Genomic DNA, 288,358 nt, shown 5'->3' with positions numbered 1-288,358 from the left:
AAACCACCCCAAGACAGGGTTCAGTTATAAGGATTCAGATAGATGATAATGAGAAGACCAGAAGTAAGGTGTTAACAAATCAAAAAATTCTAAGTGCCCCACTTGTTTTGGGGCAAAGGTAAATTTTAAGACAAACATTCATAAAAATATCCTACCAGGGGCACCTGGGTGGCTCAGTGGGTTAAAGCCTCTGCCTTCAGCTCAGGTGATGATCCCGGAGTCCTGGGATCGAGCCCCGCATCAGGCTTTCTGCTTGGCAGGGAGCCTGCTTCCCCTGCTCTCTCTCTGCCTCTCTGCCTACTTGTGATCTGTCTGTCAAATAAATAAATAAAAATATTTTTTAAAATAAATAAATAAATAATATCCTACCAATGTCCTCCTATCAAAGGCATTAGTCTCATGAACACAGGCCAATTTTACCACATCTGTCCCTAGTAAGGTAGAGGATGCATTACTTACGATAATCACGAACATAAAGGCAGCATCGTGCCTCTGGTCACCTTAAGTCACGATTCCCAGGGAAGGGTTTATCTAAAGCAATGTGCAAAGGGCAAGCCGTTTCCATAACGCGGGCAGCAAAATAGAGCTTTCAACTTGTCACACGCCAGATCAGATTTGCATTTCCTGTAACTATGCAGTAAATGACTTGCCACTTCCCATTGACGTGACTTGTTATGTGAGCGCATGGCATATCCGATTATAGCTTTAGGGAAATGTATTCCGGAGACATCTATTACCTATAGATCAGCGGAAGGCAGAGACTCCTCTATAGTAAGCAGTCCATGCTCTAGCAATCCTGATATGGCAGCACACGGAATATCCTTTATGCAAAAGAAATTGCACTGAATTCTTATGAAGCAGAAATCTACCCAACAGAAGATACAATTTTAATACTAAGGCTGTGCTGCCACGCTCAAACTAAGGAGAGAATGCAGGAGTTATGCACTTTTCCTTGATTCAGCAGTGAATTAAAATATTTCCGATCGGGGCTCCTGGGTGGCTCAGTGGGTTAAGCCTCTGCCTTCGGCTCAGGTCATGATCTCAGGGTCCTGGGATCGAGTCCCGCATCGGGCTCTCTGCTCCTCAAGGAGCCTGTTTCCTCCTCTCTCTCTCTGCCTGCCTCTCTACCTACTTGTGATCTCTGTCTGTCAAATAAATAAATAAAATCTTAAAAAAATATATTTCCGATCGAAATCCACCTTGTCTTTTCCATCCTTGAATTGCAGGAATTTGAACCTAGGTTATTTCTGTCCCACCCTATAGGTACAGAGATTGGAGACGTCATTTTTCAGCCCACAGATATCATGTATGTATGAGGCAATCTCTGCAAAATATTCAGTACTCCGCCTGACAGATAGGTGCTCAATAAATTTTAGTTTCCCATTTCTTCAGGGTACATTTAGCTACACCATTAATATCACAGTTTGTAATAATGGGCTTGACCTTCTCTTGTAACTTCAGCTTTCCAGGGTTTTATGGAACAAATTGAAATTATGATAATGTTTGATACACATGTTAAAAATTCACTACTATTTTCAATATACCTATCACACCTGAAGAATTCTGACAGGCTACTAGTGAATTTCAGCTCAGTACTTGGTGACCAAAGTGTTCATTAGAAACCAAAAAGCAGGTCATTTCTCAAATCTATACACAATGTTAAAACCAGTTTTTTAACATATTTTTAATAATCCCCATTGTGCGTGCAGAAAAATTCCTGCTATTCATAAATATATATATGTAGGGAGAAAAATCAACAAGAATATATATCAAAATATTCATAAAGGGAGAGTTGTAAGATTCTAAGTAAGTTCCAGTTTCTTCTTTCATGCAATTCTATATTTTCCAAAATCTTTATGAATGTGAGTTACTTTTATATACATAAAGATTTACTTTTTTATTTGAGAGAGAGAGCACGAGCAGGATGATGGATAGAGGGAGAGGGAAAAAGAATCTCCAGCAGACGCCCTTCTGAGCTCAGAGCGCTAGGGAGGGCTTGATCCCATGACCCCAAGATCACGACTCAAGCCGAAACCAAAAGTTGGACATTCAACCGACTGTACCACCCTGTACACCCAGGCGCCCCATAATGTTAATTAATTAGTTAATTAATTAAACCGAGAGAGAAATTGACAGAATGCTTGTGAGCACATGTTGGGGGAGGGTCAGAGAGAGAATCCCAAACCAACTCCGTGCTATTCATGCTGAGTGTCGGGCTTAATCTCACGACCCTGGGATCATGACCTGAGCCGAAATCAAGAGTTAGCTACCTACCCAACTAAGCCGCCCAGGAGCCCTCAGAATGTTTTTTTAAATATGTGTCCAGGATCTTATTTTACATAAAAACACGTTTATTGAACATGTTAAAAATTGCTGATAGAGAATTATTGAACCAAGCTGTTAGCTCCCTACTCTATTATGAAGATCAATTACCTAAAAAGAAAAAAAAAAAAATTAGATTCCTCATCAGAGTCAGGTTGTCACCTCATGCAAAAACCATATCAGCAGCTGGACAACTGAATGGGAAAATGATCATTATGACGAGAACACAAAACGAGGGCTTATAAATGTCCTCCAGGCAAATCCTTTCCACCAAAGGATTAGTTAATAAGACATGACATGATCACCTTCCTACTGAGAAGTTGTTGGCGTTTCCTTCCCAGTTTTTATACACTGAACATTTCTCTTTGATGTTGCTATTCTCAAATGTTCAAAAGCCAATTCTAGTCACAGAATTTCCTTTTGCCTTAAGTGGAAAGGAGACAATTGTTAGGTAGTTGCTGACCAATATGATAAAACAGATATTCACCTCAAATGCTTTAGGCTCTAGTTTCCTTGAAGTGGGTTCACAGGTACAATTTAATCTCCTAAGTGAAAAAAACTCTAAGGAAGGGCCAGCCATAACTACAGGGTATAACAAAATCATAATCATAACACAACAAAAGACAAAAAAGCTATAATCTGTCCAACTGTTTAACAGGCACAATGGTTCAAAATCTGTTTCCAAGTTCTTATTTATTTATTTGTTTGAGAGAAAGAGAGAGAGAGAGAACTCACAAGCAGGGGGAGGGGCAGAGGGAAAAGAAACTTCCTGCAAGAGTAAAAAGCCCAACACCGGGCTCCGTCCCACCACGCCAGGACCATGACTCAAACCGAAGGCAGATGCTTAACTGACTAAGCCACCCTGGCACCCCTGTTTCCAAGGTTTTAAAGAAATGTGCCTATTTTGTTATTTTTTCAACTATTTTTCCTGATTTTTGTCCATTTACAAAAGCATCCCATTGGTTCTACATTATTGTTATAACAATCTCATTCTGATTTTTTTTTAAGATTTTATTCATTTATTTGACAGAGATCACAAGTAGGCAGAGAGGCAGGCAGAGAGAAAGAAGGAAGCAGGCCCCCCACTGAGCAGAGATTCCCGATGTGGGGCTCAATCCCAGGACCCTGAGATCATGACCTGAGCCAAAGGCAGAGGCTTTAACCCACTGAGCCACCCAGGCACCCCTCATTCTGATTATTTAAAATACAGGGGCGCCTGGGTGGCTCAGTGGGTTAAAGCCTCTGCCTTCCACTCAGGTCATGATCCCAGGTCCTGGTATCAAGCCCCGCATTGCATCGGGCTCTCTGCTCCGTGGGGAGCCTGCTCCTGCCTCTCTCTCTGCCTGCCTCTCTGCCTACTTGTGATCTCTGTCAAATAAATAAATAAAATATTTTTAAAATAAAATAAAATAAAAATAATTCTCTCTTACCTATTGCCATCTAAAGTTATTTTTTAAAAAGCAGTAATGAATCCTTGTCTGTTTTTCTTTCCCTTCTGTCCTTCCTTTTCAAAGAAAATTTCAAAACTACAGAAAAGCAGATGTTACTTTAATCAACTCCCATGGACTCACTCTTTAGAATTTGTAAATGTTAACTTTTCACCATGTTTTTCCTATATTTTCAAGCAATAAAATATAGTAGAGTTCAAGTGCCCCCTACCTGTTCTACTCTCTCCTCCTCCCTCTGAAAAAAGAACCAATAATCTGTATTCATCTCTTGTATTCTCATAGAGACTGCTATCTGTTCTAACTTCATCCTTTCATTGAGATTTGTAAACCTTTTTTTTTTTTTTTTCCTGCCAAATAAACTACTGTCCTTGTTTAATGATTTGCCCTTAAGGAATAACCAACCAAGACATTTGATATACAGAAACCCCTCACTCCTAGAAGTCTAGCTAAGGCTTGAAGCAGTGCCTGTAGGGTTTCTCCTGCTAAATAATGGTAATCATCTCGCTCATTTATCGGGCACTCACACTCTCAAAGTAGGTGTGTGTCTTCAGATCACGGATGTCTACATGGACCAATACTAGCTCAGTTAGAGACAAGCCAAAAGCCAATCTTTTCCTCTTGAAGGGAATATTTTTGTTATCCTCCTGATTTGAGTGGCTCCAGGAAACTGGACATTTAACTTGCATTTAACTTGTAACTTTTTCTTTTTTAATTTTATTTATTTATTTGACAGACAGAGATCACAAGTAGGCAGAGAGGCAGGCGAAGAGAGAGGAAGGGAAGCAGGCTCCCCACTGAGCAGAGAGTCTGATGCAGGGCTTGATTCCAGGACCCTGGGATCATGACCTGAGCTGAAGGCAGAGGCTTTAACCCACTGAGCCACCCAGGCGCCCCAAAAGGTAACTTTTTATTTTGGTATTTCCTTGAGCATAAACTAAATCATGGACAAAGAAAAGAAGTCAAATAAAATGACAGTCTGAAAAGAGAAGCTCCTTTCATTCCAGATACAAATTTGCTGGCTCCACAAGACCAGGCCACATCCTGGCTCCAGCTAAATAGCTCACAGGCGGGAGTATAAATGACAGATACTAAGAGAGATGGAAGGAAAAAATGGAACACGTGGTGAAGAACTCTTTCATTGAGAATGTTATAGCCATGTATAGATTCAGACATACAAATGCACTGGTAATGCCTTCATACCCCAGTGCTTTGTCCGAGTTCATTTTTCTGTTAATAAATAACTCCTTGTCCAGGCAGCTCCCTGGAAAGCTTTATTTCTCCAGATCCTTCATAATTAAGATGAATGGCTAGGAAATAGGGTCCTGTCAATGTTTCAAGCTTTTATAGTGATTTATATTGGAAACATGAAGAAAAAAATAAGGAGACAATTAGTTTAAGCATGTAGCCCTGACTTCCTTTTCTTATTCCAAAATAGAGTATTCATATGCGATGTGATATGTTTGAGAAAAGCCAGGGATTTGAAGTCATAAAATCCGGACTACAGTTATGGTTCATCCCTAGCTGAGTGAATTTTGGGGAAACGCATAAATTCTCTCTTTCTGTTCCCTCACCAACAAAATGTAGATAAAATGTTATAGTGTTTAAAAAAAAAAAAAGTGAGTTGTTGCATAACAATTTATAACTGCTTTCTACAAATGTAATTTTTTTTTTCCTTCAGTGCTTGGCCCCAGTTTCTGTGACCCTGTATGTAAACAGTAAACAGGTCTTGAATTAATGTTATCTAGAATTTTTGTTTTTCAACAGTAGATGAAACTGTATGTAGTAGGTAGCTAATGATTACTAATCAATCTTAGGTGTGACCAAAGAGAAAAATATACTTGGGGAAACCAAGTCAGATTACCTTCTATTCCAATTCTAAAAGTTTTAGACATTTGTCCCCTACAAGCATCCTAGACCCAGGATAGACTCAGATGTATATGTGAAATATTATATCAAAATACATTAAAAATAATAAGATATAAATATTTTTAAAGATCAAAGTTTTAAAGCAGAGCCCATTAAAGTTTACTCAGTTTTGACTGCAGGATGTCTAACAACTTAGTAAGTCTTAATAGTGGCTGGTCAGTACGAACTCTAACATTTAAAGTACAATGTTAACTTGCCAAAGTGTTTATTTCTTACCAAAAAATTCAGTATGACTAGACACTCAAAGAATAAACTTCAAAATTATTAGTTGTACCAAAAAGGATTTTTTTGACTATCAAATGTACACCTACAAAAATATACGTTGCTGTCTTTTGCAATAAAATGGACCAAGCGGTTCTAGAAATAATTAGATTATACATCAAGATGAATTAATCTAAAGTTCTCAAAACTGTATGAGAACTTTATGTTTTTTTTTTTATGATTATCAAAAACATAAATTAGGATTCTCAAAATAAAATCTCAGGTTAAATACTATGCAAAAATTATAGTTGATTAATAATCAGAGGAAGTATTTTATTTTTAATATATTAATTTATTTTTATGGTTTATTTTTAGCTAAAAATTAATTATTAAACTAAAAAATTTGAGTGACCTAAGACATGGATAGGATTTATAAAATATCTATAGTATCATGGTTGATAAGTCTGGTAGCCGTAGAACGTGGGAATTACCCTTTTAACAAAACACAGGAAGGATGTAATAATGTTAGCAAGCTGGATTATTCATTGTTATGAATATGATTTTTGACAATGGCTGGCAAGTCCATAATTATTTACTTAAAAATTCAATAATCAGTAGTTAAAATATAATAGTAAATCATATAACGATGATTAATTTCACCATGTCGATATTTACCAGTACTTTTTACATCTGGATACTGAGAAGTCTTTAATTCAGGACAAGGCATAAAGGAAAACTCCCTGTGGGAAGGGCAGATTCAATTTTATTAGAAATATAACTATTCCTATAGACCTTTAAGTACTTTTCCCAAAGCCCTAGTATACTTGATGATGCAGAAATCAAGTTTATTTGCTTTGGTTTTTTTTACCTTTGAAGACAGTGAATAATGTCTCCGCAACCCCTTTGAAATCTGTCTTTGTAAAAAGGAAAACTATAAAGTTTTGAAATTGCCTTATTCGTTTCATTGTTTTTTAATCCAAAGATCACTTCGGTTTGTTGTCCTAAAATAATTCAAATGCAGAGGAGACAAAATCTGAGCCAAGCCCATTCTCCTTCAGCCAAGGGAGGGCAGAACTCTGCAGGAGCAACAAAAGAGAGACAGCCTGCTTAATCAATTCAATTCATTACATATTTATCGAGCACTGATTTTTTTTTTTTTTTTTTTTGGCCAGGGAACATTCAAGGTGCTGCGGGAGTTTACAACATAGGTGGTAAGACAGCTAGGGAAATCTCACGCTGCTTAGCCTGGCATCAGTGTTGCAAGAGGATAAAGGAACTACAGATCAGAAAAAGCCCTCTGAAAAGCAAACTGCAAGTCACAAAGGGTGAGTTGGGTTTTGACAGAGGAAGATGGGTGAGGTCATTCCTGGCAGAGTGAGAAATGGGAAACAGTGAGCAGGCCTGCTTGGCTGGAAAGCACAATGCTCATAGGGGAGTAAGGGATAATGCCAGAAAGACTGGCCAGGGCTTGAATGTGGGAGGACCCCAAATGAAAAGCGAGAAACTTGTTGGTTAGGAAAATAGTTAAATGCTGGACCATACCTGCTTTGCAAAATCACCTCACCTACAGCCATGAGTCCCTGGGTTTGATTTTGGCTGTAGCTGTCATATCAGCATCTGTCCTCTGCCCAAATTTCTCTGTCTGTGTACGACTGTCTGAAATCATCTTTAGGCTCTCTGTCCTATTACTTAATACATCGATGCTTTTATAGCTATAAATTCTCTGACAGTGGCCCCTCCTGCCGCCGTCAGTGTATGGATTTCCTGTCCCTCCCTGAGTGGGTTCAGGGAGCGCAGAGAATGCCAGAGCGTGAAATCTCCACGTGCAATGCAAGGAGTGTTTGGAGAAGGGGTTAGAGTCAGGAGGCAAATTTTCATCACGGAAAGGGGCAAGTTCGGGGGCTTTTTAAAAAAAGATTTATTTATTTATTTGAAAGAGAGAGAGTAAGTATGAGCAGGAGGAGAAGGAGAGAATCTCAAGCACACTCCTTGCTGAGTGAGGAGCCTAACTTGGGGCTTGATCCCAGGACCCAGAGATCAGACCAAAGCCAAAGCCAAGAGTTGGGTCTATGGACATACCACCCTGAATGCGCCCGATCTCGTCTGATCTCGGAAGCTAAGCAGGGTCGGGCCTGGTTAGTACTTGGATGGGAGAGCATTTGACTGCAAAGCCAAGAATTGGATGCTTAACAGACTGAGCCACCTAGGCGCCCCAGAAGGGGTCAGTTTCTAAATGTGTCTTCAGTGTGTTCACGATGAGAGCAGATCTCTTCTCATCCAGGGTTGCTGGTGGAGAGCAGCTGTTGGGAAACCAACAGTTTTGGTTGTTTCCGCAGCAGTGCGGAGAGCTCAGAGCTGTGACTGATGAGATGAGCAGATGTCCGCTTGACTGGGCCTGGGGTGTGCAAGGTAAGATTCAGTAAGAGGCACCAAAGGAAATTTTTCTTGCTCCATAAATGAGAGAGCACTAGTTCTCTATTGCCGTGTAACAAATTCAGCAGTTTAAAACAACACAGATTTGCGATCTCGCAGTTTTCATGCTTCAGGAATTTGGGTACAGGTTAACTGGGTCATCTGCTCAGATCTCACCAGGCTGAAAGGAAGGTGTCTGACAAAGCTGAGATCTCATCTTCACGTTGGGGTCCTTTTCCAAGCTCATTGGTTGGGGGCCACATTCAGTTTTTTGCAGTTACGTGACTGCCGGGCATTGTCTTGCTGACTGTCAGCCCCAGGGAGGACTCCCAGTTCCTGGAAGGCACCCTCACGTCCTTGCCATGAGATCCCCTTCATCGGCAGTTCACAACGTGGCTGTTTGCTTCTTCAGGATCAGCAGGAGAATCTCTTCTTTCAGTCTCTGATTTCTTTTCAAGTCTCATCTGATTAGGTAAGGCCCACCCAGGATTACCTCCCTAAATTAAAATCAAAGGATTAAGGGCCTTAATTATATCTGCAACATCATTGCAGCACCTACACTCATGTGTTTTTGTTGTTGTTGCTTTTTTTTTTTTTTTAATTTATTTAACAGAAATCACAAGTAGGCAGAGAGGTAGGCAGAGAGAGAGGAGGAAGCAGGCTCCCTACTGAGCAGAGAGCCTGATGCGGGGCTCAATCCCAGGATCCTGAGATCATGACCTGAGCCAAAGGCAGAGGCTTTAACCCACTGAGCCACCCAGGTGCCCCTTGACTCATGTTTTATTGAGTAACTGGGAAGAGGTAGATACAACCAGGGTCTGGGACTGTTGGAGGCCATCTCAGAATTCTGCTTGTCACAGAGTCATCTTTAGTCACAATCTTTAACAGGTGAGAGTCCCATATTGACACTCCTAATCCATGGGGAAAGTTGTTAAAAGTGGGCCAGTCCAGCCATTTCTTCTATGTCTATACAACTTCCTCCACTGTTTAGTACTTAACGGTTAAAATTTTACCAAGAATTAAAATAACTATATTTGTAATATTTGAGGATGGCTATGTGGATATGGCTATGGTTATATGATTCAAAATTACATTTTAATAGGTGAATTTTACTATACGATATTCAGGGCACCATCACAAATGCACAAAACGATATTATGGTACCTGGTAATACGCATTAACATATATACCAAATTAAAGAAAATGCTTTATCTCTTTTTGAGAGTCCTTGTGGAACAGTGGAAGAGTGCTTTACGGATCCAGATTTTGGTTCAGGTAGCATCCGTTACTAGAAGAGAGCTCTTGGGCAGCTCATTCCAGCCCCCTGAATCTCTATAGTTTATAGAATGGGATAATAAACCTAACAGAATTATCTATTTCAATGTTGATATAAGGATCGAGCAAGCATGTTGCCAGGATGACGTGGTAATAGTGGTAGAAATGTATATAATGTACACATTCATATAAAATTTAGGGACAAATTCCTAGGCAAAATCTTGATGAGTTATTAGGTGGGCAAGGCCCCACAAATTTTCAAGCCAGAGAAGTCAAATATTGTGAGCCAAAAGTAGGCAGACCCCTACATCACATGCTCGCCATAAAATAGTTCTACCAGTGGTATCTGGGGGCTCAGTCCATTAAGCATCTCCCTTCAGCTCAGGTCCTGATCCCAGGGTCCTGGGATCAAGCCTTGCATCAGGCTCCCTGCCCAGCGGGGAGCCTTATTCTCCCTCTGCCTGCAGCTCCCCCTGCTTGTGCTCTTTCTCTCTCTCTGTCAAATAAATAAATAAATAATCTTAAAAAAAAAAAAAAAGTCCTATCAGCAATATAACCTTCAGATGCAGCCTCAGCAGCCGCTTTCTAGTTGAGGTGGCCTCGGACCTTCTCATGATAAGGCTCAGAAGTGATGTTTCAGAGTTGGAGGCTTGAGAACATAATTTACATGCACCTGGGAAAGTCTCCAGGCTCTGTAGGAGATGCTTTTGCAAGGCATTTTCCATTGAATTGAAAGAGAAGTTTCTTCTCTTCCTGTATCTTGTTAAAAGGGAATGATGGCATTGCATTGGGGAAGATTCAGGAGTTCTACCCTTTATACATGCTGTGAAAGCTAAGTGCTAGTCCAAAAGTAATTTATGTAATTCCCACACAACTAACTTAATGGCAATTATCCCAGTGGTCAGCAAATGACAGTCCATGGACCATATCCAGCCCAACGCCTGTTTCTGTTGTTCTTTTTTTTTTAAGATTTTATTTATTTATTTGACAGAAAGAGATCATAAGTAGGTGAAGAGGCAGGCGGGGGCGGGGGGAGCAGGCTCCCCATTGAGCAGAGTCCCAGGACTCCCGGAATCATGGCCCAGCTGAAGTCAGAGGCTTTAACACACTGAGCCACCCAGGTGCCTCTCCTGTTTCTGTTTTTCTGAGAATGTTTTTATACTTTTAAATAGTTGAGAAAAATCAAAAGATTTCATGATGCGTGAAAATCATATGACTCAATTTTCAATGTCCATAAATAAAATTTATAGGAGGACAGTCATACATGTTTGTTTATACATTGCCTATGGCTGCTTTCTCACTGCAATGGCAGAGAGGAATAATGGCAACAAGGGCACAATTGAAAATCTTTGGATCCAGCCCTTTAGGGGATAACTTTGCCAACCCCTGATCTATACCACTTTGAGGTTGGTGAATGTGTGGCAAAATATGTTCTCATCGCTTCCAGGAATGTTTATAAAGTGGAGTGATTTTAAAGGACAGTTTGACAATCAATATCAAGACTCTGAACATGGGGGCGCCTGTGTGGCCCCATCAGTTAAGCGTCTGCCTTCAGCTCAGATCATGATCTCAGGGTTCTGGAATTGAGCCCCGCATCGGGTTCCATGCTCAGCAGGGAGCCTGCTTCTCCCTCTCCCTCTGCCTGTACCTCGACTTGTGCTCTCTCTCTTTCTCATTCTCTCTCCCTCAAGTAAATAAATTAAAAAAAAAAATTTTTTTTAACGAGTGAACATACTCTTGAAATCTGCATGTTAAGATGCATCTGCCAGGTATTTCTGCTGCAAGTGGCTCTCAGTCAGGACACATTGTCTGAAATAGCTTTCTCTTGTGTCTCAGAGACCACTTCTATTGAAACTCTTTCTCTGTTACACGGTGTGGATACTTCTAACTTGGGGAAGACCCAGGATTCACTTCCCTGTGTGTGCTGGTATAGGTGAAAACACTTCTGGAGGAACTGTTCTTTCAGCACCGGGCCCCACAGGTCCTTTCGCGGGTCCTTCCATCACCTGAATGCAGATGGGGAACGGAGGTTCCCTATTCAAAGAGCAAATCCTCACAACTCTCAGAATTCTCCATGTTAAATGGTAACAGCCTCATATCGATTGCAAATCACACAATTTGGGTTTTCTCTAACACACTAGAATGCTCTGGGTTTTTTTTGTTTGTTTGTTTTGTTTTTTGTTTTTTCTTTGAAGAGTGTGTTTTAACTCGCTCTTGGGAAACAAACATTTAACAGTTTTAGAGTCAGGAAAAGAATCCTGCCCATGGTCCCCATGGTATAACACCCTGTTTTGGCTCTGTTGTGTTTTAAGCTGAAACACTCTGCTTTAAATTTTGACATCCATTTCAAAGAGCTAAAACTGTGTGCCACATGTCAAGAAGGAAAAAAATTGGACTGATGTTAACAGTTTAATTGATCCAACTTCTCCCTATTGCTGTTTTTACATCTGAAGCCAACTGATGTCCTAGATAATATGTCTATGTCTGTCAAGAGGTAAACTTTGAGAATGGCCCAGAAAAAGCTAATAATTGAAACAACAACAACAAAAAAGAGGAAGTCATTGATCACGTAAAACAGTTCTATACATTTCTACTATTTTCTACCAAACAGATTTTGGTTCCATTTCAAGGAGACTTGCAATACATGGATTTGAAATAACACATAAGCTGCAGCCTAGGTGGTCTCATGTGGATCCCAGAAACTGGAATTATGTAATTCCCTTTCATAAAAAATTTCCTGGATCTACCATACGTGGACACATTGTTCTATACAGCTAATATATCAGTCATTGTGGTATAGGGGGGACAAACAAGTAAACTGCCAATGAAAATAAAACCTAAATGCTACCAAAGGGATCAGCTCAGCTGTGGGACGCACACAACCATCTGCGGAAGGTAAGGGAATCCTGGCTAGTTCTAAACAACGGATAGGGAGAAGGAAAGTGGTGTTACAGGGGCATGCCACAGAAGAGACTACTGATGACCATTGAATAAAGCAGAGTTTTCCCTCCCTCCCACACAGTCAAAAATCTATGTATAACTTTTGACTGCCTCCAAACTTAACTACTAATAGCTTACTGTTGACTGGAAGCCTTACCAGTACAACAGGCAATGAACACATACTCTGTATATAATAAGCATTATGTACCATACTTTTATGAAAAAGTAGCAAGAGAAAAGAAGATTTTTTTTTTTGGAGATTTTATTTATTTATTTGACAGAGACACATCAGAAGTAGGCAGAGAGGAGGAAGCAGGCTCCCTGCTGAGCAGAGAGCCTGATGTGGGACTCTATCCTAGGACCCTGAGATCATGACTTGAGCTGAAGGCAGAGGCTTTAACCCACTGAGCCACCCAGGCGCCCCAAGAAAAGAAGATGTTAAGAAAATCATAAGGAAGATCGGATGCCTTGGTGGCTCAGTCAGTTAAGTGTCTGCCTTTGGCTCAGGTCATGATCCCAAGGTTCTGGGATCAAGTCCCACTTTGGGCTCCCTGCTCAGCCAGAGGGAGAACTCTTGTCTCTCCCTGCTGCTTTCCCTGCTTGTGCTCTCTCTCTCTCTCTCATTCTCTGACAAATAAATAAATAAAATAAAAATTTTTTAAAAAAGGAAATCATAAGGGAAAGAAAATACATTTATAATGCTGTATTCATCGGAAAAAAAAACAAACAAACCCCATGTGTAAGTGGACTTATGCAGTTCAAATCAGCGTTGTTCAAGAGTCAACAGTATGTGCAAAAGACCAGAGGCAACAGAGGCTGTTTCTTAGCAAGTTTCTTTCTTTTTTTTTTTTTAAGATTTTTTTTTTTATTATTTATTTGACAGATCACAAGTAGGCAGAGAGGCAGGCAGAGAGAGACAGCAGGAGGAGGCAGGCTCCCTGCTGAGCAGAGAGCCCGATGTGGGACTCGATCCCAGGACCCTGAGATCATGACCTGAGCCGAAGGCAGAGGCTTTAACCACTGAGCCACCCAGGCGCCCCTCTTAGCAAGTTTCTTATGGGCAGAGGGGGAGGGGCAAAGAATATGAGAAATAAAGTGGGTGGATGTGATGTATCTAAGTACATGCCCATAGTTTTGAATATGTAAACGACTTCATTAGTTAAAAAATAAAAAATATAAGGGCGTCTGGTGGCTTAGTTGGTTAAGTGTGTAACTTTTTTCTTTAAAATATTTTATTTATTTATTTGACAGAGAGATCACAAGCAGGTAGAGAGACAGGCAGAGAGGGAGGGGTAAGTAGGCTCCCTGCTGAGCAGAGAGCCCGACACGAGCTTAATCCCAGGATCCTGAGATCCTGACCTGAGCTGAAGGCAGAGGCTTAACCCACTGAGCCACCCAGGCACCCTGTATCTAGCTCTTGATTTCATCTCAGGTCTTGATCTCAGAGTCCTGAGTTCAAGCCCCCATCCCCGACCCCCCCGTTGGGCTCAAAAAAAAAATTTTTTTTTTTAAGATTTTATTTATTCATTTGACAGACAGAAATCACAAGTAGAGCGGCAGACAGAGAGAGAGAGGAGGAAGCAGGCTTCCTGCTGATCAGAGAGCCCGATGCAGGGCTCGATCCCAGGACCCTGAGATCAGGACCTGAGCTGAAGGCAGAGGCTTTAACCCACTGAGCCATCCAGGTGCTCCTCAAAAAAATATTTTAATAAAAAATAAAAATAAATGAATAAAAATTAAAAATACATGTGGAAACTCTAGAGGAAGCGGTTCAAAGGAAAGAAGAAGGCATATGAAGGATCTGGTGCTTGGTAAGCCCTCAACAAATGTTAGCTATTATAGTAATAGAAATGCTAAGTTTAGGTCTTCTGAGATGGAGACTTCATTTACTTTCTGTTTGGAGCCAGAACAAAGGGCAGAATCTTGGTGGGTTGAGAAGGAATTTAGTGTCATGGTTAAGAGCCAGACAGATTTGAACTCAAATCCAGATATTACATATGAGCTCTGTGCCCACAGGCAAATTTTTAACCTCTCTTCGCCTATCGCATCGTCTGTAAAACGGAGATAATGTGCTTTATTCACAAAGCTGTTGTGAGGGTTAAATGCAATAATATATGGAAAATAATTAGCACGAATTGACTGGCACAGAGAAAGCACTCAAAAATGGTGGCTTGTCTCATTACAAAAGGAGACATAGGACATGTGGCAGGGATTGGGGAACATTCCCAGAAGATGCATGGTGATAAGGACAATTGTCTCAGCTGGGCATGAATTCGTCTTGCTGTGGTCGGGTCTGTTTGCAAAGAAGAATAATCCCACGGATGAATAGGCAGCCAGCCAAGATGGCCTGATCCTCTGCATTGGTTCTAGCCAAGAAACATCTAAGTGTGAGTAGAATGTGAATCACCTGCTTACTGTAAATTAATTATTATTATTCACTCAGCAAAGAGGAAAAGATGCTTGGTCAGAATTAATCATCTCCAAAAACCCAGTTATTTTAGATTCATTACATTTGAATATGGTAATGAGACATTTGTCACTTTTATAACTCTTTGTGGGGGAGAGTGTCTATTGTAGGACGGGAAAGGATTAACATATAATTTTAAGAGGGTGCCCTTCTTTTTTTTCTTTCTCCATATTTATTAAAGCCCAGGATAATATTTATTGCGTGTCTCCATTTTATAGATAAGGAAATGGGATTTGAGTTTCAAGTGATTTATAGTGAAATGGAGTTTAAAAATCCGGACTTTTCTGACTCTAACAATTCACAGTTCTGGCTGCATATTAGAATCATTTGGAGGACTTTTTAAAAACTAGTGATGATGAAGGCCCACCCTTAGAGATTCTATTGAATTGCTCGAGGGCAAGCAATTCTTAAATATAAAATTCCTTGGTCAAAAGCAACCTCCTTTTTTAAGGTTTACTCAATACATGATTTTTAAAAAAATTTTCAAATATGTCAGTGCTGTCTTCTGAGGAATCAAACTGGACAATAAATGGGACTCCCTCCTCTCCCCATCTCCCTCTCTGTTACCCAGTTCAGAGCATTTCAGTAGCAGGTTGAAAGCTGGGAGAATGAATTCAATCATTTATGCTGTCCTGAGGGGGGGGGGGGGGGGGGAGGGAATAGATTTTTCTCCCCTGACCTTTTCGATGAGTCATTGATAGCCTTAATGTGGTGCCTTTTCAGCCTCATCAGAGAACAAATCTCTCCAAACATTCTAAATAATCAGAACATTATCTAACACTTGAATGAACTTGGGCCACATCACTTAACCAGTTGAACTTGAAGGCTTATTCTCCAAAAGAAAGATGTACCCATTTTTTCTTTTTTTTTTTTTTTTTTTTTGGCAATAAATAGACAAGAATTTTGAAAAGTGGTCTCTTGTTATTTTGTGAAATTGCAATGATCACACCCTCTCGCTCCTGGCAATCACTCTCCCTCTCTGAATTACACTCACATCAAGTGCTGGCCTTGGAGGAGAAATGGAACAAAGGCTGAGTCAAAATCTCTTCTCTTGCATGTCCCTATTGCCTACTGACTAGAAGAAATTATAAAATTATTCTACTTTTTAAAAATCCTCTGAAGCAGTAAGTCTTAAATTTGGGTTAATCCTGAGCCCTTATAAGTAGCTAACAAAATTAAGTTCCCTGGGAGACTTTATTAAGATATATATACTTCAAAATTTGTTCTGACTTCTGAAGGGTCCATAAATTCATAATTAAGAAATTTGATACTATGGGAAAAAAATAAATATGGTTTTCATCTATTGCCTATGGAGACAGGCAGAGAGTTGAAAACAAGACAATGCAAAGCAAAGCTATGATTCAGAATCTTTTAAAAATTTGTTGATATAGACAAAACAAAAGCAGCTAAAGAAAATGCAACCTCCCTGTAAAAAAATTAAAAAATTAAAAGCAAACAAGCAAAAAACCCCCAAACACAGCGATGGTTTCCCTGAGATATAATTTCTTTCTCCTGAACGTAGTGTACAAACTGCTGTGTGTGTGTGTGTGTGTGTGTGTGTGTGTGCGCGCGCCCATGCACGCGCTGATAAGGCTGCCTCTCCCAGTCTGGCTTTCCAGGTCAGTCAGACACTCCCTTTTCCCTCCTTCTGCCATTTCTGGGTTCTTCATCCGTTTTTTTATCTTTATCTTCCAGACACCCAGTCAGAGACAGCCATGAAGGAGTTTTGCTATCTTCTGGCCAAAAAGGGAGATGATAAAATGAGAGGTCACAAAGGACCTAATAATGTTCCAGAAAATGCTTTAACAGGAATTGGCTGGAAAGGGATTCTAAATGGGTACCTTGAAAATGGGTCTCCTGAGACATGTACAACCCTGATAACTGTGCCTCAGCCCCATTTTCCATTTTGAGTTAGAGGGGAGATGTGTAAGAAATCCTGGGAGAGGGAGGGTGTGGGAGATTGTGTCTAAAAGTGAGAGAGAAAAAACCAGAAAAGGTCTGTTGTCGGTCCATTAAGTGGCCTTGTTTTGAAAATTCCAGAGTTAACATTTTAATGCTTTATTTATAAAATGGGACAAGACTGTGGAATAGTATCTCAAGTGAGCTTGATTCTGCCTCTTTCTATCACCTCAACTTGTTCTCCTGTAAATGGAAACGTGGCTCTGAAAACTTAAGACAGATGACTGGTAAAATTGTGCTTTTCATCTTTAACCTGATAAATTTTAATGGGGCCAGGATTTACATATATGTCTCCTTCTTAAATAATAATTGATGAGCCGGCTGGGAAACGGGGGCTCCAAAATGGTGGATCTTCCCGCCAACCCTCTCCAAGATGGCGGACTTTCCCGCCACCCTCACTGCGGCCTCCATGTCACTGTCAGAAGACTGAAACTCTCCACCCAGGAGCTTCCAAATTGAGAACTGCCCATCACGGACCACCCTTGCCCCACACCCTGCGATCACCACATACCCATGGGCGCAAGGCTATGCCCTACCTCAACCTGATAAAAGACCCCCACCAACTCCCTCCCAGTGCGACTTCCCCGACTCACTATCCGCCCCCCTCCCTTTCTGTGAGTTGCGGAACCTTGCCCGAGGGTGCTTGCAATAAAATTCATCTTTTGGATCCATTTGCTTCATAGCCTCTTTTCTTACCATCGCTGGCGGGAGCAACTTTACATTTGGTGCCGAAACCTGGGAGGAGATTGAGCCCCCACCCTGGTGAGGTGGCTCTCTCCTCTCCCTAGCTGGACCTAGACCTGCCTTTCCCACCGCCACTTCCGAAGCTGTGGTGAGTTTCCCCCGATTCCTCGCCTCCCTCCGGAAAGCCCTGCCTAATCGCGGTCGCATCAGGGCGGACCCCGCCGGTCACCAGGTGACCTCCGTGACTCCGAGAGGCTGGGAGACGTCCTAACCTCTACAGCAGTCGACACAGTTTTTCTGCAACCCAGTGGCGGATGAGGAGACGCCTTCCTCCAGCCTTCGGGTTGCTGGGCAATGAATCATGGGGACCTCCCAATCCAAATTCGACCCTAAAACATCCCTGGGGTGTTTTAGGCCTGTTGGCCAATCTTAAATCAGTCCCAACGGCCTCCAGAAGGCACGTTTAATTATCAGATTCTCATGGACCTAAATAACCTCAGCAGACACCAAGGCAGATGGGCCAAGGTCCCTTATGCTCAGGATTTCTGAACTGGCGCCCTCATCTACCCCTCCCCCTCCCCACTCCTATCCCAACTCCTGACAAAGTTATCCGCAGTAAACGTGAAACTTCAATCAAAGTTTACTGACGGTCAAATAAGCTCATGTTATGTGTTAAAATCTGTTAGCAAAGAAATGACTAAATTGATGGTTAACTGTCTGTCTCAAAGTTTTAATGGGTAATTGCTGAGATAGCTTTCAAAGTCTTTCATAACCTGAAAGTTTAAAGTTTTGCTTGGATGACAAATGGAATTAAATTTATTGGACATTTAGGTCTTTTCCAAAAAGGATAAAATGCCAAGTCATTGATTACTGAACATAGGTTTGTGCTTTTGACTTCTTATAGCAAAGAAAATTAAGAATATTTAAATCTGTTAGTAAGCATGGTTTGTGCTTAACTGATTCATAAATTGGCATCTAAAGAATTCTGTTATAACCGTTCACAATTGATTAATAACTGACTAGAGGTTAATAACTAAAGGTGTTTCTGAGTACAAATTTCTGCTAACTGTAAGACTGATGGAAATAAATGAAGCAACTCTGTATGTAGGAAAGTAGAAGATATGTAAGAAAGATTTAAGGAATGGGAGTACATTTTGAAAGTAAAAGGAGATAATTTTCTCCTAAATGAGATGGTTGTTTGGGACAAAACCTGAATGCAAAGGAAAGTTGTAGAAGGTTTGTGAAGGGAAATCATTCAGAAACCCAAAGAAAACCCGGCCATGTTTCTTAACCGACTTCCTGAGGCGCTGACTCAATATACTCGCCTAGACCTGGCTTCTCCAGCAGGGGCGACTGTTTTAGCTATCCACTTTATTTCTCAGTCAGCTGCCAACATTCGGAAAAAATTAAAGAAAGCGGAGGAGGGCCCTCAAACTCCCATTTCTGATCTGGTGAAAATGGCATTTAAAGTCTTTAACTCCCAAGAGGAGGCAGCAGAACTTAAGCGCCAATCCAGACTCCCAACAGAACGTCCAACTGCAGACCCAAGCCCTGGTAGCAGCCCTGAGGCTGGCAGGTTCTGGGGGTCAACAGAAGGGAGCACCTAACCTCGTCCCTCCAGGGGCCTGTTTCAAGTACGGAGCCGAGGGACACTGGGCCCGTCAATGTCTCAATCCAAAAGTGCCTACTAGGCCGAGCCCTCAATGCCGCATGATGGGCCACTTGGAAATCGGGCTGCCCCAGCCTTGGGGGATTCCTGGAACCTCCACATGGGGGAGACCCTGATATGGTAAGTCCTGCCTTCCAACTTCTTGGATTGGAGGATGACTGACGGAGCCCAGACTCAGACACCCCTCTCATCTAGGGTCATGCTCCAGGTAGCGGGTAAGTCCCTTTCCTTTCTGTTGGACACGGGGGCTACCTATTCTGTCCTGCCTTCCTACTCGGGTCCTACTCGTCCCTCCCCAGTTGCAGTTATGGGAATTGATGGTACTTCTTCCACTCCAAAGGCCACCCTAGCCCTTATGTGCAGCCTGGGTGGGTTCCCCTTCTCACACTCCTTCCTCATCATCCCTTCCTGCCCTGTTCCCCTACTAGGCAGGGAAATCCTCCACAAACTTCAGGCGACCATTCGTCTCTCTCCCTCTCCCTCGACTTCTGCTCACCTCATCCTCCCTCTACTCCCTTCTGACTCATCCTCTATCCCGTACTGTCTCCCCTCCATGGACCCGCAGGTATGGGACATTTCCAGATCTATAGTAGCAACCCGCAGGCGAAGACTTAAGCCCATCATCAACTGCCTCCCGCAGCAGGGTCTCCTTATCCCCATTAACTCTCCAAGCAACTAGATATTACCGCCCAGGGATGGCAGCCCTGCCTCAGGGCCCTAGTGGCAGCCGCTTCTCTGACAAGAGTCCCTTAAACCTAACTTAGGGCAGCCCATCATGGTCTTCTCCCCCCATCAACTGATGGACTTAGTCAGCCACAAATCCTTGGCACAACTCACTCCTTCCTGTCTCCAACTCTACCACCTGCTGTTCATAGAAAACCCCCAGATCACACTCTCTGTCTCCCCTCGCCTAAATCCTGCCACTCTCTTGCTGACACCTTCGTCTACCCCCGCTCTTTCCCATTCCTGCTCTCAACTCCTGGAAGAGCTCTCTCCCTCCCATCTAGGACTTTTGGACCAGCCGTTGCCTGACCCTGATCACACTCTGTTCGTGGATGGGAGCTCCCTCCATAGCTCCATGCGGCTTATGCAGTGGTCTCCCTGAACGCTGTCATAGAAGCAGCCCCCCTTCCCGTCAGGACTACTTCTCAAAAGGCAGAACTCGTGGCTCTTACCAGGGCCCTTCACTTATCTGAAGGCCAACAGGTCACTATTTATACTGACTCCAAATATGCTTTCCTTATTACTCACACTCACTCTGTCCTCTGGCGAGAAAGGGGATTTCTCACGACCAAGGAAACCCCCATGGTCAACGGGTCTCTTATTGCCAAACTCCTTGAGGCTCTCAATTACCCTACCGAGGTGGCTATTGTCCACTGCCATGGCCATCAGGCCTCCAAGGACCCCATCTCTTTGGGGAACAACAAGGCCGACTCTATTGTCCTACATATGGCCCTAAACTTCTCTCCAGCCCCTCTCCTGTTTCTCAACACTCCCCACAGTCCCTCATACACAAATGAGGAGACTCAGGCCCTCAAAATATTAGGTGGCAGGCTGGGTGACAAGGGATGGTATTTTGTCCAGGACAAAATTGCCCTCCCTAACAGCCTAATCCACACCCTCATTACTGACATCCACCAGTCTCTCCACATCGGTCCAAAGGCCCTATACCAATTTCTCCAACTTCTCTTTCACCACCCCCTCCTCCAAAAGACCATTAAGGTGGTACACCAGGCCCACAGAACCTGTTCTGCGGTCAATGCCCAGGGCAGCCTCTGCAGACCGGGACCCACCCACCAGTTCCGCGGGCATCAGCCACACGAGGACTGGCAACTTGACTTCACTCACATGCCTCGACACAAAACCTTCAGATACCTGCTAACTCTCGTGGACACCTTCACAGGCTGGATAGAGGCATTCCCCACCGCTAGGGAAACAGTAGACGTGGTCGCCACGGTTCTCGTTGAACACATCATCCCGAGGTTTGGACTCCCTCGAACCCTACAATCAGACAACAGACCGGCCTTCATCTCCATCATCACACAACAAATCTCCGAGAGTCTCAACATCACCTGGAAACTCCATATTCCCTATCACCCCTAATCCTCGGGTAAGGTCAAGAGGGCCAATGGCCTCCTCAAGGAACAACTCACCAAACTCACTCTTGAAACCTGCCTCTCTTGGCTAACCCTTCTCCCACTAGCACTCACCCGTCTTAGGGCCTCCCCTCGCCGCCTGTCAGGACTCAGCCCCTTTGAGCTCCTGTTCGGCAGACCTTTCCTACTCAATCACAACCTGCCTGCCTCTCCTCCACTCCTCCTATCTCATCCGCCCTATCTGACCCTCTTATGAGCCCTCCTAAGGGCTCAAGCACATTCAACTATCCCCGCCCCTGACAATAGCCAGGGCGGAGACTTCCCCCAGGCCCTAAATCCCGGGGACCAAGTTCTCATGAGAACTTCACCCAAAGTCCTTACAGCCCAGGTGGACTGGCCCCCATATTGTTATTCTCACAACTCCCACAGTGGCAAAACTCCTAGGACACCACCTGTGGGTACACATCTCCAAACTAAAACCAGCCCCACCACAGGATAGCTGGACTTCCCAAACCCTGGGGCCCACGCGGTTGCGGATTTCCTGCACCACTTCTCCTCACCCTTTTCCTTCTACCCCCCCATAGCTGCCCCTCCAGTGACCCTGGGTTCAGGTGGCACTTCCTCCTAGTGGAAACTTGAACCCATGCGGACACCACACAGTCTAGTCAGCTGGTCACCACAGATTGCCAGCACAGAGGGTGCCCACCCTAGCAGAAATGGCCGTCCTCTCCACCCCCCTCCTGCGACAGAAAAGAGCTGTGTTTCTTCCCCTGGTTATTGGGGTCTCCTTGGCGTCTTCCTAGTGGCCACTTGGCTGGGCACCAGGGCCCTAGCCCATTCCATAGATGCTACTCAAGGTTTATCTGAACAACTCCGGACAGCCGTGAGTGAGGGCCTCAGCTGAGTCCTTGGCATCCCTACAATGACAGATTATCTCAGTGGCCCAGGTAGCTCTACAGAACTGACAGGCCCTGGACCTGCTCACCACAGACAAGGGAGGAACCGGTTTATTCCTCAATGAAGAATGCTGCTATTATATCAACGAATCTGGTATAGTCAAGACCAATATCGATGCCCTGGCAAAAATCCGCGACTCCCTTCATGGCCAGCATCACCCTGAAATAAACCCCTCTCAATGGTGGCTCTCCCCCTTAATGACCTGGCTCCTTCTGATCCTAAGTCCCCTTATTCTCCTCCGTCTATTAGCACTAATCACCCCCTTTCTTCTTCACTTCATTCAGGATCTCATCCGAGAGGTTTCCAGCGTCACCGTCAACCAACTCCTCCTGAATCCCTATACCTGCTTACCCACATCCAAAGGACCCTATAACGACGCCCCTTTGCCAGCAGGAAGTAGCCAGATCTGAATCGTCACCCCTATTACACCAAAAAGTTTGGAATGTTGGGTCGGCGGTTCCGGGAGTCAGAAATGACCTCCGGGGCCGCCATCTTCCAGTCCCCTCCCCCACTTCCTTAACCCTAGACTCTCCCGCCAAAAGGGTGTACCCCAGGTCATGGCTCCATAGGTAACCTGATACTTATGCAGGAAACAGGAGTATCAGATGCCCTCACCCCATACCTTCTGATCACCAAATATGGATGTGAGCCCATGCCCTGCCTTGGCCCGATAAAAGACCCCCGCCAACTCCCTCCCAGTGCAACTTCCCCCACTCCCCTTTCTGGAGTCGAAGAACCTCGCCCGATGGTGCCCACCTCCTCACGGTGCGACTTCCCTGGCTCCCCTTCTCCTGAGCCCTGAAACTTCGCTGGAGAGTGCCTTTAATAAATCTTGCCTTGCGCCTACCTTGCTTGGTGTTGTGTTTACCTTGCCTGCGAAATATTCAATAGCTGGTATTTACTGAGCCCTTACTATATGTCACATGTTGTTTATGAGCTCATGTAATCCTTACAACAACCCTATGAAATAAGTAGTGTTATCTCCACCCAAGACACCAAAAGGGTAGCATGCCAAGGTAACAGAGTTTGGGGAAAAAAAACAAAACTAAACTAAACTAAACTGGTAGATCTGGGTAGGGCTTGACCCAGGGAGTCTAGCTGCAAGTCCTATACTCTTAAATACTACACTCTATTACCCCTGAGCTGAGGCCTGTTGGGCTTTTCTTCAGTCCATCTTTTTTTTTTTTTTTAAAGATTTTATTTATTCATTTGAAAGAGAGTGAGAGAGAGTATGAGAGGGGAGAAGGTCAGAGGGAGAAGCAGACTCCCCGTGGAGTTGGGAGTCCAATGCGGGACTCCATTCTGGGACTCTGGGATCATGACCTGAGGCAAAGGCAGTCGCTTAACCAACTGAACCTCCCAGGTGTCCTCCTCAGTCCATCTTGATGATCCAAGCAATTTAGTGCAATTCAATCTTGTTAAAATATAATTTTCAAAAATAGGTAAAATCATAACTCTCATATAGATATAAATATGACCATATGTTAAAGTTGTTATTAACTCATTAATGAGGAGACTAGACATGTGCTAAAACCACACATACACAAAAGAGACCCAGTTAGAGATCAGGAATACTGAAGTGGGTACGAAGTGACGGCAAAACTGACCTTCTCCACCATGGGGGACAGAAGTCCACCAGCACATCTAGAGACAAGAATTATTTCACATTGCTGTCAGTTATTTACAGCTTGTAGAATCGTGGCTCCCATGTCATCAGAGTAAGAGAACACCAGAAGGATGGGCTACAGACAATGGATGGTTTTCCACTAAAATGCTAGTTGTCCTGGAGCGCTTGGGTGGCTCAGTCAGTTGAGTGTCTGCTTTTGGCTCAGGTCATGGTCCCAGAATCCTGGGACTGAGACCGCACGGGCTCCCTGCTCAGTGGGAAGCCTGCTTCTCCCTCTCCCCCTCCCCCTGCTTGTGTTCCCTGTCTCTCTGTGCCTCTGTCAAGTAAATAAATAAAATTATAAATAAATAAATAAAATACTAGTTGTTCTGTATTATACTTAAATTTCATCCTTGCTTCTCAAATTCACATTTACACCTGAGAGGTGTGGAAGGCATGTTGCGAGATAGTCAATGAATAAAAAGTGTTTTACAAACTACCAGAGAAGATATTTAATTTTTTAAAGATTTTATTTATTTATTTGCCAGAGAGAGAGAGAGAATACAAGCAGGGGGGATAGAAGGCAGAGGGAGAAGCAGGCTCCTCACTGAGCAAGGAGCCCAATGTGGGACTTGATCCCAGGACCCTGGGATCATAACCTGAGCTAAAGGCAGGTGCTTAATGACTGAGCCACCCAGGGGTCCCCAGAACAGACATTTATAAATAGTTTTAATAAAGCAGATTGTTAAAGAATACAAATAAAAAAAGAGATTCCTTCAGCTCTGGGAACCTATTAAAATTTCTATATGAGGGCTTTAGGGGAGACAACCCAATTGGAGGAGAGGACTAGAGGCTATCCTGAAGCTGCTATTAGAAACCACATAACACCAAGAAAAAGCAGACCATCTCTATTAAAGAATGCCATAGAGCAGGGTGCCTGGGTGAAAGACCGGCTCTTGGTTTCCACTTAAGCCTCTGGCTCCATGCTCAGAGGGGAGTTTGCTTGAGGATTCTTTCTCCCTCTCCCTCTGCTCCCCACCCCCCAGCTCACTTTGTCTCTCTATCTCATGAAAATAAATTAATTAATCTTAAAAAAAAAAAAAAGAATGCCATGGGGCTTAGTAGGACCACAGAAGCCTCCAAAAGCCATCTCATGTACTCCCTTAGAAGTCTAGAAAACTTGCTTGCAGGAAAAGGCACTTAGATTAACCAGGGAGGGAGTAGAAGAATGTAGGGGTACTATGCAGAGGGGCATCTTGATCCAAGGTACAGAGACCAAGAGAGGGGAGGTAATGTGGAGATGGGGATAATAAGAAAGAGGCAGTTAAAAGTCTGCCTTGGGGACACCTGGGTGGCTCAGTGGGTTAAGTGCCTGTCTTCAGCTCAGGTCGTGATCCCAGGGTTCTGGCTTCCAGTATCCCATAGGGCTTCTTGCTCAGCGGGGAGCCTGCTTCTCCCTCTGGCTGCTGCTCCCACTGCTTGTGCTTGCTCTCTTTCTCTCTCTCTCTCTGACAAATAAATAAATAAAATCTGCAAAAAAAAAAAAATACACTTCCACCTACTAAAGAAAGCTCTTAAAAAAAAAAAGTCTGTCTCAAAACCCAGGGTTCCTTCAGCCTGTGCAGCGCTAGCATCTACAAAGCTCTGTTTCCTTTCATAGGGACCTTGATCAGACTCCACTCCTAAGGCCACAGCCCTGCTGCCAGCCTAAAAATAGACACTTAATACATATTTCCAGGATAAACAAAAGTATGGGAAGAAGAAGGAAGGAAGGAAGGAAGGAAGGAAGGAAGGAAGGAAGGAAGGAAGGAAAGAAGGAAGGAAGGGGAGGACATTGAACTTTACTTAAGTACTCTGCTCCAAAAAAGTTCTTCTACCAAAAAAGGAATTCCCCTGGCTTTCCTGTTTTGGGACAGAGCTAACCACAAAGGACCACTCTTCCCTTATGACTCAGTTAAGACTCACTTCCACTCTGCCTCATGATTCCCTTGTTGACTTCTCTCTATAAAAACCACAGGTCTCCATCTTTTTCTTTGAGATACTCTTCATTAACGAACATTTTCCTTACTCCATTAGTCTGAAGAAAATCATGTATCTGTGCACTGTATCTTTCACAACTGGAAAGAGGGTTCAGGATCTAATCTCTGGGTTTGAAGAGCACTTCTGCGGGACTGAGGATGAATACAGGATGAAGACATGCAAACCTTTCCTTTGTTTTAACCATGCCCTTTTTATATACATGAAGCAGGGCTGGGCTCATGCTTTTTGAAAGCCTCAGATCACAACTTGACCAAGGAAGAAGAACCATCGCTGGTAGCTCTGACATCTACGTCTTTGTCTTTGGGACACACGGTGAATTCAGGGACTTGTTTCTGTTCCACATGTTTGAGATCAGTGCATCTAATGGAGGGTATTTTTCCTTTCCCTCTTGGGTGATAGACTGGGACGAAGGAGAAGATTTGAGTTGACTAAATTATAGAAAGAATCACTTTGGGATAATCAATAGGCATGCATTTTTATTGATCGAAAGAGTGTTCCAGAGGAGGCTAAAGGTGGATGCAAGCAACAGAGCCACATTTGACCTGCTCACGGCAAAAATGAAATCAGAGAACTTAGTGGAAGGATGTAGTAGAACTCAACATTTGAAAAAGTTGATGTGTAAGTGCTGCTCTGAGATATAGATGTTAAGAAATGAATAGACAGCGATGGATGAGTCCCTGCTCCCTTCAGCCTCACTGACTCTCTGCCAAAGAATCAAATTCCAGGGAGAGGACAGGTGATTGGTAGGACATGGATCCCATGCTCATTCCTTGGCAGGGGAGGTCCCGATGAGCTGATTGACAGCTTTGTCAAGACTGAAGCCAATGTGGAAGAAATTATACAGCAAAATGGAAGGGAGAAAGGAAGGCCTGTTACTAGAAGGAAGAGCCAAGGATTTTTGGCAGGCAAAAAAGTAGCTTTACATAGAATTACCATATGACCCAGTTGTTCCAATCCTAGGTGTATATACCTACAAAAAATGAAAGTGTATATCCACAAAAAACCCTGTACTTGAATATTCATAATGGCACTATTTATAATACACAGAAAGTGAAAACAATGCAAGTGTCCATCAACTCATGAATGTATATTCATACAATGCAATATTATCCATCTAGAATAAAGAATGAAATATTGATACACGTTTCAACATGATTAACCTTAAAGACATGATGCTAAGTGAGAGAAGCCAGTGACAAAAGACCATCTATTGTAGAATTCCACTTACATAGAATGAACAGGTTAGGCAAATCCATAGAGACAGAAAGTAGATTAAATAGATTAGTGATTACTTAGTGCTGAGGGAACTAGGGAGTCTGAAGGGAGAAGGGAACTGCCTGGTAGTGAATATTGGTTTCTTCTAGGGGAAAAAACTATTTTAAAATTATATTGTGGTGATGGTTGCACAATCTTGTGAATATACTAAAAATACTGGAGAGTTTACTGTAACTGTATGATATATAAATTCATCTTAACAAAGCTTTTGAGAAAGAAAAGGCAGCTTTTCCATTATAATACCATTACTGCAATGATGAAATTTGTTCTAATTGTTATTTTAACTTGTTAGTAAATGAAGCAGAAGCTACTGGAGTGGATCTTCAGGGAAAGAAAGAAGGTCACTGGTTTGTCATGGTTTCAGAAACAGAAATTATGCCCTTGGATTAAGGCATTATTTTCTGTTAGAAAGAGCTACCAGCAGTGTGTGTCTTTAGTTAGCTTTATAAGTTATTCAAAATCAGTATGGATTATTCTGTCAGTCTGTTCCACGTGTGTCAACCAAACCAAAACAGGTCCTGTCTGGCATGAAACTTGCACAAGGCAGCATGGAATCCTACAAGGACAGGCCGATGGGAAATCTGAGTTATTGCCATATAGGAAGGAAGGAAGGAAGGAAGGAAGGAAGGAAGGAAGGAAGGAAGGAAGGAAGGGAGAAAAAGAAATTCTGGGCAAGCAGTAAGATATGGCCAAAACCATGATGTTAAAATAAGAATTATTGAAATCCGGCAAATGCCCTATGACAGGTTTTGTTATAATATGATTACTTGCAATAAGAGGTTGGAAGCCATTGGCTAGAAACACCATTATTTCATAAAACTGTAGATCCATGTGTTGGATTTATGACATCATGTTTCTAAATGAGAATGATGTTAGTCAATAATTATTATCTGTTAAGGGCTTATGATAGGCCATGTCTAGACAGCTGATGGTTCAGGTGACTAGGGAAGGCCTCCCTGGAGAAGGGAGCTTGGGAAGGTGCCCAGGGTTGGTGAGGTAAGGGCCAGGGGCACTTCCTAAAGGTGAAAACAGCAGCTGTGAAGGCCTATGGTTAACATCAAACATGGAAATGCGCCTGGGTGGTTCAGTTGTTAAGTGTCTGCCTTCGGTTGGGGTCCTGATCCTGGGGTCCTGATACCAGAGTGCTGGAATCGAAGCCCCTGTCGGGCTCCTCAGTCCGCAGAAAGCCTGCTTCTCTCTCTCCCACTCCCACTGCTTGTATTCGCTCTCTTGCTGTCTCTCTCTCTTTCTGCCAAATAAATAAATAAAATCTTTTAAAAAATAAAATCAAACACAGTGTTTATTTTACAAACGAATATATCCCATGTGGATGAAACACGGAGAATGAAGAAGAGGAACTTAGCCACCAACTTAGCCACCAACCGGTACCGAGCACACACATCCCTTCTCACACTAGGCTAGGGGATTTGCTTATTTCCAGCCACAGAAAGTCTCTATGGGGTCGGTACCATCTCTCTGCTTTACAGATGGGGACTGGGGCTTTGTCTGTGGTTGCAAACCTAGGGAGAGGGAAAGCCTGGGTTTGAACCTAGCTCGTTGCCTCTGGAGCCAGTATGCTGACCACGACCGGACCCCGTCTGCTGACTGCACGCCAGCCACCTCTGCTTCTCCCAAGCTTTGCCGCCCCTTGATTTGCCTCTGCCCCGGCCAGGAGGACAGGCGGATTTAGCCATAGATTCCTTGCTCTGTGATCCTGGTCAGGAAGCTTGTTGTTAAAGTAAACAAGACGCTTGAAAGCATAGCCAAAGCTATTAAAATTTTATAAGCCATCTTTACCCAAGATTCTGCACTGTGGATAAATGTCGAAAGGACTTGTTATGAAATCCCATCTTTTAAAACTTCCATATAATTTCTTTCTCCTTAACAGGGAGTTGAAGAAGGTAAAAATAACAATGTTTTATTTTTGCTAGGAAAATAATACAGTTTTATTTGGGACAATGACTGAAAAACCACTGTTCGGTCAGTTTTCTCCCCCACACTGTGATTTGATGCGGCGAGGGCAAGAAGTCTCTCTTCACTACATTTATAAGAGGCTTGCTTAAATCTATGTAACTTCTCAGGATTCAGTGTGTGCTCCTCCTAAAAGAAGAATTCTCTAATAATAACAAACATCACTCCCCACCCCACTGTTAATGCTTAAGAGTCTTTGTTCCGTATCTCCAATTTACTGTTACTGAAGAAACTGGGAAGACCCCACTCCAGCTTCAACAGATGAAACAAGGGACCCAAACACTTTAATTTCAGCCCAAATTTCGAAAGAAAGTCCTCTTGTTAATGTTTATTATCTTACCATTGGAAAGTCAAATACAAAAACAAAAACAAAGACAGTGTTTACCCATGATGTCTGTGGATTGGACCCGCATTTTGGACCTTTTCCTAAGAGGCATTGTAGAATGCAGTCATAACAGCTAAAAATCTGTATCAAGTTCTGTTAAATAAAATCTTGTTGGGAAAGAAAAACACTTGGGAAATTAGAAGATTAAAAATCGGAGTGGTTTTTCTTTTTTCAGATATGACCCTTTTCGTGGTTTCAATGTTCCACAAAGAGATGACTTAGGCATTTCAAAGCTTTCGCTCCATTCTTTCTGGTTTTCCTTTCTCTGTGTTTGCATCATGACTCAAAGTGATTCAAGAATGTTCAGGTTAGGTGTCTGGAAAGATAATTTAGTGTGACAAACTATCCCCGTTTGCCCAGGACTGTAGCACTTTCAGGGCTAAAGCTAAAATCAAAACAGACCTGGGAAAATCAGAACAACTGGTTACTGCAGGATGGTATTTTTTGGCCTAGTTACAGATCCTTGTTTAAACAAACTGCAGAGGAGCCCCCCCACACCTGTGTCCTGAGCCCTAATATCCTGCATACTCTGGCAACTAACATTTTTAAAAGCTTCCCACGTTGTTCTGATAACCAGCTTTGGGAGTTTCTGAGGTGGTGTAGGTAGTTCCTAAATGCAATTGTTGGGCTCAAAAGGAAAATGGGCTCAAATGGAAAATCCAACCGATAGACTATTTTCTTTTTCTTTCTTTTTTTTTTTTTTTTTGACTATTTTCTTTTTCTAATTTTTTAGTATCTTCAAAGTTGAATGGTATTTAAAACCAAAACAAATGGCTTCTTTGAGAAGAGGGCCTGTTGTAATTTTATTTTTTTTAAAAGATTTTATTTATTTATCTAATTATTTGAAAGACAGAGAGGGAATGAGGGAACATGTCGGGTAGGAGTGGAGAGAGAGGGACAAGCAGATTCCATGCTGAGCATAGAGCCTGCTGCTGGGCCCCATCCCACGACCCTGAGGTGAGGACCTGAACCCAGATCAGGAGTTGGGCACTTAAATGACTGAGCCACCCATGCACCCCCAGCCTGCTGTAATTTTAAAATTCCACAAGGTGCATACTCTTTTGAACCTTGACTTTGTCCAAGACCGCAGGGATTGAAACAACAGCTACCATGTGGCTTTGAGACACCTGATAGCTATCGTTAGGCTGGAGGATGTTCTATTCCCTGCAGCCTCCCACGTCCCACAGAGGGAGGGAAGGGGAACAAACACTCAACAATTTCTGCTGCTCTTAGAACTTCAGATATGGAGAACCTGGCTGGTTCAGTCTGTAGACCATGCAACTCTTGATCTCAGGGTCATGAGTTCAAGCCCCATGTTGGGCAAGGAGACTACTTAAAAAAAAAAAATCTTGGGGCACCTGGGTGGCTCAGTGGGTTAAAGCCTCTGCCTTGGGCTCAGGTCATGATCCCAGAGTCCTGGGATCAAGCCCCGCATCGGGCTCTCTGCTCAGCAGGGAGTCTGCTTCCCCTCTCTCTCTGCCTGCCTCTCTGTCTACTTGTGATCTGTCAAATAAATAAATAAAATCTTTAAAAAAAAATCTTCAAATAAAATGCTCACTTGGTTTTTTTTTTACTTTAGATTTCTAATTCTTCTTAAAGTTTATGGTTTTCTGTTATAATTCATGTTTATTGTAGAATATTTGATAAATATTAAAAAATTAAAGAAGGAGAAAAAAACGACCCAACAGCTTATCCCCAACACAACCAATCTTAAGAGTCTGGTATATTGGTGCGCCTGGGTGGCTCAGTTGGTTGGGCAACTGCCTTTGGCTCAGGTCATGATCCCGGAGTGCCAGAGTCGTGGGATCAAGCCCCACATCGGGCTCCCGGTTCCATGGGGAGTCTGCTTCTCCCCCTGACCTTCTACCCTCTCATGCTCTCTCTCACTTCTCTCTCTCTCAAATAAATAAATAAAATCTTTAAAAAAAAAAAAAGAGTCTGGTGTATTTCTTTTTTGCATTATTTCTATGTATCACCTTTAAAAATATATAAATATAACGGTGATCATAAGACATACATGCAACATTATATTTTACTTTCTTTTTATTTTTTATTTTATTTTATTCTATTTTTTAACATGGAGCTTGAACTCATGACCCCAATCTCAAGACCTGAGCTGAAATCAAGAGTTAGACCCTTAACCAACTGAGCCACCAAGGTTCCCCTTTTGTTTTCCTTTAAACATTATATTGCTTCCATGTCATAAATTGACCATAAATAGAACTTTCAATGGCTAAATTATGTTTCAAGAGGATGGGCATAACTCACTTTATCAGGCTCTTGACTAACTTTTAAGTAATGCCCTTAAAATAAACTACCAAATGCCAGCAGACCGTTAGGAGACAGATAGCCCAAAAACATCATCTGGAGAAGAATCACTAACCCGAAAAGTCACTACAACTAAGTCTTTCCTTCAGGTGAAGAGTATGTTTTTCCACATGAATCTTTCTTTCTTGGTAATTTGTTGGTGTTGTTTTCAATTTAATGATAGAATAGTTTCAGATGAAATTTTAAAAATCACTCATAATCCCACTGCTTTAACATAGCCACTCAAAGATGTCTAAGCATATAGATTTGTCTATAACTACAATCACACAATGGATGCATTTTTGTGTTCCTTTTTTCCACTTAACCTTGTATTCTAGCCACCTTTCCATGTTATTACACGGTCCTTCTAATTATCCCTTTTAGTGGTTGCATAATCATCTGCAAGTTATTGCTTGTGGCTACATAATTCCTTTGGGTTGAGAACAGGTAACGATTATGTAAAATAAGTGAGGAAGAAAAAAATTACTGAAGCACATTCTAAAGCAGTGAATGTCACTTTGTTATCCTTGGCATCCTCCAAAGGTTACCAGAGTACGGAAGATGAAGATGAATCTGGGCCTGACCCATCTTCCCTCTCTTAAAACACTTTTTCTTTAAGTTTTCTTTCAAAGTATGCTCTTAAAAAAAAAAAGAAAAAGAAAGAAAGAAAAGAGAAAAGGAGGGAAGTATAACATTAGATGATACAATGTTATGGTCGATTCCATCATTTACGAGCTGTATCACTTTGGGCAAATTACACTGATGTCTGAGTTTCTTTATTTATAAAATGAGGGTACTAATTTCCAGTTACGGAATGAATAAGTCACACAGGTGACAGGTACAGCATAGGGGATATAATCAATGGTACTGTAATAGGATCATATGGTGACAGATGGCAGCTACACTGGTAGAGAGCACAGTGTAACATACAGAATTGGTGAATCACTATGTTGTACACCTAAAACTAATAGAACACTCTGTGTCAACCATCCTTAAATTTTAAAAATGAGGATGTAAATGTCACCTAACTCACTGGATTGTGGTAAAGATTAGATAAACTTATATGCAATATAAATGGATTGTATAGAACAATGGCTGCTGCGAAACTATTGTACAAATGTTGGTCAATAAATAAAATAAAAAACTAGGAAAAAACCGTATCAGGGCAACAAAGCTAGAGCGCATTCTTGGGAACTTCAAACCAAGAAATAGAACGACAGTGACAGATCTGGGAAAGGCAATGATGGCCCCAAGCTAGAAAAAAGCCTTGCCCAGAGTCTTGGGGTAAGATTTCCAAATGATATACCTAGACTCACACTTCATACCTATGTGACTTTTGGCAGTTGACTTAAATTCCCTAAGTCCTGATTTTCTCATCTGGCAAAGAGCAGTATTCATATTAACTACATCATAGGGTTCTCGTGAGCAGTACATGAAGTAATCCCTCAAGAGCATTTAGCCCGGGACCTGGCCCATCCTGAGTTTTTAGTCCTAGAGAGCAGGAACCATCCCATGGATGGCTGACCCCTTGCTGCAACTTCTTGGCACCCCTGCAACTTGTTTTATTTTTTCAAACTACCAGATACTCTGCAGAAGGTGTCCAGATAGTCAGGATGGAAAAGAACTTTGGTTTCAGTTTGCAAAGAGACAGCAGAGGAAGGAAATCCATGCCATGTCTCTCTGTAAGTTAACGTGTCCTCTTTTCCTTTTTTTCATTTATGTATCTTTATTTCATTTTGTTTTTATTGAAAATCAGTTAATTAACACATTGTATACTATTAATTTCAGAGCCAACCCCCTCTTTTCCGTCACCATAGGCATGGCATTTGGGGATCTATGACAACCGTGGAAAGCACTGCCTGAGGAGTTAGGCGACTCACCTCTTGTCCCAGTTTTGTCCTAAACTTGCCACGTGACCTTAAATAAGCCACTTTTCTGCTCCTCTCTTAAATGATTTCCTTTCTAAGATTGGGTGGTTGGACGAGAGACAATCTCAAAGATCTCTTTGTCCCTTATTCTCTTCTTACGGCATAAAGAAGTTTGTGTTATTTTTAGAATCCACAGGGCATCCGGGTTTTGTGGACAAGAAGGTGTTATGTGGTACAGAGCAGCACACAGCGCTGGTGAAGATTACCATTTGTAAATCCGTTTTATTGACTCTTATCTTTTTTTCCCTATGGGAGAGAATCTATGGCACCAAACAGCCAAGAGTTGATGGAGACATTTCTGAAAGATATACATGGTGTGGTGAAGTGTCTGCTTTTAAAAAAATATTTTATCCAGATATTTGTAGTTGGAATCCATGTATGTAGCTTAAACACTCCCTTGTCTATGAAATAAAATGAATTACCACCCTGCCTTAACATTGTCTCTGGCTCTACGCAGAGGGGAAAAACATTCTTGGTCAGCGGTACAGTAGAATTAGAGAATGCTTGCCTTATATAGTCATGGTCTGGCCGAGTCATTCCGACTGATATTGTTTGGAATGAAAACTTGACCAGATGTTCACTTATATGAACTAGAGAGATTAATTATCAGTCCTACCATATTATCCGGGAGGGTGGGTATAATCATCTCCAAAGAATTTCCTGGAGCCGGACACAAACCTGCCAACTGTAATCAGGGCTAACGCTTTATTAAATACACACAATGTACCAGGCTCCACTCTTAAGGGCTTCACATGGATAATTCATCTGGCCACACACTACTCCTTGGAGGAAGGTACTATTGTTATTCTTAGTTCATGAATGAAGTCATGGGTCTCGAAGAAGTGAGGCAGCATGCCTGAGGTCACTCTCTAAGAAGTGGTAAGTGTAGGATTTGAATCCAGGAACATTACCCCCTAAGCCTATGCTTTGAAACCTATGCTATACTCATTGCCCTATATAATTAATTCCTTGTTTTAGACCCAGAGTGTTGTTAAAACTTGAACATACTAGGCTCATCTCTAATCTCTCAATGGATAAAGAGGAATTTGAACTTTGGTGAGTCGAAAAAAGAAAAAAAAAAAAAACCCACAGTGCCTGATCTGAGGGAAGGAAGAATGTGAAATTCTGGAGAAAACATTCATACACCTGATTAAAAATCTCTTGGGTTACCAAAACTACATATCTACTGTTTACTCATCTTTTAAAATAATTTGAGGAATGTAACAGGAACTGAAATTGAGATCCCCAATCCTTGTCTGCATAAGATATCTGGAATGTTTTGTTGCTATGATCAAACCCAAGCAGATGTTGCTTGATGCTTCTTGGTTAACCTTAAGAAGAAGCAATAGGAACTGCTGAATTCTCCTCATTTACAGTGGAATCCCAAATATTTCTCTGTTCTTGTTGGGGTTTGCTAGAATTACCACACTGGTTGACACTGACATTCTTCTCAGTTTATCTTCAGGTCTGAGAGCTCCCTTATTTTGTCAGCATATATTTCCCAACAATATAAAGAAAGCATAACATTTAGGCTATAGATTTTGAAATAACAGAGGGGTTTGAAAAGTGTTGGTTCTGGATAGGGAGATTGTGGACAAATCTTTTTAAATCTGAGACTGAGAACTCATGTTTGAGTGGCATAATTTTATCTCAGACTCAACCTTCCATTCTTTTTTCTCCTAAGAATTGTGCTAAAGATATTTTTAATACAGCGTATTTTTTTTATTCCTCTCCGTGTGAAGATTTTCAGTCCATTTGCATGCAACACAAGCTTTCATCTATATAATTAGGATCCCAGAAACTTGCAGCAGTTGGCTGTGACATCTGCATATATGCAATTTTGTGAGTTCAAGCATTGTGATATGACATGTGAATTAGAAGCTTTAGTAATGGGATAAGGAAGGGAGGCAGCTTTGACACAAGTATAAATGTGCTAATCACAAGCAATGAAAGAAATTAGAACTCAGATTAAGACTTTGATTAGCTAAGATATAATCTATCCTAATTTTTTAAAAAATTTTGTTTATTTATTTGAGAGAGAGAGCACAAACAGGGGGAGAGGCAGAGGAAGAGGGAGAGGCAGACTCCTTGCTGAGAAAGGAGCCAGATACAAGACTCAATCCCAGGACTCCTAGATCATGCCTGAGCAGAAGGCAGATGCTTAACTAACTGAGCCACCCAGGCGCCCCTCATCTATCCTAATATTACAAGAAACCATTTCTACTGTGCCTCCTACTGAACAGAATTTCTGTAATAGGGAATCTGTTTCCTATCACCTATTTTTTTTTTTTCCTTTCAAGGAGTTTATTTTTTCTGCTATCAAAAAATATACATGATCAATGAATAAAACATAGAAAAGAAGAAAGATTACTGAGGGTCTCTTATCTTACCTAACCCTCATGCTGCTACTTAAATGTTGGCACTCATCTACTTAGTTTTAACTATGTTCTGCATGGAAATGCTACATCTTTCATTTTAAAAACTGAACATAAAGCTGTCTGTATTTTCTTTGTATGTTTTCTTTATGGAACCATAAGGTTTACTAGTTTTCATAATAGTTTTCCTAATTGTCTTCTGAGTGGATTCATTATAGTTAACTACCTATTTCTAGATTCCTGAAAAACTAATATGTTTCCAACCTTTCTATTCTAATAAATAATAGGTCAGTATTCATCTTCATGCCTAAACACTTTCCTTTTTAGGATTGTTTCTTTGGGTTAAAGTCTCTCAAGAGAGATCACAACTCAGGAATGTTGTATTCTGAAGTTTATTGCAGATAAACATATTTTACTGCCTTATACTAACTTCTTTTTTTTTTATTTTAATTTTTTTTTTTTTTTAGATTTTGTTTATTCATTTGACAGATAGAGATCACAAGTAGGCAGAGAGGCAGACAGAGAGAGAGGAGGAAGCAGGCTCCCGGCCGAGCAGAGAGCTGGATGTGGGGCTCGATCCTAGGACCCTGGGATCATGACCTGAGCTGAAAGCAGAGGCTTTAACCCACCGAGCCACCCAGGCGCCCCATTTTTTTTTTAATTTTAAAAAGATTTTTTAAATTTATTTGAGAGAGAGAGAGCATGAGAAGGGGGCAGGTCAGAGGGAGAAGCAGACTCCCTGCTAGCAGGGAGCCCGATGCGGGACTCCATCCTAGAACCCCAGGATCATGACCTGAGCTGAAGGCAGTTGCTTTACCAACAGCCACCCAGGTGCCCTGCCTTATACTAACTTCTTGAAATACGTTTGTGCCATTCTAGAAATGAAGTTTGGAAAGCAGAAATTCACTGTTCCCCAAAGGGGATGTTTTACACCAAGTTTCTAAAATTTTCCTTATGTGTCTTGACCTTCCTGCTACAGCATGTTTCCGCCATGAACCTAAGTCCTTGAGTCTATTCACTGGAAGACTTGCCTTTGACCACTGACTCTTGCCACCTAGATGAATTCCCTCTTGTGACCTCAGTCTTCCTTCTGTCTCCTAGTGAGACTGGATACTGTGGTCATTTCCCCACATCCACTCTAGGTGCTCTCTACATCAATACTTTGGGAAACTGACCCTACCACAGCTGCAGAAGTGGTCTCTGATTTCACACAATTGATCTTTCACTTGCCCACCATTCCAATAATGCTCTGGTCATGTCACCAGTGACCTCCACTTTGTTAAATCCATTAACCCATTCTCAGCCCTCAACGTCTGGACCTCTCAGCAGAGCTAGCACAGTTCATTATTCCTTCCTCCTTGATACACTTTCTTCACTTGGCTTCCAGGACCTAATCAATCAGGATCCAATTAAGAAAACAGAAACCCTTTTTCAGTATTTGAACGGAAGGAATTTAATTCAAGAACTCGATGACACGAGTGACAAAAGATGAAAAGCCAAATAGGAGAGAGTGAGGAAAGCAGGGGTTGGAAACAGGAGAAAAGCAGTACCAACCTAGGCTGGAGGAACAAAGAGGAGAGAATGTACCCCTGGGTTTTGGGGGAAAACAGCAGAAGCTGCAATTATGCACAATTTGTCTAGCAGAAGCCACAGTTCAAGGAGAGATACAGCCACAACCAGAGACACCACACCAGAGAAGGAGAGAACATTCCTGGTTTCTCCTTTTGTCCCCTTACTACAATTTTCCATCACTGCCCTTCGTAAGCTAATACCAGCTAGAAACCAACTAATATCGGAATCCTGGAAAAGCAGGCTGCACTGGTCAGATCCACTACCATAAAGGGTCAAGTGGGGGAAAGATGAGGGATCGTTTGAGGATCACAGGGCCAAGTTGGGCGCAAGAAACTTGCTTTATCCCATATTTACTGGTCACTCCTACCCTGGCTTTCTACTGTCTTCTACTCTTCTTCGTGTCCTCTTAATACGCAGTTGCTCCACATCCCAATCTTTATTCCCCCTTTTCTTCTAGTTATCCACAAATGCTTAACAAACTCCACCAACCCCCAATTCTTTAGAACAACAATTTATTGTCACTTCTTAGGATTCTGTGGTTTGACTGGGCTCAACTGGCCAATTCTCTCTTAGGATCTATCATGAAGTTTATGGTGAACACTGATATGTCAGTGAGATGTTATTTTAGGAATGAAGGACATATTACATCAGTTGTGAGGAACATGGCTGACAGCCCTCCACTGTCAGTCTTATTCAGGGAATGCCTCTGAGGGTCACCTCACCCAAGGTCTCACACTCTTCCCAGAGTGGCCCATATCCAATGACTGAATTTTATGTGAACATTTAGTCCAATACTTTCATCCCAACTCAGGATACATATGAGGGATTATCCCATGCTCAGGACTCCCTAAAAGAGTCAGTTGAGACTTCTGATGAGATTGCTCAGAGTCTGATTTCTCCTTTTGTCAATCCTTCTTCCTTTACTGCCCTTCCCTTCAACAGGTATTCATCTTCCAAGCACTCCCTAATGGACCTCCTCTCTCCCAGAATCTGCTTCCTAAGGAACTCAGCCTACAACACGGTTGCACTCAGACAATAGCTGAGGCCAGAGTCATCTAACAGATGGACTGTATGATGGCTCACTCACAAGGCTGGCATTTGATGATATCAAACAGGACTATCAGTTGGAATGTCTACATATAGTCTCTCCATGTGGTCTGGGCTTCTCTCAGCATGGTAGCTGGGTTCCAAGGGGGACCATTCCAAACATAAGTGTTGAAGAGACCTGGGCATATTATCACTTCTCAGAACATCACTTTTGGTCAAGCAAGAAACAAAAATTCCAAGTGAGGAGTGATAGATTCCCCTCTTAATATGAAGAGAAACACTTCCCTACAAAGGGGCAAGAAAGGGATGGAGGCTATCTTTATAGACTTTCTACCGCATTTTCTCCTCTCTCTACTCCATTAAAACTGCTCCTGTCTTAATCACCAAGGATCTCTATAGTGTAAATCCCATGATTTATTCCATCATAATCTCACTTGACAGCAATATCTCTCACTTCTTTGATGATCTCATAATACCTATTAACTGATGGCTTCACAATTTATACTCCTGCTCTGTCCTGTCTTGCAAACTCTGACTCCTATTTTCAGCTATTTTCTTATCATCTCAAACTAATGTGTCAGAACTGAATTCTTATCTTCCACTGAAATCCTACTCTTCCCACAGCCACTTCTTCACTCATTGTTAACACCATTTTTACAGTTGCTGAGACCAAATAACTTAGAATCATCCCTGAGTCTTGTCTTTTTTATAGTATCTAATTCAATAGAAAATCTTCTTAGCTCAACTTTCAAAACATATCTCGAATCTACTTTGTGCTTCTTCTTGCTACCACCCTATTCTGAGAAGCTGTCTTTTCTCACCCAGATCACGTCAACAGCCTCCTAACTAGGCCTTCTATTTCAACTCTTGTCCCCCTATAGTCCATTCACAACTCAACAGCTAGATGGTTCCTTTTATTATTATTTTGTTGTTGTTGTTTTTATTTTTATTTGTCTTAGAGATAGAGAGCAGAGGAGGAGGGAAAGGGATAAGCTGACTTTGCACTGAGATCAAGCCACATGCAGGGCTCCATCCCATGACTCTGAGATCATGACCCCAGCCAAAATCAAGAGTCAGAGGCTTAACCCACTGAGCCATCCAGGTGCCCCGAGGTGGTTCCTTTTAAAGCAAGACAGATCCTGGCATTTCTCAGCTGAAAAATCGGCAGTGGCTCCCCCTCTCATTCCACGTGATAGTCAAGCCTTTTCAAGTACTCAGAAGACTTACAGAATCTGGTTCTATTATGTCTCTGACCGAGTCTTGCTTTTTTGATCCTTCTCTCACACCACTTTGGCTTCACTGCTGTTCTTTGAATGTGCCATTCTTGCTCATGCCTTAGAGTCATTGCATCGGCCATGTGCTCTGTTGGAGGGCTTTTTGTGATGATGATCTGATTGATAACTCCCTCCTTTACTTGAAGGTTTTAGTCACATGTTGTCTTCCTAATGAGTCCTATGTTAAACATCTAATTTAAAATTGAAATCATCGGGGCACCTGGGTGGCTCAGTGGGTTAAACCTCTATCTTCAGCTCAGGTCATGATCCCTGGGATCGAGCCCTGCATCGGGCTCCCTGCTCAGTGGGGAGCCTGCTTTCCCCTCTCTCTCTGCCTACTTGTGATCTCTCTCTCTGTGTCAAATAAATAAATAAAATCTAAAAATTAAAAAATTGAAGAAAATAAAATTGAAATCATTTCAACTTATAACCATTCAATTCTCCATTTCCTCTGCTTTTTCTTTTTATTCCTCAGCATTTATCACCTTCTAAACTATATAATTCACTTATTTATTGTGTTAATATCTATCTCCCCCCCCCCTACTATGATATGGATCTTTATTTTGTTTATTGCTGTATTCCAAATGGTTAGAACAATGCCTGACACATAATAGGCACTGAAATATTTGTTGAATGAATGAATGAATCATTGTAAACCAGTACTTTCCCATCAGTCTATGGACTTCACCCAGCTGAGAGTTTAGATCAGAACAGTACTTGTGATTCAGTTAAGGTCAATGAGAAGAAAATCTTTTCCAAGTAATTTTGGAAGTGGCTCACTTTTTTGAGACAGCTTCTAAAAATCATCTTTTCTCATCGTCTGAATGATATGACATGAGGATATGAAATCTGGAACTGCTGCAGCCACCCTGTCATGAGGGTAACTTCTTCAGAGTAAGGTGTCAACTTGGAAGGTAGAGTAGAGTGATGGAAAGATGGCTTCATCCTCCTTTCTCTCTCTCTGCCTGCCTCTCTGCCTACTTGTGATCTCTGTCTGTCAAATAAATAAATAAATAATTTTAAAAAAAAGATGGCTTCTTGATGACAACACTGAATCAAACCAATTCTGAAGCCTTTGCTAAATCTGAATATTCTATTTATGACAGGCAATACAGCTTCCTTACTTAAGTCAATTTGAATTGCATTTTGATTACCTAAAATATAGAATACTCTCTGAGACACCCTTTCAGCAAGATCTTGGTTCCATAGTACAGAGATACTTCAAGGGTTTTCTAAGATGATCTCTTCAAAAGTCTTAACATTCTTCTGAGTTCTCCAAAATGTTCTCTGTTGTCATAAACTGATTCAAACATATCCCATCCATCAAATTTTCTTGGATCATGAATGTTTTTGTAAAGAGTAGATCATTTAATTTTTTATTTTTTATTTACCATTTACTTATTCATCAAATAATATCTATTCCTATGTTCTGATAACTGATCCTAGCAAAAAGCCTTACATATGTCCACTGCTGAGTTGTGATTATTTGAATTCATTTCTGCTCCAAGTATCAATAAATGGTATGGACTCTTATTACTTCTCTGACCTTATTGCTTACAACTCTCTCCCCCTTGATTAGTCTATTCTAGCCATGCTAGTCTCCTTGCTGTGCTTCCAAAACACAAGCACTCTGCTATCTCAGGACCTTTGAACTGGACATGAGTTTGAAGCACTCTTTCTGTAGTTGTATTCCTGGTTTCCACACTCAACTTCTTTTGAATTCAAGCCTTTCAAATGTAACTGTAACGGTTAATTTTTTAAAAAGTTTTTATTTTTTATTAACATATAATGTATTATTAGCCCCAGGGATACAGGTCTGTGAATCACCAGGTTTACACACTTCACAGCACTCACCATAGCACATACCTTCCCCAATGTCCATAACCCAACCACCCTTTCCCTCTCCCCCTCCTCCCAGCAACCCTCAGTTTGTTTTGTGAGATTAAGAGTCTCTTAGGTCTTGTCTCCCTCCCAATCCCATCTTGTTTCATTTTTTCCTTCCCTACTCCCCAAACCCCCCACTTTGCCTCTCAACTTCCTCATATCAGGGAGATTATATGATAATTGTCTTTCTCTGATTGACTTATTTTGCTCAGCATAATACACTCTAGTTCCATCCACGTCATTGTAAATGGCAAGATTTCATTTCTTTTGATGGCTGCATAGTATTCCATTGTATGTATATACCACATCTTCTTTATCCATTACTCTGTTGATGGACATCTAGGTTCTTTCCATGGTTTGGCTGTTGTGGACATTGCTGCTATAAACGTTCGGGTGCACGTGCCCCTTCGGATTACTACATTTTTATCTTTTTTTCTTTTTTTTTAAAGATTTTATTTATTTGTTTGACAGGCAGAGATCACAAGTAGGTAGAGAGGCAGGCAGAGAGAGAGAGAGAGGTGGAAGGAGGCTCCCTGCTGAGCAGAGAGCCCAACACAGGGCTCCAATCCAGGACCCTGGATCATGATCTGAGCCTAAGGCAGAGGCTTTAACTGACTGAGCTGCCCAGGCGCCCCACTACATTTGTATCTTTAGGGTAAATACCCAGTAGTGCAATTGCTGGGTTGTAGGATGGCTTTATTTTCAACTTTTGAGGAATCTCCATGCTGTTTCCAGAGTGGTTGCACCAGCTTGCATTCCCATCAACAGTGTAGGAGGGTTCCCCTTTCTCCACATCCTCTCCAGCATCTGTCATTTCCTGACTCGTTAATTTTAGCCATTCTGACGGGTGTGAGGTGGTATCTCATTTTGGTTTTGATTTGTATTTCCCTGATGCCGAGTGATGTGGAGCACTTTTTCATGTGTCTGTTGGCCATCTGGATGTCTTCTTTACAGAAATGTCTGTTCATGTCCTCTTCCCATTTCTTGATTGGATTATTTGTTCTTTGGGTGTTGAGTTTGCTAAACTCTTTATAGATTTGGGATACTAGCCCTTTGTCTGATATGTCGTTTGCAAATATCTTCTCCCATTCTGTCAGTTGTCTTTTGGTTTTGTTGACTGTTTCCTTTGCTGTGCAAAAGCTTTTGATCTTGATGAAGTCCCAATAGTTCATCTTTGCCCTTGCTTCCCTTGCCTTTGGCGATGTTTCTAGGAAGAATTTGCTGCGGCTGAGGTCGAAGAGGTTGCTGCCTATGTTCTCCTCAAGGATTTTGATGGATTCTTGTCTCACATTGAGGTCTTTCATCCATTTGGAGTCTATTTTTGTGTGTGGTGTAAGGAAACGGCCCAGTTTCATTTTTCTGCATGTGCCTGTCCAATTTTCCCAACACGATTTGTTGAAGAGACTTTTTTCCATTGGACATTCTTTCCTGCTTTGTCAAAGATTAGTTGACCATAGAGCTGAGGGTCTATTTCTGGGCACTCTATTCTGTTCCACTGATCTATGTGTCTGTTTTTGTGCCAGTACCATACCGTTTTGATGATGACAGTTTTATAATAGAGCTTGAAGTCTGGAATTATGATGCCAACAACTTTGGCTTTCTTTTTCAACATTCCTCTGGCTATTTGAGGTATTTTCTGGTTCCATATAAATTTTAGGATTATTTGTTCCATTTCTTTGAAAAAAATGGATGGGATTTTGATAGGGATTGCATTAACTGTGTAGATTGCTTTAGGTAGCATAGATATTTTCACAATATTTGTTCTTCCAATCCATGAGCATGGAACATTTTTCCATTTCTTTGTGTCTTCCTCAATTTCTTTCATGAGTACTTTATAGTTTTCTGAGTACAGATTCTTTGCCTCTTTGGTTAGGCTTATTCCTAGATATCTTATAGTTTGGGGTGCAATTGTAAAGGGGATTGATTCCTTAATTTCTCTTTCTTCTGTCTTGTTGTTGGTGTATAGAAATGCAACTGATTACTGCACATTGATTTTATATCCTGACACTTTACTAAATTCTTGTACAAGTTGTAATGGTTAATTTTACATGTCCACTTGACTGGGATAAGAGATGCCTAAAGAGTGGATAATACAGGGGCGCCTGGGTGGCTCAGTGGGTTGAGCCGCTGCCTTCGGCTCAGGTCATGATCTCAGGTCCCTCAGAACCCGCGTCGGGTTCTCTGTTCAGCAGGGAGCCCGCTTCCCTCTCTCTCTCTCTCTCTGCCTGCCTCTCCATCTACTTGTGATCTCTCTCTGTCAAATAAATAAATAAAATCTTAAAAAAAAAAAAGAGTGGATAATACATTATTTCTGGCATTGTCTATGAGCATGTTTCTGGCAGAGACTAGCATTTGAATCAGTATACCAAACAAACATGAGAGGGCAAAATCCAAATCTGAAAGGCCTGCATAGAACAAAGAGGTAGCGGAAAAGTAAATTTGACCTTGAGCTGGAACATCCATCTTCTCTTGCTCTTGGACATCAACAACTCCTGGCTCTTGGGCCTTTGGACTTAGATCAGGACTCACCACTGATTTCCCTGGTTTTAAGGTCTTCAAGCTTGGATGGGAACTACAGCACCAGCTTTCCTGGACCTCCAGCTTGCACATGGAAGATTGTGGGTCTTTTTCACCTCCATAATGGTGCAAACCAACCTCTCATAATGTGTCTTTCTATCTCTACATATATTTATGTATGTATGTATGCATCTATCTATCTATCTATCTTTTCTTTGTTCTGTTTCCCTGGTATGCCCTGACTAATCCATCTTCTCAGTGAGGTCTTCTCTGACGTTCCCATTTAAAATTGTACCCTTTCTACTTCACTCTCTATACCCATTCCTGTCTTTATTTTACTCCACAGTACTAAGAGCCTGTCTCATGTAATTTTAATATATTTACTAATTTTATATCTGTCTCCCTCAAGACCTAATGATCTTGCCTATTTTTTTTTTAATTAATATAACCCCAGTGACTTAAAAAGTGCCAGACACATGTGTAGGGACCCAGTACATGTTTGTTGAATTCATCAATGATGAAGGAGCAAGTTTACACAAGAGAGTATAGATAGAATTAACTACTTTACAGTGAAATCACCCTGCCTGCCTTTTATATGAATGTTCTACATGGTACATTATCACATGTGGTGATTTTCAGTAAATATTTCACAATGTTGAAGAACTGTTGAGTATCTTCTTGCAAATAAAATGTCACATACAAAAAAACATGAAAATGTGTGCATTTCATATTGCACATTTTATATGAACCACAGGGAGGAATAGAGTCACAGACCACCAGTGATGTCCTTGTGTGGATTTAGAAGCTAATCTGGGTCTCCTACATGTTCTCACCTCTCAGAGTCACCTTGTTCCCTTGAGATTAGAGCTGTATTTCCTGAAGAAGCCAATCCCCCCATTTACATCTCTATTCTGACATGGTGTTCAGTAGCCATGAAATACCTCTTCAGGCTAATTATACCCTGCAATATAGTGCATGTCCCAAACTTAAACTTGAGTCAACTCTGGGTATGTATGTGAATTCTCCAAGTCAACAAAGAAAATAACAGAAACATCATACTTCCTAATTAACTGAACATATGACCTAACAAAGAAAGAAACTGTGGTTGGAGAAGGGTTCTAAATTGTTTCTTGCAGAGCTAATAACATAACCTATACATTTTAAATTTTCTTTTTTTCCCATCTGGAAAAACCTAATTCTGGGAAAAGGCCTTGTAGATTTACAGATGAAATGGCACCCTGAATGGAAATGTGAGTACAATCTGAGATCAGAAAAGAAACATCTGCACTATAAGCTGATGATAAGCACACATGGAATGTAGATAATAAGATGGTTGGAAAACAGGGCTTTTGCTTCTCCCTGAATCGCCCTTTGGTTCCTAAAGAGTGAACCACAGATGGATGCCTGGGAGCCCAGTGTGTTTTGCTACTCTTATACAGTTCTATCCAGGGCCCAGTCTTTGCTTTATCAGGTTTCATGGTCAAGGCCATGGTCAGGGTGACCATAATGCTTGCTCTATCCTGGGAGAATGAGGCTAGTTCCTTTAAGAACTTCTTGACAACAGAATCAATGTATGTGGCATACAAGGCAAATATAACTTTCTAGGACTAATACTGAGGGTATCTCAGAAGTATTAGCAATAATTTTTTAAAATAATAAGCCAAGGGGTGCCTGGGTGGCTCAGTGGGTTAAAGCATCTGCCTTCAGCTCAGCTCATGATCTCAGGGTCCTGGAATCAAGCCCCATTTTGGGCCCTCTGCTCAGTGGAGAGCCTGCTTCCTCCTCTCTCTCTCTGCCTGCCTCTCTGCCTACTTGTGATCTCTGTCAAATAAATAAATAAAATTAAAAAAAAAAATAAAATAAAATAATAAGCCAAAAGACCTCGCCCTAGTGATGAACAGAAGAAAGAATGAATGGATATGGAGGTGCAATGAAGTATCTTGCCAAGACAGACTGACACAAGGCACTTAAGTTTTGGTGGTATAGTAAAGTTGTTTAGGTATAAACAGGAGTTAGATCTAACAAGGTGGGCACTCAAAAAAAAAAAAAAGGAAAATGAACAGATTTGCTGAATCAGTGAGTGAACCAATGATCTGTATTCAAATCCCAATTTAGCAGATGTTTGATTTGTGCCCAGTTTTTAATCTCTTCTACCCTCTACTTCCTTCGGCTACAAAATGGTAGTAAGTAGGATCACATACAAGAATGTACATAAAGTGCTAACAACAGCACAAGCACAGAGCAATTGTTCAATAAATAGGATCTATTTTTACTATTCTACTTACAGCTTCAAGGTAAGCAAAATGCTGAAGGATGTAAAGGGAAGTGCACACAAAATAAGAGAGTTGGAAGAAGTCCAAGGGTGATGATGGTGGTTTCCACTCTTCCATCAGAGTGGTGCTTTCCACTCTGACGTGCTTATTTGCACATCTGCCAAAGGATCTGGAGAACTTCCTGCTAGCTAAATAGATGGCTAGTTCTACCCAGTACATAGAATTATATAATTGTTTATCTAGGTGGTCACATGGACTGCATAGAGACACCTGAAGACACTCCTGCACCACGGTTCCCTTTATATATTTGATGTATTGACAATCTGCACGAGATTTTACTGATTGCTGCTTCTCTAAAAATGGTGCCAACATATTGACTTTGGTAGATCATAAAAATATGTCATAATTTGTTTATTCATCTATCTTCCAGGTACCAAATATCTAACAAAGGAATCAGCAAAGATTTAATCACAGGCCTCATGAAGCTGACATTTGCACAGGTAAAACACAAATGAAAGAACCCAACATACAATAAGTCACTGCAAGTGTAAGTAGTGTGGAAGATAAGGCTTTCGGTGGTAGGGATTTCTGATTATTAAATTTATATGAAATATTTTGGGGAGCAAAACAGCATCACCAGATGTAGGAATGATTGGGTGAGTAAACTTGAATCTTTTCTCCCAAAGGACTCACAGGTGACTTTTTTGTTTGTTTTTTGCAAGAACCTTAGTAAAATGCATTTCAACATTGAATCTAAAATAGTCAATTTTTTTTTTTAAAAAAAAGAAAGAAAATTCCTGCTGTGCAGAGCAATGGAAATGGCAAGACAAATAGGTCTGTGGAAATAGAACATCTTTCTTCATTTTTCTGAACTTGGGAGCAATTTTGAATGGAATTATTAGCTTGTAGGGAACTAACTGGAATGTGTGGTTTGGTTGCTTATTTCCTTACTTCCTTGATTTTAGGTGATTTTGTGGTAAGGATGGAGTCTTTTCTATGGTTTTGAAACTGAACTAAATAAGAGTTCATCTACACAATGTGCAGCGTGCCAATAAAAACTAATATCAAGCTTTTACAGTGAAGAAAGAGAGGCTGTTTATTGGTGTGGCATTCCCCAGAAGAACAGGGAGCTCACACTCAGAAACCCAAACTCCCCGAAGGCTTACAAGCAGGGGTTTTTAAAGGGTGAAAACTCAGGGTAAGGTCTCAGGGTCTCAGATCATGCTGATTGGCTAGGGATTAGGTCAGCCATAATGTTTCCTTTCTTCATCATCTTGTCCCTTCTGGCAACTTCCCATCTGGTTTTGGGGTGACTGTAGTGAGGAGGTCGTTCTGCTGCAGGCGCCTGGAATGTAAAACATTCTCAGCAGATGGCATCAGTGGCGCCATGTCCAGCAGAAGTACAAAGGCAGAAGTTCTACATCCTGTCACTATTACAAGCTGCAAATAATTATTATTTTCTCTTGCAAACAACATGTTGTGTTTGTTATCTCAAGCAGAAGACCATCCCACAAACTTCTGAGGAGGCAACTTTATTATTTCCTGAGATAATTTTGCAGGTTTCTTGAACATAACTAAGGGCCCTGTGACTCTGGCCAGAGGCAGCTAGAAGCCCTGCTTCTCAACTGTGAGGTCTGCGGGACTTGCATTTCTGGGTTCACTTCCATTTGTGAGCAAGGATGGAGACTGAAAGTTTGTGATTCTGGGAGGAGAGAACAAGTACCATCTTACACCGAGTTGGGACTAACACCAAATCCAAACTTTATCAAGGATCCTCTTAAAACTTCTTCCTGAGGGTGCCTGGGTGGCTCAGTGTCCATCTTCGGCTTGCTCATGATCCTAGGGTCCTTGGATTCAGCCTCCCATCAGGCTCCCTGCTTAGCAGGGAGCCTGCTTCTCTCTCTCTCTTTGCCTGCTGCTCCCCTAGCTTGTGTTCTCTCTCTCTCTCTCTCTGTCAAATAAATAAATAAAAATCTTGAAAAAACCCAAAAACTTCTTCCTGAAGTATAACAGGACACAAATCCTAAGTGTACAATTCACAGAATTAAGTAAGCATACCTGTGCAACCACTTCCTAGGGAAAGAACTAGAATATGGCTACAAATTCTTCTCATGTCCCCTCCCAATCACTATTCCTGCCTCTCCAAGATCATTACTACCCTGACACATAACACTATACCTTCACCTCACTGTACAGCATTCAACTCTGTATAGTCATTATATAGCCTTAATTCCATATATTCATTGTATATAAATGAACTCATTGGTATCTAATCCTTTGTGTCTGGCTTTATTTCTCTCAGTCCTATTTTGGTAAGTCTTGCCCATGTTTTTACACATATTTGGATTTCATTTTTTATTATTACTGCTATGTGGTATTCCATGGCATGAATTTATTTATTTATCTATTTTTTAAAAAGATTTTGTTTATTTATTTGACAGACAGAGATCACAAGTAGGCAGAGAGGCAGGCAGAGAGAAAGAAAGGAGGAAGCAGGCTCCCTGCTAAGCAGAGAGCCTGATGTAGGGCTCAATCCCAGGACCCTGGGATCATGACCTGAGCCGAAGGCAGAGGCTTTAACCCACTGAGCCACCCAGGCGCCCCAATGGCATGAATTTACTTATCTGTTCTACTGTTGATGGGCACTGGGGTTACATCCAATTTGAAGGTATCAAGAAAAATGCTAGGATAAACACCATTCTGAAGATTTTTAGTGAGCAAATGTATGTATTTCTACTGAGCACACATGTAGGAGTGAAATAATGCTAAACATCTAGGAGTGGATAATGCTAAGCAGTTTTCCAAAGGGGCTTCTCCCATTTTCAGTCCTCCTGGCAATACATAAGAATTCCATTTGAATTTGAGAATGATCAATCTTTTTAATTTTAGCCATGTTGGCAGGAAATAGCCCCATTTTAATAATATTTCTTTAGGCATTTTTGCTCTGTCAGCTAATTTTACTTTCACTTATAATAGTTGTATATAAATGTCACTTCGTCATAAATCATCCCATAAAACGACATACTCTACAAGCTTTAGTCTTCACCAGTTCCTGACTTTAATACATTATCTTCCACATAGAATAGTAATAATAGTAATAATAATAATAGATAAAATTTGCTGGAGGCTTACGAGATTCCAGATACTCTATTCATTTATCTTAACATCATTTAATTAATTCATCCCTCATAACACCCCTCAGAGATAGGTTCTAGAATTATCCTCTTTCTAAAAGATTAGGAATTGAGGCCCAGAGAAATACACTGATTTGCCTGAAGTCACACGGTTAGTAACTGGTGACAATTGGTTTAATTCATAAGCAGTCCAACCTCAGAGCCAGTGTGTAAAAACAGTTCATGTTACCATGCATTAACACATAGCATAAAATCCAGTATCCTACCATTATCCCCTAGAGTCTGGGAGGCTTCCAATGTTATCCTTTCATTTTTCCCCATACTGCTGACTTTTTTTTTTCCCAAAGATTTTATTTATTTATTTATTTGTCAGAGAGAGAGAGGGAGAACACAAGCAGGCACAACAGCAGGCAGAGGCAGAGAGAGAAGCAGGCTCCCTGCTGAGCAAGGAGCCCGATTCGGGACTTGATCCCAGACCATGGATCAGATCATGACCTGAGCCGAAGGCAGCAGGTTAACCAGCTGAGCCACCCAGGCGTCCCTATTGCTGACTTTTGATAAGAAATTATTGTCACTCTTATTTACTTGTCCTATTCTCCCAAAGGCTGGGTGTGACTTGCAACATTTTTTTCCCTCAATTTCCTTAGAATATCCCAATTTAAGGGAATGCATGATATCAGCTGAAGACAGTTACATCACATCATAACAAAGCAAATTATATAAAACCTCATGTAAGGTTTTCATGTTCTTAAAATCCTCCTGCCTGGCAGCCTACTGAACAATTTGCCACCAGCCAGCTTCTCTATAGCTCTTCTCACTGATGCCATTTTCTTATTCCATTTCATTTTCTCTTTGTTATTTTCCTTTCGTCTCTCCTAGGTATAAATTCAGCCCAAAAATGTACATTGTAGAGCCTCTTGGATTGCTCTAGAAAACTATCTCACTCTGTTATGCAGAACTCTTGAGTTCTTCTGACCTGATTGTTTGGCCTTTCATTCACTCTCGTGGGGTCTCCGTTTTCTTAACCAAAATGGATGACCGCAATGTTTTGCACTACAGCCTTTCTATCAACCCGATCAAATTCTTAGCCATGACCTCTTCATCCCAGTCTCTTTGGGTGGAAGAAAACTTGTGCCTGTTAGGGGAAAGAGATGCTGTGACAAACCCATGTCAAAATGCATCATGGCTCCCACATAAGCGAAGTTTCTTTCTTGCCCACATAAAACCCATACGAGGTGTTCTGGGTTGGTGAGCTTCTCTCACCCACAGGGTGATGCAGGTGCCTCAGTTCCTTCCATTCCATGGCTCTGCTTCCTTCAACACATAGCTTCTCAGATTTCTGTCCTTTTTTCACATCAAGTTGGGAAGGAGAACAAGAGTGGAGGACCAGAGCTGGGGGCTGTGTATGAACCGCCTCTGGCCGCTAGGCAGTCTGGGGACCCATGTTGTGGCTGTGGGCCCCAGAAGAAGAGCGGATGGGTCTGGTGACAGGCTGCTATAGTCTCTGTGCCTGACCAGTATGGAACTTTGTTGTCTCCTGTTATGAATTGTGCCATCTCTCTGATGCTTCTTACACCAAAATGATTGCAACAAAAATAGTTTCTGTCATTCTGGCATGTTTGTACATGTGTCTAATTAGATACAAAACGGGGAATACACCTACGATATGGGTTTTGAGTGGCTTCAGATGCAATGAGACCAGGAAAGGAAGACAAGCAAGAGGCCAAGGATCAGGGACAGGAAAAGAGGGAAAAAAGAAACAGTCTATTGGCATCACCAGTCCCAGGGTACTTCTTTGCAGTGATCATGTCTTTTATTTATAAATCCTCTATGTTCAAAGCACTCAACAAAAAATGGATACTTGATGATTGCTTCCTGTGAGAGAGAAATTAGGAAGGATGTGATTTCACAAATGGGGGAAATGGGAATTTCAAAGAGGCCATAGTCACCAAATAAGAAATTCTGGGCAAGAATGTAGACTTCTTTGTTCATTTCATGTAATTGCTAAGCACCGTGTCTGTGTCTGTGTGCGGGGGCGGTGGCGTGTGACACGTGATCCACCCCGTCCCAATTTCCCCTCCATTGCTTAAACCCACCTCCATGCTCTTTGCCAAAGAAGCTGGTTGCACTGGTCCAAAATTGACGTTTTCCCTTCATCTTTCAAAACTATTTTCATTTGGAACATGCTGGAAAACTGGCAAATTGTGTTCCAATTAAATTACTCTTTTTGTCTTTAAGTGGTTGAAAACCTTTCAGTCTTTCTCACTCCCATTTCTACTCTCAGGCAGTGAGTTCTTTGGTTTATCTACAGATCTTTACAGAGATTTATCTATAGATGTTCATTCTTCCTCAGATTATAAGAGGCAGGGACAGGAAGCAGACGCACATGGGGAGGGATAGGTTTTTGACTTTTGGATACTGAGATTTTTCCCCCTCGTTAAATTTTTGACTATTTATAATGGTAGGGAAAACAAAGGGATAATTTGATGATTTTTTTAAGGTGAACTCACAACTGAAGTTCAACAATTGCATGTTTTACCCACTGAGCCAGCCAGGGACCCCACAAATGGATAGTTTGAAGATTTTAAACAACATGTTGATAAGAACAAATATTACCGATGATACCGATATAATAGAGACAGGTATTTCTTTACCCATATACACTCCTAAGTGGGAAATATTTCCCCATATTGAATAAAAATGGGAAAGTCTCTGTGTGCTACCTTTGTGGTGAAGAAAGAAAAACTACCTTGGCATTAGAGCTTACTCTGCTGAGAAGTATTTATTTTTAAATTTTTATTTCAAAAGCAATTGAGGAGCTAAAGATTGGTTGCAGAGAATCTTGGTTCTGGCACTCTGTGGTGGTATGATACTGAGCAAGTTACTTACTTTTCTGAGCCTTACTTTTCTCATCTGTAAAACCGAAATACTAATAGTTACTACTACTAATAACAATAATAAATAAGCTCTCAGATTATTTGGATGATTATATGAATTACTGAATGTAAAATGCTTAGCACAGTGGGCTGGCACAAACTACCTGATCTACAAGGGGAAAAGTGATATCCTCACTGAGGATTTATCATCTTGTTGACCAGAACCCTTGCTCCTCAACACACCCATACACACATATAACACACACAAGCTCCAGGAATGTTAGTGCTGGGTGTGTATTGTACCAAGCTTTTATCCCTGAACATACAAACATGTACATGCTCACATACATATATGACCTATTTATATGCTTGATCTAGCAGAAATTAAATTGAGGTCTAATAACAATCCTGTCCTGACTTGATTTTTTCCCCCACTTCATGGTTCTTGGGCTTTATTCTAAGTCTATTATAAAGATCTATTGAACAATTTTTCCTTAGGAATCTATACATTCAATGCAATCCCTCTTAAAATACCATCAGTATTTTTCACAGAGCTGGAACAAACAATCCTAAAATTTGTATGGAATCAGAAAAGACCCTGAATAGCTAAAGTAATGTTGAAAAAGGAAGTCAAAGGTGGCATCACAACTCCGGACTTCAAGCTGTATAACAAAGCTGTGATCATCAAGACAGGCACAAAAACAGAGATATAGATCAGTGGAACAGAAGAGAGAACCCAGAAATATGCCCTTGAGTTTATGGTCAACTAATCTTTGACAAAGCAGAAAAGAATATCCAATGGAAAAAAGACAGTCTCTTCAACAAATGGTGCTGGGAAAATTGGACAGCCACATACAGAAGAATGAAACTGGACCACTTTCTTACATAATACACAGAAATAAACTCAAAATGCGTGAGAGACTTAAATGTGAGATAGGAATCCATCAAAATCCTAGAAAACACAGGCAGCAACCTCTTTGACCTCAACCAAAGAAACTTCTTCATAGACATGTCTCCAAAAAAAAGGGAAACAAAAGCAAAAATGAACCTTTGGGACTTCACGAAGATGAAAAGCTTTTGCACAGCAAAGAGACAGTCAACAAAACAAAAAGAAATAGGAGAAGCTATCTACAAATGTTTTATCAGATAAAGGGCTACTATCCAAAATCTATAAACAACTTATCAAACTTAACACCCGCCCCAAAAAAAAAAATCCAGTCAAGAAGTGAATAGAAGGCATGAACAGACATTTTTCCAAAGAAGACATGTTAATGGCCAACAGACACATGAGAAAATGCTCAACATCCCTCGGCATCAGGGAAATACAAATCAAAACCACAATGAGATACCACCCTAGACTGGTCAGAATGGCTAAAATTAACAACTCAGAAATAAACAGATGTCTGTGAGAATGCAGACATCTCTGTGGATATAAGGGGAACGCTCTTACACTGTTGGTGGGAATGCAAACTGGAGCAGCCGCTCTAGAAAACAGTACGGAGATTCCTCAGAAAGTTAAAAATAGAGCTACCCTATGATCCAGCAATTAAACTATTAGGTATTTATCCAAAGGATAATAACATAGTTATTTGAAGGGGCAGATGCACCTCAATGTTTATAGCAGTAGTGTCCACAATAGCCAACGTATGGAAGGAGCCCAGATGTCCACCAACAGATGAATGGATAAAGAAGATTGGTACACACACACACACACACAAACACACACACACACTGGAATACTACCCAGCCATCAAAAATAATGAAATCTTGCCATTTGCAATGACACGGATGTATATAGACGGTATTATGCTATGAGAAATAAGTCAGTCAGAGAAAGACAAATATCATATGATTTCACTCATATGGGAATTAAAAAAAAAACAGATGAACATGGGGAAGGGAAGGAGAATAAAATAAGATGAAAATACAAAGGGAGGCAAACCATAAGAGACTCTTAACTCTAAGAAACAAACAGGGTTGCTGGAGAGGAGGTGGGGGAATGGGGTAACCGGGTGATGGGCATCAAGTAGAGCACTCGATATAATGAACACTGGGTGTTATATGCATCTGATGAATCACTAAATTCTACCCCAGCAACTAATAATGCAGTATATGTTAACCAAATTGAATTTAAGTGATTGATTTTTTTTTCCCCTTTGTATTGTATGAATGTGCTGTTTACTTAAATAGTCTTCTACTGAAGGACATTTGGGTTTTTTTTCTTTAAATTTTCATTTTACCAGTCAAAATAGTGAAAGTCCATAGTAAAATTAAATCTACCTTTGAAATATTCAAGGAAATGTAATGAAGCAGGAGTCATAGATTCCAAACTTGATAAAGATCATGTGTTGTCATTTTAAGAGGCTCTGCTACAACATGACTTGTTCAAGGTCGCACACCTACTAAATGCTGAAATGAGACTCAAACCCAAGTCCGCTGGCTTTCAGTAGGTGTCTTTGGTAGAAGCGAGGTATTGGTAAAAAAGCCCTGGGCTTGGAAGAATTTGATTTTGATCTTAAAAACTGGGGGTCGGAGATAATGAGTGAGTCACCCAGGACCTCATAGTTGGTAAGTAATAGAAGATACCCAATCCCTGACTAAACCCTAGCCAGGCAACTCTGAGTCTTCATCAGGACTAGACTTCAATTTTAATCTAGAAATACTTGAACAAAACACTAACATAGTTTCTAGTAGCTCAAGGCTGTATCCTTGGGATGACCCCTACCTCTTTAAAGTGGCTGTCTGAGAAAACTCAAGGTTGCCAAAAGAATTTAGTGGTTCCAGCCAGCACCTGAAGACAGGGCCTGGTCTCCCAGCCTCTGTGGGAGGGAAGGGGCATATCTTGCCTAAGGGCTGGTTAAAGAACCAGATGGATTCCACATGGACCAACTCTACTGAGCCTCTGCTCACCCCTCTCCCTACTCCCTTATTCTCCTTTTAAAACACCCAGTCACTCCTGTACCAATCAAAGTTGAGTTCACTCCATGCTGAACTCCTTTCCTACTCCGATAGGGTATTATGATGAAAATCTGTTTTACCGCTCTCACCAGTTTCTGGTTTCATTTCTCTTTGACACAAAACAAGGCTTCTCTAGAACCTGGATAGCCCTTTCTAATCTTGAGCTTTTCAACGAATCCTAGGATTTTGTTTTGTGGGGGCGGAGGTGGGGTACCAAAAGCAATCTGGAACACTGCTGTGTTGCTGAGTCCAGTAGCTCTGTCACCTGGGAAGTTCTGCTCCGTTTTTTCTTTTTCCTTTCTGAAACGTAAACATTTAATCCTGGGACTGATAGTTTCTATTCCTCTTGGCAGCAAAAAGAGAAGAGATCATGGGCAGCTTTTAGTGAGCTCACTGTGACCCCATCGGTCTGCCAGGTTTCCTGGAATTCCCACAACAGTTCAATCTTGGAATTTCACAATCAGCAGCTCTTTACCAAATGTATTTATTCATAGATACTCATTAGGCCTTTATATTATTATTTTATTATTATTATTTTTATTTTTATTTTTATTTTTAAGTAGGCTCCACTGGAGCTCAGCATGGACCCAAACTCGTGACCCTGAGATCAAGACCTGAGCTGGGATCAAGAGTTAGACACTTAACTGAATGAGCCACTGAGGTGCCCCAAGACCTTTTTTAAAAACATAGATGGAGGGGCGCCTGGGTGGCTCAGTGGGTTAAAGCCTCTGCCTTCGGCTCAGATCATGATCTCAGGGTCCTGGGATTGAGCCCCGCATCGGGCTTTCTGCTCAACAGGGAGCCTGCCTCCCCCTCTCTCTCTGCCTGCCTCTCTGCCTACTTGTGATCTCTCTCTCTCTGTCAAATAAATAAATAAAATCTTAAAAAAAAAAAAAACAACATAGAGGGAGGGGCACCGGGGTGGCTCAGTGGGTTAAAGCCTCTGCCTTCAGCTCAGGTCATGATCCCAGGGTCCTGGGATCGAGCCCCGCATTGGGCTCTCTGCTCAGCAGGGAGCCTGCTTCTCCCCTCTTTCTGCCTGCCTCTCTGCCTACTTGTGATCTCTGTCTAATAAATAAATAAATAATATTTTTAAAAAAACATAGATGGATATCACATTAAGTTTTAGATACAAGGTTGAGAAAAAATGGGACAGAGGATAATTTTTGATGGAGAAGGAGGAAGGCATTGGAATTTAGGGATCTGAAAATGAATGTCATGCAGTCAAGATCACTGATTAGTTGCCTAAGTAAAGGGATTGTCAAATGGGAAGGGAAGTTTCTTTTTTGCTTTTCTTTTTCTTTTATAAATATAACCACCTGTTGAGATATAGTTCACATACCTTATAAATCACCTATTTAAAGTGTACAATTCTGAGGTTTTTAGGATTTCTCAGAGTTGTACAACCATCACCACAATAAATTTGAGAACATTTTCATCAACCCCTTCAAGCAACTTTTACCCATTAGCACTTACTCCCCATTTCCCCAACCCCCTCCAGCCTCAGGCAACTACTACTCCATCTCTCTTACTATAGATGTGTAGCAAAGGAAGGTCTGTTTTGTTATGTTTTCACCTATCCAGCCGTTTCTAAGTGTACAGCTGAGCAGCATTAGCGCATTCACTGATGTGGTTTTCCAACCATCATGACCATTCATCTTCAGAACTTCTTTTATCTTCCAACATTAACATTCTGTACCCATTAAACAATAATTCCCGGGGTGCCTGGGTGGCTCAGTGGGTTAAAGCCTCTGCCTTCAGCTCAGGTCATGATCTCAGGGTCCTGGGATCAAGCCCAGCATCTGGCTCTCTGCTCGGCAGGGAGCCTGCTTCCCCCTCTCTCTCTGCCTACTTGTGATCTCTCTCTGTCAAATAAATAAATAAAATCTTAAAAAAAAAAAAAAAAAAGAAAGAAACAATAATTCCCTATTCCCTTCTCCCCCAGTCCCTGTGACCACCATTCTACTTTTTCTCTAAGAATCTGTCTCTTCTACATAGATCATATAAGTGGATTCACACAGTATTTGTTCTCTTGTGACTGGCTTATTTCACTTAGCATACTGTCTTCAAGGTTTGTTCATGTTAGGGCATGTATCAGAATTTGTCCCTTTTTAATGTTGGATAATACTCCATTGTAGATCTAGCCCACATTTTGTTTATCCATTCATCTGTCAATAGATATTTGAGTTGCTTCCATCTTTTGGTTACTGTGAATAGTGCTGCTGTGAATAGAGGTGTTCACATATCTGTTTGAGATCCTGCTTTCTTTTTCTTAAACTTATTTTTATTTTTTTTTAAAGACTTTATTTCTTTGATAGAAAGTGAGAGAGAAAGCATGAGCAGGGGAGGGGCAGAGGGAAAGGGAGAAGAAAGCTCCCCACTGAGCAGGGAGCCTGATGCAGGGCTCAATTCCAGGACCCTGGGATCATGACCTGAGTTGAAGGCAGAGGCTTAACCAACTGAGCCACCCAGGCACCCCTCCATCTATGTTTTTAAAAAGGTCTTGGGGCACCTCAGTGGCTTATTCAGTTAAGTAATCCTGCTTTCAATTCTTTGGTGCAGATAGTCAGAAATGGAATTGCTGGAATATATGCTAATTCTATCTTAATTGTTTTGAGGAACTGCCATACTGTTTCTCACAGAGGTTGTACCATCTTACATTCCTACCAGCAACACAAAAGAGTGCCAGTTTTTCTACATCTTTGCAAACAGTTGTTATATTTTGGGTTTTTTAATTTTTTTACATAATAGCCATCCTAACAGTTGTGGAATACTATCTCATTATGGTTTTGATTTGCATTTCCCTAATGATTAGTGATGTTTTCAAGGACTTACTAGCCATCTGTATATTTTCTCTGGAGAAATGTCTATTAAAGTCCGTTTACGGGGCACCTGGGTGGTTCAGTGGGTTAAGCCTCTGCCTTCGGCTCAGGTCATGATCTCGGGGTCCTGGGATCAAGCCCCGCATGGGGCTCTCTGCTCAGCAGGGAGCCTGCTCCGCCCCTCCCCCCGATGCCTGCCTCTCTGCCTACTTGTGATCTCTCTCTCTCTGTCAAATAAATAAATAAAATCTTAAAAAAAAAAAATGTTCCTTTACCCATATTTGGTATTCATTCATTTATTTGTTTCTTTTACCTGTATTTGAATTGTATTGTTTGTTTTTTGTTGTTGTTGAGTTGTAGGAATTTTTTATATATTCTAGGTATTAACACCTTATTGGATATGTGATTTGCAAATATTTGCTCCCACTCCATACGTTGCCTTTTTACTCTGTTGATAGAATCCTTAATGCACAAATGTTTTAAATTTTAAAATTATGCACAGAATTGCCATTTGATCCAGTAATTCTGCTAATGGTATTTACCCAAAGAATATGAAAACACTAATTCAAAAAGACATATGTCCCCCTCAGGACTCCTGGGTGGCTCAGTCAGTTAAGCCTCTGTCTTTGGTTCAGGTCATGGTCTCAGAGTCCTGGGATCAAGTTCTGCATCGGGATCTCTGCTCAGCAGGAAGCCTGTTTCTCTCTCTGCCTCTGCCTGCTTGTGCACTCTCTGTCTCTCTCTCTGACAAATAAATAAATAAATAAAATCTTTAAAGAAAAAAGACCTATGTACCCCTATATTTATTGCAGCATTATTTACAATAGCCAAATTACAGAAGCAGCCCAACTGTCCATCAATAGATGAATAGTTAAAGAAGATATGGTATATATATATATATACACATATATATGTATATACACACACACACACATATATATTATATATATAACGAAATATTACTCAGCCTTAAAAATGAATGAGATCTTACCATTTCCAACAACATGGATGGAGCTAGAGAGTATAATGTTAAGTGAAATAAGCCAGTCAGAGAAAGGCAAATCCTATATTATTTCACTCATATGTGGAATTTAAGAAACAAAACAAATGAACAAGAAAACAAGAGACAAACCAAGAAAAAGACTCTTAACTATAGAGAACAAACAGATGGTTACCCGACGGGGGGTGGGCGGGTGGATGGGTGAAAGAGATGAAGGGGATTAAGAGTCCACACATCATGATGAGCAGTGAGTAACGTATGGAATTGTTGAATCACTATACTGTACATCTGAAACTAATATAACACAGTATGTTAACTATGCCGGAATTAAAATAATCAATGCATTTTCAGGGCACCTGGGTGGCTCAGTCTGTTAAGCATCTGACTATGGTTCAGGTCATGATCTCAGGATTTTGGGATTGAGGCCCCCATGGGGTTCTCTGTTCAGCAGGGAGGCTCTTCTCCCTCTGCCTTTACCCCTCCTCCTGCTCATGTTCTTTCTCTCTCTCAAATAAATAAATAAATAAATAACATCATTTAGATTTAGTGAGTGCACATGAGCAGGGGGATGGACAGAGGGAGAGGAAGGAGCAGGCTCCCCGCTGAGCAGGGAGCCCTATGCGATGTAGGGCTTGATCCCAGGATCCTGGGATCATGACCTGAGCTGAAAGTAGACACTTAACCAACTGAGCCACCCAGGTGTCCAGTGAATCAAATCTTTTAAATAATAATAAAAATGTTTTAAATTATAATATAGTCTAATTTATCTATTTTTTCTTTTATTTCTGGTGGTTTTGGTGTGACCTCTGAGAAATCGTTGCCAGATACAACATCACAAAGATTTTTGCCTGTGTTTTCAAGAGTTTTATAGTTGTAGCTTTTATGATCAGGTCTTTAATCCATTTTGATTTGATTTTTGTATATGGTACATAGTAAGGATCCAACTTCATTGTTTTGCATGTGGATATTTGATTAACATCATTTGTTGAAAGCAAAGCAAGTTCTTAAGGGAAGAGTTAATGTTTTATTTTGGGTTCCTTTGAAGCAAAGCCTGTGACAAAAACTTATTGACAATTTATTTAGAAGGTGATTTCAGGAAGCAGGCATGAGGGAAAGGGGCAAATGACACAGAAAAGGATAAAAATCTAGTAAAAAGTTCTACTGCGGAGGCTGTTGCCATTATTAACAGAGGTTCAGTTTCATCAGTACATCTGAAAACCACCTGGAATATCTCCCAAAAAGACCCCTTAGAAAAACAGGGAAATGAGACACTCCTACTTTATCTCTCCACGTCTGAGAGTTACCACTAGGTAGATGGGAGACAGTCCTCTGGCGGCTCTAAAGGCTTCTAAATGATGTGTGGGTAGCGTGGCCTGCTGGACTTTGAAAAAGATCTTCTGTGTGGTTCTCATCCGGAGACACTGGCTAGCATGCCTCAGCTTGCAAAGACCTGTGCTCAACAGCTCACACGTCACATGTGGGCCAGGAGTGCGATGTCAGCTACCAGAACTGTCTGCTATAATTAGTAACCAAGAAATAAACAAGGTCTGCCTCAACATCTACCAGAGGGCCCACTGTAAGCCCAGGCCGATGTCTGCAGGGTAAGAGGCAAGACACTTACATTCTTTTATCGAGCATAAAAGATACACAAGGCTATGCTCAGGAAGTTAGGAAAATGAACCAGAAGATCCTTCTAAAGGTAGGGTTTAACAGATACAGCCGCTATGCAAATTCCTCATCTAAAAGAAAGGAAATGATCAGAGCTGTGTAGGAGATGTGTATGGGAGGGAGAGGAAGTTTCTAGTAACAGGTAATAAAGGCTTCATGAGAAAGGTTGCATATAAATGGATCCTGAAAAATGATGTTCATTTATTCATTCAAAATATATTGATTGAGGGGCTCCTGGGTGGCTCAGTGGGTTAAAACCTCTGCCTTCGGCTCAGGTCATGATCCCAGAGTCCTGGGATTGAGCCCCACATCGGGCTCTCTGCTCGGCAAGGAGCCTGCTTCCTTCTCTCTTTCTGCCTGCCTCTCTGCCTACTTGTGATCTCTGTCTGTCAAATAAATAAATAAAATCTTTAAAAAAAAAAATATTGATTGGTATGCCTTCTGTGTGGCAGCCATTTTCCTAGGTGCTAGGGATTCTGTAACAAGCAAACAGAAATAGTCCCTCTCTGACTTGCACCCTAATAGAGAGACACAGGCACTGAGTTATTGATTAATTTATCAATTAAATAAGCAAGGTACTGTCAGAGAGCATTAAGTGCAATCAAGAAACCGAAACAGGACCATCGGATAGGGTGCTGAGATAGGATGGGGTAACTGCAGACAGGGGTGGTCAAGAAATTTTCTACAGAGAGAACATCTACGCTGAGACCTAAATGATGTTGGGAAGGCGTCACCCCCAAAACAATCAGAAGTAATTCTTCCAGAATAAGAGAAAATGCAGAGCCAAAAACAGGGAAGAGCTCACCATGTTTGGGAATAGAAACATCAGTGATTGAAGAGAGTAAGAGCCAAGGTATAGAAAGGGATGAAATGGAGTCAGATGGATGGGCCCATGCCAGGTCACGCAGAACCCAGCAGGCAGCGTGAGGCCTTTGGACCACATCTATATGCTAGAAAAATCACAGGAGAATTTTAAGCCAGAGAATGTACTAATTTGGTTTCTGTTTCTTTCTTGCTTTCTTTAAGATTTTATTTATTCATTTGAGAGAGAGAGAGAGAGAGAGAGAGAGAGAATACAAGCAGGGAGAGAGGCAGGAAGAGAGGGAGAAGCAGACTCCCTGTTGAGCAGGGAACCTGATGTGGGACTCAATCCCAGGATCTTGGGATCATGACCTGAGCTGAAGGCAGACACTTAACCATCTGAGAGATTTCTATTTCTAAAAGATCATTCTGACTGACATGTGGAAAAGGGACCACACAGCCTAGGAGTAGCATCACTGTGCCCAGTTCAGGGACCCTTGTTGGGTCATCTAGGATGGGCTTGGGGATAGTTTAGTCCTGGCTGGTTGCAGGAGAGAGAGGAGGGGAAGTCTGGGATTCCATGTTGGAGGTAGACTTAAAGGTTGCCTTTGTTGTGCTCTGATGACAGCTGGGAGCACAGGTAGAAACACCAAGGTGAGGCAAGAAAAGGTCTGACAAAGAAATGAGACCTCTTTCTTCATGAATGGCCAAAGGGGCTACTGACAAATATGGTGGGGATGTGGCTTTGAAAAAGGTCAAGAACTCTGAACACCAGGGGCGCCTGGGTGGCTCAGTGGGTTAAAGCCTCTGCCTTCAGTTCAGGTCATGATCCCAGAGTCCTAGGATGGAGCCTGCATAAGGCCTTCTGCTCAGCAGGGAGACTGTTTCCCCCTCTCTCTCTGCCTGCCTCTCTGCCTGCTTGAGATCTCTCTCTGTCGAATAAGTAAATAAATAAATCTTTAAGGAAAAAAAAAAATGAACTCTGAACACCAGGCAAGGAAATCAGACTTCATTCTGTAGGCAATGGGAAGTAACTGATGGGTTTTAAAAGAAAAGGGTGACAAGAACCAAGCTGTGCTCTTAGGTTTTGCCATTGTTGGGTCAAAGAGCACACAAAGATGACAACTGCATGTGTGTGTGTGTGTGTGTGTGTGTGTGTGTGTGTGTGTGTGTGTTTGAGCAGGGAAAGTTAGAACCATTTGGACCGTATAAAGCCCCAGACTTCTTTGGAGGTTAATTTACTTCTCTGTTTATTGACGTTGCTATGGCGATGCAAGATGCTAGCCAAGAGGACAGAGAACAGTCCACTGTCTCTGTACTTAATAATCTGATTTTATGTAAGACATCGAGAAAGAATGCAATAACTCAGGCCCTTTGCAGCGAGCAGTAAGAGAAACCAGATGAGGCTGAGCTCACCTCCTTCCAGGCCACACCAATGCCTTTCCTCCGGTGCAGTGTTTCGGGCCCAGCTGTCCTGGCACCACTAGGCCTGGCATTTGGAGGAACTCATCCTGCATTCTGCTCTGTCTCCCTATTGCTCTCTCCAACCAGAAATTCGCAAGCAGCCCACAACGTGAAATCCAACCCCAAGGAGATGGATAAAGGAATTCTGCCTATAAAACAGGGTTTGCAAAGGGAAACTAGCTTCATTGGTAATGCAAAACTACTCCCTCCTGGGGTATTCCTTGATAATGACCCTGAGCATGGCTTTTTGGAGAAGCTGCAGATTCCTATCTAGATTTGCATGTTTCCACTTTCTTCCAGGAAGTCAGTGTTGGTGGAAGCTGGTGGTCAGGTATTTTTTACCCCTAATGAGAAACACATTCTTTCTGTTGTTTAGGATAAAACCAAGAATTTTTCACTTGCTTCCATGTCCCTGTAAAGTGAACGTTATGTTCTCTAGCTGGATTTTTGATGTGAGTGGTAAAAAACAAAAACCCAAACAAAACAGAACCTTAAAGGAAACCTCTCATCATTTCTGAATTCTAGACCCTGGGCATTCTAGGTTTTTGATAATATTTTTACTCATTTCACAGCTTTCGGGCTCCTTTCAAATGCCAGACACCATAGTAGGCACTAAGAATACAGTCGCGAGCACCCGGGCTCTTCTCTAACTGTTGTTAGAGCGATCCGGAGAAAGACGGTCAGTACGATTTCATCTTTGCCATGCATGTGCCACTGTGGTCCCTCTGTTACCCGCACGGCCTCCCTTCAATCTCCCAGTAATCGTACAGAGTATTAGTATTCTCCTACTTGCGTAAGTGAAGAAGCTGGGGCTTCATTGCGTGGCAGAGAAACGCACCGATCATTAGGGCATTTATGCCTGATGTGATTTAAGAAGTTAACAGAAAGACCACGGGCACACTGAAAGAGCAAAGACACTGTGTTCCCCGGGGTTAAGGGTGAGATAAAAATGATTAGTTCTTAATACCTTCGACCAAATAGCTCTCTAAAATGCTCCCCATCTGGGATGTTGTGATTTGTAAGAAAAATAGATATTTGGTCTTCGTCCACGGTTCCTGGCTCACAGCTCCCCACACCCTTGGAATTTCCTAAGTGCTGAGAGGATCAACGCATCTTTTGTTATGTTAATGAGGCAACTCTTGGAAAGAGCCTAAGAATGGGGGCTGGTTGCTGGTGGAGCCCTGCTTCTCATTACAGTTGGAACTTTTCAGTCCTACTCTGACCTCCGGGGAGGGGTGGGGGGCTGGAGATGGAGCCCAACTGCCGATGGCCAATGATTTCATTAATCGTTTGTATGGAATGAAGCCTCCACAAAAACCCAAAAGGACAGGGTGTGGAGAGTTTCTGGCTTGGTGAACACATAGAAGTCCATGGAGAGGGGCACCTCCAAGCAAACCACACCCCAGAAAGCACGGCAGTTCCATGCTCTCTCCCCAAATATCCCCTCCACTCTCTTCCACCTGCCTGCTCCTGAGTTAATATCCTTTTACAGGGGCGCCTGGGTGGTTCAGTGGGTTAAAGCTTCTGCCTTCAGCTCAGGTCATGATCCCAGGGTCCTCAGATCCAGCCCCGAATCGAATCGGGCTCTCTGCTTGGCAGGGAGCCTGCTTCCCCGCCCCCCCCCCCACACCCTGCCTGCCTCGCTGCTTACTTGTGATCTCTTTCTGACTTGTGATTTCTGTCTGGGAAATAAATAAAATCTTAAAAAATATATATCCTTTTACAATAAACCAGTAATCTAGTTGGTAAGTGGGGTTTTTGAATTCTGTGAGCTGCTCTAGGAAACTGACCAAACCTAAGGAGAGGGTGTGGGACCTCTGACCTACAGCCAGTTGGTCAGAAGCAAAGTTGGGGGGTGGGGCTAGCATCTCCAGCATGTGTGCGAGGGTGCTTTTGTAGGACTGAACCCTTACCAAGTAGGGTCAGAAGCTATCTCCCATCAGAAGTCTGGAGTATTGTAGGCCGTGTGGGGGAATCAACGTCCCTAGATTGGAATTGGTACCACAAGCCCTACAACAGCATGGCAAGTAGCTGAGAACCATTCCTACTGAGAATCGAACAGGAATGAGGGCCAAAGGCAGTCGGGCCCAAGATGGGCCACGTTGGATATTTTTTTTTTTTTTTTTTGGAGGGTGGATATTATTTTAAATAGGAGACAGCCTGTGCGAGAAAAACACTCATACCCTCCTCTGTCCCCTGGAAAGCAGAAAACAAATCTCCCATGTGAAAGGTGCTCACCTAATACTGGGAGGTAAAGAAACATCCTTATCACCAGAGGTGGGAAATTTAGAGCAGAGAAATCTGTATACAACCTTTGTGGGGCACCAGGGTGGCATAGTTGGTTAAGCATCCAACTCTTGATTTTTGCTCAGGTCATGATCTCAGTGTCTTGAGATGGAACCCTGCCTTGGGCTACATGCTCGGCATTGAAAGTCCTCTCAAGATTCTCTCTCCCTCTCATCCCACCCTACTCTCTCTAAAAAACAAACGAACAAAAAACCCAAAAGCAAACTTTGTTACCTTGACTGATTTACTACCCCAGCCCAGTATCTGTTTAGAATTCCTTACTAACTGAAGCTCCCAAAGTTAAATTTTCTTTGCACTGTCCACGTCACAGATTTATTTGTCTCCTTGTCCAAAAAGCATAAAAACCATCTGCCTTGGGCATTTCTTTAGGTCTCACTGTCATTACTGGGCCTCTGTGCACACACACAATAAAACTTTGGGTTTTGGAGCACCTGGGTAGTTCAGTGGGTTAAGCCTCTGCCTTCCGCTCAGGTCATGATCTCAGGGTCCTGGGATCGAGCCCTGCATCGAGCCCTGCATCGAGCCCTGCATCAGGCTCTCTGCCCAGCAGGGAGCCTGCTTCCTCACCCCCCCACCGCCCCCACCACCACCTGCCTCTTTGCCTATTTGTGATCTTTCTCTCTCTGTCAAATAAATAGATAAAATCTTTAAAACAAAACAAAATAAAACTCTGGGTTTTTTCTTCCATCAATCTGTCTCATGTAAATTTAATTCTTAGTCTAGCCCTAAAACCTTGAAGGATAGAGGAAGAGTTTTTTCTCCCCTTCACAGGTCTCCCTCAGTCTCTCACCCCGGACAGTCTATCTTCATGCTTTTTTTTATTAAAAACAAACAAATAAACAAACAAACCCTATCCTGGGGCACCTGGCTAGTTTAGTAGAAACGTGTGACTCTTGATCTCAGGGTCATGAGTTTGAGCCCCACATGGGGTATAGAAATTACTTAAATAAAAAACTTTTTAAAAAATTTTATATATATATATATATATATATATATATATAACCCCATTTCAATAACTGCTAGGTTGTCCTGGCTGAGTATTATTTCATCAATTCCCTACTCTTTCTGTGATTGCCTTAATCAAGTTCCTTATGGTATTGTCAAGCTCCTTGCTAATATTGATTTATTTTATTCGATATGCATAAAGTGTTCTTTTCCCATAACATTAGAGGATTTCAAGAATTGTTCCAAGGGGTGCCTGGATGGCTCAGTGGGTTAAAGCCTCTGCCTTCGGCTCAGGTCGTGATCCCAGGGTTCTGGGATCGAGCCCCACGTCGGGAATCTCTGCTCAGCGGGGAGCCTCATTCCTCCTTTCTCTCTGCCTGCCTCTCTGCCTACTTGTGATCTCTGTCAAATAAATAAATAAAATCTTAAAAAAAAAAAAAAGAATTGTTCCAAATCTGGTACAAAGTATGTGAAGTTAAATCTCATAGCCTTGATAACTTTGTATTTAATAGAATAAGAGCTCCCTTGCTCCTGATCTGTGATGACCTCATAAAATCACAATACCTATTATATCTAGCACATGCTAGAACTGAATTCTGAATCAATATGATTATATGCACTTAAAATCAGAAGAAACTACTCCAATAAGCAAAGACTAATAAACTTCAATATAACACAGAATATTTTTAAAGATAAATTAAACAGATTCACACCATCCACTCCAGGTTGATTTTCCAATAGTAAAGAAGAATGTTTGCAAATCACAATAAGAACTACTCAACTGTCCTCCTTTACAATCTAGCATGAGGGGCCTTAAAATGAACATCTTCAAAAATATATGCAAGACAAGAAGGAGAATGCTCGTTTAGAACAAGAGTGTGAAGTAATATACTGAACATTTTAAAGTGTTCATTTTATAGTTCTTTCCTGCCTATGTACAAGACATTGGGGAGTGTCTACAAAATTTCCACCATGCCAGATATGAGATAGACTTGGTAGCAAAATCCTGAGTGGTGTTCATTGACTTACTCAAGAGCAAAGTGGCAAGGTTGTTGCCTTCAAGAATATTAACAAGCCCCAACAAAATCTCTCTTCTTTGGGGAGGATTTTCTTGACACTTTAAGTGGACCATGTCCATTGGTATTACCCCCACTCTGACCCTATGACTTTCATCGATAGCATTTGTCACAAATGCAATTTAAACAAATATTTGGGTAATAATTTGTGTAATGAATGCTTTCCTCATTAGAACATAAGGTCCATGTGTCCTATCACTTTTTGAAGGAATCCAAATGTTTTCTCAATATTGAATTTATGTAAGTTCAATTCATTTTGTTGAGAGAATCAGGGAAAAATTTACTCAAAATGATAAACCAAAAAATAAAAAGAGTGATTTCAGGCAATAAACAGGAAGAAAAGAAACCCTCACTTGACACACATTTAAAAAAAAAAAAAAAAGAGTGAGTACATTGAAAATGAGCCAAGATGTGTTCTTTCCAAAATTTTGATACTAAAAGAATGGTCTTCCATGACAGTGCCTGTACTTTTAATTATATTGAGAAAGTCTGTAATGATATACATGTCCTTGTGGATTCAGTCATGCCTTTTAAGGTTTTGTATTTTGTTGTGATTCTATCTACATACACTTGGAAAATAACAGGGAGTTTTTGCATGCAACGCATGATTCATTCCATCTGCAGAGAAGACCACAGTCAAACGCACACATTTGGTGTTTTCTTCCACAGCTCCTTGAATACCAGGGGACTGTCACCCACAATCTGAGAGCTACTAGGTCGCTGAAACATACCCCCAAATTGCTCCCTGTTGGAAAAGTCTGAGGTTCATAAGCTCAGTGTTTGGCAATAAGGTGAATAAGCAGGTCTAACCCTTAACAATTTGCACAGGACCTGCAAAATCTCGAGAACATCTTTCAGCCTTCAGTACTGCACAATAAATATGGTGGCATGTACATTTCTGAGGCATCTTTTCAGTAACATGGATATCCGTTCAGATGGAAGCAGGAATGAGGGAGTAAATACCCTCACCTCTACCTCTGGCTCCTCCTGTTCTCTACTTTCTTGTTGTTGCTTCCCATCTGCCAACCCCAACAGAAGCCCATGGGCAAGGGAATCTGGACAATACAGTCCAAAGACATCAGCATCTTGGGGATTCTTGTTCAAGATGGTGATATAGGAAGACCCTGAGAACACACCAAATTACCCCTATTTATAGGACAGTTCCTCCTGAAGAAGAACTGGGGGCCAACTGAACAGCTTGTGAACAACCAAAGATAAAAAGAACAGCAAAAGAGAACAAACAGCAAGAGAAAGGGAGACAGACATAAGCATCCCAAGACACAAAGAAGGACCTAGATTGGATCTATGGGGTCAAATGTTGGGTAACCAGCTGTGGTAAAACAAGAAATACATTTGGTTTTTGTCCTGCTTTCCTGGCACAAAACTCTATAAACCCTTGTCATTTCCCAAGTGATAGGACTATCTTTTGTGATTCATAACAAGCCTTTTCAATCACACCTGAGTTTATATCGATGAAGTGACTCCGGGTGAGGTCCCCATATAGGTTCAGGATGGGCTGAGAAAGAGTAAGTAAATTAGAGGGAGATTAAAGGAGATTAATGTTCCAGAAAAACTCCTGAACAGGAAGATTTGATATGCTTCCAAGCAGAGGAACCCACGGAAGTGCTGAAGAGTGGCCTGTCCAGAGCGGGTGTGGAAGCTCCATGCCTCTTCCACAGACTTGGCCCTATGCAGCTCTTCCATCTGGCTGATAGAATTATATTCTATTATACTTACACAATTATAATTCCTGAGTTTTATCCTTTTATACTAAGTCGGTAATGTAGTAAGTAAATGCTTTCCTGAGTTCTGTGAGCCTCTCTAGCAAATCAGTGGAACCTTTAGTTTATAGCAGGTCAGTCAAAAGTAGAAGTGATAGCCCAGAACTTGTAGATGGCATTTGAGGGTGGGCAGGGCTGCCTTGCTGGGCTGGGCCCTTAACCAGTGGGATCTGACACTACATCTAGGTGGATAGTATCAGAACTCAATCAAATCGTTGCAGAATGGCTTGATATGTGAAAAACTCAAAAGTCTTGCGTCAGAAGCAAAATACTGTTGCAGTAGGGAACTGAGAGCAGAGAACATACACAGAATGGTTTTTCCCCGGACTAGCCCAATGGGGAAACTCATGCATTTGTACACTCCATGGCTTTTAAAGCACTCATTAAGTCCACAAAGTCAGGGACTGGGAAGCTGACAATGGAATGGAACAGAGGAACAGAGCAGTTAAGTCACTGGCCTAAACATGAACAGCTAGTAAGAAAGAGAGTGAGCCCTTTGCTTAAAGATCTGAACTTTGTTTTTCTGGTGTCTTTGATGTTTATGCTTCCCACCTTCCCCCCTTTCCACTAACACAAGATACCAATGAATCTAGAATTTTTTTGGTTCTATGGCTAAACATTGTGGGTGATTTGTGTTGTGTTTCCTTTCTGTCTATTGGGGTATTTTATCTCTGTTTATAAAATATTACCTCTCCCCATTTATAGTATTTGTTGTTGTTAGTGTTGTTGCTGTTAAAGTGTCCAGAACCTTTCAGACCCTCTGTGTAGATGACTTATAGTTAACATGATGCCTGATTATTCATGCCACTGGGCAGAAGAGTTGGTGCTTGTAAACCTACCCAGGGCTGCCCCCTGGGGGCTGGAAAAAGGAGCCCCTTCCCCATAGGGAGTGTAGCACCTGATGGCTAGGATGATTGTGAGCCCCGTGTGCTTGGTTGGTAGCCCTGAAAACTTACTTAGGGACCTTCTATTCTCTTCTATGCCAATTCATGGTTTTCCTGTGCCTTACTTTTCTTACCCCTTGGCTGGCCAGATCCAGCGAAAATTACCAAAAAAACTTAACTTCTAAAAATTAATAGCTGTTTCTTCAAGAAAACTCAGAAAGCAAAAGGCAAAATTGCCCATAATCCCATCACCAGAGAGAACATTTTCATCTAAATCCTTCTATCTTTATTTTCTGTGTGGATACCCATGCCTATTTATACAAAATTTATTTTAAAATGGAATTATTCTATACACACTGCTTTGCAGCTTACTTTTTAATCCCATATGGTGTCTTAAGACATAAATGCTTTCAAATTTCATACAGAACTTTCTTGGCTATTTTATATCCAGAGATTGCTATGGCTAGCAATGAATGCCCTCTAGTTGGAGCAAATGACAGGTGACATGCCAGCTTTTCACACTCAAGTGTGCATATGATTCACCTGGGAATCTTGTTCAAATGCAGGTTCTCATTCTGGAGGTCTGAGGTAGGACTTGAGGTTCTGCATTTCTGATAGGCTCCCTGGCGATACTGATGTAGCTGTCTATGGTCTGCACTTTGAGAAACATACAGGTGTGCTGGAAAAAACTCCAATCTAGGAGTCAAAAACATGCGTCAGAATTTTGGATAAGTTTCTAAACCTCTTAACTTGAGTTCTCTTCTATAAAGTTCTCATTTCATAACAGTCTGAAAATGCTTGGCACAAAATATGGATTTAGCTGTACAGATTAGTTATATGTGTGTACAGTTAAACTATGAAAGTACACATCGAACCGAACTCAGATCATCATAGAAAAGCTACTTGAAGGAGAAATACAGCTCTTTCTTCTCATATCCCCTATGCCCCAACTCCCACTGCACCTAAAGCACAAAATCTGCTCTCAAAATAGAAAAGAATGTTCTTTAAATGGGCTTCTTGTGCTTACAGAAGTCTAAGACATGGAATTTAGAGAGACATTGATCCACTTTGACCTTTTTAAAGCGTTCAATAAAAAAGCGATCTATAACCCAGTGTGACCCAGATGCCCCAGCACAGCCTCTCTTCACCGGTCAGCAGCTAGCAGGTTCATTCTTTCTCTTATAAATATACTAACATCACAAATAGATGTGTAAACTGCATAAAATCCACTTTTCCTATTTATTCTTTGTCTATTTTTTCTGTCCTGGTGCTAGGCATGTTCTTCTTCCCCAAATCTCCTTTCCCGTGGCCTCCCTGTCTTGCTGACTTCAACTTCCTCTCCCTCCAAGATTTTCCCCTCTGGACCCTCCATATCCCTTTCCTTATGAAGTTTTTGGCTTCTCTCATGTTTTATCTTCATATGCATTTCTCTGCTCAATAAATGGCGCCTCTCCAGGAGTCCAGTGGGACCTTGTGTTTTTCTTGCCATCATCATTGCATTTGATTTTTTCCCCCTCTCTTCAAAAGCAGAAGAATATAGAATTAGACTTTGTGTTTGTCTTTTCATCTATGGAATTTTCTAGTTGCATTATTTTGTAATTCCTGATGCCCTTTTTTTTTTTTTTTTTTTTTAAACACAAGGACAGACTCTGGCCTCCCTGACAAAGGTAGGGGCAGAGAGAGCCAGGTCTGACCTGAGAGAAACGACTTGTTCTACCTGCTCAGGGAGCAAGCCACTTGGAGGGCTATGGGTGGGCCTTCTAGTTTCCTGAGGAGGAGTAGATGCCCGGCTGAGGAGGTCTGGTTCCTGCCTGTGTTCCAGGAATTTCTTTTTATGAAAACTGAAAGAGCTAATTCTTAGGTGCTGTTTGATTCTGGACTGCTATAATAAAATTCTGAAGGCTTCCCACTGAGATGAAAATTGGAGGATTAGGTTCTCTTGAAATACCACCCTAGGTGGGCTTAGCTTGTGGATAGTCAGTTAGAGCTAGACAAAGGAAAAAAGTGAACTAGAATAGTTTTATTGATTGACTAAATCAGGCCAAGATAAAATTTCTGAGGCTTACATGTCCAGATCTTAGTAAGCAAATGCTGTTCTTTGTTTATTCCCATGGAGCCTAACATACTCTCAGGCTTTTTAGCACTAGGGTTTTCAAACCCTTCTCTGCAAACCTATAGAAGTGGGGGAGGGGCAGAAGGACAGCTTCTTTGCTGTGACCTGGCCTTTCTATCTTTCTTTCTTTTTTTTTTTTTTTTGACAGATTCCTGATTTTATATAATAATTGTTTGTACATGTATGTGGTGTGTGTGTTGAGGGGGCAGTTAGGGTTAATTTAAATACATATGAGATTGCTCAAATCCTTTTTAGGATACTGGATATATTTTTGATATAGAGTCCACTTTTACAGAAGGGAGGTAATGCAGGAGTGAAAAGAGAATGAAGGGAAACAAAATATACCACTTCAGAAAATGCCTCTTTGGCATATTGATTATTGTGAGCTGATTAATTTTGAGAGGCTGCGGACACCGAAGAATGTGAAAACCACATAGAAGTTACCCTTTTGTAAGACATTTTACCTTTATGAGGGAAATCTCTACTTGTATGGGTGTTTCCCTCTCTATACCTGGAAGAGGGGGATGACCAAATCTCTAGACACTCTCATCAGTGAAGAAAGCATGGACTTAAATCTGCATAATAACCATACCCTTGTTGGCTGTGCTTTACTTGGAAACCTCCCATAACCGGTCTTCCCACCCCTCAGCCCAAATGCAAAACATCTTTCTTTCGTCTGTACCTGGGGTATTTAATTCTGGTAAGTTACTCAAGTTTCGCTGGCTATGTCCCATATAGATAGAAGGTACACATTTAACTAAACTGTTTGTTTTTCTTCTGTTAATCTGTCTTTTATTATGGGAGTGGGATTAAGGGTGGGGTCTCAGCCAAGAACCTAGAATGGTAGAGGAAACAATTTTTCCCCTCCCTTATAGCAGGAGCAATAGGGGAAGCCAACAATGAAGATAGTTTTTTATAGAGAATAATCATTAGGAACCAGATCAAGGAGATCGAATTTAAAGAAAATGAAAGATGGAACAAAACTGATGAAGGTTACATGACCTTTAGGAGTGTGAGGATAATATCTTGGACTCACCTTGATGATACTCCATACATTGTTGTAAGTTGTTCCCATCTTGGAAAGAAGCTTCTCACCCCACTGGTCACATCTTATATTTATAAAGTGGCTTCTATTTATTGAGTAATTGCTATGCAGATACTAATGTTTCTTAGGTGTGCAGGGCAAGTTTATTGCCACCATTTTGTACTTATCCTTGATGATGCAGAATTGGATGAAGGCAAGTACAACTGGCAACATTATGAGACACAGGTTTTGCTAGTTGGTCTACGGCATTCCTGCACAGAGAATTCTGAACCTCAACATTTTCCACCTGCAGGAAAACAATAGCCAATGGTCATTCTTTAATGGACAGTTCTGAGTTCCCTCTCTTGAAGGCCAGGGGAAGTCCATTTATGTCTCCATAAGTCAGAAGTTCAGGCTTTAGGGTGTGCCAAGACAGTTGTGGATTTTGGTATATAATGAGTTGCAACAATCACCCTTTCTCTTTCCTGGAAATGACTGTAATTCTCACGAATAGTTCGAAACAAAATGCCTTGACCAGCATCTCTGTTTATTATCTATTATACTGGATTTTAAGCACTACCTGCTCTTTTTTAAAATTTGTAGATGGCCTATGGTCAAAAAAGGAGATTTTGGGACTCTTGGGTTAGAGTGGGGATGGGAAGAGAATCAAGCATCATCCACAGTTTTGACAGTAGTGGTTCTGCTTTCCATGACAATGAAAATTAAATGACCTACTGTACCTAAGAACTGTGGAACAATTTTTCTGTTCCACAGTCATTAGGTACAGTAGGTCATTTAATTTTCATAGAATTTAGTGGCTGCATTTTCTCCCACTTTTTCAACTGTGGAAACCAAGTTTCAAAGAAGCAATATTAAGCTGATCAAGAGGACATAATCTGAGCAAAGAAAAAAGCTAGGTTTTATACTTTAAGGACACCAAAGGTCCTATTCCTTACCCTTGTAAGGGTAAGGGAACTTCTGCTAGTGCAGAATACATCCCCCATTACTACCCCACTCCCAGCTGCAGGGAGTAATGGGAAGGGAGTGTCACAAAGGTCTACTGCTCTGATAATTGCTCCCTAAGTAGTTACCAGTCCACTCCAACCCACTTAGGTTGTTTTGTTTTGTTTGGAAAGGGGGAGGAGGGCCTGTCTGTCTGCCAACTACTTTATTCCTTAGAACTGATAGGTCTTGGGATTCCAGTTTAAACTTCATTTTGGAAAATCTGAGCCCAATGAAACATGTCATGGCCATGTCAGGGTGGGTTTTTTCATTCTTTCTTTTTTTCCCCTTAGCCAAGCAGAGTTGAATGGACAGGCTCTTGGCAACCTCATCATATCTATTATGTTCTGATCATTATTTAAACAAATGGTATTCAGTAGGGTCCAAGTCCAAGGGACGGGACACAGAGAAGGCTTTTTATCAGTCAGCTGGACTGGTCGTCTCTTTCACGAGTCTTTTGTGTTCCCCAAGGGTCCCTCAAGTGTGGAGCAGTTCACAAAGGAATGGGATGGACACAGCTTTTGTCTGGGGTGGGACACCCAATCAGTCCCCTTTGACCCTTTGCAGATGTCTTGATCCTTTTGGTGATTTTCTGTCTCTATTCAAATAAAAAAGTGGGTATGAAAAAGCCAACACACTTTTTAGGCACTGGGAGCTGCAGAAATGGAGAGTAATGTGCAAGTTTACTACAAGATCAGGTTTGATAAACTATCAAACCTGTAGTTGGTGTAGGCGCTCAGACTTCAGCAGAGAAGAAACAGGTGTTGAAAGATGCTGGCTCTGGAGATAGTGTGCCTTGCTTCCAATAATTATCTAAGTGATCTTGAAAAAAATGCCTTAACCTAGCAAGACTTAGATCCTTTGTCTGTACATGGGGACAATAATTATAGTTATTTCATAGCATTGACTAGAGGATTAAATGAAATGTTGTATTGTAGCTTGCTTATTGGCACATTTTGAAGTTTTATTAAATTCTCACTTTTATAATTAGAGCTGAGAATAGATTTATGGAGGGAGGTGGCCTTGGGTACTGGAAAGGAGAAAAATTATAGAATACCAAGGCCCAAGTCCAGGTAATCACAGGCTTGGGAGAATAAAGACATCTGCAATTTATCTTTTTTACTCTAGGTGCAAAACTGGTAAAAATTTTACTCACTTGAAAAAGGTCTCAGGTAAACTTCGTTGGTTTAGCATGCTGACCCTTAAGCATAATTGCCCAAACCCCATTCCCACAGAATAATAGTACAGAATATTTTTTTATTAAGTTACCTCCCTGAACACTGTAAAAAAAAAGGGGGGGGGGTTCTTTCACTGAATATATTTGAAAAAACTCAGCATATTTGGCAATTTCTGATCAACAGTAAGATAAAGGCTCAGAGCAGGCCTATATGAAAAGAACAAAATCCAGCATTAACCAAATAAATCTGAATATGAAGTGTTTGTTGTTGCTTCTATTGCTGTATCTGTTGTCTGGTGTCAGGAAGCGGAAGGGTGCAAATACTTTCTCTAGGAAAGATGTTGGGGTTTGGTGCCGACGGCCAAGAAAGAATTCTTGAGATGTCTTCAGAGCAAAAAGCTCGTTTTATTGAAGCACAGGGACAGGACCCTTGGGCAGAAGGACTGCACTGGGGTTGTGAGGAGTGGCCCATTATATTTTCAAGTTGGGAGAGGGGGTTAAGGTGAGAACAAGCCTCCAAGTTATTTTGGAAAGAAGTAAAGAAGGTTTCCAGGATCCTGAAGCTATTGTTTGGAAAAAGTCATTTATTACTGTTACTGTTATTCTGTTATTACTTTATTACTTTTTATTACTGTTTATAGTAAAACCTCAGTCATAAGACCCTTCAGATGTCTATTAGTGGGCCATATGTTTGGAGGATGATTGGTAACATGTATCTTGGGGTGGTGGTGGTGGGGAGGTAGAGATAAAGTTTCTAATGGAATTTAAATGTTAAAGTAGACTTACAAGATCCTGGGTGATTGAGTTAAGATTGGCAACTGAGGGGCGCCTGGGTGGCTCAGTGGGTTGAGCCTCTGCCTTTGGCTCAGGTCATGATCCCAGGGTCCTGGGATTGAGCCCCACATCAGGTTCTCTGCTCAGTGGGGAGCCTGCTTCCCCTTCTCTCTCTCTCTGCCTGCTTTTCTGCCTACTTTAGATCTCTGCTTGTCAAAGAAATAAATAAAATCTTAAAAAAAAAAAAAAAAAGATTGGCAACTGAGTTCCCAGAGGAAAGTCATTCCATCTGTTTCAAGGACTTGTCAGTGGCCTGTAAATAGTAAAGGAATTTAATTCTTTCTTTTGCCTTTGTTTCCCACATCATACTGACATACTGAAGAACACAGGTCTATGAGGCATGCATTTGAGCTGTCTTCTGCTTATCCCCAAGAATGGAATTGGTTGTAAGCTGGTTCACCCAGATGTGTACCATGAGAGCAAGCATTTGTGTGCGGTACATCTAGTCCATCAAACAATATTCTCTACAGGAAGCCTGGGTAGCTCAGTTGGTTAAGCGTCCAATTCTTGATTTTGGCTAGGGTCATGGTCTCAGGGCTGTGAGATCGAGCCCCAGGTCGTGCTCTACAATGAGTGTGGAGCCTGCTTGGGATTCTCTCTCTCTCTCTCTCTGTCTCTGTCCCCCACCCCCACCAACTGGTGCTCTCTCTCTTTAAAAAAAAAATCCCTTGCAACAATCATTGGGACACAAGGCATTTCCCTAAAGTGGTGGCTCGAAAGGGCAGTTAATTCTGAAGGCTCAGGAGCTGAGAAGTCTGAGTGGGTGGAACCAACAGGGGAAAGTACTCTATCATGATATTGGGACCTTACAATAAAGTATGACTTTCAATTAGCTGAGTTTGCAAGATATTTTCATTATCAACTTGCTTCTGAGTACATACAAAAACTTTACCCCCTCCAATTCTTTCCTACTGTAGTATACAGAGTGTGTGGAAGGTCAAGGCATTGGGTAGAACTGAGAATGTTGTGGAGTATGTGTTAGGCATGGAAATAGAAGGACAAGGAAGGAAGCCAGGGAAAGAGAATGGTGAAGTCATGATATCTGTTTGAAAGAGGAGAGGAAAAAAATCCACACACACACACACACACACACACACACACACACATATATATGTATACATGTATTTGAGAGAATTTGAGAGAATGTGTATACACATGAGCCATATATATAAATTAAAATATTATCCTTATAACAAATCAGTAGCCATTCTTTTAGGTTTATCTAGAAATGTAATTTGGGTTTTGGGGGAGTGGAAAAAGCCTAAAGATAACTGATGAAAATTTCAATGTTTCAAATGCATTTATAGCTATATAACTGTAGATTAAAATCTGCTATGACTAAGCTTTTATGAATTATTTAGCATCTCATAGGATGCTGGCACTGCATCGTGAGAATTTCCAATTTCTGAATATTTTTGGGTCTGAGCTCACCCCGTGTACTGGGTCTTGGGAAATCTTTTTATGTATTCCTTGGTTTCTGCATCTGTAAACTGAAAATAATAATTTTGTTTCTGGGTTTTTAGGAAACAAAATAATACACTGCAGTCATTCCCAACCACCTGTCAATATGCTGGGGTTAGTTCCGTAACAGAGGTAAAAGAAGAAAAATAAGATCAGTTTGATGAGTGTTAATCAAATTTTGCACAATTTTAAAAATGGAGATAAGTTCTTTCTACTCTTTGGCTTAAAATCTCTTTTACTTTATAAAATATTTTTGGAGGTTTCTCTTTATTTTCACCCCTCTTTTATTAGTAGGTAAAATCTCAAAGTCCCAGAGCTGTTAAAGTTGTGACATGGAAACACTTGGCCCAGCATAGACCTGACTGCTACTGTGATTTTTGCTGCCTGTGGGAAGTTACCCCTCTAACAGAGGAGAGAGAGTTCTTTAGATGTAAGCATTTTGGGGTTAGTCCCTCTCAAGAACAGAGTTTTGAATGGTTGCCTTAAAGATGTTATTGGCGCCTATAGAATCAAATAAAGGGAACTTCTCACAAGGTGTGGGCTTATTAGCACTGAGCCCTACAGACAGAACAAACAGCCCTCGGAATTGGGAGAGAGCCATGGGGCTTTCTTTTCCAAAATGTCTCCGGCTGCATCCCACAGCCAAATGCTACTGATCTCCTGTTAGTCATTGTTTGGCATTTTCTGTGTCTCTTCTGTCCCCTATTCATGCTCTGATTTCTGCAGGCTTATTCCTTAATTCATTTAACAGCCATTTACTGGGGTCCATTGTTTGTCAGGTATCATGCTGAATATTTTGAATGCTTCATTATCTCATTTAATTCACACAGCAGTTTAGTGAAACAGGCATTATTTTCATTCTCAATTTTCACAAATCAGCAAACGAAGCTCAGATGGCCCGTGTGGCACGCAAGCCCCAACCAGCAAGAGAGTCTCTTAGCTGGGTTCAAGCCCAGGTGTCTCGTGGTCACACCACGGACCACGGAAATGCAATCTCTCCAGTACAGCAGGGAGATCATGGGGTGGCAACATTAAAAGCATGGACTTTGGAAACGTATAGGTCTCGGTTGTTGCTGCTGATGTTTTTAGTTTGTTTAGAAAATGGGGCCAGTAATTGAGCTTAACTTTTATGGTGGCTGTAATGATTAAATTAAATGCTGTATGTACATTCGTGGAACACAGCAAGTTTTGTGAAAAGGTGATGTCAGGAATAATGTTCACATGAGTATTTGGACTGTGCTGCGATTTGTATGAGTCCTTCCGGGAAATGAGAAAATACACAGACCATGTGATGTGAAGAAGGAAGTCTGGGTGGTAGATTCCAACTTGTGTGGAAGGCTTGAAGGATTATAATTGGAGGTGAAAAGATGACTGTAGGTGAGTTCCCATCTGGTGAGGGCATCCTCGTTGAGCCCATCCTGGCCTGGGGGGGCTTGGTGACTTAGGGATAGAATCCTAGTTTGTCTCTGACCACCATGTTTGCAGAGCTTTGCCCCAGTTCTCCGGGGGAAGGGAAATGATCAGTGAGGGAGAAGGTTCACACGGCTGAGACCTCATGAAAGCAGTCTGTATGCATGGAAAGCTGAGCCAGGCCTGAGGGGATGCCCCCCATCCTGGCTGTCTGGTTTCTGTTGAGAAGTGCAGTCAGTCTCTGATTACCTTGGCTCCAAACCCTTTCTCACAATGGTCCAAGAACTGAAAGATTAGGACCCTTCTGGCAGTTGCTGGCATGTTCCGAACCACAGCTTTTGAGTTTACTCCAAACTTGGAAAACCAGCTACCCAGTGGAGTGTATGAGGAGGGGATTTCACATAGGCAAGAACCTGAAGGGAGAAATTGCTATGGATGGAAATGAGGTCATGGCTCCTGCTACATAGCATTTCCTGCAGACTGGAGGACTGGAGCCATGATTTAGATATCTTTTGAAACTAAAGTCCACAATTATGATGAGTATTTAGAAGCTGGCAAAATTTAAGAAGCATGTCATATTGATTTATCATTCATTTATATACCTTTTCAATGTAGACAAACCTCCAAAGTCCTAAAACTTCTCCAGAGGGTGACTCATTTCTCCGGATTCTTATCTTGGGTGTTGTTATCTGAAAGGGGTAAGGAGAAATGTGTTTAATGTTAATGATTTTTTTTGCATTTTTATACATTTCTACATATACCCTAAATAAACAGGTGAGTTAGGAGATACTGAGTGTCCACAAGCTGCATTGTCATATGTAAATACGTACGTGTATGCAAATGTGTCCATGTGCATTGCCACGTACATGCACACATACATACATGCATGCACACACTTAGCTTCATATTTTGAAATAATTATAGATCCATAGAAAGTTGCAAAGATAGGATAGACAGTTTCCTTTGTACACTTTGTCCAGTTTTCCCCAATGATTACATGTTGTCTAACTGTAGCATAGTACCAAATCACAAAAGTGAGATGGCTACAAGGTACAGTTCCATTTAATTTGTTCCAGGTACAGGTTGATTTAATGGCTGCCTGACAGGAGATACAGAACTATGCCCTCACCGCAAAGATTTTCCTTATGCTACCCCTTCACGACCACCCTATCCCTTTCCCTCCACCATCCCTAATCCCCGGCAACTATTAACTTGTTCCCCATCTCTGTAATTTTGAACTTTTGAGAATGTTACATAAATAGACTCAGAGAGTAGGTGGCCTTTCGAGGTTGGCCATTTTCAGTCAGCATGATGCCCTTGAGATCCACCTGTGTCAGTGAGTAGTTCATTACCATTCATGGCTGAGTTAATATTCTACGGTATAGTTGTACCAGTTTGTTTAAGCAAATTGTCCTTTGGAAAGGATTTTCAGTTTTTGGAAATTATAAATAAAGCTGCTATGAACAATACGTACAGGACTCAGTTGGATATAAGTTTTCCTTTCTCTGGGGTAAATGCCCAGGAATGTGCTTGCTGTTGTACAGTAAGTACATGTATAGTTTTCTTTTAAGAAAGTGCCAAACTATTTTCCAGAGTGGCTATACACTTTACATTTTTTTTAAAATTCTTAATGATTAAAAAAAATATATATTATTTATTTATTTGTCAGAGAGAGAGAGAGAGAGAGAGTGAGCAAGCGAGCTCAAGTAGGGGGATGGGCAGAGGGAGAAGCAGGCTCCCTGCCTAGCAACAAGCCTGATGTGGAACTTGATCCCAGAACACTGGGATCATGACTTGAGCCGAACACGGATGCTTAACAAACTGAGCCACCCAGGCGTCCCACCACTTTACATTCTTATTAGCATCAGATGAAAGATCCCATTTCTCCACATCCTTATGGTATTTGGTATTGTCACTATTTTCCATTTTAACTGTCCTAATAGGTATGTAACGACATCTTATCATGGTCTTAATTTATATTCCCACCAGCTGTATTGCCATATTTACATAGCCTTACTGAGATATAATTCACACACCATATAATTCACACTTTGAAAATGTACAATTCAGAGACTCTTAGTGTATTCACTATATCCATCATCATAACAATTTGAGTATTTTTATTACCTCAAAAGAAATTCCTTGCCTCGGTGTGCGTAGGTGGCTCAGTCCATTAAGCATCTGACTCTTGATTTCAGCTCAGGTCGTGATCTTGGGGTCTTGAGATTGAACCCCAAGCGGGGCTCTGTGCTCAGTGGGGAGTCTGTTTCAGATTTTCTTTCTCTCCAGTTTAACTATTTTTTGTTGTTGTTCCTTATGCTTTTGGAGCCATATCTATATTGATGCCATATTTCAAAGCCTAATCCAAAAGTATGAGGATTTAAACCTCTCTTCTAAGAGTCTTATAGTTTTTTAATAGCTCTTACATTTAGGGCAGTGATAGATTTTGAATTAAATTTTTTAAAAGATTTTATTTATCCATTTGACAAACAGAGATCACAAGTAGGCAGAGAGGCAGGCAGAAAGAGAGAGGAGGGAGCAGGTTCCCTACTGAGCACAAAGCTGATTTGGGGCTCGATCCCAGGACCCTGAGATCATGACCCAAGCCGAAGGCAGAGGCTTTATTTTTATTTTTATTTTTTATTTTTTAAAAATATTTTATTTATTTATTTGACGGACAGAGATCACAAGTAGGCAGAGAGGCAGGCAGAGAGGCAGGCAGAGAGAGGAAGAGAAGCAGGCTCCCTGCTGAGCAGAGAGCCCCAAGCAGGGCTCAATCCCAGGACCCTGGGATTATGACCTGAGCCAAAGGTAGAGGCTTTAACCCACTGAGCCACCCAGGCACCCCTTGAATTAATTTTTGTTTATGGTGTGAGGTAGGAGTCCACATTCATTGTTTTTCTTCCCTCCTTCCCTTCTTCCTTACCTTTTCCTCCTTCCCTCCCTCCCTTCTCTCTTTCTTTCTTTCTTTCTTTCTTTCTTTGTCTCTCTATTTACTTATTTTGGAGAGTTACCAAGAGAGAGGGTGGGGGAAGGGGCAGCCAGAGGGAGATGGAGACAGAGAATGTGAAGCAGGCTTCATGCCCAGCAGAGAGCCTAACACAGGGCTCAATCTCACAATCCTGAGATCATGACCTGAGCTGAAATCAAGAGTCAGATGCTTAACTAACTGAGCCACCAGGCACCACCACCTTCATTCTTTTTCATATAGACATCCTGTCCGAGCACCATCTGTTTAAAAGACTACTTCCCCTTCATTTAATTGTCCTGTCAGTCTTATAAAAAATGAACTGACTGGATGCTATATTTTTTAGAGTTGTTTTTTTTCTAACCCAAATCTCCAGTTCCTGAGAACTAAGCAATTTAAGCCTCCAAAGGAAGAACTAATGCTTGATCTAAAGCTCCAGGAGCAACAACCTTCAAAGCTGTCAAGAGTCACTCATCCTTTATCTTAAATGAGATCAGACACTTTTTACAGAGCAACTTTAGATAGAGATGAGAGAAAACACAGTCCAATGGCTTTGGGTCACTGGAGGGGAGAAGGGAAACAGGACAAAGAGGCAGAGAAGGCAAGACAATCCCAAACGTCAACTTTCCTTCTTTTCAGGTGTACTTTAATTAGTCTTGGGTTTCAATTGTTTGCTTGGTCTCCCTCTATTCTCCACTGAGTACAATATAACCTCACTCTGGCTAAAAACGCAGGATTCTGCATCAGACACACAGGGGCTCAAATCACGGATCCTTTATTTTGCTACTTCCTTTGTTACTTCCTACTTGTTCCATCTCTCCAAACTTCAGTTTATTTGTTAGCAAAACTGGGATAATAGTCATGTCTACCTCAATGGATCAGTAAGTACTAAAGAGTACCAATACATACTTAGCATAGTGCCATGACATCTTTAAAATATTATCTACTACTATTATTTTCCTTATTCAGAATAAAAAACTCATTTGTCCCCTGTCCCATTTCCTTGGGTCCTGCTCTGTAAGATAGGAAAACCTACTAATATGATTTTTAATCCTACCAGCTTTTTACTACATTTGAAATATTTTTCTTATGGAGGAGTTGAGAAGATTTCAATTCAGTTTCTGTTTAACTTCTTGATGTATTATAAGCTGTATTAAGTTACATTTACCATTTGGGGGTTTTAAGGCTCCTAAAGTTATACTAAGCCTCTATTTTTTTAAAGATTTATTTATTTTGGGGTGTCTGGGTGACTCAGTGGGTTAAAGCCTCTGCCTTGGGCTCAGGTTATGATCCCAGTGTCCTGGGATCGAGCCCCACATTGAGCTCTCTGCTCGCGGCGAGCCTGCTTCCGCCTCTCTCTGCCTGCCTCTCTGCCTACTTGTGATCTCTGTCTGTCAAATAAATAAATAAAATCTTAAAAAAGAAAAAGATTTATTTATTTTAAGGGATGACACAGGGAGAGGGAGAAAGAGTCCTAAGCAGATTCCTCACTGAATGCAGAGCCTAACGAGGGGCTCAATCTCCCAACCCTGAGATTATGATCCTTGGCCAAAACCTAAGACCACAACCTGGGCTGACACTAGGAGTCAGATGCTTAACTGACTGCGCCATTCAGGTACCCCCATATTAAGCTTCTACTAACACATGACAAAAAGGGCAAAAGTCCTTGGGATGCCTGGGTGGCTCAGTCGATTGGGCATCTGCCTTTGGCTCAGGTCATGATCTCGGGGTCCTGGGACTGAGCCCTACATGGGGCTCTCCGTTCAGCAGGGAGTCTGCTTTCCCCTTCTCCCTCTGTCCCTCCCCACTAATCCTGTGCTCTCTCTCTAGGGGGAAAAAAAAAGGTAAAAAAGTAAGGGCAAAAGTCTAAAAATCTGTAAAACTCTGTGGCCCTTTCACTTATTCCTATGACCTGTGAGCCTCACTGCTTGTAAAACGGGGTGAAATATCAGATTGGACTATTGTATGGAGTAGCTAGGACATTCCAAGGAGGTAAAAAGCATGCAGGGGGTAGTGCCTGGGTGGCTCAGTCAGTTAAGCATTCAATTCTTAATCTCAGTTCAGGTCTTGATCTCAGGGTCATGAGCTCAAGCCTTACACTGGACTTCATGCTGGGCATGGAGTCTACTTTAAAAAAAAAGAAGTGTGCAGAGCTTTTAAAACGACAAAGTTTGCCCCACCTGTAAGATGATCTTTTATTTTATTGAAATATGGAGCAAAGTGAATTCTGTGACAAAACACCAATATTAAATTTTTTTGTTATTTTTTCCATTAATATTATACTATAGTACCATTAGCCTTAAGAGATGTAAAGTAAACAGTACAGTTAAAAGCTTTAGCTATGAAACAAAGCAAAGAGTCAAAGACAGAAAATAATTGTTGTCAGTCAAGATTCTAAGGTGAAAAAAAGATTCTAAGATGTTTTGAAGGATTAATTAATGCTCAGTGTATTTTCATATTCTCTTCTGAAAGCTTTAGTGGGCTGGCTTTCCTAATGCTTCTTTGGTATTATCTTTGACAACAGGAAATAGAACTCAACTTATAATTTTAGAAGCCTTAATTTTAAGGCCAAAGAAATGGTCCCACAGGCTCTGGTTATTTAAGAAATAAGATACTCCAAATCTCTGTGTGTATATGTATGTGTATGGTAACAGTAAACTTATTTCAAGTTCATTGATTTTTTAAAATTTATTTTTGCCTTTAAAATTTCAGTATACTTGGGGTGCCTGAGTGGCTCAGTCATTTAAGTGTCTGCCTTTAGCTCTGGTCATGATCTCAGAGTCCTGGGATCTGAGCCCTGTGTCCAACTCCCTGCTCAGTGAGGAGTCTGCTTCTCCTACTCTCTCTGCCCTTCCCCTACTCACGCTGTCTCTTTCAAATGAACAGGCAAAATCTTTTAAAAAGTAATTAAATAAAATTTCAGTATACTTAAAACACACAGTGTTTTATTAGTTTCAGGTGTACAATACAGTGATTCAACAATTCTATACATTATTCAGTGCTCATCATGGTAAGTCAAGTTCACTGATTCTTACTGTTTAACATCAGGTTCTTTTGTTAAATTCAAGTGTAATTATTTACAGGTATTTAAGAATAGGATCTATGATAGAACTCCATTACCCTAAAAGTAGCCTCAACCTTTACCCATACACCTGTATATTTACACAGAATAATGTCTAGGATAATGTTTATGTATTAAAAATGATGATAATTTCTGTGTGGTACAATTAGGGGTTAAATTTTACTTCATTTTTCTATTTTTCTATATTGTTTGAGAGGTTTTCCCCAACTTAAATCATAAATTTGAAGTTGGAAAATTGGCACAGAGTCCCATGTAGCTTCTCTCTATGGTAACAACTTTTTTTTTTAAGTTTTTATTTTTTAATTTGAGAAAAAGAGAGTGAGCAAAAGAGAGAGAGAGAGCATGAGAGAGGGTTAGGGGAAGGAGCATGCACCCTGTTGAGCAGGGAGACTGATGCGGGACTTGATCCTGGAATTCTAGGATCATGACCTGAGCCGGAGGCAGTCGCTTAACCAACTGAGCCACCCAGGTGCCCAATAACAATATTTAAAAAAATATATATTTATTTATTTGCTTATTTGAGAGAGAGAGAGAAAGATAGAGAGAGAAATAGAGATTGAGAACATGAGCAGGAGTAGGGGCAGAAGAAAAGGGCAAGAGAGAATCCTCAAGTAGACTTCCCACTGAGCATGGAGCCCAGGGGCTTGATTCCAGGACCCTGAGATCATGAACTGAGCCAAAACCCAGAGCTGGCCACCCAACCAGCTGAGCCATCCAGGCATCCCTATGGTAACAAACTTCTATAACTATAGTACAATGGCGAAACCAGGAAATTATCATTGGTATAGCACAAACTACAGACTTGGTTCAGAGGTCTCCGGTTTTTACATGTACTGATTTGTGGCAACGGTCTATCTTAACTGTGTTTATTCCTCAGCAAGCACTGCTATTATAAGGTGGGGTGGAGTACAGAGCACAGCGCACTTTCTAGGGATAAACACATACCTGCTTTGAAAAATCACATTACTTATCACTCATATGGTAACAAATTGGTAGGAAGTTATCTCATCCTTCCAAAATTACTGGTAATGATGGGCTTGAGTTGGCTTGTACCAACTCTGAGGGCCAATTGTTAAATATTTTGGAATTTTGTCATTGGTAGTTTGAAATCAGCCACGGTAAAAATGTTTATCTTCGAGACATCTGCCAAGAGTATAAATCAAGACTTCTCCTCTCTTCTGACAGTCTGCTTACCAGCACACCATTGTTCACACGGCATTTACAGTTGGTCTTGGCTAATCCTAGCTGTCCATACAATTCTTCTCATCTGGGTCTCACTGTAAAACCTTACTCCTGGTAAGACATCCCCTTATCATTCATGATGGTTTTTTCCCTCAGGGTCTTAAAACAGAGCAGCTAGATAATTCAACAAAAAGGTTTTCTGTTAATGGATTCTAATACCTTAATATATGGCCTTTCTGGGTAACTCACTTTCATTTTGCCCAGAGACGTTCTCAAATATATATTCATTTTTAACTCCAGGAGAACGTTTGAGGGCATGTGAAAGATAAGCAGCAGAAAAGTTGCTTGAGGGTGGAAGGAGCAATGCGGCAGGCAGCAGTGGGTTTCACACAAAAGCAAGAACAGCACTGCCTTCACTGCCTCAGTCCCATCCTTCTTTCTGTGGAGCTACAGGGAGTCACAGGGCCCTCTCTGTTAAGGGAGGTGACGGGAATGGGGAAGAGAACTGAGTTTTATACTTCAAAAGAGGCAGAAAGCCAAAGAGATTCTTTGCAGGTAGCAGTGTGAATATATAAACTTTTATTTAGTGAAGGGCCATATCCTTCCATCTTTAGTTAACATGTTAGCTATGTTTCTTCTTAACTGTTAATATTGTTGAAGAAGAAGAATTCAAGTAAGTAAATTTGAAGCTCTAATTGGCTTTATAAGGTGATTCATGAATTGTGCACCATGCCACCTTGCAAGTAGAAGGGGTACCAAAAAGTTGTACAAAATGGAAGGTTTTTACAGGAGAGCGGGTGGGGCAAGGAAATTATTGGCAAAAAGAAATGAAGGAGTGTTTCAAACAAAGTCATTTTCCTTAGGGAGAAGAGCAGGGAGTCTTATCATGCAGATGACCTCATCTTCCTTTGAGGGGTGGAGGTGGAGATGGAGAAGGCCCACATGACAGATTACCTCATTGGTGCTGACCAGAAAATTCCTGACTGACATGTTAAGGCTACACTTCTGGGGGTGCGGGGGCGTTGAAACTGTAGTTAGGTTAGGTATTAAGCCCCTGTTTGGTGACCTGGACTAGCATAAGTGACTCTATCTTAGGTCTCTGGTTTTCTTTTTAATAGTACATTAATTGTAGGGGAGCCTGGGTGGCTCAGTGGGTTAAAGCCTCTGCCTTCTGCTCAGGTCATGGAATGAGCCCTGCATCAGGCTCTCTGCTCAGCAGGGAGTCTGCTTCCCCCACCCTCTGCCTGCCTCTCTGCCTACTTGTGATCTCTTTCTCTCTGTCAAATAAATAAATAAAATCTTTTTAAAATATAGTACATTAATTGTAGACAAATAAATAAATAAAAACAAAAATGTAACTTTTCTATTCTGTATTCTCCCCTTGTCTCTCTATGTTGCTCATTTAACAGACATTTGCAGACTAACTGTTGGAGGGGAGCAAAATTTGCCACCTCAAATGTGTTTCTTCGGCATGTGGATTTCTTGGGTCTGATGATTTTTTAAGAACAAGAAGACTCAGCAAGAAACTTTGATTTTCTCCTAATTACCTAAAAGACTTTAGATAGAGTTCCTGTTCCAATAAGGGAACTAACACCATAGACAAGTCCTGTACAATATGAACTAGATGTGGTAGACAGGGAGTAACTTGGCAAAGGACATTTGTTAACATTTCTTTCCATGCCCCCACTGTTTTTATATGGCCCAGCAAATATTTGCTTACTGAACCTTTACTCTTTTTCATCTTTCTGTGAATTGTCTTCCTTCCCTGTGAAGTCCCAGACCTCTACCCTCTTCTCCTTAATCATGGATGGCAAATAAGCCTCAACTGCCTCCTATTCTTATGATGCCCCTGTGAGTTCTTAAATTTGATTTTCTCCTGTTAATCTGTCTCATGTCAATTTAACTCTTAGACCAGCCAGAAGGATCTTGAAGGGTAGAGGAATGGTTTTCCTCCCCAACATGCTTTATGGACAGACTAAGACAGGTACTATGGGGGAATAGTAAATATTCTCTCAGCTCAAAGCACACTGGTAGTACAGTATAGTGCAATGAGCACAAACCTGAGAGTTAGATCTGGATTCAAATTCTGACTCAGCCAATTGTTAGCTGAATAAACTTGGACAAATTACCAAGTTTTAAAATGTTAGTTTCTTCATTAGTAAATGCAAAGTTGTTAAGAGCATGAATGATAATAATAAGCCCCAACTCTATAGGGATCATTTTTTTTTTTAAGGTTTAATTTTTTCAAGTAATCTCTACACCCAGTGTGGGGCTCAAAACTTAGAACCCTGAGATCAAGTGTTGCAGGCTCTAAGTATGGAGCCCACCAGGTACCGATGTATGGGGTATTTTATATAGCTTAATAATGTTTTATTTTATCTCACTTTAATTTAATCCTTATCATAACTTTGCCAGGTAAGTTGTATTATTTCCATCTTATGAATGAGAGATTTGAGCCAGAGACATTCATTAACTTGATCAAGGTCATAGAGCTAATGGGGAACAATGTTGGGATTCATAAGATCATAAGATCACAAGGCCATACGGCATATGAAAAAGCTTATAAAAATTCCTAGATGCATAGTAGGGGCTCAGCCGTTGTATATTGTTATTCACTTTATTTATAATTAATTAAATGTTAGTTATATTGATGATTATATTAATATAATTACATATTACACAAGGTTCTATAATGTATCATACAATGCCTTAATTATATGAATTAATTATATATATATATATATTTGAGGGGAAAGTTCACTAAATGTGGAATCAGATTATCTGAGCCATGTCTTGGCTCTGCTATTTGTGACTTCTGCCAATAGGGAAATCATGCAAATATTCTCTTTTACACACAGGAATGCTTGCCACATGGTAGCTGTTCAATAAATGTGCAAAAATAGAGGAATAAAAAAATGAATAAGCAAATGAATAAATGTTTAAGATCGCTTCGGATCTTAAAAAGCAACTCTGCTTGTGACGTACACAAAGGAAAACTGGCCGGGACATCCGGGCTCACGATGCAGCGGACCACAGAGGGTCCCTACAGTGCCTCGCTGTGGTACCAAGAGGTACTGCAAGAGCATCGCGCAGGCTTCCCAACCGCGCCTAATCCTTGGTATGTTGCCAGGGATTTGCCCAGCTACTTGTTTTCTCCCCGTCTACAGCTAATTAACTCTTGCCCAAGCAGGAAGAGTCCTGCTTGGTCCTACACATAAATCACTGCTTATTCACTGAACATTGCGATATTCTGGTCGCATATGTTTTTCTTGGTTTTGTCAGAGAGGCAGGAGTCAGAGCTGTGAAAGCAGGTATGTTGTAGTACTGTTCTTTCATACATTATGCTCTTGTATTATCCTTTGTACTTTTTCCCTTTCACACTCACAAAGTTCTTCAAACCTCACAAATAATCAAAATGTGAGTTCTGGAGCCTGCCAGTGACTGAGCCCTTGCACACTGGTCACGCGTTAAAACTTCTGGTACTCATCTTGCTACATGTCTCATGTAATTCTGACAACAGCCCAGAAAGGAAAAGGATTTTATTCTCTTCCTTTTACAAAAAAGGGAGGCTTGGAATGAGTCAGTAACATAGCGGCAGAGGTGGGACTGGGGGACTGGGGCAGAGTCGGCTGGTCTTCCAGACACATAATGTCTCTCATAGCAGAAAAAAAAAGATAAATAGGTCATACAGAGAAAAGACCAACATGATTGTGTCTCTGCTTTACTTTCATCAGTAATTATAAGAAAATGGGAGCACCTGGCTTATTTTGAACCGTGCTTTCCCATAGCAGCCCCTATACAACCAGGGGGACCCAGTCCTTAGAAGCAGGGATGCTTTGTCAATTACACAGTGACTTAAAAAATGCTGTTTATGGTTAAGAATGACAGCCTGGTGAACTAAAAGGATATTTAGATCATGCTTTGTGCAAACAAGAATTGTTGCTGTTTTTCAGGCTTCTTGGGAGGTAAATGTGTTTTAAGGACAAATCCCCCCCTTTTTTTTCTTCAAGAATTCCTTTATGAAACATAATATGTTTTGGCAAAGATATTTAAAACATAATACTGTTATTTAAAAAAAATGCAAGTGCATTCACATAGAGAAACTCTAGACACAATAACATACCTTCCCTCGACTGTTCCCTGGGGAGAGCTTGCTTCAGAGGTGGAGAATTAGGGAGTGAATCTGATGAACTGCCTTGACCCCTTTTGTCTGGTGTCTGGGCGAGTTTGGAATATTTAGAGACTGTGTAATTGGTCGCCAAGTTTCTCTGAGCCTTTGTGCTTGCAAATGAATTTGCTGCCTGGGTAAAGACAAAAACTCAGCCTCCCTGAAGTAAAGGAGAGGCTGCAAAAACCAGGATGGTGAGAAAACATAGTAGGAGAGTGGGAGAGGCGGTGCCTCTGTTCAGATGATTACTTTCACATCGGTGTGTGGAAGAGAAACACAAAACCAAAGCGCACAAAATACCGCATAACATCAGCTTCAGATTTTCCTTGAGCCAACACTCTTTCCTAGACTTTGGATAAATGCTTCCCTCTTGTGGTCAGATGGTAAAATGCAGGGGGATGGAGAATTTGAACCAGGATAAGGTGAAGGGAGCAGGGAATTTTTTTTTTTTTTTTCCATATATTTTCTGAAGAGTTTTTGGTTTAAGGAATAAAACTCTCCTTCCAAAAGAAAAAGAGGGAAAAGAAAAAAAAGGAAAAAAAAAGGAAGGAAATAAGAAAACATACAAAACCTCAGAAAAAAACAACAAAATAACTTTCCCCAAAAATGGCCCAATTTACCTATTTCCACCTCCATGGAGACTTCTTTTATCAGCTAAACAAGAAGTGACTCCTCCCTCCACAGCCCCATACATGAACAACAGAATCAGAATAAATGAGTGAGACGCGGCTGGGTATTTGGGACAATGTGACACACTCAAGACTGGAAACTGAAAAAGGCATAGTCTCTGCCCTCAAATAGCTCAGACTTCATTGGGGGGATGGTGGGATCAAACAGAGCGAGTGATTTTAATATACACGGCAAATGACAAGCGAGGTACACACAAATGCTTTGGGAGAACAAAGGGTATTTTGTTCAACTCTTGAAGACGGTGATGCCTAAGCTGAATCTGTAAAGATAAGAGTTATTCAAGACATCAATGGCCATGCTAAGGGGAGTGTGAGCTTTGTTTTCTGGAGTTCCATTAGATCAAGTAGGGGCCTTATATTGGCCGCGGTGTACCCCAGTTCCCACTCCCCTGTTTATGTTACATGTTTAGTCCAATAAGCATTTGAGAATTAACCCCAGGTAGGTATGGGAAACCAAGAAGGGATTTTAATGATGAGAACAACCTGGTCCGATCTGTACATTAAATCAAGCTGGAAACAACAGGTAGGGTATATTCATTATTTTTCTATTCAATTTTTTTTTTTTTTAGCTCTTCACCCAACGTGAGGCTTGAACTCATGACCCTGAGATCAAGAGTCCCACGCTTCCCCACTGATTAAGCCAGTCAGGTGGCCCTGCAGGGCATATTCAAAGAGGGCACAGCTGGAAGCAGTTATTTTACCAGGAAGCTGCTGCAAGGATTCAGGTGAGAAACTCTTAGTAGATGCGATGAAGAAAAGACCACAGGTGGGGGAGGGCTGAAGTCACTGGAACGTGTAAAGGATTGAATGTGGAGGGTGAGGGAAATGCCGAGAGAATGAGGGCTATGAATCCATGAAAATCCATCTCTCACTAAGTTAGGGAACAGGGAAGGAGCAGGTCTGGAATGAAAAAAATTAACTCAGAATACTTAGTGGTTTTGGTTTTGTCATGGCCTTTCGTCATCCTGGATTGATTCCCCCCCCACACCTTTTTAAAGATTCTATTTATTTATTTGAGAAAGAGAGAGCATGAGTGAGGGAGAGACAGAGAGAGAGAGAGAGAGGGAGAAACAGACTCTCTGATGCAGTTTGATCCCAGAACCTTGAGATCATGACCTGAGCCAAAGTCAGCTTCCTAACCCCTGAGCCACCCAAGGGCCACCTGGATTAAGTTCTATTTCATTGTTTCCAGGCCTGATCTGTCTTACTTTACTGTAAGTTCATCAGGAGCAAGGACTGTATCTTGTCTCGATATTCCTTAAATGCCTTTTGAAAAAGTACTCTTATCAAATTATTTAAAATGCCATTTTTACACAAATAAGTAAATATGCATCAAAGTGTTATGTACGTTATTAATTAAAGAAACCAGGTGAACACCTAAGCTGGTTCAAGAAAGGTTTGAAGAATGAGATAAGATAGGCTGAACTCAAGGCAATATGTGGGAAACCAGGTGGGTGAATTTGTATACAAGGCAAAATCCTAATCTTTGGGCTTGTCTTTTTCTATCAAGCTGAAAAAAACAAAAAAGGCAGGTCACACCTTACCAACTTTCTGTAAATTGGTTTTTAACTGTACCAGGCCATGAAACATCGAGTCTCTCATGATTGTGGCATTTGCCCTGGAGCAGGTAACTTTCCAGCTGACGTGTTAGAAATCCCCTCTGAAATGAAATTGTAAAGATACACACTCATAATTTTGTCTTATGCTTATTTAGGGTATTTTTCTACATACTTTCCTATAGTAGCTCTAAGAATACTTCCTGTGCATTTTTTAAAAGATTTTATTTATTTATTTGACAGAGATCACAAGTAAGCAGAGGTAGGCAGAGAGAGGGAGGGGAAGAAGCCTCCCCATTGAGCAGAGACCCCGATGGGGGGCTCGATCCCAGGACCCTGAGATCATGACCTGAGCGGAAGGCAGAGGCTTAACCCACTGAGCCACCCAGGCGCCCCCTTCCTGTGCATTTTTACAATTTTCAGTTTATTTCCCATGCTGTATAAACATAGATTTGAGGTGGTATAAATTGCAGGCAAAATTAAATTAAAAGCCAAACAATAAAATCAATGAAGAGAAAATAGAAAGACTTGATAGTATACCATAATTAAATTTTAGATTCATTTGTGCATTTCAAGGTAGTAAGGGCAAAATAATTTATACAGTAAGTTATCTCGTATTATAACAGAATAAAAATCCTGTTTCTGAGGTGGTTCTTATTTAGTTTTGTGTTTCCTCCTCCTCCAAAATTCTTAAAAAAAAAAAAAGTGTCTTATGGAACTTCACATAGATGACACAGAGGTAGTGGTCCCTGTCCTCGACATTTTATAGTAATTGCAGGCACAGATTACCAGTGATTATTTGTTATAGACCCTTTTGGTCAAAACCAACAACTTCATCCTTTTAAGTGCATCTGCACGCAAAAAAAAAAAAAAAAGGTATTCAAAATAGATTTTTATGTGGATCATTTTCAGTGAGAAAAAACCCTACAACCTCACATTCCATATGTAACTGCTAAGTTGCTTAAATAAAAGAAGCATGATTCGTCAGCCATTTGGCACAAACATTTACCATGAGGTAGGTACGCATTCAACCGCATATCTGTCCCTCTGCCACTGACTGCGCTCGCTCACCAGGAGGTAAGAGGTAGGGCTGCATCCTGAGAGAGCAGGCTCCTCTCCCGGGGAATTGTGGGAGGAAGTGTCTCCCATCCCCCGCACTCTTTCGGGGAGACAGGGGCGGGGTCCTTTGTTCTTGAGCTAGGAGAAGTCAGTTGAATTGCTGACGATGGCCTATTTGGGTTATGTATCAGAATTAGAGTCATCAAAACAGAGCTTTTCATTTATAAAATTAGACTCCATAATAGTAATTGCCTATGTCATGGCATGTTGCTACGCTTGGTACCTTTTTCAGAGACGCTGAGTCAGTTGGCAGTCTTCGTTGGATAATGTTGATAGTGATGTTTTGAGGGCTGCAGCTATGTTTCATTCTTCTCTATTTTGAGGGTTTGACTTGGCACACAAGGGGTCCTATAAACGAGTAACAGAAGGTTGTGATGAACTGATGAGCAATGCTTTTTGCTAAAGCACTTAAGTTACCGAAAGAGCACAAGTTAAAGATAAATGGGTACAACTGAAAGAAGCAGCTTAGTGTGGGTTTTTTAAGCCCACCCACAAATACCAATATTATTTTTAGAAGCTTTTTTTTTTTAAAGATTTTATTTATTTGCAAGAGAGAGTGAGAGAGAGAAAGAGAACACAAGCAGGGGGAGTGGCAGAGAGAGAAGCAGACTCCCCATGGAGCAGGGAGCCCGATGCAGGGCTGGATCCCACGACTCTGGGATCATGACCTGAGCCCAAGGGAGATGCTTAACCGACTGAGCCACCCAAGCGCCCCTTTTTTTAGTAGTTCTTAACAATGACCTACAAAACTGTACCTCATATTGTGCCATCTTGGTTCTTTGTTTCATGCATACATGGACGGTTTCCCACATTCATCTGTAAGCTCTTTGAGGGTAGACCCATGTATGCCAGTCTGTAAGAACTGGTCCATAATGGATGCTCACCCGATACATACTTGTTAACTTGCTACCTCTAGTGGCTCTCTATGGTAGGGAAAAAGGGTAGGTGGATTCAGGAAAAGAAGTAATATCTAGAATAAGGATGACAAATACCTGGCAAGGTTCTCTCCCAAATTATACTCAGAGCAGGAATGCTAAACGATCATAGGTCTCTCCTCGAATGTGTAAATTCTGCCTTGGACTCTTCCCCATAGTGCTCCTGGCAGGTACAATAAAAATTCAGAGTGAATAGATGAGGAGAAATCCATTTACTCTTCTTGATGTAGAGTTTGGTCACTGACATTATGCTGATAGCTCTGATTCTGCTTTACCTTATTTGTCAAAAGTAGATAAGAGGACAGTTAAACAAAACAAAAGCAAAAACCTATGAACAATGCAAGATAAAAGTTTTTAAAAATGCAGCTTGTTTTATTTTTATATAAACTAAAACACCAGAGCTCATTGATTCCTATATTAAATACATAAATTATAAAATGACCATTCAAAAACTTTACATACAATAAATTGATTCCAGTCTCTATGGTAATACATACAGTGCATGTACATGTTTAGTGTACTTCAGGGGATCATCCTGGTGAAACTCAGTCAATTGATATTTTTCTCCCATTAATAAACAAGCACTGAACCAATAGATGGAGTCATGCTAATGAGATGGAGATAAAGAACCCCAAATGAGGCAGTTGATCAGATGAAAGCTCTGAGAAATTGGTCCCCTGGCTACATTAGCACAGTAGGCATCTGGGAATCAAATATTCAAATACATCGGGTCTCTTCTTGAGTCCCCATAGAGTTGGATCTCAAAGGCTAAAACATGCATGAACCCTTGTTGGAATGAGATTTCTAGCTGATAAAATTATGGGAATTTTGGGTAATATTAATACTGTAGGTTGTACTAGACTTTGTTGCTCTTCCTAGAAAACCACTGGCATCACTACTAGGCTGGTTTATGGGGCTGGGTAACTGGAAAGCCAATTGAGTAGTTCCTTGCCTCAGTCAACAACAGGGAATCATGGTAGTGAACAGAAGGTAGGGGAGGACAGAGAAGAGGCAGGGAAGGAGGAGAAGAGCACAGACACCAGATGCTAACCAAAAATATGAGTTACTTAGCAGCATAGAAAAACCCCTTCCTTAAGTCCTCAATCCTAGGACAGAAGTACACATTAAGTAAGAGCTCACACCATCACCTATGTACAGAATATATATATTTTTATATGTACATTACATATCTATAAAAGTGTTTGAATTTTGATCTGTCTCATAGGAAGTTACTATAGTGAATGGGGGGGAATAGGCACATTTTGTGAGATGTCAATCAAATCTAAGTGATTGCTCTTATTGATGGATGCTGGGGATGTGCTTTTTGGAAACTGCATTACCCACACTCAAGCGAGTTTGTAGAGTCTTGACTGTAGGCAAAATTGGACTCAAAGTTGTTTATCTACACCATTTCCATCCTACAGAACTTTGCTATAACAAGGTTGGAAATAAAAGCATGGGTGCAAAGACCTTAATGCAAAAACACAAATGCCAAAACAGGGAACTTCACCCAATCAGTCTCTGCCACCTCTGAGCATGATACACTAGGTTGAATATAGCAAATTATAACCTATTTTTGCCACATTACTCCTTGGAATAGATCTGTAGTAACTTGATTAAACACTGGACTTGAACTTTCAACAGTAGAAGGTTTATTTAAGAAGAACCAAATTAAATGGCAGCAAAGGAATGTGAATCTTCCTTGCCCAGTATGGAGTTAGAGGATCAACTCCAACCTTCTATTATGTATGAAGCCTCTCACCAATACACCTGAAATTCAGTCTCAAGGTAATATAAAGAAGTGACAACGCAGTTGAACGGGAAGAAAACTTTTGTCCTTTAAGACCTTGTGACCTACTTTTTTCCCTTTAAAAAGTATCAACTTAAGGAGAAGCCTGGGCCCATCCTGGAAGTATTAACTCATGACATAAAGTCACCTAAGATTTGCTTTGATTACTGATCTCCCAGAAGTTATATTGAACTTTTTCAATATAGTAGATAAATGTATATATATACACACACACATATACCATGTATACATGTATATATACACATACATACATAGTGCCACTCTTTGACAGATCAAAAAAATGCAATTAAGTATTTAAAAATGTCTATGCTTTTGTCCATCTACTTTGATGTAACATAACACACATGATCCAATTATTTAAACATCAACACAAAAATGATATCATTTTTACAGTTCCCATGAAAACCTAGGCAGTTTTTCAAACACTTCCTTTTTAAACAATGAAGATATGAATTACATCGAAGACATTAAACATGTGAATTACACAATGGGTTTACAGAAAAAGTTGACAATAAATAGGCAAAAGGAACAAGTTTATCAAAGATTTATTATGAACAAAAATTTAGTTGAAATTAAATACTGTAGCAAAAATTATTTGGCAAAACTTTATTTCTCCCATACTAGTAGAGAACAAATGTCCCCTTTCAGCTCCAGTGATGAACCATGAACTCTCTACATGATGTCTATCCTACTGAAGAACCAGGCCACCTATGTGAACAGTTATTTGTGAGTGGAAGAAAAATCAAAGCAAAATTTATTTTTCCACCCCTAAAACCTGCCTAGTGGCAGGTTTGACACAGGTTAAAAGCACATTCAAATGTGTTTCCTAAAATAAAATTTGTGTGGCATTAAAGACAAATGGTTAGACAGTCAATTTAATAATAGAGGCTTTCTAGTATGATAGCCAAATATAGTTTTTTATTTTGTTTTTCCTTCCTTGTGAAAATTTTCCTGTCCTGAATAACTATTCAAATTGGGGCTTTCCTTTTTTTGTCAAACTATTCTTTAATATCATTAGTTACCTTTGTTTTCCAAGAGATGAATACTTTGGTAAGAAAAATTAACTAAATGAACCCTGAAGAATGTCATCCTGACCACTACTAACTTATTGGCCAAATGTGTCAGGGTAGTTCAGATACAGAAAGTAAACATCAGAGTGGGGATTATGTACTCTCTGTAAGAAGTGGGCCCACATTCAGCCTCTCCATTACTCATGAGACACCCTTTACTATTGCTGAACATAATATGCAAGGGAAACATTCATTTAAATAGGATTCATTTCTGTGGATCCATGAGTGAAACATACCTTTATAATTTTGTTGATGTTCTTATAATTGTTGAAGTGAATAACAGATATGTATTTATCAAAATATTTAGCCTCATCCAATGGTATGTAAATTTTGAGGATCAGGACTAAGACTTGGTAAAAACCTACCCTTTTAGCCTAAAATCTAGAGAACTTTGCTCATTTCCTGAAGGTTAAACAAAAAGTATGAATCCCTCCCTTTTGCATTTGTCCTAAATGCATCTAAAGCTGCTTAGATGGTCATCCTACCTGTATTGCTTGTGTGTGATTTTCTATGTGTGTGATACAATCAGATTTATAGCAGATTCAGATACACAAGCAAGCCACACTATTTTTACAAATGTTTCTAATCATTTAAATCAAAATCAGTGCTTGGATATAAAATTTAGCATACAAGTTTCTTGGTGGAAAAAGCAAGATGAAGAGAAGGAAAGCAGGTTTGACATAGCAGATGGAGTATGGATTTGCACAGACAGACCCTGGACTGTCCACTAAAGAGCAGAAGAGAAAAGTTGAAGAGGGAAGAGTAATTGATCCTCTTCTACGTACTCTGAGATCAGAAAGGGTTGGGTCACAGACTGTAGCATAGTGCCACCTTCTTTAACATTGCCTGCACAACGAATGTGCTCTTCATACCGAGTAAAGAAACTACCCAGTTGAATAAAGAACCCAGCAGGATGATTATTTTGTATATTCCCAGTAGGACCCATTACTGTACATCTCCCCAAAATGAAAGGGATGATCAGACTAATTATGTGATACTATCAGTAGATTCCACACCTTAATTTCAGATTTGGCTCTCCTGTGACTAAAGTGTTTCCTCCTTATCATGGCATGCATACACAATAAGGAGAGCTAGGAGACGCTTCTCAGGGAAACGACGTTCTTCGGTCTTGTTCAAAAGCATGAGATGATCTGTTTACTATAGGTTATCAGAGATCCCAGCTCTGGATCTCCCAACCTTTATTGCTAGCGATATCCCAGTTAATTCAATGGGAAAGCTTCAGTGCTGCGGTGCTTAGATTTAACCAAACTGAAGCACTATTTTACGATGTGGAGGACTCTTTCTCAACAATACAAGAAAGTCAAATAATATAGCAGTCATAATTTTACAAAGCACTTTGTGCTACTTTAAGCACCTCTTGTTCCAGAATTGAAAAAAACAAAACAAAACAAAACCTTTATGAAAAAGCATTTAACCTCATTTTGCAGATGAGGAGACTGAGGCACAGAGAGGTTAAGTGACTGGACCAAAGACACCTGGGTTAGCAGTAAAGAGGACAGAACATGGGACCCTCAGCATTCTAGCCTTTCTTGGCCTATTCTTCAGTTCCTGTTCTGGCTTGGAAAATGCCAGCGTTAAAAACCAAAGAATAAGATATGGAACTCACGTATGGAAGGATTTGTGTAGCATTTCGTAGAAAGAGTTTCTGGCTCCCTACACACATTCTTTATGCATGGGAAATCTAGCCCTGTAAATAAAACCTTGACAATTTGAAAAATTGAGGCTGTTTTGTTATCTACAGTAAATGAGGTGTTAAATTTGTTTTTTAGGAACATTTACTGGCTCTCAGAGCTGAATCCAAGACTCAGTATTACATAACTTAGGAAAAGTACCAGTCTTCTACTCTTCTCTGGTAGAAAACGACCTTATTGGTAATGTACGTTAGTTACTTCTATATAAAAAAAAGTAGAGCTGTCTTGTTGCTGTCAGTTCTCTGGGGAAAAAAATGTTATCAGTCTAAACGACAAGAGGTCAGAATGCTCTAGGCATATCAGGATACTTTAAAAAAATCATCATAATTTTGTTGAACTTTTGCATCTCTGTGGCAAACTCAGCAGTTGGTAGAAGTTTACTTTTCACCTCTACTGTGTTTTTATTCAAACTGTATAACATATTTATTTGCAGGCAATTTTAAGCAGCCATTTGAAAACCAGTATTTTGGAAATGGATTCAGAGATGCTCTCGGGCCCGTGTGCCCTAGATAGATGGTAGCATTGTTAACAGAACCGAGTCAGGGAACTTGTGATTTAGGGCATCATCTTCTTAATTTTCAATATGAATGAGATCAGTCTGTTCGTGGAGGAAGACAGATGTGACAGAAGGCCAAGGCAGCATCAAATCTGCTTTTATTTCTTATGTTACATTCGCCTAGGTCCTCTGCCTTGTTGCCAGTTGAGTGGGGGGTCACTGTGGTCCACTCTCATCTGTCCTCTGTGGAATGCATTCCACAAGCTCCACCTCTTGCAGAGAAACAAACGGGAAACTGCTTTCCTTCCCATTCACATTGCAGACGGCTCTGTTCCTGAGTTTTAAACAACAATAAAGACAAAAAGCAAATCCCTGTAGTAAGAAACCAGACTTTTCAAATGAAACATTTTATTGTAAATAGCTCCTCATAGGTATTCCTCGTGCTTCATTCCCCACCCGCCCTTGTTTTTTCCTTTGTTTTGATTATTGAAAATGTTTATTTCAGGACTAGTGTTTCCATGGGGTGTGGTGTTACATTAAAATGATCCCCCTGCACAGCAGGGGGAGAGTGTTTCTTTGTAACTTTGGTTCCATGCCCAAGACACATCTTTCCTTGATCTGCTGAAACTGTTTCCATTGCTGAACTTTTTCTTTACACAATATACGTTTATAGTTCTTTTCTTCTGGTTTGACATATACATGTTTCATTAAATGCAGCATATATTGTAGATTTTCAACAGGGTCATGTGGGAACTGTCAAGTAAGAAACCTTGAATAATGGCTTTAAAATACACAGTTGTAGTCCTGGCTACAGGGTAGTTCTTAGCTTTTGATCTCCCTCTCACTGTTGTAAACATTTCTGCCATCTTTGAAGGTCTAGAAGCATTTGCCTTTCTGGGGTCTTATCCGTGTTTTCGGTTACTCTGAAAAACAGAGGGAAAATTCTTAAATCATCATTTCTGTCATTAGCTGAAGCAGGAAAAAAATTCTTTTTTTAAGGAAAAAAAATTATTCTTTACCACCTCTTTGAGCTCTACTATCTAATCCAAGTTACATAAACGAAGTCTCTAAACTCAATCCCTTTAATTTTAAGTGAGAAAAGAGAACAATCTATTTCAAGGGTTATATATGCATGGAAAGTGATGAACAGGTCTTATTTCATAGTAAGCAGCCTGATATATAAGCAATTATCATAGTAGCCTTTACTTCTGGGGCCTTCTAAGACAACACCTTAGAAGCTCACATGAATGATCATACCCCCAAAATTAAATATAAAATTACAAAACATAAAATTCTTTTAAAAGTAGGTCTTGTCTATCTATGCCTTCCAGTGACTTACTTTTATGTCATATTTCCTCCTCAACAATTGTATCCAGTGGCAGGTATTCTCCACTCTGAGGTCTTGACCTGGGGATTCCCTGGGAAGTATGCCATATGGGTTTCTTAACTGGCTCCAGAGATGTTCCTGAAAAGGTACTTCCCTGGACTATACCAGTTAGAACTCCTAGCCCTAAGTCTCTGTGTCTGAGTTTTAACTTGGATAGATGTTAAGGATATAATACTGTCTTCCCCCCAAAAGCCAGAGATGGCACAAAGGATGTGCTATCATGTGCTGCTCAAAGACTTGGCCTTTAGAGCCTCAATAACATGGATGGAGAAAACTGGGATTTCCAGTTTTGGACACTGTATGTCCAATGACAAGTTATTTCAATTCTCTAAGCCTTCATTTCTCCATCTGTAAACAAAAATACTCATTCTCTAGTAGGACTTTACTGGTGCTGCAGAAATAGTGATCAATATCCAAAGTGGTGGGAAGCAATGCAGTTAGTACCCCAGGAGATTTCCAGTCCACCAACCAAAGGCAAATGAAAGATTCAAAAGAATTCCTGACATTAGCACCAGTCAGAAATATCTGGAATTCATATCTGCAGAGGCATGTTGCTCCTAAAGACTAGATTAGACATGAATGAAAGAGTGATAGGGTCACAGAGGAGGACCAGTGGGAAGGAAGTACAGTGGGTTAGATGTAGGAGGGAGAGACTGCTGGTACTTGCACAAATGAGACTCACATTCTAGTGTTCAAATACAGAGCAATCTTTCTTTGTCTATCTGGGCAGAGAACTGGAGAGGGATGGGGGGGCAGAGATAGGGGCAGGAGATTCCTTCCCAACAAGATGCTGTGGCTAGGAGCACAAGTGCTGAGATCCAGAGTAGCAATGGAAGGGCTTGGGTCAGGGAATACTGCTGTGGGTACACCCTGCACAGCTTCTGAAGAACTCACACATACGTTCCCCCAAATGGCCAGTCTTTCATCACCTCTCATAGAAAGGACATCAAGCACTGGTAACTGCCAGAGAAAAGCATCAACCACCAGGGAGAGAGTCACAAGCACTGTCAATGAAGTTGAGAGGCATGTACTCTTTTCCCTCTGCCTCTTCCCTGCCCTCCAGGAGAACCAAGCCTTGAAGAGGGAAGAGGGAGAGATCTCTTAGAGCCAGATCATGAATCTGTCCTACACCTGGGATAGGGAAGAAATGAGATTAGATAGAATCTGAGGTTGAATTTTAAACTGAGCCAGACTTTTAAGAACTGAAAAACTGGGGAGCCAGCTTGAGATTTATTAAAGAATAAGAGGAAAATTAGAACCTGAGTGAAAGCCATGTTTTGAGAAAAATAAATTATGTTCATATTTACATCCCACTGAGATAAGAGCCCCAAACAACTGGCTACAACTGTAATACTCCTATATTCCCTGGTAGAGAAGAAAACTGATCTTAACGTACATAAAAGATGCTTTAAAGTGTGTGTTTGTGTGTGTATAATATATGTACATATAAAATACATACAGTGTATGTGTATTTGTATGGATAGAATAAATATGTAAACACAGAAGGGCAGTCTCCCAGAATATTAAATTTGTGTACAGTGAGAATCTGTAAAGGAACTAGGAACAGAGCCACATTTATTCAGATGGGCATTGTGAATAACTGAAGTCCTATCCAATGGTCCACCATCAATGACCAGTTTTCAGTGAACCAAAGGTACACTGTAACAAAAACTGTAGAGAACATACACTCGCCTTTGATTGACAAGGCCCTTGGGATATGACAGAACCTCAGGAATTCCTATGAGTGGGTTGCTTTAACATCACTGAGCTTTAGTTTCCTCCTCTGCCACACAGCGATTGCAGCTACCATTTCTGAGAGTTTACTACATGCCAGCAGACCATAAGTGAATGAGCACAGTGATGTCATGTCTGACTTGTGATTCCAGTATCCAAGTACCTACTACACTGCCTGGTTCACAGATGACACTTATCAAATATGAGTTGGGTTTAATGGACAGGCTACTTATGTTCACTATTCTTTAGGGTTTTCTAACTGCTAGAAGCTATAGTTTTGATCCTTTATGGGCCACATATTTAGAGGTATATTGAGTCACAAACTGTAGCTACCTCCTGATCCCTAGTTATCATAAAGAACCCCAAATCCTGGACAGCAGTCACTCCCTCTTCCTGCTTCTGAGGTCTCTGTAAAGGGCACCATCACCCAACAAACTGTACCATCCAGACCCCTAAGGGTCTTCCTGATACCTTTCATTTCCTAACCCTCATATACAATTTATCATACAGTAAAATAGTCAATAAAGGGTAGCTCTTATTATTACCTCCATCTTACAGATGAGGAAACTGATCCTGTTAGGTAGTTGGGTTAAGAGAATCCTAGTGGGAAAGACATAAGGATAAATTAAACAAAACTGAAGTCAGAGGATCAGAGGAGGCTTCCCTGAGTCACTGATTTTACACTGACATGGGTAGGACAAATGGATATTAACTAGTTGATGGTTATGTGGGAAAGACATTCCAAGTGGACAGAAGCACATCTCATAATGCATGATCCAAGACAGAATGCTTACTGTGTCCTAGGAACTTGGCTTTTAATGAGTCTTTCTATATGCCATGTACCATACTGGTTGCTTTACTTATATAATGTCATTTAATCCCTAGAGAAATAGTAGAGGCTATCACTTGCTAATCTTTTATATTAAGAAATTAATATTTATAGAGGCATAATAGTATCTATTTTGTAGGATCTCTCTATTAAATAAAATAATAGATATGAAATGCACTTGTCAACCACAAAACAGATGTCTTCTTTCTCTTCTTTACCATAATATCATAACTATCATTAAGAAATATTTATGGATTGTCAATACAAGCTAGGCACTATGTGGGCATTAGGGTTACAGGATGAATAAAACATGTATGGTCCTTGCCCTCATGAACCTGGACACAATGAGGAATACGGGCATTAATTGAGAAAAATGACAACAACAAGAACCAAAACAACACAAATGCATGTAAAATTTGTCTGGGAGTACAATCAAGGAAGACTTGCCTGCGGGAGTCACAGGTGAGCTGGGATCTGAAGGATAAGTGAGTAGGTGTTTACTAGATAAAGCAGGGCTGAAAGTACTGTGTGCACAAGGACTGCGTGGGGAAACCCCTGCAGTAGGCAGAAGGGACTAAGGCTCATCAAAGAAGCTTCTAGAGCAAGAGAAAGCCTGAGAGGCTGTTTGCAGTTAGACCATTCTGGGCTCTGTTTGGCACATTAAGGGAATGAGATTTCACTCTAATGATGATGCTTTCCCAGGCAGGGGGCATGGTTAGATTTGTGTTTCCTAAAATTCACTCAGCTGCCATGTGGAGTGTGAATTATAAGAGCGTCTAGAGAAGAAGCACCGAGCCAGGTGAGTAGGACATCACCACCAGGGAGTTGGGGGAGAATGTATTTATTCATGTATTCTTTCCTTTGTTCACTCTTTTTTTTTTTTTAAGATTTTATTTTATTTATTTTTTAATTTATTTAACAGAGAGATACACAGCAAGAGAAGGAACTCAAGCAGTGGAAGTGGGAGAGGGAGAAGCAGGCTTCCTGCCCAGCAGGGAGTCTGATACAGGGCTCCATCCCAGGATCCTGGGATCACTACTGGAGCTGAAGGCAGACGCTTAACGACTGAGGCACCCCGGCACCCCTGTTCACTCATTCTTCAACTTATTCTCCAATGACACATAAAGAACAAATCATATAGCCATCTTATTATTATAGTCCCATACTATCCAGGGCTCTGACCTAACATGTCACAAATCTGCTTTCTCAGTCATTTACCCAACCATTTACTCATTTATCTGTCTAGCCTTCAGTCCACCTGTCAACTTAAAATGTGTTCAGCACTTAGTATATAGAAGGCACTGCTGTAGACCTTGAACATACAAAGATCTATAAAGCATAAGCCCTAGTCTATGCTTTCTTAATAGTCTAATCTATAAGACAGGGAAACAACCTCAGTATGACTAGATGAAGACTAATAAATATATCTACATAAAGAAAGACTGATTGGGGTGCCTGGGTAGCTCAGTCAGTTAAGCATCGGCCTTTGGCTCAGGTCATGATCCCGGGGTCCTGGGATCAACCCCCACATTGGGCTCCCTGCTCAGTGGAGAATCTGCTTCTCTCTCTCCCTCTGTCCCTCCCCCTGCTTGTACTCTCTTCCTCTTTGTCAAATAAATAAAATCTTTAAAAAAAAAAAAAAAAGGAAAGAAAGACTGACTAACTGGCATACAATGATTCATCTTATCTCTTAACAATATAAGAGAATAAGGAACAAAATTTTCCATCTCAAACAATAAATATAGTAGAGTCATATTGCCATTTATTTTCTGCAGGCTACCCCCAGGCCTTCGCAGGAGGGATTGAAAAAATATAAATGTAATAAGAAATAAACATTTGCATATTTTCATGGAGAATTTGTAACTAATCAGTTGTAGCTGGCTTTTTAAAAAAATTTATTTATTTATTTGACAAAGCGGAGAGAGACCACAAGTAGGCAGAGAGGCAGGCAGAGAGAGAGGGGGAAGCAGGCTCCCGCTGAGCAGAGAGCTGGATGCGGGGCTCCATCCCAGGACCCCGAGATCATGACCCGAGCCAAAGGCAGAGGCTTAACCCACTGAGCCACCCAGGCATGCCGTAGCTGGCTTTTTAAAAGAGTTTTATTTATTTATTTAAGAGAGAGAGAATGAGAGTGGGGAGGGGCAGAGGGAGAGAGAGAGAGAAAAACAGACTCCTTACTGAGCAGGGAGTCTGATGTGGGCTCTATCCTAGGACCCAGAGATCCCAATGCCAGCCAAAGGCAGACACTTAACCAACTGAGCCACCCAGGCCCTGCTATGGCTGTTTTTATAATACAGTTTGTTTGTTTATTTATTTATTTGACAGAGAGAGAGAGAGAGAGATCACAAGTAGGCAGAGAGGCAGGCAGAGAGAGAGGGGGAAGCAGGCTCCCCGCCGAGCAGAGAGCCCGATGCAGGCCTTGATCCCAGGACCCCGAGACCATGACCCGAGCTGCAGGCAGAGGCTCAACACACTGAGCCACCCAGGCACCCACAGTATTTATTTTTTAAGTCTTTTTTTCAAAAAATCAGAACAACAATACAGTATTATTGGTCTTTTAACCTGTATTATGTTACTAGACAGGAAGTGAAAATAATGAACTATCAAGTTCAAGTGTTCATGGTTGACACTAGGGTCATTAAAAACGAACAACGGTATGTAGATGAAAAATCATGATCACCTGTTCTCGGTCTGGTCTTCCAAACTGCATAATGAACAGAGTTGATTCTGGTATGTTCTTCATTAACATGTTCCTCTTCAGAAGAAGAGGATTTTCAGTGGGTCACTATAACCTGGATGTAACAATAACCTGATGATAGCTATTTCTGTACTCCTCTCATTTTCTTCTTTCCTTTGTCTCCATGTATAACTGACATGGAAGAATTTGTGGTACGCTATTTATTTTAGAATAAATCTACAGAATGCATGCACAGATGGTATCTTCTGAAACTACCTGGGGTTCCCCTGCTTAAGATTAAAGTCCTGATATAATCTGTGCAGCTGCATTTAGCTGCCACTGAGAGCAGTAAGGGTGCTTTCTTGGGAGCCTTCGGCAGCTTCTAGATCACCAACAAAATGACTTAGGTAATTTAACTGCGAAAAGAAAAAAAAAGCACGAGTGGCTCCACTTCAAGGAAGGTATCTTTACATATAATTTAAGTGAGTCTTGGGTTTAAGAGCAGAATATAAATCCTTAATTTAGTAGGAAAAATATTTTTATGGTTATGTGCAGTACACCTTTACTACCTGCCAAAGAGCCAAACATTTTTCTTCCTTACTTCTTCCTATCTCTCCTTCATCTGCTTTGGAGATAAAAGTGGCATTGATCAATTTCCAGTCATCTTATTTAAATCTAGAATACTTCCTCAAAAGAGGAGACAAAAAGGAAATTACTTGTTCTGGTTTAGTTGGTAAAATACTTGTTAATGCTAGAAGTTATAATTCCTTTTTTTTTTCAAGTTTTTTTTGTTTTTGTTTTTGTTTTTTTAAAGATTTTATTTATTTATTTGGCAGACAGAGATCACAAGTAGGCAGAGAGGCAGGCAGAGAGAGAGGAGGAAGCAGGCTCCCTGCTGTGCAGAGAGCCTGATGTGGGGCTTGATTCCAGGACCCTGGGATCATGACCTGAGCCGAAGGCAGAAGCTTTAACCACTGAGCCACCCAGCTGCCCCTATCATTTCTTTTTTTTTAAAGACTTTATTTGTTTGTTTGTTTTAAATATTTTATTTCTTTATTTGAGAGACAGAGAGAGCACTGAGTAGGGAGGAGGAGTAGAGGTAGAGAGAGAAGCAGACTCCTCACTGAGCAGGGAGCCTAACGTGGGGCTCAATTTCAGGAACACAGGATCATGACAGGAGCCAAAAGTAGACAATTAATCAACTGAGCCAGGTGTCCCAAAAGACTTCTTTGTTTTAGAGAAGGAGATAGAGAGCGAGACTGCACTCATGAGTGGGGGGAGGAGCAGAGGCCAGAAAGAGGCAGAAAAACAGACTCCCCACAGAGTGCAGAGCCTGATGCAGGTCTCTATCCCAGAACTGTGAGATCATGACCTGACCCAAAACCAAGGTCCCAGACTTAACTGACTCAGCCACCCAAGTGCCCCTATAAGTTATAATATCAAAGTTATAAACTGACAAATTCAGTAAATGTGGTGCTAAATTTTTGTATAATAATAGCTAAGAGTTGCTGATTATGAACTATGTTCCAAGCAATGTGGTAAGTCTTTTATATGTATAATTGCATTTAGTTCCCTCAACATAATACCAAGTTGTAGGTAATATAACCATTTTACAGAATAGGAAACCTCATCTCAGGTGGATTAAAGTTACCATGACATAGCTTGTAAATTGCAGGATCCAAACATAACGGTTTATCCAACTTCAAAGCTGTAACTCTAAACTACTCATTTTCTTATACCTATTTTAAACTCCCCAGATTGACCATCACATTAATTTGCTGTATTATTATTAATTATAATCATGACTCTTCATTCAACAGATAATTACTAAGTGGCAGTTTTGTGCTACTCTGGAAGAAAAGCAAATTAAATCCTGTACAACCCTCAGAGTCACAAAAAATGGAAAAAGATAGAGAGATGAGCACACTATAATTTCAAAACCTACTAGCCAAGCAGTACTACCCACATTGCACCCTGACTGTTGATATACATGATCACCAACGGCGCTCACAATGTGAGAGAAATGCCCTCTTTCCTTTGTGCGGCAGCATGGTGGTTTTTAAGCAGCTAAGAGCCTCTAGATCGAGGCTGTTGGCGTACAAATGCCAGTCTTGCTGATTGTAGCTCTATTTCCTTGGGAAAGTCCTGTGTTGGTGTATCTCCAGCTGTGAAAGAAAGAAGTAAAAGCAGCCCTTGATCTTGGGGGTGCCTAGATGGCTCAGTCGGTTAAGCATCTGCATTTGGCTCAGGTCATAATCTCAGGGTCATGGGATCCTGGAGCCCTGCGTCTGGCTCCCTACTCAGCGGGGAGTATGCTTCTCCCTCTCACTCTGCCCCTCCTCCCTGCTTCTGCTCTCTCTCTCTCTTAAATGAATAAATAAAATCTTAAAAAAAAAAAAAAAAGCAGCAGCGACTTTACAGGGGGTGTTGTGAGGGTCATTAAGTCTACTGCTTAGAACAGCCCTGGGCAAGGAAGTGTTAGCCATTATTGATTGATGTGAATGTTCAGACCTACTCATTTTCTAATCAGTATTCTCGAGTTTTGATTCTTCCCTCAACTACTTGGGTAGTACTTGGGTCCCACTAAACTTTGTCCTATTTATTTATTATTTTTGGTTGGGGAGGGCTACTCATTTTCTCACACTCTAGCCATTTCTACCCTTTCCTAGAAAATCATACCCATTTTTTCTTATATTATCATTCAATTTTTTTTTTTTAAGAGAAACAGTGAGCAAGCAGGAAGGGGGGTGGACATAGGGAGAGGAAGAGAGGAGAAAGAATCTTAAGTAGGCTCCATGTGGGGCTCGATCTCATGACCCTGAGATCAAGAACTGAGCCAAAATCAAGAGTCAGACACTTAACTGACTGAGCCACACAGGCACTCCTATTCTTACTCAATTTCAGAGCCTCAGTCCTCTTCCTTATGTTCTGCAAGGCTACCATCCTGACTGCCAAACAGGATGGCTATCAGTCAGAATAGTAAATCTTTTGGAAGATAGAATAAAGCCAGAGGGTTGATTATATGAGGACATAAACTTCCTGGGCATATTTGCTCAACTCCTTTGTAACAGGTCGTGCTAAAACACTTTTGCTTGTCAGTACCACATCTAGGTAACAGAGTTGATACCCATGGAAAGAGAAAGTGTTTCTTCTTTATTTTTCAACTTGCTATAGAAAATGTTGAAGAATATGAGGTCCAGGAAAGATCCCTGTATAATACAATAGGAAAACTAAAGTTGCCACCGATCGTGATACCCGGATTTAGAAGAGCACCTGACCCTTCCTCATTTTTAAATACTGTTAATATGAGTTGTGGTTTCTGTACCTGGGTAGACATCAGAATCACCTGGTATGCTTGTTAAAGACACAGATTATTCCTTGCTTTCCACCTCTCCCACCCTCCTTCTCACCTCCATCTCTAATAACCTGATGCATTAACTTAGAAGTAAGGCCTTGGGATCTGTTATTTTTCATAGCTCTGGGAATCAGTGTCCAAGATTATTTATACATGTATTCGTGAGACATAGACTTGATAATTTAGTAATAATAAAACTCTTATTTTTCTAAACTGACATTGAAAATGATCTTATTTGAAAAGAAGATCCAATTTCACTTAACAGCCTGCTTTTTTGAGTTCTGATGAAATCAGATGGAGAGAAAGGGTTAAGAGTAATCAGTCATTTTTAGCTTATTAGACTTAAAGGATCAGAATTTTTAAGTTGGAAGAGATACTAAACATAAACTCAAATTTCTTCATTTTGCAGACAGGGAAGCCATTCCTTCTGCATAATGGAAGCCTGATGAGAACACTGAGCTCCATAGACATTATGACCTCCCAAAGCAATATGGTTAACTAGAACAAAATTCTTGATTTCCAAAATACTTGATGGTTCCTTTATTTCTTTCATAATCACCCAAGTGGATTGGATCTGCTTCTCCCTTTTCTAATTTATTTTTTTTTAATTGAAGCACAGTCAACATATAATGTTACATCAGTTTCAAGTGACTTTTTTTTCTCATTTTATGGCATTTAAGCTAACCAAACTAAGTGGATTTTTTTTTTTTAACAAACAAACAAACAAACAAACATGGGAATAGTAACTATATGTAGCATCCTTCTCATCACATACCTCTTAGAACCACATTTTGAGAATTAAATGCAATCTTACCTTTAAGAGGCACCTTGACATCAAGGCCATAGAATAAAGGCAAGAGAGAAGAACAAGAATAGAAACAGAAACTGCAGAAGAAAAAGAAGAAGATTATGTAAATCTGAAAATTTCTGTACTGTCATTCATGTCGTACAAAACCTCAAGCTTTTCCACTTTGCTCAAGTCTGATCACTTGTCACATACACACCAAGTACCTTCTGTTTAAAAAAAAAAAAAAACTGTATGTTTTACTTATCTATTGACAAAATAATTCGATGAATAACCAGAGTCAACTAACATCAGCTCATACATCTTGGAATCCTGAGGGGGTCTAATAGATAATGGATTTAAGCTTGTAATTTTATAAATGAAAAACATAAGTACCGAAGAGTTAGTCAACAGTCTAATTGCCTGTAATGTTATAGCATAATAAAGCCTGGAGGTTAGCCCTCCCAAGTCCTACTTCAGTCCATACTACAGTCTACTTGTTAGTGTGTGGCAGGGTCTACCAAAAATACAAAAATATGACCAGAGCATACATTTATTCTTAAGGCTATCACTGTTTGGTTAATGTGACAGGTTTTAGGAGTAAGGCAGAGCAGGAAGAATATTAATATGTAAGGTAAAGATATGATAAATCATCTACCATGGGATACTTCTGAGGTAGAAATGGGGACACCATTAGTAATTACATCAGGGCAGCAGGCATAACCTGGGTGTGCCCTGGAGGAGTGAGGATCTATAGTATAAAACGGGCTTGCACATCAGAGGACACTTTGGAAAATGAATGCATGATACTGTTCGAACCTCTGTGCTTCTCAGATAGTTCTCTCCTTCTTGACTCAGAAGTTAAATGGAGTCTGATTTGTCTCTCTTCTCTGAGAACCTTCAAAAAGAAGCAGATACTTGGGGGGACAGACATGCTTATGTAGCAATGGAACATAACCAACTGCCTACTAATTATTATTAAAGGTCACAAGTCAGATCTTGTGTTTTTTTTTTCTTCTTATTCAAATATCAATTTCCTTGGTGATTACTCTTACAGAGTCTGTCTTTAACCTTGTTGTCACAATTCGGGAGCATTCTGTTGCCCACAACATCTTTGAATAAGGGTTGTCTATGGTTTTCTCATGTTGAGCACATTATCCACACGTGTCTTGTAATGCCCTTGTTTATAGGACTCTTGCTTCACTGTAGCAAAATTATATGGTCAAATTATAAATATGGTGCCAGGAGCCACGTATTGGTGACTTTTATTAGTCTGGGAAGCAGAAACTCTGTCCTTCTTTTTCAGTCCTTGAAGATGGAGAGTGGTAAAATGACACCCATAGCAGGAGAAGATGTAGGGAACGGGAGGCTTCCACTACTCCTCTGAGGAGGTCAGACACCGGCGCTACCTCTCAGGGCATCAGGAGATACCCATCACCTCATTGGCCATGAGATTCTTCATCCAGGCAGTGTGGTGGGCCGAGTGTAGCACCTAGAGTCAGACACCCTAACCTCTGGACTTGATTTGCCATGGACTGGTTATATGGTTCTAGGCCAGTTGTTTATCTCTCTGGGCTATTGTATTGTCTGCATAAAAGGGGATCCCAATATCTACTGTGCCCATCTCACAGAGTAACTCTGCATGGGAGTCAGTGAAGCCGATGACCCTGGGAGTGCTCGGGAGGAGGTAAAGCTGCACAGCTGAGGCAGTTCTGCTGTCTGTAGTTATCACGTGATGTATACTGCGTCCATGGAAATTAGGGACAAAGACAGGATATCTCAGGTCCCCTCACGAGGTGTTCAAGTATCCCAAGGAAAAGAAAGAGAGTATTTCTGGTAAGTGATCTTTCACATTTTCTCTAGGCTTGTGTGTATGAGAATGGAGGCAAAGGGAATAGAAAGTGTGTCACAAACCTCATCTCTCATTCAAAGCTCCAGTCAGAAACCAACCAGATTGTTTTGAAGTGGCTTAATTTACTATTATATGTGGAATATACTGCTTTGATAGCTGAAGAATCCTTGTTTGCCATCATGTACATTACCCTATTACCATAAATGGTTAAGAAGTTCAGATATGTGACACGACATGTTCAGGAAATTCTGACAGGGAACATAATCTTAACCTCTTGCCTCCTAAAATTTCCATGCAATTTATTAAGAAAATGCCTATGGGAGTGATATTAATAGATATATTAAAAACCCACCCCCCACTTGCAGTTTGTTTTTCCTTAGATGAATGGGGACTGAACCAAACTAAAGTTTCTGGTTTTAATTCTGACTTCCTCCTTCGGTCAGCACAGAAAATGACTAAAACCAGGAGCTTCAAAAATGTAGAAAATGAAGGACATCAGTCATGTGGTCTGACAAGCAGGGAAGCTGGGAACAACCCCTGTCTCTTGTGGGTCTTCCTGCCAAACCCTGGGAAGTCAGACTCAGTTCGCGACACTCTACCTTTGCCTCATTCAGTCTTACAGTGCTAAATAGCACATTCTGGAAATGAGAACCATTCAAATTTAAAATTTTGCAGAGGATGTGTACGTTATGTTTGGAAATTTATAAAATTATACTTTTTAATCAAACACTTTCAGAGTTTTGTCATTTTCACATAAGTAACTTCAATGGTTCTTCATGGAACCCATGAGAAAAGGTGAGGGCAAGCTTTATCATCCCTTATTTTATCGGTAAGGCTTAGACACAAGTCTAAGTCACATACCAAGGTCAAACAGCTATGGAAAGCCTACATAAGAATCCAGGTGCTTATGGTCTGGCTACTGGCCCTTACCGATTCCCTATGACCTCATATTTAGGGATAACTACAGAAGCAACCTTGATGAATAAAATCCTATAGATGGTTTTCTGTTTTCTTCTTGGGTGCCCACGGGAGATGCTAGAAAATAGCTGCATTCTTTTGCAATACAGGAATTCAGACTGGAACTCTAGAGAAAGCCTCCTGCCCTCCTTGCTGTGTTCCTAGCACTGGTGCTCCAGGCATCATGGGTGGGAGCATTCTTTGTTGTGTGAGACTGTTTACCTCACTGAAGCTTGCTTGGCACCCGTATGAACCCTCTTCCTTCTCCGGCCATGCACATTCTGAAATGCCCTTTTTAGGAACTACTATGCATTACCCCTGAAAGTGCTGGTTGACTTGGAGGACTCTTTCCAGCCATTGGGGGAAGTGACATGAGGACATAATTACCATGTGTCAGCCTAAGTTTCTGGACTTACTGTCAAGGGGACACTGCAGCTCAGGAAGAAAGGGCTTTTTTGTGAAGAATAACAATAATGTTTTTTTTTTTCCCCAAAACGGTACCAAAAATGATTTTTAAAAGAAAGAGCAAAGTAGTCATAAAACTCAAAATGAAGTTTTAGAAAGGAAATGAAGGTAAGAAAGGGGAAACTGAGTAAAGAAAACATGCGTAGAAAAGAACAGGAATCAACACAAAAGGCAAACATGTCCAGGCGAGGTTGCTGAAGGCAGAACCTTTGCTGCATTGTGGGCACCTGCCTGGCAGTGAGGGTCATACTGACTGTCACTACACCTGCCTGGGCATGACACACAGTAACTAAGAAGAAATGAAACACAATGAGTGAAACTCATATTATTTTCTGATCTAAAGCGTAAAGACTGAAATTCATATTGAACACGTACCTTTTCTTCTAAGTCCTTTATCTGTCGTTTCTGGATGTCTGTTTTATCTTCTAAGTCACGAATTCTCTGAAGAAAGAAAAAAAAACCCAAAGAGTTAGTGGGCATTAAGTTAAAAAGATAAGTTAACAAGAAGACTGTTCACCAACCTAAAACACAGAACTTGCTATGAAAACATTAACATTGGTACTCACAGCTGGAAACATCACAAATCCAGGAGACTGGATGTTTCAAAAATCACCCACACTTGTGGTGCAAAAGCTAATTATACATATTATACATATATTTTTAAAATTTGCTGCCCCTGTCTACTGCGTGCATCTCTCCAGACCCTATCCCTGTGAGGGACGGGTAGTTCACACCCCACTGCTCTTGGGCTTGGCCATGAGACCTGTTTGGCAGATGGCATGTGTGTAGGAGTGAGGTGTTGGAAGGCCCTTCCTCGTAGAGACAGCAGTATGTCCCAGAACTAGTGAGCAAGAAACCAACTTTGTCATGGTCATTTGGATTGGGATTTTTGGTTGTTTATTACCACAGTTAAAAATGGCTGAAGGTGAACACACAAATGCAAACAATCCCATTGTTTTTTGCTACTCTTTCTTTCCAACCTTATTTCAACTCTGCTTGAGGGTGGAATTTCATTACAAAACAGGATTTGCCAATTCTCATAAAACCAAGTAGAGATTATACTTCACTAAAAATTCCAAGGAGGGAAGTAATTAAATTAGGGGAAAACTAAACATAGTAAAAATAGCACAAGTAATCCTAAAGACAAAAATGTTAGTTCCGGAACTGTCTGTGAACTTACCTGTCAACTACATGATAAAATTCCAGTGATTTAAATAGCACAGATTTGAGACCAAGATTACACAATTATTTGCGAGTGAAAAATAGTCTTCCAATTTCGATCTGGCAATCCAAAAGGCCTTTTAGGTTTACAGCACATGGGTATACAGTGTCGGCTTGTTATTTTAATGCCTCTTTTGGGAATAATCAAAAAAATGGGGAATTGGAGTCTGAGAAGAAAACAGTGGAAACTAAATGCGGTGATAATATAGAAAGAGAGGTTTTTATAATGCAATGTGGGGAGAGAAAGGGAAAGCTAGAACACAGAATACTTGAACTTGGAAATCCTATCTCCCTTTTCTCTGAAACAGTGGTTCTCAATTGAGGATGACTCTGCCCCTCAGGGGACATTTGGCAATGTCTGGACATTTTTTAAAGTTAGTTAATTTAATCTGAAGTATACGATTCAGTGGCTTTAGAATTTCACAAAGTGGTGCGACCATCATCACTGTCTGACTGGACATTTTTGAATCACATGTGGTCACTAATCACATCTGGGATGAGGGGCAGAGCCCAGGATGATACATAGGACAGCCCCCTACCATAGTTATCTGACCAAATGCAGGGACTGAAGAGACTGAGGAGTCTGGTTTAAAGGGAAGGGGTTAAGGTGCATGCAGGAGTGGATGAGAAGTTTTGGTCAGAGAGACTATCAAGGCTGACCTTGAAATTAGAGGATAAATGAATGCTGGGTAAAGGAAGGGGCCTGGAAGCTAATGGTGTGGGTACATGGGAGTGATGTGTGTGCTTGTGTGTATTTCCAGGCACCAAAGCTACTCAATAAAACAATACATTTGCTAGCCATTTCCACCTCGAGTTTGCACATAATTCCTTGATATGTCTACTGGATGTGGAGGCAATATTCTATCAATAAAATCATGGGCCCGTGAGATTACTGCAGTGTCTCTTCAGCCATCAAATGTATGCTTGTTGGGCAACTTCCTCCATAGGACAAGACTTTGCTAGATGTAATGGAGAGTCCAGACACCAGTGAGTTCTTGATCTCAAAGAACCGTTCCAATCAAATGGGGAGATGAAGTTTGAAACACAAGGAAAACCAGCTCAAGTAGAAAAGATAAATGATGGCAAAACCATGTTTAACTTCATCACCAATCTCTAGTAACCAGGACACTGTTGAGTACAAAGAAGCTGTCTCTACATGTTGATGACATGAGTTATTTCTGTTAATGTGTGTTGCATGCTCTATTTCCTTTTCCTTTCCATCTGCTTGCCATCTAATCCAAGAGGGATCCCTGTCAGGTCCAAATCAGAACCCTTTTCTACCTGTCTTATCTGTACTGCTAATAAGTCCACCAAACCACTGTTATTGGCATCAGCACTGGTGTGACAGCTCACTGCCAGCCCTTCCTGTTTCTAATTTAGCACATCCATCTACAGCAGCTGTGTGTATTCCTGACATGTGAAATCATCAGGGTAGTCCCTGAGTTTAAGGGGGAGAGGAAGAGGAATAAGAATAAGAATAAGGGAGATGTAGCTAAACTACACTCAGAATATAAGCCCAACTATTTTAAGGTCCAACATGATTTAGCCTTGTCTTACCACTCCAACTTCACCTCATGACCACCCTCTTGGCTCTCTCTGCTCCATTTTTATGGCCTTCTCTCTGTTCCTCAAATATTCCAAATGTTCCCACAATAAATACTTAGACTCTGTTGTCCCTATCTTCAGGGACACTTTGCCAAGATCTTTGTGTGGCTGGTCCCTGGATTTTAGACATCTTTAGAGAGGCCTGGTCTGACTAGCCAATCTAAAGTGGCAAATCCTCTACTCCCAAATTTTTTCTCCACAGCACTCACGGACACTCTCTAAATTGCCTTGGTCATTGTTTTTTGTGTTGTTGCTTTAACTCCCTTCATCTGTAGGATAGATAGATGAGAACAGTGACCTTTATGTCTTTGTCCACCGTCACATTCCTAGTCTCTGGCACAAGCAGGCTCTCAATATGGTTGTGAAAGAGTGTGTAACAGGGTACGCAGGATAGATTTTTTTTTTTTTTAGAAGTATGCAGTCCATTATTATCAGGGAGAACACCCTAAGGGAAATAGATCTTAAACTGGGACTGGAAAAAATGAGAACATTTAGATACATGAAGCAGACATGGAAGGGCATTTTAGGAGTGATCAGGCAAACAAAGGCTTGGAGGTGGGAGTCATGGCCCAAGTAGTACCAGGAAGAGGTCTGCATGAGTAGAGAGAAAGGTACACTCTGCAGATTATCTCAGATCAGGTTTTCAGGGAAGGGGTAAGCCAGCTAATGAAGGACATGGAGAGATCTGCATAGGACCAGATTCAACTGGAAACTGGGATCATGGAGGCTTCTGAGGAAGAATGTACCATCAGAAAAGGTGAAAGAATCTGCAGGCATAATGAACTAAGGAGAGGAGAGCTGGAAGTCTTCCCCACAACTGGGTCCCCAAGGCACACTGCATATGGTTTTTTATGCCCCTTGTCAAGAGACATCAATTATAGTTATTTTTCTTTGAATTAGTTTCCTGTGACTCCATCAGTAGGTCCTCAGCTTTGTAAAGGCAGGGTCCATGCAAATTCTCTATGTCTGGCATGGTGTTCAAAGTCTAGTAAGTGCATTTAAACATCTGACTGAACAAATGCATAGATGATGGAATCGGGTTACATCAGAGGACATCTGGCTGAAGCTGGGCCTGCTGCAGTATTGAAAGGTCCTTTATATGCCTGGGGTTAAAAGTATGGACAAAATGCAACAGCTTCAAAAACACTTCAGGAGAGGGGTGCCTGGTGGCTCAGTGGGTTAAGCCTCTGCCTTCGGCTCAGGTCATGATCTCGGGGTCCTGAGATAGAGCCCCGCATCAGGCTCTCTGCTCGGCAGAGATCCTGCTTCCCACTCTCTATCTGCCTGCTTCTCTCCCTACTTGTGATCTCTCTCTCTCTCTGTCAAATAAATAAATAAAATATTAAAAAAAAAAACATTTCAGGAGAAATGCTAGATGGATGCAGTGCTATATTAACTATTAGAGATAAAGGACAAAGAAGACTCCAGGGTTTCCAGCCCGAGTGCTTCAGGAAATGGTAATTCTACTGACAAGGCAGGCAGATGGGGAAAGAAGGGAGCAGTAAGGATAAGAATGAATATTTAGCTCTGTTTCATGTGTGAAACATTCAAAGAGAAATGTCTAATGAATAGTTAAGAATATGCTCTAGGATTTAACTGGATCATACACTGATGTATGACAAATTCTGGCCAAGAACTTCTGGAATAATTCTCTCAAAACTACTGATTACAATGGCAGACAAAGAGTAAGAAATAATAACTAGAAAAGGCATTTTCTAGTGAACATTTGCTTGAGAGATAGAGAATTTCAATGGGAATCTGTGGGGCTTAGAAATATAACATACCTAACCGTTCAGACTGATAACTTAAAGCAAACAAAACCATGTCTTTCAGGAGTGGATCACCTTAGCTGGTTAAAGACTCAAAAGAGATGATAAGCTTTTAATCATAAACAAATTCAGTTAATAATTTGTACATCTTAAAAATAAACACTGCTGTGGCTCCACAGCACAACTTCTGATTTGTTGAAATTAATTAAATGCTATTGTAGCCCAAGAAATTTATGCAGAAGACATTTTCATTCCCCAACGAATGATGCCAGGGAGTCTATTATTAAAGGATTTGAAAACTCTTTCCAGGGTCAAAAAAATCAAAAAAGTTTACGATGGAATCTGAAGGGCCAATGAAACAATCGTGCGTGCGCTGACCATCTCCAGGACAAATGGCTGCTGAGTTCCCCTGTTACCTTGGATAGTCTGTCCGACTATAAAGATTCACAGAACCCCTGGCCACATAGTAGGTATGTTAAGTGTCATGTTCCCCGTAAACTGTTCTTACTGGTGTCATAAAATAACCTGCTCTTTGCCCACTCACCTTGAACTCTGAAGACCACACGATTCTTACTTCTTCCATAGTCCATCTGGATTTTGTACCAGTTCCTTGTCTCAGCTTCTGAGTACCCAACACGACAGCCTGCCACTGTCAATTTTGGGATTCTTTTGGAATCTGCTTTTTGACCAGGGCCCTAGTCCTCATCTGTCAAGCTAAGACATGAACTGAGAGTTGGAATTAAGAATTTTGGCTATAAATTGAGTGTTCTTGAGTCTTGCTGGTCTCGATGAGTCCCATAAATCAGAGATAATTCAGGTTGTGTATGACAGTGTAGTGCAGTGGTCAGATGCATAGGTCTTGAGTCATGCCCACCTGAAGGGTCATGCTGGCTCTGGAGCTTGCTATTTGGGTCATCTTGGGCAAAATTAAGCTCTCTTATCATCAGTATCATTATCTCTCCAATTGGGATCATAAGAATACTTACCTTAGTGAGCTACTGTTAAGATTAAATACAAGGATGCAAGTTTAGTTCTTGACATAGCAAAAGCCAGTAAGTAAGCAGCAGCTTCCAGACATTGTTGGTGTTGCTATTTGTTCTGGGAATAAAGGAAAGGGCCCTTGTTCTCTTTTACCCTATTCAGATAATTGGATCAGGCTAGGGTCTGGACTGGGATGAGTAATAGGACAGTGGCATTAGTTCTGTCCTGAGGAGACTCTTGCTTCCCTGCATAAGGGAGCTAATCAGGCTCCAGGATACTGAAAGTGTATTTCATGACAAAATAGTTCCCAAAATAGCAGCAGTATGCAATGCTTCCAAAATGCCAATTTCCTTGAGACTGAATCTTTACAAAACTATCTTCCTCTCTCTGAGCCTAGGTGGAAAACAATAATTATTTGCCTCTCTGAAAATAGTTTATATCTCCTCGGCTTCTCCACACCCATACTCAGTACCATGTGCTTAGTACTAAGTCCCATTTGCTTAGTACCAACCCTACACAGATGCAGTCACTCAGTCCTCACCTGATGGGCTTGCTGTAAGAGCTCCATTCTCTCCTGAAGAATCTGACAGTCATACTCTCTGCTCTTCCTCAGCATCTGCCGCCGTAACTTTTCTACTGCTGTCCTCAGCTCCTCTTGCTGTTTTTCACTTAACAATTCACCAAACTTGATAACAGTTTCTTGCTGCAGAGCATTGTACAAAGTAGCTTCTAGCTCCTGGATTCTCTGGCAAACAGAATTAGAAAAGTCTAACTTTGGAACTTACATTGATGTGTGTCAGGTGAACGGAGACGCTTGTGTGTATGGTGGTGGGGGAGTCACACATTGTCGTAGTCATACAGGATCATAGCAATATGATAAACTTCAGAGCTTGTCCAGCCTGACTACCATTTTGTTAATCCCCTTTGTAGGATTCCCTAAAAGCCATCTAGTTAACAATACGTGAACTTCTCTGATGGGGAATTTGTTCTTTTTCCTGGGATCCTGTCCATTTCATTTAGAGGAAGTTCTTACTATACTAAGAGAACTGTCTATCCTTTTGTTCCCAAGTGTAGCTGAGAATAAGTTTGTTCCCTTTCATTTGACAGTCCTTCAGATATTTAGACATCTATCATGGTGGCTGTACTTTTAGAAATAAGCATTGAAAAGTGGCCTAAGTTGGAATACTTGAAACTGGAGATACATTTCATGCATAAAAGGCCACCTCTCTACCACACAACACATCTATGAAATTGAAGATGGCTGTACAGTCTCCACATCTTAAAATACAAATTGAAAGATATGATCTAAAAATGGCCTAGAGTCTTCAAAATTGGTCTTTTTTTTTAAATACTCTGAGATATACAGCTGCTTTAGCTATAAAATGCCTCCTTGAGTATTCTCTGTTTTAGGTGAAGTGTTTATTGCTCCTTATATCCTGGTTATTTTTTTAACATGCCTCAGATATAGGAGCACAGACCTATAGTCTTACCCCGTGACTTTGACAGAGGTGGATGGTCATGCCTCGGTAAGGGGTGTTTTCCTAGCTCTTGTGCTGGACTAAGCAGATCTCATCTTTTTAACATTAAATGTGGTTGTCTGAATGAGTACTCAGTCACGGGACACACAAACACACAACGGAACCCTATAATGTACAGGTGGAGGAGGCACGGATAAAAGGGTAAGAAGGGAGGGGGAAAGTGCTTCCTTTTTCATTCTCCAGGGATCAACTCTCATTTTCTCTTTTCCCCATCAAGTGGTGCTCAGAATCTCTTACTCATTTTGGAAGGGAAGACTAATTCATCTTTGTTACAAGCTAAGTGCTTCACTCTTATCCCCAAAGTGACTCAGGCTGCTTCCAGGAAAGCATTATAAAAACCTCTACTAGCAACTCCTTGAAATGTTCCTCTTTTAAGTTTGGTCTTTTTCTCCTGAGTCATAACTGTGAATTAATGGTGGGGTGGGGGCTTAGAAGACACACAAGCTGTAGTTCAATATTAGCAATTATGGATTACGAATTTGGTACGGGGAATGAACCAAATGTGCTCCTCAGTCAGCACAACGTTCAGTAGGAGAGAAAAAGGCACAGCCCATTCACCAAAGAGCCTTCCATACTGTGGCTGGATTATGGTAGTGAAGGCCACACCAGCATTACCCACTTGCTTTGTCAGGCAAAGTTCTTTCACTCTCCAAGCCTTCATTCTCTCCTATGTCATATAGGAATAATCAGATTACCCATACTTCGCAGACTTGTTGGGAGAAACATGTGAAGTAAAAATGTATATAGCAGACATTAAAGACTCTATCATTCTATCACTACATTAGGCTCCCAAACAATTGGATTTAATAAAATTTCTCTTTAATCCACAGTACCACCCAATCTGTCCTTCATTAAAGCATTTTATAACATACACTTAATTTTTTTTAAATGAAGCATAATTAAATACTTACTAAGTTTTTTAAGATTATTATAATAGGAAAGTGGTAGGGAAGTATTTGTTCTAAAACCGGAACTGGAAGCCACTGAATGAATGAGCTTCATGTCATGGTCTATCCAAGCACTTGGTGTGACAAGTGAATCAGGATGCTTTAATCCACAGTAGAGAACTGTGAACACGCTGGGTGTCTTTAGTGCTTGCTGTACCTACCATATATGCTTGGTCAAGAGCTTGTTTTCTGTAGTCTAGTTCTTCCTCTAGATAGCCTTTTATTTTGCAGAACTGTTCCTATAAGAAGGGGGCCATAATGAGAAATAGAAAGAGTCAATTGAGTTTACTAGGAAGTGATAAATTGTACTGATTAATATAAATTGTACTGATTAATTTTTCTCAAATTTCAACATAAGTCAAGTCATTAGCATTTGCAGGGTCAAAGATATTGTCTGTTAGGGAAATGGGAAATAGTTCAGTTTTCATAGCCTCACACAGGGAATGTGAAAATCAGTGGAAAGACGTATAAAAGACAGAATGACCAATCCACACGGAATGTTTTAAAGGATTTTTATGCCAGTCCAAGAGAGTACATGGTTAAGGACAGATCTGATTTTCACAAGGTAAGTTAGTAACTAGTAAGTGTATCTGTGCCAATATATTGGCAGGGTCTATTTTTGTAAGAATGTTTAGGAATGTAATATGCACAGTGTCATAATAAAACATAATAAAAATTATTCAAAATTATTTGTGTATAATTAGCAAACACAAAGATTGATAATGATTTAGAGAATAACTTAAGAGAGAGCTTCTGCTCCTGCCACAAAACTCGGACAAGCTGGGACTTCAACCTAAATTTCCCCTGCTTGTCCTCCGTTTCCACATGCATGCTCTCACATTGCTAGCATCTTGCCATTAGCATTTAAAAATAAATCTTTGTGTATGATGTAGCCGCAAAGTACAGTCAATTCTTTCCTTGTGTGCTTAACTGAAGGAATAAGGACATCTTCCAACACTGGAGGAAAACTTGACTGAATCCACTTTGGAGAGACCGTCTGCATGCGGCAGTTGTGCTGGTGACTTTTCTGATTACCTCTGAGCTCCAGAGCCTAGAACAGTGCCCAGTACAGGCTGACTGGGTAATTAATAATTTGTATATCTGAAGAGTTTTCAAGGTTCTTGGGTTGTTGTTGTTTTTGTGTTTTTAAGGATTTACAGTTCTTGTCACATGCTTTGACTTTAGAGTCTAACCTTTTGGCAAAATAGAAAGTCCATGTAAAAGATAGCAAAAGATGTGTAAGTTGTCACATACTATATAAATACAAGTCGTCCTTATTATAGGATTCCCTAATCTGATAGGAATCACTACCTGGTTTTTAGTGTAATAACACTAATGACAGTACAGTTATAAAATTCTAATGTATTCCTATAAGTTATAATCAATAATTCTTGTGCTTGGGAACTTAAAAAAATTTTAATTGTAGTAAAAGACACACAACATAAATTTTATGCTCTTAACCATTTTTAAGTGTACAGTTCAGTAGTGTTAAGGATATTTACATTGTTAAGGAGCTAATCTCCAAAATGCATTTCATTTTGCAAAACTGAAACTATACCCATTAAACAATAACAACACCCCAAGTTCTCTTCCTTTTAGCCCAACAGCCATTGTCCCTACTTTCTAGGAGTTTACTACTCTGAATACTGACGTAAGTGGAATCATCCAGTGTTTGTCTTTTTCTGACTGGCTTATTTCACTTAGTATTATGCCCCTGAGGTTCATCCATGTTATATCATACAATTTCCTTCCTTTTTAAAGCTTGAATAATATTCACTGTATATACAGACCACATTTTGCTATCCATTCATCTGCTGATAGACACTTAGGCTGCTTCCATGTTTAAGCTATTGTGAATAATGCTGCTTTGAACATGGCTGTACTTTTTGAGACTCTATCTTTAATAAATTTGGGCATATACCCAAACATGGAATTGCTGGACTGGATGGTAATTCTATTTATTTTTTCAGCAACCACCATAGTATTTTCCTTAGCAGCCACACACCATTTCACAATCCTACCACCAATGCACAGGTTCCAATTTCTCCACATGCCCACCAACATTTATCTTGTTTTTTGATAGTGGCCATCCTAATGGGCATGAGATGGAGACTGTTAAAATCAGAGTTACACCCATCATTTCTGTAATTTTTACTATGACTCTATATGGTGGAAAAACTATTTAGCCTAAGGAAAAAAAAACATTTAACTGAATTTTTCTTCAGTATTAGTTTACAGAAATATTATAAAAATACAACGTACTTTTGAAGAATATAACTTGAAATTATGGGATACTTCCAGGAATTCTGTTCCATAGTTTGTACACAAAATACTGGGAAGCTGCAAACTTGCTTTTCAGTGCCAGATAAAACTGGTAGAAAATAGTTGTTTTCCATTTGCCTTGTCAATTTTTCTTTGTTTTTCTGATACCTCATCTTTGTACTCACCATGTCACTTTCCAATTCCATCATTTTCTGGTGTAGGGCAGCCTCTGCTCCTTCAATTTGCTGGATCCACTAAGGAGTAAACAAGACAGAAAAGTCTGAAACGATTGCTTGATATGGTGTATATCGTGCAGTCTACTGAGTTGCTTTGTTTATTCTTGTATCTCAGAAGCAGAGGAGAACTAAAGTGAAAACTTGGTGCATTTTATGTCTTAGGTCAGGAAATAATCATACATTCATTCATTTGTTCGTTCGTTGCATTCATGGATGTCTACCATGTGTCAGGTACTGCATTACATACTAAGGTTTTGATGGTGAATAAGATCAACATGATTTTTTTTTTTTTTTTTTTTTGGCCTTCCTTAGAGAATATCATAGGAGGCTTTCTTGGAAGTGACAACTGCAACAGAGTCTGATGAATCTGAGTCAGAGATGATTAGGCAAAAATGATGGGACGGTTTCAAGCAGAAGAGATATCCAATTCTCCATGGTTGGGGGAAACATGATAGAAGAAAGAAGGCCAGGTGAGATTGGAGAAATGGCAGTTTTTCAGTGTATGAAGCTGCCAACAGCTAAGTGTTGAAGAATCATTTTTGTTGAGTAGAGACATTTTATTTATTTATTTATTTATTTATTTATTTTTAAAGATTTTATTTATTTATTTGACAGAGATCACAAGTAGGCAGAGAGGCAGGCAGAGAGAGAGAGGAGGAAGCAAGCTCCCTGTAGAGACATTTTAAATCACATAAAAAAAAAAAAAACACCTTTCATAATACTTAGAATATATCATCCTGGTAAATGGCACTGATGTTAACACTGATTAGCACCCTGAGTTAAAGTAGATCTTGAATAACATGACATGAGCTTACCAAATATTTGGTTTCATAGAACAAATTATTATAATGGGTCTCTCCTAAGTTAAATATCAGCTTATCCCTCAGGGAGGCAGCTGGGCATTATAATCGTGGGGGTTCTAAAGGCATATTACCTTGGGTCTAATCCCAATTCAAGTTTTTCATGGCTGTGCAGCCTTGAAAGGTTGTCTGATTTCTCTAAGCCTCAACTTTCTTTCCTATAAAATAGGTTAATAATTTGAGGATTAAAGGATACAATTAATGTAAGGCACTATTCACAGTGTATTGAATATACTGGGTACCCAATAAATTCTAGTTTGGGGTTACAATGTATTTTTGTACTTCTACACTGTTAGAAATTTGCCTTACTATTAGAAACTTCTCTTTTAGTTTATCTGTGATAAATCATGTGGTACACTGAGCATTTTTTCTATATACCAAGGCCTTGATATTCACAAGGTGACACCATGTCTGACAGCCTCTTAGGCGAAAGAAATGCCCAGGGAGACTGGAGGGGATACAGTCTGAGTTCTTGTACATGCACGTGGCTTCCCCCTGAAGCAAATTTCCATCAAAAGTCATGGGTAAATAGCCTCATAATGCAACTGTATACCATCGATTTTTATCAAAATGCTGCCCATTTGTTATTGAGAAACAAATTCTCTTGTAAACAGTGTTTTTAAGAGTAAAGTAAACTGAAGCAGTTCGGTCATGGGCTTTAGATACACATTTGTGTGTTGACTCGAAGCCCTTATTACTTGTGATGCAGGAGAAGTTCGTGAAGCCCACATCTCAATGTCCTCATGTGGAGAATGCAAACAGTGGATGAATATAGGACAGCTGTAAACAACAATGAGATCTGTGTAGTACCTGGCTCATAACATGTTTTCACTATGGTCACTGTTCTTACTATTTTTTTAAAGATTTTATTTATTTATTTGACAGGGAGAGAGACAGGGAGAGAACAAGCATGTGGAGCAAGAGAGCGAGAAGCAGGCTCCCCACTGAACAGCGACCTTGACTCAGGGCTCGATGCCAGGACCCTGGGATCATTACCTGAGCTGAAGGCAGCAGCTTAACTGACTGAGCCACCCAGGTGCCCCTCTTGCTATTTTTTTCTGAGAGAGAGAGACAGCGAGCGAGCACAGGCAGGGGGAGGGACAGAGTGGGAGGGAGAGAGAATTTCAAGCCAACTCCCTGCTGAGTGTGGTTCCTGATATGGGGCTCGATCCCCTGACCCTGAGATCATGATCTGAGCCAAAATCAAGCATCATACACTCAACCAATTGAGCCACCCAGGCGTCCCTGCTCTTACTATTTTTAATATAAAGTCACAAGACTTGGTGGACATTTGTCTAGTTCAATCTCTGATTATATTATATATATCTGAGATTATATATATAATCTCTGATTATAATCTATATATAGATTATATTCCTAGGCAGCCGAATGCTATTCAAAGTTGCAGGATCAGAAACTTCAAGATTCACATTTAGAACTCCTGGGAGGGGCGCCTGGGTGGCTCAGTGGGTTAAAGCCTCTGCCTTCGGCTCAGGTCACGATCCCAGGGTCCTGGGATCGAGCCCCACATCGGGCTCTCTACTCAGAAGGGAGCCTACTTCCTCCTCTCTCTCTGACTGTCTCTCTGCCTACTTGTGATCTCTGTATGTCAAATAAATAAATAAAATCTTAAAAAAAAAAAAAAAGAACTCCTGGGAGATAGAAATATTCATCTGTGATTCCCAAAGGTAAGAAGGTGACTTTGAAACTTGTGAATTGTGAAGATCTGCACAGAAGGTAACTGCCCAGACTATAGGAGCACTAGTTCTTCCACTTAAATCTTCAGTGCTAAGCACACTGTCATCCCTCCGTACATGTTCAACTGAACCCCTCATACCTGTCTTGCAAAGGAGGTGAGTGGAGGCACGAACTAATTCACCAAAGCTATAAAAGAGAAGGTCCTATGGGCTCCACATAGGGCACCTCTTGCTTTCAATAAGATGCTTAAAGGGAATTTGGGTGCAGTGGTTAAGAAGATCATGGACTCTGCAAACAGACTGTTTGAGTATGAATCCTGATTCCACCATTTTCTAGCTGCGTGACTGGGGCAGTTACCTACCTACCTTCTCTGTGCTTTGGATTCCTTACATATGAAATTCCTCGCATAGAACAATCATACCAAGACTTTGGCAATTAGAACAGTGCCAACTGCAAAAGAAGCCCTATGCAAGTGTTAATTATGGTCAAGTTCAAGTTGCACCACCCATCACAAAGGGCAGGGAATGGAAGATTTCTTCCAATAATTTAAGTAAATGTGAGGCACAGAGACCCATTTCCCTTTTCTTTTTCCTATTTATATTTTCTTTTCCATTTACCTCTCATTTCCTTCATGTCCGAATCCTTGCCTTTTACAGAAAGGCAAATTTTCTTGGTATTACCAAACTAAGGAGACTTTTCTAGCAATAAAGAATTCTGGTCCTTTAGGAGTCCAACTGAATGAGACACTCTGGCTTTCGCTGCCAAGTAAACGTAGCAGACCTGGGAATACAGACTGTGTTTTCTTCATCCAACTGGATGTCACTGGAACACTGTCCTGTGGACATTCATAGTCACTTGTTCACTCCTTCAGTAAACATTTGTTGACCACCTCTTAGATGTGCTCGACTGTTGCGAAAAGCTAGGCAAACAAATATGGATTTCATATTTGCCCTCATGGAGCTTAAAGTCTAGTAGTATGTGGTTGGGGGGCATATAACAACAGCAGAAAATGAGCAGCCACGTTATAGTTGTTAAAAGTCATAGTAGCAGATGCGTAGTTCACTGTGGAAACAGAGAAAAAAGCCCCTAACTGGACTTGGGTGAATAAGAAGGCTTCCCTATGTTGGGGATGTCTAATGGTTCAGATTTAGCCAGACCAAGGTAGAAAAGGAAGATGGGAATATCTTCTAAGCAAAGAGAACAGTGTAAAGAGCCAAGGGATGGAAACAGTGATAGAGATGGAGAGAGACAGAGAGAGAAGATTGGGGTCCCAGAAGGATTTGTATATGGCTGGACCTTAGCTATGAACCAAAGAAACAAGTGGAATCCTGGAGAAGCAGCTAAGGGCCAGATCCTCGAGGTCCTCATGGCAAGTTCTGGATTCTAGACCTTAAGTTAGAGATAATGTGGTGCTATTAATTTTTTGTGGAGAGGGAAAGTGATAGGTCTGTAATTAAATCATAAAGAAGTAAGTTTTTTACAAAGCAAATTCCAGATACCATTTCACAGGTAAATACCTCAGTATATATCCCTAACAGATAGGCCTTTAAAAAAAAAATCCTTAATTCAAAGACCATTTTTATACCTTGCAAAATGAACATGAACTCCTTTTGTTATCTCATTTCTGGTCCTATTAAAATCTCCCCAGCTGTCAGCAAAATGTTCTTTTCTCCGCACTTAGTGTCCTTGAGTCGGGATCCAAAAAAGGATCTTTTCAATATTTCTTAAGTCACTTTTTATTTTATAGCAGTCCTTGCCTCTCCCTACATTTTTTTCCCTTTATGTCATGGTATGTCAATAGGTCATTTGACCTGGAGGATTCCCTCACTTCAGACTAGAGAAGGCAGATCAGCTTGTTTATGGTTTCATTTAATTTATAACAAACTCTACGCATTTAGGAATTAAGAAAGCATCTCAAGGAATTTATACAGTTGTCACTGTACCCAACCAGGTACACAAGCCTCTCAGATATGTGCTGATTCTTGCTGCACCCTGAACACAGCCGTCATCAAGCTTCTCCACTTGGCTCTTTGTCTTTCTTCCTACCATTTACCAGGTTTCGACACAAGGGGGCCAGAGCACACTCAGCGTTGCTCTTCTGCCAGTCCGCAGGTTGGGCTTTCTGAATGAGAGTGCAGTGAGCCAACACTGAATTACAGAATCACTTGGGGACAACTGGTCTGTACAAAGCCAGGGAAGAGCGCATAACAAGAGTCAGGCACCATTTTACCATCTCTTGACAAAACTCTTCCTTACTGCTGTCCCAGTTTGGGAGCGACTGTTTGGATAAGGTAATCCAGAAAGTTTTCCATTTTTAAAGTGACTACAAAGCAAGGATTATCCACCCACCCCAGATCAGTGTGTAGAATTTTTGTGTGTGTGTTTCCATTCTATTGGGGTTGTATCACCCTGAAAAAAAAAGGATACTTATTAGGTATTCAGTAACACAAAGTCCTGTGCAAAGAGACCATCCTTCAACCCTACCCTGCTCTTTAGGTGTGAAGTCAGACATTGAGATGATTTGAATGTTAGTTTGATGTATTACCTTTTCTGCCAGGGACAGCACAGTGCTGGCCTGAATTATGGCCACTTGTTCTTCATTTCTTAAGTTCTGCCAAAAGAGAGAGAGAAATAAAGGAAAGAGGCTGAGGATAGTTACGATAATTTGCACTATCCGAACATACTGCCTAACTGCTTGCCATAGATACTACCACATATGCATGTATGGAACATAACATTCTACTTAGTAATAATTCTCAACAAAAAGTTCATTCAAAACATGTAAAAGGACATTAAATGTGATTTCTTTTATATCTCTAATACTGATTTGACTTTGTGTTTCACTGCGTGCATACTTAGCTAATAGGTTATGAGAAAAGCAGAAACCAAAATGAAATAACAAGTAATCTTTTCATAGTGGTTTGATATGACTTAATGGATTCTGTTCTCTCCTTTGATGATTTTTCAAGGTAAAAAATGGGTAACTCCTTCAACCTATATGCATCATTCCTATAATATCTCAATGAATGGTCCTCCCACTGAATTAATTTGCCTTGACCCTGCCTGGAAGGTGTTTTTAGAAAGAAAAGAGATTATAGTTTCCTGGTCCATTTTTATGGGGCTGCCACCAACCCTACTATTTAGCAGCATTTGCAACTGCATGACTGATTAATTTCATGCTAGATGGCTCCAGGCAACAGTGAGAAGGTAATTAGCTTTAATCACCGCAGATGTGGTCGGCATTCAAACGTGAAACCAGCCCATGAAAAGCACTTCACCAGTTCCCATTTCTGCCACTGCCTTCCGGAGAGCCTTACAACCCCTCAAAGACTTGTTTGATAAATGATTGATTCTCTTCAAAGAGCTACAGCCTTAAGTGAACATGGCTTCTCACTTGCTATTATTTTACACATGATGCCCTGGCAAGTATTTCTTGCTTCTCTTTGGGCAAATTCATATATTTACTGCCCTTAATCAATTCATTACTTACCCCATTATCACCCAGGATATCAAGCTGCTTTATGAGATCAGGGATGTTCACATCCTGCAATATCAAGGAATATATTCAAATCAAAGACATAAATGCGGCTTACTATTCTATCACTGCTTGACCTGTAACAATGAGAAGACATTTTAAGAACCATACTTCCTTGGGTTGTTTTCAATCAGGCACACATGGTTTTATGTTTTCACTCTGCTTCTTCCAAGCTGCGTGAACCTGGCAAATAACTTAACAGTTCGTTCTCAATTTCACCAGTTCCAAAATACCTCCTTCATAGGCTGATTTTGAGGATAAAGAGATGGTATGTGAAAGAGTCTAGGATATAGTACAAACTTGGAATTCTTTCATTAAATTTTTTTCTTATTAATTGCCAATTTTTTTGAACTATGATAAATTGTAGGTAGAGAGAAAAGTAACAGGTAATAAATAAAATCAACTAATTTCATTCTAATTAATGGAATTCTGACCTAGTTGAGATTTTGACTGCCACGTAGAAAACTACAGCGCATTCCATTTTTTAGCATTAATTTCATGCTATGGAAAATAGCTCATTTTAACTATATTTCTTGAGTCAGTTTGAAGCAGCTGAACTCTTTGAAAAAGTTCCCCTGCATATAAATTTCATCCACTAGAGTAGGTTGTTTGAGATTTATCTAAGAAAAGTATCTCAGGAAAAGACAAAGTAAAGTCCTTTTCATTTAATTAGAGCTGAATTAAAAAAAAAAAGCCAACAAACTCCTCTGTTTTACAAATTTTTGCGCAGTTGAGGAAGGACAGAAGTTTAAACAGCATGAAAAAGGTTTAGGACAGAAAACAAGGAAACGCAATTTTACTGCCTAATTTTCCTCCCACTTTTTACTTCATTAGTACGCCTCTCTCTTCTTACTCACATCCAGATAGCAGTCCATCCAACCCCTACCACCAGGAATGGGAAGGTCTACCTCAGTTTCACAGGTAAAGAGAAGGCAACAAAAGCAGGTATTATTTGGCAGCTCAAGTGGGAGCAGGAAGGGCCATGCACAAGGTCAAGGAGAGACCAGGAACAGCGGGAGGCTTCCCAGCTTTCCCTCCGGGATAGATATCCATCACGTGATTTCATTACATTGAAGGACAATATATTTTCCAGGAGATGGAGCCACCTCCATTCAACCTTAATGTTTAAAATGGATCCCAATATCCTTAAAGACAGAATTACATTTTATCTAAATGACCAGCATGTTATAAATCATAAGTCCCTCTAAAAGAAAAATCTTCCCTAAATTAAATGTAATCGAAAGAGATGGTGGACTTTAAGGTCTCTTCAAACATCAAAATTCCAAGCTTATGAATCCCATAGCACTTAGGACAGCATAACGAAGGGACTTGACAAATACTTTATCTGGTATACTTGAAATCTGTTTCTCAAAGTACTGAGTTTATTTAATATTTCCCCTAGATAACTAAGGGTAATTATTTTAATATTTTGAATCTGTATCTTCTTTACCCTGCTCTGTTCCTGTGTTCTCTGCTATCCCCGTTTATACATCTGTCACACATCTTTTTTTAACAAATTTTTAAAAATATTTATTTTAAGTAGGCTCCAATGCCCAACATGGTACTCAAACTCACAACCCTGAGTTCAAGGGTTTACTAACTGAGCCAGCCTGACGCCTAGATGCAACTCTTTTCAGTTGCTACATAGTTGGTATCAAAATAACACCCAGTGACTAAAAAACAAAAGTGATGAATAACCTCCCCTTTTCCAATTCCCAGTTTTTCTACTTTTTACAAACATAAAAAATTGAGTATCTGCCTACCTTGACACCTTCTTTCATACAGTAGATCTGTAGAGCACTCACACCATCAGAGAATGGGTGAATTTGTAGGTTAAATGGAGGAGATCGTCTCTCTCTTTCCTTGAAATACAGTGAAGAATATATGGGAATTAAAAAAAAAAAAAGGAACCACTGATCAAACACTAAATCAGTTGTGTGTGTTCTCTCTTTAATGCTATTTCAGTAGTTTATCAATGTCATGTGGCAAAAAAAAAAAAATCAAACTCAAGATGTTCATTCTTTAATTTAATGGAAAAGAACTGACTGATCAACTAAGAGATATAGTAGAAGAATTTATAGATGCTGTCGTTTAGTCTTGCAAATTTTTTGATCAGAGAAATGTCAGAAGTGAAGTTCTCATTTAAACTATATGAATATTTAGAGCTTTCAGGTGTCACAGAGAACGGTCTTTGACCCACTTAGTTCTATGGCTGCTAACGGCCTTTTTGCATATTCAATCCACTCAAGCTTTATGATGAAGATATGTGAGCTACTAAACAGCACTTTGCTCTTCCTCACTGAGGAAAACCAACTTTTAACTCTATCCAGATCTAATTTGAAAACAAAACAAAACAAAACAAAAAAACAACCCCCCCAAAAAACCCTCAAAAAGAAACTCCTGGCAAAATAAGAGAGCCATTCAATGGGAAATTTTCTTATCTTTATGTATCCATATACATTCAATGAGATTCTAAGCCAGGTTCTTTTTAAAAAAAATTTTAAGGGGCGCCTGGGTGGCTCAGTGGGTTAAAGCCTCTGCCTTCGGCTCAGGTCATGATCTCAGGGTCCTGGGATCGAGCCCCACATCCGGCTCTCTGCTCGGCTGGGAGCCTGCTTCCTCCTCTCTCTCTGCCTGCCTCTCTGCCTACTTGTGATCTCTGTCAAATGAATAAATACAATCTTAAAAAAAAATTAAGTAATCTCTACCTGCAATGTGGGGCTAGAACTCATGACCCCCCAGTCAAAAGTTGCACACTTTTCTGACTGAGCCAGCTAGGTGCTCCAAAGAAGTCAGGCTTTTTCATTTTTATTTTTTTTTAGAGAGGGAAAGCAGGGGGCAGAAAGAGAGATCTTAAGCAGGCTCCACGCCCACTGTGGAGCCCACCATGGGGTTTGATGTCAACCCTGAGATCATGACCCGAGCCAAAATCAAGAGTCAGACTCTTAACTGCCTAAGTCACCCAGGTGCCCGTTTTTTGTGTGTTTTTTGTTTTTTGTTTTTTTTTAAAGCAATCTCTACACCCAGAATGGGGCTTAGACTCATGACCCCGAGATCAAGAGTCACATGCTCTACTGACTGAGCCAGCCAGGTGCCCCCCAGGCCAGATTCTTTGTGATACAATAAAAATCTGATTTGATTGATATGTTTTACTAAAAAAAAAAAAAAAAAAAAAAAGACAAAAGAAAGACTGAAATTTGGTCAGGTTAACCAAGGTATTTCCTAAAACAAGTTACCTTGCTTCTTGGCCTTTTGCATAAATGTGTTATAGATTAAAAAAGTTTACTCACGAATTCAATGTGTAACAAAATATTTTTGTATATAGCACAATTGGAAATATAATTTTTGAGGTAACATTTTTATGAGTCACAATTCAATGAAGGATGGAAATGATTACTTTAAAAGCTGTGATATATCAATGAAGTTTGAAATCTATTATGTAAATTATTTAAAAATTATTCATTCTTGTTCTTGAAGACAATCGTGTCGAAAAGTACAGTATCTGAGCAGACAATTCTGACTTGCATCAGGTCTTGGGCAAGTTGTTCAATCTCAATTGCCTCATCTATAAAATCTCGATTATGGGTGTAAGGTAGAATGACAGTAGGCATCTGAAATGCTTAATTTAGCATCTCACACATAGGATGTGTTCAGTGCATGTTAATTGTTACGATTATTTTTATTATCATTATCATCATCATCATCATCATTTCCTTACTTCTAGCTCTAGGTTTCGAAACTCCAGCAGCTCATTCTGGTCTCGGGCATCCTGTAGTTCCTGTTGTAACCGGTGATTTTCTGCCTCCTGTTTTTCTATCTAATAAAGTAAATCCTCAAGTTAGGTGACCATTGCAAAAACCGTCTACAATTTAGCAAAGCAAGCATGGAGAGCACTCATTTAGTTGGTGAATAAATCATCCAGACCATGAAATAAAAAATCCCAAGTAAATGTGAATAAAATAAGTCTTAGGGTTTCCCTCTAGTTATCCTTTGATTGACTTTTTGCATCATAGGGGAAAATGCCATAAGACACCTGCATTCATTGAGATAATGTCTGGGGACCCTCTGAGTAGTGAATCTGAGAGTACTAATTAGGCCTTTGCTGTGGGTCAGGGATGGTGTCCTGGCACTACATTTAATGGTGTACATAGTGGAGACCGATACCTCTTGTTTTTGAGTTACAAATGGTCAGAAAAATTTCATATAAATAGCTCTGATCATATATAAAACTTTACTGAGTTCCAGTTACCTACAGAATAAAGCTAAACTCATCAATATGGAATTCAAAAATCTTTATACTCTGGTCAGCACCTAGCTCTCTAGCCTTAAATATTCTCACTATCATCTCTGTACCCACACACACTCACATGTGATCACACGCACACAAGAATCGAGAACACCCCATCTACCCTGTGGACTAACTGCCAGGAGTTGTGTCTTTGTTCATCTCTCTGCCTAAAAGGGGATCCCTCCATTTCCTTTTCTGTGTGAGGAACTCCTACTTTTCCTTGAACACAGAACTCTAACATTCCCTACCAAAAGAGGCTTCCTTTGTCTACCCATTTAGAAGTGACACCTTTCCCTCTGTTTTCCTGTAAGAATTCTCCTATAACGTGATGAAGCATGGAATTAAGTAAGTTATGTAAAACATGCCTCACCCTATAAGACAGGTCCATGTCTACAAGGGACCAAACATTTTCATGATCTGTAATAGGTTTGGGGCTACCTTGAGATATGAGCTGTGTGAGTGGGCCTTACGCACAGGAGCTATTTAAAATCTTGAATTTAGAAATAACAACCCAGGGGCTTTTAATCATAGGATGAATCTTACTTTCCCAAGTATACCCACTTGTCATAGGATGAATCTTACTTTCCCAAGTATACCCACTTGAAGTAGGATGTTTAGCTTTATTGTCACTGTGATTTTCTTTTACTCACAGAAACTTGAGCCCATAAATTCCCCCTTTTAGCCCAAAGAAATCAAGACTGAACAAAATCAGACAGAAGACGTAATGGGAATTAGTTTTTAAGTGTAAAGAAATGTAATTAACACTTATTACCAGGCATCTCTAAGACTACTAAAAACCTTTCCTCATAGCCTCAGGACATAGAATAATTATAGGAAAATAAAGAATGGGGAACTAGTGAAATATTAGTGACATTAATTAGTCTTTTTTTTTTTTTTTTTTTTTTTTTACAAAATCTATTTGTGGTGAAGCGAACTTTCAAAAGTTTTAAGAAGTTGACTTATGACCAGAGAGTGTCTACTACTTAGAATCTTACATTTGGATCCAAGATGGGATATTTGGGGAGGTTTCTGGTTTTGGCAATTAACACCGGCAATCAGGTCAATGGCTCACAGGATCAACTTGTGATGAATTATCTTTATAGAGACCCTCCAACCCCGAAAGTACCAGTTCCCAATCCTGGAATACCCACCCACCTTCTACACATCTGCACTGTCTCATCCTTCAGAAAGGGAGGTAGGCTAAGGACTTCGCTAGACTAGAGGGGAGGAAGGATAAGCATCTTCTTTCCCTTCTCGTGCTTACGAGAGTGTTGTGGTTAATTTCAGTAGCCAAGGCTACTGAATAGTGGCAGAAATAATCCTAAAATAATTTCTACATAACAAATGGATGAACCTACAGAATTATTTCCCTTATTCAAATGGGCTTTCAAAGTCTGTTTTTTTCCCCCAAGAATAATATATTTTGCAATCTTTTCACTAGATTTACAGAAGGTAAATACTAAAGACAAAACCACCTTAAATTTAAAATGGTCTCTGTTGTATTTCATTGCCCCAGTCAAAGCCTATGTTCAGAGACAAATCAATTATATCTACTGGGCCTACACCATGCTTTTGCATCTTGATTTGTTGAGCAACATCCTGGACATGCTGTTTTGTGCCTTAGATACATCTTTTAAAATATTCTCCCATTTAAAAAAAAATACATATATATATATATATATATATATATATATATATATATGTATGTATATGTATATAAATAGCCAAGATTAGCAAAACGATTAAAAGTGAGAACACAGTCTATTCTGGGTTGCAGCATGGTTTTGGAGTCATATTCTGTCACTGCCTTGTACAAAATAACAAGTCCCATTTGTAGTGTGCTTTTTGTAGATGGACAACCACATAAGATGTGTGCACCTGTGTGTGTGTGTGTGTGTGTGTGTGTGTGTATATATATATATATATATATATATGTATGTACAGTACACAAACAGTATATATATATATATATGGTCAACAAATCAATAGGCTTTGGGATCACATTCCCTCAAGTCGGCACAACGCCAGCACAGAGCCATGCACAAGGGCCACTAACTGATGGTGATGGCGGTGACAGGAATGCGGTTGAGCACGCAGCAGAGGAGAGTGCAGCGCTGGAAAAGCCTCCCCTTCCCCAGCCCCGGTGCCACTCCTGAGAGGACCCCCTGCTGCTCCTGGATCTCTCATCGTTTTCTCCTCTGCCCCACTAGGGTGTTGCGCCCAACATACCTTTTCTAAAAGCTCCTGGTTTCTCTTAATGAAAAGTTGTTTATCTTCTACCCAGTGTGAGTCCTGTTTGACAAAGAATATCGCGCAGTCAGCATTTCAGAGTGGCACAAGAGGGCATGTGTCGTCAAACCACTTGGCCAGAGTCGTCTTCTCACCCAGGTTGGTGGCCTGCTGATGGCTGGTAAATGACACCCACCCCTTGTTATCAGCTCCTTCCTCAAAAGACATCGGGGCCAAAGTTGCCAGGAAAATTTTACCCCCTTTTCATCGACACTCACTAATCTCTAACTTTTTCAGACTGAATAATCCAGGATCAGCCTTCCGGGGACTCAGAAGTGACCACACAGGCAAAAAGTGAAAAGGGTCAGAATGCACACAGGCTAGATACGTATGGATGGAAAACATTAAAATGCAGAACCATAAATGTAGCATAGAGGCAAAGAATGCAGCTGGAGAGGCGGGTCTTTGTCTCAGCAGCTTGCGACCACTCTAGGCTATAAGTACAGGGCTCCTCTTCCTCTGGCCTTCTCTCTCTTGCCCAACCTCATTCGTGTTGTAGTGGGGTTCACACTCTGGCCAGAAAAACACCAGGGACAGAAACATCGAGTTGAACATTCTGACACAGTTTGAGAAAGGTCACTGTGGAGAGCCAAGCCGTGTCCTGGGTGTGGCCCATGCACAGGGGCTAGAGGACGGTCGTACTGAATTGTTTGCATGTGCAGAAGAGCCAGCAACCGAATACCTACCTGCCCTTTCTGAGCCAGAGTCGCTTCCAGATCTTCAATTTTGGCTTTATACCTTAGCACCTCTGCTTGCAGCTGTTCTTGAGCCTAGTGAAATAAAAATTCCAGAACTCAGTAAGTAAAATAAATGGTAACTCAATATTTTCCCCTCCTTATGTTTCTTCATCAGAACTCAACAAGGGAGGGACGCCTGGGTGGCTCAGTTGGTTAAGCGGCTGCCTTCGGCTCAGGTCATGATCCCAGTGTCCTGGGATCGAGTCCCACATCAGGCTCCTTGCTCGGCAGGGAGCCTGCTTCTCCTTCTGCTTCTGCCTGCCTCTTGGCCTACTTGTGATCTCTCTCTCTCTGACAAATAAATAAAATCTTAAAAAAAAAAAAAAAAGAACTCAACAAGGGAGAAAAAAAAATGTCTATGACCAAAGAACCTTTTAAAACTATGTTTAGGATCTAAATTCTTGCCTAAAACTTTCCATGGTTCCTTTTACCACCAGGTTAAAATTCAAAGTCTTCAGGTGAGATGTGAGAACTCCTGTTATATTTGCAGTCTTCCCCCCACCACTCATCAACAGAGTTTACCCCTGATCATCTGCTGGTGATCTCATTTCCTAAATATACCTTGTAACCCTACATTTCTCTCTTATTTGAATAATTCCTCTTCTGGAAAGCCTTCTCCCTCTTTGCCTCTCCCAAAACTTGCCATTCTTTCAGAGCCAACTTTGTGCCCTAAATCTAAACCTAGATCCAGATGTATGTATATATGAATGAGGTGTATGTGGGCTAAGTATGTGTATCAGCATTTTTGGACACTGATCTTCTGTGGAGCAACCTTAACTTCATTTGTTTTCAGATTCTCTTGTCTTCTTCCTACATAGGACCTTATTTTCTATGAAAATTTAGTGGGTTCTTTGTTTTTTGCCCATACATATATTTTTTACTTATCTTAAGATCTTGATAGGTTCTTTAGTATAATGTGGAATAAAGTCAGCATTGGAAGAGATCCTTTTTTCTTCCTTCCTTCCTTCCTTCTTTTTTAAGGGGAGAGAGGGTAGGGAGGAACAAAGGGAGAGGGAGAGAGAGAACCTCAAGCAGACTCCCCATTGAGGAGCCTGAAAGAGGGGCTTGATCTCATAACCCTGACAACATGACCTGAGCCAAAATCAAGCAATGGATGCTTAACTGAGCCACCCAGGTGCCCCGCCCTTGACCCCCCTGCCCAGTTCTTCCTTTCTTAAAAGTAATCTCTTGGGGCACCTGGGTGGCTCAGTGGTTTAAGGCCTCTGCCTTCGGCTCTGGTCATGATCCTGGTCATGATCTGGTCAGGGTCCTGGGGCTGAGTCCCGCATTGGGCTCTCTGCTTAGCTGGGAGCCTGCTTCCTCCTCTCTTTCTCTGCCTGCCTCTCTGCCTACTTGTGATCTCTGTCAAAAAAAAAAAAAAAAAAAAAAAAAAGTAATCTCTATACCCAATGTGGGGCTTGAACTCACAATCCTGAGATCAAGAATTGCATGCTCTTACTGAGCCAGCCAGGTGCTCCTCCTTTTCTTATTCTTCATTGGGAGGAGAATATATCTTTGGACTGTTGAACATTATATTTAACTTTATCAGATTAAGAAAATCAGATTTATCAGATTAAAAAAATCCCAAACTTAATTTCACTAATTATTTTAACTTTAAATGAGCATGGACTACAATCTATTTTTCTCTTTTATCAAAATGATTACATCTTTTATTTTCATGATACTCATTCATCTATGTTATCTATTTTTGCATTCCTTTTTTTAAAATATTTTACTTATTTATTTAGAGAGATGGGGGCATGTAATCGAGAGTGGGTGAGGGCAGAGGGAGAGAGAGAATCTCAAGCAGACATCGTGCTGAGAGCAGAGCCTGATGCAGGGCTTGATCTCACGACCCTGAGATCATGACCTGAGCCAAAATAAGAGTTGGGACATTTAACCAATGGAGCCACCCAGGCACCCCTATTCTTGCATTTCTACTTTCTTTCAATTACTCTATTACTCTTTTTCTAACATCTTGATTTGTTTTAGACTATTTTGCTGAGAAGGGTTAAGTTTCTTTGACTTTCATGGCCAGAGATAACACTAAACCTTTATTTATTTATTTAAAGATTTTATATATGTATTTGACAGAGAGAGAGAGAGAGATCACAAGTAGGCAGAGAGGCAGGCAGAGAGAGGGGGAAGCAGGCTCCCCACTGAGTAGAGAGCCTGATTTAGGGCTCAACCCCAGAACCCTAAGATCATGACCTGAGCCGAAGGCAGAGGCTTAACCCACTGAGCCACCCAGGTGCCTCTAAACCTTTATTTAGAGGTGGCGGTGAAGTGAGAGGAAGAACTGGTTTCTATATCATCACCTCTTCAAAAAACAAGATGTATGCCATTATCTTAATTAGCCAACCCTATGTTGGTGAGAATGCTTCATACATGCTAATCATGAAAACCACAACTATTACATATTAGGGAATAAACACGAAGGAACACACATACATCCCTTTCTAATGATTGCCTGCCTATTTATTTCAAATCACAGTGTTTTTTGATTTATTTAATTTTAAAAGATTTTATTTATTATTTATTTGACAGAGATCACAAGTAGGCAGAGAGGCAGGCAGAGAGACGGCGGGGGGGAAGCAGGCTCCCCGGTGAGCAGAGAGCCCGATGCAGGGCTCGATCCCAAGACCCTGGGATCATGACCTGAGCCGAAGGCAGAGGCTTTAACTCACTGAGCCACCCAGGTGCCCCCACAGTGTTTTTTAAAAATGTTTATATTCATTTATGTATAAATACGCATGTGTACGTAGGTATGTTACAATTTAAAAATACACAACTATAATATCTATCCTGTCCCATTAAACAACTACAAGTAGGTCCTACAACACTCCTCAGCATACTACATACCCTTTAAACTGGGAAATAGGATAAAATCACTGGGTGGGCATAATCCTTTTTGTCCCATGTAAATTAATCTATGAGGCAGTTATGGCACCGGTGGTTAGGACTGTGAACTCAGAAACATGAGGTTGATACCCTAGCTTTCATCTAACTGAGCTAGATATCCTGGTTTCAACCTAGCTAATCTACATTTAACTCCTCCTAAGCTATTATCTCCTCTCCTATAAAAAGGACATAGCTAAGAATAGCATCTAACTCATAGGGTTGTTTGAGGATTGCATCAGATGATGTATAGAAAGTGCTTACAACCAAGCCTGCCACACTGCACTCACAACATTTTAAGTATTAGTATTGTATGCATGTGGCTTTTTTTTTTTTAATAAGCTTATGAGAGGCAATCATGATTTAATGGAAAGAACATGTGACCCAGCAAGATTTTAGGTGGAATCCAATCCAAGTTTTCTATTAATTAGCTATGTGATCTCGGGCAATTTAGTTAACCCCTCAGAGCCTCGAACTCACCTTTTATAAAACACCTGCCTTGGGGTGGTGTCATAAAAATTAAATGAGATATTGTCAGTGAAAATTCTTTGGAAGTTGTCAATGTAATGCTGTGCACTTATTAACTAAGAGAAGAAAGTGGCTAACCACAGAAGTATTTTTTCCAAGCAAGGAGGTAAAAAAAATGGATTATCAAAATTCAATATTGCCTAGCTTTGAAAATATAAGCTTTCAAATAGCAAGAATAAGAACTACTATCTTTAAAGGAACAAAGCATCGATCTAAGTTGGTTCTAATGTCTCTAGATGCAAGGTTTGTTGACATAAAAGATAAAACAGTTCAAAAGCCGCAGTGGAGAGGATACAGGGGAAGCTATCCTACTGATATTTTTATGTGCATGGTACTTTTATGTTACGACTGCTGCAAGTCAATTCAGAGCCCTCTCCCCAGATGTATACTGACCTTGGCTTCCCTTTCAGCATCGATGATACCTCCAGTCTGCTCCTGCAGGAGGGCATATGCTCTTTGGAGGGCCTGATATTCTTTTGTTAATTGTCGAAATCGTAGCTCAGATTCCTCAGCTGCTAAACTCTTGAGGTTACAAGAAAAGCCAAAAAATAATTAGGTTATGTTTGCATCCTGTGTTCAATGTGAAACACTAACATTTGTCCACTTTATAAAGAGAAGTAAATATCTGTTTGATACTGGATTCAGTATAATTTTGTTCTTTTTTTTTTTTTTTGTAATTTTATTTTATTTTTTTTTCAGTGTTCCAAGATTCATTGCTTATGCACCACACCCAGTGCTCCATGCAATACGTGCCCTCTCCTTAATACCTACCACCAGGCTCACCCAACCACCCTCCCCTCTAAAACCCTCAGTTTGTTTCTCAGAGTCCATAGTCTCATGGTTTGTCTCCCCCTCCGATTTCCCCCAACTCACTTCTCCTCTCCATCTCCCAATGACCTCTGTGTTATTCCTTATGCTCCACAAGTAAGTTTTGTGTGGGGGAGTAGCAGAGGGAGATAAAGAATCCCAAGCGGGCTCCACACCCAGTGCAGAGTCTGAGATGGGGCTTGATCTCACGACTGTGAGATCATGACCTGAGCCGAAATCAAGAGGCAGACACTTAACCAACTGAGCCACCCAGGCACCCTGTGATTTTCTTTTATTTGTTTTTTCCTGTGATTTTATTCTTAATTTTAAAGTATGTACATAGACACAAACACTTGTAGTACTTTCAAGATGGACATCACATAAATACTTAATGTTTGTTAATATGAGGTGTTTGTTTATTTATACATATCTGATGATTGGTTACTCTTTTGGTTTGGATTACAGTCAATTTTGAATCCAAATGAGAAGAAGTTACACCTAGCTTTTGGATTCAAATGGGAGGAAATGATAGAGTTTTAGTCTCAATTCTTTTCCATACATCCATATGCAACAATTTCTTGATTGATCTTGAGATAAACTTAAAAATATACTTTCACGGCTTTAGGTCTCAAACTTCAGAGCATAATATAATCACCAGGGAGCTTTGTGAAAAATGCAGATTTGGGGGTTCTATCCATAAGATCCTGACTCAGGAGGTATGTAATAGAGTTCAGGAATTTTCACTGTGATTGAACCCCCCGTAGGTGATTCTGACAATGGTAGTCTACAAAGCACACTTTGCTAAACCCTGTCCTCAACTGTATCTAGAAGCTTGTTCTTCTAAGCCTCTTCCTCCGTCCTCACCTTCCTTGTGAGAAGAATTTGGGATAGTAACTTTTAAGTTTGAAAAAAGTCTTCCACTTACAGAATTTTAGACAAGTCGTAAAAGGGTTACATGACATTGGTGAAGCTATTTTCCAAGAGGTAACAAAGTAAAAATGGAACGATTGTGTGATCATTTTGCACAGCTCAGAAAGGATATAAGAAGTGCAATGCTTTCTCTCCATTTTAAATGAAAGGTTTGGTGATAGTATCACAGAAGACTATAGAAGTGGAAAAGCTTACTTCATCTAAGTCATCATCAGGAGTAGCTGGTGTTCGGTCAGTTCTAAACGAGGCCATGGATGATGTCTCTGAATCCATGGAGTCCTCATCATAGCCAATAAATGGGTCCAAAACAGGCCTCTAGGGGAGGGAAAGTACATATTTACTGACACAACTAGAAGTGGGTAAAGTCAACATATTATCAGGCATATGTGCAAAAGGACACCAAAGACAGGGGTCTTTTAGTGCTTCTTGGAGGAAATAAACACTCTGGGCATGAACACAATCATTCCTATAGAAACATGTCTCCTTTTGTTTCACTCATGATGTTTGTGAGGAATGTTCATGGATATTTTGCTCTCTTCATAGAAACAGTGGCGCCTCTTTTACATTACATTTTATACCATGAGGAGTTTATGTGATTTGCTCTTTCCGGTACTTAAAATATAATCAAGACATTTAAAGTCCAGGCACCTATTTGGGATTCTCAAATTGTAAGTCTTACCATCCAATCCCATACCCAAATCAAGTAACGTATTTGATAAAAACAAAATCAAACAAATTAACAAATTAACAAAACTCTGCGGATTATAAGAGACTATACAGAGATGGGTGGACTGAGAGTACCGTTACTAGTAATCATTATCAGAATAGTATCCGAGTGAAGTATCCATATCCAATGGAATAATAAAATCAAACTACTATCAATAATACTCTTCAAGAGAATAATAAAAATATACTAATAATTACAGGGTGAGTAAGAGACACTAATGTTGTTCACCAGGAGGCATTAAATCATGTGTATCTCTCGCATATTCTTGGGAGTCTGACTCTCCAGCTTGTCAGATAATGCCTTCTACATCAAACCTAGTGCCTTATTCGCTCAGATAAAGTCATAGTAAAGCAAACCTTAAAGGTTAAAATCCACAATGTAATAATTTTTGGACTTCTAAGAACTATTAAGAGATTTTCTTCTAGCAAATAGAGCCCATGGTTTGCTGCAATTTAGGAACATTTAATTTATCACATCTTTGCAGGAAGATTCCTTGGCAAGCCTCACTTTTCTCACAGAGCTTGTGGCAAAAGCCTGATAACCTAGTTTTCCCATTACCTTAATTGGCTTGGAACTTCTTCTGTGTTTTCTCCTACGGATGAGCTTTTCTCGGTCCTGGAAAACAGATGAAGAACTCAGATGTTGAGTTGGTACATGTTTCCCTCTAGGTGGTCCCCTCTGCTCTGCAATGATAGAGTTGGTTTTCCCCTGAGGCATTATGCCTTTCTATTTAAAATAAGATTGTGTTTTATAATTTTGGCAAATTTAAGGTTTGCTACTTACAGATCTTTTTAAAGATTTTATTTATTTATTTGAGAGAGAGGGAGAGCACAAGTAGGGGGAGGAGCAGAGGGAGAGGAAGACAGAGGGTAAAGAATCTCAAACAGGCTTCACACTGGGTGTGCCAGGCTTGATCTCATGATGCTGAGATCAGGAACTGAGTGGAAACCAAGAGTTGGCTGCTTAACCAATTAAGTCAGCTGCCCCGCTACTTACATATTTTTTAAGTAAAAATACACTACAACTTTTCCTGATAATCTATGTGGATCTGAGAGCCTCCCAATAAGGAAGTACACTGTCTTCTTCATCAGAATCCTTTGTTACACTTGAAGATCAAGTAGCTCTGAAAATACTCATATTTTCCCAAAGAACAATTTTTGTTTTCTTAAACCCAAAATTACTTTCTATATAAGTATTAAAAAAGTGCTATTTTGCATAAACTTTATTCTTTTCATTTAATCAGTTGAAAGGCATAGCAAGCTGTCTCAGACTCTCATTCTTACCTGTAGCCTCCGAAAATGGGAACAGAGTATCTACTGGGTTGGAGTAATCTAGTGGGTTTTTGTGGGGGAGGGGGTTGTTATAGTTGGAATGTTCTGGGAAACTCAAAGAATATCCAGAAATCACAATCGATTTCTTTTCTTTTTTTCCCCCCACAATCGATTTCTTGATTTATTGTTGCTGTGGATGGAGATATCCTGGGAATTTGGTGCTCATCCACTAAGTACCCCACATATTTACTGTACAAATTTAAAGGTAGATTAAATAAGTGACACTTAGTTTCCCTGAAAGTCTGGACAATATGCGTCAACACATCAAATACCCCCCCCCTTTTTTTTTTAAGATTTTATTTATGTATTTGACAGAGAGACAGAGAGAGAGCACAAGTAGGCAGTAGCAGAAAGAGGGAGAGAGAGAAGCAGACTCCCTGCTGAGCAGTGAGCCCAATACGGGGCTTGATCCCAGGACGCTGGGATCATGACCTGAGCCGAAGGCAGCCGCTTAACTGACTGAGCCACCCAGGCACCCCAACACATCAAATTCCTTTAAGAAACTTTTAGCTTAAGTTCAGATACTCAAAGTCAAGAACAGTATGGCTGAGAATCAAGATTCTGGGATTTTCTAGAAATTAAGGATGTGGATGTGAAGTAAGAGGCACACTGCTTTAGAAGGCCATATTTAATACATGATCTCGTTTATGCCAGTGATGTTAACCTTTAGGATTTCTTGCCATGTAAAAATATTTTTATTATAAAACCCCAATATATCTGAAACTTTTGAAAATTTATACTTAGATTACTCTAATACAGTATATGCCTTTTAACTCAACATAGATGATTTTAAAAGGATAAACCACAGATAGTTTTTTTTTTTTTAAGATTTTTATTTATTTGACAGATCACAAGTAGGCAGAGAGGCAGGCAGAGAGAGAGAGGAGGAAGCAGGCTTCCCACTGAGCAGAAAGCCCGACGCGGGGCTCAATCCCAGGACCCTGGGATCATGACCTGAGCCGAAGGCAGAGGCTTTAACCCACTGAGCCACCCAGGTGCCCCACCACAGATAGTTATAACCTGAAGTTATCATCTTTTCTCCCCTCAACAGCAATTAATCAGCTTGCTCACCTTACTCTGGAGACACTTGCCTAAGCCCCCCAACCCCAACTGCTGGTTCTTCAACTCTCTGGCCCTTGGCTTGGTCCTGAAGTGAGAGTGACCAGAGATAACCATAATGGAATAAAGACAGAGAGGCAAAGAGGAAACTGAAAGGCGTCTGAAGGTCTTAGTCCACTGCTGCTAGCAAAACAGGCCTTGACCAGATGTAAATGGGAGTAATAACAGCTCTACAGGCACTGAGGTCGTGGTCAGAAGATCAGGACTGAAATTTCCACTCTGTCATGCAATTACGATGTCACCTTCTGCACTTGACTCCCTGTACCCACACTGGAAGTTTGTGTGTGGTGTTCAGGGCAGAGTGAAAAGTGCTTCGACAGAGGTTCATTCAACAAATATTAAACTGTACCTATGTACTAGACACTGAATTAAATGTTGGGAAATAAGAGGCATATGATCCTGTTATTGTTGGCCAAATATTTAATCGCCGAGCCTCAGAATCTTGATACTGGAATGCAATTATAAGGTATACCCACACTACCTACCTACTCACATGATGCATTTGGAAGTTCTTTTAGGGTGTTCTGCAACCAAGATTTGTGTTACCAAACTAGTTAACAAAGGATTATAACTGAAAATGTATAAAACAGTTTAATAATATGAACTATTTTTGGAGTAGAGGCTCTTCAACCTACTTATGTATTGAATATATAAACGTGGGCCTTTGGGGCTAATCTGAAATTATTAAGTGCTTCCAGTGTATGTTGATTTCTCTGCTACTTGCCCTTGGAAACAGCTTAGAGTTTATAGGTTCATCGAGACCTACCCTTGTGAGCTCATCAATAATGTTCTGCTGCTCAATGACTTGAAGTTTTAAAAACTCTGTCTCTTGTTCTTCATTAGCTTGATCGAGGTCATTCAGAGATTTTAATTTCTTTAAGGGTGGGTGGGATGTTATTTTTTCTCTCTGGATTAGAAAAGAAGAAAGTATAGGTAGAGACTTTAAAATTCCCAAACTTGAACAGTTCACATAAAACATCTGTAGAAACTTTATGAGGCTCCAGCTAAATGTGAAAATTGCTCAGCTTCACAGATGCCATCAACGAAAACCCTCAAGTATATTGTATTTTCTACAAGTCAAAATCATCAGGGATGTCTGAAGATCTCGATAGCTGTGCTGTAAGTCTGTTAAGAGTGCATGAGCTTATCACCGTCCATACATAATTCAAGTGGCAGCATCTATTTCTCAACTATTATGCAATGTCTCAGAAGATGAGAGCACCCATTGTACAGTTCTATAAAGAGCACGTTAGTGAAATTCTTGGAAGGAAGTCTCTGTGGCTGAGGAGCTATGTTGAAAGTTTGCTTCTCTATTGGGAAGATTTTGGAAAGTATGCAGATCCTGAAACACTCCTACCATTCTGCAAATTTAGAAACCCCTTTAAATTCAGAGCCAGCAACTTTCTCTTGCTTTCTTCCTTTAAGGTTCCTTGTTTACACAGGGAAAAACCCCAACTTTCATGAATATCATTGTATTTTAAAAACAAACTCAGAAAGAGCAGTAAGTCAGGTTAGTGGTGTAATATAAAGAGGGAAGCTGCAGTCTTGCAGAGTCTGTGATACACACCATTTCCGAATTTTCCTTGGTAACGGCTTTTAGCTTCTCTTCCATGCGTTGCAAAGACACCATCAGCTCATCGTTCCTCTTGGCGAGGCACTTGTTCCTTTCCAGAAGAGGTTTACATTGTTTCTCGGTTTCCCGCACACGTTTTAACTGGGAAGACATAAGTTATAATTTGTCTCTTGTGCTGGAGTAGATGTGGGGGCAGAAGGAGTGAACTGACAGGGATAAAACCTACCCGGGGCCACCTTGGTCTGCTTCTCTGTGTCTCAGAACTGACCATGTCCATCCTTCATTTAACAGCCCGACTGCTTTGTTTTCAGTTTCCTCTAATGCTTTGCCATCAGAGTATTCACAACTCTCTACCAAGTATTACCTTCAAGGAGGTGTGGCCAAGGTTTTGCTTTTGGAAATGCTCAGGAAGAGCAATTGCATGCCTTGCTTGCCCTTGATTCCTCCAGCCCAGTTATCCTGCACACTCAGCCCCCATCTCATGCTGCTCATACCTCTCCCCAGGCCTGCAATGACCCCTCACTGGCTCAGAGAGATAAAGCAGCTAGTGTGAATCACAAGTCACTAAGTAGTGCAACCAGGACCCAAACCCAAGCCTGGTTGTCGCCAAAACCTGTTCTTCCCATGAGAGATGTTGCTAAGACTCCTAAAACCGTACTAAGGCTGTTCATTCATTTTTAAAAGTTTTTTCATTTTTTTTTTGTAATCTCTACACCCAATGTGGGGCTTGAACTCATATGAACTCATAACCCCAAGAGCAGGAGGCTCATGTTCTTCTAAGCCAGCCAGATGCCCCAAGGATGTTTATTTTTAAGAAAATGTTACTGAGGGAAAAAAAAAAATACTCTCAAAACTTTATTGATATTTGTATTTAAGAATATTTCATTCTCACCGAGCTTAGGAAAAGTATGATTATATTCTTACCCACCCGTAATTAAGAGTGACCATATTCTGGTTTGCTAGTTAGTCTAAGGCAGGGTTTCTCAACGTCTGCACTCTCGACATTCTGGGCTAGATATTTTTTGTCATGAGGAGATGTCCTGCATTGTAGAATGTTTAGCAGCATCCCTGGCCTCTGCCCGCTAGATGCTGGTAACATCCTCCCAGTTGTGACAATCAAAAATGTCTCCAGATACTGCCAAAACTGCCTCTAGCTGAGAACCACTGGTCTAATTTTATGAATGCTATCTTGGGGTAATTGTTAATAGTCCCCCCCCCTTTTACTCTCAAAACTCCCTTTTATACTCAAAACTCTCATTTGGATGACATATTTTATGGTCCCTCTATATATAACAATTTCCATTTCCATGTGAAAGTTCCTGTGCTTAGTTCAGTGACTTTATACTAATGTTTCTGAATGAGTATGTATTGGGGGAGGGGTACTTTAGCAAGCAAAGTGGTGGGGTCTATCAATCAGAATCATCTGACAAGATTGTTTAAAGTACTCACTCTTGTTTTTGAGAATCTAACATTTTCGGAAGTACTGGAGTAGGAGAATTAGCTACCTATAAATATTTGAAACAGCTGCTTGTGGGATTCTAAAACAGTACTTCCCAACTGTATCCTAACTTCCATTTGGAAACTCATTTTATATCAAAGGCCAAAAATTTTTTATAACCTCATTTAATCCTCAGATTCGAGTTTTAGTGTCTGAAGAAACCATATTAAATATGAAACATATACAAGGACAAAAAATCATTCCACTAGGTTCACTATTTTAAACTTTGTCTCTTTTCTGAAGGTCAATGACAAGGGTTTTAAACAGTTAAATTTACTTAGTAGATGCTATTTACAGAAGATGCAGAAAAACACATGTAAAAGGAGATATCAGTAATTCTATCATACCATACATTAGTAAGCACAGATCCAAAGTACCTAAAAAAAAAAGGTTTCTTTTAAAAGATATAACAAATATTATAAAGTGTGAAAGTCAATATATTCATGAAACCACCAAAAGAAAATATCCGATATAGTGCAACTGACATCAGACCAAGACTTTAAGTCAAGAAGTATTACTAAAGATAAAAAAAAAATCAGGATGCAAACATTTAATAAATCTTAATTTACATGTACCTAGTAATATAACTTCAAATATATATATAAAACAAACTCAACAAAACTAAGAATAGATATGGACAAATCTGTTGGGAGAAGAAGCACACAGAAAAAGTATAAAGATATAGGAGATTTTAAACAAGACTACTAATGAACTTGACTCAAAACCCTTGCAATGATTGCAGAGTATACCTTCTTTTTATGAGAACATGGAATGTTTCTATAATTGACAGTATGCTACCATTAAAAAGTAGATTTCAACAAGTTTTAAAGAATGAAATGATACAAAGTATTACTGACTAATGTAAAATTGCGTGTCAACTGTACTTCAACTTAAAAAAAAAGAAATAATATAAAGTATATTCTCTGACTACAATGGAATTCAGGTAGAAATCATTAGCAGAGAGATAACTCAAAAATCTCCAAATATTTAGAAGTTAAGCCTTACGGTGCTAAGTAAACCATGGGTTGAAGAAGAAATCATATATTAGAAAAGATTTTGAAATAACAATACATTATGACATAAAAAATGTAATGGGATGAAGCTAGTCATGCTTAGAGACTTATGACTTAAAATGTATATATTTGGAAAAAACAAAATGCTGAAATTATAACTTCTTTGTACCAAGAACTACCATTAAGAATGTACAATGTGGGGCACCTGGGTGGCTCAGTGGGTTAAAGTCTCTGCCTTCGGCTCAGGTCATGATCCCAGGGTCCTGGAATCGAGCCCCACATCGGCCTCTCTGCGCAGCGGGGAGACTGCTTCTCCCCGCCCCCCACCTGCCTGCCTCTCTGCCTACTTGTGATCTGTCAAATAAATAAATAAAATCTTAAAAAAAAAAAAAGTTACAATGTAGGCACAGAGCAGGATTTTTTTTTTTTTTTTTTAAGATTTATTTGTGAGAGAGAGAGAGACAGCATGAGAGAGCATAGGGAAAGGGCAGAAGGAGAAAGAGAAGGAATCCCTGGCAGACTCCATGCTGAGGCTGGAGCCTGACAAGGGCTTGATCTCAACACTCTGAGATCACGACCTGAACCGAGACCAAGAGTCAGACATTTAACCGAATGAGCCACCCAGGTGTCCCCAGAGCAGAATATTTTAAATACAAATATACAAAAATGATATAAAGAATTCCTAATATTAATAAGAAAATAAAGGCAACACAAAAGAAAATTTTATGAAAAACAAAGGGCAAATCACACAAGGACACCCCAAAAGCCAAAATATATTTGATAATTCACTCAACCTCCTTATTGAGGAAAGTAAAAACCAAAATCCTACAATCAGAATATTGCTCATACCCACCATACTTATTAATATGATCAACGATCTGTGCATGTTGGCAAAGCTGGGGAGAAATTGCCAAGTCTCCCACATTGGCAGTAGGAATGCAATTGTTCTCACAACTGTGGAGACCGAGGACCAGTACTAAGTCTGACCACATGCACACCCTACGACCCAGTCATTCTGCTCCTTGGTAAGTTCTCAGCAGAAACGAACACATTTTCTCACCAAAGACATGTAGCAGCACTACTAACATTGAAACTGCTAAGAAACACTATAAATGCCCATTAATAATTGAAGAGGAAATATACTGTGGTGTATTAACTGAATACAATAGAGTAAGAAAATGAATGAGGGACACATGTAATACAGTGAGTGACTTCCACAAATGTAATGCTGGGCAAAAAAGCCAGACACAGGAGAGTGATTACTGTAGGATGCCATTTACGAAACATTTAAAAAATGGTGATGCACGTCTACAGTGACAGAATTCAGTGAGTGGATTAGTTCTGGAAGGATGTGACTGGTAGAATTCCCAAGAGAGGGAGGCTCTGAGGCACTGGTAATCTTCCAGGTACTCATCAGAGCGGTGGTAGTATGGGCGTATTTCTTTGGGCATGTTTATTAAACTGGACCTTTATTATCTGTGCATAATATCTTTATTATGTTATACTTCCACAACATCTTATAAATTTTCTTAAACAAAACACTTAAGAAAAATCACCATATAAATAAACAAGTAATTCTGGGCAGAACTCACCAGTTCGTTTCGTTCATCTCCAAGCAGGGTGTTCCTGTCTTCTAATTTTCTTATAGTGGCATTCAATTCAGCTATTCTCTTCTGATTTCTTCTCAAATCCTGTGCATGGAAATTAAAATGGGTATTTCTTCCATAACACTTTTCACAAAGTTCGGGAATTCCACTCATAAAAGTAAGAGGTTTGGTTCCTTGCACCTGGCTTACGAGGGGAGAGTAAAATGTTCTGTATTCAGAGAAGAGTAAATATTTACTGTCTTCTAACCCTTGATATTCACTGCTTGGGTTGAAGACCAGGCCTGATTGAAAGTGCAAATGAATTCCATGTGGCAGATACTCTCTGGAGCCCTGACTCCTGGCAGGGTGACTGGTAGATGGTTGGATGAGCCTCTCAGATTTGTGAGCTCTGAGACTAAGGTCATTCAGTGATTACGTGAGGTTAAGGAACATCTCTTAAGTCATGGCTACACATTGTTTCCCACAGTTAGGACAAATGTCCTATCATACTTGGCCAAAGAATAGAAGATAGGGCTGGGCTTTGAAAATTCCTACATACTCCTGGAGAAAAAGGTCAGAGTGAGAAGGTTGGTGTATTACCTTCATGCCTTTGTTGGTACATTTTGCCCAGAGCTACTGGCGTCCCCACTGTCATAATAGCCGTGGATCACTTTACACATGGCTCTCATGGACTGATTCCATGCTCTAGCATCCATAAGACCATTACAGACTTTCAATTCCATTATCATCTTACACTTTGATAGTGCTGTACTGTTGACAAACCAGTTTCCCACACATTTTATCTCCAGATTCATAAAATCCTAGAGGATTTAGCAGGACAGTGAAGATTCAGGGAGGTCATAATTCATTCAAAGTCTTGCGGCTACTATCAATAGGTCAATAATTAATATTTATTGAATGCTAACTATGAACCAGACACCGTGCTCAACATTTTACAGACCATTTCTTCCAGACCTCTGACCAGCCTTATGGCCCATTAGTGCGTCTCTTTTACAGATGAGGAAACTCTGAGCAGGAAAATGATTTGCCTGAGGTCACACGGTAAGTGGCAGATCCAGAATTTGAACTATAGAGTCTGACCCTAGAGCCCATTCTTTAGACAATTTTGCTGCACTGCAGGTAAATGTCAGGGATAGAACTGAAACTTACATCTGCTAAATCCTGATTCCGCCACCTACGGGGATATATATATCTTGAATACCAATTCATAAATTATTCATTACTTGGTTCTAAAGTACTACTTTGGAACCTATCTCTGTTCCTAAATAATACATTTTCATCTTTTTAGCAGCTACATGATTTGAAAGGTGTAAGTTATGAAAGCAAACTATATACAAGCTGATTTCTCTGGCTGCAGTTCTTAAAATAATTTCTCCTATAAAATGATCAAAATCCAGGGTAATAAGTGAGAAGTTCAATTAGACTAGAAGCTTTCCGAGGATGATTTAAACTGTTTAGTTTTTTATACAGTCCCACAGTTTGACTAATGTAGAAAACAACCGGCTTTGCCAATTTCCAACCCAATGGTTCACCCAAGGGAAAATTACCCGTCTTGGCAAGAGTTTCACCTAATTTATGACTCTTATAATAGGCTGAAGTTTGCATAGGTACCACATGGGCAGAAAAATTCTATGCAAGATTTAGAAAGACCTGTAATTCTCTTGTGAGCTGCTAATGCAGGGCAGACCACTTCGTTGTCTATGAGTTTAGAAAACCCTGTTCCCAAGATACTAGCTGGTTTTATAGGAGGAGGTAGAATTGATTTCTTTGTAGCAAACAGGAAAAGAGCTTAAGTGAAAAGTAAAACTTGGGAGCTGAATAAAAGATGACTCCTGAGTTCTTTTTTCAGCTCAGACAGACTTACAGGGCTGCCGCAGTGCTCGGAGCCATCTCCTGCTCTTCCCGGAATCTCTCGTTTCGGACTGCTCATGTTACACTCGGCCTCCTTGACCAGAAAGAGCTGTTCATCCAATGCCTCCTTCTGCAGCTGCAGTTTCTGTACATAGCCAGTTTGGGTCTCCAGTTCCTTTTCCAGGGAAAAGATGATCCTGTCCTTGGCTTTAATCTCATCCATCTGAATTAAATGACACCCAGAACATTTTATTTAACAATGTTGTAAAAAAAAAAATGCATTTTTACAATGGCAGGAGTTTAACTTCTTTCCTTTGATTGTTATAGGAAAAAATTATGACTGTGACAGTTATACTGAATTTATGAACAAGAGAAGGCAACACTGTGTAATGAAAGGCTACCCTCGGATAATGAGGCATCAAAGAGAGTAAATTTTCTCTCTGGTATATCCTGTGTAGATGCTTTAGTTCAATATATTGTTTGAAATAGTCTAGGTTGGTTGGATTTAGAAAGGAGAGGTTAACTTTAAAATGGGTCATTTGTAAAATAAAACAAAATAAAATGGGTCATTTGTGTTAATAAAGACAGATACTCAATATTCTATTACAGTGTTTCCCAGGACAATTTTTGATGTTCCTTCCTGTTCGGAGGAATAGCCTCTAAGTTCACTTTAAACAGCAGCATGCACTATGGTCATTTTGCGCTGACAAAGCTGCAGACTGTCCAGGACACTAGTCAGTTCCTAAGGCCAGTATGTTTGCGTTCAGGTGGCAAATGTGGAGTGAATTCAGGAGTGAATTTGGAACATGGTTCGTGTTAGGTGGATCTTTCCATTGAGCAAACAGCTAAGGCAATCATTTTATTACCATCAGAGAAAACCATGGTCGGGACAAGAAGAGGAATGGGAAACATCTGGTAATATTAGCCACTGTTTCCCCTCCTGTATCTGTGGGACATATTTATGGACCCCAACACTCACTTCTGTTAAGTCTCAGCATGGTCTCAGAATTATTTGTCAACTAAAGGCCATAAGCATTTGATAACAACTGATCGGGAGCTTCATTGCACTAAAAAATTAGTGCCATTCCTGGTGAGGGCTAGTGAAGTTAATGACTTTAAACAATTCTGAAGAAAGCATAACGATCAGGCAAAATCTTTCTTCTCATTTTATTGTATTTCATGAGAATATTTAAAATGGAGATAGGATAGAGACATTTAATACAAATGATATTATACTGTTCTCTTTATAAAAAGGTCTCCTTATTTATAACAAATCACTTTGTGTAAATCTTTCTTTGCTATGTTCCTTATATAAATATGCCTATGTATATATTTGGAACAAAAATTGATGCATAGTCCCATTTTTCCCCAGGTAACTATCTGCAAGCTCCTGCCTCTCAGTCACAGGATTACATTTTAGATCAATGTTGGAAGGACATGGGGCTAAATTTCGCATGGTCCTGTGATATCATCTGATAACTTGATGAGTAGTCAAACACTGTCCTTTAATTCCAGAATGAAAGCACTGTCTTTAGTTTCTACCTCCTTGTAGAAGATTTGAATCCAGTGTTTTTCTTAACTAGGTTGTACATTCATTTGTTAGACCTGTCATCTACGACGTCATTTACAGTTTACCATGGTTCCACGCCTCCGTGCTCCTAGTTGGTTCTGATGTACCCTACCTAAATGAACTTGCTGGGAATCACTCCCATACTACCCATATAATCATCCTCATCATGGCCACATCCCACATCATAACTAAAATTTATTGATTTTTTACAACATTCAAGGCACTATCCTCAGAACTTTACACACCTTATCTCCTCTTATAACAATCCTACACACAAATTTTATTATCACCATTTTACAGATGATAATTGAGGACCCAAAGGGTTTCCAACTTTGTCATAATCCTATAGTTAATAAGCGGTGAAGCCAGATTTTTAAGTTCAGTCTTCTGACCCCAGAGCCCATTCTAACAGGCTATGCAGTAATGATCCCAAAATTACCCTTACCCTTCCAGCACTTTCCAAAGTAGTTTTCTTAAGAATATCCAGTAATCAGTGTCGATGAGTCTCTATTGCATAGTGATTTTAAGCATAGACTCAGGCTTCAGAATACTGAAAAATCTTCCAAAATTCTAGTTCTTAGATGGGAATGGGTGTCTAGCAGAATTCCCTGGATAAATTTTCTAAACAGAATGGCTTTCATTTCTCTCCCTTCCAGTTCCAAAAAAATGGATCTGGGTGTGGGGGTAGTAACAGAACAAGAAGAAAAAATAAGTACATCTGCACTACTGAAAAACTTCCCATGTTATTCTGTTTGCACCCAGTTTTTTAACCACTCTTGAGGTAGCTTAGATTGTTACTAAGAGAGAATGCATCGTCTACTTTAGCAGTATGCTGGTGAAAGGAAGTCAGAGAAGAAACTACAGATCAACAAGTGGATACACTTGCAGATTTTATATCGAAAATCATCAACAAACACAAATAGTTGATGTACAGCATCCTTTTCATTTACCCACCTGCTGACTCCAGAGTTCATAGTCCTGGTTCTTTCTTCATCAACTGTTGTCATTTCAAAAACCAAAGGCAAGGCAGAGACCAAAGTTTCTGCACTGTGTTTGGTTTTTATTGTCAACCAGGGCAATAGAATGAATTGCAAAGAATTTGGAAAGTGTGGCAAAGGTAACATTTTATGGTCACACTATATTGTAGTACAAAGAAAATGACACATTTAGCTTTCAAAATATTCTATGGTAACCATTTTTACCTAAAATCGAGATCCTAGAGATATGGTCCAAGGAACATAACTGGAGTTCTTACAAAATTATTGCTTAGAATTGGCAGACACAAAAGGGAAGTGTAGTTTTCCTAAGAAAATATTATTATTTTTAAAGAGAGTAAATATTATTATTTTTAAAGATTTTAAAGTACTCTCTTGGGGCTTGAACTCACAACCCTGAGATCAAGAGTCGCATGCTCCACCAAACGAGTCAGCCAGGCGACCAGAAAGTATTATTGTTGGAGAAGCATAAAGTGCATTCTAACAGGTGAGGGGTAATTTGATAAGACAGGACTAAGATAGAACTAATACTAAACATTCTAAGTATAGACGCATGTAAATGTTTCTTCTAAAATAACTGGACGTGGTCAACTTAGGACATTATGGATTTCAAATAATTGAAATAAAATAATATAATGAATAAATGAAATAATGAATAATGAAATAAAATAAATAATATAATGAAATAAAATAAAACAAATAATTACATTTGTTTTATTTTTAGGTATAGTGAGAGACCAATGTGGTTTTTGGCCATACGTATTAAAAAGAAAGATCCAACTCTATAGGCTTGAAATAAGTCTTGGAAATTGGCAATAGCAAATAAAGTACTTAGGAATAGTTTAAAAATTATAGAGGCCACTGTTTTGAATGGCTCTTATTTATTTTGAGAAAGAAGATCTATTTTAAAAATGACCAGGGTTCTTATGGCTCTATTTCTTGTTTTCAGACACAGTTCCTGGAAAGAAGACAGGTGAATCACTCAGGATGCTCTCAGCGACCGCCATTTCAGATACCTTGTAAGCCACAGAAACTTCCCCCACTCCTGTAAAAAGCCAGTGGCATTTTATAAATAGAAAGCTCACAAAACATGTTGATTTTAGAAGAGTTCATAATTTAGAATATTTTTTTTTAAGATTTTATTTATTTATTTGACAGACAGAGATCACAAGTAGGCAGAGAGAGAGAGAGAGGAGGAGGAGGCAGGCTTCCCGCTGAGCAGAGAGCCTGATGCGGGGCTCGATCCCAGGACCCTGGGATCATGACCTGAGCCGAAGGCAGAGGCTTTAACCCACTGAGCCACCCAGGTGCCCCTAACTTAGAATATTTTTATAGACATTCAAGAAAATAGGAGTCCTTGAAAAGATACTCTCCGTATATAGCTGGAAGAAGCCAGTTGTTATGAGAAAGGTGATTCCCATGTTTTCTACATTTTACAATTCCAATTTTGGCTTGGCTTATCTATCCATTTATCTACTTACCTACCTACCTACGGACTTATCTTGTATTTTGGTCAGTGCTAGACAGGAGGTGAGCACTATTTATAATCCGCTCATGAGAAACACCCGTAGCAGCATACCCATGGCATTCTAAAACCTGGGGAAAGAATGGTTGTGCGCCGACGTGCTGCCCTGGGTTACTGACCAGCCTCCGAATGTCCCGCTCTGACTCCCACTTGATCTTGGAGATGGCTTCCTGGTGGGACTGGTGCTCACTCCTAAGGTCACCGGCCTTGATCTTATCCGCCTGGATCATATTGCTTAGAGCTTCGTCCACCTGCTTCTTGGCAGTTTTCAGGTCCGCAATTTCCTGTAAGAGCTTAAGGCGCTCGGCATCAAACAGCTTCCGGGCCTCCTCCCGGGCCTCAATGGTGAGCGCTGTCCTTACTTTGTCACTGCTGCCGTCCCGGAGAGCACACAGGGCCGACTTGAGCCTCTGGATTTCTCCATCCCGCAGCTTCACTGTCCTTGACATTTCTTGCTCGTGCTGCTTGATGAGATTCTCTCTCACAGCCTGCAGCTCCTTCATCTTTTCCTCATGGAGCTTGGCTTTGAGTTCTGTCACCAGGACCGTGTGCTTGCGCTGCTCCAGCTCACGGATCCTCTTTGCTTCTTGAGTCTTCTCTCTTTCAAGCTTAGACACCTAAGGGCAGAGAGGCGAAAGGATGAAACAAGGTGATCCTCAAAGGGAAGGTGGGCTCCTGAGCAGGCCTGTAGCTCAGAGGCCTGGGCTCTCCCAATTCCTCACCTTTTCTTGTCCAGTCACTGAGTGCTCAGAAGGAAGGGAACCACAGGCCCCAGAGCTGGGAAGACAGGAAGGAGGAGATACCTGGGGATGCTTGTATTATTTGGTGCAGACAGTATCTGAGGTTTGGGGCCCTCACTATCCATCTGTGGTCTGCAGACAACCAACACAGGCATCGCCCAGAAGCTTGTCAGAAATGCAGAATCCAGGGCTCCTCTCCAGACCTACAACCAGGACGTGCATTTTAACAAGTCCCCAGGTGATCGTATGCACATTAAAATTAGGGCACAGTGCTATAACGGTTTTCACCTTGGTGGGGAGAAGTTCAGAACAGATCACCTGCAGAGCTTTTTAGAACACATCCCTGGCTAGGTGCAAGCTGATACATGTGGGCATCTTAGGACAGTTCAGTGCTCAAAATGATCATTAGACTAATAAAGTGGTGCCCAAGGTGATATTATAAATATTTCTCCTATTTCCCCCTTCTGTTTTGGCTGCTGTAATGGAGAAATGAAACCAGCTGATATATCCTCAACCTCACCTTTTTTCTATGGCAACTTGGTTCTACCACCAAACATTATGCATAAACACACACCAGCCCCAAACACTGTGGTTCACTGGGCCACCTCTCTGTTCAAGGGTTCAGTGGCTGTTATTTCTGCATGCTCCACAGATGTCCCTTTGTGTCCTTCCCTGCCCCACTCAGCAACCTCTCCTGCTCCCCCCACCAACTAACCGTCCAAGCAGTTTAAGAAAGTGTTCCTTCTAACATTTAGACCTTTCGGGTATTTTGGTTAACAAAATCTTCTGTTTTGCTTCACTTCCGTTGATGATGTGGGTCTCCTTATAGATTAGCCATGGTACTACCTTAAACTGGCTGAGTCTGGCTCTGATTCGGTAGATCGGGGGTGGGGCGGGGTGGGGGACCTGGCATGTGTGGCTTGGAGAAGCCTCTCAGCAAATGTTCTTTACTATCATCTTCCTCCCCCTCTTCGTCTGTACTGTCTTTGTTCCTCTGCCTCTGTCGTGTACCACAGAATTACACACTCACTCTCTCTCTCTCTCTCTCTCCACACACACACACAGTAACCTGGAAAAAGGGAAGAATTAGGGAACCCTGCGAGTAATATCCAGTTCAGTGAAACTGGGTCTCTGCCATTTGCAAAATAGGAAAGTTTCATGAAAAAATCGTGAAGAGCCTCTCCAGCTAAAAAATGTTAAGATTCAAACTCCTTACTGAGATTCTTGTAATTATAATGGAAAGCATGTGAGATTTTACTTACCTTAATAGTACCTACCTTTGGCTAGAACTGGATTTTCTAAGTCCACATGGCAATTTATGAATATTTTATTTTAAAGGCATAGCAATTACCACCACACTGGATATTCTAAAAGAACTCAGGGCACAAGGAGACTTGGGAAAATAAATAGCCAGGCATCCTTCAATGACTGTCTTTGATCTTGCCTCCAGCTTCGGCCAGGGTCCCTTCCTAGATGCTTATTATTACCTATGTTCTAGACCTGCGCTGTCCAATACAGTGACCACTGGCTACACAGAGTACTTGGAATATCCCAAGTCTGAACTGAGACTTACTCTAAATGAAAATACACACCAGAATGTAAAAACGTCAGCAATAATTTTTATATGGATTACAAGTTAAAATTATAATATTTTGGATGAATTAAATACAGTATGTTGTTAAAACTAATGATTTCTTTTTTACATTTTATAATTGTGGTTACAAGAAATTTAAAAATCACATACATGCCTTGCATTTGTGGACTGTATTATATTTCTCCTGGACAGCTTTGCTCTAGGGTTCTTGGTGTGTTGAATGAGATAGGCTTTCATGATGGTGATATTTCTCCTAATAAACCCAGTATTTTTTTTTTTAAGATTTTTTTTTTTTTTAAGATTTTTTTTTTTTTGAGAGAGAGAACGGGCATCCCAAATAGACTCCACAGAGTGTGGAGCCAACCCTGGGCTCAATCTCACCATCCCGAGATCACCGCCTGAGCCAAAACCAAGAGGCAGATGCTTAACCAACTGTACCACCCAAGTGCCCCAGGAAAGCCCAGTTCTGACCCAATTTATGGGCTCAAAAATCATCCAGGGCTCCTTTATGTTGCTGAATAAAACCCCAACATCTCAGCTTCACCTTTCCTGCTCTCAGAAGATTTGGTTGGACCCCCCCAGCTCCTGTTTCTGTTTCTCACTCTACCTCTCCTCACCTGTCCCACACTACAGGTACTGCTTCATTTTGTGATCTTGTCATTTCTCTCAAATTATAAACACTAATCTTTTGCATGTAGACTGGAGATGAATGAAAAAGAAAAAAAATGAAAATATAGGTGTATGAAAAATATATTCCAGTCTGAAGATAAAAACAAATACAAACAAACACTGGCTTTCTTGTCCATCACTTGAAGGAATCCACAGAATCCAAAGAAAACTCAAAGGCATTGATTGATTACATTTGGCATTTTTCATGTCTGCTTATTTTGGTTGCCATGGAAACTGGCATTTTTGCAGGATTTCTAGGTATGACTTGTTTCTTAAGCTTGGGAGAAGTGTTTCACTATGAAGCAGACACAAAGGATGTGACTGACATTCGGGAAGGAAAAAAGCCAATTAAAATTTTTATAGTAAAATCACTTTCTGAAAATTATTTGCAGCTCAGAATGTACCAGTAAGAAAATAGAATTTACTATCTTTCTGTAAATCGTACACAAAAAGAGAAAGAACTGCTCCCGACTGACAAGGAAAAATGTAAAGATAATACTTTAAGTGAAAAAAAATACTTAGAAGAAGAATCAATTTTGATAAGTGCTGCTGGATCACATAATAGCATTTATTGAGGGCTTACTGTGAGTTACACAGCTTCCTAAAGACTTCACACACATTACCGCATTTAACCCTGGCAGCTCTGTGATGTAGGTAGTATCTGTGTCATCCCAATGTCAGATAAGAAAAGTGAGGACGAGTCTCTGCACAAGCACAGTGTGAAGAAGGCTGCTTAGCACCCAGCGTGGGCCAGCAGCCAGGTATGGGTTGGGTCCCAGACCTCCCTATGTGCTTAAAAAAAAAATTATTATTCATTTCATTTCAGTTCAGTTTAGTTTTATTTGGGAGAAAGAGAGAATGTGCATGCACCAGCTGGGGAAGGGGCAGAGGAAGAGGGAGAAGCTGACTCCCTGATGTGTGCAGAGCGCAACTTGGGGCTCTTGAGGGGCTCGATCTCACCACCCTGAGATCATGACCTGAGCAAAAACCAAGAGTTGGGCTCAACCAACTGAGCCACCCAGGTACCTCCTTCCTGTTAATTCTGAAACCTCTGGCAAACTGTTCTCCTCCCCAGCCTCCATTTTCTTATGTGTTAACTGGGATTGGGGGTCTCATTCTCATATGGTGAGGGCTGACTTAGATAATGTATTAAAAGTCCTTTGGAAAGACTGGAACACCTGGGAGATTAGTAATTATTAATACATGGTTAAATAGTATAGTATTAATTTTGATGAATATTGATGCCATATTGGTATTATTATATAATGCAATGCTGTATTAATACCAATGACATAAATATAAGAACCCATATTATCAGGATAAGACCAACATGACTATTACTATATTATTAAGACCATAATAACTGTTCTCCTAACAGAAACCTTGAAAACAAAGGTAAAATTGGGTCTCCTGGAGATACCTTGAGTTCCCTGGCATTGGTGGCATCTAATCTTAACTTGGAAGAGACTCAGATTATATGTATTCAGGAGTGGGCTGTGGGACAGGACAGAGTAAGGGGATGAGCAGTGAACAGGCTTTGAAAGATACAGATTCCAAATTCCTTCTCCCCTGGAGGTTTTACGGAAGAAAAAAGTCACCAGGAAAATTTAATCCTCCTGGGGAGAACTTACACTGTGTCAGAAGGAGAAACATTCTGATTACTACCCCACCCTGGCCTCAGATGGTATTTTCCTTTCTAGTCTAGCCTTTGAAAGCCCGGGTAAATTCTGCCGAGATAACGATGGTCATGTCTGAGCTTTAATGTGACCTTAGAAATCTAGGATGAAAAACTGGATGGCCTGATCCAAGGTGAGGAAGTTGAGAGGTTATCTAGGCAAGACAAGCTAACATGAGCTTGGGTGTGGATTATCTGCACTGGATGTTCCAGGATATCTAAACTCACAGTAGGCAGGCAGGGAGGCTCATGGGCGCTTAGTAAGTCGCAGTCAGAAGATATGAAGCTGCACTATAGAAGGTTGTTTATAAGGGAAATTTTATACAACCCGTAGAGGTACAAAGGCTTCTATTTTTTCATTTCTTACTTTTAGACACAAGGCTTCCTGAACACAAAACTAAAGGCGCATAAAACAAGAAATGCTGCATCCCAAATTGGGGCGCTGAGCATGGAGGCTTTGGAGCAGTCATTTGAGGACAAGGGTTGGCTGATTCTCTGGGAGTTCTAGAGGCAACCAGATACTCAGCATTACCCAGGTCATTTGGGAATTTCCATTTTAGCTCCTCTACTCCCTGTGTCCTCGGGAGCACATCAGTTAAACCATTCGAACTCATTTTCTTTCTCCGTGAAACTGGAATCACACCTTGCTTTCCTCCCAGAAAATGAAAAAATAGAAGCCTTTGTACCTACAATGAAGGCTGTCTCTGAGGGAAAGGAGGGAGCCCTTGGGAATAGGTGGGTGGGCTCCACATCTCACAGCAATCCCTAGTGAGCTCACACACCCCTGGGCTTTGTACCTACAATGAAGGCTGTCTCTGAGGGAAAGGAGGGAGCCCTTGGGAATAGGTGGGTGGGTTCCACATCTCACAGCAATCCCTAGTGAGCTCACACACCCCTGGGCTGCAGATCATGGCCTCACGCTGTCGACAGGAGAGACAGAGGAAAACACTAAAGTCTAATGGCTCAGAGAGCCAGTCCAGGAAAAAAAAAAAAAAAAAAAAAGACAGACCTGGGTGGAAATCTTTTCTTTGCCCGAGCCTGGAGTTTTCCATCTAAATAAATACTGTAACAGTATTTCTGCCATGGGGTTGTTGGGAAGTTTTTAAAAGGGAACTTGAAAATGTATTAAATAAGCAGTATCAAGCATCTCCGGCATGCCAGGCAGCATTCAAAGCGCGGAGGACGCCTTCCTTAGAGGATCCCTTAAGAAGACATGGTCTCTTACGCATAACAAGCTTACATATTACTGGGGACAGGCAGGGGGCGGTTAGGCTGTGGGCAATGCATAAGCAAAAGAACAAAATCACTTCAGGCAGTACAAAGTTCTATGCCGAAGATGGAGCAGGGTGATATGATAGAGTAAATGGATGTCAGAGCGTTACTTGGACCAGGTGGTCAGAGTGGGGCTGACACCTGTGGGTCCTAAGCGCTATCTCAGTGCAGGAAGAGCCAGAGCACACGGCTGCCTTCCCTGACCAATCCCTACCATTTCTGAGGGACCGTAGCACCTCTCTGCTGCCCACAATCCATTCATTTTAGAGATGGGAAAATGCAGGCTCAGAAATGACAAGGACACATGGCACAGAGGCCCCACTGTGTGTTCTTTCCTCTCCACCCCATGGTTCCATCTTCTTGGGTGTTATACTTGAAGTTCAGTCAGAATGACCTGCTTACCTGCTTATTACTATCGGTGCTTGGAAAATCTTTCAGACAAATTTCTATTCATTAGATGTTGATTATGTCTAGTCTTTTTGTTTCATTTCCCTCCAGTGGAAATGCAGACCTATGAGAGAAGGATTCAGGTATGTTCATACCCCCACCCCCAACACTTTCTTTCTTTCTTTGAAATTTGGTTAATAGTGGAGAGTAAACTTCTGATACTCTCTCTCCCTTAGCCTAATGCTTCCAGTATTTTCAAGATCTTCACATTTTTAAAGAGCACAGGAAGTACAAGACATGGAAACAACCTAAGTCCATCAGTGGATGAGTGGATAAAGAAAAAGTGTACACATTATATACATATACAGGATATATAATATATATATATGATATGTACACAGACATACACAATGGAATATCATTAAGCCATTAAAAAGAAGGACATCCTGCCATTAGCAACAACAGAGATGGACCTTGAGAGTATTTTCTAGGTGAAATAAGTCAGAGATAGATAAACAAATACCATGTGATCTCACTTACATGCAGAATCTAAAAAACTTGAACCTACAAATACAGAGAAGAGATGGGTGGTTATCAGAACAGAGGGGGTGGCTAGGAGTATGAGAAATGGGTGAAGGGGATCAAAAGGGACAAATTCCTAGTTATAAGATGACTAAGTTCTGGGGATGTAATGTACAGCATGGTGGCCATAATTAACAATACTGTATTGTATTTTTGAAAGTTGTGGAGATCTTACAAGGAAAAAATTTTACAACTATGTGATGATGAATGTTGAATAAACTTATTGTTGTAATCATATGTTGTAATGCATATGTCAAATCATTACACTGTATACCTAAAATGAATATTTTATATATATATATATATATATATATATATATATATATATCATATCTCAGTAAAACTAGGGAAAATATATCACAAAAAGGAAAACAAGAACGTAAACTCTAGAGGAGAGGCAAAGGGAGTGGAAGAACTAGCTCTGCCACCTCCTAACATGTGACTCTGGGTGAATTACTTCACTGAATCTGTTTCCTCATCTGTAAAATGGGGATTACAATGCCCACCTATGATTAAATCATATACTTTTTTTTTTTAAAGATTTTATTTATTTATTTGACAGAGATCACAGGTAGGCAGAGGCAGACAGAGAGAGAGGGGGAGAAGCAGGCTCCCTGCTGAGCAGAGAGCCCGATGTGGGGCTCGATCCCAGGACCCTGAGATCATGACCTGAGCCGAAGGCAGAGGCTTTAACCCACTGAGCCACCTAGGCGCCCCAAATCATAATACTTTTTAAAAAAGATTTTATTATTTATTTGAGAGAGAGAGCATGAATGGGAGAAGGGGAAAGGGGAAGAGATAGGGACAAGCAGTCTCTGCTGTGAGCACGGATCCCCACCATAGGGCTTGATCCCACAACTGAGATCAGGACCTGAGATGAAACCAAGAATTGGATGCTTAAACAACTGAGCCATCCAGGTGCCCCTTGACTCATAATACTTAACATGCTTGACACAAACTAGCCACTCAAGACCAACACACACACATATACATCCTTATGAAGCAGATACTGCTATTTTCCCATTTGATGGACGAGGAAAGGAAAACACTGAGGGATTTTTATAACCTGCTCAGGGTCACTCAGGTGGTACATGAAAGAGGTGTGATTATGTCAGGATGGAATGTGCTTATTACAGTGTGTGACAGATAGTAAACATTCAATAAAGTGCAGATATTTTTGTAATCACTTTAAAGCATTTATGACTCTGCTCTGTCAGCAGTGTGTCCTGTAAATGTCAAGGGGTGATGTATCTTTCTGGAAAAATGACTAATGCTCCACCATTTCAAAGGTTTCCACTCTTTAGCGCATTTCCCAATAGCTGAACTGTCGTTTTATCATCATAGCTTAGGAGCCAAAGTGAGAATATGAATTTACATCTTGGAATTGTTTATATTCTCTCTCTTAAAATCTGGACTTTTGGAAACGCAATCATTTTTATTTTAATAAAACTGCTTTATAACTTGCTTGCCCTCTAAATTCCCTTTGCTCTTTGGGGAAGGCTGCTGACAGGCAGTGGGGTTTTGTTTTAGTCCCTTTGCTGGGATTGTAATTAACTGCCACGGAGAGGGAGATGGGGGGCGGGGTGAAGACAGAACAGAGAAGGCTAAAGACAGTGCTTTCATGCATGAGGCTGACTTTTCCGGCTCTTGTCTGAGGAAGGGGAGATTATGCTTGACCTGCTGACTTAGAGACTAGGCCCTGGATAAACAGGGAGCCCTGTCCATGCTCAAGAGTCACCCCTTTTAAAAGTGTTTAATGTGTGGAAAATTGGCAGTGTAGGGTCTGCAGGACCTCTGCCTTTCTGAAACCTCTTGAGTTTGCTCTCTTTAAATCATCATCAGTTTATAGTTACCAGTCTCCAGACCAACAGGCTTCTCCCTATGAATGTAGTTTGTCATCATGTCGTTACTACAATTAAAGGAGTCTGCCTCCCGTGAAATGTTACGTTGCCCCAGGGAAAGTTAAAACCAATGAAATGTTTTTAGACAGTGATACCTGGATGGAATCTTAAGAGTGCTGTTTGTCAATGCGAAGGCAGAGAACCACCTCTGTGGGGACTGCCTGGACCGTCTGCTAGAATTCCAAGTCCTGGCTCTCACTGTGCCTGCTTTAGCAAAATCCACAGACTGTGGGCCCAAAGGTCTCAATTTTTAATAAGTTCCCCCAGGTTATTCTAACGCACAGTGAGGTTTGAGAGATACAGATATGGAGAAAGAGATTCAGTCATCTGAATTACAAATCGAGATACTGAGACACTTAAATTTGTCCCCGAGGAGGGATAAACACAATGCCCTGGTCTTCTGACTCTCAAACAAATATTTTTATTTTGTTTTGTTCTGTTTGTCTGCTTTTATGATATCATATTCCTTTTAGCTTCACGGTAAAAGACTTCCTCCATAAATTTTACACTGGGGTCTGGTTATCCAAGGTTTTTAAGGCTTAGCTGAGAGGCAAGGGGTTCCGGCAGATCCAAGCTTTATTATTGCTGAACCCAGGAGAAATAGATTTTTAGGAAAATAGATGATTAAGATTTAATGGTAATGTCAAGGAAGAAGATACAGATTTTAAAAAAAATGATAGGATATCAGTTTTTGATCAATAGCTTGATCAGGAACATTTATTTTTGTTACTATACAAAGAGTTATCTAAATAGGGCAACTTTGTGCTGACACGGCCGTCTCTGGTTTGCAAGGAGCGGAAATGTCTTAACGTGTGTCAGGTATTTGAAAATGCTTTCCTATTCATGATCCCCTATTTGATATCCACATCACTCTGGAGAAGTAAGTGTTAGCATATCCAACTATGAGATGAGATTCAGAGAGGTAAAGAGACTTCCCTAAGCCTAATTAGTAACTGATTCACATGCAGAGCATATTAGAAAATTTTACCACAAATAACTGTTTAGGAGTTTACCATGTACCAGGAATCTCTCTGAGCACTTGATAGGAATTTTCTCATTTAATCATCACAATGGCTTTTTATACTTGTCTAATTTGACCCTCATCACAGTAACAAGTTACTGGTGAAGAAGCTAAGGTATAAGGAAATGAATCACTTTTCATTCATTCCTCTGCTCATTCAACAAACCCGTGATAAGCATCTCAGTTCTAGACATTTATTTAAGCCGTAGGGATATAGAGGTCTGGTAAGACTATGCTTTCATGGAGATGACACTGGACAATAGAAATAAGCACTAAACAAGAAAATGGATAAATACATAAATCACTATGAAATGAATCAAAATAGACTGTGGGAGTAACTGGACATGGCAAGTATTATGTCTTGGACACTGGGGCAGATGAAAGGTACTGGAGCTGACACCCGAAAAAGGTATACGGCTGCCTGGGGAAAGGGGGTATAGCCCCTAAATGTGATCAGCCTAACTTTTAATCCAGCGAAGAGGATGGAACAGAGTCATCTGGGGGCGAGGAGGGGGAAGCAGTGGGAGAGGAGTCAAAGAGAAGTGGAAGAAACATCCTGTAATAGTAGGGAAAATCCTTTGACTTTGAGAAAGGTAGAGAGCCACAGACGGTTTTAAGCAGGGCAGTGACCTGAAGTGATGTACTTTAGAAAGCTTGGTCTGTACCAAAGCGGGGAGATCCCATTCAGGGCACAGTGGAACGTGGCCAGGGTCATACAAGTGATGGGGAGGTAGTGGGGTTGCAGGTAGTCTCAATATTTAGATCTGGTTTTCTGAGCCAGGCTTCCTAAGGAGGCAGACATCAGTCTTGTACCAGCCTGCTATCCTCACCTTCTATGAATCCTGTGCTCAAGGCGCTCCTGCCACACACAAGAGAATCTCCATAAGCACAGGGGTTGTTGCTCTCCCCAGCAACCAGCAGAGAGGAGCCACTGGGGCAGGGCAGCAGGCAGAGCCGGGCGAGAGCCCTTCTCAGGGCTGTGACCCTACGTGGCCTCACTCACCTTGGACTTCTCTTGATGCAGCTCTATCTGGATATCTGTGAGCTTGGTCCTGAGGTCTTCATTGGCAGCTTGAAGGGCGACGATGAGCGCTTCGGGCTTCTCGCCCTTATTTCGCCCTTTCTTAGACATTGTTCCTTTCTGAAGGGAGTCTTGTTTGTGAATGCCTTTCAAACAGGTGCTGCCATGTTACTGCTTTGTATCGTGGGTGCGATGTTTTCAGCATCTACTGCGTGGTGCTCCTTGGTAAGGTCTCCTCAGGTGCTGCCCTGGAAGCCCTGGGAAGAGGCAGAGATGGTGATTATGGCTGTGGCAGGGACCTGTGCTAAGGGCCAGGCAGGGTCTCTCAGCCTGAAGTACTTGTATAATCCTGCTCCTGAGGGCTTCTGCCCCCAGATCCTCTCATCCACTAGGCACATGAATTTAGAGCCATCTTTCAAAAGATGTGGACTGGTCCTATCAATGCCCTGCTCAAAATCCTCCAAAGACCTGTAACTATTTGAATATATTTTTCACATCTTGGAGTGCATTTTAGGTCTAAACCTGCCTATTCCCCTAGCTTATCTCCTCCATTTCACTCACTTACTCTCCAGCCCTAAGAAATCCCCTTTATGGGGTGCTTGGGGTAGCTAAGTCAGTTAAGCATATGACTCTTGATTTCCACTCAGGTCATGATCTCAGAGTTGTAAGGTTGAGCCCCACCACCACATCAGGTTCCATGCCCAGTGTGGAGATTCTTTTCTCCCTCTCCCTTCAGTTCTCTTTCTAAAAGGGGGGGGGGGGAAAGCCCTTTATTTATTTATTTATTTATTTATTTATTTATTTATTTATTTATTTATTTTTAAAGTAGGCTTCATGCTCAGTGTGGAGCCCAATGTGGGGGTTGAACTCATGGCCTGAGATCAAGAGTCGGTGGCTTAACTGACTGAGCCACCAAGGCACCCCGGATATGCTCTTTCATTTTGTGATTCCTGCTCCCTTCCCATAAAGACTTTCCCCACCCTGTTCATTTCTCTCCATGTTCTGCCCAGCCTCCTCACGAGTGCTCCCTTGTGTTCTCATTCCCAGACCCTCACACACATACATGTTAGTTTGGCTAACTTTTATGACCTTTCAGGTCTCAGCTTCCATATCAGTTCCTCCTGGAAGAACCTCTAGATTATTACATGCCCTCATTATTTAATGGTGGTCACACCTCCATGAATCTGTAAACTTTGTGAGGGCAGGAATACATTATTCCTATTTATAACTTGCTTCTCAGACTCCATCTTAAGACCTGCGACATACCAGGTACTTAACTGGTATTTGTGAAAGGAAGTCAACTATGTGATGACTACGTGTTGCCCTATAGAAAGTCCACAGTTTAAGAAAATCCCATATACAAAGAGCTAGAATTATACAATGGATAAACTATGGGGGGGGATTAATAGTACTGCGTTAACTGAGTGACTCATTTACTCATTCAGTCAATATTGTTAGAGTTCTGTCTTTATGCTGTGGGAGGTACACTATGTTGAAATTGAAAATAAGAGTCCCGAGACAATAAATAAATAAATAAATAAAACCTTTATGCCTCTATCTACCTATCTTTTTTTTGAAAGATTTTATTTATTTATTTGACAGAGAGAGAGCTCCCAAGTAGGCAGAGAGGCAGAGAGAGAGGGGGAAGCAGGCTCCCCGTGGAGCAGAGAGCCCGATGCGAGACTCGATCCCAGGACCCTGAGATCATGACCTGAGCCGAAGGCAGAGGCTTAACCCACTGAGCCACCCAGGTGCCCCTCTATCTACCTATCTTCATCGTTATCATTATCATCACCATCACCTATCTGATAACTGCCTTTAAAAAAATAAATACTACTTGTTTCAGAGTAGACAAGGACTCCTCCCTCCAATGCGGTGACTAAGGAATCTCCTTGAAGACGGTGGCATTGCCTGGAACTTGAGGAGTAGGATGTTAACAGATGTAGAAACAGATGAGGCATCCTGAGTGAACGAAATGCAGGTGCTGAGATACAGGGATTTTGTGGGGAAAGAGGAGGCCTGATCAATTAACCCAGAATATAGTTGATGGGCACTAATGCTGGAAAGGTTGCCTGGAAATGACAGATTGCGGAAGACCTGGGACACAAACCTTAAGATTTTGGAATCCCCGCCCCACCCCACCCCCCGTAAGCAGTGGGTAAGCTGCTGAAGTTCTTGGCAGGTGGATACCCTAACAGGGAAATGCTTTGGTGTGATTATTCTGGTGGCAGAGTGGGGAGAAACTGGGGACACGGAAACTGCATAGAAGGCTACTGAACTTGCCAAGGTGAAAGATGATGCAGTCTTAAACAGAACAGTACCAATAAGAGAGAGAGAAAAAAAAGAGGGATGTGTCTTAATTTACAAATTCTTAAATGTGGGGCGCCTGGGTCACTCAGTGGGTTAAGCCTCTGCTTTCGGCTCAGGTCATGATCTCAGGGTCCCAGGATTGAGTCCCGCGTCGGGCTCTCTGCTCAGCGGGAACCCTGCTTCCTCCTCTCTTTCCGCCTGCCTCTCTGCCTACTTGTGATCTCTCTGTCAGATAAATAAATAAAATCTTAAAAAAAAAAAAAACAAATTCTTAAATGCTTCACAGGAACGAGGAGGTCAGAAAAATATGGATACTAAACTGTTAAGGTCAATGTGAAAAACATGACAAGATACTAGAGAAAGTTTCTCACACAACCTTTTAGAAAATTGGGTACTGTGTACAGGGAGGTGCTTCAGTCCAAAACTAAGGGGAATTCCTACTGGTCACCCATATGCTCCAGCAGCTGCTGTTCTCTCAAGCCCCCTGGTATTCAGCCTGGAGGACCATGCTGGGATCCTGGGCTTTGTGCCATCCCCACATGAGCACCGGGGCCATGCCCTTTGCAGTGTGACCCTAGGGGAAGGGATAGGAAGAGGTTAGAAGGTAAGGAGGACCAGTCTGTCTCCAGAAGTCATGGAACTGTCCACCATATTCTACCTTAAGCTGGATGTTGGAGTCGTTCTTCATGCATATTTTACAAATGTTACCAGATCACTGAAGTACATAGCTGGGAGATGTCGAAGGGGCTACCATTCTTTGTTTCTAGAACTGAAATGAATTAACAAGGATTTATCAGATTTTTATGACCAATACCACTAGGCACAAAGATAAATGAGACACTGTTTAATTTCAAGCAGATGCTAGGGGAGTGAACTCACATGTTTTTGTTTAACAGGTTTCTCTTCCTCTTGCTGATCTCTAAATGTTGCTGGTCCCCTGGGCTCCCCAAAGCTATCTACACTGGCTCCACTTAGAGGTTTATGACTCCCCATTTTATATCCATAGACCCGACCATTCCCCAAACCGCGACTCAAATATTCAACATCTTACTTACCACATCTATTTGGATATCTGACTGGTGTATCAAACATAACCTAACATGGATGTCTTTATTACTAGGCCGTCATAGCCTCATTCTCTCCAGGTTTTCTTCCCTTATCAGTTAATGCACCATCATGGGCCCAGTTGTTCCAGATCTAAGCTTAAAAGCCCTCCTTTCAGGGCACCTGGATGGCTCAGTGGGTTAAGCCTCTGCCTTGGGCTCAGGTCATGATCTCAGGGTCCTTGGATGGAGCCCCACATAGGGTTCTCTGCTCAACAGGGAGCCTGCTTCCGCCTCTCTGCCTGCCTCTCTGCCTGCTTGTGATCTCTCTCTCTCTGTCAAATAAATAAATAAAATCTTAAAAAAAAAAAAAAAAAGAAGAAGAAGAAGCTCTGCTTTCTTATTTCCATCATTCCTCTTCTCTAGTCCACTAGGGGTCCTGTTTGTTTTTCCTATAAAATATAATTCCCGGGGCGCTTGGGTGACTCAGTGGGTTAAAGCCTCTGCCTTCGGCTCAGGTCATGATCCCAGGGTCCCAGGATCAAGCCCCGCATCAGGCTCTCTGCTCAGCGGGGAGCCTGCTTCCTCTTCCTCCTCTCTCTGCCTGCCTCTCTGCCTACTTGTGATCTTTGTCTGTCAAATAAATAAATAAAATCTTTTTAAAAAAATATAATTCCCGGGCGCCCGAGTGGCTCAGTGGGTTGGGCTGCTGCCTTCGGCTCAGGTCATGATCTCAGGGTCCTGGGATCGAGTCCCGCATCGGGTTCTCTGCTCAGCAGGGAGCCTGCTTCCCTCCCTCTCTCTCTGCCTGCCTCTGTCTACTTGTGATCTCTCTCTGTCAAATAAATAAATAAAATCTTTAAAATATATATATATAATTCCCTTTGGTCAACTTCTCTCAACCCCTACAGTGCTTTCAGAACATAGAGAAAGGAGGAATTTGAGAAAAACTTCAGTCACTTCATAGCTTTGTGGTCTTCCTGGATAAGAAAGGGCTTTTCTGATTAGAGATACAGGAATGGCAGAGAAAGAGACTGAGAAGTACTGGAAGTCACAAATTTGCCAGATGCATTTAGAGAAGGTTGGTAACAGGGAGAAGACAAACTGGATTAGATTGCATAGGTCCCTGCATGACTGATGGTTAGATTTCATTGATAATGATTAGATTTCATTATGTAGAAAGGAAGCATTTGAACATAAGTGTAATGACAAGAGCTCAGAGTGACTGCTTTGAGCTTGACATTGGACTAAGCACACTTGACATACTGCTCTCATTTCAAGCTCCCTAAAATTAGGGGGGAACGAGTCACAGAAAGATGAAGTAACTTGCCTAAAATGACAGGGTCATAGTCAATGAGGCCTTCATGCCAGACTGGGATCCAGGCTGTGATGCCCAGGTTTGCACTGTCCCACGTTTGCATTTCAGAGAGGTAGCTTAGGCAATGTGATGGACGGTGAGTTCCCAGGGAGAGTCATATATCCCAGGGAGAATATGGTAGACAGAAAGCAGGAAATCAGGCTTCTTCATTAGTCCAGGTGGGCAGAATACAACACTGAAGCTACCCATGGCCAGAGGGATGAAAAAGAACGTGGCAACTCTGACACACGGAGACTTTGACTGAATCATGTCTTCTTTTTAAACATCATTACTGGCTTGAACATTCTTCTCTGCCATGGTAAATAATGAGTACCAGCTTTCTTGCTGGTATTCCTTGCGGCAAAAATGTGCAGTGCCATAGTCATATTTTACATTTTAATCTGTAATCCTTTCTCCAAAAATATAATACTATGTGCCTGACTTCATGTATTTTTTTGTCTGGGAATTATTTTTAACTTAGTCACATAAGGGCTAGGGAAAAGAAGAGGGTTAAAAAACTAGAAACATGTTCAAGACAGAAAAAAAAAATCACAGAAAGTTCCTGATAGCGTCAGCTCATGGATACTGTAAGGTGAGCATCCATTCATATCATCATAATGATGATCCTTACGTCCTCCTGGTGAAGGCGAACTTTGAGAAGCCTTTTCTGGCAATCTCACAATTCTCATGTAGAATTTTACTACCGTGCTTCTGTCACCCTGTGCTGCTTCCCCACCCCACCCCCAAACACTTTTGGACAGCTTTACTGAGACAGAATTCACATATAAAATTTGCCCTTTAAAAAAAAGTGTATTAATTCAGTAGTGTTAGCATATTCTCACTATTGTACAATTGTCACAATAATAAATTTCAGAACTTCTTATCACCCCAAAAATAGACCCTATACCTGTTAGCAGTCATTCCCTATTCCTCACCAAACTCTCACAGCCCTAGGCAATCACTAATCTATTTTTCATCTCTATGGATTTATCTATCTTGAACATTTTTTATCAAATGGAATCATACAATATGTGACTGGCTTCCTTTCACTGTAGCAGAATAATGGTCAAGGTTCATTCATATTATAGCATATACAGATATTTCATTTCTTTTCACTGCTGCATAATATTCCATTGTATGGCTAAAACTGCATTTAATTTATCCAGCCATCGCCTGAAGGACAAGTGTGCTGCCTCTTCTTAAGTGGCCTGAGGTGAGCCTTCCAAAGAAGCTACCAGCCAGAAGACCTCTACATAGGCAAAAAGTCTCACTGTGCATTCATGAACCTGACACAGCAAAATAAATGCCTTTTTTTTTTTTTTTTAAAGAGAGAGAGAGAGAACATAAAGGAGGGCACAAACGTATCACTCCAAGCAGATGGAATGTTTCTGGACCACCCCAGGAGCCTGTGCAATGACAACGTCTGACCCAGCAGGTTATCTGGATTCAGGAGGAATAGAAGCCTTGTTCACTGAAGGGCCAATCCTCTTAAAGGTATCAGATAATTAAGAGATAACCTCTCAGGAATCCTTGCATTTTAAAACATGGATCATTGTTTGAGAGTAAACCTTAATATAGAAGTGGATTATTGGGGGCGCCTGGGTGGCTCAGTGGGTTAAAGCCTCTGCCTTCAGCTCAGGTCATGATCCCAGGGTCCTGGGATCGAGCCCTGCATCGGGCTCTCTGCTCCGCGGGGAGCCTGCTTCCTCCTCTCTCTCTCTCTGCCTACCTCTCTGCCTACTTGTGATCTCTGTCTGTCAAATAAATAAATAAAATCTTCAAAAAAAAAAGTGTATTATTGATGCAAGAATTATAGTCATCATTCATTCATTCGCTCATTCAAACATTTAGAAGAAATATAAAGTAGTGTTTGGGAGTAGATCTTACCAAATCTTTGGTATGGTTTGCTAAAATCTCCTGGTAAGTTTTAGCAATTCTAGAGCTCCATCTCTTTAGATTTTGATGTAGTAGTTGCCAGGTGATTCTGATGCCAGACCATTTTTGAGAATTTCTGGTTAGGAGAATGGGCTATGGGTCAGACACACTTGAATTTAAGTTACACCTCTCTGTTTAATAGAAGTGGATCATGGATAAATTTCTAGTTATCTAGGACTCAATATACCTTATCTCTGAAATGGGGTTGAGGGGAAGGGGGATATAATATAGGACTATGACATTGGACTATTTGACAATTAAATGAAAAAGTGTGATAGTCTCATAGAGTTCATGACAAACAGTTACCACTTACTGAGTGCTCTCTTTGTACTAATGGCTAAGGTGGAGGAAACAAAATAGCCTATAATAGAAGCTCTGTCCTCAACATCCTTAAATTGAGTAAGAATGATGTAAGATATGCAAAAAAATAATAATTCAAGAGCCACATTTAAGGAAGGCCTCAAATATGAACAAAGCTATTCTTATTCTTGGTTCTCTACAGACTCATTAAGGCACTGATACAAAACCCGAGAGAGGGAGACCACACAATTCTTTGTCAGATGCATGGCCACATATTTGGACAAGAATGTGGCCACTATTTATTGAGCACTGTTCTTGGCTTTTCATAGATGTTAAAAAATCTAAGCACCATTCCTATCCTCCAGTGGCTTCCAGCCTATAAAAGGAGACAGGTGTTTATAAAGAAAGAACAAGTTCTAGAAAGCCATGACTGATATAGTTGGTAAATGCTGGGGTAGTGCCTTACTTTGGATTAAGGAAGACAAACACTTATTAGAAAACGTATCATGTAAGCTGAGCCTGAATGAGGCTGAGTACCTTACTGGGTTCTTCCTCCGTGCCAGGCACTCTGCTAAGGTACACTAATGTTAGGTACTAACTCATTGAACTGTTCCAAATCACCCTTTCAGATATTTACTCTTATTATTTCTTAGACAGGTAACAGGATAAGAGAGGTTAGTTAACTTGAAAAAGTTACACAGTTAAGAAATGGCAGAGCTACAACTCAAAGACACATCTGTCAGCAGTCTCCAAAGCTGCTGCTAGTGTTTTTTGTTTTTTGTTTTGTTTTGTTTTGTTTTGTTTTTTTGAGAGAGAAAGAGCATGCACATGCATGGGCCTTGGGGAGGGATAGAGGGAGAGGGAGAAAGAGAATACCAAGCAGGCTCCACGCCCAGCAAGAGCTGACACACCGCTGGATCTCACAGTCCCAAGATCATGACCCAAGCAGAAATCAAGTAGGACACCCCCACCCAAAGCTTAACACATTAACACTTTCTTGAAAGACACGAAGGGTTCAGCTCTGGTTGTAAGTAGGCTAAAGAGATGGCAAAGGTGTGCAAACATCCGCTGGGGGCTTACAAAATGGAATGGTAGAACGTAGTGGTTAAAAGATTGGACTCTGAAATCAGAAAAACTGGCTTGAATGAACCTCCCTAGCTGTATATTCTTAAGAAATTACTTAAACTCTCCAAGCTTCTGTTTCTTTATTATAATATGGGAAAAGGGATATATTTACTGCAGTGAGCTCTTGCAAGGAATAAATGAGCTAAAATGTGTCGAATGATTAGTAAATTATTATCACCATCATTACCATGGTTATTCTTTTTCTATTTTTCTAACTATCCATGAAAAGCCAGCTTAGGTTTTAGGAGAAGAAGAAACACATTTATCACCTGTTCATGTTAAAAAGACAGGCCAGGAAAAGCACAGAGATCCCCGGGAAGTCTAATGGAATTCATGGTTATGCTTTTCAGGCAATGGGACCTGCGTTGACAGGATCAGTATGCCCAGGAGTCTTGGCTTTGTTGCTGGTTTTGCCCTAAGCTATAAACTGGATAAAGTCATTATTAATCTTGGAGTTTCCAATAAGGCTGTTGCCTTGGAGTCATGATTTGCAAAGCAACTGTAATACAAAAGGGCTAAAGTTCATATGTGTGAAGCTAAAAGCTTCACTACTGCTCTGTGATTAATATTTGGGTATGTCCACTCTACCAAAGCCTTGGGAGTTTGTTTCGGCCATTCCCCCTTTTTTTCTAAAGATGATGGCTTGAGTCAAATGTTGTTAATGTTTAAAGTGAATGAATTAAACTGCTTGCTTGATTCCTGGTGACCTGGCCGAGATACATCAGCACTCCTTAAACCTTTCTCTATTCAAGCAGAAAGTCTCACTACGTATTCATGAATCAGACACAGCAATTTGATATAAAAGACAGGAGGATGCTGTTTAAGCCAGTCCAACCCTGGAGTCCTAGTTTCCCTATATAAAGGGAATGTGGTGGTGTGGCTACAGAGTCAAAGACTTTACCCATTAAACATCTGTTAGAAGAAAAGGAATCTGAATGGCTGACATTCAGCATGGTAGTGATTATGCATGTTCAGGATTGTAGGGTACCAGGCGTATATGTCTTCTTATGTTTGTTTTTCTCTCTCTCTCCTTGTCGTGCCCTCTTTATCACCTAATAATAGTAGCAATTATTATTATAAATTATTTAAAGCTAACATGTTAAGGTACACCTGGGTGGCTCACTTGGTTAAGCCGCTGCCTTCAGCTCAGGTCATGATCCCAGCGTCCTGGGATCAACCCCCAAGCCTGGAACCCTGCTCAGCAGAGAATCTGCTTGTCCCTCCATCTCCCTGCGCCCGTCTATCCTCTCTTTCTCTCAAAAACAAAAACAAAAACAAAAACAGCCCCAAACTTATTACTCCCAATGAATGGGGTTTTCTTTTTGATCTCAGGTTTAAAACTTCACATCAGAAATATACTTCATAACATATAGAATAAGAGAGCGCTCTCAGCACACATATAAGAGACATCTAACCTCTTTAAGAGGGCTTCTTAGGAAACTTGGTAGAAGTGATGTCAAATCTGGGATCCAAAGCAAGGAGGATTCACCCAGAACTGTTCTATCCCACAAACCCTTGGCTCTGCTCATGCATGTCTTTCCCTTTCTCAACATCCTGGTGAACTCCATCCCATTCATCCTTTTTTTTTTTTTTTTTAAGATTTATTTATTTATCTGTGGGGGGAGGGGCAGAAAGAGAGGGAGAGAGTCTCAAGCATACTCTGGGCTGAGCACAGAGCCTGGCATGGGGCTCCATCTCATGACCAAGGGATCACAACTTGAGCGGAAACCAAGAGTTGGTGGCTTAACTGACTGCACCCCCCCATACCTCCTTCTAAGCATCCTTTAGGGCCCAGGTCTGATGGAATCAGTTATTCCCTCATCTGGGTTTCCATTTTCACTTTGAAGATACTTTGTTAAAGTATTCAGCACTCATTCCTCAATTCATTTACTCATCAATTGACATAAACTGATGAAACATCTTGAGCAGGGGATGTCTGTGCTAAACTTAAGAGACAGAGTCCTTTTTCTTCCCAGAGGAGGAATCAGCAGTTTGTACAGTGTGACAGTTGCATATATGATAGTAGATAGGAATCACAGGCGTCTTGATGGGTCAGGAAGGACTGCTTAGGGAAAGTACTAAAAAAAGAAAAAAAAGATGTGCCAGCAAAGGATTGGAGGAGGAAATAAGAATGTCCCCCGGTTGGGGCGCCTGGGTGGCTCAGTGGGTTAAGCCTCTGCCTTCGGCTCGGGTCATGATCCCAGGGTCCTGGGATTGAGCCCCGGATCCGGCTCTCTGCTCCGCGGGGAGCCTGCTTCCTCCTCTCTCTCTCTGCCTACTTGTCATCACTATCTGTCAAATAAATAAATAAACCTTAAAAAAAAAAAAAAAGTATCTCCCCGGTGGACAGAGCCCTGAGTATGAAGGTCTTCAGGTAGAAGAGAATATGAATGATGCTGTAGAGAAACATACAGGCAAAGCTTGGAGGGGAAAAGCAATCTTTTCAGAAAGACAGGCAGAGAGCAGCTGGTGGAGGACAGCTTCAGCTACATTAAAGGAGATGGACTTCACACCCAAAGCATGTGTAGTTACTGAAAGATTCATACAGGTAAGTGGCCTGACCACATTTTGAATTCAGTAACAATCCTCTGGCAACTGAGGATGGAACAGACTAAAGGGGTAAAAGAAATGCAGAAAGGAAAGTTTGGAGCCTGTGGTCATAATTCATTTAGACTGTAGTTATTTTTCATTTACACTGTATTTATTTTTTAGGTGACTAAGTCCCACTTAAGGGTAAAACTGTGTTTTATCCACCTTTGTCCTTAGGGGACCTGTCAAGTGACCACCATGAAGTCCAACTGAATTAATATTGATCTGAATCCGAGGAAAATACTGAGATTGATGGATGTGTTTCACAATTTGTACAAAAATCATTTATAATTAGGTCTATTATGGGAAATTTCTTTTACTTTGCAGGAGCCCTTGAATGACTGTTTTGATTTCAGGCAAAAGTTAAAGCTTGGTGTAACAGTTAAATAAACAATAAAATTAAATGAATTTTTTTTTAAGCCATGTGTTGAGATTTCATAATCCTTGCTGCTATGCATCGTACTCCCAAGCTTAATTTCACTCCTCAGCACTGAGTAAGTCATCTTGCACTGTACTCTTTTGTCTGGGTTTAGAAGGCTTTCATAAGGGCTAGTTAAGCAAAGTAACTCTCTCAGTGCTATATTGTATTATTTGCATTGTCCTTTCTTTCTGGATTCAAAGTGTTTCACAGCTGTTAGAACGAGAAGTACCAACTTCACTGCACATAGGGGAGAAATCCCAAGCACAGCAGGAAACTATTACGTATTCAAGGTCAGATAGCAAGAAGTATGCCTCAGCCCCTTCCCCAAGGCAGGCATTCACCCTGTACGTACATCTTATTAAAAACAAACTGGTAGATTAAGTTAAAGAAGAAAGCCCGAATCACTGAAAGAAGTAGTCTTCAGATAATTATAAGTGATAGCAAGCTTTTCTATTTTAGGTATAAGTGAAACATATATAACCTATTCTGTTTCCTTGTTTTCAAAGACCTTGAATTAAAAAAAAAACTATCATAAAGGCACTTTTGCAAAGTGTCACACAGGAGCAGAAATTCTATATATAGGAGGTAAGTCAGGTGTGCCCGCTATTAAGAAAGGGGGTTGCAGAACAATATCTGTATTAAGATTTACACTAGGGCACCTGGGTGGCTCAGTCAGTTAAGTGTCTGCCTTAGGCTCGGGTCATGATCCCAGGGTTCTGGATTGAGCCCCGCATCAGATTCCCTGCTGAGCTATTCGCCCTTTGCTGACCCCCCACCTCCTCCCCACCTCCTCCTCTCGCATACTCTCTCAAATAAATACAATCTTTAAAAAAGAAGATGTATGCTGATTAATATGACTTAAGTAGAAGCACATCAAGTTTGAATAAAACAACTTCTGGATATACTGTGTGGTTTGAGTAGAACTGCACTTAATTTTCCATTCTACTGAAGAGAATTTGGCTATCACTATTTTCCCTATGTTATAAGACAGTATGATGTAGTATAATATTACAGAGCAATACAGACTATTATACTTTTTAAAAGATTTTATTTATTTATTTGACAGAGAGAGAGATCACAAGTAGGCAGAGAGGCAGGCAGAGAGAGAGGAAGGGAAACAGGCTCCCTGCTGAGCAGAGAGCCCAATGCGGGGGCTTGATCCCAGGACCCTGAGATCATGACCCAGGCCAAAGGTAGAGGCTTAACCCACTGAGCTACCCAGGCGCCCTGAGACTATTCTTTTTTTAACATTTAGGATTCTGTTTTGGATTCTGTCCCAAAGGCCAATGTATAACTAAATTTATTTTTTCATTTGATGGGATCTTGGAACCAAGACCGTAAGAAGGACTAATGGAAGGTAGTTAGCCTAACCCCAATGTTAAGTTATATGCTTATAAGGTTATAAGGAAATATAATTTTATATTATATTATAGTATAAGGAAAATAATTTTAAAAACAGATCAACAATTCTCTTTCGAACCACAGTTAAACCACAGTTACTATGTTAGAGTTGAAGATGATGCACAATGTTTGTACCAAACAAAATTGCATGTACTCTGTGCCAGAGGAGTGGGGAAAACACACGCACACATGTACACACACATGAACAAGAGAAAGTGCAGCAGGATGGCAAGGACCATCTTTGGCTCCTTGTTGAATTTCAGTGCCTAGCACAGTGCCAGGCACAAAGTAGATGCTGAATAAGAATTTCTGAATAATTAAATGACTTCAGCAACAGAGAAGTCTTTATGGTTAAGGCTGGGACATGAAGGATGAACAGGAGGAATCAAGGACAGACAGGTAAGAGTGGGGAATAAATTATAGATCACAATGTCTGGTGGGCAAAGTTAATTGTGGGGAACCAATGGATGGACAACTGGAAAAATAAAGAAAGAATAAATCACGCATGTGCTGACTGCCTAGATACTGAATTTATGTATTTTTTAATAATTACAAAGAATCTGATAAACATTTTTTTTAATTTTTTTTAAAGACTTTATTTATTTATTTGATAGACAGAGATCACAGTAGGCAGAGAGGCAGGCAGAGAGAGAGAGAGGAGGAAGCAGGCTCCCTGCCGAGCAGAGAGCTCGATGTGGTGCTCGATCCCAGAACTCTGAGATCATGACCTAGAGCCGAAGGCAGAGGTTTAATCCACTGAGCCACCCAGGTGCCCCCTGATAAACATTTTTAAGAGGAGAGACATGATCCAATTTTTTTAAAGGAAGATTAATCTTGAAGTTGTGTGCTGGGCAGAATGGAACAGAAAGGAATAGAAGTTAGAGGTCCAGATAGGAATCCATTGCCAAGATTCAGAGAGAAAGGGAGGACTTTGGATTAGGATAGAGGGAAGAGGACTTTTTCTTCTTTAAGCTAAAAGAACTCTTATTCATCTCCCCACCATCATTTTCTTCATCCTCACTCAAAACCTTTTCTCTTTATTGAGCACTCAGTATGTGCTGGGCACTGCACAATGCATGTGCACCTGCCCATTTCAAACTTAAAGCAAGCTATGAGAGGCACGTGCTTACTGTTCTCCATTTATCATTGAAAGAACTAAGTTGACAGGAGACCCGTTCCCTCACTTAAAGTCACAGAGCAAGGTAAATGGTATAACTAAGGTGTGTGTGAGCCTGAAGCTTCTTACAGACTTGAGTCCCTATACTTCTCTCATCTGGTGTGTAGTGTTTGAAGAGTCCACATAACGTGCTGATTTGGGGAAGTAATGCCAGAAAGAAGAAAAGATCAAAGATGACAATCAATGCTTGTACCTCGAACATTAGAAGAATGTGGTACCATCCACAAACCTGCAAAGATGAAAGGAGTCACATATGTGCTTAGAAATATTAAGACCTAATTTTTCAGGGTGCTTAATATAAGCCAGGCAGTATACTAAATAACATATATTCATTTTCTCATTTAATCCACAACATTATAAATACTACAGATTGCGGGGGGGGAGCCCAAAAAAGATATGCGGATTGTGCAACAAAAGTGTGCTGGAAGCCAACAGCAAAGTCAAGACATAACATGGACAGCCTCGCTCCAGAGCCCGTTTGCCCAGTCACTATGCTGTACCAGAAACATGTCAGTTTGTTTTTAGAGAAATCACATTTCAGGGTGCACAGTAGTATCTTTTAATTATTTATTGTTTACCTACTTTTAAAATTTTTCTCCCACCTATTCGAAAACAATCAGATAAATGCACTTCAACATAATGAGATTTAAGACATTTAACATGATCGACAGTACGTGTGTACACATGTATAGAGATAGGTGTTTAAATTGCAATAGTTTGGGGCGCCTGGGTGGCTCAGTGGGTTAAGCTGCTGCCTTCGGCTCGGGTCATGATCTCAGGGTCCTGGGATCGAGTCCCGCGTCGGGCTCTCTGCTCAGTTGGGAGCCTGCTTCCCTCTCTCTCTCTCTCTCTCTCTGCCTGCCTCTCCATCTACTGGTGATCTCTGTCTGTCAAATAAATAAATAAAATCTTAAAAAATAAATAAATAAATTGCAATAGTTTTCTTTGAGTAGTAGATGATGGGAGATCTAAGCTTAAACTTCTTAAGGCTTTTCTTCTCCCTCTCCAAGATTTCTTTAATAATTGTTATATAACTTCCATAATCTGAATGAAATAATGTTTCTTGGGGTGGGGGTGGGGGAAGAAGAATTCAGTGAGGAAAGAGGAGCAAACAGAAAGTAAGAGTAGAAAACCAGCTAGAGCCGGGAGCGAGGCTGGAATACATAGGCATGCTTTCAACATCATATGATGAAAAGCTGGAATTAATGCAAGCATAGAGATTTTTGTTCCTAAATCGGAAATGCTGTGGACTCTAAAATGACCCTTCTCTTTGCTGAAAAGTGAACCAGCCATTAGCTAACAACTGTTAGCTCCATAAAATCAACAGCTGAAATCAACAAGATCAGAACAGACTCCTTCTGAACAGATGTCAGGCCCCTTCTCAAGAAGGAAGGGACTATAGAGTCAATTAGATTGGACCTTGAATAAATCATTTTTTGGAAATCACTGGGAACACTGTTTTGTTTTGTTTTGTTTTTTAATCAAATCTACTTTACTCTTTCTTCACTGTCCGCCAACCTCGCCCGTGTATACTTCACAGACTCAGGAGTACAGATCACTCAGGGAAATAAACTGTATTACCTATGAAATTAACTTTTCTTCCTTCAGTATCTCTATCCCTTTTTGCTTCATAGAGGCAGAGAATTTCCTGGGCTTATTCACCACTTTTAACCCCACTGCTTAGCATAGAGCCTGACAGTAGGTACTCAGATATAAAAATGTTTATTGAGTTAAGTAAATGAAGCCAAAATGGAATTTTCAACAGCAGAAGTAAAGAACTCCTTCAACCCACAAAATATTTATGTTGTTCTCCCAAATAAGGACTATTACAGAAGGAGGTGTAATTCATAATCTACTTAATGATAATGCCATTTTACCCCATGTTAAACTCTGGAGTATATTAATAGTATCTAACTACTTAGAAATTTAAGCAATATACTTTCAAATGTAAGCAATTTACTTCTAAGAAACACATTTTCCCCCTAGTACTTTCTTTGACTTATTACTTCCTGACACAAAAAGTAGGAACTACGATTGCTCATTTAAGGTTTGAAACCACTTCTATAGACAGTCTTACTAGGAAAACTAGTCTCAAAGGTTCAAATTTTTTTCTCCACATGGACCTTACAGGAAATTCTGAGAGCCAAATTTCCTCTTTGGATGGTAAGCAATCTTTGACAGTTCCAAAATCCTGGGGCCCTAGCTTATGACATTCTAGATCATAATAGCATTTGTATAGGTAATTATTAAACTTCATCTGCTTACTCACCTCATACTGTGACAGATGAATGCTACTGCTAATCATCATCATTACTATTATTGGCTATTTACTACTGCTAGCCGCTGCGCTAAGCTATTTAAAAGCATTATCTTTTATTTGACGTGGGTGTTAAAAATCATCTAGTCCAGCCCTAAATGTATGATTTATGAATCCTCTCTACAACTCCCCACTGGGAGACACCAACATTCAAATAAAGAACTGCAGGCCTGAAGATGTGATGAGTTTTGGAACAGAGAAGCAAAGCAGACACTATCAGAGCACAGAGGGGATCCAGTTCCCTGGGGAGGACTCAGGCTGCTTCTAACAGAAGGCACGGCTGAGCTGAGTCTTGAAAGATGAGAGAGCACTTGTCATATGGTTGAAGGAAGAAGGAAGAACTGAATAAATATAAGATTTGTTAAGAATCACAGATGTACCGAGACTTTTGATTAACTGGAGTGGTGAGGATGGGGAAGGAGAAGGAATTTGGAAAGGGCTCATTTTCGTATCTGATATTAAGCTCATCTGAATTCTTACTTTTCAAGTAAAACTTTCAATTTGGGATGAAGGGTTCCAGATTCTGATCTGTACAGTGAAAAATTTTTAAATAATAACTCTTAAAATCTTTCTGTATGTCAAGCACAGTACTTACCATTACACATTATTTCACAAAAACAAATTAATAAGAGAGACATCATTTTTTCCACTATACAAGAGAAGAAATTAAAATTTAATATTTGCCCAACTTTACTCAGCTCGTATATCTATGAGCCACTCATTCACTCAGTTGTTCCTCGAGAACCTGCGATGTGTCTGTCAAAATTTGAAAGTGGGTCAGCCTGATTTGGAAACATTTGTTTTAACCACTACACAGTACCTGTCTCTGCCTTAGCATCGGAAAGAGAATCTATATTCTTTCCTCTTCGCATTTATTAGCTAAGTTTTTTTGTTTTGTTTTTTTTTTAATTTGAGAGGGGATGGATAGAGAACAAGCAGGGAGAGGGGCAGAGGGAGAGTGAAAAGCAGACTCCCCGCTGCGCAGAGCATCTGACTCAGAACTTGATCCCAGGATCCTGAAATCATGACCTGAGCCAAAGGCAGATGCTTAACCGACTGGGCCACCCAGGTGCCCCTTACATTTATTATTATCTTTACCACTCTCAAATGACTCAGGAACAAGACATATTCTAGGGAAGTCAAAGTGTGAGGCTACTAAACACATTTCTTGTCCAGAGCATGACAGAGATTTAACACAAAGCTGTGTATCATTATTTTATCTATGCTCTGAATGCCAACTGAGTTCACTGCTTAGGTCATTTCACTGATAAACGCCATTTTTCAGGGCACTTATAATCTAGCAGTTCACAGGGGCGCCTGGGTGGCTCAGTGGGTTAAGCCTCTGCCTTCTGCCCAGGTCATGATCTCGGGGTCCCAGGATTGAGCCCTGCATTGGGTTCTCTGTTCGGTGGGGAGCCTGCTTCCCCCCCACCCCACTCTGCCTGCCTCTCTGACTACTTGTGATCTCTCTCTGTCAAATAAATAAATAAAATCTAAAAAAAAAAAAGAAATCTAGCAGTTAACATTTTTCCTGTGTGAAATAGGCTAAGACAAGGGAGTACTTTACTCTGGCAAAATAGTACACACAAAATAGCTATTAAGTCTTAAATGATCACATGAGAGAGATAACTAGATAAGATGGGATTTGAAGCCTAAATCTAGGGCTGTGGTGGAAAATCTAGGGCTTCGTACAGAGACTGACAAAATATAACCGATAGTGGTAAATAGGAATCATTAGTATTTTCCTTGTATTCATGCAGATGGGGTAACGGAAACTTCATGAAGGCACACAATTGGCTTGCAGCCCAGAGCTGGTAAGTAATGGGGTGAGGCTATCCTCCAAGCTGTTTCACTGGAGAGCCCATTGTCTTTGCTCTATCTCTACAGTACCTCCCTCTTAGGGAGCTGGTGAAAACGACATGGAATAATGCAGGTAAAGGATTTAGCAGAGCATGTTTCATATAAGCACTCTCTCTAAAATCAGTTTGACAAGTACGTCTGAACATTTAATTGCTGCCAATCACTGTTTTTGGCCCTGAATAAATACAATAAAACATATAAAATAGATGTGTGGCTCATGGAGCTAATGTGTTACATGGGAGAGACACACAATAAGCATGATAAATAAAGACCTAAGTACTATGCTGGATGATGACAAAGTGCTATGGGGGAAAAAAAACAAACCATAACGCACAGAAGTGACAGGAAGTGTCCAGGTGGGGTTGTAACTTTAGATAAGGAAAAGTCTAACCAAATAGGTGCTATTTGTCCAATGGCAGGAAGAGGAGAGGCATGCAGGTGCCTGGGTGGTATGGGGGTAGAGGGGGAGCGCTACAGGCAGAGGGTGGAGCAAGTACAGGAGCTCCACAGCAGGAGCAGACATCCCAGTTCCAGGAACTGCAGGCAGCCAGCTAGGCTGGAGGGAATGAGCAAGCGAGGACAGCAGCCAAGTTGAGGGCAGACACGAATGGGAGGGCAGTGTGTGCAGACCATGCTGTGCTTTTTAGGCTACTTTACATCAGCTTGGGCTTTTACTCGGCGTGAGGGTCCACTGGGGATGCCCTGATCTGACTCAGGTTTTAGCATTTCACTGACTGCAACAGGAAGAGCAGAAGAACTGGTGGCATGCGTGACGCACAGAGACAGGTTTGGAGGCCTCGGGAAAAATGCAGGTTTGAGCTGGTTGTGGCTTAGGCAGGGGTGGGAGCTGTGGAGGCAGTGAGAAGGATAAGATATAAGCTGCTGTTAAGCCTTCTTAAATTGGCATCTGACCAAAATTACAACCTGGTCCATCGGTTTTTAAGCTGAGATGAGAAACCACAGAGGCCTGAGGAAGTTTTAAATAATGTGCTATACTCTTTGTCTTTGAAACGTATTAAAAACTCCCAGTCTAAGAAAGGCATTATGCCAAGCACTGCAGATGAAAGAGACGAGGGTGACTATCCCCTAAAAACTTAACTCTATTAAGAGGACAGTATACCTGACTATAAGCAGCACAGTGTGGCCATATGCATTCCTCCAATAAATATACTGGGTGAGGTTTTAGGTGCTGGAGATAGATGAAATCCTGCTCTTGTGGGGTTTATATTCTAGTAGAGTGAAACAAAAAATTAGCAAGAAATAGAAATTATATAGCAAATTAAAAGGCAATAATGAGGGACTTCAAAAAGAGTAAGCCCATATCTGTGCAACACTCTTAATACTGAAAAATTATGAACAATGTAATGTCCATGTAAAAATAACTGGCTTAATAAGGTTGTATGTCCAGTCTACAAATTAGTATGCAAAGGTTTAAAAATATATAAGTAAATCTAATGAATCAATGAGACTAATTTTACTTTCAGACCGATAATAAAGAGCAAGATAATGAGTGAAAGAAAAAGCCCGATGTTACACACACACACACACACACACACACACACACAATCTCTATGTACACATGTACGTATATAAAGCCACAGTATATTCTGGAATGACAAATGATAGGGTGAAAGGCACCACCTTGTTTAGGAATCAAAAAGGCTTTCTAGATTTGAACCCTGTGGAGAATGTAATTCCAATTCTTCCTTTCCCAACCACGGGCCAGTCCATGGGCAACCATCCACAGCTCTGTGGCTTTGTGGCCACCGCACAATCCATTGGTAGCCTTCTGCCCCACCTTGGCAACAGCTCTGACAATTACATACTTTGATCTACTCCAGAAAAGCTGAGACTCTTAAAGAGGACAGGGTTGGTCCTGGGTGAGTACAGGATTTCTTATTTTTCTCCTGTCTTCCAAGGCATTCCTGGGGGTTTGGGTGTGACCAGAGCCCCTACTGGCCTCCTTTCTCGGGCTCTGCCACCATCTCCTAGAGCAGTGCATTGGTCCATTCTGTCTGTCCACCCCCACCTCAAACCCCTCCCTGGATCACAGATCACTGTGTTTGATCAACCACTTCTGCCAATGTGCTCGCAGATTAGGTTTGTGTTCACAAACTCTCCCAACCCACCAACGCTTAAGTTTTATTTTAAAAAGCGATTTAGGAAGCACAAGTATTGCATGAGGTTGTGTATGAGGAAACTAGCTGTTCCCCATAAACCACTGTACTTAAATTGAGTTATTAAAATGATTATTAACTCTCCCACCCTTTCCACAGTACACACATTAAATGTTATGGTTATTATTAACCTTCTCACCTCCTCCACAGTATACACATTGGGAAATGCTATTACTAAGCCCCCCTCCCCCAGTCCTGCTCCTTCTGTCACTGGGAAGGCATTCACAGAAACTGTGCTAGGCTTAAAGGCCTAGGATTTTAGTCCTCCCTATTCCTAGAGCTGCCTAATAGTCTCTCTCCTTATTTATCTATCTACCTATTTATTTATTTAATTTAAATTCAATTAGCCAACATATGGTACATCATTAGTTTTTGATGTAGTATTCAATGATTCCTTAGTTGAGTATAGCACCCACCACTCATCACATCACATGCCCTCTTTATTGAGCATCACTGAGTTACCCCATCCCCCCTCTTCCACAACCCTCAGTTTGCTTCCTGGAGTCAAGAGTCTCATATATGGTTGTCTCCCTCTCTTGTTTTTTTCCCGTTCAGTTTTCCCTTCCTTCCCTTAATGTCCTCTGCACTATTCCTTATGTTCCATATATGAGTGGAAATGTATGGAGGTCCCTCAAGACCTTAAAAATAGAGCTTTCTTCTCATTTATAAGCTTACAAGGTATTCGAACATGCTTTATCTCATTGATATTCACAAGGAGACTGAGGCAGACCCTAGTGTTCCACGTTAAGATAAGAAAACAGAGCATGCAGTCGTTCACTGGTCTTGTCACAAGGCTGGGAGGTAACCTAACTTATCTCCTTACAAACACATGTTCATGTACCACAACCCAAGCTTCGTCCCTGAAGGAGGTTTTGGCACACAGACTTTCTCTCCTGTAGCCTTGCCCAGAACAAGGGAGTGTTTCCCCTCCTACTCAAGAACACATGAGGGTGCTGCTGGATTAGGAGGATGCGAAAGAAGGAGCCTGGGAACCAGGGTGAAGACTACCTGGTTTGCAACTGTCCACATCTTGTGTGAGGACATCTGTATGTGAGCCCACTGGCCACACCTGCAGGTGCACATTCCTGAGCCTCTTGGCTCCTGTGTTTCCCTACACAAGTGTCTGTTTCTGGATCCTTTTTCAAATAGAATGCTCCCTAACACATCACATTTCCCTTGCAGGGTCCTCTCTTCTTTAACTTCTAATGACATCAGCTTAAATGTAACTGACTCAAGGAAACTGTTGTAGGTTGAGTGTGCTCCTAAAAAATTATGACCAAGTTCAAAGTCCCGGTACCTTTGAATGCGACCTTATTTGAGAACAGGCTCTTTGCAAATGTAATCAATTAAGAGGTGGTCTTACTGGATTAGGGCAAGTCTTAATCCAGTGAATAGTGTGCTTTTAAGAAAAGGAAAATTTGCACACACACAGACAAATACAGGAAACAATGCCTGGATGAAGGAAGCAGAGATCAGAGTCATGCATCGACAAGGCAAGGAACACCAGGGATTGGCAGCAACCAGCAGAAGCTTGGAGAAAGGCACGGAAGAGACCTCAGAGCCTCCAGAAAGAACCAACTCTGATGACATCTGGGTTTCAGATTTCTGGCCTCCAGAACTGAGAAAGAATACATCTTTGTTGTTTTAATCACCCACTTTTTAGTAATTTGTTACAGTAGCCCCGGGAAGTCTTCCTGTTTTTTTCCAGATCCAGCCAGGTTCTTCTCCTATACATTTTCACAGCATTGGCTATTTTCTTCTAAAGAGTGTTATATCACAGTATATCGATATTTTTAAATCAATATTTATTGCCCCACTAAAATGGAAGCCCTGTGAAAACAGATTATGTGGGGTTTTGCTCACTATAGTGACAATCATAAAAACAGTACAGTCTGCAACAAAATATTTTTTAAATAAAAGAAAGAGGGAATGAATGATTAGATTGATGAATGCAAGAAGAGAGCAGAGCACTTACAATTTTGGCCCGAGGGTTTGGGAGAAGCGTTCACCTGAAAGCAAAACAAAGATCTCTCTCTCCATCTCTCTCTGTCACAGAACTGTCTCTCTTCCCTCTCTCAATCTCTCTCTGTCTCTCTCTCTTGCTTGTGCCAAGTTAGATTCAGAACATTTGTCTTTTTAAAAATCTGTGGGGAATGAAAAGATTGACAAGACAGTTAATATCAGGGAAAACTGTCAACTCTAACACTGATGATAAACACTGTAAAACTGTGAAAAATGAAAACAAATGATCTCTTTCTACAAGTTAGAGAAAGTAGAAACTCTTGATCATTTTGTCTTATCAAACAGCACAACAGTAATTATTTGTACCATTAATTTTGTATACAATCTAAAATGGCAGACAATTTTTATTTGATGAAAACAGTAAAAATCAGACATATTTTTCTATCTTTAGAGTTAGCTATTTATAAATATAGTCACATACTCATATATCTTAAAAATTACAGAAAAAAATGATGTTGCACTATGTTTAAGGGCAAAAGCTTTGGAGTCAGAGCCCAGGCAAAAAGACCAGCTTTAACCAAATACAGTGACTACATTGGGCTTGGACACATTATTTAACTTGTCTCTGCTCAGCTTTTAATTTTGCCTCATAGGGTTGTAGTTTGGATGAAATCAGCTAATATATGCAAACACATACAAGAGTAATTGGCACACAGTAAAACTCAATACATTTTAGCATTCTTATTACTATTAGACATCTGACGTTTGATGAGACCTTGGTGAGTAGTCATTGAGATAATCTCATCCATTTATGTCATAACTATAAATTACAAATCATTTTCTTTTTTCAACTTTCAGAATTAAAAAGTGATGAACAAAATAGGCTGGTGAGTGATGCGTGGGGTTAGGAATGGTGAAGAGATTTTGAAAACACTTTTCTTTGTAATAAGAAGATGCTGAAAGCTTAATTATTTTGGGGGGTGACAGGGAGTAGGGGGGATATAATAAAATGTCCAAAAAAATGGAATTATAATGCCTTATTTCCATTTTAGTGGAGGCACTGACTTATTTTTATGGTAATTTAAATTAAAATTTTTGTCCTTTAGTCCCAGTCTTGCCAAGTCACAATTTCAAAGGATTTTTTAAAAACTTGGGTTTAATGGCTTATGTGGTTTAAAGACTTAGAATTCCAATTAATTTGGGGGTTGAACTTCTGATTAGACATGTCAGATTTCAGTATAAAGTCAAATGTATTAAGCATATCTGTGGTGTTTCCTCCTTCCCAAAGAAATACTTTCTTACTATTGACATTTTCAGTATCTTGCTTGTTAATGGATTTTATGCACAATTATTTAATATATTTAATCTTAGCTCTTCTCTTGGTGTCAGATAGGATCACCTTCATCCAACCTGAGACTTAATGTTGACTGGTCAGCTGGCAAGTGCTACACTACTGCCTACACTGGAAAATTGCTGAGATTAAAAAAAAATTTCTTTAGGGGCGCCTGGGTGGCTCAGTCTGTTGGACATCTGCCTTCAGCTCGGGTCATGATCCCAAGGTCCTGGGATTGAGCCCCGGATTGGGCTCTCTGCTCAGTGGGAAGCCTGCTTCTCCCTCTCCACTCCCCCTGCTTGTATTCCCTCTCTCGCTGTGTGTCTCTCTCTGTTAAATAAATAAATAAAATCTTGAAAAAATTCCTCTAAGCTTCTATTTTGGCTAGAGAAGATAAAGTTCATTTTCCAGGGGGATACTAGCAGCTCCTTATCTTTTTGGGTGTCTCCAATCTTGTCTTTGTGGCTAATTTGGGGATCACAATCATATGATGGGCAGTGAAAATAGAAACAGCACTCCTCAGTGGGCTGTCTACACTACAAGCAGTCATTACCCCAGGCCAGAACTTTCTGATAGATGCAGAGGCCATGCAGGAAAATGAGCCATCACAAGATTCCTACAGGTCCTCTAATTGTCTAGTGAAATTGATAGGCTATGCTTGTCAAAGCTGCTATCTGTCATTCTTCTGGACTCCCTCCGTCTTTGTGCCCGATGATTTCCATCTCCAGCTTTCACAGTCTGATGTATAATTTGGTCTCTCCTGCCTTTCTGAATTTTGCCTTCTCTGTGTTACTTTTCCTTTTGATACCGTGTATTTCTCAAACTTTTCTTATCTCTTAGTGTTGTTCAGATTCATTCTTTGTTGTTGAAAGAGTCAGAGTTCATCTTTGCAAAAAATACAGTAAAGATGGAAACAACTGTCAAATGAAGAAAATAAAACAGAAAACAGAAGTTTGCTTTTAAAGGCATAAAAATCAAGTTTTACATCACTTGTCCCTTTTAAAAAAATTATTTATTTGAGAGAGAAAGACCAAGTAGAGGTGCCGGAGGGGCAGTCAGAGAAAAAGAAAGTCTTAAGCTGAATTCGTGCTGGGAGCCCAACATGGGGCTCGATCCCACAAACCTTGGGATCAAAACCCGGGCCAAACCCGAGTCGGACGCTTAACCGATTGCACCACCAAGACACCCCTTATGTCTTGTTGTTTTGACCAAAGTAATGAATATATGTGACTCAAAACTTAGAATAATTATGACAAATTTCATGTTTGAGGTTCTAAACTGGAGACGAATAAACTGAAGGCACAGAATAATAGAAGCATAGGCAAGCAAGTCAATCTGTTTTGTATGTAACCATTTTTGGACACAGGACTAGAAGGATTTTCTCCCCTCATTCTCAAAGTTAGACTATAGATGAATATTCACAATCAAGTTAGAATCAAACCAAATCAAAGACACGATAAAACAATCAGGATTCATATGGAGTGATTTTTTGTACCAAATTTGGCAGTTTACAGATAGCTACCAATCCAACTAAATTAAGGGCTCTTTAGCACAAGTTTAAACAAGAAAAAGCCTATCCATTGGTTGACTGGATAAAAGGGAAAAGCAAAATGGCACCACCTGCCTGGTTTCCCTCCACACCCATTTTAGAAGGTTAAAGACCCTCAAGGAACAAGGCTTTCTTCCTTAAGACATAACATAGGTAAAATTTATGATGGTTTCTCTTAGTCTGCAGCTTGACTACACCAGTTCCCATATTTTCTCTCTAAGGAGAGCCAGATGAGTAAGATTCCTTCTTATGGCATTATCTAACAGGGATAGCAGTGCTCCAACTGAAACAGGCCTAGCTTGTGCCCTTGGCCCAGACATTTCTGTTCTTCCTTAGCTTCTGACCAGCAAAGTAAGGCTTGCTTCTCTTTTTTCTTCTCCTATTGTTACGGAAGTGAAGGTGTATCGGGATGTGTGTGTGTGTGTGTGTGTGTGTGTGTGTGAGAGAGAGAGAGAGAGAGAGAGAGAAAGACAGAGAGAGAGAGGACATCAAAGAACTAGCTAGCTCAGGGATTTTTCTCCCTCCTTTACATTCATTTATTATATAATGATTTATAGAAGTCAAGAACTAATGTTTGGCATACCTGCTTGACTTAGGTATAAGTTAAACAAATCAAAACTTTTTTTTTCTGGTAAGGTTATGCAGAATAATACATATTTCTATTATACATTTGAAAGCCACAGCACATCCAGTATCTAAAATCTGAATACAATACTAGAATATGGCTTCCATTTCAAAGGAGAGACTAAAACAAAATCATATTCTGGGGAGATCTCAATATTACAGATCATTACCTGTCTTAGCTCTCTTCAATCCAACAAGGTTAGGTAAATACAAAAATAATGTTAAGACACATCCCAGTGGAGACTGGACAAAATTTAGTAAGCAGATACCAAATGCCAGTCATGCTTAAGATTGTTTTATATGGTACAAGGTTTACTGAGACTAACCCACTGCATAATTTTGGGAGATGTCATTCATGTATGCTCCCTAGAATTGTGCGAAGTGGTGATACAAAAATAAATACAATACGGTCTTTCATTCATGCCCTCTGGCCTACAGAATGAAGACAACCTCTCTGGCATTGAAAGCTCTTTACTATCTGACCCAAATTTCATTTAACACAATCCATGTAGTCTAACATTTGTTATAAAGAATCTATTTGCCACCCACCTTTTCCTGTAATTGGCCTATACTCTTCCACCCCTTCTTGTCTTGCTCATGCTATGACCCCAATCTCAAAAAGCAGATTGTATATAAAAATATAAATATATAGGTATGCCTTAGTATTTTCCATATACATATATATGTGTATATATATGTGTGTGTGTGTGTGTGTGTGTGTGTATATATAGCTGTGCATACTATACATATATAGTAGGAAAACACTAAGGCACACCAATTACATGCTGTAGATAAAGGACATTGAGAGAAAACAGAGCTGGAAAGGTAACTGAGGCCAGCAAAAAGGCTTATTCAGTAGGCCAAATGGATTGCTGATGGTTTGAATAGGTGTGTGACATGAACAAAGTTGTGCCTTAGTAAGTCAAAATGGGTTACAGTAAGAAAATTACTGTAACTGTTAAACAAGACAGAATTAGGCTTTAACCTCAGTGGATATAGAGAAAACAAATGTAGAAAGATTTCCAGAGTAAGAGAAGGTAATGGATGAACAGATCCTGAAAGTTATCTACATTGGTGAGAAAGTAATTAGAGAAAGATGGGTGCCTGGGTGGCTCAGTCGGTTAAGCGTTTGCCTTAGGCACAGGTCTTGATGCCAGTGTCCTGGGATCAAGTCCTGTATTAGGCTCCCCGCTCAGAAGGGAGCCCGCTTTTCCCTCTCCCACCCTGCCCTGCTTGTGCTGTCAAGTAAATAGATAAAAACCTTTAAAAAATAATAAGTAAAAAAAAAAGAGAAAATAATTACAGAAGGAGTCTTTTATATGAGTAAGACCATGAAGAAAGAAGGTAGGAAGACAGGTAAGTGAGGTGGGAATAAGGCTGAGTGGCTTGGGAAATAGAGATGAATTAAAGAGAATTTCTTTTCCAGCCATACACTGATCTAGTTTTTTTGAACATTTTGCCTACCTAAACACCTACATTTACAGTTAACAACAAGAGCAACAACCAATAATGGACCAAAAATAGGATTCCAGAAATGTTAACAAGCACCACAGATGATTCAATCTTGGGGGCATCAGTCAAAATGTGATGATTCTTGAACACTAGGGACAGGAACTAAACCCTAGTGTCTATCAAGAATATGGCCTTTTATTTTATGAAGGAGCCTGCATATAATTGGGTTAACAAAACAAAACAAAACAAAAACCTAATTATTAGCAAACTCTACCAGAAGAATACCAAGGAAATTGCCACAAGTCATCCATCCTTTACGATGGTGTGTGACCTAAAAGTATACTACCTATGTTAGTTGAAAACATGCTGGATGAAATACCAGTGATCTAAGTGAACAGAAGGAAGCAAACTGAAAACCTTTTTAGAGAAGCATACTGTCAAAACAGAGCTCAAAAAATTCTCCCAGATAAAGTTCTAAGGTAGAAAATTTTACTGGGAAAGAGGAGCAGACAATAAAATCAGAGTTATAAAGATTCAAATATTGAAAACATCAGGTACAGGATATAAGTTATATATGTTAAAATATTAAAAAATAAAGAGATTTTAAATACAAGCACTAATTATAAAATACAAATTTTTATAAAAATGATGAAAATAACCATTCAAATAGACTTTCTAAAATAACCAAAATTGAATCTTTATAAGTGTAACAGTAATTTAATATTTAGAAAGGAAAAAAAATAATTATAGTTGAAAATTAAATGGCTCGTGACTATCATGTTAGATACAGATGAAGAAACATTTAGTGAACTGGAAGACAGAGCTAAAGAAATTATTCAATAGTATGAACAAAATGAGATTGAAAAAAATGTATATGATGTTAAGACAAATGCAAATCACAGTGAGAAAGTTTAATATATATCTTACAGCATCTCCAGGATAAGACAATAGGCAAATTTGGAGAGAAGTAATATTTGAAGAGATAATGACAATTTTAGAATTTAGCAAGTCTTATGAGGGAAATTCATCTGTGTGTTTGAACTTCCTTTATTATGTCACTACTAAATGTTCTGAGCCAGGACCAACCCCGATTCTCAGTCTGCAGCCAGAACTAAGAATTAGCAAATCTCCAAGGGAAAATAAAGCAACTTCAGATCTTCAGATCACCTCCCAAAGTTCCTCGCTTTTCTAAAATTTGGTCTCCCTTGCTTCTGCAGCTCCCTACAGGGCTTTAAAATACAACTTGAGTAATAATATTTGGCTTTTCTACTTATTTGAAGTGGGAACATGGACCTATTATGAACTACTTCATTCTAGCAGGAAGAAATTTAGGGATGCTTCTTTGATATTTGAGCATATTCAACTGGTTGGAGTGTTTGTGAAGGGGGAAAAGTGATAGAGGGAAATAGTGGTTGCTAGGAGTGAGGATATGCAGAACCTTGTAGGCTACAGTAAGGAGTTCATTTTCCCAGAACTCTAGCATCAAAATATCATAAGGACCAATGCCATGAATGAAAAAATCTCTAAGGAGGGACATAAGATACAGAGAAGTAATATGATTCTGGATAGTGGTGAATGGTTATCTTGGGATTACCTGAAAAACGAGGCTTGGATTCAAAAACAGTAGAATAAGTGAATCACGCTGCCGTCAGATACTGGGTTGTAGTTGAGTGGTAGAGGCGGGATATTTTAAAGATGAATGGAATGCAAATTGCTTCTCCTTACACTCACAATTAGTACAAATAAGATGAAAAACAGAGAGAAAGGTAGTGGGAGAGCCTTGTTGGCCTAAGCTTCAATGATACTGAAAACTATTGCCCCCTCGTCTTATATTTCCATCATCTCTACATTCTTCCAATAACAGACCCTCCTTCAGTGAACCATCCCTCTTCCATTCTCACCCCATAGGATTTCAGTAGAGCTAACTGCTTCCTCCTTTACCTCTCTCCTACTTGCCTGGCAAAAGTTTGATACATGATCCAGAACTGGTTCTGGCAACTGGTTCTAGGATGGACACAATTTTGTCTGGTGAAACTCAATTCCAGGAATTTTTTTTTAAAGATTTTATTTATTTATTTGACAGACAGAGATCACAAGTAGGCAGAGAGGCAGGCAGAGAGAGGAGGAAGCAGGCTCCATGCTGAGCAGAAAGCCCGATGCGGGGCTTGATCCCAGGACCCTGGGATCATGACCTGAGCCGAAGGCAGAGGCTTTAACCCACTGAGCCACCCAGATGCCCCTCAATTCCAGAACTTTTCATGGAATTATTTTGCTCAAGTTGATGGAATGTTGGTCTACATCTGGTAGTGGCTACCTTGCAACATTAAAGAAAAGCTAATAGGACAGGAGAACCCAAAGGTTGAGAGTTGAGAGTCAGCAAGAAAAAAAAAAGAAAAGTTGAGAGTCAGCAAGAAAGAACACTAACAATCCAAACATGCTTGAGTATAGTTCTATTCTAGACTTTCTATTTACATGACATAATAAGTTACCCTTCCTGCTTACATCAGTTTGATATCACTTGCAAAAGAACAACTCCTGACAAATACACTTGAAAAAATTTGAATGGATGTTATTTGTTTGCAACAAAATGGGAGTTTCACAAGGCATTAAAAAGAGCCAGTCTTAGAATTTCAAGAGTAAAGAAGTTCAGAGATAAAAGAGCATGTTTTGACTTGCTTCATGTCTCAGAGCTAGCTAGTTAATGGTAGATCTAGTGATAAAATCCAGATCTCTCATACTTTCTTCTCTTGGGAAGAGATAGTGTTGTGCTCTCCCTTTGTCTCCTTGCCTTCCCCTACTGGGCCTTTGGTGCTAAAGAGGAAGAGGGATCTCCAACATCAGAGGTGGGGCAACGTAAGAAGAAAACTAACCAGGGGGAATGGGAGGGTGGGGCGGGAATCCACTTTCCTGCAAGACTAAATTGTCTATTAAAAATCAATCAACTTCTCCACTTTTCCGTGGAAAATCAATGAATCCTCTTTGATAATCAGCATGACCATTACTCAACAGTGAAGTCTGACAGGTATTGCTTCCTTAACTTGTACAGATCTTCAGCTGTCAGTAATTTTTGTAGTTGATAAGGCTGATTATTCTGACTTTGAAGAAAGGATCCGAGGTGGAGTTAGGAAGCTTCTCAGAAGCAAAATGCTGCAGCATGGCTGTGTGTAAAGGCAGTCTGAGGCCCAATAGAGCTTTGTTTGTTCACTTTTCTGATGGATCCAGCATTTACTGGATGAAGCCAGAGAGAGAAAAATAGCACTCACAGCATAGCAGAGTGTGAATAACAAGGTACAGGCAAACATCTGCACACAAATCAACCGGGATAATTTTATCTCATCATCTGCTATAGCCAGGATGCACGAGCGGAATCTCTTCAGAATCTGCTCATTGGTGCTTCAAGAGAGATTATTCCTTGCTCTTAAGGACAATTATCCTCTGATTACTTGATTCCTTGAAATGCCTTTTGAATCAGACAAGCCCATCATGAATGTGTGGAAAAACTTGTCTTCCTCAAGCTGGGTTTGAACCCCAGAGTTCCAATACAGTCTTTATCTTTTCTGCACCTTAAGGAGTAGATTATTAGAGCCAGAGGGAATTTGAAGAGCACTTAACTTAGAGACCTAAATGGTCACTTGTTAAGTAAAGGATATGCTTGAGGTGCTCTGCGACTCTTGGCAAAACTCTCTCCACTTTGGGCTTCAACTTTCAGACCTGCGAAGTTAGAGTTGGGTTAAGTGAAATCTAAGGTCCATAGGGCAGAAATACTCTGACCATCTATCTTCAGGATAAATGTGGCTGGGAGGCTGGTCATTTAGTTTAAAACAAAGCATCAGAAGAGAGCAGTTCAATCTTATGCATAACCAAGGACTTGCAATTTAAAGTTATAATTCTTTTGTTTATATACCAGAAAAAGAATTTTTTTAAAGTGCCATTTTGGCATGGATGTGGGGAAACTCTCCTATACTATAGTAGAAGAATAAACTAGCACAGTCTTCACATACAGCTATGTGGCAACATAATTAACAACTGAAAACGCATGCATCCTTTGACTTAGACATTTTACTTCAAGGAATTTCTACTACGGGTAGAGTTGCACATGTGTGAAAGACTTTTGTGTAAGGCTAGTCACTATAGCATTGTTTGTAGCAGCAAGAGACTGGGAACAATTTAAATGTCAGTATCTACAATGGAATAGCTGTACAGTGGAGTATCATGCAGCTGTGACAAAGAGAATGGAGAGGAAAGTCTTAAAATGTGTTAATAAGGAAATATTTTTTGCAGAAATGAATCACTTCAGCTACCTGACTAAAGAAAGGCTTAAAAGGGATGAGGGCTCTTTTTGTTTTCCTTAAATCTTGAGTATCAGGAATGGGTTCAAGGCCAGTTAGTACATTCTAACAAAGAGTTGACCAGAAACTCTTCGCAGTCGGCATCGGTAAGGATGGGGATGGGAATTCTGGCTCAGGTATTCTATTCATGATCTCATCCTCTATCTTGTGCCTCTTCCCAATGACACCTGTCTGTTAACATCCTCTGTCATAAATACTCAAAATTCTCTTAACACTTTCTTAAAAAAAACAGTTATAGTATTGAATACTCAGAATGCACAATGCAGTATGACTAGAAATTAATGTAAATTCTGCCATTTATCCTAAAAATGACAATCTACCTATTACCTCCATCTGTCAGAAGGGAAAACACAGACACTGAGAAGCTTATAATCTACCCAGAGAATGACAGTCAGTCAAGGGTTCTTTCTGCTGCCAAAGCTTATGTGTGTTTGTCTTTGTGTTGTCCTCCTAGGACATGTGAACATTTTTTTCTTTGAGGACGTGTGAAGATTTTTTTATACAGGAAGTTGAACAGTTTAAACAGACACTACGATTTAATACACAGTAATTAATCCTACATGCCAGGAATTGTGCTGAGTGCCTGGCACATGCGGCCAAGCTGTAAAGTCCCAGAAAGGACAGAAATGAACACGTGCTCCCATGGATGCTGGATATCCATGATGGATGTATAGCCAATACTGATAAATACACTGCTTCCCAAATGTCAGACATTTTCATATGACTCTCACAATTTTCACTATAGTTACATGCTACCAATAATATTATTTAATTTTTCTTTGGATCACCTTATTTTTTCCTTAAAGTCTATCTACTTTAGCCTTCATCTAAGCAGACATACTTCTAAGACCAAAGTTCTGGTGTGTTAGTAGTATTTTTCTACTAAATGCTACAATAAATATGTAATTATAAGGGAAAAAAATCCATCCTGGTCCCACTTAACATCACACTTTAGGAAGTACTGGATTATTGCCAAATTGTGGTAGAGTGATAGGGTCCTCTCCCCTGACCCATGAGATTCTCTCATTCAACTTTTAACAATGCCATTCTTCACAGAAATGCAATGTGCAGCCACCAGTTTTGCTAGCATTGGTACATCCTCCCTGGTGACATATCCCACTCCAAATTTGACAGACATACACATTTTCCATCATGCATTCTCCCCAAATGTTTGACTAAGACTGCTGATGTGATATGTAACATTGTATTTGTGACACTGAATTTGGTGAGTTAATGTTTGTTACATAAATAAGATTCAAAATAGCAAGTAAAGAGTCTTCCTAGCAAAAAGGAATTGAAACAAGAGGTGGGAAAGAAGCCATGATCTGAACTGATGTTTCCACAGAACTTGGGCTGTTTTGATGTAGGCTAAACATTGACCAGTCTGAGGAAAATCAGTTACAAAAAGGCTTAAGCTGGGAATGACTTTTTAAAAGATTTTATTTATTTGTTTGACAGAGAGAGAGAGCGAGAGCGAGCGCACAAGCAGAGGAAGAGGGGGAGCAGCAGACAGAGGGAAAAGGAGAAGCAGGCTACTCGCTGAGAAGGGAGCCTGATGGGGGGCTTGATCCCAGGACCCTGGGATCATGACCTGAGCTGAAAAGGCAGACGCTTAACTGACTGAACCACCCCGGTGCCCCAGCTGGGTATGATTTCTGAGTACTTTCTCCTAAGAGTAAAAGTCAGAAAGAAGGGAGATTTAAATTTATATTATATACTCCCAACAAATATTTAGTTACTTTCTAAAAGATTTTCTTAGGAGATATTCTTGGAAGTGTTAAATTATTGAGTATAAAAATATTATACACATTTAGATACACATGATGAAATTCTAACAAACTAAGGTTCAAGTGACAATAGAAGCACAGTATCAATTTCAAAAAAAAAAAAAAGACAAATGAAAATAAAAGTAAAATTTAAAAAAGGAAAGTGGGCCACAGAAAGATCCACACTTCTCTCAGCAGTGAGTTTCAGACATTGACTCTCAAACTTTGAAGAGATTTAGCATCACCTGAGCAGTCAGTTAAAAACTACCAAAGTTAAGCTCCATTTCTATTCATTCTGAATTAACTCTGAGGTGAGAACTTGGAATCTCCATTTTTTAGCAAGCTCCCAAGTGATTCTGACGTGCAACACACTTCACAACTTAACTGACAGCTAGTCAGGTGGGAGGAGGAACAAGTTGGAATTACAATTACCAACATTTATAGTTTAATTATGATTAGTTTAATCATCAATCTACAGAGTAAACACCTCTTTAAACCTGTTATTTTTCATCAACTATTTTAACCTCTTTTCTTCCACTCTAATATGACCCCCACACACTTCAATACTCCGGAAACTGAAACATTGCTTATGACTGACATATTTTCTTTTCCTGAAAGATGTTAGTAAATCAGTGTTCCAAAATACAATGAATTGTTTCTTAATCAAGAAATACATTTGTGAGTGACCTCAAAGGTTCACAGCATGAGGCCATTGCATAATACTGTGGACTCCTAGGTTTGAACTGTGGGTACTCTGAAACCATTGTGTAGCCTAGGTTACTGCTGGTGAGTGAGGCTAGGCAACTGCCCACTTCCAAAAGCAGCCTTACTCTTTAGAAATGCAGTGACTTTCCTAAAGTATACATGCTGCTGAAGCAAATACTTTGACTTTCCTTAAAGTAAAGCACCATCACCACCTCACCAATAGTGCATTTTGTTTCCTGGTGAAAATCATCACTCTGAGATAGCTAGTGATTGGCCCTGGTGTGGGTATGGAAAGACCTAAGAATGATCTTTGCATCTAAAAAAGAGTTATTGAAAAAAATCAAGAAGTTGAAACGTAGCAGCAAGTAAGATCTATTAAATGAATCATATACACAGTTTAGATTTGTGGAGCTGTCTTATGTTTAAATGATATTTTATGGGGCGCCTGGGTGACTCAATGGGTTAAAGCCTCTGCCTTCAGCTCAGGTCATGATCCCAGGGTCCTGGGATCCAGCCCTGCATGGGGCTCTCTGCTCTGCGGGGAACCTGCTTCCTCCTTTCTCTCTGCCTGCCTCTCTGCCTACTTGTGATTTCTGTCAAATAAATAAATAAAATCTTTTTAAAAATAAGTGATATTTTATAACTGTGTTGAGAAAACTTCATTACATTAGGGGAATTGAGAAGATCTCAGACATCTGCTGAGAATGTTAGGGGTGTACATTATGCAATTATTATATGAACTTACATGTATTTGTGTATGAAGAGATACACACACAAGTAAATAAGTCAGAGAAACACAAATACTGTATGATCTCACTTAAATGTGGAATCTAAAAAAAACAAACTCATAGAAACAGATCAGATTTGTGTTTGGCAGTGGTGCAGACTGGAGGATAAGGGAAATGGATGAAGGTAGTCAAAAGGTACAAATTTCCAGGTATAAGATAATAAAGTTCTAGGGCTGTAATGTACAACATGATGACTATAGTTACCAATACTGTACTGTATATTTGACAGTTGCTAAGAGAGTAGATCTTAAGTTTTCATCAAGAAAAATTGTCACTATATATGGTGACAAATGTTAACTAAGTCATTGTGTTAATCATTTTGCTATATATACATATATCAAACCATTATGTTTACATGAAAAACTAATACAATGTAATATGTCAATTATATTTCAATAAAACTGGAAAAAATTTAATTGTATACAAAAAAGGAAATATACATGCACACGTTCCCTTAAAATGTTTATGTAAATATCTATAATTATTTGTATATGCACCCAAGCCTAAAATTACATACATGTAATTATTTCTATGCATATGCACATGGGTCTATATAAGCATCTCTATTTAAATATACACATATATACTAATGTATATAGTATGCCCTTTAAATTATGTAAAAAATGAGTTAAATAGTTTCTGTGGTCTATCCTACTAACAGAGCAAGTCACATATTAATGACTTATTCTGAAATCTATATAAATCAGAGTAAAAAAGTTAATCTCTCTTTTCTTGTTCTATTTGTATTTTTTTTTTAAGATTTACTTATTTATTTTGAGAAAGAGAGTGAGAGCCCGAGCGGGGGGGAGGGGCAAAACAAGAGGGAGAAGCAGACTCCCCACTGAGCAGGGACCTCAATGCTGAGCTCCAATGCACAACCCTAAGATCATGACCTGGGCCAAAATCAAGAGTTAAATGCTTAACCAACTGAGCCACCCAGGTGCCCCCCTAAAAAATTTTCCAAAGATATTGCCACTGCTTTATAATATTACAAATATATATACATTCTGTGGTGACACACGATTTTATCAACTCTACCAACAAATGTAGTAGCTATCAAAAAAGAAAAGTCAAATAAATACCTAAAACCAATAGGTCTGCACTGTATGTACAGCAGTGTCAAGAAGTGGAAAACACAATATACAATCTTTTGCAATGGGCTTATTTCACTTAGAAGTAAAAAAATCGTAGAAATCTAGTCTGAGCTTGCCACCTACTTAGCTGGGTGACCTTCAGAAATAAGCCAATTACCTTGAGACCCCATTTCCTGGTCTGTAAAATAAAGATTGTAATACTTGCTTTATCTTCCTTTCAGAGTTGTTGTGAGGTTCATTAAGATAATATATGTGAAAGTAGTTTGTATAGTGCCATACAAATGAAGGTTGTAGTTCTCCACTTCAATACCAATATTTTAATGGTATACAACTATATATTATTATGGCGCAAAGAATTCAAAATGCATCAAGGCTTTGCTGAAGAGAAACATAAAATGATAGATGTGATGGGATACAGCTCTGAAAACTTAATTACATTATGCAAATGCAAGGTACTACTATTATTTTATATCTTGATGCAGACTTCTGGCTCAGTTATAGGGATATATATAAACATATAAAAATATATTTATATATAAATATATAAAAAATATATAAAATATATTTTATTTCATTCCAAGGAGTGAAATGTCTAGGTAACACATAACTGTTTCTGAACAGAGAGGAGTAAAAACATTTATACTATTTTGTAAAGCCAAAGTTTTAGGCTCTTACATTTTTCTGAAAATTATTCACTTTGTTGAAAAGGTAGCATGTTAAATGACAGCATTTTACAACGATTAGAGACATGAATGGATCCACCTTTGAAGAAAAAAAACTGCCCTTATTTTCATGTTCATAGGGATTCTGAGAACATGGGCTTGATGGAAAAGAAAACAGGACCATGACTGGTGATTGCTGGTCTACAGGAGTTATGACAAAATGGTATATTATATGCAGTTACTCCTTTATTAGTTTATTCAACAAGTATTTCTTTTGCATTGGGTACTATACTTAGAAATGGAGACTCAGTACTGAATAAAAGGTATGGTTTCCTTCCTTCCTGGACTTTTCAATCAAGCAGGAGAAACAAATGTTAAGGAACACGGAAGCAGGGGACATACTAGTGACAATGAAGACAGCTTACAGACAGATGTTGTGGGAACTGAGGGAAACTTTTATTAAGCCTCAGTTTCCTCTTAGATAAAAGTGGAATAGTACTATCACTGACCTCATGAGTATCTTAGAAAATTAAATGAAACGAATGTAAATTATAGTGTGTAACACAGTAAATTCTTATGAAATGACAGACTTTAAGGTGCTCATAAAGAGATCTTTTCCAGTTACAACTTTAAACTAGTTGCACAGACTTTATGCCATTTAGAACATTCTACAAAGAACCTTGCTTTATCCATAATTTAGATTTTAAAAGTGTATGTCACGTTTTCACTTGGAACTTTGTTTTCTGATTCAAATCCTTTCTGTTCTGATCTTTGGCTTTGTCTCAGCTCTTTGACTACAAATCTACTATTAGCCCTGTGTCTGAAACTCTCCTCCTGTTCTGGGCTGACCTTTTTGGTTACACTCTGCACTTATCTACGGAAGTCATGCTTTGTAGCTACTCCAGGAAATAACTATAAGGTCCATAGGATCAAGATTCCCACTGGGTTTGCGTTCAGCCCTGGGAAGGGATCTGGTCAGGTTTATTTGTGATAAAGCAATTTATGTACCCTAGGTCTCAGTTTCTGCATCTGTTAAATGACATTATTTGCCTTTTTTTTTAAAAAAAGATTTTATTTATTTGACAGAGATCACAAGTGGGCAGAGAGGCAAGCAGAGAGAGAGGGGGGGAAGCAGGCTCCCCGCAGAGCAGAGAGCCCGATGTGGGACTCGATCCCAGGACCCCGAGACCATGACCCGAGCCGAAGGCAGAGGCTCAACCCACTGAGCCACCCAGGTGCCCCAGACATTATTTGCCTTTTTATCCATCATTTTATAAAGTCCTGTTTCTCTTTCTTTTTAATTTGGTAACACAAAGATCATATTTAGTATATAGTCCCTTATGAAATCTTATGAATCAGTGGTAACAGTAGGAATATGCAGGATAGGTAACAAATTTAAAAGTCTTTCCACTAATAATGCTTACACAGGCTTCACGCACATTTCTTTGTGTGGCTTTCTTACATCATAAAATTGCTTTGCCGATGTCAGTTAGTGGAGGGGGGAGGAGACATTTTAAAACTAGGAATTGGATGTTTCACTTGGTTGCTCTCTCATCCATCTTAATTTAGACACCATAACCACACAGCACCTAGCACCCACCCCTTCCACTCTGACAGAAATAATGGCAACGTCTATGAATGTTTAAAAGCAAAAATGGAAGGGCACACATTTCAGCTTCAAACGTAGACACTTCCCATTTTCTTTCTCAAATAAAAGCTTAAGCAGTAACCTTTCTGAGAATTCTGAATGTTGAAATAAATGCTCTTTGTTATGCTGAGATCATAAACCCATAAACACATATCAGAAATATATGTACAAGGAGGGCAGAAAGTGATAGGGAACTATCAAAAGTGGCCAGCTCCAAAAATAAACCATACCATCCTGAATATTGATAATATGTTGTGTAAATGTGTGACATTTTATACTTAAAATATTTCTAGCCAGGAATGATAGAATGCAGTTGACTCAGATTTGTTTTCACTTTTAAGGACTGTAAAATTAGCATATCTTTATTATACTAATACAAAATTACTTAACATTTAACTTTTTTGATAGTTCACAAATTAAACCTTTTTTGCAAGTGTGAACATTAAGGGGGGTATTTTTTGTCACCATTTTAAAGATTTATTTATTTGAGAGAAAGACAGCACACAAATGGGGGCAGGGGCTGAGGGAGAGGGAGAGAGAGAATCTGAAGCAGACTCCCCACAGGGCGGGGCCCAAGGGGTTGGGGGGCTCAATTTCACTACCCTGAGATCAAGACCTAAGCCGATATCAAGAGTTGAATGCCTAACCAACTGAGACACCCAAGCAACCCCATTTTTTAGGAGGTATTTTTAACAAACAGCAATAATTCTAGAAAAAACAATATCTTTATTTATAAATACTGGACATTCACTAAGACCAGATACTATTCTCAGGGCTATGCATGCATCATCAATTTACTTGAAACAGTCTGAAGAAGTAGGTAATCCCTGTTTTAGTTACAAAGAAATTAACAGTAGAAAAAACAGCAAATGTTTAAGTACATTGGGGATTCTCATTAATCAATGGCAGACCAGATAATTCTGACCAGCCCTCAATCAATAAAGACAACTTAAAAGTCTGGGGAAAAAATTCCAAGTTTTAAAAAGCACTAAAGAACAAACAAGAATTGTAAAGAATTCCTGGGCTGAGATTGGGGGAGAAATAGGAACCCAGAGTCAAGAACACAGAGCAGTCAAGGGCTGGTTTGATGGTATTTGCTAATCCAGAAGAGCTGGTCAAGAGGCTGAAGTGAGTTTTTGATAGACTAATAAGACTAGAGAGGAAAAAGCTGGGATCTGGGTAAACCGTCCTTGCTTTGGCCTGGCACCTTGGAGTGCTGCATACTTAAAGAAAAGATGAAGTAAAAGTAATGAATATTCATAAAGACTCCTGGCTGGCTGTGAGTCATCTACATGACCCAGAAAATCTCAAACTCCAAACTTACATGAAGGTAAATCCCAGATTGCTATTACTCACGGAAGACTGGGAAAAGCAAAAGAAAATTGACGTGGAACGCTCAAACGATTTCTACTAACAATTATTGAAATACCATGCTCAGTTCACATTCAAAGGTGACATGGGGAAAAAAGACTGCATTTGTGAGAAACCAACAGAACCAAGAGACAATAGAAGCAAAGTCGTCAACTACTGTAATCACCAGAAAGGTCCCATAGAACAACTAAGGTTACCTAATTCAAGGAGATAAAAATTGAGCTTGAATTTTTGAAAGGCAACCTTGTAATATAAAGAGTAACATAGAAAAGACGTTATAGAACTAAGAATGAACAACAACCAAAATTAAGAAATCAATAAATGAGTTCATTGGCAGTCTAGGAGCAATAGAAGAGATAATCAGTGAATGAAAGACAGGTCAACCATGGTGAGATTAAGACATGGAAAATTATATAAGATGGAGGAGAAGACATTGAGGATTCTGCATTCAAGTCTGGTGTATGTTCAGTGGAGCCACAGAAAGATCCAAGAGACAGAAGGGGACAGAGGCAGTATTTAAAGACATAATGGCTAAATTTTTTCTGGAATTGATGAAGCATGCCAATCCATGTATTCAAGAAGTCCATTAAGTACCAGCAGGAATCAAAGACAAAGGGAAAATCTTAAGAGCTATCAGAGCAGAATAGATAGCCAGACTGCAGAAGAGAGTGGAATGATACTTTCAGTCTGTCAAAAGAAAGTAACTGCCAAATGAGAATCCAATATCTACTAAAAATATCCTTTAAGAATGAAGGTAAAATAAAGACATTTCAGATAGACCTTGAAGAAAATTCTGAAGAGTATTCTTTGCGCAGAAAGAAAAAGATACAAAGGAGAAATAAGGAACAGGAAAGTGACAAAAATCTGGGCAAATCTAGGGGCACCTGCGTGGCTCAGTGGGTTAAGCCTCTGCCTTCAGCTCGGGTCCTGATCTCAGGGTCCTGGATTGAGCCCCGCATAGGGCTCTCTGCTCGGTGGGGAGCCCCTCTCTCTCTCTGCCTACTTGTGATCTCTCTCTCTCTCTCTGTGTCAAATAAATAAATAAAATCTAAAAAAAAAAAATCTGGGCAAATCTAAATGAACACAGACTACTTTAAAATTTGAATATTTCTTGGGACTATTTATGGAGTCTGTGTGAGCCATCATTACACATTACAGGAAAGAACAGCACATGGCTTAAGAAGTACCTATTCTGTTATATCTATTAGCTATCACTACATAGTTTGTCTTTTCATAATAGCCCAGGGATAATAATCCGAAACACAGTAATTCTTAAAAAAAAAAAAAAATGAATAGACAAACATTTTTCACAAAATTATTCACAAAAATAAAAGCACACAGTTCTAGAATTCCAAAGGGATACATAACGTTTTAAGGACTAGGAGGAAGATAGGTAGAATAAAATCAGGCTTTGATAACTCTAGACTATGTTACAATGACCAGATTAGCACGAAAAGAATAGAATAAAGACTTTATAACTGCTAAATTTACAGAGGGAAGCAATTAAATGATTTTACAAATTTCCTACTGAAATGCCTGGGTGGCTCAGTCAGTTGGAGCCAACTCTTGATTTTGGCTGAGGTCATGTTCAGGGTCCTGGGATGGAGCTCCATGTTGGGGTTCCCCCCACTCAGTGGGGAGTCTGCTGGCCTACCTCTCCCCTTACTCCTCTACCCTCTCCCCATTCGTACACTCTCTCTCTAAAGTAAATAACTAAACCTATTTATTTTTATGTTTTTAAAGATTTTATCTATTTATTTGAGAAAGTATGAGAGAGCATGAGCAGGGGCAGGGAGAGAGGGAGAAGCAGATTCCCACTCAGCAGGGAGCCCGATGTGGGACTTGATCCCAGGACCTGGGATCATGACCTAAGCTGTAGGCAGATGCCTAACTGACTGAGCCACCCAGATGCCCAATAAATAGATCTTTAAAAATTATAATAATAAAAATTCTTATTAATCCAAAGAAATTAAGGAAAGAGAAGGAAAAAACTAATATAGAACTCTTGGGGCAAACAGAAAATATATAATGAGGTAGTAGATATAAATTCAAATATTAGTAATTACACTATGTTTCATCAAATTACATGAAATTAAATTAAATACATTAGTTAAATGATAAAATTGGCACATTGGGAAAAAACAATCAAAAAATCCAAAATTAACGTGCTCTTTAAAGAGCCCTAGCTAAAATATAAAAGTATAAAATAGTTAAAAATATATAAATGCATATTATGTTATATATAACATAAAAACATAATTGAAAAAAGTGCTGGCTGCATTAATAAAAAAAATAAATGTTACTAGGAATAAACATTAAATTCATAATGATAAAATTCAATTTTCCCAGAAAGATATAAAAATTCTAAATGTGTAAGTATCTACTAACATAGCCTCAAAGAACATAAAGCAAAGTTGACCAAGTTATAAATCAATGTGGAAAAATCCATAATCATAGTGGGAGTTTTGGTTTGTTTTTTTAAACACTCCTCTCTGAGTAAAAGATGGCCATTTCAAGCAGTGCCTGGCTGGCTCAGTCTGTGGAGATTGCGACTCCTGATTTCGGGTTCATGAGTTCAAGCCCAAGCTGGGTATAGAAATTACTTAAAAAAGAAAAAAAATAAAATCCTTGGGGCGCCTGGGTGGTTCAGTGAGTTGAGCCTCTGCTTTCAACTCAGGTCATGATCTCAGGGTCCTGGGATTGAGCCCCGCATTGGGCTCTCTGCTTGGCGGGAAGCCTGCTTCTCCCTCTCTCTCTGCCTGCCTCTCTGCATACTTGTGATATCTCTCTGTGACAAATAAATAAGTAAAATCTTTAAAATAAATAAATAAATAAAATCTTAAAAAAAAAAAAAAAAGATGGCTCCTTGAAACCATCTAATGACATCATTGTTTTTTAATCCTATTTCTTCCATACTCAAGTTTAGGAGGGAATGGGTGTTACCTTCCTTATTTTTCCCAGGGCTAGGACTTCTTAGGAAAGTTTCACCTTTAAAACGATAAATATTTAAGATCAATTATGGAATACTGTAATATCTGTCAGCAGGTATTAGTCCTAGTTATCCTGGGTATCCATTAATAGTTTTCAATACAAAAAGTATTTGAAGGTACAAATTTTATTATTATTATTTTTTAAGGATTTTGTTTATTTATTTGACAGAGAGAGACACAGGGAGAGAGGGAACACAAGCAGGGGGAGTGGGAGAGGGAGAAGCAGAGTCCCCACTGAGCAGGGAGCCCAAGGTGGGCCTTGATTCCAGGACCCTGGGGTTATGACCTGAGCTCAAGGCAAAAGCTTAATGACTGAGCCACCCAGATGCCCAAAGGTACAACATACTAAAGACAGTGAAATGAATAATTTCTAAATGGTCCTCCACATCCTTAACATTTTAAAGAACTCATTGCTCTTTGCACTCTCTACCCAACTTTGCTGCAAATGACTAATCTAAGTATTTTGCTTCTCGTTGCAATTCTCACCCTTGTAGTTTTATAAATACCTGTGTGCTTTTTCAGGGATTCTGTTATAAACTGCTATCACAGATTTCAGGCCCCCGTGTCCTTGCTCTTTTTTGTTATTCCCCTCTTCCTTTCCCTACTCTTTTTAACCCTTCCCTTCCCTTCTCTCCCCCAGCTCCATCCCTTTCATTTTTTCTTTGTTTTTGATTATGCATTTTGCACACAGGAGGTTCCTTATGTAAGAAGTGGCTGTTTCCTGAAAATTCCTCTTCATGATTTCCCCAAACTTCTAAATCTTTGAGAAATTCACACTAGCAGGCTCCAGAATATCATAAATTGAAATTTCTTATTTCTTTTTTTCTTAAAGAATAAAGGGTATTTGAACCGAGACTTTTCAAGAACAAGACCAGCGAAGTACAGCCAATGAAAGGATAACATGGGGCAATGGCAGTGGATGGTGACAGTATTTGGATGACATCAGAAGTGCAACTGAAATCTCCTAAAAAGCATAAAGTTGAACAAGAATAAAAATGACCTGCACTAATGCTTCTGCCAAGCTCAATTTTAAACTAAGTAACATTTTCCTCTCTTCTGCAAACCTCCCCTCCCCGCTTCTTAGCCTTTTGTTTCAGAAACTGGTACCACTCCAAACACAGGACAAACCAGGCTGACAGCACAGACACAATTCCTGTCAAAACCGGCTGGATCCTGTATTTCCCTCTAAAGCCCCCCAGCCACTTCCAGGGGGAGTGGGGAAACTTGGAGGTTTTGAAAGCCTGAGCCTGCTGCAACTTCCTTGGCCCCACAAAGCAATAAAGCCATCATTCCTCTTTACACCCAAACTCTTTGCTTTACATATTTTGGCTCTGGGGCACAGAGGTCGGTTTTTGACAGCAAAATGAAGAAACTAACTCATCTCATGTTAAAGATGTCAAGTCTGGTGTTCTGACTGATAACACAAAACTAATTTGCTGTTCTCTTGATACCATAATACCTAATGTTCTCAAAGAATTGTCTGTTTTAAAAAATTAGGTAGAAAATCGCTATGGTTCCTTTTCATTCCCATCCTTTTTCTCACCACGTGCAGCCCCTTTCATGTTGTACTGCAGCAGAGAGATAGTCCGACGTTCACAATGATTACAGTTACACAGCATGAGAAAAACACTTCTGGGACAGGAAAAACAGTGTGTGATTAATTACATTTTGAATTTTGAAAAATGTAACCACAAATTATTAGTATGGTATTGAATATAAAGGAAATAGTAGGAATTCCATTTTATTTAATAGAGGAAATTTTACAACATAATACATAACTTTTGCATTTCAGTATGGTTGGATTTTCTAAGCTACTTGGCCTTTCAGTCCCTGTTACTCTCAATTTAGTATCAGATCTAGAGAAAAGCACTATCATATGTCCCACATAACCAGACACAACAAAACCCAGATATATGTGTATTTTGTAAATATGTCGATTTACATGGTATTTAGTATCCTAGCTAAATATTTTATAAACTAGTATAAAATATTGAGATTTTAATGCCCACTCTTTGGCTAACATAAATCTTCAGAAAACAAAAGAGTTCCATTCGGCACTATGAGAGAAGATTTCATCTTTAGAGAATGAAAATGATTAAAGTCAACAAATTCACAGCCTCCCACATATGTTAACTAAAATATGGAGACTATATAGAATAAAAAAGTAGGAAACCTTTGTGTGATTAAAAAAATTATTATTCAGACAGGGTAGGGGAAGAGTTTAATACAACGACTTTGTACATTCTTGGTGGTACATTCTATTACAATGCCCCATTTGGATTATTAACATTAATTGTGGGCAATGCTATGGGATGAGGTTTGGCCACTGTTCTCAAAAAAAGAACTCTTCATCACTGCTGGATGTTCGGTCACAGACAATTTTTAAAAACAGGTAATCACTGATCCATATGTAGTAAAAAGTTAATACCCCTCCTTAATATTCACAAGATGATTCTCTCTTACTCTTCTATGCCTTTTGACAGTTATTTTTAGTAATTATTGCTCTGCCTGTGCCTCATTCATTATGCAGTCTGTATAAGCCATCATTACACATTACAGGAAAGAATAGCATACTGCTTAAAAAGTACTCTTTCTGTTGTATCTATTAGCTGTCACTACATAGTTGTCTCTTCATAGTAGCCTGGGGGTAATAATCCCAAACACAGTAACTCTTTAAAAAAAAAAAAAATACAATGAATGGACCAAAACCCTAAAAAAAGAGATACATAACGGACCTGGGAGAACTGTGGCAAAATTATCTTATAATCTCCCACTATCTGTGGGAAGGCATAGTCATGCCTCCAAAGGAGTTTTAACCAAATGCAATTCAATGTCTAGAATATGCTATTTGTTATAAAGAAGACCAGTTCACTTCACCAGATACCTAATTGAGGACTTGCTTTGTGGCAAGCACACTGCAAGATAACAAGGTTACAAAAACAAATAAGAATTTAATTAAATAAACTATTCCTTTATGCATAATTCAACCCCCCCTTTTTTTTAACCCTCACTATTACCAAGCACTGAGCTATGTCCTGAGGATACATGACACCTGACCTCAACTCAGTTTTTCATTCTAGAGAACTTACAACACAAGGCAGTTTTCTTTTACCAGCTAATGTGGCACATTATCAGAAATGAAGGCCCAGGTAAACATGCCAAACATTCATTTTCTAACACCATTACTTATGTCCCTTTCCTCTTCTTTGTTATCACACCTGCAGCTTTGTATAATGAGACAAGGTGCTCTACAAGCAACATGTTTTTATATCTTTCTTGCTCTTCAATAACATTAAAAAAAAAAAGGAAAAAGGAAAACATCTAATCTATTGTGTACTTATTGCGTGCCAAGCACTGGGCTAAGTGCTTTATAGGCTTTGAATCTTTAAATCCGTCTAAAAACTCTATCAGGTAAGAACTATTATCATTTTAATGTAATGAGAAGAAACTGAGGTTCAGAGTAATTTACTAAATCCCTTGAATTAACCGGGCTAATGAGGGGCTTGGCCCAAACTCAAATTCAGGTCCATTATGTGGGATGGTGATACAAGGGGAAGATCTTCCCCTGCACACCTTCAGTATGAAGTCTTCCCAAGGAGGGGCCCTTTGAACTGATTTTTAAAAGAGTTGGATCAATAGTTTTCTTTTCCTTTTAATCACTGTCCAGATGGATGGAAGGATAGATGATAAATAGAGAGAGAGAGAGAGAAGGTAGGGGCAGATTAGACAGATAGATGAGAGATGGTAGATGATAGACAGATAGATAGTGCACTCCCACATAAGTCCTTGAACTAAGAATTGGCCAACGGCAATTTTAGGCACAGATGCAAGACACTGTCCAATGCATTTAACCCCTCCACATTGGTTCTCCCCATCCTTGCCTTAATTCAATCCTTGCCTAGTTCACCTACTCATTTTCAAGAGAATAAAATGAAGCCACTTGAGCCAGCACTTTGGAAACTGGAAGAAGATGCTCAAGCATCATCGATAAAAACTGGGTAGAGTGGGAACAATGAAGGACAGAAAAATTGCCAAGCCTGATATCTCTGAAGTGTTATCATTTCAAAAGGCTAAGGCAAGGTTAGATGCTGTCAAATAAAAAGCTTTGTTCTGTGAAATATTTATTCCCTGAAAATCTTTCCCGGCAGAGCAAACGCAAGATTTTGTCTTAAAGAGGAAGCAATAGAATGTGGTGGTTAGGGAAGCAGACTTCATTCAAGGTCCACTGTGCCTGGCTTAACGGGCTTGGTCATTTTATTGTCTGCAAGACTGCAAAAGTTGTGTATGTTTTCTAAGCCTCACTATCCTATCTATGAAATGGGAATATTACCTGAAAATATGCTTGCAAAAACTAAATAAAAATAATGTATGTAAGGGCTTGGTATTATGTTGGAAACTATGGCTGGCACACAGAAAATGCTCAATAAACAGTCTCATCAGAGTGACACGTTGGAATAACTTCCAACCCATACACTCATATTGTTGTTGTTTTTTTAACTGGGTGATTTCAGGTCACTTTTGGTTCATTAAGAATGCAAGCGGACAGAGAGGCGAGAAGAATTGTGGCAAGTTTGTTAGACTGGAACAAAGCCAACAAGCATGGAATAAGGGTGAGTATCCCAGGCCAAATGTATAGAGGTCATGTGACAGAGAGACAAGAATCATCTAGTTCCACTTCAAATGGACTAGGCGGGAGAGGTCAATGACGACAGCGAAGATCTAGTTTGACCATAAATGATACTGCCTGGAATTTTCTGCAAAGAAATCACTAAGATGAAAGAGATCCTTGGGGGATGTAAGGCAACCTAGGCTTCTGAGTAAAGCAATGGCAAGATTCCATTTTGCTCAGGACAGACTGGATTACACCTGCTCTCCTCGTGTCACTATTCCCAGCGCTCCACACGTGTCCAGGGCTGGACAATTCTACACATCCTCCTACTTCCAAGACCTGACAACAAAGGGGGCCTCCTTGGAGAGATTCTGGATGAGGATTTCACACGAGTGAAAGCGACAGAGCCTCAAATCATGTGCTGAATGCTGCAGAGGTTCTGCACTGTCTCTTAAATTCATGGCTATGTTTACCAGGAAAAAGCCTCAGGTTTAGAATCCCATGGAACACAGCAATGCTCCCCTCTTCCTTTTATCTAGATTATTTTCCTCCACGATAATCACAACAATAATTTGGAAAAATAGGTCACCTATATTTCAAAACTATTTTGTTTCAAGCCATCTGGGGCTGAGGATGATTTTGAAACGAGCTGTTCTCGGTAGCACGGCAAAAACCCGACAGAGTACATTTATTTGCACATCTGCCAGGGCAGCAGCATTGTCCTGGGTATTTGATATTCAGAAGATGTATCAAGAATTTGAACCTTGGAGAAACAAACTACTCAGCATTTCAATTAGGATCAGTGTGTTGTGCATACAAAGCATCACTACAGAAAATCTCGGAACATGTAACACATGGGCTTTTAAAACTACATACTGCCAAGCTTTGCAAGTGAAATGATATTCTGCAGGGATGATCTCTTCCTCCGTCCCTGAGTAGTTGTTCTAAGAAAGACGGTTAACATATACTCCTGATTTGCATCTCCAAATTCTTATCGTCACAGGTTTTCAGTCCGTGTTTAATGAATTATTGTCAGCCTATAATTGACTCTATATAAATCTTTGATTAAATGGCTTCTAAGAAAGCAGGTCATGTGACTCCATGAGTTTCCCATAACACCCAACATAACTATAAAAAAGATTAGCAGTTTCATGTGGGACTTATTGCTGTTGGCGGGGGGGGGGGTTTCCCCTACCTTGCTGGAATATTTCTTAGTGTTCTTCTCTTTGCCATGTGTTTGGTGGGGGGGTCTCCAGGGTTCTATTCACAGTTGTTATTATCAAAACTGGAAAAAGATATGGCTCCATCTTATAAGTAGAGTGTGCTAGAATTTAAAGATGGCAAAATCTCCCTATCTGCCTTGATAGTGGATACTGGAAAAAACAGAGGGCTTATTGTGATCCTTCAGATAATAATGAGGGATACTACTACAATAATAATAATAACAGATGTACATAGAACACTTTTTAGGTGCTGACGTTCTTACCTGTACCATGTCACAAATTCTTACAAACCTGATACAGTAAGTACTGTCATGTCTATTGTTTGAGTCAGGAAATAGGCTTACAGAGGTTTCACAGCTTGCCCAGTGTCATATAACTGGTACTTTTTTCATGAGATAAGGATTTTTAGCCCAGATCTCTTTGACCTTTGAATTTGCTCTTAATCTCATGATATGATACTTCTTTATCACAGGATGAAGTTCTGAATGCCCACCACCATCCTGCCATATGATGTTACAGTGTTATATTAGAATTCTTCTGTCTTCCCAGCACCCACAAGGAAATATCTGAAATTAAAATCTTTATGATGCTTATTGAATTTAAAACTGATAGACATTACCTATATAAAACCGTTATTCATAATTAAATCACGGTCTAGGTGAGGATATTTTTAATCCATTAAATTCTGATTTAATCCATTAAATTTAAATTAAATTTAATCCATTAAATTAATGGATTAAATTAATTAATTAAATTTAAAGGGGAGAAAAAGTATCAATCATTTCATCCCCATTGTTGAGCACAATGGTTGAAAGGTAGTTGTCACCAAGAGATGTTTATTAAATGCATGCGTATAAAAAGGGGAAAAGAACCCTTCATTCATGATAACATCTTTCACTTTATTTGTGAGAGCAGTTCAGACATAGAAAACCTGAAATGGGCACTGTCAGCCCAAGCCAGGCTCTGTGTTTGGCAAAGGAGGAAGGAACAAAGAAAAATGTCCGTTTTTATAGTTGTGTTGTTACTGTACTACCTCATTTTTGTCTTTTCTAATTATTATGCTTTTGTGCTGGTATTTCTTATTTTGCTCCCGATGTCCTTTGTTTTCCTGCTTATTCATGATAGAACTTTCCATCCTTGCATTTGCTGATGCTGTTTCAGCATCTTTGTGGGTAAGGTTATTGACAAAACAGATTGCTTTCCAGGAAGAACAACAGAAATTGATTTGGGGGCAAGATTTACAAACTACATGCAGATCATAACAAACTGCTAATAAACTCCTTTCTGTATATAATGAGTGTGAACACAGAGCATGATTTATTCTCTGTGTAAAGGGAGGAGGTGTGAGGGGGCACCCTGAGGGCCCTCGTAGACGTTTTGTATGAGGAGGAAATGTTCTACTATGAGAGAAAGCTGACTCCCTCCTTCCAGGCAGATTTTCTACCAGTTTTGCAAGGCTCCACACAGAGGGTAAGGGCGGAAATCCCCTGAAAATAGATTCTTGTGGATCTGCATATGCCGGGGTCAGCACCTTAGTTTGAGTCCTGCCTCTGTCAACCATGTAACCTTGACCAAATTACTTTAAACTGTCTTAATTCCCTTGTCTGAAAAAAGCACCTGGTGCAAAACTCAAATTAACAACTTTCAGAATATGAAAGTGATTTTAAAATGATAAAGCCCACTTCAAATGTTTCTTGTTATTATTATAGGTATCATCTTCCAAATGTTTCCAACAACTTAATTCTTGTATTTCCTAATGCTCAGCCTTAGTCAATCATTGGCCATCTCAAAACTGTTTGTTAGTCATGGTACTAAACGTTATTACCTGTTGTGCTTTGTAGCAAACGTTGCTATTAGTAATTCAATTAAGTACCACTTCCATGAAATAATGAATTCAGCACAGTGGACTAGAATGAATACCGGTTTAGAAGTCAGGAGTTCATAGTTTTGGTCTCAGTTTGGAGTCTAATTTACTACACTCAAAGCAAGTATTTCTCCTCTCTGAGCCTCCAGGCAGATTAAACAAGGCAATTTCTATAAACAAAGGTCCTTTCCCATCTCTCATTCTGTAACTTGGCTTAAGAATGGAATATAGTAAACTGTTTCTCTCCTACAATTCTCAAGTCACACAGATCAATGGATCAGAACAGAGACCCCCCCCCAAACAAACCCACATTTACATGGTCAATTAATTTGTGACAAAAGAGGCAAGAATATACAGGAGGGAAAAGACAGTATTTTTAATAAATGCTGCAGGGAAAACTGGACAGCTACATGTAAAAGAATGAAATTCGACTGCTTTCTAACACCAAAAACAAAAATAAATTCAAAATGGATAAAAGACCTTAAATGTGAGACCTGAAACTGTAAAAATCCTAGAAAAGAACAGAAGCAGTAATTTCTCTGACATCAGCCACAGCAACATTTTTCTCAATATGTCTCCTAAGGCAAGGGAAACAAAACCAAACTATTCAGAATATATCAAAATAAAAAGCTTTTGCTGAGTGAAGGAAACCATCACACACACACAAAAAGATAACCTACTGAAAGAAGATCTCCGCAAACGTTACATGTGTTAAAGGGTTAATATCCAAAATATATAAAGAAGTTATACAACGCAACACTGAAAAAACCCCAAACTATCCAATTAAAAAATGGGCAGATGACCTGAATAGACATTTTTCCAAAGAAGATAGACAGATTATTAACAGACATAAAGATGCTTAACATCACTAATCATCAGGGAATAATATAATATATTATATTATATAATAATATATTTTTTAAAAATAAAAAATAATAAAATAATCTAAGAAGAAAAAAAGTTGGGTTTTCTAGTTCATTTAATTTCCTGATTAATTAAAAGTAAATTTTATTTCAATCATTGCCAAGGACATCCTAGGAAGATTAATCTACTTGTTTTATAAAATATTAGCTACAAATGGGTATTTTAGAGTTCATTTATCAAAACTCTGGATTTTAAAGGCTTCTGATGTTGAATATTTATAGGTATCTTTCACATATATTTTATGCGAATCTTACATTGTTTCAATTTTAAAATGCTGAAAATACTCAGGTAACTGGTAGCAATTTAGAAAATTTAAGTTCACTACTTCACACATACTCAATATTGAGTATTACAACTTTCCAACTGAGTTCCCAAGGGAAGAGATAAGTTTACTAGAAGACACTGCACCTGATAGGGAGAGATTTGTGGTGTCCCTAGTCACTATTACTGCACGAGATAAGCGATTTGTAAGACTGTCTTCGGGTTCATTTATCTCTCTTACTACAGGGATGAGCCTTTGTCTTTTTAGGTAAGGTATTTGCTCACTAACTATCTGATGTCAGGCCCAGTAATCTACACTAAAGAACATAAACTTAGAGAAAAAAAGGCCAGAATATTTCTAGAAACATTTATTGTAATGGGAACTTTGGATGCTGTATTTAATTTTAATTTCTTATGTTTAAGTATTGCCTGATCTTTCGGAATGAAAATACTTCCCACTTTACTGTCAAAACATCTCCTAATGAAATTAGTTATGGAGCTGAAGCATATGATTATCACTAAGTTTTTTTGTGTGCCCTGTTCTAGCCTTGCTGTAACTCTGCTCTTGCAGTGTTATAAATCAGAACTATAAATAAAGGAGGATGTAACTATTTCTCTTGTCATTTTTTAGACCAAGACACTCAAGTTCTTTTTTCTAGAGACAGGGAGAAATTAAGAGTAAAGAATTCACTAACAAATAGCACTGAGAATTCAATTTCCCTTAACTGAGATGGTAAGGATATAAATTTAGAATTGAAGTCCTCAAAGGTGGGAAATGTTAACACTGAGGAGGATATTCCCACAATTCTCTACTTTTGTCATCTTTAAGGTGTGCCTTGTGACCAAGAATGCATGTAAGCTGTGACAGATTTTCAGATTTTGCTATTTAAAATATTACATAGGAATTGTTTCCAACGGCCGCTGACAGTGAGATTCTGCTCTTATATAAAACATGTTCATTCTTCTACTGGAAAATAACATTCTCATTAAAGGGAGCCAGAATTCTTAATTAATTAATGTGAGTGACTTACATGTCTCAGTTAATACAAGTGCCTTACTGAACACATACATATAAATACACTTTTTCTTCCCCAAAATGTTAATATAAATGTTTAAGCAGCAATGCCTTGAAGACAAGAAAATTTAAGCTGTGCATTTTGTAAGAAAATTCAAGGTATGGAAATTCAATGTAAAGGTCAGGCAATTCCTTACTACTGAGTGCTAGTTTTGTTAGAACTGTTAGGTTAATAATGGTAAGTATGTTAGTAAATATGAAGTTGATGACTAAGAGCCTGGGTATTAGAATAAGAAAAGACTTTGGATCAAACCCTGGCTCTGCCACTTACCAGATGTGTGACCTTGAGCCAGTTACTTTTCTAAATCTTAATCTTCACATCATAAAAAGAACGTTAGCTACCTTCCGTGACTGTTATTAACATTGAATGGGATCATGAGATGATCGTAAGTAGAAGAATGTTAATGTTAATCTTTTAACTAAGTCCAAAGATAGAACAGATGCTACAAACCGATCAAAATATAAGGGCTGTGTGTATGTACTGAGAACCACTTTTATGACCGTTAGGTTTTCACCCAAGGATGGTAAAACAAGAGGTAGGATATAAAATATCTGAAGGTAGAGAAAAGGAGGATTTTGTTTAGCTGATTTTGGAACAGGCTTCAGAGGATGGTAAGTCACATGTGCTCCTTAACCCTCCCCAAAGAGAAGGAGTGCCTTTCCTCTCCATTGAAGCTCATTGGGGGCTTTAATGTAACCACTGGGAGAGCCTGATATCAGTCTCCAAGAACTTTAGACGCAATGGACTTGAGTCTGACTCCCACTAAGGTAATTTGGGGAGAAGCAAAGCCTGGTGAGCTGCTTTTTGGAACAGGGGAGAACTTCTGCTTTAACAGCTTTCCCTCTAATAGCAGATCAAAGAACATGTGAGTTTACACTCAAGTTTAAGTCACATGAGAGGAAAAGTTGGCCAAGGATTGCTTTTACTTATACCCAGAAGAACCACCTGGAAGAAGCAATGGGACTCCAGCTGTGAGAGTCCATATGGAGGGTCCTCCCAGAAAACCAGTAGCGGAGTGATGGGGTAGTTGATGAGAGTAACAGTTCCAGGGTCCACATAAGAGCCTCTGAGGAAAACTCAAAAATGTCCACAAGGCAAGAGTCAGCTTTGAAATCTTTTCTCTCATGGAAAAAAAGAGAAAAGGTCCATAAGAGAAGAGAACATGAAACCATTTTGAGGGCACCTGGGTAGCTCAGTCACTAAGCGTCTGCCTTCAGCTCAGGTCATGACACCAGGGTCCTGGGATCAAGTCCCACATCTGGCTCCCTTCTCTGCAGGAAGCCTGCTCAGTCTGTTGGGCGTCTGCCTTCAGCTAGGGTCATGATCCCAGGGTCCTGGGATGGAGACCGGGATCCAACTCTCTGCTTGGCAGGAAGCCTGCTTCTCCCTCTCCCACTCCCCATGCTTGTGTTCCCTCTCTCGCTGTGCCTCGCTCTGTCAAACAAATAAATAAAACCTTAAAAAAGAAAGAAAGAAAGAAAGAAAGAAAGAAAGAAAGAAAGAAAGAAAGAAAGAAAGAAAGAAACCATTTTGAAACAGTATCAATTCAAGTGAAATCAATTTCTATATCCTTCTTTGCCCGACCATTTTCCAAAGCTCCAACCACAGAGGAGGTGGTGGGTGAGAAAAAGACAAGAACACCCCTACACACACACACACACACACACACACACACACAGCAAAGGCTAGCCTTCAGTGTGGGTGGGAGAAAAGCCAACATTAAATCAACTTCAAAGTCGTGATCATCCTCTGGGACTAGACGGCCTAATTCCTAAAATGAGATTATCTGTGATTTTAAAAGATTGCAGGACTTTCTATCAACTGAAACTGACCAGAAAAACCACAACCCCCATCCAGTTTCTGTACAGGGTCATAGAAAGACTATGTCTAGTAGACAAATTTTAAAGGAATAAAAAATAAAAATAAAGTGTTTTGATTATGTTCTATGAATTACTTATTCAAAGTACAACTGACTATAGGAATGAATTTTTTAATTTTTAAAATTTTTAATACACTGGGAAACCTTCTTCATTGCACAGTAGACTCTTATCCATACAATTATATGGTGATTTTTTATGAGCTGCACTGAAGATGCCACCATGGAGAAGGTGGGCTTATACACAGTCAGCGCAATATTATGTAAGGTAAATAATATGTAGGGTACAAATGCATGTAGCACTAAGACCTGATGCCTAATTACAGATTCAGAATGCAAGAAACACATTAATCTCCCAGATAAAAAGAAAAAATTAAGGAATGACTGACTGGCATTATGCACATAAAAAATACACATTTATTGTCAGTGCACCCTGAAGCCTAACTGAACATTGCTGGGGGAGGGCAAGGGTTAGGAGCTAGTAACCATGGCAACTCTAAAAAGCAGGTCTCATTACACACTTGTTTCTAAGGAATAAGTCACTTGCATGAAATTTCTTTTTTCTGCCAGTTGACTTTGAGCTTTTCCCATGCTGGAACCTGGTAGTTGTCTCAATAAACCTTCTCTGCAATGCCAAGTCTCTCTCCACTGATGCTCGGCATGCTTGCATTTGCAAAAACATCTGGACATCTTAGAAGTAGTATGGGATGCTCATAAAAATCCTCAAGTTGTTGTCCTGCAGGTTCTTCTCTCATCTTCCAGGAATCCCTAGCATAATAAACAGGCTACAGCTAAAGCTCCAATATCAGGTTCTGCCTCTACTAGCAGAACTTAGAATGGTGATTGGCACTATGTATGTACTCAATAAATGATAGCCAGGGTGGGGAAAAAAGTGGGTCATTATCATTACTGCAACCCCTCTCAAAGAGCGTAAACCTCAGCTATAGGGTTGGTGAGGAACACTGTCCCCCAAATGAGCTGTGGTTCCTTTTACGTGGGAAGAATATAATCATAAATCACTAGAGCTAGAAGGCCCAATGAGGAGCTTTGCTGCAACACCTTACAATACCCTACACAGCTAACTCTTCATATGGGCTGCACTTCCTAGGATGATGTTGACCAGTGTACAGTGCCCTGTCCATTCAGGCCTGGAAGTACATTTACAATTACATTCTGCTGCAAAAACAAAAACAAACAAACAAAAAAAAACCTCAAACCAAACAAAAACAAAAACAAACAAAACAAAACAAAAAACTCAATTAACTAAAATACAAACATGTTGAGCTAAATTTAGGTGTAGGGATATCACTACATGAAAATTTTTTACCTTACCTAAATACTAAAATGATATCAGTACTTCTCCAAACGTAAATTAAAAACATCTGCACAGAGTATGTTCTACATAATTCTGATGATAACCACATGGCAAAAAACTTATAGATACATAATTTTTTAAAATGTGTACCTTTTCAAGCTTTTGAATGTGAATATCAAAATGCTATCTCTTAGAGAATAGAATTGTGGGTGGCATGTATTACATATCTCTTCCTTGGAACTTTATTACTTTATTTTCTACGTTTTTTAAAATGAACCCATATAACTTGTTTAATATATAAAGTCAAAGTTATAAATATAAATATATACTTTTTCCTAGAGGCAAGGAATTTTGCATACCTCCTTAATTAATCCACCAGAAAATTAAGAAATCTTTGCTTTATTTTTTAACTGTCCATAAAATTTGGTAACATATTCATTATTTGGTAAAGAAAATACTTATAAAGAAAACTGATAGAGATGAGCAATAATCATTTTAGATTTTAACATAAGGGAAAATAATTTTTTCTTCCACAATACACAAGAAAGTGTTTTCTTTCTAGCTTCAGGGAAAGCTTGTGAGCTATAATTAAATACTAAATTAACACTACTAGTTTAGAATTAATAGTACAATCAATATCTGAGCCTGAATGAAATGTGAGTATGGGCATCAGCAAAACTGCTGAAAAGAAATAGCACTTGAGATAAATTCAATTCGCTGTTCACCCAACCTTAACAATCAAGGTGACAACAGTATTAATGTTGACCAAATTAGAAAAGGTTCAGCTCAAGATTTCATTTGAGGGGCACCTGGGTGGCTCAGTGGGTTAAAGCCTCTGCCTTCAGCTCAGGTCATGGTCCCAGGGTCCTGGGATGGAGCCCTGCATTGGGCTCTCTGCTCAGCAGGGAGCCTGCTTCCTCCTCTCTCTCTGCTGGCCTCATTGACTACTTGTGATCTTTGTCAAATAAATTAAAAAAAAAAAAAAGATTTCATTTGAACACACATGTGCATGCACACACACACACACAACATTAAAAGACAACAGCTTTGCCATTATCAAACCATACTGCCAGACAGTATGTTACTTTAATATAGCATTATCTGTAACCTTGTCTTTTCCCCACAAACCACGTGGATCATACGTATGTACATTACTGTATTGCATTTTTTTGGTAGTTTTTTGTGGACCTTTGATGGGATTACAGCATATTTATTAAGATAAAGACACCCTGAGCTGTCACAAAAAGAGGGCTAGCAAATACTGATCTACTAGCTCAAATATGCATATTATACCCTGATGCTTGTTTATGTGATGCAACCAAGAGCAGCTCCCCCTCAACCCTGGCCTCCCAGGATCATACCCTCTGAGATTCTTGAGCTCTTCTGTGGCAAGGAGCAAGCTTATTTTAATTCATTCATTCCTTCATTTATTTATTCAAGGACTATTTATTTATTAAAACCCCCAAATTTATAAGGAATCACAAAAGACCCCACACAGCCAAAGAAATCTGGAGAAAAAAATAACAAAGCTGGAGGTATCACCCTCTTTGATTTCAAATACACCACAAAGCTGTAGTAGTCAAAACAGTATGGTACTGGCACAAAAACAGCAACAATCAATAGAATAGAGAGCCCAGAAAAAAACCCACCCATCTATGGCCAATTAATATATGACAAAGGAGGCAAGAATATACACAGGGAAAAAGACAGTCTTCTGAATAAATGGTGTTGGGAAAATTGGACAGCCACATGGCAAAAGAGTGAAACTGAACCACATCTTATATCACACACAAAAATAAACTCAAAAATGGATTAAAGACTTAAATGCAAAACGGAAACCATAAAACTCCTAGATGAAGACAAAGGCAGTAAAATCTTTGACATCAATCCCAGCAATATTTTTTTGGGTCCGCCTCCTCAGACAAGGACAACAAAAGCAAAAATAAACAAATAGGACTACAGCAAACTAAAGAGTTTTTGCAGCGAAGGAAACCATCAAAGAAATGAAAAGGCAAGAGACCAAATGGGAGAAAATATCTGCAAATGATATATCTGATAAAGGGTTAATATCCAAAATACATAAAGAACTCATACAACTCAATATAAACAACAACAATCCAATTAAAAAATGGGCAGAGGACCTGCATAGACATTTCTCCAAAGATATACAGATGACCCAACAGACACAAGAAAAAGGCTCACCAATACTAGTCACCAGGGAAATGCAAATCAAAAGTAGAGTGAGCTATCATCTAAAAAGTGTCAGAATGAGTATTATTAAAAAAAAAAAAAAAAGAAAGAAAGAAACAGCAAATATTGGCCAGGGAAGTAGAGAAAGGGGAACCCAAAAGTACTGTTGGTGGAATGAAAACTAGTGCAATCACTATGGAAAACAGGGTAGAGTTTCCTCAAAAAATTTAAAAAAGAAGTACTGTACAATCCACCAATTACACTTCTGGGTATTTATTCAAAGAAAATGAAAACACTAATTTGAAAAGGTATAATGCAGCCCTGTGTTCACTGCAGCATTATTTACAATAGCCAAGATATGTTAGACACATAAGTGTCCCATCAAGAGATGAATGGATACACACACACACACACACACACATATATATATATATATATATATAAAAAATGAAATACTACCCAGTCATAAAAAAGAATGAGATCTGGCCATTTGCTACCAAATGGATGTAAGTAAAATAAGTAAAGCTAAATAAAACGCTAATAAAATAGGTCAGAGAGAGAAAGACAAACACCATATCATTCCACTTATATATGGAATTTGAAAAACAAAACAAATGAACAAACAAAATAAGACAGAAACAGACTGAAAGATACAGAGAACAATCTGGTGATTGCCAGAGGGGAGAGAGGCAGGAGGATGGGTGAAATAGGTGAAAGGGATTAAAAGGTACAAACTTCCAGTTATAAAATAAATAAATAATGGGAATGTAATGTACAGCATAGGGAATACTGTCAATAACATTCTAACAACTATGTATGGAGATAGATGGTACCTTGACTTATTGTGATGATCACTTAGTAATGTATGTAAATGCTGAATCATTATGTTGTACACCTGAAACTAATATACTATTGTATGTCAGCTACACTGCAATAAGAAAAAAAAAGAAGTACTTATTGAGTATTTACTATGCACCAGGAAACAACAAATGATGCAGGGCTTGTGCAGATCTTTCAGTCTTGTGAGGGCAGACACACAGTTACAAAACAAAACTATGTATGCCGCGGAAAGAGTAAAGCAGGGTGAGGGGAGAGATGGGGGTTTACTTATGCAGCATGGGGAAGAATGTGTGTTGTTGGTGATCAATAAATGCCTACTGCATAAGTGAATGAGTGCAACTGTACATAGTCTCACATTTGTTCAGTTCAATGGTCCTTCAAGAAATGATGCTCTGTGTTTAACTCTGTTATCCTCTCTCTCAGGTGTTTCCATCTTAATTTTTTGAATTATCATCCTACACTATTTTTATGTTAGGAACAAATTAATTATTGAAACGTAAATATTAACGGCTTAGAAAAACATCTAGCACAATGCTTGGCATATAGTATGTATATTACAAGGCTGGCTGACTTACAGCACTGAAAACCTGAAATGGAACTGTATTTTGACTCTCCCTCTAAAATTCCAAACACAATCCCAATCCTCTCTCTGTGAGAAAAATTTCAGATAATAATTGTAACCATAATTGACCTTACTGGGTTCTTACTGTGATAAATAAATAAGTTGCTATGTTAACTCTTTAGATAATCATCTTATGAAACCTCATACCAATATTATGAAGGAAGCACTCATTGACCCTTTCTTTTCTATGTATAAGAAAACATTCTCAGAGAGGTTAGGTGACCCGCTCTGTATCACACAGCTTGTATGGGGTATGAAAGGTTTGGAGCCAAGGTTATCTGATTTAAGCCAAGCCAGCACTCTTCAACGCTCTCACACACACTGTTTAAATAAACTTTATATTATCCATTCAATTTGATATAGCTTTTATGTAGAGGCTGTTTAACCTGTTACAGGCACAAAAAGTACTCATGGTACCTGAATAACAGTGCTTGAGCGGGTGTGTATATGGGGGCGAAACGTTCTCTTCTATTTACAATCTGTGTATTCCTCACAATAAAATGCAAACACTAGACTTTGATCTCAAAGGAAACCAACAGCCCCAGATATTTAAAAATCTCATCTGTTCACTGATAAGATGAAGTTGAAGTTGGGCAAGACAGAAACCCAGATTAGTACATTATTCTTATTGTCTCTCCATTATCTTAGAAAATAATCCATGAGTGAATAACCTGATCGGGCAGCCTAGTGTTATTCAGTTTTTATTTGAGACTATTGCATAGAACCTAATGGATGCCAGGAATCTGTCTAGGGGATTAGTCCACCTTCTCTTGTTTTTGGTCTAGGATATTACATTCTAGTTGACTCTGGTTTCCCTGTGAACTCTCTAGGGCTACCATAAGTCCCCTGAAGTACTTAAGCATGTAGTAATGTTCTTCTCCGAAAGGCTCAGTATTAAAAAACAGAACTGAAAATCCTGTTTCTCTTTTGAGGATTTTTCCAAGGTCAATCAAAGCCTGAATTCAATATCCCCTCCTCGCAGCACCCAGCTGTTTCCCTCTTTCTCTATCTCTCTCTTTATCCCTTTCTCCTTTCCTTCCTAGCAAGCTGCTTCATTTGTCTCTCAAAGAAAAAAGACAAATAAGCCAACACAGAGAGTTGTCCTGTCTCCAAAGGGTAGCTGGAGATAGCAACAAGACTCAGAATGGCTACGAAATTTTTTCTCAACTACCCTTGGCAAAGTAAACCAAGTCGTGCCCAGCCTGTCATGCCATATTTTGTAATGACAAGGGACACTATGCCTATGATAAGGAGCCACCAGTTTCCAACTTGACACTTTCTTTGTTTAACATTATTAAGAACATGCTCAGATTCTTAAACATTCATTAAGGAAACATTCTGTGATGTTTATAAATAAACTCTCAAGGCCAGCTGTATTAAAAAATGAATAAGAATCCAAAACAGTTGTTCACAATTTGTTATATATTTTAAACCTATTTATCATCAATACCATTTCAAAGTAAGAGATGCAAAGAAAAATAACTGTGCTGCTTACAAAAATAATTACAGTATTTACTTATTAATCAGAGTTCACTAAAGTCCTTAAGGTCTTGCAATGTGACAAAACTTTCAGATTTTGAGATGGATGTATTTCCATCCTGCCAAGGTATCTCTCTGACTGTACATAGATCCTTACTTGGACATGACATCGAAATTCAAATGGGAGACTCTGGAAATGAGGTCTGCACTCAGCCCCTATTAGAAGCCCATTGGGCACTCCCCAAACAACATGTCTATTGGGAAAACACAGACAAACCTTGGTGGGGGGTGAAACTTTGATGTATACTAATAAACACCAATGACCTAAGGACAGCAGAATGTTTGCCAGTGCAGGAAAATGAAGACTAAAACTGTCTTGAAATGATCTGGACCACCCAAGATCTCTTCTTTCAGACCCCCAAACTTTTGCGTTTGTTACATTCTGCTTGATTGACTACTCTTTATTAAAACAGAAATTACCAAGAGTAGCAGTCTTGGCTTGCAGTCTCTGCATCTCTGTAATGACTAGTGATTGTATTTGCTGTGGCCCTGGAGTCCACACAAGAGGATAAGAATGTCCATCATTCCGTCATCACTACAGACCGACATACAGGTTTCAGCTCTTATGTCTGATTTTTATGGCCTTTTGTACCCTTTCCTTACTGCTAACAATTGTATTTCTCACATCTGCTATTGAACCTGCAAATAACAGACTCTCCTCTGACCTGTCCTTTTGCTTTTCTCCTGAGAGCTTAAAGACTAAGGAACCAACTTTGATGGCTGAGTTTAAAAACAAAAATAAAAAACACAGTCTTGGAGTAATGTCATTATGAATTTCAAATACAGGATATTAACTTCAGTACCTGAACTTTTGTGAATTTATTTTCGTTCTTTTGCCTATTCAGAAGCTCTCTGAGCTTCAGATTCATCACCCATAAGATTGTGCACACAATTTAGGTTAAGTATTAATATAGTCATATAGTACAATAGAAATAGAGGACATGTCCTTATAGTAATCCAGACATTTAGAGTTATTAATGTTTCTGATTATTCGCTGTGTACATAGATGACGTTTCCAGAGAGCTGTATTCTGGGGAAGTGATACCAGATTTTGAAATTCTGAGGGTACACAATGCAAGTTGAGAAAACCTAAATATATGATTAGAAAGAAATGGACGTTTGCACTTATCAGACTCAGCCAGACGAAACAGATGCACTTTCTCAGCATTGTTTGGAGCATCCAAGCTAACCTAACATGCAGGATCCTAATCCTTTCATTTAGGTGTGTCTGGTAGAGGTATTTTCTTATTTAATTGTCCCTAGAAAACCCTGATGACCTAAGTTCTACCCATGGATTAAAAAAAAGAACAGAATTAATCAGAAATAGACCTTGAATCTGTCAGAAGAATCATTTTATGAAGCCAACTGCTCATCTGAGACTTCAGATACTCTTACATTTTAACTATTATTTAGAGGCACCTGGGTGGCTCAGTGGGTTGGGCCTCTGCCTTCGGCTCAGGTTATGATCTCAGGGTCCTGGGATCAAGTCCCGCATCAGGCTCTCTGCTCAGCAGAAAGCCTGCTTCCCCCTCTCTCTCTGCCTGCCTCTCTGCCTACTTGTGATTTCTCTCTCTCTGTCAAATAAAGTAAAAAGAAAATCTTTAAAAGAACTATTATTTACATAAAAATATATAGAAAACAATAAATGTATGAAATGAAAATATATAATTTAGAAGTGTATTATATATATATGCAAAGCATTTATCACAGAGCCTGAAACGTAAAGTATTCATGAAAAATTAGCTAGTCCCATCACTGCAGAATTATCTGCCAAAATATCAACCAATTATATGATCTATTTTTGTACACGCATCTTTATTCATTCATTCACTAGTATAAAGATATACACTTTTTGTTTTTGTAAAAATGATTATTACTCAGGAATTCTTACATACATTGGAAGCATTACTGCTGTTCACGTATTTGACCTTATAATGGGTAACTCAGTAGTCACTTGGTTTGATTCAGCATAGCTTGTTTCATGAATTCTATGTCTTTAAACATTTATAAGCCAATTATCCTGCTAATAAAAAAATGCAGTCACTGAATGGGCCAGGGCCCATAAATTAGTGCTTTAAGGCAGAAGATTGAGTTTTTCTCATAATAGCTTTTCCCAGGACTAACCCTCCATGCAGAAAAAGCTGTCTTATGTGTTCAATGTCCATTAACAATGAGGCAGCATTCGAATTCCGAGACGTGAAAAAGACTCCATGAATGTACAGATGTCCTTTTACTTGCCCATGTACCATAGAGCTGGCATATCTGTACGCAGTAGAGTCATTACGAGTTCTTATAAAAAACAAGGTCCTTATCAATTTTAGGGGTGCCGTGGTGCAAATAGAGAAGGCTGTGTAATCAAGTGAGGAAAATGAACTGCTCCCTATTTCTCAGCTGGGGATAAAGGCTGAAAATCATGACGTATATAAACACTGCTTTCAGAGAAACCATTTCAAACATCACCTCTATCTAGCTACCAACAGGTTCCATTAATCGGGTATATTAAACAAGCTGAAACACAAAAACTGCAACAATGAACACAACTGGCGTGAAAACATGAGGATGTTAGCAATAAAAACCAGTCATTACCAAAAATGTAAATAAACAGACAGAGGCTGACTTTTTTCCTGATGTGGTCTCATGGCCACTTGGTCTACCCTATCATATGTAACGTGAACTAATTCAGTAGACTTGCCCTTGTCTCCTCTCGTCCAGCCTCTGCTTTCTACAACCCATCTTCAAAGGGCTGTGGAAGTTATTGCTGACCTTGTCTCTTTCTCCTCACAATCATAAGTGACTCCCCCTAATCAGATCTCTTGGTTTTATTTAAACCGCTCCAAAGTTCAACTCGAGATGATTTTTTTCAGGCTTATTGTCCCAGACTCCTCCCTCATCCTTTGTTCCAACCAAATTGAGCTCTCACTATTCTCCATATATGTCCTGCCTTTGTATCTTTGTATGAGCTATTTACTCAGTCTAGAATGTCTAAATGCAAAAATCTCCACAAAGCCTGGGTTTGCTTAACTGTTTACTTGCTGACATATATTCTTCAAAGTGTATCTCATATATGCTATCTCCTGGGAGGAGCCATTCTCCCATACATTATCATTTATAACAAAACCTGGGAACATTTACTGAATGTTTTCATCGTGCTAGGCACTCTACTAAACGTTTCATAGACTTAAGCAAAAAATGAGAAAAGTATAACATTGTGAAAGAGTGCAGAAGGCCAGGGTTCAAATCTTGGCTTTATGGATTGTTTGCTGATCAACTTGGGAATTTCTTTACTTTCTGTGTATACAGTGTTGCCATGTGTAAAAAGGAGATAGTTATAACAGAGCTAATATTAAAAACATTATTATAGAGATAATGTGAAATGATAAAGCCCTTGGAACAATTCCTAGCTCACTATAATTATAATATAAATATCAGGGCCTGCTATTACTACACCTCACAATATGCTACAAGGTAGATGTTGTCATTATTCCTATTTCAGAGATAAAGAAATTGAGGCTCACTAATGTTGAAAGTATGCCCAAAGTAACATAGCTAACAGGTGACAGATCAGAACGTACACACAAATCTGTCAATGGTAAACCTCAATCTTTTCTGTAATGCAGACAGACTAGCTGTCTTTGGTTTCAATCTAGTGGTTTTCCTGACTGGAAGTTAAACAATAACAACATGTCTGCTGACATTAACTGAATACTCACTATGGAGTATGTGTCAGGCACAGTACTCAATGCTTCATGCAATAGCTCATTAACTTTCATAGCTGACTTCACTGGAGACCATCGTTACCCTCACTTTACAGAGGAGGAAAGTGCTTTAGAGAAACTTGTTTGGTCACACAGCTTATAAAGTGACAGAGCTAGGACTCAAACTTAGACTCTTACTGAGATGATACTCTGCCTTACGTTTAGCTATAATTATTCCCTTACTTCTTTGTTCTTCCTGTTCCCTTAGTGGAAACTATTTCTCTGTCACTGGGCACTTGATTAGCTGTGCTCATGTCTGACACCACTGCCAACTTGTCAATTACCTGAAAAGCTGGTGATCCATTCACATTGTCTGGAGAACAGTGTCTTCCAAGTAGTGGAAGCCTAAGAAATCTTGGACTGAAGTGAACTTGATGTTGGAACTTGGATCATAAAGAATCAAATGTTGCATAGAAAATATTTTGCATATATGCTGACACTTTAAAGTATTATGACAAAGGGCTCAAATCCAGTTCCTCTAAGAATGACTAATGAATGAGAGACAACTTTCACATTAGTTAAGAGGCTCAGCCTTGAAATTGGATTGAGCTGGAATCAAGACCCAAGCTTATTAACATTTTTGCTTGTTTTACTTATCCATTCTAAACATTATTTCCTTATCTTTGAATAGAAGAATACTACCTCCTTCTTAGGGTTTTTGATATTACTAAATGAAAATATTCATGAAAGTTACTTAGCACAGTGACCCACGCATGGTAAGCACTCAGCAAAGTTGTCGAGATAAGTAAAAATTATGTTTTTAAAGTCAAATAATTAAAGAATAGCTCCTTGATCATCCAAGCAACTACCCTTGTTCAGATATAAAATTCTTCCTGGAGGAGGATCACAAATATTATGAAATAAACTTGAGTGGAAGTGTGAGAAGAGAAAATAAATAACTCTCCAGGAAAAGGTGCCCTGAAAGGGCCAAGCCTGTGAGAAATGGCAGGAAAGCAGGCCATTTTGTGGTAAACAGCTTCATTTTTAACCCAAGGGACACAGTCTCCAGAGGGTACCTTTGTGTTGTTAAGATGTGTCATGAAGGCCCCACAGTGAGGGTTTCCCTTTGTTCTCCAGTCTCACTGAGAGAGTGAATTTCACTGCAATACTCATTTATTTGTAAACTCTGATCTCCAATTTACTAAGAGTTGCAAGACTGAGACTAGGTGAAAAGTATTAGAGCCAATAAGAAAAAAAGAGTAAGCACAGATTTCCCAAAGAAGGTATCATTCACATTGCCAGCAAATACAAATATATATGTACAGATATATTCCTTTAAGCAACAAGGAAGTCTGTATTACATGAAATTACAGTTTTAAAGATTCCTGATTGTTAATGGATTGAACTGTGTTTTCCCAAAATTCATATGTTAAAGTTCTAACCCCCAATATGACTATATTTTGAAGCAGTAAAGAAGGTTAAATGAAGTCATAAGGATGGGACCTTAGTTTGATAGGACCAGTGTCCTTACATGGAAAGGAAGATACCAGAGGTCTTTCTCCACATAACAGGAGGAAAAATCATGTGGGACAAAGTGAGAGGCAGCCATTTATAAATTGGGAAGAAACGTCTCGCCAGATACCAATTTGCTTGTACCCCCATCTTGGGCCTCCAGAATCGGGAGATGAAGCCACCAAGTCTGAAAGTATTCCATTATGATAGCACAAGCAGACTCATATACTAATATTTGTATTAAACAATTTCCTGTCCTCCTATGAAAATATTAGTTATATTTTTCCGATGAAGAGGCAGGATGGCTTACTGAATAAAGGACTTTTGTGTCTCTTTCAAGTCAAGGAGTCCACTTAGGAGCTGTCGTTTGGATCTTCTAGCTTTCACACTTCAGACAAAAAAAAAAAAATATTAACACCCCCACACATAACACTTGTTTTATGAAGTATCTCTTTATTAGGAACCTCTTCCCTAAGTACCTCCCTCCAGACATTAAGCACAGGCAAAGTTCCACAGGGAAACAAAGACCAGTCACACAGCAGAAAGCAGCACAAACTTAGCTGATACAGGCTCTTTGTTACATGGATTTTACCCTTTGTCCTTCTGAAATTTAAATTCTTTCTGGTTGGAAGAAATTTTACAATTCTGTCTTTTTAGGCTAGCCACCCTTGGTAATTGTTGGTCAAGGACAGCAGAATAAAGCCGGGGCCTACACAGACAAATGAGGCACTGCTGACCTTCTAGGATTTCAGGCTTAAAGAGGTACTGTGGCTCAACACTGTGCGAGAGCAGTCATTCGTTCATTCATTCATTCATTCTTCCAAAAAGTATCTTTTGAAGCCTCTTCTGTGTCCAGTACTGGACAAGGCTCTGGGGATACACACAACCCTAGTCTGCAGCAGCTTACAAACCAGTATGTAAATACAGATTACCAATTAAAATTAACCAAATTAATAAACAAGGTATTTTTGCAATGATGGAAAGTGCTTAAAAGATCATAAAAAATAATAGTGACCGACTTTAAGTTGTCATGTGGAGTGAGTCTGAATTGCAGTCACACTAAGATGGGGTGAGGGAAATCCAGGACAACTGGTACCAAGGCTCTGGGGAAGGAATCAGCTTTGTGTATCTAAAAATCAAAGGCAAGGATGGCATGGCTGGAGTAAAAAGGGGCACTAGATCAAAAGAGCCAGGCAGAACTTGATCAGGAGAGTTGAGGAAGTATTCTTACTGTTTTGAGAAAACAAAGCAGGGATTTAAGTTAAATGAATCTAACCACAGACAATTACCCATAGGCCAAATGGAGCCTCCAGCCTGTTTTGGTGAATCAAGTTTGTCTGGGGCAGAGCCAGGCCCAGGAGCTTAAGTATTGCCTATCCCTGCTTTTGTGTACAAGCTCAGAACCCAGTGGTTGTGACAGAGACCGGATAACCCACAGCACCTAAAATCAATTTACTATCCAGGCCTTTACAGAAAAAGTGTGGTCTAGTGGAAGCAGAAGGGAGCTGTTTAGAGTCTGCATGTCATCAACTGGAGAGATGATGATGGCTTGGACCAGACTGCTTGGGAGCAGTACAGAGGTGGACAGCTAACTAGATCTCGGGCAGTCTTTGCAAGAAGAGCTGAAAGAATTTGCTAAAGGATTAAACATGGTGGGGGACAGAGGAGAGGATAGAGAGGTATCAAAATATTCTTAGCTTTTGGGGATGAACAACGGAATGGATAAGAAGGTCATGTGCTGCGTTAGGGAATTCTGGACAGGGAGTAGCTTTGTGGGGCAGGTGAGAATAAAGAGCTACTGGGGAATGTTCAGTTCAAAAAGGGAAATGCCTTTTTATAAGGCCCGGGGGTTGCCTTTGCTTTTTCAATCCAGTGCAGTGATTCTCAAAATAACCCAATGACTTCTTCTCCATCCCTGTTCCATAACACAAACAAAAAAGTCACACACCCAGGAAAATGACAACCGACATTTCCTTGGATGCTAAACTATAAACATTCTGCAGGTAGGGCCATGCCTGTATTCTTCACCATTGTGTCTCCATGCCTATCCTGGTAGCTGCCACATAGCAGCAGCTCAATAAATACAAGTTTTCAAAGTATACTGAAAAAATAATCAGCAACCATCTACGGAGAACTTTCTATAACATCAGGAACTTGATGAAGTACTTCACAAAAATTACATTATGTAATCTTTATAAAAATCCCTCAAGCTAGGGGCACTTGGGTGGCTCAGTCAATTAAGCATCTGACTTGGGCTCAGGGCATGACCTCAGTGTTCTGGGATCAAGACCCATGTCACATTCCCTGCTCAGGGGGAGTCTGCTTCTCCTTCTCCCTCTGTCTCTCCCCACTGCTCGTGTTCTCTCTCTAATAAATAAATAAAATCTTAAAAAAAAAAAAATCCCACAAGCTAGTTGCTGATACACCAATTCTACAGAATTAGAAACTGAGACTTAGAGCAAGGGTTCACAAATATGAATGCCCACCCTACAGAGTTGAGTTAGGGGGTAAAAATGGGTGAGAGGAACCATATATTGAATAATGGGAACTAGTACAATGACATCCTTCCTTATGCCATCCATCCAACTGCTTATTAGCGTCCATCAAGACTTGCTCTTTGGAAAAGCAGACACCCAATATTGCCAGTCTGATCTTCCAAGAGAAGCTGGAAACCCAGTTTATTTTATAAATGTAAAATCTCTCAGTTAAAGGAAAAAGATAAAAGACAATGTCCTAGCGCAAGCGTTAAAAAATCCAGTCCTAGCAGGCACCCCTTACACTTTCCTTTATGCACTGTCTCTCTGGTGGAGAAAAAGCTCATATACTCCTTAGTAAATATTATTGGTGAGTCTGGTGTTAACACACTGTCACTGTGGGCTCAGCCAAATGTATTTTTTGTTGAAGATGCTTCTTATAATAGCTAAAAGTTGCACTAGGTACTTGCTTTTTGTGTCTGGAACACTGTAGCCATTCTCTGGTGTTTGAACATCTGCCTGATGACTAGAGTGAAAGCCCAAATCGTATTGTGCAAGTGGCTAATGAATTCATGCAGTCCTCCTGATGCGCTGATGCAACAATGCTGACCTCACTGTGCCAACAAGCCCTGCAATCTTAGAACTAGAGATACCAAATGCTTCCTTTTTTTCTTGTTACTAAGTCTGGATATCATGTTGATAAAGAAGGAGATTAAAAAATGCCATCACGGGGTTATCATTTCAATTTTAGCACAACCACCTCTACAATAGTGTAACAAGGAGGGAAATAAGATATTTAAAATATCTAACAAATTCAGTTTGGTGAACAATTACTGAATACCAAGTATATGCCAGGATCTGTGCTAGGTCCCAGGATACAAAATGAACAAGCCATTGCCCCTGCCAACAAGTACTCAGGTTCCAGTGGGGGAAACAGACTCATAAATAATAATAGATTAAGACATATGTATAATAGAAGGATTACAAAATGCTCTGGGAACTTAAATAAAAGGATGATTAATAATGTCTTCATGAGGGTGGAGTTGGGAGAAGTCTAGGTCAAGGGAAGCTACATAGAAAAGGTTACAACTTAGCTCTAGCTTTAAGGTTGACTGGCAGTTCACAGGTGCATTCTGGGTAATACAAGGAAGAGCTGTCAAAGATTACCTTGAGTTAGGTGTTGTACTGAGCACTTACACCTCATTCTTCACAACTATCCAATAAATAAGCTTGTTTTATATTCCCATTTTTCAGGTTAAGAAACTGAGGCCCAGAAAGGTAAAATAATGTAGTCAGGGCCTCACAGCTAGTTGTTGACAAAACTTGTAGACTATTTCATGTCCATATGACTTGAAAGCCTGGGCTTTTAGACATTATACTCTATTACCAGGCCGAATAAGCAGCATGTAGACAAAAAATAAAATTGTCTGAGGATCAGCAATTAGTCCATTATAAGTAGAAAATAGTTTGCATTCACGTGTATTGGGGTAGGAGGTGCAGGTAAGGAGCAGCTGGGAAAATTTCAATATAAGGCTTACAAACTTGGTCCAGACTTTAAGACTACAGAGTTGGAGCTTTACTAGATAGGCAAGCGAGGACCCTGGATGCATGAAAGAACCACAATAATGTGATCAAGAATGAGCTCATTAGATAAACCGAAGAGCTCTGAAGTAGCTTTGGAGAAGCCAAATGATAGAAAAACTATTAAAAGGTTACTGAAATAGTCCAGATAAAAGAAGATGATGGTCTAAACTCAGGTACTGGCAGTGATGATAAACAAAAAGACAAGGGTGTATAAAGATGTTGCAGAGGGAGAATAAACATGATTTCAGAATGGCTGATTGGAGGGATAAAGGGGAGGTACCATGGGGAACACGAGGGATTCTGGCTTGAATAACTGGTTAGGTGTTGATGTGGAATTTGGAACATAAGGGGCAGGTCCACGGACGTTCAAGTTGACAAGTCAAAGAAATAATTGGTAATATAAAAACTTTTCTTGAAAATATAGATTTAGGAGCCTAAAAGGGGGGAGGTCATCTGCACCCAGGCACAGTGTGACAATGAGAGGAAAAAGAGGACGCTAAGACACACTAGGAATACCAGCAGTTATACTCATACATGGATGTTCCCAGTAAGGTTTAACCTGACAATAAACATGAGTCTTCCCAGTGCCTCTGCAATCTGTTTTTGTTAATTGTTTGAAATTAACCAAGCCCGAGGAGCTTTTCTTTTTACAACTAGTCCATGTAAAAGCATTTAATGCCTGGTGGATCTGAACCAGCAGATCTGAGCTGGCGAATCTGATACCCCTGTATCAGTGTATTGAACCTATTCCGATTGGGAACCTACAGTGAGAACTTAGCTCATTTAATGAATCTACATATGCATATATACTCTATACTACTTTAACAAAAAAGAACACAGGTTACCTACAAACGTCTAAGTGAAAGTATCATAAACAGATGAATGTATCACTGCAAAGGGAAGGGTCCATTATGAATATTTAAATGTTTTTTAAAAAGGAACAGTCACTGTGATTACTAGTGTTTCAACAACAGGGTATTAAATGGAAGTACAATGCTTTGAAAAAATTACTTTTTAAAGCATATAAGAATTCTATCAAAGATAATTTGCATTTGTGTTGTCTTTACAGGAGCAATCATTTGTGAGTAAAGGTCGAAAAAAAACAAGGAGGCTCTTGCCCTCACCCCTTACCCTGGTACGTGCAGAGATTAGAACATTCTAACCACTTAGCTTTAGAATCACTGCATACTTTACCTTCTGAGCTATTCAGAAAGGCTCTGTTCATGAAAAGTTCTCATGGTTATGAAACAAAAAAACTTGTCCAACATGATATGTTGTATTTATATTTCTTTTTGTTTGAGGATTTGAAAAAGCTTTACAAACAAGACCTCATAAATCTCTTTAAGGCAGTTGCTTGTGGGAAATCTTCGCCCCTGAATGGAGGCTGGGGGCAGGTAAAGGGAGATAGAGATGGAGAGGTGACAAGGAGGGTGGATAGGCACCGCTGCCATCTGAAGTCACCAAAGCAGCCCAGGGCTGCACACATTTGTCCTGCAGTAGGACTTGTCAACATAAACAATTAGTGCTCTACTCTTCCCATGTGATGGCTGCTACATCCAGATTTTGCCATCTGTTAACACAGGTGAGGAACAGTGAACAAAACACCACAAATGCACAGGGTAAGGAAGCAGAATAAAGAAGACCAAGGAAGAGGAATAATGACAGTGCTTCGTGTGTTCAGCAAACTGTGCTAGACACTGTCACATTTATAGTATGTACCCAGTAAATATTCTCATCCCCAATTTTAGCTACGTTCAATGAACATGAGGAAGAAACTAGCAGAATTTGACATAAATGCTCTAATTTATTTATTTTTATTAAGAAAACTGATTTTTGTAAAGAAAAAAAAAGAGTTCCTGTGAATTACAACTGCTAATCATAAAAGAAGCTAATTTATTTATCAGGACTTGAAGGCATGAAGGAAAGAGGGGGCACAGCGCTGGGTCAAGGTCAGCCTATATACTGTGTACAGTGATTACACCCAGATAAGACCCATTCCATTCACAGGAAATATTACTACCAAAAATGAAGAACCTAAGGGATAAGGGACAGAAGTAGCCACTGGGATAAAGAATACCAATTTTCCACAAATCTCTTCTCTAGTGGAGTGGACTATTCAGAGTAGGGAAATTCCTCATAAATGAAGTCATTGCCTTAGTTCTTGATTTTGATAGCAGAGCAGAGGCTGTGATGTGGCATTAGGGAGACATCTTACTCTCTCTATCCACAAGATTAAACTTGTTCTTAGATATTTATAAAAAACTGAAGAAGACCTTTGAAAAATTATAGTTTTCACAAGACAAGAAAACTACTGAAATCAATCAAGTCAGGTATAGTATCCCAGGGGTTCTGTTGTCAGATGGGCCTGGGTATGAATCCAGCCCTTGCCACTTAACCTGGGCCTAGTTCTATAATCTACTCTCTAGACACAGTTTCTTTTTTTATGACATGAGTAATAACATCTATATCTACCTCCCAAGGCAACTGTCATAATGAAATGAGATAAGGCGTGTGAACATTTAGCAAAGTGTCTACCAAGTAGTAAGAACTCAACATACATTAGTTTTTGCTGGTAGCAATTTTTAAAAATCCTGGGATGATAATGCATCATCATTGATGTTGCTTAGTATCCATCCATACCATTTTGAAAAGCATTCTGATGATTTTTGATAAATAGATATGATTTTGACATATATATATATGATTTATATATATAAATTAATATAAAAGTTTACATATACATATCAACCCATAACCTGCAGGATCTGCTACTTCTTTTTCTTTTCTGGAATGTATCAAATACTAATAGTGATGAAGTTGTTTTTCTTTTCAAAATATAAGCCATGATTTTTTTTTTTAACTTATGCATAAGCTGTATCATGTGTTACTTAATTTTAAGGACTAATTTATCTACTTAAATGTTATTCGGGGCTACCCTGGATGGCTCAGGCAGTTAAACATCGAATCTCAATTTCAGCTCAGGTTATGAACTCAGAGTCTGTGGTGAGTGTGGAGCCTACTTAAGATTCTCTCTACCCCTCTCCCTCTCTCCTTACTCATGAGCTTTCTCTCTCAAAAAAGATTTTTTTTTTAATGTTATTCATCACAGACTTTATTTTAGGTAAAATAGTCAGAAGGAGGAACGAACAGTTTACTAAAGATTCAGCAGATGAGTCCCTGAAGTTTGATTCGTCCAATTAAAATGCTACTAGACCAATTATGAGAACACAGAAATACTGGGGTAATCAAAATAATGCCCACTATTTCTCAAATCTACAGCCATATCGAAACAGTTATAGAAAAGTACATGGCAATGCAACAATTAAATAATTTTTTTAAAAAAGATTTTATTTATTTATTTGACAGACTGAGAGAGCACAGCAGGGGGAACAGCGGAGGGAGAGGTAGAAGCAGTCTCGCTGAGCAGGGAGCCCAATGTGGGACTTGATCCCAGGATCCTGGGATCATGACCTGAGCTGAAGGCAGATGCTTAACCATCTGAGCCGCCCAGGCGCCCGCAACAATTAAATAATTTAAATAACTGTTGTCAGTAATGGAAAGACTTAGTAATTGCTAAAATGCAAATGACAGTTAATTTTAGGAAAAGTAAAAGCAACTTCTTTAAAAATAAGATGCAATATTAAAGAGAGTAAAGAAAATTATTTTGAAAGTACTTAGATATCCTACCATTTATACCATATATCAAAATAAGCAACAGGTTGTTTAATGGGTTAGTAACTAGGACTATCATATCATAAAAAAAACTAGCTAAAAATGGACTAGATGTTCAAAAGTGTAATAACATTCGAAAGTTTGAAAAATAGAAACTGTAAATTACAAAGAAGAAGTTCAACAAAAAAAATTCCACAAGGAAAAGGTCCAACAGAATCTATAAAAGCTTTAGGGTTTTATACAATGGAAGTCCTTGTAGAACACACAGATAGATACTATATATGCATGTAAAAAACAAACAAGAAAAGGAAAACAAAGGTCCTAAGCGCAATTGATGAGGCCATGTGTAGTCCAGGTGTGATAGTGTAAGGTCCTTCACACACACCTAATGCGACTTATTGGAAAGCGTTCACCATCTACTCTATTACTTTCGGAAACCTATCTATCTCATCATACCACGGTGTCTTCTTTCGTTTTTGGTGATAAAGGACTTAAGGGATAAAGAGAAAACAACAACTTTTGGTCTGATTTTTATTACCAGGCAAATTTATTCCCAGAAAATAATTAAGAGGAAGAGTAAAAGTGCATGTCTAAAGATGTTCATATCAGGGGCGCCTGTGTGGCTCAGTGGGTTAAAGCCTCTGCCTTCGGATCAGGTCATGATCCCAGTGTCCTGGGATCGAGCCCCACATCGGGCTCTCTGCTCCGCGGGGAGCCTGCTTCCTCCTCTCTCTCTCTGCCTGCCTCTCTCTGCCTACTTGTGATCTCTGTCTGTCAAATGAATAAATAAAATCTTTAAAAAAAAATAATAAAGATGTTCATATCAGAATGACTAAAATCAAAAACACGTAAAGCAACAAATATTGGCAAAGATGTAAAGAAAAAGGAATCCTCGTGCACTGTTGGTGGGAATGCAAATTGGTGCAGCCACAGTGGAAAACAGTATGGAGGTTTCTCAAAAAATTAAAAATAGAATTGCCATATGATCCAGTGATCCCACTACTGGGTATTTCACCCAGAGAATACAAAACCACTAATTCAAAAAGACATATGCATCCTTCTGTTTATTGAAGCATTATTTGCAATAGCTAAGATACGGAAGCAACCCAAGTGGCCATCCATAAGCGAATGGATAAAGAAGTCCCTGTTAAGTAAAAAAAAAAAAAAAACAAAAAAAAAAAACTAGTAAACACATTAGTGGAGATGTTAAATAGGTGACTGAATCTGGACTTCCGGGAAGTAGGCCCGGGAATGGTGCTGTCATCCTCCAGATGGAAATTTGTGAAATGACCTGGGGAATGTAGCTAGATAGCTTAAGAAGATCTGGGATGGAGCCTGAACTCCAATACATAGATGTGGCAGTAGAAAAGGGACCAGCCACAAGAAGAGGGAAGATGGAAGTCAGGGAACAAGAGAAATAAACAGCGAGTGTGTAGTAATAGAAACCATAAAGGGAAAACCCGTAAGGGACTGGTGAATCTAATCTGAGAGGTGAATCTAATCTGAGACGTCAATTTCCTAAATTGGCCTTATCTGAGACATCAAGATACAAAAAGGTCAGAAAAAGGACTAGATGACTAGAATTTGGCATCTCAGTGGTCACTGGAATTTGACAAATGCAGACCCAGGAGAGTGATGGGATTGGAATCTGTTCTACAGCTGGTTAAGGAGAAGGTGTGTAATGAGTAGGTGCAGGCAGCATTGAGAAACAGCTTTCTCAACAGGTGTTGCTGGCAAGGGCAGAATATAAATGAGGCAGTGATTAAAGGCGACATTGAAGTCAAAAGACTCTGAAGCACAGAGAGGTTAAGTAACTTACCTAGAGTCACACAGCTAATTCAGGGAGCTAAGACTAAAACCAAGGCACTTTGATGCCAGAATCCTTACCTTCTGAGAGTGTCTTCACATGGCCTTTCCTCTTTGTCCCTTCTTCTTCTCAAAAGACACCACTCACATAGGATTAGGGTCCCACTCTAATGGCTTTAACCCTAATTACCTCACTAATGGCATTAGCTCCAAATACATCACATTGTATGTCACATTCCAGGTTAGGGCTTCAGCATATGGATATGAGACAAACACAAACCAGTCCATACCAGATTGTTTCCAATTTTTTGGTAGTATAAGTCATACTGATGGCAAATGATAAAGTGATTTTAATAGCATAATTGCTAGGTCAAAGGATATGTCATTTAAGGCTTTTGATATTAACTGCCAAGTTGCCTTCTGGAAATGTGTTCTCCTGGGAACTCTTGCCAGCAGAGCATCAGGATGAAAACAGAAACATTTTAAAGAAGAATATATGTGTGTAAAAATCCCTAGCCCTGAAAAAATCTTAGCTCTGTCGTGACTTAACTGTGACAAGAGGCAAGTGACCCCAGACTATTACTGGTAGCCATTTGTTTGTTCCTGCAATTCCACCTGAATTCTGGGAAGTGAAGAAGAACTTTGTGAAGACAAAAAGAGAGAATAGCCAGATTGATGCATTCGGACAGCTTTCTTTAGTTTCTTTGCTGCTTGTTTTAAATTACTCCCTTTCAGTTCTTCACATTGCATTAATGGGATGAGGAAACCCAGTTTATCTCGCTGACAAAGAGGAACACAGCAGGGCAGAAGAGGTGTGGGAATGTGCTGGTTAATCTGGGATAGGCTCTGAGGCTGTCTTGTCTAGCTTCCTGCTAAGCTAACACAGTTGAAGGGGAGCCTTTTCACATTCGGCTTTCTCTCCATAAATACTCTGTTCTGCTGTCTCCCGCTGGGGTCAGGTTACCACAGGCTTCTGAATATCTGAGAGGCACTGCAGGGAATTAAGTTTGCAATCACTGCTTTCTCTTCACTGCCTTTTGTCTCTGGAGTCTGGTGCCTCCACAACTGGAAGACTATTTTAATTTGGAGGCAGAAAGGATCCTTTAAATGAAATAGAGAGAAGGTACATTCTTACATGCAGGGAATAGAGAGAGCTTGTCCATGTATCCATGTCTTTAACATGGTTCCTGGGCTAGAGGAGTAGTTAATGAACTGGGCACTTTGAAGCTGAATCTAGTTTTGAAGAGTGGAAAAAATATCACAGAAGAGGGAAAGAAAAATTCCCTCAATGGGAAGGCAGGAAGAGGGAAGGTCATTTAAAAGCAAATAACAGAAAGTTCACTATATTTAATGTTTTCATCATTACATTTTACCTCACTTATGACAAACAAAGCAAGAGTATGGAAAAGTAGAAAATTAAATAAAATTATAAATGACCTATCACATAAAGTGACTTCTTGTCAGTCAGACAATATGGTGGAATGCAAAATGTTTAGAGATGCAGAGGCAGACAGCTGTAACCAGCTGTGTGGCCTCAGCAAAGTCAACCTCTTTCAGGTTCACTCTCATCCCATGACATAGGAGGATACTGATACCCACTTAACAGAGTAGTTATCAGGCATTAATGATGAAACATGCAAAACACCCAGCATGCCACGGTATATGCCATATAGGATTCATTCATAAAACAGAGGTTTCCCTCCATTCCTGACAGGAGGAGGAGGACTGTAAAATTTTCAACCTTTCAATTTAGATGTGGAGACAAAATGAGAACATTTGAAACAAGGACAACAATTATGTGCTAAACAGTGTGGTAGGGATCGCAAGTATGATAGGAATTTAGACAAGGGGAGATCTGAGTGCACCAGACTACTCTGCCAGTCAAAGATTCGCCTAATTATTTTACATATTGGGTGTCTGGGATAAATAACAGAGAAGCAAAGTGAGACAAAAAGACACTGAAAGGGGATGAAGGGAGTGGGATGCAGAAGCAAAGACACAAATAAATGGTAGAGAAGCTGAATAAAATTAAGCAAAAAGGACAAATGAAACTATGCAGCTGATCTATAATTTATGGAAAGAGCAATGCTCATAGTGGATACATTTAAAAAACAAGCAGAATGACTAAAAAGAATTACAGTATGAGTACATACTGAATAAATACTAATAGATGACAATAATGGTTTATCAGAATTCACTTGAACTAAGGAAACGATCTATGACTATAAACCAATTGGTCATATTTTCAAAAAAAGAAATGACCCCAATATTAATCTGCATAACTATTAATACAAAGGACATCAAGAAAGCTCTATTTTTTAAATTGTTGGTGATGATATAATTACTTTGCTTTGCTTGACATGATCTTGGGGCTTCAGTATCACTACACTTTAATATTGACAGGACACTGCTGCTGGTCTTCATTTGGCTTGCCTAATTCCTAGAGTTTTCATTCTCTGCATTTACTTATGGTTGACAGTTATTTTGTTTTAAGAATTTATTTATTTATCTTAGAGTGCGTGTGCCCATATGCACACACACACAAAGAGCAGGGGTGGTGGGGACTGGCAGAGATAAAAGGAGAGGCAGAGAATCTCAAGCAGACTCAGAGTTAAGCACACCACAGCCCTACTTGGGGCTCAATCTCAGGATCCTGAGATAATGACCTCAGCAGAAACCAAGAGTCGGCTGCTTAACAAACTGAGCCACCAGGCGCCCCAGTTAATAATTATTTTAATTCACATTTTTAAAAAAGTAGCAATGAAATCATTTGCCTTAATATGAAAGAATATGAGCTCTGCCTTTCACCTACCTAATATCCATCAGGAACCTTCCAAAAATGTTGAGGTAAAGGCAACTTTAAAAAGTCTTTTGGTTTGCTTCCTTTCTTATTAATCAAGTAATAAATGTTCACTGGGAAAAACTTAAAAGAAAACAGAAAATTAAAGTTAAAAATTAAATTCACCTCTATTTCTTTTTTAAGTTTTTTAAAAAATTTTTTATTTATTTATTTGACAGAGAAAGAGAGATCACAAATAGGCAGAGCAGCAGGCAGAGAGAGGGAAGCACGCCCCCCCGCCAAGCAGAGAGCCCCATGCAGGGCATGATCCCAGGACCTTGAGATCATGACCCAAGCCGAAAGCAGAGGCTTAACCCACTGAGCCACCCAGGCGCCCCATTCACATCTATTTCTACCACTTAACACTTTTTATATCGTATTTCCTGCAGGACTTTTCTCTCCATGCATATATGAACACATTTTTGACACAGTGCTGTTAGATCTACATTTTTACCAAAGGTACTCTAGATATCTTTCCATGTCATTAAAAAAACTGTTTAATCTGTAATGTTTAAAACGTTGATAACAGGGGCACCTAGGTGGCTCAGTGGGTTAAGCCTCTGCCTTCAGCTCAGGTCATGGTCTCAGGGTCCTGGGATCGAGCCCCGCATCGGGCTCTCTGCTCAGCGGGGAGCCTGCTTCCTCCCCTCTCTCTCTCTCTCTCTCTCTCTATGCCTGCCTCTCTGGCTCTTATAATCTCCACCAAATAAATAAATAAAATCTTTAAAACAAAAACAAAAACAAAACAAAAAAAAAGTTGATAACACATGCCCTCTGCAATGTTCTTTCACCAGACCTTCACTATATTCCAACCAGCGAAGGCAATTTTACATTTTTAGTCAGATATTACAAACTTAAAGTTTAATTAAGATGTGTTTTTGTGTCATCTGCAATTCTCTCACCCCTTCCCAAATTCTGATTTACTCCTTAGGATTATGTTTCCCCCTTCTTTTCTTTCTCTCTACCCCTACCTTCCCTTAAAGTGACTGTAGGTTAACGGGGGAAGTAAGTCGGGTCCATAAATAATTGTAATTACTACTAGAGATAAATAACAAAGCAAACAGAAGAACTTCCAAATTCAGAAGAAGATTCCTTCAGAGTGCACATACACTTATACACTGGATGGCAAAGGAATTAAGAAAAACCTTCTATTCTGTACTTAATTTTTTTCTCCTTTGAAGGGGAGCAACAGGGGGGGAAAAGGAGGTGATATCTTTTCTCTCTCTTTTTACAATTGGAAAAACAAAAATTACTAATGGACAGGATACCTGTTCACATCACCCAGAGTGTTAGCTAAACAGAGATTAGACTCAGGATATTTGAATCTCAGGTTTGTGCTTTCACAACGGCACAATGGTTTATCCTAAAAAAGTACCTAATATTTCCATACAAAACTGTGGGAAAAGAATCCTTGTCAAGTCAAAGGATTCTTTAATTTTTTTTACAACAGCAAAACATGTCCTTAAAAATGGAAGAGAATAAAAAATATAATCCTGTATCCTTTCATTGATTTTTTTCTTTCAAGTAAGGTTGTATTTATATCTTGATCAAAATATCACACAAAAGTTGGGGAACCCTCTTGGGTCCCCTCCCTCCTCAGGAGCTTTGTATTATCACTTTGCCTTCACTCAGTAAACCTTGCTTTGCTGCCCACTAAATAAATTAAATAAATTAATTAATAAAATAAAATCGCACAAATGCAAGCCGGCTTCCAACATGGCCCCCAAAAAGAAAAATCTAGGAAGTGACTTTCTGAATGAGCCACAGCACATATTTTATGTGCCAGAGAATGTTCCTGCCTGAGGGGTCTATTTACCACGCATTCATAATGTTGAATGGAAAGAGACCTTAAATATAATCCAATATAACCCTTTAAATAAGCTAGAAATCCTCTCAATAACATCTCTGTCAATCAATCATTCACCTTGTACTTGAACACTGGCAATTACTGGATGCAGTATCTGGGCTGAAATCAAGAAAAAGTAAACACAGCACCTTTATGCACTGGACTAATTAGTCCGGCAGCATACCAAATTATATGTCTTTTAAGCTGTGTGGCTTGGATTTAATGAGTTGTTTGCTGAATTAAATGTCAACATCTCTTTCTCTCTCTCTCACACACACACACACACACACACACACACACAAACATACACACTTGTACACAGTGAAAGAGGAAAATGATCAAAAGCCAGTATTCCTATATTACCTTGGGAAGCATTTATTATGACACAGGACTGACAAAGAAAACAGGATGAGCAGTCACAGACTCATAAACCTCCAGGTTTCTGGCTAGAATAGTCATGTAATCTAGCCCAAGACTTTCCTTTTGCTTAAAGGGAAATAAGGAGTTTAAGAGATTTGCCAGGGTTTTATAGGCTTCTGCTTTGGTGGCATTTGATTACTCCCAGAGAGGGAAAGAATTTACAGATTTAATACAGAGGTCTGAGTAATAATCATAGCTCAAAAAAGGGAAAACACCAAAGTGAAGGCAGGCGAATCAGAATCAATACTCTCATCAAATACTCAATGACCTTTCCCCCCTGGATTTATATTTTTCCTCATTTTCTGGGATGCTTTTTATGCATTAAATACAGAAAAAAATAATAATGAAAAGAGTCCCTTGACCGTAACTGGAATCAATGTATCTAACATGTTTTCCATTACTTACTGTGCACATGGCCTCATTAGATTGACTGCCACTAAGGGTTCAAACAGGAAAAAAAAAACAAAAAAAAAAAAAACCTTTAGAAAGCCATTCATAATTTTCTCCTCAGGATTTAATGGTCATTCCATACTTGTCTTATAGTCTCTTTCCTAATACATCCCAAGTGAAAAAGCTTCGGGTATGCTGGAACTCAGAGTCCAGTAAGAAAATATGTGCTGCAAAGTGCTTGGTTTATGTGGTTTCGTTTTGCCTCATTTTGAAAATCCATATTCTGCATTATTCTCTGATAAAGGCCAGTAGTGGCCTGATTCCCTGTGGCTGTAACATTCTTTTTTAACTTCAAGTTAAAGTCAGAGTACAACGCCCCTCCCATATTTCCAGGTTCATAAACCCAATCTTTGTGAATTTACTGTACTTCTTCATTTGTGCTCCTTGATTGATGTTCTTAACCAAGTTTTCTTGGTTAGATGTTCACATGTTTGATACCCAATTTGCAAACATTCTTATGTTCTCATAAAGTCGCTGTGTCTCTTGGCATGATTTTAGTGTCTAAGTGCTTACTGCTTTACTGTACTTTTAAGAATGAGTCTTACTCATCTTTGTAGATTTCCCACTCTACTCCTCCACACATACACCTGAAAGACTACATTGTAGGTATCAAAATTATTTTTATTTGACAGAGAGGGAGAGAAAGAGGGAGGAGAGAGAGAGAACAGAAGCAGGGTGAGCAGCAGAGGCAGAGGGAGAAGGAGGCTACCCGCTGAGCAGGAAGCCTTATGTGAGGCTCCATCCCAGGACCACAGAACCATGACCTGAGCCAAAGGCAAATGGTTAACAGACTGAGCCACCCAGGCGGCCCTCAAAATTATTTTTAAACTTAAATATTTCTTTGTATTAAAAGCCAGACCACAAATCTAAAGAACACTAACTTGCATTCAGTTTGAAGAAAATATTAAAGTTCCATTTTAATTCAAAATATTCAAATATATTCCCAGTTTTTAACTGAACAGGTTTACCAAGTGATGTCATGAAGAAAAGCAGGTAACCTTCATTTAGTTAATCACATAAGAAACAAGATATTTGAGTTACCGTAAGATTCATCCCTGTGATAGGTTTGGTCGCATAATATTAAAATACACAATCTAAAGGTGCCTGGGTGGCTCAGTTGGTTAAGCGACTACCTTTGGCTCAGGTCATGATCCTGGAGTCCCAGGATAGAGTTCCACATCCGGCTCCCTGCTCAGTGGGGAATCTGTTTCTCCCTCTGACCCTTCCCCTTCTCATGTTCTCTCTCGCTCTCATTCTGTCTCTCAAATAAATAAAATTAAATCAATTAATAATAAAATAAAATATACAATATAGCAGTATCTAGTTGGCTCAGTTGGTTGAGCATCCCACTCTTGATTTCGGCTCAGGTCATGATGTCAGGATCCTGGGATGGAGCCCAGCATTGGGCTTCACACTCGGGGGTAGTCTGTTTGAGGATTCTCTCTCTCCCTCTGCCCGTCACCCAGCTCACACTCTCACTCACTCTCTCTTTCCCTAAAATAAATAAATAAATCTTTAAAAAAAAAAAAGAATGCTGTAATAATCCTTGTTTAAGATTTCCAATAAAAATGAATCATGGGGGCACCTGGGTGGCTCAGTGGGTTAAAGGGTCCTGGGATCGAGTCCTGCATTGAGCTCTCTGCTCAGCAGGGAGCCTGCTTCCCTTCCTCTCCCTCTGTCTGCCTCTCTGCCTACTTGTGATCTCTTTCAAATAAATAAATAAAATCTTAAAAAAAAAATTTTTTTTTTAAATAAATCATGACTGAATCATGTGGAGTTAAGCTTGGAGTTCTGTCCTATTAACACTGAGTCTATTTAAACTACTGTGAACTAAAACCACTGAAGACTATGACAATATGATGAATATCCAAGTGCAAACGGAAAAATTTAGCTTTTAAAGAAGTTAAATATTTGGCACATAGAATATCAACTTTTTCAATTATATCATTGGGTTCTCAGACTATTTTGCAACAGGATCTTGTTCTCAAAACTTTAGGAGGAGGACACCCAATGGGTATTTTGTGTAGAGAGCCTGTATCCTGTTCTCTTAGCCATTCCCTTCTCTCTGCAGCTCACCAGAACACTGGCGGTGTGCAGACACCAGTTTGGTTCCTCTGATGCAGAGAGCAAACCTTCCACCTTCCAGAAGCCCTGCAGAGTCACTTCAGATAGTTAAATATGGGTTTATGGATAATTTACTGATTTTGATGACAAAATCTGTCATTAAAAAATATTCACATTTTGCTAATTAAATAAGTAAAACACAATTTACTACATTTGGAAAACATAAAAAACTCAATGAAGACATTTTTCATAAAGTCACCACTCAGAATTCTTATTAATATTTAATTGACACTATTTTAATCTTTTAAAAAGCATATACGTGTGTTTGCATATTTTTTCTCTTTTCATAAGATTGGGATCAAATTCCATGTTTTGATTTTTGAGGTTTTAACTTAAAAGACGTTATCTTACATATAGTCCTATGTTACTAAACCTTTTTTCTACGGCATACTGTTTGAAAGGGCTCATTGTATTCCACAGTTGGCATAGGTCACAGTTACTTTATCATATATATTGGATCTATACAGAGACAGATAAATCAAGGTCTGTGTTTTGTCACCCAAACCAATTCTTGTCAAAATTCCTGCTATTAATTATAAACAAAAATTGAAACAAAAAAGTCTTAAGTTGCATGAATTTTAGCACCATGGACTATAAAAGCACAGAAACTGTATTTTTTGTAGTATTAAGTTCTGGGATTTGTGCCGCTTGGTCTATTTTGCACTTGGGGATTTTTTTTTCCAGAGATAAATTCCTGTAAAACTGCTCTCTGAATCTCTTTAGAGAAAAAGAAAATGTTCATAGTTTACAGAACTGTGGAAAACACAGCACAAAATGTTTTCTTGTTCTTTTATCACTTAAAAAAAAATAGGAAGGAAAACTAGGTAATTTTCTTTTATTAAAATACATTTAATGCCTATTTAAAATTTTGCTTTTTTTAAAAAAGAGAATCCCAGGTTATATTGTACAAATACACATAACTCATGCATGATCAAAATAGTTACTTAAACACAAAATCTCTACATGGTTAATAATAGGACTGGGATTCATTCCATCCCTCCCTTGTTTTCTTTCTTCACTAAGTGAACTGTTTATATGGACTTTGCTCTTGAATATACATTTTTTCAGAGTTTTGCTATCCTTTACTTAGCAAGAACTGGGTCTTGATTAATATTTAACAACAACATTAACATTCAAAATATATTGCCTTTCTCTTAGCTTACTTTAATTTTCAGGAGCAAAATCAAATTTTTATTACAAAAAGGAACTAATTTGCATATCAGTTAAGAGCAATTTGGGATGGGAGTCAGACATTCTTGAGATCAGAGTCTGCTTCCATCAGTCACTAGTTAGATAATCTTGATAAAGTTTTACACTGCTTTACCTCAATAAACCTTAGTTTCATTTTGTATAAAACAGGAATACTATTACTTTCTTCAAAGCATGTTGGTGTGGGGTATGCAATGACTTTAGTGTAATGCTTGGCATCTAGGCAAAGTAGTAAAATAAAAACCAACACAGTAACCACTGACATTAATGTCAAATATGTTTTGGGAAGTAATCTTTTTCAGACATTTTTAAACCAAAATTCAGTGTAAAAAGTAGATCAATACACCTCAACAATCTTTATTTGTTAATGGGAGCATTATTACATTTGGCTCATCAAATGAATGATATACCTTAGGAGGAGAAAGGTAGGATTAAATACTGATTCAAAACCATCCTCATCAGCATGTGCATCCATAGTTCAGGCTTATTAGCTAGACGCTGTAGTGGTCACTTCACAAAAACAGAGACGACTTCTGCTGGCAACGGTGGGGATAGTTATACATTCTGTGTGTTAGTATATGCGAACATTCTATGAAATTTGACCCTTTTTCCTTGTGAAAACGTTAAGTTCCTTTTGGACAGGGACAAGGGCTAATTATCGGAGTCTATGAGTGCTCACTCTTGAGGAACTTCAGTTAGGCTCTTGTGGTGTTGATGATGATGATGATGAAGCACACATGGGAACTATTTTTTCATATATCTGCCCAAAGCTCTTGATTTATTTGTTTCCAGATACAGACACATACACTTAGATTATATGTGAAAAGAAGAACATGGGAGGAAGAACCAAAAAACCTTAAGTTACCTTAGCACCTGAGTTAGGGCTTAAAAGCCAGGTTGGATCATGTCCAAATTCTTTGGCCCTGATTCATGTGACTGGTGTATCATTTGGTTGTTCAGGGACAGATCTTAACAGAAAAAAAATTTCTGAAGTAAAGAAATCTGGATTTGAGTTCCATACTCTTCCACTAGTCATTAGGTGATACTAAGCACAGGTAGACACTTTGAACTTTACTCTATGGATGATCATAAATAAAATAATGTAATATCAAAGAATGTAACATAATATATAACATCTTCTCTACTTAGATGTTTGCGAGAGTTTGAAGTATCAAATGTTCTTTGTAACTTGTAAAATAAAGTTTTAAACACTTATTGTGAAAAAATGCCTTAATTTACTAATTATAAAAAAGATGAATAATTGATGGGGCATAAACGGAAACACTTAAAGTTGCAAATTATCATTGTGTCATTGTGACTGCCCCAAAACCAGATCAATAGCATTAAAGTTCACAGAGTTCATTTTTATCAAATGCTTATCTGCTGGGTCATTTTTTACATTCATTTTCAGCTTCCATACTAATGAAATCTGGATGTTTCCCTGAAGAACAAAATACATGTTTTATTGGGAAATAACATGGTGTAGTGAAATGAAAATGAGCTGGCCAGGAATTAAGAACCCAACTGTCTCAAGTGCCAAAGAGTTAAAGTGAATCAAATGAGGGGGAAGGAGGCTTGGGCATCAATGAAGCACACACTGTAGAGCAGAAGACCTACCCAGAAGAATACCCATTACCCAAGTCCAGATGTGTTTGTCATGACGAGATATGGGCCTTGTGATGCCAGATTTTTTTTTTTTTTAAAGATTTATTTGCTTATTTGAGAGAGAGTCAGAGGAAGAGGGAGAGAAATCCTCAAGCAGACTCCCCACCAAGCATGGAGCTCCATACAGGGCTCAATCCTAGGACACCGAGATCATGACCTGAGCCAAAATCAAAAGTCATCTACTTAGCTGACTGAGCCACCCATGCGCCCTCAGATTTTCTCATTTTCTAAGAGGAGACAGATACTCAGGTGTTCCTTTTTTTAAATGTTAAAATTATATAATCTAGGGATAAAAGTGTGTTTTTAAAAATACTAAAATACTGTGCTGGAAGCGTAGACTGTTGTTTACAAGCACTTTATGCATGTTTACAAACACTTCCATGAGCTGGGGCCAGTCCACAGGCTCCAGCTTTGAACTACTGTGCTGTAAAATCAGATGGATCTTACTTCAATCTCGACTTTAAACTCACTAACTGAATGACTTCGGCTAAGAAATTTAACCTATCCAAGCTTCATTTTCCTCTTGCAAAGTGGGAAGAACAATGCCTCTGTTGTGAGGATTGCAAAAATGGACATGGATGGAAACATTCTAGTAGATCTAACAGATACACCCACAGGCCATAGCACTGATGACTGTGAAAAGGGGGATGGCAGGATGGTGGGTACCTACAGGAACTCAATACAGCTCTTTTTCTCTTTTGGTGGATGACTTTAAAAAAATAAAAAAGTAAGTTGTTCTGTTTTCTCCTTTTCATACTTGTTATACTCAGAGCACATCAGATATTCTTATTATTAAGAGGGCCAGGGTTATCTCATTCATTGTTGGAATAAATTGTTTTACTTGAATTATAAAGAAAAATTTAAAAATTATGGATATCCCCAATTCTAAAGAATAGAGACGAGTCAGCATCAAGTCTGAAAATGTTTTCAGATTGACTCAAGAGAGAGGGCTTCTTTGCAAAATGACAATCTCCTGAGCAAAATGCTTTTCCACTATTTCATCTGCTCCCCTCTGTCATAAAGATCCTTTTGTTAGTCAAACAGCATTTAAGGACATCAAGAATGTGGTAAGTGATGGCACCATATAAACTAAGAACAGATCAATTCTACTTAGATTTCAGTTAACTACACAGTCAAAGATCAATATTTCAAAGCAAGAGGATTATAATATAAATTTAGACAGTTAATGTTTTCCAACTATACAAATGTTAAAGTTCAGTAAGCAAATGACCAGTGACTGACTAGCAATACGAATCCTGTCTCTTTATTACCTTCTAGGCGCCTTGGCAGAACCATTTAGGTCTGATTTCAAAAACTGTAAATAAAGTGAAAGAAGAAAAGGGTAAAATCACATATTACAGTTAAAAGAGATTAGATCGTATGTACAGTCAAACTTGTCTAAACAAAAGCATCGGTATGAATCAGGCATGTTTAAGCATGCATGGAGAGACTGGGTTGCTTTAAATTTATAGGGATGAAAACCTAATGGTCACACAATGGTGGAAGAATCAATTTCCCTGATATTAAGCTATTTTCCTTTCTCTTGTTTCAGGGGTCAGCACTGAACCCTGTGGGTCCCCAAACGTGCACAATGTACCTAAGAAGAGAGCAAGGTGGCTAAAATGTTCTCTCTGTGTAAAACTGACGAGGGTAAGGGCTTCCTTGTTCCTTCATTTTTTAAAATGAAGGGTTTATTTTTAATGATTGCTGATGCTTTAGGCATCTGGCTCAAAACATGATAAATTCTACACTTTGTAGATGCTTTTGTTCAATGAAGTGTTTTAAAAATAAAAGTAAGTCATAACACAAATATTTTCCTTAAGAAATCAAAATCATGTATTTTCTAAAATATAAAATTCATTTTATGGTTAACTAATTGCCACTTATATTCCTCCTTAACAGATGTAGGAGACAGACACTAAACCAGTGGAGTGGGAGTAATTCTTTCCTCTGGGTCTAGGTAACCAGAGCAGAGCAGATAATGTAGAAACCCCAGTAATTCCAGAGTCCACATCTTCTTAATCTGTATTAGCTAGGAAATTCATAACAGAGCAATTTTGGGGTCTATAATATCTTCAAAACACCTAGATCCTTCTCTCTGTCTTATCAGTGCCAATTAGCAGAATTTTGAGAATTCTCATGAGAATTCAGAGTGTTGATTTTTTTGTACCACCTACAGGCTGGGTACTGTTGTATAAAAAAATTATCAATTGTCTTGCTATTCTTCTAATGGCTTGTCATTAGAATGGCACCCTATCGTGGATTTTACAGAATGGTACTTATTTAAAGTATTCTGACTAGTTGTTTTCATGAGCATCCTTGCATTAAAAAAAAAAAAAAAAAGGCTTTTGTGCTGGAAAATACATTTAAAGTCGATATAGCTGACCTAAGAATACTTTATGGGACATAATATATTTATAGTTTAATAATATAAATATTATAGTTTAATGTGTTAATAGTTTATGGGACATAATGACCACAGAGCATGAACCATGAACTCAGCTTATTTTTGGAAGGTACCTTTCTCCATTAAGTGCTGTGAAAGAAAGGACCAGATAAGGAGTGTGGGTAAGAAATATTTGCTTGGTTTTCATTTTCATGGTCGTTATACTGGTAGCATTTTCCAGGGGAATATTTCCAGTTTGGAACAGAAGCCATGAGGAAAATATCACCCTTTTTTCTTGAGCACATGCTCACAAGGCTTTTTTAGAGTCTCAGTGATCTCAGCAAATTTCGTTCTTGAAAATAACAGGCGAATTGTATTCTGACCAAACAGTGTCAACTAAACTTAGTCAGACTTGGTTTTCTATGTATATTTTTGCTGCAGTTAGATTCCAGAATTTCAAGCACTGCAGTAAATCATCTTGATTTAGATTCAAACAAAGAAAGGGAACAAAGACTTCTACCTCATACAAGTTTCAGAACTTCCATGAAAGCAAGATGCCGCCCTAATTTATCTTTTGAGTAAAATTATTACTTCCCTTTCTGTTTAGTCTTAATTTCTGGATACAGATATGAAGGGATGATTTATTTATAATTAGTGAATTTACTGAAGTGGATTTCCAGAAAGCAAAATAACTGAGTGTGGATCATGTAATTTGATGCTAGCAATAATTAAATTACTAATTTATTTTAATAAATTCAGTGAATCCAAAGGTATTTCCTTACTGGTGGTGTCATTATTTCTGACTTGCAATTTAGTTTTGAAAGGGAATAAAAGGAGCCACAGAAATGTTACCCGCTTTTCTTATTTATGTCATAGCACATAGTGAACAAGTTTTAATTATGGATTTTTAAAGTGTGATTTACTGCCTTTAAGAATTTGATTTCCCTTTATTAAAATCTTAGAGAAAAAAAACAAACAAACCTTAGAATCCTGAGAACATCATAGGTATGAATACAATCCACTTTGTTTTTATAGCCAAAATAAAAGGATGAATAATCACAGTCCAAAAAACTACCAGTGAAAAGCTATCCCACAGTCTTAGGCAGAGGTCCTTCAGGAAACCATCCATCCATCTAGTCGGTCAGTCAACATTTATCAAGCACATACATTGTGCCATTAGATTTGTCATTAGCGATTTCATTTTCTGCCCTCATAGAGTTTACAATCTACTGAAGGGTGAGGAAAATCAAGTAAGCAAATAAATAGCTCTATAATTACAACTTTGATAAATGCTATGAAGGAAACCCACAGGGTGCAGAGGGTAATAGTGGAGATATACTTAAGGAAACCTTTCCCAAGAGTTGTATTTAAAGTCCAAACTTAAAGTATAAGGAGATTCCAACCATTCATATTTTAAAAGGGGAAGAGTCAGATGACTGGCCTTTCATTTTTTTTGAGAGAGACTGCTAAGGTGTGTGAGCTGGGAAAGGTTTGTGGGACAGAGCCCCACCTAGGGCTGCTCACTCAGTGTGGAATCTGCTTGGGATTCTCTCCTTTTCCCTTTGCCCCTTCACTCTCGCTCATTCTCTCTCTAAAAAAAGAAATAAAATAAAAATAAATAAGATAAATAAATATGCTTTCATAGAGGATTTGACTGGGACACAGAGGTTAAGACTGTAGGATAACACTACCATACTGAGGAAGAAGGACAAAAATCTGAAAGAAATTTATCTTTGCCTTGTTTTGCTTGTTTGTGAGCTTGTGCTAGCATCTGATGACATTTCTAGTGAGTTAGACCAAGATTTCATTAACTTGGAATTAAAACTCACTCATTATGAGCAGAGAAGAGATAACCAAGGTTAATTTAATACCTATTGTAAGATGCAGTGGCAGGTCAGGGTAACAGATCTCAGATTTCCTGAAAATAATGCTTGACTCACAGCTGCTGTAAATCAAGCAGGATCTACCTGTATCATGACAACTATTTAAAACAAAGTATAAAGACCCCTAATGGGGAAAAAAATCTTGAATCATCTGGAAAAAATGCACATAGAGATTAAAAATTTAGTAGAGACCTACTTCATCGACATGGAAAGACAGTCACTTATATAAAGTAGAAGAACTACAAAACAATGCTTAGAGTATGCTCCCATTAATAAAATTGTATGTCTAAATTGTGTTTATATTCACATGTAAAAAAAAAATCTAGAAGGAAAATTTCCAAAATGCCAATAGTAATTATTTCTTGATGGTAGGCTCATGGGTGATTTCCTTTTTAATTTTTTTCTTTTCTTTTTATATATTTCTGTATACCCTTTTTGTTTGTTTCTCACAATGACGTATTTTTTAAAATGTAGAAAAAAAACTTTAAAAGATAAAATTTCACTGTACTGGTTAATATTGATTTAAAGCAAAATGTCTTTAGTGCGATAGATCTCACTTTCCTGCAAGCTAATTAATTTTAAAGGACACTTCCCAAATGTGGAATGATAGTTCAGATGGCATAATTTGCTCTTTGGCCAGGGCTGAATTGCCAAACAGTCAGACACAAAGAATGTGCCTAGTGCATTAGCAAAAAAAGGAAGACACCAAAAAAAAAAAAAAAAAAAAAAAAGAATATTTTTTGAAATTTCAGAGAAGTGTAAAAGTATTTGCATAGGAAAAATATTAGAAAGTTATTGAACTGATGTACACTTTTTTATTTTTATAGATTTATTTATTTATTTTTAGACAGAGTGAGTAGGGGCCATGCAAGCAGGGGTGGCGGCAAAAGTAGAGAGAAGCAAACTCCCCAGTAAGCACAGAACCTGACGGGGGGTTCAATTTCACCACCCTGAGATCATGACCTGAGCAGAAACCAAGAGGTATTTGCTCAACCGACTGAGCCAGCCAGGCACGCCCTGATGTATACTATTCAATGATTTAATATCATTTTTTATTTTAAGAACATGTAGGTGAAAAGATGCTTGGGACATATAGGTAAGAGGTATGGCTGAGTTTTTTTTCAAAAGTCCAGGATCTATAGGAATCTTAATTTGGTCCTAAGCATAGAAAAAAATTATGTTACCTCCTAACCTGGATGTTACTAAAAATAAAGGCAATACTTAGCCATAAAATAAGGACACATCAACCCAACAAAGTTCTGATTTTTCCCAGACAAATGCTTCTGTGTTTTTCTAAAATATCAAGAATCCCAGCTTTTCTCCAAAATCTTTGCATGCACCATTTGGGGGGGGGGGGGGGGGGGGGCGCAGAGGCTGATACCCTAAACATACATTTAGTCTATTTAGCAATTCAATATGATAAAAGAGCAAATCATGACACCTGACATATTAAAAAAATTCAAATAAAACGAGTCACATTTAATGCAGATTTGTTATATTTGATATTTTTAAATTCTAATTAGCAAGAGAATATGTTAAATGTTCTAACATGGCAGATTTGGGCTCATGGGATTTGGAATCCAGGTCCAATTAGACCATTTACCAAACCCAAACTTGGACCAGTCTAACTTCTCTGAGCCTGTTTCTACTTATTTAAAATAGTTATGATGACACAGTTTTCCTGGCACAATAGAATTTACTAAAGTTTAAATGCCAGTCAAAATATTTAATATCCCAATAAGAATGGCATTTCCAAGACAGCGTTTGAGAAATCAAGAAATAATCAAACTTGAATATTGCTAAATAATACATTTAAACAATAACCTGCAAGTATCTTTTATATACTTTGTTCTTTCTGACATCACCTTCAAGGTTCTTGAATTATTTTGTATCTAGACCCCACTCAACTCCATTTTAGTTTTCAAAATTAGCCATACAAAATGGAATAATTTTAATATGGCTGTTAAACATCACGTTCCACAAAGTTGCTGAAAAAGGACTCTTATGAAGAGGCCAGTGTTCAGTTCCCTGCATCCTGACAAGGTAACATATAATATTTTCCAAGTAGATGGTCAACCAATTTCTTTAAAAATATTCCAATTTTGTAATTTAGAAGCCCATTGCAAAATGGAGTCTTACTGTTATAGATCTAGAAGTGCCAGATATTAAACAGCTAAAGCACACTCTAAAATGGATAATTTATACTAGAAAAAGCCAGAGAAGTTCTTGAGAAAGAATCTAGTCTATGCCATCCCAAATAAATGCATGGCTAGAGTATACTTTCAGAGGTTTTGATGGAAGAAGAATGCACTGCTTTACCTGGTTGCCCAGTTGACAACTCAACTTTGCTATCAGGAAGTTCCACATTCTGTATTTCTATTCTTCATTCTTCCTAATGAAGTTGAAGCTCATTGACTATATTTTAGGTTCCAAACAACCCCCAGCTCTTCTGAAACAAATGACTGTCAACTCTCAATTTTCTCTTCTAATGAAATAATCCTAGGTTCCTTATCCTTTGTTAGAGAATACAACCTGTAGTCTTTAAACACACTTGACTTTTGTGTGGCCTCTCAGTAAAGGCCATATAATTGTCTCAAGCTATGGGATCAAAAACTAGGTCTAAGAGTCCCATCAGGATCTGACCACATAGGTAAAACATGCTACTACCGAGAGTTCTGTGCTGACAGCCTACAGTCACTGGCCTCTGACTAAACTGTACCAACTTCACCTATAAAACCACAACCCAGTGAAAACTCAACACAAAGGAAATAAAACAAAGGCCCAAGATAGCTGCTTTCATGCATGAAACAGGGTCAACTGCGTCTTTATTTCTTAAAGCTTATTATAGATACATCTGAAATCTTAATTTTTGGAAGTCAAAGTTATCATTTAAAAGATTTAGGATGCAATGTGTTATAAAAATTTTATGTGACATATAAGCCCAGTACTTCTTTCCTTGCTCTACTTTATTTAGTTATAAATTAGGCACATGATAGCATGACTTTACAGTGTTGTGAATCTATATAATATATAATATGCTGTGAGTATATTAAATCCATGTTTCCCATTAAGTCTCCCTATATATAAACCAAATGGAACATTTATTCTCTGAGAAATTAAAACTATAAACTTCATTCAAATACATGTAAAAATTTTAAATGAAAAAGGGGCAGTGAATAAAATAAAATGCAAGATCAAGATAAAAAGTGTTACTTTACATTGTAAAAAAAAAATGTTTGCACTGACAATTATATTGTTTGAGAAGAGATCGATGGATAAAACTAGTCCATATGATGAATGCAATACACTTTTACCTGCAAGGATTTTTCTGGCTTTAATTCAATGAAATCCATTCTCCTGAGTAGTAATGGAGTCCTGTACCCTACTCATCTCCGGCATCTTCAGTCTCCTGAGCTGCCTTAAAGCCTTGACATAATAAAAGGTCAAACAGATCCTAGTAAGCATTTGAAAACTACACAGCCCCCCATTTCGGGCTACCTGCCATACATTCTCTTGCTAAGCTTTGCTCACTCTCGTTTCATTTCATTGTATAAGCAGGCTAATTTGGAAATAGCTAGGGTATTTGGGAACACCTAGATTTTCAAAACAATCCCACTTTCCTACTTAACCACCTAAAGAAGTGACCCAAAATACAATATTTGAGAGAACTGTAAAATGGTGCCTGGATACTGAAGGAATGAAGACCAAATAGCAAGCACCACTATCAAATAAAATGAATGCATTTCACCTTCCAGCTCATGTGTGCTTCCTGGACACAAGGCACAAACATGAAAGGGATGGAGTAGAATTTCAAGAAAACTGATTTGTTTCAACATTTACTTGGCAAGATGCTGGACACAAAATAATATCTCAAGCCACCTCCCTTTCCCATTATTGTAAATTCAGGGCTCTCAAGTCACCCCCCACAAAACCAATTAAAAATGAAGAAAAGGGGCAGGCTATGAATTCGCATCTAGTGCTAAGATACAGATTAAATGATAGGCATCTGTCTTAATTGGTCACAATGAAACTAAGGGACAATAACAAGAAAAAATCTCACATTAATCCAAAAGAAACAAGTGAATAATATAAACCAGAACCACAGTTTCAAAAATATTCAATTACCTCCAAGCATGCAAGGGCATTTATAACCCATAAATATGATTGCAGAGCACAGTATGCATATAAATGTATTTCATAAATGTACTACTTATGCTAAGAAACATGTGTATATATGGATATGCATTTCCATAGGCTACACATTTGCATGTTCACAATCACATCTACCTACTAAAAATCAACCTCTATCCAGCAAATGCTTTCTCAACAAGAGTACATCAGAATATGAAGTAGAATGCTAAATTCTGAGGCCACCTCTTCTTAGCGATGAAGGAAATAAGCAAAATCACCTCATAATTAGGCCGGGAAGCTTCGGAGGCACCAAATGGGTTTTTGAAGAAGGCCCAACCCTGTATGTGAGAGCTGCAAATTAAATGAGTCCTTTCAATAACACCCATTTCTTGTTAGCTCTTTTCCCACCCCCTGGTTCTGCTGCTAAGCTTGGAAGGAAAGGAACCCAGTGGCTCAGTCTGCATTCTGAGCCAGTTCAAGATAAAATCAGAACACCATTTTTTTTTTTTTTTTTTTTTTTTTTTTTAAACAGAGCGGATGCTTTCTTACTTCTCTCTTCCTGGCAACCTTCCTCTCTCTCCATCCCCATCTCTGTCTCTACATCTTCCTCTCCTACTCGGAGGGAGTCATTGTTCAAGTGCTGGCCACAAATGTACACAGAGGTCCTTTAACCGTCAGCCAAACGAGGAAGACAGCCCCACAGTCTCCTACTTACCATGCTGAGACCTGGAGAAGCTGTTGAAAGGAGGGAAAGATGCAAACTGAATCCATTTTCCTTGTGACCGTGTCGGATGAGGCCTCCGAACGCAACATCAGCACTGCTGCTGGGATTTTGTTCCCTCACTCTCTGGTTGGCAATGGTGCGAAGAGGAACCACCCTTCCAGCCTCACTAAAGCATCAGCAGTCGAGGCGGCAGGAGCAGCGGCATCACCACTTGGCCTCCTCCCTCTCGGAGGATGGGGTGAGCTCAGAAGCAGCCAGGAACTTGCAGCAGACACCTCCTCTGGCTCCTCCTCTCCTGCCCCTCCCCCAAAGCCCCACCCCTGCTGCGGTAGAGGCTGCCTGTCCCGGCAGCTGCTGGTTGTCATGGCAACGACCAATGGTGAACCACCAGACTAAGGGGGAGGGGAGATGGGTGAAATGAGCTGCAGGGGCTGGAGGGGAGTGAATTTGTGCTGCTGCCCTCTGGGATGCTCTTGGTCTCTCCTACCTGGACTCTGGGTCTTTAAAAATGGGGCAAGGGTGTGTAGGCACAGGAAGAGAATAATTTAAACGTAGTCTAAATCAAGACTGAAACATACAAAATAACTTAGCTATTTTTTGCACTTACTATGGTTTTCCAACAAAATGTATTACAATTTGCCATCAGAAAAAAAATAATAACAAATGGAGAAAATCATATCCTGTACTCGGTTATTATAATTACTCCAAATATGTTTGTCCCTGATAGTATCTTTTACTCAATGTCACTGAAGGTTGTTAAAAGGCAAAGTAAGTGGCTGGACTGCAATAAAGTAAGTCTGAGTCCTTAACACTACTCTCTGCTTGTTCTTCTCAAGTGAGTCACTTGGTCTCACTGTTTTGCCAATTCTCTCTCTGAACAGGACTTGGAGGTATTTGGTACCCCTGTGGAAAAGTAAATTGGAACAGAGGGAACAGAAATTTCTTGAGCAATCACATACATGGTTCTCATGAGCACCAACCAGCTGGTGGATAGTTCCAAGCCTTTGTAATATCAAACTCCTAGAGTGTTAAATTCCCTGCAAAAAATTCTAAACCATTTTCATGGACACCATTTTCATGGATGCCTTTTTGGTGTTCCCAAGCCAGCTGGTAATCAGGGTGGTAGGCAGGAAAAAGAAAGTGAAATCAGCAGTGTTCCGAGTTCTTTGTGAGTTTTGTTTCTAACTATAAATTATAGATAACACAAGTATTTATCTCATGCAGTAGTTGTAAAGAGTAAATGAAATAATGCATTAATAGCACTTGGCATGTACTAAGCATGAAAATAAATGTTTACTAATAGTAGTGGTGGCAGTAGTAATACATTGTAGCTGCCTCTTAATTCAAGGGATCAAGGCAATAGCATGGCAAATTCAGACAAGGCAAAAAATTAAGGTGAGAAAACAATAATGATAGATGTGTTGGTGATGATGATGGCAAAGACAGAAAGATCCTGAAAGAATAAAGGTTTTCTAAAATGGGACAGTTGAGGATACTCTAAGTCTTAAAGGACTCAGATAAATTTCCCAAATTCACACAGCTAATTAATGATAGGACCACAATGAAAACTCTGACCCTTCTAATACTAACAGTTGCTCCCCCCTAATCATTACAGTTTTCTGCCACTCCTCCATGGAATGGAGATACCTTTTGTTCTTAACAAATAGGGTTATTTATAAGTTTAAATAGGGTTAATGTAATTTTCAGAGTCAGACAGCCTGGGATCCATTTCTGGTGCCAGTATTTACTATAGATATATCTTGACACAATAATTAATTTCCCTGAACAGATGTTTTTGGAAATAATCATAGAACCTTGTGGATTCCTCATGAGAACTGAATAGAATGATGTATGTAGAGCATTAACACAGTGTCTAGTACATAGTAACTGTTCAATAAATGGTAGCTATGATTATCTATTGCTCATTCTTAAATAATTAATATTAAAATGTAAGGTTTTTTTTTCCTTAGATGGGGTCACTCTTGATGCCAGGGCCTTATTCAAACAAAACTAAATAGAAGGTAATTAGGTGGTCAAGGAAAGAGCTGCAGTCATCCTCACTACCATCCTCAGCCTTACCTCTTGGTCCTCTCCTGAGGGAAGTCTGCATCCTGCTTTGTGCAGCTAGTGGTTCGTGCCTCCCACCAGAGACTGAGCAACCACACAGTCTGCGCATACGTCTACATGAGCATCACGTAAGGGTAGTCATGCAACAGGAAGGAATGGGTTGTCTTGCTTTTTTTTTTGTATTCTTCTCTGTATTTCACCTTCTGCCATCTCCACAGAGATGGTCATCTAAGTAAGCAGAAAGGAAGGCTTTGGGTTGTAGAAGCTCAGACACGTCTGGGTGACAGAACCCGCCCCACCAGGCTCGTGAGGGAGCGTTTCATCTTTCACACCAAGAGGTAACTTGGTTGAGTGAGCCATTCCAGTTTTCTCTCTTCCCATCAACACAGGCAGAATCAACTGAGGGAGAAAACAGAGTTTGGTGTTCAAACAATTGTCATTCAAATGCTCTCCCATCTTCCTTCTGCCATATCCATGAAGCACTGTTATCATTATTTTATAATAGTTTTTTAAAAATATTTAATTATTTGCCATTTATCTACTTTATTTGTTATTTTAAAATGAAATCTGTCTCTGCCTTCACTAGAATATAAATAAAAATAAGCATCATAAAGAGAGTGTCTTCAGAGAAAAGAACTCAAAGCAAAACCATATATTTTGGGAGACTGAAAGAGACACTAACTTTATCTGTAATTTTTTTAGAGTTTTCAAATTTCATTCCTTCTCTCCATTGTCATCTCCTCTCTAATCATGCTCTATTTTTCCATGGTATTTGTCATCTTCTAATATTATGCTCTACTATTTATTTGTGCTTCTATATTTTTTGTTATCTGTTGCTCTCCACTAGAATGTAAGCTATGAAATGACAGGGATTTTCGTTTGCTTGTCTGTTTTTGAACAGTTCCTGACCTCTATTAGGTGTTCCATAAATATTTGTTCAATGAATAAACCAGTAAATAAACAAAATATCAACAACTTCTGCCTTGAACCATGTCTATATAATGTTATATAATGTCTATATAATGTTATAATAGTATTTGTCCAGTTATGTATTTTTTATATTTCTCAAAATTAAAAACTAAGATAATGACACAAAGTACCTTATTAGCATAATGCATATTAGCATAATGTCTGATACGTATTTTAAATATACATAGTTATGAAAATGGAAACGTTTGCTCATGCATATTCAAAGTCATCTAGCATATCGCCAGTAGTATGCATCATGTTATTTGAGAAATACTGATTTTGTTCTAAGAATGTCTTCTCCAGTAGTACTAACAGTAAGCAGACTGTCTACCTCCTCTGGGACCTTTCCAATTTTGACTTCTGGATTTTATGAGATGTCTGAAAAAGTACAGGGTGTGGGTATTGGCTTCAAAAGCAGCATTAAATTTTCAGGAGAAACCACAGCATAATGGGAGGAAGCTGCAAAGTGTAGGCTCTGAAGACCGACTTTTTGGATTGAGTTCATGCTTCACCATTTGTTTCCTGAATGACCTTGGGCAAGCTGCTTAATTTTTATATGCCTCAGTTTCTTCATTATATGACATGCTAGCAGTGCCTACTTCATTGAGTCGTTCTAAAGATCAAAGCTTTTTGCTGCAAAACCTAACAAGTACCTGGCAATAAATAATACGTAATAAACAATAAATAATATGTTGCTCATATCATGATAAATACTATTTTAAATAACTATGGTTATGCATCCATATCATTCTGGATATTTCCAGAACACTCAAGGTTATTCTAAGAAACTGTTATGACTGCAGACCAACTTTTAGCAGACCATGAGGATTTCTAGAGATGTTTATCTCAGAGGTAGGCCAATGTCTTGAATTCCCCCCAAAAGGGGACAAAAAGGGAGAAGTCACAGTTAGAAGTGAACATTTATTCTTTGTCTACTCTGTAAGAGGTTATTAACATATATGTATTTATAGAGAACATTAAATGTAAGCTGTCAGGATCTTTCTGAGTTCATTAAGAAAAAAAGACATCATTTGGACCTCACTGAATATCCTTATGATACTGCCAGTAATGGCGCATCTGCTAGCCAGTTGGTAGAGTATGTGATTCTTGATCTCAGGGCTGTAACTCTGGGCATAGAGATTACTTAAAAGAAAATAAAATCTTAAAAAAATGCTACCAGTAAGCAAAAATATTAGAACCCTCCCATGAACTCCATACTCCTAAGGCCAACCATCTTATGAATGATTGCCTGCATAGTAGGTGGACACACTGGCCTTTGCTACCTTGTTTCCTCTGGCTGTGCCTTCCTTGTCCCAATTCTTCAATCTTAATGATTTCTCCATCACCTCCTCTGGGGAGTCTTCAATGATACCAGGATTAGCATTAGAAGTGATGTTCAATTGAGGGTTTCGGAGGGGAGGTGGTGGGGATTAAGTGAGCCTGATGGTAGGTATTAAGGAGGGCACATATTGCATGGAGTACTGAGTATGGTGCATAAACAATGAATCTTGGAACACTGAAAAAATAAAATTAAATTAAAAAAAAAAAGAAGTGATGTTCCCATTGTCCCCCATCACATCTTTATTGCTGCCCTCATGATGCTAAATGGCAAATAGCTTTTTCTTTCTTTTTCTTTCCTATTTGACTATAAGCACTCTGAGGTCAAGAATATACTGTTCATTCATTTATTGCTATGCCAACCTAACAAATATTTATTGCTAGCTGCTACTGTGTACTGTTTTAGGGGCTAGGGATATAGCTGTGAATAAGACAACATTAACACATTCTCCATGGAGATAATAATCTAAGAGGAAAGACAGACTACATAATTAAGTGTAATTAAATTATGTTGAGGGCTACAATAGAGAACCATCAGAAGTTCTGATATAAAGGGAAGCATCTAAAGGGAAGATAAAACTGAGTTTAGGAGCCCAAGGAAGATATTACTGGAGGGATAATAGGGTAGGGTAGGGACAATTGGTTTCAGGAGAAGGGAAGAAAATGTATGAAGAATATGCAAGTTATTCATGTTTTATTTAATGTTCGCACCTAGCATAGTATCTGTGCATATTACGGGCACTCACGTGTTTGTTGAAAGAATTTGCCTCCTTTCCCCCAACGACTCACACACATAAGCACACAACTTCTTTCCATTATGTTTTGTTTCTGTTAATTTATTTGAGAAGTTAGAGTTTGTCAATAGCTAAGGAGCTGGCCGACTACGTAGGATGAGAAGAAATGAAGGGGGGGTTGAAAGAGTAACTGTTTTTACAGTAGAAAAAGAGGTGTAATGCTAACAGTGACCACTGTTCCATTACAGATTTATTAAGTAAGATTTACATGAGAATACAAACTTTTGCTTTGATATTGAGATATAAAATAGTTTTTCCCTTTCAGGTCCAGGGCAATTGTATATTACCCAATGGCAGACAACAGATGGACTTAAGTTATCAGCAAATCAGGGACACCAAAGAAATGAGAAAAGTTCCATTTCAGTGGTCTTTTCCAAAATATTGCAATCAGAAAATCTACAAATAAGCTGGTTTGACTTCGGAATATATGCAAGTTTCATTTTAATTTTAGCATGGTTTTTACATTTAGTTGTCTATGGGAGGCACCATAATTTTCATAATTCTTACAGTGCCTAGTAGCTTAAAACATCTTATTACATACAGCACTAAGAGTGGAGAACTTAAGCTATGTAACATAAAAAGCACATACATTCCAGAGTGAACTTTCTTTTTTTTTTTTTAAGATTTTATTTATTTATTTGACATACAGAGATCACAAGTAGGCAAAGAGGCAGGCAGAGAGAGAGGAGGGAGAGAAGCAGACTCCCTGCTGAGCAGAGAGCCCAATGCGGGGCTCGATCCCAGGACCCTGGAATCAAGACCTGAGCCAAAGGCAGATGCTTTAACCCACTGAGCCACCCAGGTTTCCCCAGAGTGAACTTCCATGATGGAGTTTACCATCTAGTGGGTGGGGCAGCCAAAGAACAAGAAAACAAACCAGTAAAGTAACAGCAAATTTTCATGGGGTTCCTGGGTGGCTCAGACAGTTAAGCATCCAACTCTTGATTTTGGCTCAGGAGATGATCTCAGAGTCCTGTGATCAACTCCCACCTCAGGCTCTGCATTCAGTGTGGAGTCTGCTTGAGATTCTCTCTCTGCCTCTGACCCTAACCACCCCCCCCACAAGGCGCACATGTGCATGCACGCTCTCTCTAAATAAATAAATAAATAAAATCGTCTTAAAAAAATAGCAAATTTTCACAAGTTCTTTGAAGCAATGAACCACAGAGGAAGATGAGGAATAAGGGTGGGGAGAATGGGCATGACTCATTATGGAGGTGGCATTTAAACTGAGAAATGAAGTATGGATAAAGGCAGTCATGAAGGAGCTGAGAAAAGAGAGGTTCACATGGAAGGCTGAGCTCTGAGGAGAAAGAAAACCAGGAATAAGAAATACTTTTGAAGGTCTGTATAGCTGGAAATGGTAAGCATGGTGGAAAGTGGCAAGAAGGGAGGTTGGGAAGGTGGGCAGGAACCAAATTATGCAGCACCTTGTAGCCCACTGTCAGGTAACTGGAGTTTTTTGTAAATGTAGTGAAGAGCCATTGAAGAGTTTAAATTTCGTTTAAAGTATTGTGGGGAAGGAACTGGTAGTGGGTAAAAGTGGATGCCCTTAGGGTGCTGTGGACATCTAGGCTGGAGGTGATATAGGTTATATGAGGGAATAGCAGGGGATATAGAAAACACTGGACTATTTTGAATGAATACATTTTAGAAGTGGCACTGTGAAGACTTTCTGGTGGATTGGATCCTGGGGCTGAAGGTGAGGGAGATAGCAAGATCGTTTCTAAGTAGACAGCTAACACTGCCATTTCAGAGGTCACACTGGTCCCTTCTATAGGGACGAAAGACCTCAGTGCTCTGACTCTGGGAAAGTGTGGGGAAACATAAAGGGGTTCTAAGTGCCCCACTTCCAGGGCCCTTTCCTCCCTCCCTCCTCAGACTTCATGCTCTGGAGAATTAGGCTTTAAGGACCAGAAGAATCTGTGCACTGAACAAGTCACCAATGAGCTCATGGCAATGGAAGCAACTTGGCTGAGAAGGGTAGATGAGGTCTGGAAGAATACCATAATTTAGATTCAGAAAATTCCCCAAATCTGGAAAAGTGGATTGCCATCAAGAAATGGCCCAGAAATACAAATCAAAACCACAATGAGATACCACCTCACACCAGTCAGAATGGCTAAAATTAACAAGTCAGGAAACAACAGGTGTTGGAGAGTATGTGAAGAAAGGGGAAACCTCCTACTGTTGGTAGGAATGCAAGTTGGTGTAGCCACTCTGGAAAATAGTATGGCAGTTCCTCAAAAAGTTGAAAATAGAGCTACCCTATGACCCAACAATCACAACTGGGTATTTACCCTAAAGATACAAATGTAGTGATCAAAGGGGCACATGCACCTGAATGTTTATAGCAGCAATGTCCACAATAGCCAAATTATGGAAAGAACCTAGATGTCCATCAACAGATGAATGGATAAAGAAGATGTGAGATACACACACGCGCGCGCGCGCGTGCGCGCGCGCGCGCGCGCACACACACACACACACACACACACACACACGGAATACTATGCAGCCATCAAAAATGAAATCTTGCCATTTGCAAAGACATGGATGGAACTAGAGGGTATTATGCTAAGCAAAATAAGTCAATCAGAGAAAGAAAATTATTATATGATCTCTCTGATATGAGGAATCTGAGAGGCAAGGCAGGGGTTTGTGAGGGGTAGGGAGGGAAAAATGCAACAAGATGGGACCAGGGAGGGAGAAAAACTGTAACAGACTCAATCTCAGGAAACAAACTGAGGATTGCTGGGGGGATAGGGTGATTAGGTGATGAACACTTGGGAGGATATGTGGTATGGTGAGCACTGTGAATTGTGTAAGACTGATGATTTACAGACCTGTACCCCTGAAGCAAATAATACATATGTTAATTTAAAAAGAAAAAAAGAAAAAAAGAAAGAAAGAAAGAAAAAAAAAAGAAAAGAAAAAAAAAGAAAGAGAAAGAAAAGGAAAGGAAAGGAAAGGAAAGGAAAGGAAAGGAAAAGAAAAGGCCTTCCTTGGATGCCTGGGTGGCTCAGTTGTTTAACCATCTGCCTTCAGCTCAGGGATCAAGTCCTGAATCTGGCTCCTTGCTTGGCGGGGAGCCTGCTTCTCCCTCTGTCTGCCATTCCCCACTGCCTATGCTCTCTCTCTCTGTGACAAATAAATAAAAACTTAAAAAAAAAAAAAGATGGCCTTCTTCTACTCTGAGCCTCCTGAATATTTAAACCATATTCTCTACCACAACTAGTTTGGCTTCTTCCTGTGTTATAATCCCAAGTCTGCTACCTTCTAACCGTAAAACCCTGTAATCATATCTTCCCTCAACCTCAATGTCCTCCTCTATGAATCCAGGGTAGAAATTGCCCTTGCCTACTAAATGGACATCTAAATGAGTCATGTTTATAAAAACCTTAGCACATGCCTGGCATGTAGACAGGTCTCTGTGACTTCTAGCTGTTCTGTTACACCACCCACACATCTGAACCTTTCTTGTGAAAGCCTTTATAGCCCCAAACATTTGCTTACAGATCTCAAATTTTAGAAAATGTTTCTTCCCACCTCAAACCCCCAAATGATCTTTTAGATACCTCAAACAGCTGAGGACTTATTTTTGACTGGCAGATATGCTAGGTGCAGAGGCACTGAAAGGAGAAAAGAATTGTCTATGAGTGGAGTTTACAGACTGCCTGGTATGTCTCATATTTATGAGCCAACTTTCTTTAAATATTTACATTTTATTACTATTCGACTGGTTTCTTACAGTTGATCTGAAGTGTGAAATTGAGAGCCTGGAGCTTGCTAACACTTCCATGTTAGAAAAATGCACAGTGAAGGAATATGTGTTCTGAGGGTTCCCCCCACTTCCACACAACCTCATGAGGAAATCTTTGAGATGTCTGTATCTGCCCACTGCCTCCTCCTGAGGCACTCTTGCTTAAGAGACCCCTAGTTCTAGCCACTGGTACAAGCTATAACACTGGTACACTGGTATAAGCTCAAGAACCAGAGACTCCCATTATGGACCAAGTGGGCTTGATTCTAGAATGGGAATGATGGAGGGAAGGCTAGGTCAAACCCAGAGGGGGAAGCTCAATTTGGGGAAAGCCACTTTCCTCCTTTTAACTCTTTTAGGCCTCTCTTCTTTTTAATTCCAAATTCCTTCACTTTTCTCTGCATCTGTTTCTCCTTATAATAAACTTCTCAGTCTTTAACAAAACCCCAAACCAACTCTCAAATAAATCTGTAAATCTCTTAACTCTTGTTGATGACTAGCTTTCAAAATGATAAAATTAGGACCCTCAGGCAAATGCAAAATGTACACATCAATGATTTTATTTTAATTAGCTAATTAATCAGCAGAACTATAAGATGCTAAAACTGGCCCAAAGAGCATTTAAAAAGCTAGATATTTATAGGTAAAAAGGAAATCAGAGGACAAAAGTGGTTTTACTTATGCAGTTTCATGTGAACTTTAAGCCTTGAGATACAAATTTATGCACAGGATTAATCTTCATGACCCTGAATAAACTATGCTTCTGGTCGATCTTTTGTAGGTCATACTAGCCAGTCCTTGTGCCACCTGAATCAACAGATGAAATGAATATTAATCTTTTCTACTGTCCTGGGGAGAGACCTCACATAGGATGTTAAGAGCACAGTGGTTTGATACTGAAGTCAAAGAAATGTAATTTCATACCTTTTCCCCTAAACTTTCTTGGTCTTGCCAGATGATTTTTTAACTTCAACTGGATCACAACATGCCAAAGACAACAAAACCTTTTAAGGAAATCTTCGAGGTGTCTTGTGTCTGCCCACTACCTCCTCCTGGCAAAGTTAAATTTGGGGGTTCTCATTTCAAGCAATGTCTTTATCTCTCACAAAATTCTACCATTTTACAACTATATTTATGGCAGAGTGATAAATAACTAAAAGTATAGGATAAAAAAAGAGAATGAGTGAAAAACAATGTTTCCAGGTGGAAGATGGCCCTGGGCCTTACATCAGCCTGGACCTCATCACACTGGGGGTGGGTTAGGGTTGAAGGGGGTTGGGTTATGGTTGGAGGGGGGTGGTGTCAGCTCCCCTGTATTTTGTGTAGAAACTGAAAGATCCATCCTACTCAATACTTCCACACACTGGGGCCCAAGTAGTCTTGCTTTGCCAACTCTCCTAAAAGAGGCAGAGAGAACTGTTCTAATCTCACTGAAAGAGCTTTACACAGAGAGAAAAGAGCTTTCTCCTTCCCTAAAAGAGCATAAGGCGGAAGTGCAAGCTAACTCTCCCTACTCTGAAAGGGACCACTACGCATGTCTGCCAAACAAGGATGGAGGGCATCGGTACGCAGGGTGAACTGGTCCACTGCTGCTCCACAGAGGAGATGTGGCCTTGTGCAGAGTGGTGGGAAGCATAGCAAATCACATGTTAAAAGCATCTAGAAGCAGCAGGGTCTGTATGTTCAGTAACACCAATTGTGAGAAGGTTAGACCAGAGGCTTCCACGCTGATTCTTGAGCTCACATAATAATTCTCTCGGTGATTTATACAGAAATACTGAAACAGAAGATGTGGAGGGCTTAGGGAGTGTATCTGGCAGGAATGTAACCCAACTTTCAGTGTGAGTAGGTCAGGGCTCATTCATTCACCAATCAAGTCCAGGTTCAAGATATCTTGGTTATATAACAAGCATTTATCTTTAGGTTTGATCTCCAACCCTTCATATCTTCCTTGCAGTCAGGTAAACTGAGACTGAGCTACAGACATGCAGTGCAGCATCATGCTACGTCCCCATCATTTGTCTGATTTATCATGCTTCCTCGCCTCCACAATACAGTGCAGGAAGATAGGTAGAAAAATACAGATTTTTACTCAGAGAAGTTGTTCATGCCCAAACCACCTATTGATTTCATGGTTTGGCTTCATAAAAAAGAATTTCTTGAAGGCACAGGAAGAGAAAAGGATTTTTGCTCTATGAGTTTCCCTTGATTTGTCTAGTGTGGTCTGGCAGAGGCCTTCATAGACCAGAGTCAATGTGAGAAACCAAGCTGAGAGAGAGGATATCATGCCTCTCCTGTTTCATAGAATTGTAAGTTCTTTTTTTTTTTTTAAGATTTTATTTATGTATTTGACATACAGAGATCACAAGTAGGCAGAGAGGCAGGCAGAGAGAGTGGCGGGGAAGCAAGATCCCTGCTGAGCAGAGAGCCCAATGCGAGGCTCAATCCCAGAACCCTGGGATCAAGACCTGAGCCAAAGGCAGATGCTTTAACCCACTGAGCCAACCAGGTGCCCCTAGAATTGTAGGTTCTGTGGCCACTACTGCTCTAGTGCCCCTTCTAGTGGAAGCTCCTCTTAGAAAGTCTACCACAATGCAGCCCCAATTCCCTAGAGAGTTCTGATAGTCACACATGTGGGCATTACAGACAGTCCATGGGTTTTACACCTCAGAAATCCCCCGGGGGTAACTTAACATCATCCCAAGTCTACGTAGATTCAGATTTTTACACTAATATTATGGAAAATTGGGCCAGACCCTTTCCCCAAGTTTGGGAGGTTTGGCCTTCAATATGAGAGCAGACGATCAGTGGTAGAATCGAGATTGTACTACTGTTAAACCATCCTCATATCTTGTGAAAGGGTTATGCATAAGAACGCCGTGAATATAGTGAATTTAACATCCCCTTCCAGGCTACTGAACCATCCAAGATGAGGCCTTAAAAGTTCTTATAGAAGGAGAAAATTAAAACTGAGTGAGAAAAATGTTCCTTCTTTCTACATCTCCAAACAGCTCAACTTCCAAGCCTTCTTTATTTTATCCATCATCACTGAGTAACTGGAGACCCAGACAGGAGGAACAAATCACACTGCTTCATGATTATTTTCACTAGATTTCCAGCAAGCTATAATCTGTCTTTGTAACATGGGACAATTTTTAAATACAAGCGCGAAAGGAGATGTGGAATACTGAACTTCATGCAAATTCCTCTGTAACTTTTTTTTTTTTTAAGATTTTATTAATTTATTTGAGAGAGAGCACAAGCAGGGGGAGTGGCAGGAAGAAGCAGGCTCCCCACAGAGCAGGGTGAGCCCAACATGGGACTTAATCCCAGGACCCCGGAATTATGACCTGGCTCAAGGCAGTCACTTAACCAACTGAGCTACCCAGAAGCCCTCTTCTCTAACTCTTAATATTTGTCCAGCCTTTATAATTGAGAGTAGAGTTTTATTCCTTCTTTCGATACAGTGGAATGACCAGTGACTATCTGGTTTTGGTACCTAATTACTTCGGATTAAACACCTACTATGAATCAGAGGTGATGAGGCTCCTAATATTTCCTCCATTTTCCCAAACACTTTTTATTTTGGCCCTAAGACATCACAGCATGAGGATGTTAAAGATAAAGTGTTTTATTAAGTGTCTTAATTTCCCAGAATTTTCTGGAAAATGACCTAGGTCTGACTTTATGCAGAGATCTGTACAGAGGTACTACAGAACAAGTATAGGTTTGTTTCCTATCTCTTCCCTGAAGGAGAAGTCCTCATTTCCCAGGCCTCAGTATGGGATATAATGCCAGAAAAAATATTTTATGTCTAACTCTGGCCTCTGTGACCTAAATTAGACTAAGTCAAAGGCCAGGCCTTTTGTAGGTTATCATGACAATCTTTATCTCTTGATCCAAAGGTTGGAATGTCCTCAGATCAAACTAGGTAAGTTTCTATAATCAGGATTTTAGGAGGAAGTGATAGGAGACCAAGAAAAAAGAGCTTCATACTTTGACTAAAAAACATCTCCTGGGCTCCCCAGATTTCTTTAATCTAAGCTTTAGCTAATATAACACCAAATAATTGTTTGTTTCATCCAGTGTCCTCAATCCTCTTCCATCCCTTCTTCCATTCTGCTTCCTATTCTCAGATCAGACAGATTCATGTATAAAATGGAGGATGAGAAAATGGCTGAGACTGAAAATTCCAGGTACATGATGGCAATTTTTTAGTCCAGAGCTTGGTCTAGGAGACCAAACTTGGAGAGGAATCCTGATGCTGTTTCTCTTCTTTTCTTTCAAGACATATTGGAATGATGAACCACCAGCATTCCTACTGTCCTGGAAGTAGGGCACCTCCCCTCCTTCTTCACTGCTCAATAGAGAAGTGACTCCACAGCTGTTATCAAGGTCCCTGCAAGACCCTTAGTCTTTCTAGCTATGTATGGCAGCTGCAATTATAAAACAAAAGTGTACCTTTCCTTCACAAGTGAACAGCCTTCTTCAGTAAAACACATCTTGCTTAACTCTTCCTCTAGTCTTGGATTGATTAGAAATTCATCAACAAAATATTGAATCTCACCCTGCCCCAGGATGATCTCCAGAACTTGTTCAGTCTAACCATAAAGATGAGGATCTTTTCAGTCACGCCTTCTGGCACGATCTCATATGAACTATGGGGCAGTTGTGGATCTACTCTGTGTTCTAGAACACTAAACAGTATGGGACTGGTTTTCACACATACATTCTGGTGAACAAATGTGCCACAGCAGAATCAAGAGGAATATGGCTTCATGCTTCCTTTTTTTTTTAAGATTTTATTTTATATTTTATTTTATTTTATTTTATTTACTTGAGAGAGGTGGTGGAAGGGAGACAGCACAAGCAGGGGGAGAAGCAGGCTCCCCACTAAGCAGGGAGCCCAACATTGGGCTCAATCCCAGGGTCCTGGAATCATGACCTGAGCTGAAGGCAGATGCTTAACCGACTGAGCCACCCAGGCACCCCTCATGCTGTCTTTTCCTATTTCTCCTTTCAGTCACCAAGAATCTCAGCATTGAGGGCAGACAAAGAGGAGTAATACAACTCTTTGCTTTATGTCATATATTCATCTTCCCCACATTCTTTTCTACTCGTAAGTGTCTTTGTTTTTATGTGTTGCCTTTAAAGCCAAAAGAGAGGATTTTTTTTTTTTTTTCCACTGAGATACTCCTGAGGACTCCAGAATCAGCTGAGTCTTAATAATGTAAAGTTTACTATCAGGGAAAGCCTTTCAGACAGGGCTTCATAAACCTCCTATAATTTGTGCTCTGATTTATATTGGCCCTTCTTATGTCTCCCATATACAAAGGGATATATAGACAGAGATTACTGTGAAATACCTAGGCTGTCTTGTACTGAAAGCTGCAGGCAGAACTTCAGTCACAGACAGCTACAACAAGAGGAGTCCTTTGGAGACAGGTAACCACCCTGTGCCTCCAGGCTGGGACAGAGCACACACACTTTTTCCCCCCAGATTTTTATTTTTAAGTAATCTTTACACCCAATGTAGGGCTCAAATTCACAACCCCAAGATCAAGAGGCACATGTTCCAGCAAATGGGCCAGCCAGGGGCTCCCATGGCATACACCGTTAAGAGGCATAATGACCATTGCCCCTTCCTAGATCTTTGTAAGTCTGGCCTTTATGACCAGAACACACCATTGAAAACTATCTTATGAAATCAGATTATTATAAAAACAACTTCTGTTGATGAGGTTGTAGTGAAACAGACCTTCTCATAGATAGCTTGTGTGAATGGAAATTGGTAGTGAGAGGCAGAGGGGGCTGGGGGTGGAGAGAGAGAACACTAGTTCTGTCCACTGAGAGGGCCTAGCAAAAATGACACACCAGCATCCCAATCACAATTTCTAAATATCATTAAAAGGAAAGAAGCCAGGGATGCTTGGGGAAGTGGCTCTTTCCCAGGCTGAGGCAGTAAAGTACAAAATGAGCTGGAACACCTTGCCATATCAAAAAATAAGGAAGTACTCAAAGAATGACGGGACACTTCAAAAGTCAAAGGAGACAATCTGAAAGGACTGCCACTAGCAAAATATGGGAAAGTTGGAGCATAAAAATGAATAATGGTAGTAATGGAATATAATCCATACAATAAAATGAGAATCCATGACCATATACTGTTATAAACAAATAAAGTGGAATGACAGGGGAGAAGGAAAAGTTCTTTCTTACAGTAGAATGCCAACCACTAACTCTACAGAGAATGATCCATCATCTGGCAAATTGTCATTTAGCAAACATTATAACAATAATGTTTAGGCATGAATCATCAATGGATCCTAAAACTAGTAAGTGCAAGTTTGATGAGGAAGAGGATATTCTGAGTCTCTAACTATCCCCCCACAAGGTCCCTATTAATTACAAAGGGCAAAATAGTAACTTCGCAGTGATTACAGTTATGATTACAGTTAAAAGTTAAATGATTACAGTTAAAAGCCCTAAGAAGAGGACAAATAGAAATCACGTGCCTCTTTAACATGACGCACTGAAAAGAATACAGGACGACTTTTAAAGGTATTTCTGCTCCAATGTCTTATGTATCAATTCTAATCCATGAAGAAACAGCAGACAAACAGAAATTGAGAGACATTCTACAAAATAACTGACTTGGCACTCTTCAAAAATGTCAAAGTAATAGACAAGGTAATAGAACTGAGAAAACCTTCTAGACTAAAGAAGACCAGAGACATAATTATTATTAATTGCTGTGAAATCTGGGACTGGATCCTGGGGAACCAAAATAGAACAATTTGCTATAAAGGACATTAATGGAATAACTGGCAATACCTGAATAAGATATATAGATTAGAAAGAATTATATTAATGTTAATTTTCTGATTTTGATAATTGAACTCTTGTTATGAAAGAAACTGTCCTTACTTTTAGAAAATATGCATTAAAGTATAAATGGGAGAAAGAACATGATGTCTGGAACTTAAGTTTTGTTTCTCCTCCCCTTTCTTCTCCAGTTCTTTCTATCTATCTCCTCACCTCCTTCTCTTTCTCCCAGTGTTGCTGGAGTGATGCTAACAAGAACCTCAAGTACACAGTATGCAAATGAAAAAGAAAGTCCCTTCTCTCTCCTACAGTTTCCTACTCTCACCAGCACTCCCCAACTGGTAGAAGTGGCTGACTGGTCAAGCAGCAATGAGATTTGCATAGCCCCAGACCGAATATCACAAATCAAAGTACTAAAGGGTGAGAACAAGGTGTGAGAGACAGTGCCTCCTTGTCTCTTAAGCTTTCAGAGCTTGTGGGAGTGTCTTCATGACTTATACTTCAGTATGAGAGACTCAGCCTTGCAGGGGGAGTTTCATGTTGCTGCTTAAGGAGGCAGAACTCTGACCTATAAGCACTCATAATTCCTGGTGTCCTTTCTTAGAAGGGATTCTTTCATCCCATAGGAAGAGAGCTATATGCTCTATTCTCTATAAAATTCTCAGCAAGATTTTCATAGCACTCATGTTGGGAGTTTACTTCAGAATCAAGTATTATAAGCTCCTTCTCCAGGGAAGACTGTTTAGAAATCTACTTCTTTTCTCCAGACTTTATTAGATGTAAGATCCTTTCATTGCATATTGAATGTCTCTCCCTCCTAATAGCATAACCAAATCTCTCCAAATTTAACATTCAAGGCTGAGATGTTTATTTATATTATTCTTAATAAATGATGCCTTCTGGAAGAAGATCATCAAGTTATAAATCAGCAAACTGTGTGGTGTGCTCTGTTTAACACCAAAGAATCGGGGTGGGCTTTTACATGTACAATTTGAGAGCAAATTCAACAATGCAGAATTGGGAGGAATAAAGCTTCATATTGCATGTTCTATTGTGCTCCCTAAATTCCCAAGGATTTTTCCCCATTGCCTCAAGCCCTGACATGTAGAGAAGATTGGCAAGAAAGAACAGGATTCTGTGCCTTTATTCCCTGAGATTTTTGCCCACTTTATAGTCATGCTTAATGGCAGAGAAATGCAGTCAAGAGACATCAGGGGATGAAACCGCTTCTTGCAACCTCTGCTAAGTCTGTCCGATCGGTTTAGGAGGGGCCTTCATGCCCCGGTTCTTAGCATGCGAGAACCAGTCTGTGAATACTTTAAGAAGGTATACATGTCCAGGTTTTCTGTTGCTCACTTAAAAGAAAACAAATTATCCTGTCAGAATCTGAGCCCGATACCTCATATTGAGGTGGCCGTGGTCTGCCAGGTTTTCATTCAGGTTTCGTCATTGCACTGTGGGTAGCCATGACAAGTCAGAGTCTCCAAAGTTAGACACGGACACTTAGAGAGATTCCTCTCCTTCCTCCCAGATGGGTTAAATTTAACTCCTTAGAATGAAAACCTTGGAAATGCTTTAACTGTGGGGCTTGAACTCATGACCCCAAGATCAAGAGACGCATGCTCCACCAACTGAGCCAGCCAGGTGCCTCTGTCTAGTTATTTCTTCATTAATTTAGGGAGGGCTTACTATTTGTCAGGAAAGTGAGAAGTAAAACAAAACAATCAATATACACCTAAAATTCAAGCCGAATCCCTAAAATCAGTTGCTGTTATTGGTTATCTTTTTTCCTCTGAGAGGAAAAGCATCACTTGCACTATAGATTGGAGTTAAGGGCTCTCCCTGGAGGCAATTTCTAACAGTGCCCTGGGCCCCTCCCTCACTGCAGTCCTTCTGTGCCAATCAAATGTCCTCTTCATAGAGCTACTCTGAATAGGCTTCCTGCATCAAGGAGAAACCCTGAGAAGCTGACACTGAAAACATGTTTAAGCTTCATTTCCTTCTGTTCTTCCTCTCTTAGAAAACTAACATTTCATAATATGTCTCTGAATCCAGACATTTATAATTCATTTAATTTTTATCATGACCTGAAAATATATTCCTTGTCCTTTCTCTCCTCTTCTCTGGCCTCTAGTATTCTAGCCCATGTTTTCTTAAGCTCTGAGATACACTGTAAACCCTAGTCCCATCTCAGTCCCTGGTAGACTACTTAGATTAGACTCTGTGGCCTGAGTTCCTATTTCCCCAAGAACTTCTACCAGAAGTCTTGGCTGTGCTCAGGGTTACACTCTATGCTGAAATCACAAAATGTTTCATCAGTAGGTGCCTTTACAGGCATCTATTACCCCCTCCTCTGTCCAAAGACTGGACTAATATTAAATATGGAGGTGCTTGAAAGCTTTATATGTGATTATTTATCTTGCTTAAGCCAGCCCCCATTTTGGTATCATCAGGAGAGATTTCTTTAATTCACTTTCTAAGGCTCTGGAATAAACAGGGCCTTAATATTAATGAAAAGTCCCTTCTCCTTCAGAGTTTCTTTCCTCTAATTTGTTGACTCTCCCAAAATGATAAAGCCAGCCAGTAAAAGACTGACTAAAGAAAATGCACTTAGTTTAGAGGAAATGAGTAAAGCAGATGCTAGAAGAGGTAGGAAATGAAATACAATCTTCTGTCTCTTCCGCTGGACTCCTAAGGTCCTGCTCCATGGCTCTCACGTAACAGGAGGGCTCAGTGGAGCTGAATGGCTGGGGGATTTTCTTAGCCCTGTACCCAGTCCAGGAATAATTTTCATTGTTGATCAATTTTATGATGTAATTATTCTTCAAGGAAGTACACTTCAAATGCCCTATAGAGACTGCCTATGTAGGTGAGTTTAAAAACAGCCAGACCTTGCCTTTTCCATCCTCCCCTCTCACAAATCTCACTGCTTGGGCACTGTTATGATTCTCTGCCCATCCTTGCTGAAAGGAAATACCTCAAGTATGGTACGGTAAATAGCATCAGGAGTACGTTCTCTGGAATGGGACAGAGTTCCCTGAAATTAAGCATTTAGGAAAGTAGCCTCCATTAAAAGGACAGTGAGAGAAAGACTAATCAGAGAGTCAGGGTAAGCAAACATGGCCAAAACAAGTTCACCATGAGGGCAGGTTTACTGCAGGACCCAGATAATCATATAGAATATGCTACACCAATGTATAGAAAGAAGTCTTTTAGTCAGAAACTTCTGTTCATTTTTATAATAGTCTTTTAGGCCTAAGAATCAGCATTTCTGATTTTTAAAATTCTCGTATGTTTCAATATATGGATCATCCTTGGTGTAAGTGCTGAAAGTTAGTGACTTGGTATTTACCTAGCGACTTTTTAAAATACCAGTTTTTACATTGAAAATTGACTTATCTGTGGTCTAGTATTAACACTAACATAAAAGAGGCCACTTAAATAGCTCTTTCTTATTTCAACCAAATCTATTTTTCAAAAGAAAATGCTGGAAAAAAATATTTTCCACTTACTACATACTGAAAGATACAGTACACACTGAATATATACTCCTTTGGTTACTTATGGTAAAATGCAAAAATTGGCTCATCAGTCATTCTTTCCCAGGGGCTTTGAGTAAAGAAATGCAGCACTCTATCTTAGGGGAAGTAACTCCATTCCAGTTTTCCTGAAACATCAATAAAAAACCCTCTTGTTGGCAGCAAAGAGGATGTACCTATTTAAATTAAGTTGATCTGGGGAGACAGATGGACATGTCTTAAAATCTGGCCTGCCTGGGGCAAAAGATATATCCAGCCAGAAATGTTGAGAAAACAGCAGGTTAAACAGTAAGATAAGATTTACAAGCGGGGTCAGGTGAGTGGTTAACCAGAGACTTGGCAAAGAGAACTGGAGAGTTGGGATGGAGGAAGGGGAACACTAAAAATGGTCCATCACATGGGTATAATATTGGTGTGATCTCAGCCCTGGGAAATCCTACGCTAATGTTTGACTTGGTTTTGCTCTGTCCCTTACCTTACATTCTCTGGCCAGTCCTGTCCTCAACACCCCTTACACCAGTGGTTTTCCTTCGCTCACACTTAAAGTGTTCTTTCTGAGTTTAGGGGGAACAACTTATCCTAGCAAATATCCTTGCCCACTTGTAGCTAATTTCAAATGATTACCTTGAAGTATGCTTAACTGGTTTCTGGAATGTAGAGGCATCGGGGGAGAAACTAAAGTATACACACCTCTCTACTTCATTTCCAAAGGGAATTAGACAGGTGGTGATTTGGTGACTGTCAAAGGGGAGAAATCAGAAGTTCAGGAAGATACAGGCAAGTATTTCCATCTGTCACCCAACTCTTGGTTTCTCTTTTCACAGAATAAAAAACAAGTGAGCCCTGAAATTTACTTTATTCTGAAAGGATGGGTGGATAATTACACATAACCTCATTGGCTGGAGTCAGGGCCACACCAGGCATCATAAAGAGCACCAAGTCTTCCCACATGGCTTTTCTGGGTTCTAAGAGAAACTTCATGTCAGACAATACAGCACTCTCAAGGATGCACAGGTCAGAGTGGAGAGGACTGCTCATATACTTTCTCTTTCCATCCATTCTAGGGAAGTTCACAACTTCCTCTCCTAGGACCAAAGCACAGACTTTCTCATTGCCGAAAAGATACTGTTACAGGGCTGAATTTTTCCTTACTTCCTTGCCTAGCACCTGAAAATGACCTGCAGACAGTGTTGTTATGAAACAGCAGAAGCTGTCTGAATGTTAGGGAGCCTTGTTCTCTGCCTGCTCCAGCGACACTCAAGAGTATTTCACACTAATTCCTTAAAATAGGCCACATTTTACTTCTTCTCTTTTTAAAAACTTACATCATTGATACCACCCTCTATGCTATACTTGGCTGAAAGTATTTGTATCAGGTAAGTAACTTCTGGCCATTGACTATTTGAATGTCTGAGAGGAAAACTCTGTCTAGCTTTCTGAAATCATAATTAATAAGTCTCCTTCCTCATTAGGTGGGCAAAATATCCCTTTTGGTTCTCATAGATACAATTGGTAGAGATGATACGCTTCACTGTCTTGCAAGAGAACTCTAACTACACATGGTAAAAACAAATAAAGTCAAGATCAGAGGAAAGTAGAAATGAGAGAAGTAAGGGCATTAGTTACACTGGGGTAGAATTTGGTAGTGGGTCATGAAACAAGTGAGAAATCTAGCATGTTCACTTTGAGAACGGTGATAATCTTTTCCTTGCAGACAACTTGCCCCTATGCCTAGGTATGTTTCCCCCTGCCTTACAGGTTTCTCTTCTCTGACCTCTAAGAAGCCTTGTTTTCACTGCTGTCTACACAGATGGCAGGGGGCTAATCAACATCAATCTTCCATCCCTAGACCTTGTCTCCTTTGATGGCTGTGCTTTCTTTTTCCATGGACAGTGGTCTTTTCTCCTGTCCTAGGTTATTCAGAATTTTATCTATTGAACAGAAGGAGTAGCTCATCCAAGAATCCTCCAGGCTCAGGACATTTAGCTTGATTATGCCTGTGATCAGCAGCAGTCTCACCGAGGAGCCTAGGGAGGCTGAGTATCTAAGGCACTTACACCTCTGGACTCACAAGAGGCTACCCATTAGCAGTAGCTGTTGCGGGAACAAAAAGGGGTAGTGGTAGGGGTAGGGGCTCTTTGGATGAGAAAGGAGAATCTTCTGTATAATTCTTTCTTCCCCAGATTGACATCTGTTTGTGCTGGCTCACAGACCCCGCACATTCTTTGACTTTTTATCCTTGCGCTCTTTCCTTCATAAGACTCTGATTTAGCAGAGGAAAGAAGGGGAGTGAATGGTAGTTCTATTCCAGGATCCATCAACACAGCAGCTTCATCTCTGGATAGGATCTGATCCTTCACCCTTAGCCTGGACCAAGTTCTTGTGTAGCCATCCTCTTTAGCCATGCCCCACTGTTGCCCTGGCTGAGACGCTCAGCCCAATTTCCCAAACAATATTCTAACTTAAGGTAGAAAACAGTGACTAGAAAGAGCAGACAACTTTGAAAAATAGTTCTCTCATAAATTTTCTAAACTGGAGGTTCGTATCTGTATCAATCAGTGTCATGCTGAGAAGCCAGACTACTCCAAATATTTAGAAGAGGCATTTAACACAAGGAATTAGTTACAATGCTCTTAAAAGGGCTGAAGGAATAGAAGAGAGAAGAGTGTTACCTAGAAACTAGAAGTTGCTCTTGACTCCGGACTGGAGCCTCGCTCGCTTTTGCGGGAGGTGCCAGAGGGGCTGTCATTGATGCTGAAACTGCCCCCTGAGGTTGAGCAGGAATGCAAAAGTTTATAATCCTGCAGCTTCCATTTGCACGCACACTTCAGAGCTAACCAGGAACTCAGATCATACTCCTACTGATGCTACTGCCATTTCTTGATGTACCATCAATAACAGAAAATAAAATGACTTTCCTCTTACCTCCTTTTTGTATCTCTTAGCCTCATGTGTCAAGGGAACCTGGGAAATACAGTTTCAGGGCCTCCATTTTCCCAATCTTATAGAAAAGAGTACTGGAGAGTGGGGATAGAGCTGACAATTAACAGACAAAGAATCACCAGGGTCTACCCCTGCCCCTTAGTTATTATGTTCATTCACATCTCTTCTGCCCTTAAACTTCATTGAACAACAATCGCAACAATATCATACTCTTACCTAACACAACTAGCTACTTTGCTTACAAACAGGAATGTTCAGACCCTGGATATCCTGTAAATACTTAATTATGCAGAAAGAAAGAATGTAAGAAAAAAATCATATGTAACTGCCACCAAGTCATCATTTCTATAAATGTAGCGGGTCTTGAGTCTATGGTAATAATTGTAATTCACTCTTCTCCTCATTCCAGGTTCTCTTTGACCACAAGCAGCACCTCATCCAGTTAAGATTCTTTACCTGGTGGACTAATTCAAACCTCAGCTCTTAAAGTTCTTAGTCATCTTTTTTGTTGGGTTTCTTTAGTTTTCCATTAACTATGTTACTGAACTTAGAAGAAATAAGAGGCACCCTGGTGAGTCCACTGGGGTCTAGACATAATCCACCCTATCCCCAATGTGAAATAGCATCCTCCTTAATAATAGAGATCCAGGCCCCTGCTTTGCTTGTTGTCTCAGTGGCATGAGGATACTCAAACAGCCAGGTGATGGTATAATCTTCCAGTTCAATAAAACCATTAGGTCATGTGATGGAAACATTGTCCCTTGGGAATTAAAACATTAAAAAAAATCAGTTTAAATTCATAGGGACAAGAAAACTCCAATTTTTTAAATGAAGATTTCATTTATTTATCTGAGAGAGAGAGAGAAAACACAAGAGAGGGGGGAGGGGCAAAGTGCAAGGTAAAAACAGACTCCGGGTAAGCAGGGAGCCCAAAGCAGGACTCCATCCCAGGTCCCTGAGATCATGACCTGAGCCAAAAGCAGACATTTAACCGACTGAGCCACTGAGGTATCCCCCGAAAAACCAAAAAAAATATATTTAAGTTGTTCATTACCATACCTTTGCCCTTTGCTTTCCAAAGGTGTCTATTCCGGTTATGACTGAAACAACAAATTTTGACTGCTGGTTCAAAGTATATGCCACACCCTTAAGTAGAGCATCATGTAACTGAGTCTTCAGAAGATCATTTAATGATCTGTAGAGGTGAGTGTTTCTAGGTGATAAAGTATATCAGAGTATCAATGAATTCCCTGAATGTGGCCCCAATGACTCACTTTGTTTTCTATGGCATAAATTCACTGATAGTTGTAGTAGGCTGAATAATGGCAGCCCAAAATATATACTTACTAATCCCTGGAATTTATTAATGTGTTATGTTATATGGCTAAAGGAATTTTACTCATGCGATTAAGTTACAGATCTTGAGACAGGGTGCTTATCTGAGATTTTCTGCGTGGACCCAATGATGCGACCACAAGTGTCCTTGTAAGGGGGATATACTGGCACAGGAGAGGAGAGGTGATGTTATGATGGAAGAAAATATTGGAGTGGTATACTTCAAAGATGGAAAAAGAAGCCGTAAGACAAATAATGCAGATAGGCCATTAGATGTTGAAAAAGGCAAAGTTAACCGATTCTCCTCTCAGAGACTTCAGAAGGGACCAGTCCAGCTGACACTTCCAGAATGGTAAGAGAATAAATTCGTGTTGCTTTAAGGGATCCAATGAAACCAACCTGCCACCAAGTAGCAGTCTGGTTCCCTCTGGAATAATGTTATTACAGGGACTCAGAATCAGCTTCTACAGTAGAGTGGATTTTCAATAGAGGAATAGGCCAGATCATGCCTGGTGAAATCCATGATGTCGAGCCAAAGTGTAATTTT

At 39.8% G+C, this 288,358-nt stretch overlaps 1 protein-coding gene across 12 annotated transcripts; it reads right to left on the bottom strand.

Annotated features, from left to right (window-relative positions):
- Positions 1 to 100,722: 100,722 nt before the first annotated feature.
- JAKMIP2 (janus kinase and microtubule interacting protein 2) lies at positions 100,723 to 264,543 on the bottom strand. 12 transcript variants are annotated; one of them, XM_032850643.1, is made up of 25 exons: positions 264,230 to 264,543; positions 262,698 to 262,809; positions 169,157 to 169,431; positions 158,432 to 158,929; positions 154,236 to 154,445; positions 152,357 to 152,455; positions 148,248 to 148,394; positions 147,447 to 147,587; positions 144,789 to 144,845; positions 143,699 to 143,818; positions 142,160 to 142,288; positions 138,290 to 138,373; positions 137,544 to 137,606; positions 134,745 to 134,843; positions 132,790 to 132,888; positions 130,982 to 131,035; positions 130,037 to 130,102; positions 124,883 to 124,951; positions 122,597 to 122,674; positions 120,492 to 120,695; positions 114,750 to 114,815; positions 111,920 to 111,998; positions 111,131 to 111,201; positions 101,674 to 101,752; positions 100,723 to 101,257 (listed from the first exon to the last, which is right to left on the bottom strand). In XM_032850643.1, the coding sequence occupies exons 3-24, from the start codon at positions 169,283 to 169,285 to the stop codon at positions 101,681 to 101,683; spliced, it is 2,634 nt and encodes an 877-aa protein (XP_032706534.1). In that variant the 5' UTR covers positions 169,286 to 169,431; positions 262,698 to 262,809; positions 264,230 to 264,543; the 3' UTR covers positions 100,723 to 101,257; positions 101,674 to 101,680. The 12 variants fall into 12 exon arrangements, with proteins under 12 accessions (XP_032706534.1, XP_032706521.1, XP_032706528.1 ...); XM_032850630.1 differs by lacking the exon at positions 262,698 to 262,809; XM_032850637.1 differs by lacking the exons at positions 262,698 to 262,809; positions 264,230 to 264,543 and adding an exon at positions 191,162 to 191,286.
- Positions 264,544 to 288,358: the final 23,815 nt, after the last annotated feature.

Source organism: Lontra canadensis, unplaced genomic scaffold (assembly GCF_010015895.1).
Source record: "Lontra canadensis isolate GAN:19392208 unplaced genomic scaffold, GSC_riverotter_1.0 scaffold4, whole genome shotgun sequence".
NCBI lineage: Eukaryota > Metazoa > Chordata > Mammalia > Carnivora > Mustelidae > Lontra > Lontra canadensis.
The sequence above is the reverse complement of the archived record's forward strand: the minus strand, read 5'-3'. Positions and strand labels throughout refer to the sequence as shown.

Excerpts from the sequence above, each read along its gene's own strand:
- JAKMIP2 (XM_032850643.1), bottom strand. The coding sequence starts at position 169,285 with ATGTCTAAGAAAGGGCGAAATAAGGGCGAGAAGCCCGAAGCGCTCATC. Across the intron at positions 120,696-122,596 it reads CTCTTGACCAAGCATATATG|AGAATCCAGGAGCTAGAAGC; the intron begins GTAGGTACAGCA and ends TCTGTTTGCCAG. Across the intron at positions 114,816-120,491 it reads TCTTACAGCAAGCCCATCAG|AGAATTCGTGACTTAGAAGA; the intron begins GTGAGGACTGAG and ends TTCTTTCTTCAG.